This window comes from Rana temporaria, chromosome 12, assembly GCF_905171775.1.
Source record: "Rana temporaria chromosome 12, aRanTem1.1, whole genome shotgun sequence".
In the NCBI taxonomy this organism is placed as follows: Eukaryota; Metazoa; Chordata; class Amphibia; order Anura; family Ranidae; genus Rana; species Rana temporaria.
This window is the reverse complement of record NC_053500.1, coordinates 35,720,590-36,008,947: the sequence shown is the minus strand read 5'-3', so window position 1 is coordinate 36,008,947 and position 288,358 is coordinate 35,720,590. Positions and strand designations below refer to the sequence as shown.

At 44.3% G+C, this 288,358-nt stretch overlaps 1 protein-coding gene across 1 annotated transcript; it reads left to right on the top strand.

Annotated features, from left to right (window-relative positions):
* The first annotated feature begins 112,370 nt into the window (after window positions 1–112,370).
* On the top strand, window positions 112,371–241,459 carry NGFR (nerve growth factor receptor). Its single transcript, XM_040331145.1, has 6 exons — window positions 112,371–112,515; window positions 167,725–167,860; window positions 217,027–217,386; window positions 230,077–230,284; window positions 234,367–234,515; window positions 239,972–241,459. The coding sequence occupies exons 1-6, from the start codon at window positions 112,465–112,467 to the stop codon at window positions 240,268–240,270; spliced, it is 1,203 nt and encodes a 400-aa protein (XP_040187079.1). The 5' UTR covers window positions 112,371–112,464; the 3' UTR covers window positions 240,271–241,459.
* Window positions 241,460–288,358: the final 46,899 nt, after the last annotated feature.

Here is a 288,358-nt window from a genome sequence, read left to right as displayed (position 1 = left end):
CTGCGACCAGGCCTCAGTTCGATCGCTCAAAACACAGTCTCTCTCTGTTTCAGTAGACGAACATCAGTCTCTCCAAGAACTATAGCATAGAGCCTGTGTCTCAGTGGCAAACACACAGCTCTGACACAAGCTGTCTTAAATCACTCTGTGATGCAGATCTGTGTTCCCTGGTCACTGTTCCAGACTCCCTCTCCTCACTACTTCCTCCTGACTCCCCTCTCTCCTGGAACTTCCTGTCTCCAAGCCTCCTGGGAAAAATGCAGTTATCCAGCCCCTTGCTGTAGAAATGTATCTCTATGTCTGTTCTGTACTGCAGCCTCCAAATATGTGCTCTCTGGCTCCACCTGCTGCAATATATATATATATCTACATCCTCTTAAATGGCTGAAAATCACAACAGGGCTACACTAGGGATTACCCACTGCTGATCTTCTGGTGTGACCCTTTTCTTCTGATCTTGAGTTTGCCAGCTGTCTCCTTGGCTAATGACTGCTAACATTACAGAACATGCTTCCAGCTTGCTGTGTGTTCCAGCCAGTGGCGTATCTAGGGTATGGCAGCCATGGCAAGTGCCATGGGCACCATATGAAGGGTGCGCTGTTGAGTGGCTGGGCAGCAAGGCACTTAGCAGGGTCTGAGGGTCTCTTCTTTCCTCCTCCCGAACATAGGCAAGATCTCCTTTTCAGCACCTTTGCTAATGGACAATGGCAGCGCTATCCCTGCTGCGTTCAGCCACAGCCCTCCCCTGTTCTCCCAGGCTCTCCCATTTTATCTGGTCACGCACAAAGAAGAAGGAGGAACATCAGTTTCTCGCTTTCCTCTGTGAAAACGGAGGCCTTAAGTGGTGAAGATTTCCTTGGAGTGCAGAGTAGGGATCAGGGGTCTAATAAACCCCAGATTTCTCCATAAAGAGGATATGTCACTACATAAGGTATCACAAGGGATGATAAATATCACTAATTTTGTTAGCTGTTTTTTTTGTTAAGGTTATCTGAAAGATGGGTTTCAAATGTTTCGACAGGGGCGCAGTGTCAGTGCTTGCCATAGGTGCTATTTTCCCTAGATACGCATCCCAACCATCTACTTGCATTCCTACTCATAGCCAAGCCTGCCTCCAGAAGGGAATTTCCTTGGACTGGACTCATGGCACCAATGCCACTCTCTGCCCTCTCATTCCATGTGCCACACTCCAGAGATGTTTGAACCATAGGTGTAAGGGAAACCCTCTTGTCATGTTGGCCTTCAGCCAGGTACATGATAATGGCTGCCCCTACAGATACAACAGAGAAAAGGATGCAGACATGAAGAGTCAGGAAGTGTGTTATTTGTAGGATCACCAGGTGAATTAAAAGAAAGAAAAAAAAAGAAAATGAATTCAACCCCTGTTCCTAAGGACTGCTTAGCTGCAATATATTACATATTTGTTTTGGGTTTAGATAAGCTTTAAAAAATACATCTATTTACTGATAGGAATGTACAATATATATTTGGAAAGTGCTGCGTAAATTAGACATGTGCACACTGAAAAATGTTGTTTTAGAATTTCGTTTTCGTCCGAAAAATAAATATATTTAGTTACTCCCGAAATTCCTTTTTATTTATTTTGTTTAGTTATAAAATGCATTCGTCTGAAAATACAAATTAATTAAGGTCGAATTTGTCATTGAAGGCTTATGGTGTCTGTCGAATGTTCTAAGAAGATACGACGGAGCAGCTAAACTGTACGATGCCGCAATCATACATTTCCGGTCGAATGTTCCGCCTACAAGCTATAGAAGAATTCCAATGTTGTATGACACTAGTAATAATTATATTTATGAATTATTATTACTAGTCAACCAACATTCAAATTCTTCTATAGCCTATGGGCGGAGCATTTGACCAAAAATGTATGATTTCGGTCTTATACAGTTTAGCTGCTTGTCGAATCTTCTTAGAACTTTCGACAGACACCATAAGCCTTCAATGAGAGATTCGACGTTTGTATGTTTTTCGCTGCTTTGTCGAATCTTCATCGTTCATGTCGAATGGTCTACCCCAACACTGTCTCTATAATGTCAAATCTTTCCTCTCTATGTAGAATAATCTTGGACTAATAGAGTTAGGTTAGGCACATTCGACCACAGGTTCGATAGACACAGATTGCTATTGTCAGCTTCATGTCGAATCTCCTATCTATATCGAACTGTTGTAGCTACGAAAATAAAGCATTTTTTATGTCAGAAGTATTGGATTTCGGATTCTGTGTGTTCGTTTTCGTTTGTTAAAACGATAACGAAAATACCCGAAATTCGGACGAAAATGCATTCGGACGAAAGCGAATGCACATGTCTAACATAAATACCTGAAATAAATAAATACATGTATACTGATCTATACATCAGACCTTGAAGGGGTTGGAAACCTTCCTGTTTTTTCACCTTAATGCATCCTATGCATTAAGGTGAAAAAACATCCGATACTTACTGGCCCCCAGCCCCCTGGTTTACTTACCTGAGCCCTCGAAAGTCCTGCGTCAAGAACGCGCTGGCTTCTCAGCTCTTCTCGGCCCGGGCTTCTCGGCTCTTCATTGGATAGATTGATAGCAGTACAGCCATTGGCTCCCGCTGCTGTCAATCAAATCCAATGACGCTGGCGCCAGGGGGTGGGGCTGAGTCTGGCATTCGTGTCTATACACTCTGTGCAAAACGAAATGCACAGCGGAGGTAAGTATAACATGTTTGTTATTTAAAAAAAAATGTTTTTGAACCTTTACAATCACTTTAAAGAAACACCATCATGGAGAAAAATGGTCAGATGACGTTATGCCCAAAAGAAACATTGTCCCTTCAAAGGTTGGACTGCTGGAGAACCACCCTTCATCTGGAATGTGACAGGTCCTCTTGTGTTTTAGATAAGCTTGTAACATGTCAAAATGTATCACTACAGAAGGAAAGATACAATATTAGTGAATAATAGCTGCCCATCTATCGCTTTCCATGTCTCCCTCCCCCATGTCAGTATGGAAAGGGAGGACAGGGAGTTTTTATAGCTATAACAGAGCTCTGAGGTTAATTGTGAAAATCAATGCAGTGTCTGAAAATGCTGTGGGGGAGGGGAGGTATCTGGTATAAGTAGACATAGAAGCGCTTCTATAATACAGTAGGAGGAGGCCAGCAGCAGCACAGACTGAGCTAAACAAGACCAGAGTCATATATAATGCAGATAGGTTAAAAATAGCCAACACCAATGGCATTCTATGAATGCTCATACAGCTGTTAATATTATAAACATAAGTCAGAAAGACATAGTTTAAGGGGAACTCCATTTAAAAAAAATGAAGATATCTTAATAAGCAAACATAATGACCATTGCTTGGTTGTAAAATCATATTTTTTTCTGTTAGGTCAGTCCATGATTCCATCAATCACCCAACAGCATTACCCTGAAACCACACGTCTAAACAAAAAGAAAATAGGTATATAATGTCATCCATGTGTCATTGACTGTGGATCCCACTCTGATTGATATTTAAATAATGAAGTGTCTCTACTCCCAACAGATAGATGTGAAGGCCAGCCATAGGCTGGACTGAGTTTGTAGGAGGAGTCGGGGGGTATTTAAACCCTCCCTCCTCCTCCTTACTCCCACGGCCGGACCTTTTGTTGTTTTATATATTTAATTAGTACTTTAGTACTGGTCCAGAATGAACGGGCAAGCAAATATCTTTCAACCTTTCAGGCCAGTCCTCCCCTGGTTGGAAGGTTTCCAGAAGAAGTTGTGGGAATGTAGAGGAGCATATGTGCATGTTTCCATTGAGGGCAAGTGAGTTTGCTACCACCTGTACCAGAGGTCTAGGAGAATCTCCCTACCGTATAGCACAGTGGTTCTCAACCTTTTTAGTGCCGTGACCCCTTGATAAAATTTTGAGGACCCCTAACAGTAAAATTATTTTCGGAGCATGGGTTGTCAGCACCCAAGGCAAGACGAGTAATTTGCGCCCCTAACCCACGGACATTTAGCGCTCCCTGAGTCCCTTCCACGGTATAGAAATCCCTTAATTTCTTGTTTTTCTTCCCCCCATCCCTCTCTCTAGCTAACTTTCTTATTATCTCTCTCCCTTTTTCTTTGTTCCTCCCTTGTTTCCCTCTCGATTGCATGTATTCTCTATTTGTTTCCCTTCTCTTACTCCTTGGTGGGGGGGGGGGGGGGGGTAGGACGAGTGGCAGTGCTGGGCAGAAGTTCTGATCAGCCAACTTAGGTGCTCTTGATCAAGGTCATCTGCTGATCTAAGAACTGTAAGGAGGACTTTTAAGGGAAAATATAATCACAGGTAGTGTTTCTCACTGTGTCTCCGACTTTGTGGTGTCTTGTAGCAGTGACACCTATGCCGAAATTAGGAGACAGGGTCTCCTCCAGCCCCTCCCACTTCAAATTCCTCACCAGTCACCTGAACTCTAGTCTCTGCCCCTGTCATGAAGATCCTGCCAGAAACAGGCGCCTCAGACTCTGCGGTTCCCGATCGCGGCTGCAACCGCGCATGCGTGTGCGTGCGTGTGTGCACACCCCTGTTGGAGCCAGGTTGGTTATTTAAGCTGGCCTCTCACACACCATCCCTGCTGTCTGCTCTACAGTGTTTGTGTATCTGAAACCTGATCTGTGACTCAAAAAAGAAAGACCCCGGCTTACCTGTGACTATTCCAGCCATCCGCCTGCACCTGATCCTTGGCCTGTTCTGACTACCCTTCTGTCTGCACCTCTGTACCTCGCCGACCGCCTGATAACCGACCTGGCCTGTCTGACCATCCAGTCTGCTGAACGGTTCCTGTCTGTTCCTAGTTTCAGTCCGGTCCAGCTGAACGGTTCCAGTCTGTTCCTAGTTCCAGTCCAGTCTGCTAAACGATTCCTGTCTGTCCTGGTTCCAGTCCAAGCTCTTCCAGTCTGCTGAATTGAGCCTGTTTGTTCCTGGTTCCGGTCCAATGATCCAGCTCCTTTCTGCCTAACCTGTCAGGTGCTTCAGCTTCCCAGTTCCTGAACGTCTGGATTACATCTACCCCTGTTGATCCTGCCAGGCACTCATACCACTCCTCACTCCTGCGCCTCCTGTTACTTTACCAGGGGCCGAGAGTAGGAGCCATAAGGGAGGCCTCCCTCTGCTATATCAGGCTCACCACCATCAGGTAAGTGACAGCCCCTCATCCATGCTGTGAACTGAATGGTGGCTGTGAAGTAGGATGACCACATTTCCAAACTACCATTCAGGGACACCATTCATACCCAAAAATCATCTTGTGCTGTAACGAATCACAGCACAGTGATTGTACACAAGAGGCGGAATTTATGATTTCTCCAATCACAAGCAGGGGGCAGGATTGTGCTCCTCCAGGCATTCCCGGCCAGGACAAGTACTGTCAGTGAGTAAAGCGGTGATGTGGCGGCTTTTTTTGGGGGCATCAGATTGGCCCAGGGGGGTGGCTGTGTCAGTTTCATTCCGGGACACTGTATTGTCCTTGAATGAATGTGCCCGGGACAGACCTGCAAAATGCGGGACTGTCCCGGGCAATCCGGGACACGTGGCACCCTACTGTGAAGAGGCTGAGTGGGCGGCCGCGGGCTCCAGGAACAGCCCAGCTTGTTGGCCACAGGCTCCAGGGACAGCCCTTCTGGGTGGCCGCAAAAAGACTGGGAGAGCAGAGCGGGATTCAGGAACAGCCCAGGATTTGGTGACCACTGGCAAATTGTCATTCGACCCTCCGAGGGGATCCCGAACCCAGGTTGAGAAATGCTGCTATAGCATATAGATGGAATTTTCTAAAGGGCCATCTTGTTTTTGTTTTTGCTCTTGAAACATTGCAACTAAGCTAAGAAAACTGTCAGCTGGTATCACTACATCATCTCGATTGCTGGTAGGCAATTTTTTCAGGGATGTGATTTCATTTGTAATTAAAACAAACTGTTAAAAGAGGTAGAAAATAACCTCTAGCATAACTAGAGAGAAATGCAATAGGAATGGATTTTGGAAAATTGGTTCATCTCTATTACTGACCTGAGATTGTTACAATAACTGAAACTTGGGTTTGGGAGGGGACATACAGGCCCAGGATATGGGAAGCTCTGATAAAAAAGAAGACATATAATATGTGCATTCTCTGGAGAAATGTGGGGGTCACTTACAAATGGAGTAGAACACATTCTTTAGTTGCTTCTATTTTAAAACAAGATGTCAAGACTCCATTAAGAATTTCCATGGTCTGCCTGAAGACGCCTAGAGATGTTCTGGAGATTTTTGGTCTGTGACAAAAATGTAATCTAAGTGTTTAAGTAGATGTCACGTTTTGGCCCACTTTCCGGAGCCTGAGCAGTTTACTTTTTCTTATGCCATCGTAAGTTTTTGATAAATGTTGCAGATTTCTGCAGAGACCTTACCAATACCTCAAGTCAGAATTAAAGAAAGATGATTTACAGGCAAAAATAATAGGAAGAAGAAAAAATAAATGTATTTTCTAAAGCCCAGCTCCAATTTTAGGATATAGTATGGAAGGAGAACAACTTTTACTTACAACTCTTATTTAGTGCTTTTAGATTATAGAATACATCATGTAGGAGAGATATGTTCTACAATATAAACTTGGTCACGGTCATGGCTGTTGGAAGTTCCTTTGGAACATCCAGAGAGTGACTCAATTGGCCAACAGTCATTCAAAACTAAAAATATACGTATGTTTCGGGCACAGCTGGCCTTTTTCATAGCCTATAATTGGACCCTATACATTAAAGTTATTTCATTGTTTTCACTTTAAAATAGATCAAAAACCCATTCACTAAAATGTCATAGGGGCTTTAACATTAGGTAATTTTTAAAAGTTTGTAGCACAGACCCGGGACTGGTATGGCTGTTTGGTCCCAAATTCTATTCCATGATAGGCACACAGTAGTTCAAGGTGTACATGTCTTTTTTCAGTTTTATTGAAAAGAACTGGAATAGAGGAAGAGCCTTGGGATACCAAAAAAAAAATGTTTAACTTCTAACTATATTTAAGAACTCTGTATTTGATCTGCTCCTTCAGGGTGAGGACATCCCCTTTAAACTGAAGGAAAACTTGGTACTAAATGGGGACTCCTGAAAAAGAGTATAGTCCTGGATGCATGGGCGTCCGCTCCATAGGGCAAGGGGGGTCATTCCCCCCCCCTGGAATCGACAGGGAGAGCCAGGAGCAGGGTCAAACTGGCCCTGGGGCCGCTTTATGCGGCGATTGCAGCGCTCCCCTCCTTCTGTCCTCCGGCGCTCGTATCGTATGTCATGGAGCTGGGTCTTTGTGCAAGGTCCCACCCCCCTAGTTCGGCTTGTCTAATAGTCTTCTAGTGTTCCGCCTATCACACGAGCCGAACTAGGGGGGCGGGACCTTGCACACAGACCCAGCTCCGTGATATACGATACGAGCGCCAGAGGACAGAGGGAGGGGAGCGCCGTTTTATATAGTTTACAAGGCCTGTGCTTTGTTTGTTCCAACATCTGTTGCCACAGGTAACACTAGACTATTTTCTGATGTGTTTTTAGCAAGTCTGGAAACGGAGAGCAAACACAACACAGAGTTGTAGCCTACGGCATCGTTTCTAGTTGTCTCTTATTTAGACTGCCTGTCCCTCTTCTGGAATCAAATCCATTTGTCCCTCATTCCAAAAGGTTCCTCTTTTAGACCTGAAATAAATATACTGTCAATATAGTGTAGTGTTTAAGTCAAGGAAAAGGGGTGCTGTGTAATGTAAATGGGTCCAGTGATGCAGGGTGCTGTGTAATGTAAAGGGGTCCAGTGATGCAGGGTGCTGTGTAATGTAAATGGGTCCAGTGTCACAGGGTGCTGTGTAATGTAAAGGTGTCCAGTGATGCAGGGTGCTGTGTAATGTAAAGGGGTCCAGTGATACAGGGTGCTGTGTAATGTAAAGGCGTCCAGTGGTGCAGGGTGCTGTGTAATGTAAAGGGGTCCAGAGCTGTGGGGTGCTGTGTATTGTAAAGGGGTCCAGAGGTGCAGTTGTTTAGAGGGGGTACACAGTAGTGACAAAGAGATATTGAAAGATGCAGGGGGCACAGTGGGGTGTTTTTACATTTTAACGTGGGGCGCGCTTTTAACCCCCGCTTGTGGTCAAAGAAAGGGTAAAATGCGCCTGTGAATCGCTGCTGCCGAAGCGCCCCCCTTTGAAAAAATTTCAGCAGATGCCCATGCCTGGATGTACTGTGAGAAAGTCTCCAAGTCTAATAGGCACCTGCAGTATCAATCCATTTCTGTACTTGAATTGCCTGTGTCCTGGATCCTTAGATGAGATCTCTGGAGAACTTCAGGAGGCTAGGTCAGAGATCCTCCAGCCAAAGCAAAGCAGAATCTGGGAGCCCCCAAAAAAAGGATTCTGGCAGCTGCAGGTAGTCTCCTATGGATGCCCCAGCCCTCAGGCTGGATCTTACTTCCCCAGGAACAATATACATCTGTTCTGAATCCCTGCCTATTTATACCCCTCTCATCCCCCTGCAGGTCACTCACTCCCCTGACTAGGGATTTGCTGAAGAGGAATCAATATGTAGACTAGGGTCTATGTTCTTACACCCGCTATATATCCCACAACTCAGTGGGGTGCAGGGGAAATTAGCCAAGCCTTCACCAGCAGAACCCAGAACCAGGGGCGGACTGACAACTCATGGGGCCCCCGGACAATAGAAGATTATGGGGCCCCTGGGCTTACAGATGGCCACCACGCCAGGAGGCAGTGCAGAGGCAGGGCAGCTAAAATCTTGGGATTTGCACATCAAAAATATGTCGGTTTCGGACATATCAGGGACAGATCTAAAAAAAAAACATAGATTTTTACATACTGTCCCTGGTTTTACTGAGCCTGGCAACCCTGATGGGGCCCCCTAGTCGCATGGGGCCCTCGGGCAGTGCCCGAGTGACTCAATGGTCAGTCCGCACCCTGCCCAGAACACACTTTTAAGTGATTATTGCTCTCCCCGGCTACATGGAGGCCATAAATGAAATGTAACACTAGTAGCCTACTGGGCTGCTACAAGTCATTTTTGATCTTTTGTAAATTTACAGCTTTCATTAAAAATGACCTGGTGATCCTGCCATGAAGATTCTTTTTCAGACACCCCCCAGTGGGTTGACAACTGTCTCCCAATTGTGCTTCATCACTTCAACAGTGATGTGAAGTTGACACTGGGATGAATGCATGGAGAAAATAAGTGGTTGCAAAGAAGTTGTGTACAACTACAGTGAGATGTAATAAAACGATAAAGAAAAAAAAGAAAACAGCATTCAAATTAAAAAATGCTAATTATTTATAACACACAGTGCTTTATCAAAATAAATGCCATCCAGTTTGGGTTTAGTTCTACTTTAAAAAGCAGCCTGCATTGTCCAGTTCTCACTCAAGGACCCTTTTGGGAAATTAGTCCAACTTCTAAAGTTTCTCAAACCCTTCTGGTTGGCTTCCTATTCTGACCAAATTAATAGTATATTGTAAAACACAAACATCCCTATGGACACCAAAAACCACTCTAGTGATTCTAGACTTTGGCTTCCTCTCAATGGACTGTTGTTTCCCACACTGTGATGGACATTATTTAACCTCGAATGCTCCCACTTCTACTCCACTTCCCTTCCAACATCAATCTCTCTCTCTACTACGTCCATGCTGCAAATGACACACTGCATGTGGACATAAACTCAATTCCCACATTTCCAGATCTTTTTTATGGTTCCTCTCCTCTGTCATCACTAAATCCAAATCTTATATGGTAGCCCTCCAACAAGTCAGCAGTAGAGGAGACTCTGAGGACCGCTCACTATACAGCTGTTGAATAAATTGTTGCACAAAATCCTTAGAAATGCCCTTTTTACAAAACCTGGATACATATTTTAAGTCCTTAAAGTGGTCGTAATGCCGCGAACACACGATCGGAAAATCCGACAAGAAAACCGCTGATTTTCTTCAGACGAAATCTTGGCTCAAACTTGTCTTGCATAGACACGGTCACATAAAATTACGACAGTCAAGAACGCGGTGACGTACAACACTACAATGAGCCGAGAAAAATGAAGTTCAATGATTCCGAGCATGCATCAAATTAATTCAGCGCATGCGTGTTTTTTTGCGTGTCGGAATTGCATGCAGACGATCGGAATTTCCTCCAAGAACTTTTCTTGTCGGAAAATTTGAGAACCAGCTCTCAAATTTTTCTTGGTGGAATGTATGATGCCGTGTACACGCGATCTGTCAATCCGATGAGAACGGTCTGATGGACCGTTTTCATCAGACCAAACCGATCGCGTGTAGGCCCCATCGGTTATTTATCCATCGGTTAAAAAATGTGAAACTTGTTTTAAAATGAACCGACGGATACCTAACCGATAGAAAAAAAACTATCGTTTGTAGGCACATCCATCAGTTAAAAATCCACACATGCTCAGACTAAATTAGGGGACGGGAGCGCTCGTTCTGGTAAAACTAGCGTTCGTTATGGAGATAGCACATTCATCACGCTGTAACAGACAGAAAAGGGCAAATCGTCTTTTACTAACACAAAATCAGCTAAAGCAGCCCCAAGGGTGGTGCCATTGAATTTGAACTTCCCCTTTATAGTGCCGTCGTACGTGGTTTACGTGACCGCGTTCTGACACGATCGTTTTTTTAACCGATGCTGTGTAGACACGACTGACCATCAGTCAGCTTCATCGGTTAACTGATGGAAAAATCCATCAGACCGTTCTCATCGGATTGACCGATCGTGTGTACAGGGCATGACAGAAAAATGACGATGGAGCCTACACACGGTTGTAATTTACGACCAAAAGCTCACGTCAGACTTTTCTTGTCGGAATTTCCAATCGTGTGTAGGCAGCATAAGTCCAGTGATTTTCTGCTGCTCCGTTCTTCTATGATCAGCATGATAACTTCTGACAAGTTCTCCGACAATCGAGATAAAACCAGCCTGAAATTTGTGTCGTGGTGGGTGCTATAAATAGATTAGCAGAGAGCTGGTCTATTCACAGCCCAGCTCTGCACATTCATTCCTTCCTCTGCCTATGTGAAGCGGGGGTGTGTGCCTTTCTTCCAATCAGTTGTCACACCAAGACTTCACTGCCAGTGCTGAACAGGAAGAGAACATTTCCAACACGATATGCACTTTCTATAGAATATAGCAAGCTGAAGAAAGCAGATATACAAGTAAAACTTATGTAGGGAGATTTGGTTCATCTCTGTGTATCATCTGAGGCTGTTCACTTCATTGGGTATATGTGAGGGTTTACATCCACATTAAGGTGTGTGATGTGTGATCTGAGCTCTCAGTGAGGGATGCGAGAAATCTCAGACCCCCATTGGTCAATGCGGTGTAAATAGTCGAAAGACTGTAGGAGGCCATTGTTAACCAGGAGGGACCTAATATATATACAACTAATATACTGTAAATGTATATGCGTTCTAAATAATCATCTGGCATCCCCCTTTCTATAGCTTTAGGATGCTGGCCGTTTTTCTTTTAAGTTGTTATGTCCACAAAAGGATGGTCCCAGGTCTTCTTACTTTATGGTGGAATAAGCTAGGGAACTTGAATGTTAATCCACCAAATATATATTAGGTTTGCCTTTTTTTGCCTAGTGATCCTGCCAATTTTGAAACTTCTGGTCTAAGGATGTATCAACATGCCAGCACTTACAAGATGGAGTATACAAGGAGCTCAATACATCATGCATACAGCACAAGTGCAAAAAACATGTTATCATTGAATAGAGTAGCAAAGGATTATAACCCCTGTCAAGTTTTTATTGATGCCTTTGCCCCTGATAGGTAGATTTGTACTGGTGACCATTGTCATGGAGAAACAAAGTGATATAAAAATATTGGTATTGTCACAGCAACAAAAGGTAAGGGTAAATCTACCAAACTGGACACTTGTCCTGGTGCCAATTGCCTAAAGCCTCATACACATGGTCGGACTTCAAACAAACTTTTCCGTGGTTTTTTGTTTGAAGGGCGTTGGTTGTGAACTTGGTATGCATACACACGGCAAGACTTTTTTCAGCCAACTTTCACCAAATCATGTGGTTTTTCTGCTCTTTACTGCCACACTTTGGTCAACTTCTACTATTCTTGGTTGATTGTAACATTGGTTCTGAGCATGCGTGTTTGTACTTTGGACTAAAGTCAGATGGACTTGTGTACGTACAATAGGATTTTGCACCGTAGGACTTTTGTTGCCGAAAAGTTTGTCAGTTTACACAGCGAACATTTGTCCAATGAAAAACGAAAAAGTTTGTCCGATGGAGCGTACACACGGTCAGATTTTTTTGAAAACCTGCTCATTTAGAAGTTTGTTGTCAAAAAGTCAGACCATGTGTATGGAGCTTAAGAACAAATTTCCCTTCTTAGAGAAAAAAACTTGACAAGGGTTTAACCATTCCCTACTGTATCCTAAATGGTAAAGAAAGAAAATGGCTTTAAGCCTCGTACACACGTTCGGACAAACTTTCCCTTGGATATTTGTCCGAAGGGAGTTGTCCGGACTAGGCACCATCGGACTTTTGTTGACGTAAAGTTTGTCCGTTTGCAGACCGAACTTTTTGTCCGCTGAAACCGGAAAAATTTGGTCCGATGGAGCGTACACACGATCGGACAAATTTGAAAACTTGCAGATTTTGAAGTTTGTTGGCAAAAAGTCCGACCTTGTGTACGGGCCTTAAAGCGGGGGTTCACCCTATGAACGCAAAAAAAAAAATTTTTTTTTCTTCTACCATAAAATCAGGCATTGTAGCGCAAGCTACAGTATGCCTGTCCCGATTTTTTTACCCCCGTACTCACCTTGTACTCGTACATCGAAGATACCGACTCCCCTTGGGGAATGGGCGTGCCTATGGAGAGGGAGGATGATTGACGGCCGGCTCTGGCGCGTCACGCTTCTCCGGAAATAGCCGAAATAGGCTTGGCTCTTCACGGCGCCTGCGCATAGCCTGTGCGCAGGCGCCGTGAAGAGCCGAGACCTACTCCGGCTGTCTTCGGGGAGAGTGACGTGCCAGGGCCGGCCGTCAATCATCCTCCCTCTCCATAGGCACGCCCATTCCCCGCGGGAGCCGAAATCTTTAATGTACAAGTACACAGTGAGTATGGGGGTAAAAAAATCGGGACAGGCATACTGTAGCTCGCGCTACAATGCCTGTCTCGATGGAAAAATTATGTAAGTGAGGGTGAACTACCGCTTTAAGATATACATAAATTATGGAAGGATAATACATTTTGGAATTTATTAGCCAGATTCAGAGAGGGTTACGCCGGCGTATAAGTAGATATGCCGACGTAACTTGGAATCTGCGCCGTCGTAAGTTTAAGTGTATGCTCAAACTGAGATACACTTAAACCTAGCTAAGATACGACAGCCTGCGCCGTCGTATCTTAGTGTGCAATTTTTCAGCTGGCCGCTAGGTGGCGCTTCCGTTGAGTTCGGCGTAGAATATGTAAATGCCTAGATACGCCGATTCACGAACGTACGTGCGCCCGTTGCAGTAAAGATACACCGTTTCTGTAAGAGATACGCCGCATAAAGATAAAGCTGCCCCCTAGGTGGCGTAGCCAATGTTAAGTATGGCCGTTGTTCCCGTGTCGAAATTTGAAAATTTTACGTCAATTGCGTAAGTCGTCTGTGAATGGGGCTGGACGTAATTTACGTTCACGTCGAAACCAATACGTTCTTTGCGGCGTACTTTGGAGCAATGCACAGTGGGATATGTACACGGACGGCGCATGCGTAAAAAAAAACGTCAATCACGTCAGGTCACCAAACATTAACATAAAACACGCCCCCCCATCCTCATTTGAATTAGGCGCGCTTACGCCGGCCCCATTTACGATACGCCACCGTAAGTTAGGAGGCAAGTGCTTTGTGAATACAGTACTTGCCTCTCTGACTTAAGGCAGCGTAGCGTAAATACGATACGCCGCCTTAAAGATACGCGCCCTACCTGAATCTGGCTATAAGAGTACATTCAATATACTTTTCTTTTGATAAATAAAAGTATATCAATAAATGGGGTAATAAATGGGGCAAAAGAATAATTAATTAAATAAACAAAATTTCAATCAAATTATCAGAATTTTCCAACCTTGCATTTCTTGTTTCCAAAATTAGGTTATGGGATGGCAGTGTGTTAGTACGAAGTAATGTACAGCATTATTATTGACTGCTATGGAAAAATTCTGAGCTGAATCCATTAATTCAACACCAAGAAGGCAAAGGAAAATCCTATAGATATAAGATTGGAAGCCGATTTTTTTTTTGGTCTGAACATTCCGTGGACAAAGAATATGCTGAGAAAGCGTTCCGGTCATTTCTTGTAGGATTGGTAATATGAAAAAATCACACAGTGATTCATGCTCAAGTCACTGGCAAAACTCCACACACTCCCTCATAATAAAAGAGAGTCTTTAATGTGCTTTTGTGATGGGATGACTACGGGGCCAGCAGCAGCTCAGAAATGACAATGAGCTGGAGCCACTTAGCGAGATTCACATGTGACCTCATTAGGATGTATAATTGTGCCTTGTTCTTATATATCACATGAATATACGGCGAGTGTGAAGTCATCAGCATTGTATCGGGAATTAGATCATAAAGTGTGTAGAGGTTAATTTATATGAATAGCCCAGGCAATTAGTAATAGGCACCCCTTATGTATTTGAAGGGTACCTTTAATAAAACCTCACCATGGACACATTTATTGGTAGTCCCAGTTTTTTTTTTTTACTTTATTTAAGGTATTTATTTAGCTCTGACTATTTTAGGCAGCTCCTTACATACTGTACATCAGGGGTGCCCGACCTTTCGAAGAGCTAGGGCCACTTAAGCAACTTGGTAAACGGTCGCGGGCCACAATGGCAGCCCACTCTACTCTATAGAGCCCACTCTACTCCACTCCACTCCATAGCTCAGTGCAGGTAACCCGCAGGTGCACTGCTCTGTACCTACGGATCAGTTTGAAAGCAGCCCAGTAACCACTGCAGAACAGATATGCCCATATACGCACTGTGGGGTAGATTCACATAGATTAGCGGATCTTTAGTGGGCTGCTTTCAAACTGATCCATAGGTGCAGAGCAGTGCACCTGCGGGTTACCTGCACTGAGCTATGGAGTAGAGTGAAATTTGAAACTCGCGCGCCGGCGGATCGTAACTCCCCCGGCGGAATTCAAATTCCGCGGCTAGGGGAAGTGTATTATTTAAATCAGACGCGTCCCCGCGCCGATCGTACTGCGCCTGCGCCGGCCGCGATTTTTCCCAGTGCGCATGCTCCAAATGACGTCGCTAAAACGTCATTGTTTTCGGCGTGAACGTAAATTACGTCCATCCGTATTCGCGACCGACTTACGCAAACGACGTAAAAATTCAAAACTCGGCGCGGGAACGACGGCCATACTTAACATTAGCTACCCCTCATATAGCAGGGGTAACTATCCGCCGGAAAAAGCCGAACGCAAACGACGTAAAAAAAAAGAAGCGACGGGCGGGCGTTCGTTTCTGAATCGGCGTATCTCCTCATTTGCATATTCATCGCAAGTAAAACATGAAACGCCACCTAGCGGCCAGCGGAAGATTGCAGCCTAAGATCCGACGGTGTAAGTCACTTACACCTGTCGGATCTAAGGGAGATCTATGCGTAACTGATTCTTATGAATCAGTCGCATAGATTCGACCGTCGGATCTCAGAGATACGACGGTGTATCAGGAGATACGCCGTTGTATCTCTTTGTGAATCTACCCCTGTAATTTTAGTAATAAACTTAAATTTAATAACAGTAATCTATTCTATTTTATTCCATCCCAAAGCAGGAGGTTGCGGGCCACATTAGAGGGCTCCGCGGGCCACTGGTTGGGCACCCCTGATGTACATTCACATTAGTCCCTGCCCTCAAGGAGCCTAAAATCTAACGTATATATCTTACATGCACACATACACGCACTCACAAACTAGGGCCAATTTAGAAAGAAGTCAATCAACCTATCAGCATGTCTTTGGAGTGTGAAAACTGGAAGACCCGGTCTAAAAAAGAAAAATGGCCCTAGTATGTTACTTTAGCGAGCACACCCAAGATGGCTTCCTCGCCACCTGTCCCAACAACAGATAAAGCGATTTGAATCCTCAGGCAGAAAAGCGATATAGAAATATAAATTAATAATTGTTAACGCTTTCATGCCAATGATATCATATCTGAGCATGAAAAACAAAAAAATCAAGGATGAGCTATGATGCATGACCCTTACCCCATCTCATTAAAGTTTTATTCTATTTTTTCTTTTCATTTTGACTAGATTGAGGCTAGGACCATAATCTTGCATTGCTGACTGTTTCCTCATAAAATTGTCTATATGGTACAATACAGTTGTACAATCTCCTTTGAAACTATCAGCAACCATACATTACAAAGACCTGGCTGCTTAGATTACCAATTAAATAGATTGCTTTGGTAGGCCCCCACTTTTCATAACTATTGGTAGATCTAAAGGAGATTTTTTTTTGGGGGGGAGGGGGCGCAAACAAAAAATCAATTGCAGCCTTACAGCCCATCAATTGCTGCCACTGTGCCCATCAAACGCAGCCACTGTGCCCATCAAAGGCAGCCACTGTGCCATAAAATTGTCGCCACTGTGCCATAAAATTGTCGCCTCTGTGCCATCAAATTGTCGCCACTGTGCCATGCCATCAAACGCAGCCACTGTGCCATGCCATCAAACGCAGCCACTGTGCCATCAATTGTTGCCACTGTGCCCATCAATTGTTGCCACTGTGCCATGCCATCAATGGCACTTACCTTTCTCGGTCAGCCATCTTCCGATCGTCCTCCAATGTTCCCTCGAAGTAGTCCCACCCTTGATGTCGCTTCAGCCAATCAGGTTATTGGTAACCAGAACCGTTGAACCTGAATGGCTGACATGCCTGTAAGGCCTTGTACTCACGGCAGGACATGTCCGATGAAAACGGTCTGCAGACCGTTTCCATCGGACATGTCTGGCCGGGGACTGCCCGGGGACTTCTGTTCGATGGCTATACACACCATCAAACAGAAGTCCGCGCGTAAACACCGCGGGGCGTGTCCGCGGTGTCGCCGCGTCAATGACGCGGTGTCGCCGCGACAATGACGCGGCGACGTGGGCGGCCCGCCTTTAAAATGCTTCCACGCATGCGTCGAAGTCATTCGACGCATGCGAGGGATGGCGGGCGGCAGGACATGTACGGTAGGTCTGTACAGACGACCGTACATGTCCGGGCGGACAGGTTTCCAGCGGACTGTTTTAAAGCAATGCCAGGAAACAGTTGTCCGCTGGAAACCTGTCCGATCCGCCCGAAAATGGTCCGCTCGGGCCAACACACGGCCAAACATGTCTGCGGACCAGTTTCAGCAGACATGTTTGGTCGTGAGTACGGGGCCTCAGTGTTAACCAGGGAACACACACCCCCTGCGTTCCCTGGTTAACTATTTGGAAGCCGATTACAGCCGGCTCTGATAAACACTTCCACAGCCAACCAGCTGCCGTTATTTAGATGGCCGGCGCTCACCAGGGGGCCGGTCATCTGAATAGTGGGCAGCGGCGACAATACATAGATTCATGCAATGCATGAATCTATGTATTGTTTTTCAGTGGTGGTGCAGGAGCGAGAGGGGACTTCGCTCCTGCGCCCTTTATGGATGCACTGTTGTTCAATCATATTTTACGTGTTTAGCTAGCTTTACAGGTGCCTTATGATGGAGGCCGGGACACTTACAAACCCAACGAGAGGCATTCATATTACATTTAAGGAGAAGCCACAAACAAAAGGATAATCTCACCATTGGAGCTTCCAACTGCCATTCAAATTCAGCAAAATGGTTTGCTTTGAAAGCTCCCTACTTTACATAACTATCAGTAGACATTGTCGACCGCCAGCCAGAACGGCTTGGATGATAGGGGCAAGCTTACTGAGGAGGAACAGGAAGTGAGAAATTCAGACAAAGAAAAAAAAACATAAGGGAAATTTAAGGAAAAGGTAATGCACTAGCTTAAAGGAATCTATTTAGAAAATAAAAAACAAACCCTTTTACAACCCCTCTAAATCATGCTACATCTGGTCATTGGAAAATGGAGGAAACTGAAACTGGTAGTCTGAACCAGAAACCCAATCATATTTCAGCTGTAATTTTTCTAGCCCAGGTTGTAAAAATAAATCAAACTTCTAAACAGCTTCTATAAGCATCTCCTCCCCTTTCTTTTCCGCTAGTATTTGTAACTCGGCCCCAGTGACTAGTCTGTAATTGACACCCTATATAAACAGCAAGAAACCATTTGCTCCCTGTAAAGCTCTATAAAAGACACGTAGACACAGAATCAAAGGACACGCTAATTGGGGTATAAAATTGGAACTAAACAATGTCACTGACCCACTTCTTTATTATAACTACTATTTTTCAGGGGCAACTGGTTCAATTAAAGATATCTAGATAACACTAGCACAGTCCTCCATAGTGACAATTAGCTAGATTCAGAGAGGTTTACGCCGGGATATCAGTAGATACGCCGTCGTAACTCTGAATCTGCGCCTTCGTACATTTAAGTGTATTCTTAAATTAAGTTACACTTAAATGTAGCTAAGATACGACTGCCTGCGCCGTCGTATCTTAGCTGTCTAGTTCCGCTGGCCGCTAGGGGCATGAACGATGATTTACGCCTAGAATGCGTAAATCAGCGAGATACGCCGATTCACGAACGTACGCTTGCCCCTCGCAGTAAAGATACGCTGTTTACGTAAGGCGTTTTCCGGTGTAAAGTTAGTCGAACAAATAGCTGGCCTAGCCAATGTTAAGTATGGCCGTCGTTCCCGCGTAAAAATTTGAAAATTTTACGTTGTTTGTGTAAGTCGTCTGTGAATAGGGCTGGACGTAATTTACATTCAAGTCGAAACCAATACGTCCTTGCGGCGTACTTTGGAGCAATGCACACTGGCATATGTCCACGGACGGCGCATGCACCGTTCGTTAAAAACGTCAATCACGTCAGGTCACGAATCAATTACATAAAACACGCCCCCCTGTTCCTCATTTGAATTAGGCGCGCTTAGGCCAGCCTATTTACGCTACGCTGCCGTAACTTAGGAGGCAAGTGCTTTGTGAATACAGCACTTGCCTCTCTGACTTACGGCAGCGTAGCGTAAATACGATACGCTGGGTCAAAATTACGCTGCCCTACCTGAATCCAGCTAAATATCTGTGACTTACTTTTGCATGGATTTTATTATAGATTACGGTTGATTGATTTTAAACATACAATAGGAATTATACATCAATATACAAAAGCTTTTATTCAGTTGAGAGAGTAGGGAATGTGTAGAACAGTGTTTTAGCTCCCCCATTTGGGTTGAGCAATAGTCCTTAGTTTGTCCACTAGGGGTCTTCCTGTTTAGAAGTTAGTAGTTAGTATGTTGTTTGGTGTAAAGTAGTAGAGCGTGAGGGTCATGTGCTCTTGTAATACACTGTACCAGGAGATTCACTACCCCTGAGGGGGTCAGACCAGGGTAGCTGAGTTGGCAGAGGATGGAGCTTTATCCAACTAATGCCGCGTACACACCACCGGATTTCCCGTTGGAAAAAAGTTGGATAGCTTTTCTGACTGAATTCCGCTCAAGCTTGGCATGCATACACACGGTCACATCAAATTCTGACCGTCAAGAACACGGTGACGTACAACATTACCGCGAGCCGAGAAAAATTAAGTTTAATGCATCCGAGCATGCGTCGACTTCCGAGCATGCATGTTTTTTGCGCGTCGGAAAAACATACAGACGAACGAATTTCCCGATAGGAATTTTTTTACGTCGGGAAAATAGAGAACCTGCTCTCAATCTTTTGCTGGCTGGAATTCCAACAGAAAAAGTCAGATGGGGCATACACATGGTTGGAATTCCCGTACAAAAGCTCACATCTGACTTTTTCCGACCGGTCGTGTATACGGGGCATAAGAAGAGTTCCCCATGTCTTCAACTAAGCTATATTGTGTACTTTATGTAACCATGAATAGTTTCTTGCATTATCAATTAAGCTGCATTCACGTTCAGTAAAGCAAGAAAATGAAGCACATGGAATCAGTCTCTTTCTTGCCAATTGTAAGTCTATACCTGGGGAAAATTTTGTGGAACATGGCTCAGTGAGGTGTGGTGGTGGCCTGGTGAAGTTGGTAGATACAGGTTATCTTCATTCAGTAGCCTTGAGGCTAGGAGGATGTGAACCTCTGGGGACAAGGTTGGGTACCACAGTAGATGGGACCATGTTAGCTACAGTACATGTATCTAGGAAACCAGGGGTACTTCCTCAAAGTGCTATACAGTACATGCATACAAATAATTAATAGAAAATTAAACAATAAACAAGTCCGTGGTGAACATCAGTAGCCGGATTCAGTAATACTTACGACGGCGTATCAGTAGATACGCCGTCGTAAGTCCGAATCCGCGCCGTCGTATCTTTAAGCGTATTCTCAAACTGAGATACGCTTCTCGGTTGCTAAGATACGACCGGCGTAAGTCTCCTACGCCGTCGTATCTTAGCTGCATATTTACGCTGGCCGCTAGGGGCGTGTACGTTGATTTACGCCTAGAATATGTAAATGAGCAAGATACGCCTTTTCACGAACGTACTTGCGCTCGATACGCTGTTTACCTAAGGCGTTTTTCAGGCGTAAAGATAAACCACCAAAAAGATGGCGCAGCCCATGCACGGTATGGACGTCGGAAGTGCCGTCGAATTTTACGTCGTTTGCGTAAGCGTACGTGAATGGGGCTGGGCGTAGGTTACGTTCACGTCGAAAGCAAGGAGTAGTTGCGACGTGATTCTGAGCATGCGCCGTACCAACGGCCCTCATTTACATGGGGTCACGGGTAATTTACATGGAGCATGCCCCCTACCTGCCTATTTTGAATTAGGCGGGGTTACGCCGGGCCATTTGCGCTACGCCAACGTAACTTAGGAGGCAAGTGCTTTGTGAATACAGTACTTGCCTCACTATGTTACGTCGGCGTAGTGCAAAAGGGATGCGCTACGTCGGCATAAAGATACCTGAATCTGGCTACAGGTGTATACACAGTTCCCAAATAATACACTTCAAAGTCTCTCTTGGTTATCCGCTGTGAAGTGCTCAGTGCATAGCAATAATAAAGTGACTCCTTGCTCAAAAAAGTGCTCTGTGCTCCCTCTGATGTTCCCACACTCACCGGAAGGAATGGACTCCCTGCAAGTAGCATGAGATTGAAACACATGTTGGTTCTTGGGGAATGGAGTTTCTCTTTTCTCCTCTCTCTTTGCTCCTCCAAAATTCTCCATTCATTAGGATAACACCTAAAAAATGAGCCAGGGCTTGGGATGGAGGTCTCCAAATTCCTGAGCAGAGAAACCTTCTTAGGTAGGGCATCTATCTTAAGAACTGGCTTATCAATCAATAATGTAGGTTACAAAGGTTTAATGGTGTTGTAAATGTTTTTTTGTTTTTTTTAAATAACAAACATACCATACTTACCTCCACTGTGCAGTTTGTTTTGCACAGAGTGGCCCAGATCCTCGTCTTCTGGGGTCCCTCGGGGGCTGTCTCAGCTCCTCCCTGCAAGAGCTAACCGCCCTCTGGGAAGCGCACTCCCAAGGGGGTTAGCTTGCGGGCACGCTCCCATGTGATACACTCGTCGGCCATGCCGCCATGTGCCGCGTCATTGATTTGAGTGACAACAACGGGAGCAAATGGTGCGCGGCTATCAATTATTCAATGAAGAGTCCACAAGAGCTGGGGGAAAGCAACGCGGGATCGCGCCCACTGAGATTGGGGGCTCAGGTAAGTAAAACAGGGGCTCGGGGGGGCGGAGAGTGCAAGGTGTTTTTCACCTTAATGCATATAATGCATTAACCACTTAAGGACCGCCTCCTGCACATATACGTAGGCAGAATGGCACGGCTAGGCAGAAGCACGTACAGGTACGTCCTCTTTAAGTTCCCAGCCGTGGGTCACGGGCGCGCGCCTGCGACCCGGTCCGAAGCTCCGTGACCGTGGGACCCGCGGACCCGATCGCCACTGGAGTCCCGCGATCGGTCCCCGGAGCTGAAGAACGGGGAGAGCTGTGTGTAAACACAGCTTCCCTGTTCTTCACTGTGGCGCCGTCATCGATCGTGTGTTCCCTTTTATAGGGAAACACAATCAATGACATCACACCTACAGCCACACCCCCCTACAGTTAGAAACACAAATTAGGTCACACTTAACCCCTTCTGCGCCCCCTTGTGGTTAACTCCAAACTGCAATTGTCATTTTCACAGTAAACAATGCATTTTTAATGCAATTTTTGCTGTGAAAATGACAATGGTCCCAAAAATGTGTCAAAATTGTCCGAAGTGTCCGCCATAATGTCGCAGTCACGAAAAAAATCGCTGATCGCCTCCATTAGTAGTAAAAAAAAAAAAAATAATAAAAATGCAATAAAACTATCGCCTATTTTGTAAACGCTATAAATTTTGTGCAAACCAATCGATAAACGCTTATTGCGATTTTTTTTACCAAAAATAGGTAGAAGAATACGTATCGGCCTAAACTGAAAAAAAAAATTGTTTTTTATATATTTTTGGGGGATATTTATTATAGCGAAAAGTAAAAAATATTGATTTTTTTTCAAAATTGTCGCTCTATTTTTGTTTATAGCGCAAAAAATAAAAACCGCAGAGGTGATCAAATACCACCAAAAGAAAGCTCTATTTATGGGGAAAAAAATACGCCAATTTTGTTTGGGAGCCACGTCGCACGGCCGCGCAATTGTCAGTTAAATCGACGCAGTGCCGAATCGCAAAAACTGGCCAGGTCCTTTAGCTGCCTAAAGGTCCGGGTCTTAAGTGGTTAAGGTGAAAAAACACAAAGCTTTACAACCTCTTTAAAATGACCCTGTCATTTTTGTGGAATGCCACTCCTATCACTAGAAGTTTTCTACTAGGCGTTCCACAGCTCTGAGGCTTAGGCAGGCCATACACAGTTCGAGTCTCGGCCAGTTTAGCAGGAACTGACCGAGATTTGAACTGTGTATGGGCAGGATGAATGTACCAAGTTGATCAATCAATCAACTTGGGTATAATCAGCATGCCAGGTTTTATCTAAAATTATTGCTAGCGGCTGCTATAGCCGCTAACAATAATCACTGTCTTCTCCCTCTCCCGCCGTGAGAAGACAATGGCCCGACAGGAGGGATTCCCTTATCAACGCTGTCTGTCTTGATGGGAGAATCAACCCATGTAGACAAGCAAAGTGGTTCTACAAGCACCTAAAAATGACCAATAGCAATCTGCTAGAGATAGGAAACCACTGCTCAACTTTGCCTGAAAAAGTAGATTGGCAACATTAGAGCACTTTGGGCCAGATTCACAGAAGAGATACGACGGCGTTTCTCAGAAACGCCGTCGTATCTCTCAGAGTATCTATGCGACTGATTCATAGAATCAGTTACGCATAGATAGCCCTTAGATCCGACAGGTGTAATTGACTTACACCGTCGGATCTTAGGATGCAGTACCTCGGCTGCCGCTGGGTGGAGTTCGCGTCGTATTCCAGCGTTGGGTATGCAAATGAGGTTTTACGGCGATCCACGACAGTTTTTCGCGTTCGTTACGTCGATGCTAGTCTATTTTCCCGTCGCAAAGTTAGTCGTCGTTTTACCTGCCCTAACTTTACACAGCCCATGTTAAAGTATGTCTGTCGTTCCCGCGTCGAATTTCCAAAAAAAAAATTCTTGCGTAAGACGTCCGGGAATACGAAAGTACGCTACGCTTTTCGCCGTTCGAGAAAATTACGTCACTTCGCGCAAAGCACGGCGGGAATTTCAAAACGGAGCATGCGCAGTAGGTCCGGCGCGGGAGCGCGCCTAATTTAAATGGCACACGCCCCTTTGAATTACGCGGGCTTACGCCGGCGTAAGTTTTCACGCAAGTGCTTGGTGAATCAGGCACTTGCGATGAAAACTTGCGGAGGTGTAACGTATATACGATACGTTACGCCGCCGCGATTCTACGTGAATCTGGCCCTTTGGGCTTCCCAAAAGTCATAGTCGAATGGAAGTTTGTACAAATACCAACGAGAAACTGTATTTGTATTATTGGCAGTTTTTGGAAATTTAAGCAGTGACAGGTTTACTTTAAATCTAGAGGACGGACAATTACATGAGCTATAGAAAACCATGTATAGCAGCTTTTAGTGGTTCACTGAGGTTATAGCTTAGCTAGCGTATTTTATGATGGGAAATGGTTTAAAATTGCGAAACATGATTTAATTTTATTACTAGCCATTGTAGGCCAGATACAGAATAGAGTATATGTAAAATGGATTGCGCATTTAAAAGGAAAGTAAAGAAATTGTTGCTGAAAACCAAGGTCTGGATTTTAGTTCTCCCAATCAAAAATGCATGCTTAACCACTTCGATACCGGGCATTTTCACCCCCTTCCTGCCCAGACCAATTTTTTCGTTTTCAGCGTTGTCGCACATTGAATGACAATTGCGCGGCCGTGCGACGTGGCTCCCAAACAAAATTGGCGCTCCTTTTTTTCCCACAAATAGAGCTTTCTTTTGGTGGTATTTGATCACCTCTGCGGTTTTTATTTTTTGCGCTATAAACAAAAGAAGAGCGACAATTTTGAAAAAAATAAAAAACACAATGGCCCGGATTCAAAGAGAATTGCGCTTTTTTTGCGGAGGCGCAGGGCAACGATTTTGCCCTGCGCCCCCACAAATTTGCTCCGCTGCCCTCGATTCACGGAGCTGTAGCTCTGTAAATTGCGAGGGCGCGCCGGCAAAATTGCCCGGCGCTAGAGCACGCAATTTAAATGATCCCGTAGGGGGCGGGAATCATTTAAATTAGGCGCGCTCCCGCGTAGAGCGCATGCTCCGTCTGGAAACTTTCCCGACGTGCATTGCGGCAAATGACGTCGCAAGGACGTCATTTGCTTCAGAGTGAATGTGAATGGCGTCCAGCGCCATTCACGAATCACTTACGCAAACGACGTAACATTCAAATATCACGACACGGGAACGACAGGTATCCTTTAGCATTGGCTGCCCCTACTCTTAGAAGGGGCAGCCTTACGCTAAACACGCCGTACGGAAACGACGTAACTTGCGTACGCAGGGCTCGCGCAACATTGTGAATCGGTGTTAGTATGCAATTTGCATACTATACGCTGAGCACAACGGGAACGCCACCTAGCGGCCATCGCAAGAATGCAGCCTAAGATATGTGGGCATAAGAGCCTTATGCCGCGCATATCTTAGGCTGCAGTCGGCGTAACGAGGTTCCTGAATCAGGAGCATTCGTTACGCCGGGGCAAGTAAGCAATTGCGCTGTGTAACTATGGTTACACAGGCGCAATTGCTTCTTGAATCCAGGCCAATATCTTTTTACTTTTTAATTTAATAAATATCATAATTTATTTTTTTTAAAACGATTTTTTTCCTCAGTTTAGACTGATACGTATTCTTCTACATATTTTTGGTTAAAAAAAAACGCAATAAGCGTATTTGATCAGTTTGCACAAAAGTTCTAGCATCTACAAAATAGGGAATTATGGCATTTTTTTTTTTTTTACTAGTAATGGCGGCGATCTGCGTTTTTTTTTTTTATTGTGACCGCGGACATATCGGACACTTTTGACACATTTTTGGGACCATTAACATTTATACAGCGATCAGTGCTATACAACTGCACTGATAACTGTGTAAATGTGACTGGCAGGGAAGGGGTTAACACTAGGGGGTGAGGAAGGGGTTAATATGTTCCCTAAAGTGTGTTCTAACTGTAGGGGGAGGGGGACTCACAAGGGGAGGAGACCGATGTGTGTTCCGCTGTACTGGGAACACACATCGGTCTCCTCACCGCTGACAGGACATGGATCTGTGCACACGCACAGGGTCCTGCGCGCCCCCCTAGCCGCCGGCGAATGCAAGGACGTCATATGACGTCCAGTCTGAAGGAGGAAGGGTTCCCGCCGACATCATTTTACAATGACTCGGTAGGGAAGGTGTTAAGTTAATATAAAAAGTTATGCCCATATGTGTGTATGCACATATATATACATTGGTTCTATAATTACAAGACAATTAGCGTTACTCGATGTTGTACCACTACCGCTATACTGCTACCACTATTAGGTCATAAATGGTCTGTCTCTAGCATTCCTTGAGGGTTCCAATAAGTTAAATAAAACCTTTTTTAAATTTTGGAAACTAGGAAATTGAAAGTGCCCACGTGCCCCTCCCCTGACCCAGTCCCAAATTCCACTAGAGGGGTGACTTCCTGCAAGTTGTGCGGAGGTGGGGCTTCTTATGTGGGGGACAGGAGATCAATGAGAGGACATCACGGGATCATCAGGACTTGTTTTAACATGAACAGCAATTCGTTTGGCTATGGAATGCATCTTTCTCACCAGGAAGTGGTAAACATTAAAGCCCTGTACACACGATCGGTCCTTTGTCCGACCAAACTCACATCGGAATTCCGACGGAATTCCATCGAATTAAAAAAAACATGTTCTCTATCTAAACTCCGATGGAATTCATCGGAATATCCGATGGAAAAACTCAGATGGGGTTACACGCGGTCGCAATTTCCGCTGGAAAAAGTCCGTCTGACTTTTTCCATCGGAAATTGCGATGGTGTGTACGAGGCAATACATCTCTATACTAATAGAATGTAGCGACTATGTAAAATAACGATGTATTTACAATTTACAAACCTGTATTTTTCTTGCATAGAAATAATTACCCTGAAGAAGACCCTTAACCTAATAGGTCGAATTGTGTAGGGATACTATATGAAACTCTACACAAGCCCAATGGTTTTATATACTGTATATACTCGAGTATAAGCCGATCCGAATATAAGCCAAGGTACCTAATTTTACCACAAAAAAATTGGAAAAATTATTGACTCGAGTATAAGCCTAGGGTGTCAATCTGCATGCCTCACTTTGCCTCACTGTGTCCATGTGCATACATCACTGTGTCCATGCCTCACTGTGCCCATGCCTCCCACTGTGCCCATGCCTCCCACTGTGTCCATGCCTCACTGTGCCCATGCCTCCCACTGTGTCCATGCCTCACTGTGTCCATGCCTCACTGAGCCCATGCCTCTCACTGTGTCCATGCCTCACTGTGTCCATGCCTCACTGTGCCCATGCCTTTAACTGTGTCCATGCCTCACTGTGTCCATGACTAGACTGACGTTTAACATGGGAGTCTATGGAAGGGGTGCCCAGCTTTGAAAACTCGGTGCTCCCCAGTCATAGTTCCCCTAGACAATAAACTTTGCACACTTGTAGAGGAGAAATGGGGCTACAAGGGTGCCAAGTTCTGGGTCCAGGGGACCTACGACCGGCTGGTACCGGGTCCTCAAATTCACCGGAGAAATTATGGTTTAACATGGGAGTCTATAAAAGGGGTGCCCGGCTTTGAAAAATTGGTGCTCCCCAGCCGTAGTTCCCCCAGACAATAAACTTTGCACACTTATAGAGGAGAAATGGGGCTACATGTGTGCCATGTTCTGGGTCCAGGGGACCTATGACCGGCCAGTACCGGGTCCGCAAAATTACTGAAGAAATTACCATTTAACATGGGAGTCTATGGAAGGGGTGCCCGGCTTTGAAAAACAAATCGGTGCTCCCTGGCCGTAGGCCCCCGGACAATAAACTTTGCACACTAGTAGGGGAAGAGTGGAGCTACATGTGTGCCAAGGTCCCCAAATCCGGGAGATCAGGCGCAAAAAGGTGACTCGAGTAGCCAAGGGGGGCATTTTCAGCACAAAAAAATGTGCTAAAAAACTTGGCTTATACTCGAGTATATACGGTAACTTGAGTTTATGTGCATTTTTCCAATTGTTGATGAGTTATGATTTTATATATCACAGCCAAAAATGCTTTCTACGACTCCAATATAATTGTGTTTTTATCTTTTATGATACTATGATACAAATAAATAAATTTATAATTTTTATGGAAATCATTTGCTATTCTTTTCTATCATAATCTCGCTGTTAAAAAAAAAAAACCTTGAGGGATCTTCCATTCAATATAAAAAGTAATGCCCACGTTTGCATTACTTTACTGTTTTCATCCCTTGTATTTGCAGAAACAATGGAGAATCTTATCATACCTTTTATCAAAACTTAATTTTTTTTCATTTTTAACCGCTTAAGGACCGCCTCCTGCACACTTACGTCGACAGAATGGCACGGCTGGGCACATGCACGTACAGGTACGTCCTGTGCTAGTGCCCAGCCATGGGTCGCGGGCGCGCGCCCGCGACCCGGTCCGAAGCTCTGTGACCGGGACCCGCGAACCCGATCGCCGCTGGAGTCCCGCGATCGGTCCCCGGAGCTGAAGAGCGTTCTTCACTGTAGCGCCGTCATCGATCGTGTGATCCCTTTTATAGGGATACACAATCGATGATGTCACACCTACAGCCACACCCCTCTACAGTTAGAAACACATATTAGGTCATACATAACCCCTTCAGCGCCCCCTTGTGGTTAACTCCCAAACTGCAATTGGCATTTTCACAGTAAACAATGCATTTTTAATGCATTTTTTTCTGTGAAAATGACAATGGTCCCAAAAATGTGTCAAAATTGTCCAAAGTGTCCGCCATAATGTCTCAGTCACGAAAAAATCGCTGATCGCCACCATTAGTAGTAGAAAAAAAATAATTAATAAAAATGCAATAAAACTATCCCCTATTTTGTAAACACTATAAATTTTGCGCAAACCAACCAATAAACGCTTATTGCGATTTTTTTTTTTACCAAAAATAGGTAGAAGAATATGTATTGGCCTAAACTGAGGAAAAAACATTTTTTTAATATATTTTTAGGGAATATTTATTATAGCAAAAAGTAAAAAATATTGAATTTTTTTCAAAATTGTCGCTCTATTTTTGTTTATAGCGCAAAAAATAAAAACCGCAAAGGTGATCAAATACCACCAAAAGAAAGCTCTATTTGTGGGAAAAAAAGGACGGCAACTTTGTTTGGGAGCCACATCGTACGACCGCGCAATTGTCTGTTAAAGCGACGCAGTGCCGAATCGCAAAACCTAGCCGGGTCCTTTAGCTGCCTAAAGGTCCGGGTCTTAAGTGGTTAACTAGAGTGTACCTTTAATCCATTAATTTATCCATTGCCCAAGACTCTTCACTGCTCATCATGCTCCTTCTGAAGATGTATCGGTGGTAAAATAGGGGTATCATATGCCATAAAACAATGTTATAAAAATGGATACCTTATTCTATTGCAGCCTAAACTAAATTAGAGCACTGAGAATCAGAAAAGTGATGGCTGCAATACCAGACACTGGGCATCAAAGCACATTAGTCTATCAGACAATAAAACTGTAGCTCAGGGCCCAGAATCCTTTGCTGGCTTTCTTTGGTTAAATCCCTGAATATTTTACAGCATACATTAGACTAAAACAGAGTCGCTTACTGTAAAAGCTACGTAGCATTGAAGACCTTTAGTGTTTATTATGAAGCAAAGAATTAAGTATAACATCATCACTAGCTGGAGAAATATTACTAATACATTTATCCTAGGGGACAGCTTGCCATGGGTGGGCATGCGTTCAAGAAATACATTGCAGCACAATTTAACTTAAGCGGTATAGTTTCTGCTTCCACTTTAGTGTAAGACTCTCTCATTAAAACACTAGGCAATAAATCCATACAACAATTATAACAGAACAGCCTGTGCACCCCATAGAGAGAGAAACCTGTAACTATACAAAACTTATTAGTGTCAATGGGTGGGGTTTGTTTAAAGGGTAATTCCACTTTCTTTAAAAAGAATCTACGTAACGTACAGTGCCTTGAAAAAGTATTCATACCCTTTTCCAAATTTTGTCATTTTACAACCAAAAACGTATTTTATTGGGATTTTATGTGATAGACCAACACAAAGTGGCACATAATTGTGAAGTGAAAGGAAAATGATAAATGGTTTTCATTTTTTTTCACAAATAAATATCTGAAAAGTGTGGCGTGCATTTGTATTCAGCCCCCTTTACTCTGATACCCCTAATTAAAATCTAGTGGAACCAATTGCCTTCAGAAGTCACCTATATAATAGAGTCCACCTGTGTGTAATTTAATCTTAGGCCTTGTACACACGACCGAACATGTCCGATGAAAACGGTCCGCGGACCGTTTTCATCTGACATGTCTGCTGGGAGCTTTTGGTCTGATGTGTGTACACACCATCAGACCAAAATCCCCTCGGACAGAGAACGCAGTGACGTAGAAGACACCGACGTTCTCTAACACGGAAGTTCAATGCTTCCACGCATGCGTCGAATCAATTTGACGCATGCGCGGGATTTCGGGCCACTGGTTATACGTCATAATCTGTTTTACGTCATGTCTGATGAGTCGTACTAACCATCGGACATGTCCGACGGACAGGTTTCCAGCGGACAAGTTTCTTAGCATGCTAAGAAACTTTTGTCCGCTGGAAACCTGTCCGCTAGACCAGGAAACCGGTCCGCTAGGCCGTACACACGGTCGGACATGTCCGCGGAAACTGGTCCATGGGCCAGTTTCAGCGGACATGTTAGGTCGTGTGTACGAGGCCTCAGTATAAATACAGGCGTTCTGTGAAGCCCTCAGAGGTTTGTTAGAGAACCTTAGTGAACAAACAGCATCATAAGGCCAAGGAACACACCAGACAGGTCAGGGATAAAGTTGTGGAGAAGCTAGGGTTAGGTTAGAAAAAAATATCCCAAGCTTTGAATATCTCACTGAGCACTGTTCAATCCATCATCAGAAAATGGAAAGAGTATGGCACAATCTACCAAGACATGGCCGTCCACCTAAACTGACAGGCCGGGCAAGGAGAGCATTAATCAGAGAAGCAGCCAAGAGGCCCATGGTAACTCTGGAGGAGCTGCAGAGGTCCACAGCTCAGGTGGGAGAATCTGTCCACAGGACAACTATTAGTCGTGCACTCAATAAATCTGGCCTTTATGGAAGAGTGGCAAGAAGAAAGTCATTGTTGAAAGAAATCTAAATAAAGCCCCATTTGCAATTTGCGAGAAGCCATGTGGGGGACACAGCAAACATGTGGAAGAAGGTGCTCTGGCCAGATGAGACCAAAATGTATCTTTTTGGCCTAAAGCAAAATGCTATGTGTGGCGGAAAACTAGCAATGCACATCACCACGAACACACCATCCCCACTGTGAAACATGGTGGTCGCAGCATCATGTTGTAGGGATGCTTTTCTTCAGCAGGGACAGGGTAGCTGGTCAGAGTTGATGGGAAGATGGATGGAGCCAAATGTAGGGCAATCTTAGAAGAAAACCTGTTAGAGTCTGCAAAAGACTTGAGACTGGGGCAGAGGTTCACCTTCCAGCAGGACAACAACCCTAAACATACAGCCAGAGCTACAATGGAATGGTTTAGATCAAAGCATATTCATGTGTTTAGAATGGCCCAGTCAAAGTCCAGATCTAAATCCAATTGAGAATCTGTGGCAAGACTTGAAAATTGCTGGTCACAGACGCTCTCCATCAAATCTGACAGAGCTTGAAACAATTTTGCAAAGAAACAAAAAAATACTTATATAATGGGACTTTTAAGGTGCTAAATCCTCCCAATAGAATAATACTGACAAAGTGATGTAAAATGTAATGACATTTATTATAAAAGGGTGTAGCACTCTTTTTCATACAAATCTTGGAGAATGCTTTTACCACTTTCTGTCCTCACACTTCCAGTAGTGTTTGGCAAGAGGTGGAACAGAAGTCCCATCTCCCGTGACAATACCATACCGGCTAATAGAAGAGGAGAATATACCTACCTTTCAGGTGGCCCTTGTCTAATTTTCTGGCAGCGTCACTTCTGCCATGTTGATGAAAATATTTGACTGGTTGGCTGGATCAAACATCAAATCACTTTGCTGCACTCAGTGGACCGGCAGCGAAGGTGGCATTTTAAGACACAGGCCAAAGAAAGGTAAGTATATTCTTTTTTTTAGACAATATAATATTAAATGCAGGTGAACCTTTGCTGACAGGGTCGCTTCAAGCTGTTAACTTTTGATAATAACTTGTTCAGGCTACAGAAATTTGTTAATTTAAAAAAAAATTAGGAATATAGAGTCTCTTTAAGCCATCCTATACTGACACATTCCTATGACCAGTTTAGAGTTGGAGCGTGGCTGGCCCCCAGCTGCTGCGACCATGTCTGGTTTTAACACTTCTTAAACTGATACTTGTTTAAGTGTTACTGGCAGGAGCCGAGAGCAAATACAATGTGATATCAGCTTACCAACCACAGTTCTGTGCCCAAGGGCACATTAAACCAAAATATGCCCTGGTTAGAACAAATGGCAAGATAAACATGGGCCTCCTAAGCCTTTGACTAATATATATCACCTCCGACTCTGGATCTAGTTTACAGATGTTCACTTCTCATAGAGAACAAAATACTTTGAAGTTCTATGAAATATTTATGGACATTCTTGGCATAAAACTAGTTAAAGTTGATTTTTTCAAACTAGTTGCTGGGCTTGATTTATTTAATTTAGAATCCTTTAAACTGTTTTTTTTTTTTTTTTTTCACTGGAATTCCTTTCTTCAAAATTGTAATCAGTTCTTTTCCAGCTTAATGCCTTGTACACACGATCGGAATTTCCGATGGAAAAAGTCAGATGGAATTTTTTCATCGGATATTCAGACGTGTGTGTGCCCCATCTGGGTTTTTCCATCGGAAATTCCGACGGACTTAGAAAGAGAACATGTTCTCTTTTTTTCCGATGAAAAAAAATTCTATCGGAAATTCCGTTCGTCTGTATGGAACTCCGACAGAGAAAAAAACACGAATGCTCAGAATCAAGTTGATGCATGCTGAGAAGCATTGAACTTAATTTTTCTCGGCTCGTCGTAGTGTTGTACCTCACTGCGTTTTGGACAGTCAGAATTTGTTGTGACAGTGTGTATGCAAGACAGCTTGAACGGAATTCCATCAGAAAAATCCGGAGTTTATCCAGATGGAAATTCCGATCGTGTGTACGGGGGATTAGACTCATCTCTTCACCAGAATATTTGTTCTGGTGAAGAGATGAGTCTAATCCCCCATATTGTTCAAAAACCATGGTTCAGACTCAACCTCTGAGGATTCATAGAACGACTAAATCTCCTACTATATAGATAGTCTAGCAATTCTAGTCAAGTATTATAATTAGGGTTGTCCCGATACCGATACTAGTATCGGTATCGGGACCGATACAGAGCATTTGCGTGAGTACTTGTACTCGCACAAATGCTCCTGATGCCTGATCCGATGCAGTGTTTCAGATTAGGCGACCGGGCGCAACCAGAAGTCAACGGGTGGAACAACGTAACTGATGACATCCTGACACCCATCTTGCTACACCCTGCACTCACATTAAGCAAGCAGCCATATAGTTCGGGCTGGGTGTAACAAGATGACCGCTGCTGCTTTTATGCAAGGAGTACCAAGTTGGGCACTTGGCAGGCAGCCTTTCCTCTCATGGCATTTCAGTGCCTGCCCATTAGTGCCAATAAATGCTACCTATCAGTGCCCAATGCTCATAAGTGCCACCTATCAGTGCCAGCCACCTGCCATTGCCACCTATCAGTGCCATCTGTCAGTGCCATCTGTCTGTCAGTGGCAGACATCCATCAGTGCCAGCCATCTGTCAGTGCCCATCAGTCAGTGCCAGCCATCAGTTGGTGCCCAGTCAGTGCCCATCAGTTAGTGCATATCAGTCAGTGTCCATCAGTCAGTGCCCAGTTAGTGCCATCAGTCAGTGCCAGTCATCAGTCAGTGCTCATTAGTGCTGCATATCAATGCCACCTAATCCTATCAGTGCTCATCAGTGCTGCTTAATCAGTGCCCTTCAGTGTAGCATATCAGTGCCCCCAAATCTGTATTGTGCTTTGAAAACTGTCACATGACATTAAAAAAAAGTATCGGTAATCGGTATCGGCGAGTACTTGAAAAAAGTATCGGTACTTGTCTTAAAAAAAAAGTGGTATCGTTACAACCCTAAATACAATACAATCAATTTTTTTTTTTTTTTTAAATGACCAAAAAATCGAAATTCTTTAGCCAAAAACACAATCAGGCAAAGGACGAACATGTAAACAGGAAGATTTCCCAGTGACCACCAAAATAAGAGAACACTTTATCCATGACCACAATTTTAATGGATCACTTCTGTTCCTGAGCAAAAATACAGATCAGGAAAGTAAAAAATAAAGGTCAGACGTCTATATCTGCAGACTTGATCTAGGTCATGGTTGGATTCAAAATATTTAAGCTAGAAGACCAGCATGCCAGCCAGGTGGGTAGCATTTTCAGAAGTTCAGCAAGGACAGACTCCATGTTTCTTCTAATAATCCTTTAAAATAAATAACCAATTTTGGATTAGAATTTCCAACTTTCAGCCTTTTTTCTGGACCAAAATGCCATGTTTTACACACTTGGCGGTCCAGAGACAATTCACACTGTAGAACATTCCGGTGTCTTTATTTCCCTTTCTATTGCAGACAACGGGTTAACAAGCCCTCCGACAGCTGCCTCACTAACATTGATCCAAAAACACTTGTGAGGCTTGGCCGAACATGTGGTAGGAATCTGTTTAGAATTACATTTTCCCTCAATACAGGACATCCTAATTAGCTCTACGAAAAACTTGCCGACCTTCTCATTACCAGCTTACGTTACTTCCCATGATGCCACTACCTTCGGCTGAAGACCTGCAGAGCTTACACTCTACATCTGCTCCTAATCAGCTCTTGTATAAACTCCTTTAATCCTGTAATAACTGACTTTTAGATCTCATAATAGTTTAAGCATGCCATGAGAAGGATCTAGCTTTCAAATGAAACAACATTTACATTTCTCTTTCTGTACTTAGGGGCATTTACATAGGAGTCCAGCACTTGGATAAAAGTAGAGCATTAGAAATGGAGCGGTTGTATACAGAGCAAATATTTCTGTTATATTTATTGGAGGAGCCGAAAATCCCAATTGGAGCCATGGTGTGGCAAAGGTCCATTTTGTTATATGACATTTTTGCAAAAGTTATATTGAGGTCAAGATTAGTACTGTGGATAGCTAGAGCCAGGATAAATAATACTGTGGTTAGGTTTATGGGTTAACTTCATAAGGCTAGCACCAGAAATTTATTTTGTATAGAGACCCTGTCCCCGGGGTCTAACTTTTTAATTATTTTTTTCATTATAAAGCATAAAGAACCCATGCTGGGTTCCTTTTTTTAAATTTTCGACTTTTTTATGTACAACCGTTCCAGTAGTTTCGGATCCTACTAACATCCGATTACCGTAGCTGGCTAGCTGCTATGGCTCCCTGCAAAGCCTCTGATACTGACATTACTAAGGCTGACAGTGGCCGGCTTGCACCTAATTAGTTGTAAGGAAAGTTTGTAATCAAGGAATCCTTAAAACTCCAACTAGAGATACTGTTGGTGCCCTTAACCTATTTGGTTGTCTTTGCAAATAAATCGGTTTACCAAATGTTTGTAATCAAGGAGCCCTGACAGCTCCGAAGAGAGATACTGTTGGTGGCCTTGATCCCTTTTTATTTGAGCCCTGATGAAGGGGGATTGTTAACCCTGAAATGCGTTGGCTACTTTTCCTCTTCTTGTTGTCACATTGTAATCTAAAGTGAATTATGATGGACTCTGCCTGGAGCTCTTGTTGATTTCATTCAAATTTATCAACTGGGGAGGTCAGCACCCACTAAGTCACGTGTCTAGTGACGTAACGCGTGGGGGAGGAGCTACAAGCGGGACGGATCGTACATCCGAATGAGGAGAAACATCTAAAGCTGAGCGGCTAATGGAGAATTGTTTGTTGCCTGTTTAAATCGGTGGATTCGTGAGTGTGCCCTTGTTACAAGCTTGCTATCTGTTTCCCATTGATGGTTCATGCGAGATTGCGCTATGAGAATTGTTTTTCTCTCTCTCTCTTTGTTTCTTATGAGCTGTGCAAGTGTGGAGGATCTGATATTCACATGTGAAACAACCAGCTGAGATTCTGAGCGTGTGATCGCACCATACATTTTTCAAGTCATTATACAGCATTGGGTGTTGCACAAAGGAGGAGCACTATATGTGCACGCACACAGCATACATTAAATTAGTTTAGTTTTTTATGCTCACTATTGATTTTATTGAAATCATCTGTATTTTTTGTTTAAAGTTTTCACATCACAGGAGTTAATACTCAGCGCATATTACTATCACTATTGGTTCACCCATAAGGAGTGCCCCACATTGTAGTAGAGTTGCTGCGTTCTAGTCCTTAAGTCTAAAACGTTCTGTTTTGACAGACAAAAAGATCCAAGCCCAGTGCCTTACAAATGTCTTGCTCTGGGACTTATGCCGTGTACACACGATACGATTTTCCGTCGGAAAAACCTTGGATGGTGCAACACTACGACGAGCCGAGAAAGTTCAGTGCTTCCGAGCATGCGTCAAATTGTTTCCGAGCATGCGTCGGAATTTTGCTCATCGGAATACAGACGATTGGATTTTCTGATAGGATTTTTTTCCATCTGAAAATTTGAGAACCAGCTCTCAATCTTTTGTTTGCAGAAATTCCGACAGCAAAAGTCCGATGGAGCATACACACGGTCGGAATTTCCATTCAAAAGCTCACATCGGACTTTTGCTACATCGTATGTACGGGCATAAGGCTGGCCATACACGGTGCAGGTTGCAGGAAAGAAATTAGCACGATTCCCCCATTAACACAGACAGTGTTGACAGGGGAATCCTCCTGCCCGGCAAATGTCTGTTCCCTGCGGGGGGACGGGGGGTTGGGCGGTGGAAGCCATCCCCACCAGGAGAAGACAGTGATTATTGCTAGTGGCAATAGAAGTTGCTAGCAAGAATCGTAAAAGAATCTGGCAGGATGGTTGTACCCAAGTTGATCGATCGATCAACTTGGTACAGTCAGCTTGCCCATTAACGGTTTAAATCTCTGCCGGTTCCTGATGATTTGCCAAGATTTGAACCGTGTAGGGCTGGCCTACGTTTTTATTGCTGTCTGTGTCCTTAGAAAGAAATGGGACAAGAGGTAAGGGAACATTTTCCAATGGGGACTCCTGTTCATGGGACAACTGTCTGAGGCCCCCCGTACACACGGTCGGTTTGGTCCGATGAGAATGAACCGAAGTTCATTTTCATCGGACCAAACCGACCGTGTGTATAGGCTATCGGTCTGTTTTCCTGCGGTCCAAAATTTTAAAACATGCTTCAAAACCGAACCGATGGACCGCTGCCCCATCGGACCAAACCGATGGTTAGTACAGAAAAGTATCAGTTCAAAACCCGCGCATGCTCAGAATCAAGTCGACGCATGCTTGGAAGCATTGAACTTAGTTTTTTTCAGCACGTCGTGTGTTTTACGTCACCGCGTTCTGACCCGATCGGATTTTGAACTGATGGTGTGTACACACATCAGACCATCAGGCCACTTCAGCGGTGAACCGAAGAAAACGGTCCGTCGGACCATTCTCATCGGTTATGTCCGACTGTGTGTACGGGGCCTAAGAGGGAGAATCTCCTTCACTTTCCTTTAGCTTCCTGTTGCAGGGCTTTAAGTCCTGGTTCACACCTATGCAGGTTGTAGTTTGCATATTCCAGGTGCAATTCACGTTTTTCAATACACGTTTTTGATCCATGGAAGTTTATGGAACCAAAAAACAGAAAAAACTCCCTGGCCTTTTCCATAAAATACACATGTTACATGGACTGTAGTGTATTTCTGCAAAACTGAAAATGCACTAAAAAATGCATAACCCTCTTTTATCCTATCCAAAACAAAAAAAAGTTTTGGCTACACAACACTTTAATCACACATTGAAATGGGCTAATAAACAATCTACCTATAGTAGACTTTAGAGTTTTTTTCAACACCTAATTTATGTATCTACAGTGCCTTGAAAAAGTATTCATACCCCTTGACATTTTCTACATTTTGTCATGTTACAACCTAAAACGCAAATGTATTTTATTGGAATTTTTTTGACCAACGCACCTTCTTCCACATGTTTGCTGTGTCCCCCACATGGCTCCTAACAAACTGCAAATGGGACTTCTTATGGCTTTCTTTCAACAATGGCTTTCTTCTTGACACTCTTCCATAAAGGGCAGATTTGTGAAGTGTAGGACTAATAGTTGTTCTGTGGACAGATTCTCCCACCTGATCTGTGGATCTCTGCAGCTCCTCCAGAGTTACCATGGGCCTCTTGTCTGCTTCTCTGATTAATGCTCTCCTTGCCCAGCCTGTCAGTTTAGGTGGATGGTCATGTCTTGGTAGGTTTGCAGTTGTGCCATACTCTTTCCATTTTCGGATGATGGATTGAACAGTGCTCTGTGAGATGTTCAAAGCTTGGGATATTTTTTTTTTATAACCTAACCCTGCTTTAAACTTCTCCACAACTTTATCCCTGACCTGTCTGGTGTGGTTCCTTGGTCTTCATGATGCTGTTTGTTCACTCAGATTCTCAAACAAACCCCTGAGGGCTTCACAGAACAGCTGTATTTATACTGAGATAAATTACACACAGGTGGACGCTATTTACTAATTAGGTGACTTCTGAAGGCAATTGGTTCCGCTAGATTTTAGTTAGGGATATCAGAGTAATAGGGGCTGAATACAAATGCACGCCACACTTTTCATATTTATTTGTAAAAAAAAAATTGAAAACCATTTATCATCTTCCTTATGTGCCACTTTGTGTTGGTCTATCACATAAAAGCCCAATAAAATAAATTTAAGTCTTTGGTTGTAACGTGACAAAATGTGGAAAATTTCAAGGGATATGAATACTTTTTCAAGGCACTGTATGTATAAAAAAATATATATATTTAATATATATATATATATAGATATAGATATATATAGATATATATAGATATATAGATATATATATAGATATATAAAACATTTATTTATTTATTTGTTTTTTAACATTCCTGGCTGTGCATGCAGTGGTTTATGCTTATGTATACAACAGTGTGCAGTTACATTTGGTTTGGGCTAAACAGGAGCCAACAGTACACAGCATGGTCTAAGGTATAAGGTATAAACAAATTTAGGTAATGTTTAAAAAATGAAAAGAAAAAAACAAAGTCCTTTATTTTATTCTTGCTGAGTAAAACATCATGTTGGGTCCATTTAACTGTCAATTCCTCTGAAGTCACAATCTTTCATATTTTTTCTTAGGGCTTCTAAATATACATTGCTATTTCAAGGGCATTTATAAATACTTGTGTTAATGTTATTTTGTTACTTTGTTACCCAAAGTTTATGTAGTCCATCAAAACTTTGCTTTGTTCCTTAGTTTCCACAAAGCTTAATATACTTGTACAAATTTTTTAGATTTGGCTGTCCACAAACATAACATTAGGGGCCAATGTCATCTGTCAATGAAAGCACGCCCCAGATGTTATGCCAGGGGGATAAGGAACCCAACATCATTTAACTAACCCTTGCTGTATTTTGAGCTAGATACTGTATACATGTCTTCTTGTTGCTACTCCTACAATGTTCTGCATCAGGGAGTGAAGAGAGGAAGACCTCTGTATGCTACAAGTACCCTATGCTCACTGCTTTTCCGCATATTAGATTTCTACCACTTGTATTCATTTCTTGCTAAGCATCTTAGATTCCACCCCCTTGAGATTCCTCCCTTTTGTATTAGATTCCTCCTCCACATATTAGATTCCTTCCCCTTGTATTAGTTTCTTCCTCTGCATATTAGATTCCTTCGCCCTTGTATTAGATTCCTTCTCCACATATTAGATTCCTCCGCCCTTGTATTAGATTCCTCCTCCACATATTAGATTCCTCCGCCCATGTATTAGATTCCTCCTCCTCATATTAGATTCCTCCGCCCTTGTATTAGATTCCTCCTCCACATATTAGATTCCTCCGCCCATGTATTAGATTCCTCCTCCTCATATTAGATTCCTCCGTCCTTGTATTAGATTCCTCCTCCACATATTAGATTCCTCCGCCCATGTATTAGATCCCTCCTCCTCATATTAGATTCCTCCGCCCTTGTATTAGATTTCTCCTCCACATATTAGATTCCTCCGCCCTTGCATTAGATTCCTCCTCCACATATTAGATTCCTCCGCCCTTGTATTAGATTCCTCCTCCACATATTAGATTCCTCCGCCCTTGAATTAGATTCCTCCTCCACATATTAGATTCCTCCGCCCTTGTATTAGATTCCTCCTCCACATATTAGATTCCTCCGCCCTTGTATTAGATTCCTCCTCCACATATTAGATTCCTTGCCCTTGTATTAGTTTCTTCCTCTGCATATTAGATTCCACCGCCCTTGTATTAGATTTATTTTCTTTGCATTAGATTCCTCCTCCACATATTAGATTCCCCCCCTCCCCCTTGTATTATATTCATCCTCTTTGTATTAGATTCCTTCCCCTTGTATTAGATTCCACCTCCACATATTAGATTCCTCCTTCGCCTATTAGATTCCTCCTTCACATATTAGATTCCTCCCCCTTGTATTCGTTTCTTCCTCCACATATTAGATTTCTCCTCCATATATTTGATTCCTTCCCCTTGTATTTGTTTCCTCCTCCTCATATTAGATTCCTCCCCTGTGTATTAGATTCCTCCTCCATATATTAGATCCCTCCTCCATATATTAGACTCCTTCCCTAATTTCTGGCTCCACATATTAGATTTCTCACCCTTGTATTAGATTTTTCCTTTTTGTATTAGATTCCTCCCCCTTGTATTAGTTTCTTCCTCCACATATGAGATTCCTCCCCCTTGTATTAGATTTCTCCTCTTTGTAATAGATCCCCCCTCCATATATTAGATTCCTCCTGTACATAGTAGATTCCTCCCCCTTGTATTAGATTCCTCCTCTTTGTATTAGATTCCTGCTACACATATTAGATTCCTCCTCCACATATTAGATTCCATCTCCTTGTATTCGTTTCCTCCTCCACATATTCGATTTCTCCCCATTGTATTAGATTCCTCCTCCACGTATTAGATTCCTCCTCCATATATTAGATTCCTTCCCTAATTTCTGGCTCCACATATTAGATTTCTCACACTTGTATTAGATTCCTCCTGATTGTATTAGATTCCTCCTCTTTGTATTAGATTCCTCCTCTACATATTAGATTCCTCCCCCTTGTTTTAGTCTCTTCCTCTACATATAAGATTCCTACCCCTTGTTTTAGATTCCTCCTCTTTGTATTAGATTCCTCCTCCGCATATCAGATTCCCCCTCCTGGTATTAGTTTCTTCCTCCACATATTAGATTCCTCCCCTTGTATTAGATTTGTCCTCTTTGTATTAGATTGCTCCTCCATATATCAGATTCCTCCCTCTTGTATTAGTTTCTTCCTCTGCATATTAGATCCCCCCCTTGTATTAGATTCCTCCTCTTTGTATTAGATTCATCCCCCTTGTATTAGAGTCCTCCTCTTTGTACTAGATTCCTCTTCCATATATTAGACCCCCCCCCCTGTATTCGATTCATCCTTCACATATTTAGATTCCTCCCCCTTGTATTAGATTCCTCCTCTTTGTATTAGGTTCCTCCTCCACATATTTAGACCCCCCCCCTTGTATTAGATTCCTCTTCTTTGTATTAGGTTCCTCCTCAACATATTTAGACCCCCCCCTGTATTAGATCCCTCCTCTTTGTATTAGGTTCTTCCTCCATATATTGGATTCCTCCCCCTTGTATTAGATTCCTCCTCGTTATATTCTTCCTCCACATATTAGATTCCTCCTCCAAATATTAGATTCCTCCCCCTTGTACTAGTTTCTTCCTCCTCATATTAGATTCCTCCTCCTCCTTGCTCGAAACTCTTTCTACAAGCATGACATCCTCCAGAACTCACAGACTGGGAATTTGTCGCCTCTCGTTGGCCCCAAAGACTCTTTTAATGCTCAAATTGCCCCCCTGCTAAGATGAACCAGCTTCCCTTCTGTTTGTATATTTACATACTGCAATATGACCACAAGAATGGGCTTTCATGTGTGTGTCCTTTACCAACAAGCCGGGCCGCCCTGCCAGTGCAAGGCAGACAAGAAACTGATTGGAAACATTATTGCGTGAGCTAAAAACAGAAAGAGATAAATAAACAGGGAGAGAAGTGAATGGGAGTGATGGAGAGGAGGAGGGAGGGGAAGTGAAGGATGCAGGGCCAGCCGAGAATCCAACATAAAGAGGGTGGAAGGGATTGTGCGTGTGTAGTGTGAGAGTGATTAATGGGGTGGGGTGGGGAGCCGAGTAATGAGTCCGCAGAGATAGAAACAGACCGGGAAAATGTAAAGGAGCTGGAAAATTAAAGTACAAACTGTAAATAGAGGAGGAGGACGATTAAATACAGAGCGCTACATTGGGGAATAAAACATGCTGTGTGTATAGAGGGGAAGGAAAGATAAGGAACAACTGAAGATGTAGAGAGACCATGAAGAAGTGAGGATAGAAGGCCCAGAATGGCAACTGGATGCCAGGCAGAGGTGGACTTAGTCACAAAGGGCCCTGTGCGAGAACAATTTATACGAAGAACTCCATACATTTTTTTCATTCTCCCTTGCAGTGGGGCTCTGCCCCCCACTACGTGGGTTAACTGCTTGTTTTGTCTAGGGCAGCAAGGGAAAGCTGTACTTACCCGGTACTTCAATCTTCCGGAAAACTGCACTCCCCCACGTCCAGTGGTGGACTTTTCCTGCCATCCTTGCATCCAGAACTGGTCTATAGGCTTGATTAGTTCATAAACGGACCATTCACAAGGATGCTAGCATGCGGGGGAGGGGGGGGTCATGGCAATGGTGAGGCTGCAGATGGGCACTGATTAGGCTGCATTGATGGGCACTGACCCTTATTTTGCTTCACAGTTCTTTATTAAAAAAAAAAAAAAATTCCTGAAACTTCCCTCTTAAAGTGAAGGTGCGTGTTATACACTGATAAATGCGGTATATCCAAATAACACGCCTAAGCTCATCCTTAGACTCTTCAGCACACATAGTAAAGGGGAAACAACAACTACAAGTAGATATTAATGGTCAGACTTTCAGGCCAGGGGAGTATATTAAAAAAATAAAGTTTAATATCATATTAAATTACACAGAATACATAGCAATACAATACAATTTATAACAAATGACCACTGTATGCACAATCCTCAGAAGTCGCCAACGCACGTTTCACCGTGGGGCTTCTTCAGGACGATAACGAGGATTTCGTGAGTGACAGAGAACAAATGGTTATATGGCAGATGGTCCTTCAGTGGATGCATCCATAAGGCATATACGGCAAAGGGGTCACAAGATCATTAAAGAACTTGTCCACACATTTTCAAGAGAAGGATCTTATAATGACCATAAGGTCAAGACACAGATCGCAGGCTTGAAACAGGCGTCACAGGAGAAATCGCACGTCAATTGTGTTAGAATAAGTGGTCCTGGGGCCCACTGGGACAACAGATATCTCAAGAGCAGCAAGCCAAAATATCAACCCTGCATAGTAGGTCCTCAATAGAGCGGTTCCCAAACTGGACAACAGTGTTGTAAACTCTATAAGGGATCTCATGCGGCTGAACATCGATGTCGTCTGTGTCCCAGGGTGTACACGAGTGTAACACCTCAGCTTCCTTTTCCTTCCGTTTTCTATTCCCCACCCCTTCCTTGATTCTTCAGCACACATAGCCACAAGGCAAGAGAATTTTTGTTGGGCAGTCTATTAGTTCATTTGCATTTCATTTTAATGATATAAGGAATGTCAGGCAGAATGGTCGGCCCTCACGCATGTTCACTTCATCAAATCTGTCCCTCTTTGAAAAAAGTTTGGACACCCCTGTTCTAGATGGAATTATAGAGTCATATAGTCATTGTAATAACACATTATAAAACATTGAACCTCCCACTGTATAAAAAATGAAGGACCCAGGCATGCCAAGAGGGAGGGACCCAAAGGGGGGGACACAAGTGGGAACTCCCAACTAATGGATTCCCCCCCCACCCAGAAGATGTGAAAGTGACTCCAGAGAGTCACATACCAACTAAACAATACAGTACTGTCTAGATTATCCAGTGAAAAAAATATGTCAATGGCTCCTGAAGAAGTGGAGTAATTCCAGGTAACGCGTTGGGTCACAATGAACTATCACGTCTGGATATGATGCACTGGTTTGACTGTAAGTCATGAGATCACTTTGACATCTCCTGGAGGAGTGGGGGTGGAGAGTCAATCAGTTGGGAGTTCCCACTTGTGCCCCCCCCCCCACCCTTTGTGTCCTTCCCCTCCCTCCTGGCATGCCCTGGATGCTTAATTTTTATACAGTAGGATGATGAATGTGTTTTATTGTGTTTTGACAATGACTATAGGACTATATGATTCCATCTAGATTATCTGGGAAAAAAATATTTCAATTTATATTTGGGAATTAAAAACACATTTTATATGTTATAAATATGTTTTCTGTAAGAATTTTTTAAATATGGAAAACCAAAGTATGTTTTATGTAGAATGCTGCGCCTCAAAAGCCTCATAAAGTCAAATGCCGCATACACACGATCTGGTGGACCGTTTTCATCAGACTCAAGCCTTGTACACACGGTCGGACATCCGACAAACTTTCCTTGGATTTTTGTCCGAAGTGTTTTGTCCGGTCACACCCATAGCATACACACGCTCGGACTTTTCTGAAAACTTTTCTAAAACTTTCCCAACATCACATGGTTTTTCTGCTCTCTTCTGCTCTTTACAGCCACCCTTTGGTTAACTTCTGCTATTGTTGGTTGATTTTAACATTGATTCTGAGCATGCGTATTTGCACTTTGTACAAAAGTCCGATGGCTTTGCTGTACACACGGTCGGACTAGGCACCATCGAACTTTTGTTGTCGTAAAGTTTGTCCGTTTGCAGACTGAACTTTTTGTCCGATGAAAACCGAAAAAGTTGGTCCGATGGAGCGTACACACGATCGGACAAATTTGAAAACTTGTTGATTTTGAAGCTTGTTGGCCGAAAGTCCGATCGTGTGTACGGGCCTTCAAACGATCGTGTGTGGGCCCCATCGGTTATTTATCCATCGATTAAAAAATTAGGAACTTGTTTTAAAATGATCTGATGGATAAAAAACCTATAGAAAAAAACGATCGTCTGTAGGCACGTCCATCGGTTAAAAATCAATGCATGCTCAGAATCAAGTCGACGCATGCTTGGAAGCATTGAACTTCATTTTTTTCAGCACGTCGTTGTGTTTTACGTCACCGCGTTCTGACACGATCGGTTTTTTAACTTATGGTGTGTAGGCACGACTGATCATCAGTCAGCTTCATTGGATAACTGATGGAAAAATCCATCAGACCGTTTTCATCGGATGGACCGATCGTGTGTACAGGGCATAAATGTAATTTTTAGAGGACCCATTTGTAGATGCCTAGTCTGTAGATATGGCATGTCTGCCCCTAATGCCAGAAGTGATGATGGGTAATACAGTGTTGGTGAAATGGTTAAAGATCCTGCAGACTGCTTAGTCTCAATCAGCTCTACATTCACTCATTAGACATCCACAAAAGTTATTACATGCTCAGTTTAGTGGAGTGCTTGGATGTAATTTGAATGACCTTATAAAATTATCTAGAATTGGAAAATTGATCTATAAAACAAACATGGGTTTATTTTTGTAATAGACACTGGGCTAGATTCATAAAGACTTATGACGGCGTATCAGTAGATACGCCGTCGTAAGTCCGAATCCGCGCCGTTGTATCTTTAAGCAGTATGCTCAAATTGAGATACGCTTAAATGTTGCTAAGATACGACCGTCGTAAGTCTCCTACGCTGTCGTATCTTTACGCTGGCCGCTAGGGGCGTGTACGTCGATTTACGGCAAGAATATGTAAATGACGTAGATACGCCTATTCACGAACGTACGCTCGCCCGTCGCATGTAAGATACGCCGTTTACGTAAGGCGTTTTCAGGCGTAAAGATAAACCACCAAAAAGATGGCGCAGCCAATGTTAAGTATGGACGTCGGACAGCCGTCGAATTTCACGTTGTTTACATGGTTTACGTAAGCCGATTCAGAATGGGGCTGGGCGTAGGTTACTTTTACGTCGAAAGCAAGGAGTATTTGCGACGTGATACTGCGCATGCGCCGTACGATCGGTGCTTCATTTACATGTATGGTAATGAATCGTGAATTCATTACCATACAACACGCCCCCTACCTGCCTATTTTGAATTAGGCGGGGTTACGCCGGGCCATTTGCGCTACGCCGACGTAACTTAGGAGGCAAGTGCTTTGTGAATACAGTACTTGCCTCACTATCTTACGTCGTCGTAGTGCAAATGGGATGCGCTACGCCGGCAGATAGATACGCCGCCGTACGTGAATCTAGCCGACTGTATTTAGACACCATGCTGCTTTAGGCATGGAAAAATAGACCAGAGGCAATAACGAGCATATCTGACGTCTGCCCAAAGACGTCAGCCACACCATTGCCTCCTGTTCAGCGCAGTGCACACTACCATGCTCAATCCCACACTATGTTAGTCTCCATTGCCAGAATCAGAACCATTTTCAGTAGGAGAAGACGATATGTCATGCTTACATCATCAACAATGGCCCAGATTCAAGTAGAATTGCGCGATATTTGCGGGGGAGCAGGGCAACGATTTTGCCCTGCGCCCCCGCAAATATTTTGCGCTGCCCTCGATTCACGGAGCAGTAGCTCCGTGAATTGCGAGGGCGCGCCGGCAAATTTGCCTGGCGTAAGCGCGCGCAAGTTAAATGATCCCGCCGGGGGCGGGAATCATTTAAATTAGGCGCGCTCCCGCGCCAAGCGTACAGCGCATGCTCCGTCGGGAAACTTTCCCGACGTGCATTGCGGCAAATGACGTCACAAGGACGTCATTTGCTTCTAAGTGAACGTGAATGGCGTCCAGCGCCATTCACGTTTCACTTACGCAAACGCAGTGAAATTCAAATTTCACGGCGCGGCAAGGCCGGCTATTCTTTAGCATTGGCTGCCCCTACTATTAGAAGGGGCAGCCTTGCGCTAAAAGTAGCCGCACGGAAACTCCGTACCTGGCTTGCGCGGGGCCCGCGCAAGCTTGTGAATCAGTGGTAGTATGCAATTTGCATACTACACGCTGATACACAATGGGAGCGCCCCCTAGCGGCCCCTGCAAGAATGCAGCCTAAAATCTGCGAGGCATAAGAGCCTTATGCCGCGCAGATTTTAGCCTGCAGTCGGTGTAACGAGGTTCCTGAATCAGGAGCACTCGTTACACCGGAGCAAGTAAGCACTTGCGCTGCGTAACCTATGGTTGCGCGGGCGCAAGTGCTTCTTGAATCTGGGCCATTGATAACACCTCCATAGCATAGAGTGATCTCCAACATTAAAGTTAATTGTTCCGTGTCTCTTTGCTCATGTCTAGAGCTGCCCCTGTTGCCAGTGACCCACCTTGGCCAATATGATGACAGCCTTGTAGAGATGGTTTGATAGATAGTTGGGATATCTATAGAATGGGATATTTAATAGGCAGTTACTGAAGCACAATGAAGGCATCTGCCGTAGAAGCAACACAGCATAAAACACGGTAAACCTAGGCTTTTATATGGCTTGTAAATGGCTTTTAGAGCTTGTATCCACAAGCCTTCCACACTCTGTCACACTCTGTCACCGGAGAACCTGTGTCTTTAATGTTCCAGGACTAGGACAGTAAAACCATAGACCACTAAGGCTAATGCTACTGTTTTCCTACTGTTCCTATAATGGACATGGCTACTCATAGACACCCAGAGTTCCAGACACATCTGAAAACAATACTGGAGTTCTCAGAACATAATCATCTCAACATACATACAACATACAAAACATACAGATGGCTTGAAAAAGTATTCATACCCCTTGACATTCTCCACATTTTGTCATGATACAACCAAAAACCTAAATATATTTTATTGGGATTTTATGTGATAGACCAACACACAGTGGTACATAATTGTGAAGTGGAAGGAAAATTATAAATGATTTTCTATTTTTTTTTGCAACTAAATATGTGAAAAGTTTGGCGTGCATTTCTATTCTGCCCCCCTGAGTCAATACTTTGTAGAAACACCTTTCACTGCAATTACAGTTGCAAGTCTTTTTGGGGATGTCTCTACCAGCTTTGCACATCTAGAGAGTGACATGTTTGCCCATTCTTTGCAAAATAGCTCAAGCTCTGTCAGATTGGATGGAGAGCGTCTGTGAACAGCAATGTTCAGGTCTTGCCACAGATTCTCAATTGGATTTAGGTCTGAACTTTGACTGGGCCATTCTAACACATGAATATGCTTTGCAGCTCTGGCTGTATGTTTAGGGTCGTTGTCCTACTGGAAGGTGAACCTCCACCCCAATCTCAAGTCTTTTGCAGACTCTAACAGACTCTAATGCCGCGTACACACGATCGGTTCGTCTGATGAAAACGGTCTGATGGACCGTTTTCATCAGACGAACCGATCGTGTGTGGGCGCCATCTGTTTTTTATCCATCGGTGAAAAAAATAGGAACTTGTTTTAAAATTATCTGATGGTTAAAAAAAAACGATAGAAAAAAACGATCGTCTGTGGGCACGTCCATCGGTTAAAAATCCATGCATGCTCAGAATCAAGTCGACGCATGCTTGGAAGCATTGAACTTCATTTTTCTCAGCACGTCGTTGTGTTTTACGTCACCGCGTTCTGACGCGATCGTTTTTTTTAACTGATGGTGTGTAGGTACGACTGATGAAAGTCAACTTCATCGGATATCTGATGAAAAAATCCATCAGACCATTTTCATCGGATGAACCGATCGTGTGTACAGGGCATAACAGGTTTTCTTCTAAGGCCCGGTACACACGAGCAAACATGTACGATGAAACCGGTCCGTCGGACCGTTTTCACCGTACATGCCTGCCAGAGGGCTTCTGTACGATGGTTGTACTAACCATCGTACAGAAGTCCGCGCGTAAACAATACGCGGGGCGTGTCCGCGTCGTCGCCGCAACGATGACGCGGCGACGTGGGCGGGCCTGCCATTTAAAGGCTTCCACGCATGCGTCGAAGTCATTCGACGCATGCGAGGGACGGCGGGCGCTCTGACATGTACGATAGGTCTGTACTGACGACCGTACATGTCCGAGCGGGCAGGATTCCAGCGGACGGTTTTAAAACACGTCCAGGAATATTTGTCTGCTGGGAAAAGACCCGGCGGGCAAATGTTTGCTGGAATTCGGCCCGCTCGCGCCTACACACGACCGAACATGTATGCTGAAACTGGCCCGCGGACCAGTTTCAGCATACATGTTTGGTCATGTGTACGGGGCCTAAGATTGCCCTGTATTTGGCTCCATCCATCTTCCCATCAACTCTGACCAGCTTCCCTGTCCCTGCTGAAGAAAAGCATCTCCACAACATGATGCGTCCACCACCATGTTTCACGGTGGGGATGGTGTGTTCAGGGTGATGTGCAGTGTTAGTTTTCCACCACACATAGCGTTTTGCTTTTAGGCCAAAAAGTACAGCTTTGGTCTCATCTGACCAGAGCACCTTCTTCCACATGTTTGCTGTGTCCCTCACATGGCTTCTCGCAAACTGCAAATGGGACTTCTTATGGCTTTCTTTCAACAATGGCTTTCTTCTTGCCACTCTTCCATAAAGGCCAGATTTGTGGAGAGCACGACTAATAGTTGCCCTGTGGACAGATTTTCCCACCTGAGCTGTGGATCTCTGCAGCTCCTCCAGAGTTACCATGGGCCTCTTGGCTGCTTTTCTAAATGAATGCTCTCCTTGCCCGGCCTGTCAGTTTAGGTGGATGGCCATGTCTTGGCAGGTTTGTAGTTGTGCCATACTCTTTCCATTTTTGGATGATGGATTGAAGAGTGCTCTGTGAGATGTTCAAAGCTTGGGATATTTTTTTTTATTAAACTTCTCCACAACTTTATCCCTGACCTGTCTGGTGTGTTTCTTGACCGTTATGATACGTCCACTATGGTTCTCTTAGGCCTCGTACACACCATAGGTTAATCAGAGGACAACGGTCTGAAGGACCGTTTTCATCAGTCCAAACTAATCGTGTGTAGGCCCCATAGGTTATTTAACCTTAGGTTAAAAAAATGGCAACTTGCTTTAAAATTTAACCGATGGATTGCTAACCGATAGGTCAAAACCGATCGTTAGTACGCACAACCATTGGTTAAAAATCCACGCATGCTCAGAATCAAGTCGACACATGCTTGGAAGCATTGAACTTCGTTTTTTTCAGCACGTCGTTGTGTTTTACGTCACCGCGTTCTGACACGATCGGTTTTTTAACTGATGGTGTGTACGCACAACAGACCATCAGTCAGCTACATAGGTTAACCTAGGACAACGGTCCTTTAGACCGTTGTCCTCTGGTTAACCTATCGTGTGTACGAGGCTTAACAAGACTCTGAGGGCTTCACAGAACAGCTGTATTTATACTAAGATTAAATTACAAACAGGTGGCCTCTATTTCTTAATTAGGTGACTTCTGAAGGCAATTGGTTCCACTAGATTTTAGTTAGGGGTATCAGAGTAAAGGGGGCTGAATACAAATGCACCACACACTTTTCAGATATTTTTTTGTGAAAAAAATTAAAAAACTTTTATAATTTTCCTTCCACTTTACAAGTATGCGCCATTTTGTGTTGGTTACATAAAATCCCAATACAATACATTTACGTTTTTGGTTGTAACATGACAAAATGTGGAAAAATTCAAGGGGTATGAATACTTTTTCAAGACACTGTACATATGCCATGTAGACTTTCATATAAATAGGAGAACAGCCTTGTTTTTTTTTTAATAGTTCATTGTGTGTGGTGGCTAGTTCATCTACTAAAACCCTCATAAGCGTGATGATGGACATCATTATCTGATAAGGTCCCGACTCCCGACCTAATGAAAATCAAACTGAGTTTCCAGAAAACAAAAGACACCAGTTAGCATTTGCATTGTCATTGCTACGTTGTATTGCCTGTTTTAGCTAGAGTTCTTCTTTAATCAGATACTTATATTAAATGTTTGTCCAAAAAAATAAAAAAAGAACAATGGCAGAAAGAACTTGACCAGCATCTGTTAAGGCGCATATGATGAAATGGCGAGGGAACAATGGAATGGGGAGAATGGAAAGCTGAAAGAGGGGGTGATTAAGAGGAGAGGGTGGTAAAATAAAGACAGATGTGGAGCGAAAGACGGGATTAAACAGCCCAATTAATGTGTCAGCGCCCAGGACCTGCAAAATGTCATTTGCCACAGCCTGTGATATGCAGAACGGTCTGCGGATTAACTCTTTAATGCCCCCTGCCATCCACAATCCCCCATTTCTCATGTTCAGTGAGGAAGAGAGCGCCCTAAATAACAGCACATTGCATATTTCCCGAGGAAGCTATAGGCAGCAAGCATTATACAGCCTGGCAACCCACATGGGAGCAATAAAGGTGTGACACCAAATGCATACCTCATGTGAGTCTGGAGACAAGGTTATGAGAGGTGATAAAAATTATAATAGGGGTACACGGCACAGCATTAAACCCCCTTTTTAATCTAACCTATAGATTTTTTCCCCCCAGGTTTTTTAACTTAACATCTATAATCTAAATGATTATACAGAGCAAAACAGGATAGGACTGAAGAAACCGCTTTGACAGCCCCCTTCTCTATTAACATATACTTACCTAAAATCATCACTGCAGCCCTCTTTTAAGAAATAAACATATATGACAACCTAAAATAAATACACATTTTATAAGGAATATAGTATATCTGTGCAAATACAATAGTTCAATAGTGCTAATTAAATAAAATGTCCACATACAGTCCAGTACTGTATACTCCACACTATTGCTGTCAGGGCCGGTGCAAGGATTTTTGCCAACTCAGGCGAAGGTGCATTTTGCCGCAACCCCCCCCCCCCCCCCCCCGAAGGAACAGCCACCCGGGCCAGTCCTTCAGAATCCTGTGCCATAAATAATGGCTCCCCCGCGCATGCTTGGGAGTGACCTCATCGCGGCTCCGGCCAGTCACAAAGCCGGAGTCCGCTGACCCGGAAGGAAGACGGGTGAAAGGGGAAGCGGCCTCTGGAGATGACATTGCATCATAGAATGTTTTGTTTCAAAGTTTCACATAATGTGCTAGTTTGCATCGCATTATGGCTTTACCTTGCAGGTCTTAAAAAAAAGCACTCAGCAGTTTACAACTGCTTTAACCACTTCAGCCCCGGAAGAATTTACCCCCTTCCTGACCAGAGCACTTTTTGCGCTTCGGCAACATTTTAAGTCGCTTTAACTGCCAATTGCGCGGTCGTGCGACGTTGCACCCAAACATAATTGATGTTCTTTTTTTCCCACAAATAGAGATTTCTTTTGGTGGTATTTGATCATCGCTGCGTTTTTTATATTTTGCGCTATGAACAAAAAAGAGAGACAATTTTCTATAATAAATACCCCCCACAAATATTTAAAAAAGCGAATTTCTTCCTCAGTTTAGGCCGATGCGTATTCTTCTACATATTTTTGGTAAAGAAAATCGCAATTAGCGTATATTAATTAGTTTGCGCAAAAGTTATAGCGTCTACAAAATAGGGGATATATAGTTTTATGGCATTTTTATTATTTTTTTTATTACTAATGGCGGCGATCTGCAATTTTTTATCGTGACTGCGACATTATGGTGGACACAACGGACACTTTTGACACTATTTTGGGACCATTGTCATTTATATATGGATCAGTGCTATAAAAAATGCACTGATTACTGTGTAAATGACACTGGAAGTGAAGGGGTTAACCACTAGGGGGCGAGGAAGGGGTTAAGTGTGTCCTAGGGAGTGATTCTAACTGTGTGGGGGCTGGGCTACAAGTGACACGACACTGATCACTGCTCCCGATGACAGGGAGTAGACGATCACCGTCCTGTCACTAGGCAGAACAGGGAAATGCCTTGTTTACACTCCGTGATACGATCGCGGGCAACGGTCAAGGAGCACGCGGCAGGCTCCTGCGCCCAATATGCTACGATTTAAAGGCAACGTACAGGTACTTTGCTTTGTGAAGCCGTGCCATTCTGCCAACGTATATCATTGAGCATCGGTTGCGGTTGGCAAGCGATTAATGTAACAAAGTAGCCCTTTGTCTAATTGGCTAATTTTCATATAGTGGCTTTGCTGCCCTCATCAATTAAATCACCATGCATTGCTGGGCACGTGTATGCCCACAAATAATTTGTATGACTTTCCACATATGGCCCTTGATGTTTGTTGTGCTCACCCAAAAAAATGGCAATATAATCAGTTATAGCCGGATTCAGGTAGAGTGGCATATATTTGAGCGGGCGTAGCGCAGCTCATATGCACTATGCTAACGTAACATAGAGAGGCAAGACCAGTATTCACAAAGCACTTGCTCCCTAAGTTACGGCGGCGTATCGTAAATGGGCCAGCGTAAGCCCGCCTAATTCAAAGTAGGCAGGTAGTGGGCGTGTTGTATTAAAATGAATCGTGACCCCATGTAAATGAAAGCGCCGAACGAACAGCGCATGCGCGCGCATGCTCAGAACCACGTCAAATTTACTCCCTAAGATACGCCTACGACGTGAACGTAACCTACGCACAGCCCCATTCACGTACGACTTACGTAAACGACGTAAAATCCGACGGCAGTTCCGACGTCCATACCCTACATGACTTAGACCAACTATTTGATGGTTTAACTTTACGCCGGACGTACGCCTTACGTAAACGGTGTAGCTTACTGCGACGGGCGCAAGTACGTTCGTGAATCGGCGTATCTAGGTCATTTACATATTCGACGCGTAAATCAATGGAAGCGCCCCTAGCGGCCAGCGTAAATATGCGCCCAAGATACGACGGCGTAGGAGACTTACGTCGGTCGGATGGAGCCGGAATTCAGGCGTATCTCCTTTGCAGAATCAAGCGCATAGATACGATGGCGCAATCGAGGACTTACGCGGCGTATCATTAGATACGTCGGCGTAAGTCTTTGTGAATCCGGGCCTTAGATCTGGGGATCACATCATCTCCTGTGCCCTTTACCCCAACATTTTCTGCTCCTTCTATACGGTTTGTGTCTCGCTCTTGGCCAGCCTCCACCTCCTGTTTATCTCGACCTCAGCTGTCTCCTCTACTTTGGATCCTTTTCTTCTTTGCAACTTTCTGTGTTCTGATTGTATCAAAACTCCTAATCATCGCCTAATGAATACTCACCATACAGCCTGTTTGTTGTAGGCAGCCTCGTGAGTTATATTGTATGACAGTCATGAGATAAAAGGAGAGCAAGAGACAGGAATGAAGTCCAAAAATGAGCTTACAGTGAATGCGCCGATACATTATTTAATGACAGTGCAAAGAGAAAAAAAAAAAGCGCTGTTAGCCAGCTGGAGATAAGTATTCAGCGGTTACCTTAATTGGAGAAATTGCTGTGCTATACCGCGCCGCCATGATCTCTGCAGGAGCAGATTAAAGAAAAAGTAAAGCTTATTTTCAGTGAGAATATCATTTTAGTTACTATTGTTGTGTTCACCTTTAAGGAAGTCTTATTTCTTGGTTTAATACAGGGGTGCCCAACCCTTTGAAGGCCGAGGGCCACTTGGTAACCAGTCGTGGGCCACAATGAGCGTTGTGGGCAGTTGTCAGGTCTGTGTCCAGTCTGCATATGCAAAATCGACACAGCCCAATCTACTCTATGGGCCCTCTGATCCGATCGGATTGGAAGGGGAGGGATCCACTTCTGGTTTTTTTTTTTAACAGATTGGATTGGAGGTAGGCGGCTGTAAATGAACACAAGTCTGCCGCTCCATAGAGGTGAATGGAGGGTCCGATTGGGTTGGACCAATCGTGTGAAAGGGGCCTAAGACTGCTTTTACACTGATGGTCTGCGGTCTACCCACACTGTGGGTGCAGCACAGTGTACCTGAGGTTTGCCCGGCGGTTAGCTGCACTATGCCATAGACGTCTATTATATCCTGCAGCAGTGGTGCACTTTCTGAAAAGTGGCTTGCTTCCTCTACCGCTGGCTTCATTCACAACATTGAGCTCTGGGATGGCAGCCAACCAGCCATCCCAGAGCAGGAGGTCGTGGGCCACATCAGAGGGCTCTGCGGGCCACATGTGGTTGGGCACCCCTGGTTTAATACATCAACCCCCCCCTCCCCCTCATGGGACAATATATACAGTGGAACCTCGGATTATGAGCATAATCCGTTCCAGGAGAATGCTTGTAATCCAAAATTACCCCATTGAAGTCAATGGAAACAAAAATAATTTGTTCTGCATTGACTTCAATGGCATGCAATACCGCATGTGGCCAGGGGTGAGGGTGGGGGCGCCGGAGAGGGCCAGGGGCACCTCGGCTGAACTCAGAAAACCTCGTAAAGGCTCAGGAAATGAGTATTCCGGGATTTATCTGTACATAAAGATTCGCCACACTGCAATCCAGTGCTGTTCTTCTTCTGGGTTGAATGATGTCCAATGTTGGGGTTAGGGTTAGGGTGTCATTCAGCTTACCCTATTGTGGGCTCTGTACATAAAGATTCACCACACTGATATCCAACGCTGTTCTTCTTCTGGGTTGAATGATGTCCAATGTTGTGCAAAGGGTTAGGATTTAAGGCCTCGTACACACGACAGAGTTTCTCGGCAGAATTCGTCGAGAATCTCGGTGAAGAGCCGGATTCTGTCGAGAAACTCGGTCGTGTGTACATTTTTGGCCCGATGGAGCCGCCGAGGAACTCGTCGAGCAAATAGAGAGCAGGTTCTCTATTTTCTCGATGGCAGTGGATTTTGGCTCGACGAGTTCTTCATCGGGCTGTTTTTTAAACGAGAAACTCGGTCGTGTGTATGCTAAGAAACTTGTCAAAAACTTGACACTGGAGACCAACATAGGTAAAACTAGCGTTTGGATTGGAGATAGCACATTCGTGTCGCTTCCAACATTATTTAATCGTTTATTTGCAGCGCTTTACACAATTTTTCCTAAGGGCACAAAACTGCAATATACTAATTTTTTTTTTACGATATTCACACAGAGTTCCTTAAAATTAGGTGGAACCTTTTTCTTACTGGACTCAATATTTTTTTTTTTTTTTATTGTCACCTTATTTTGGTCGTGTGTTTTAAATCCTGCTTTTAATCACCTTATTTCTAAATTTTTAGAAAATGCTAATCCTTTTATTTTTTGTAATGTCAAGTTCCCCCCATAGAAACCTTATTGCTTTGTCTTATCTCATGTGTCCCTTTCAAATTACACCTTATATCCAATTTTTACAAAATAAGAACCTGCCTTCTCACTTGCAAAATTGAAATGTAAAAAAATACAAGGACAAGTATGAACAGTAAAAAAAAAATGTACCATTTATTTTGGTAATAAAAAAAAATTTGATATGCAAAAGTCAGCACTGGAGAGCTTGCTGCCATTTGTGCACAGCCAGGTGTGGCCTGATGTGACTGGTGATCAGTTGGAGGCCAAAATGGGGACTTGAGAGGTTCATTCAGGAAGTCACGCATCAAGGTCTTGGACTCCCCGAGGTCAGAAACTGGAGCAGGGCAGGCAGATGTCACCAGGTTGTGGTACTACAGCAGCCTGAACTCTGGTACACCACATGGAAGTAAGGGAGTCACTTTCTTGATTTCTTCAAGGCCTTCCTTGGTGGCTTCCCTGCAGCCTGCTCTTTCACCTTCTCTGCAGCCTTCTCAGCAGCCTTCCTCTTATGCCTGGCTGGAGGTGGTGCCACAGGGGTAGTACTCATGCCAGGAGGAGGAGTAGACGAAGGTGGTGGAGGATGAGTAGCCGACGGTGGTGGAGGAGGAGGTGGAGGAGAAGGAGGAGCAGTAGAAGGAGGAGGAGCAGTAGAAGGAGGAGTAGAAGGAGGAGGAGCAGTAGAAGGAGGAGGAGTAGAAGGAGGAGGAGCAGTAGAAGGAGGAGGAGCAGTAGAAGGAGGAGGAGCAGTAGAAGGAGGAGGAGTAGAAGGAGGAGGAGTAGAAGGAGGAGGAGCAGTAGAAGGAGGAGCAGTAGAAGGAGGAGGAGCAGTAGAAGGAGGAGGAGCAGTAGAAGGAGGAGGAGTAGAAGGAGGAGGAGCAGTAGAAGGAGGAGGAGTAGTAGAAGAAGAAGAGGAAGCAGAATGTTCAGATGGAGCAGGAGAAGAAGAGGAAGAAGAATGTTCAGATGGAGCAGGAGAAGAAGAGGAAGAAGAATGTTCAGATGGAGCAGGAGAAGAAGAGGAAGAAGAATGTTCAGAAGGAGCAGGAGAAGAAGAAGAAGAAGGTGGGGGAGCTTGAGAAGGAGCAGGAGAAGAAGAAGAAGAAGGTGGGGGAGCTTGAGAAGGAGCATGAGAAGAAGAAGAAGGTGGGGGAGCTTGAGAAGGAGCATGAGAAAAAGAAGAAGAAGAAGAAGAAGGTGGGGGAGCTTGAGAAGGAGCATGAGAAGAAGAAGAAGGTGGGGGAGGTTGTGAGTTATGTGGTGTGTGAGGATGGGGATGGCGGCAAATCACAGTGTCCTCTGTGAGAAGACCCCTCACCCCCTGATTTGCCAGGGTGATGAGGAGGCCCTCAAAGAGGAGGCGTTGGTCTAATGTCATTTCTGACATTTTGGCCAAAACAACTGTGACAAATCCCTCCTGAGCAGTGGGAGGCTGTTGCAGGGTTGCATGGGCATCCCGAATGAGGGCTAGTGAGGCGTCACGCACCCTTGTATCCCTCACCTGCCTTCTCGGACGCAGATGAAGAGGAGACACCTGGCATCTCGTGCTTGGCCCAGCAACCTCCTGCAACCCACTTGGGCCTGCCACCTCATCCGCTCCACTTGGGCCTGCCACCACGTTACTGCTACTTGGGCCTGCCAACACGTCCAAGATACTTGGGCCTGCAGCCTCCTCCAAGCCACTCACCCTGTCCTCCTCCTGCCTGGCATTTTCCTGATCCTCCTGCTGCCTGGTCTCGTCCTGTGTATGGGAAAAAAGTAAAGTTTTACTATTTTTTAAAATTTTTGGTTTATTTATTTAAGCTCCTGACTGTAGCATTTTTTTTGGTCACGACTTAGCTAAGCCAATCATTCTGACCCATGTTTTATGGTCAATCACACCACAAAAATTCATGGCCAATACTGACAAATTTTAGGAATAACACTTTTAGATTTAAATTTTTTTTACCTTTAATATCTTAATTTACATCTCTTTAACAACATTTGAACACCACATATTTGCACATTGAAAGTACTATATACCTGGCTCCAGCTGGGCAAATCTGGATCTTCATCCAGGATGGAAGGCTGCTGAGAGGGTTCTTCTGCAGAGGGAGCAGCAGGTTGGCTGGAGGGAAGGCTGGAGCTTCTGTGGCTTCTGGGGCGAAGGCTAGAAAGTGACTCCCTAACCTCCAGGTGTTCATCCAGGAAGCTCAGTTTGCTGTAGTACCACAACTTGGGTTGAAATACCCGCCCTGCTCCAGCTCCAGACCTCATCGAAGCCAAGACCTTGTTGCGTGCCTTCCTGTAGGTGCCTCTCAAGGTCCCAATTTTGACCTCCAACTGGTCAGTTGTCACATCAAACCCCACCTGTCTCCGCACAAGTGGGAGCAGGCTCTCCAGTGCAGTTTTCCGCAATTCTCTATTTCGAGAGATGGGGTCTTTGGTGGCCCACAGAACAGGAAGTTCTTGCCACCTATCAATAAAGATCTCCAAGAAGTCGGGTTGGTTAAAGCGATTCATCTTTTCCTGTCCAAAACCAAGGATAAAAAAATAATGTCACTACACAATCTAGAAAGTCAATTACTCTTTCTCACAAGCTAGCCCTTAAAGGGTCACTAATGGATAACTATATTTTTTGAGGAAATTACTGTTTACAGTGTCTAGAGACATACAAGTGCATACATATAATGTGCCTCTAGTTTCACTTTTGGTTTTAAATTTAGTTATTGTTTCTGTGAAGTAAAGAGACACACAGAACCAAAAAAAAATAAAAGCAGGGCATATTTTTATTGTCAAAAATTATTAGCATTGTTTTGGTTGATTTTTAAACACACAGCTTAGACCACAGTGACAAGCTCCCCTGATAAATTTGAGAGGGAGCAGAACCAGGAAGTGATGATTTATGCAAATGATTACAGCTGCTTAAAAGCAAAAAGGGACAATGAGGACATGAAATCAATACTGATATAATGTAAAGTTAGTTATTTCTGCCCCAAACAATTTTGGCTTAGTGCTCCTTTAAATGTCTGTCTTTCCTGAATATGCCACTGCTGTCCCAAGTTCGAAGCATACCTACACGCTTGTCGTTCAAACGTCTTTCTTACGCAACCCGGTCGTATGGACGCTACATGTGTTCGAGCCTTATATACACTCCGCACACGACATCCGCCCATGCTTAAAAAAAATTGATGTTTCCCCCCCGCCCCTTATCTTCCGTCGCAAAAACGACAAGGTGGAATTGGCAAGAGATCATGTTGGGTCAGTTCCTAGGAAACAGATGACCAGTTGTGTCGAACTAATAAGCCAGATCTCATCCTCATTTGTGTATGAAACGTTAGTTAGATAAAAGCACTCCGATATAGTTTGGTCAAGACATAAAAGCGACCATTTGCATCATGTTTAAACCGACTTGTTTTTAGAAGACATCCTGATGAGAACCGAGATTGCCCACACAACAGTAGTTGGATCAAAATGCATAATCAAAGCGTTGTTTACGTACGACGGCACTATAGCGGACCATTACCTTCAAATTAAAAACTGGCTATGTTGTAATTTCTGAACCTAAGATGTAGGCCACAAAATCATTCAATCAAGAAAAACATGTAAAATGTAGTTACATACCGGTCTTTGACCCGATCGTTATCTCCGCCGTCTTCCACAAACTGTGAACGCCCCTTTTACTCACGTGGTAGCCCTTTATACACGCGCATGTGGGACTTTACGCACGTCTCCCCGCCCCTGACGTTCATGGTATCGTATTTTCCCCGCCCCTTTTCCATCTTTTTTTTGTTGGAAGCACATGTTGGAGAAGATGGCAGCACGGCGAATCAGGTGTAAGGCCTCCAACATGACCTTTGAGGAAATGGTGGAGATGGTCCTCATCCTCAAAGCAGAGGACTACGATGGGAGGCATGGGCCATATAAGTACCCTAATAAGGTCAAGGCCCAAATAATGGAGAAGGTGAGGAGGAGTCTCCATCAGAAATTTGGGGTGAAAAGGTCCAAGGAGCAGATCCGGAAAAGGTGGTGTGACCTTAAAAAACGGGAGCCGGAACAAATGAAGAGGATCAGGAGAGTGATTAGAAGAAGTAAGTTTGTTATATATTTTGTAAGATTTGTTCCGCGCCATGTGTTTTTGATTTCAGGTTGTACTGTAATATTTTTTTAGGCACAATAATTTGTCGTCAAACTGGACGTCCATTCGGAACGACTAAATATTGTGTTTAAAATCCTAGAAATTAGGACATTTTTTTAAAATTGTGGTGAGATCAATCGTGAAAATAATGTAGATGTGCTATTAAAACCACCAAACTTTTTTTATTAATTAAATATACAGTAAAAGGAGAGTCTGCTCAGCAGTCGGTGACACATGTGGACTCATTTGCATAATTGTTGTCCCCTTTAATAACCCATTTTGGGATTCACACAGAGCTGAGGTGATCCAGTGTATACTTTGTTGGCTTACATGTTTAAAAGTAGACCAAAGCTACAAGATTTGTCAGGATCTTTGTGAATGCCTTCAATCCTGTGTTTTGCCCTGAGGGGTTTTTCAAAACATCAATAGTCCCAGAAATTGTCTAAAGTGAATCATATTCCTCTTTCAGGCCTATAAGCTAGAAAAAACCTGTTTCCATTTTCTTCATTCTCGTAGGGCGTCATGAAGCTTCGACACGGGAGCAAGAAGTCCAGCAAGCCACACCCCCGAGGGATGGTGATGATGCGCAGCCTGCCACCACATCAGGTAAAGTAACATATAACTAACCCAGCTTCAGGTAATGTAGATGTAGGCCTGCCTAATTTTAAAAAATGGTTTTGTCCCACATTTCAGGATCAGGTGGTGGCTTGGACAGGCATACAAAACAGATGGTTATATCTGAAATCTGGGCCTGCAGAGAAGAGGTGGAGGAGATTCATCTGGCCAACCGACAAATTAAAGAAAGAACAAGGAGGGTGGAAAATAAATTAAAAAATTTACTTGATGTTTTGGGGAGACTCTGAATCTAAAAAAAATACAAAAAAAAATTTTATATACCAGATTTTAATGTTTATTTAATCAAAAAAAAACCAAAAAAATAATAAAACCAGATTTTCTACTTTATTTAATCAAAAAAAAACCAAAAAAATAATAAAACCAGATTTTCTACTTTATTTAATCAAAAAAAAAACAAAAAAATAATAAAACCAGATTTTCTACTTTATTTAATCAAAAAAAAAACAAAAAAATAATAAAACCAGATTTTCTACTTTATTTAATCAAAAAAAAACCAAAAAAATAATAAAACAAGATTTTCTACTTTATTTAATCAAAAAAAAACCAAAAAAAATACAAAAATGATTGTATATTGTATGAGAAAAATCAACCAAAAAAATACAAAAATGATTGTATATTGTATGAGAAAAATCAACCAAAAAAATACAAAAATGATTGTATATTGTATGAGAAAAATCACCCACAAAAATGATTGTATATTGTATGAGAAAAATCAACCAAAAAAATGATTATATATTGTATGAGAAAAATCAACCAAAAAAATACAAAAATGATTGTATATTGTATGAGAAAAATCACCCACAAAAATGATTGTATATTGTATGAGAAAAATCAACCAAAAAAATACTAAAATGATTGTATATTGTATGAGAAAAATCAACCAAAAAAATACAAAAATGATTGTATATTGTATGAGAAAAATCACCCACAAAAATACAAAAATGATTGTATATTGTATGAGAAAAATCACCCACAAAAATGATTATATATTGTATGAGAAAAATCAACCAAAAAAATACAAAAATGATTGTATATTGTATGAGAAAAATCACCCACAAAAATGATTGTATATTGTATGAGAAAAATCAACCAAAAAAATACTAAAATGATTGTATATTGTATGAGAAAAATCAACCAAAAAAATACAAAAATGATTGTATATTGTATGAGAAAAATCACCCACAAAAATACAAAAATGATTGTATATTGTATGAGAAAAATCACCCACAAAAATGATTGTATATTGTATGAGAAAAATCAACCAAAAAAATACAAAAATGATTGTATATTGTATGAGAAAAATCAACCAAAAAAATACTAAAATGATTGTATATTGTATGAGAAAAATCACCCACAAAAATACAAAAATGATTGTATATTGTATGAGAAAAATCACACACAAAAATGATTGTATATTGTATGAGAAAAATCACACACAAAAATGATTGTATATTGTATGAGAAAATATAACAAAAAATTTTGTAGGGTATTTATGAATAAATAAAAATAAAAAAATTTAGAAAATAAAGAGCTTTTGAACATCAAAAAAGTGTGTGGTGTTTTTCCTAAAATACGTCAAATTTTCTATGTGTTTGGTTTGGGGGTCACCTGGGAAATGTTTGCTAGTTGATAATGAAAATACACTTAGTTACACTTAGTAAAGAACTCCAAACAACACAAGCAAGACATAACAAGTTTAGAAAAAAAATTATGATTTATTTTTAAGAAAGCTACAATTAGGGCAAATTTGATTGAGATGGTATTGCCCCCCTACCCATGAAATAGTCCATGTATTTGTCCCGGACTTCACGGGCACTCTGGGGGGGCAGTCCTGTGTGGCCAGCTTCAAGGCCCGCCAAAGTTTCTGCAGGGGTCAAATGTTGTGCCTCGGGCCCAACCAGGGCCATATAATTTGGAGATTGTCTCCTTAAAAAATTGTGGAGAATGCAGCAGGCAAAAATAATTGTATTCCACTTATATTCCGCCATGTGGAGAGAGGTGAGGAAAAGGCGGAACCGGCTGGCCATGATGCCGAAAGCGTTCTCAACCACTCTACGTGCTCGGCCCAGCCGGAAATTAAAGACACTCCTCTCTGGGGTGAGGGTGCGCTGAGGGAATGGCCTCATAAGATGGGGTCCCAGGGCAAACGCTTCATCAGCCAGGAAAACAAATGGCAGGCCTTCTACATTCTGGTCATCCGGTGGCAATGACAGATCATCATCCTGAAGGCGAAGCGCGAACTCCGTCTGCCTGAAGGCTCCCCCATCCGATACCCGTCCATTCATCCCGACATCCACAAAAAGGAATTCATACTGTGCTGACACCACCGCCATCAGCACAATACTGTTGAACCCCTTATAATTAAAGAACTGGGATCCTGAACGGGGTGGAGGCACGATGCGGACGTGCTTCCCGTCGATGGCTCCCCCGCAGTTGGGGAAGTTCCATCGGGTCTGGAAGTCCAAAGCCACAGACTGCCACTCCTGTGGTGTGGACGGAAGCTGGGGAAGAAAAAAAGAAAAAATTAGCCACATAACCTTGCAAGCAGATTATACAAAGACATTATAAGCATTATAACATTTCTGGGAACTAGCATATTATATCTAAATATATTTAGCCAATTAACACATTAAACACCCCCTCTGATGGGCCAATGCCCAAGTTTGGGGGAGGGCTAGATGAGTTTGGGAGTACTAAAAAAAATTAATTTTGATTATTGGTGAACATAGACTTTACAACACATTTTGGAGGGGAGGGCTAGATGAGTTTGGGAGTCCTAAAATTAAAATCTAAGAAAATTAAATATTGGTGAACATAGACTTTACAACACATTTTGGAGGGGAGGGCTAGATGAGTTTGGGAGTCCTAAAATTAAAATCAAATAAAATTAAATATTGGTGAACATAGACTTTACAACACATTTTGGAGGGGAGGGGGGGGACATTACAATGGATATAACACAATACATTGGGAAGTGACTAGACTAGGTAGGTTGGGGCCCAGGATAGCATGCTGGGGAGGTAAGTGATGGAAAATATGCATGTAGGCCAAAAAAGGGGCATCAAAGTTTACATCATGCATGGGGGCAAAGGGGACATTCACAGCATATTCCAGACATGGTAATTAGGGAAGGAGGAGATAACTACAAGACATTAGCATACATTATAGACATAAAATGTGATATTAAAGGAGAAAACTTACCCTCATATATTCCTCCTGCAGAACCTGGATGATGGCAGAGCAGGTGTCAGGAATGATGAGGCCCAGAGCCTGGGGGGAGATGCCCGTGGAGAACTTTAAGTCCTGAAGGCTTCTCCCAGTTGCCAGATAACGGAGGGTGGCAACTAGCCTCTGCTCAGCACTGATGGCTTCCCGCATAACGGTGTCCTGCCTGGTAATATAGGGGGACACCAAAGCCAACAGGTGCTGAAAGACGGGATCAGACATCCTCAGGAAATTCCTGTAATCAACAGGATTATTTTCCTGAAGCTCCCGCAGCAAAGGCATGTGAGAGAATTGGTTCCTACGGAGCAACCAATTCTTGGTCCATGAACGTGTCCTCCTCCTGTTCATGAACTCCTCATTGTCTAGGTCATAAACAAACAGACCTATAGACAGAAGATGCTTAGCACGAAGTCGGCGACGACTAGGTGCCTGCAACATGGCTACAAGGCTAGTTACGAACGACAAATCAGAATTGCACTAAACAGACCGCAGTGAAGAACAGCAAGACCTATGAAGAACGACCCTGACAATGAAAAACGCGGGGACAGGACCGCAATGTAAAACAATACGACCTGACCGCACGTCTCGATTGCCTAGATACGACCCACACAAGTACAAACTGAACGGCAGAGATCAATCTGAAAGCACAAAGACTGAAAAGCACGAATCGTCACTCACCAAACTTTTACTAACACGCGTAAACACGGAATCAGCAAAAGGAGCCCCAAGGGTGGCGCCAACAAAATCAAACCTCCCCTTTATAGTCGCGTCATACGTCGTGAGCGTCATCGCGCCGGAGAACGACCAGATTTTGGTATGTTACGTGTGTACGCAAAGCAAGCCTGCCGAGCTTCTCGACAAGTTCAACAAGGAACTCGTCGAGGAACTCGACGGGCTTTGCACGTCGAGTTTCTCTGTCGTGTGTACGAGGCCTAAGGCTCTGTACACAAAGATTCACCACACTGCAATCCAATGCTGTTCTTCTTCTGGGTTGAATGATGTCCAATGTTGGGGTTAGGGTGCCATTCAGCTTACTCTCTTTTATGCCTCGTACACACGACCAGTTTTCCCGATGAGGAAAACTGCCATTTTTTAGATTGGTCGGGAAAACCGGTCGTGTGTATGCTCCATAGCAGTTTTCCCGATGAGAAAACTGCCCGCAAAATTTTTCGAACCTGCTCTATTTTTTCCCTTCGTGTTTCCCGTCAGTCTTTTTCTCATCGCAAAAAACGCTCGTGTGTATGCTTCTCCGAGGGGAAAAAAAACGTGCATTCTCAGAATTAAGTATGAGACGGGAGCGCTCGTTCTGATAAAACTAGCATTCGTAATGGAGATAGCACATTCGTCACGCTGTAACCGACTGAAGAGCACGAAGACTGAAAAGCGTGAATCGTCTCTTACCAAACTTTTACTAACACGAGGATCAGCAAAAGCAGCCCAAAGGGTGGCACCATTTGAATGGAACATCCCCTTTATACTGCCGTCATACGTGTTGGACGTCACTGCGCTTTGGTCAAGTGTTTTTTTGACTGAATGCGTGTATGCAAAGCAGGCTTGAGAGGAATCACGTCGGGAAAAATGTCAGGTTTTGGCATGTCAGGAAAACTGGTCGTGTGTACAGGGCATTAGGCTCTGTACATACAGATTGAGATTCACCATACTGCAATCCAGTGCTGTTCTTCTGGATTAAATGATCTCCAATTTTGGGGTTAGGGTGTCATTCAACTTACCCTATCAAGGACACACCCCCGGAGGAGCATCAATAGAGCACCCTGAATTTACAGGATAACGATGCAGAGAACTGCATTACTTCATTACCATATATACTCGAGTATAAGCCGAGTTTCTCAGCGAATTTTTTGGTGCTGAAAATGCCCCCCTCGGTCGAGTCACCTTTTTGCGCAAGATCTCCCGGACTTTGGGGACCCGGTACTTGGCACACATGTAGCCCCACTCTTCCTCTACAAGTGTGAAAAGTTTGTTGTCCGGGGGACCTACGTCCGGGAAACACAGATTTTTCAAAGTCGGGCACCCCTTCCATAGACTTCCATGTTAAACGGTAATTTCTCTGGTAACTTTGGGGACCCGGTACCGGCCGGCCGTAGGTCCCCTAGACCCAAAACTTGGCACACATGTAGCCCCAGTTCTATACTTTACAAGTATATAGGAGACAAGTCTGTCTGGGGGACCTACGGCCAGGGAGCATTGATTTTTCATATCCGGGCACCCCTTCTATATACTCCCATGTTAAACGTAAGTCTAGTCATGGACACAGTGAGGCATGGGCACAGTGAGGCACAGTGAGGCATGGACACAGTGAGGAATGGGCACAGTGAGGCATGCACATGGACACAGTGAGGCACAGTGAGGCATGCAGATGGACACCCTAGGCTTATACTTGAGTCAATACGTTTTTCCATTTTTTTGTGGTAAAATTATATTATATTATATTTGGGTCGGCTTATACTCGAGTATATACGGTATGTGGTGCCAAAGAGGAGAATGAACTATAGCATCCTGTGCCCAGATCAAAAACCTCAGGATAAAAAGTAATAGCCAGATTCAGGTAGCTTTACGCCAGCGTATCAGTAGATAGGCCGACGTAACTCTGAATCTACGCCGTCCTAAATGTAAGCGTATTCTGGAAACCAGATACGCTTAAATTAGGCCTAGATACGAGCGGCGTAAGTCTCCTACGCCGTCGTATTCTTAGGGTGCAATATTTAGGCTGGCCGCTAGGTGGCGCTTCCGTTGAGTTCGGCGTAGAATATGTAAATGACTAGATACGCCGATTCACGAACGTACGTGCACCCGGCGCATTTTTATTACGTAGTTTACGTATGGCTTTTTCCGGCGTAAAGTTAGTCGAACAAAAAGCTGGACTAGTCAATGTTAAGTATGGCCGTCGTTTCCGCGTCCAAATGTGAAAATTTTAAGTCGTTTGCGTAAGTCGTCCGTGAATGGGGCTGGACGTAATTTACGTTCACGTCGAAACCAATACGTCCTTGCGGCGTACTTTGGAGCAATGCACACTGGGATATGTACACGGACGGCGCATGCACCGTTCGTAAAAAACGTCAATCACGTTGGGTCACCAAACATTTACATAAAACACGCCCCCTCATTTGAATTAGGCGCGCTTACGCCGGCCCCATTTACGCTACGGCGCCGTAACTTAGGAGGCAAGTGCTTTGTGAATACAGCACTTGCCTCTCTGACTTACGGCGGCGTAGCGTAAATAAGATACGCTACGCTGCCTCAAAGATGCGCCCGACTACCTGAATCTAGCTATAAGTATACACAATTAAAAATGGCTCACTCCATGAGAGATGAGGACAACCTAAAAATAAACTTGCCTCTCTAAAATAAAAAAAAAAAGCATTGTACACATAAGTATACCTAACGCTTTGTCCTTTAATTGTTGGAGAACCAAAAGTTCAAGCATGTGCCCTCTCCTTGTTTTCCAGTAATTGTTGGAACTCAGATTTTTCTATTAAGCAGAGCGTCCGAAATGATCTAATTTAGCCTATAGCAAAAAAAAGAGTCTTCATATATTTAATTTGACACATTTTATATGGCTAAAATGTTCTACTTAGCAGAACACATAATTAATACCAATGAATAAGCTAGAACTGCCATATACAGAGAATGTATGATATAATAATATATGTATGCTTCAGTGCTATATGGTATATTAAAAACGATTAACATGTAATATGAATAGGATACAGAAATTGCCAGGTTAATTATCATCCTCTAAGATTTCACAGCTAAAAAGCTTTTTATGATGATCCTCTGGGATTTATTCCGGGATAAATGGGCTTTATTGTGGGTTTTAATAATGGATGTCACTTGGAAGCTTGCTTCCAATCTTTCTTTAAAAGGGTCTCTTATATGGGAAGCACTCCTTCACTGCCAAAACTCTCTTCTAGCCATGGAGGAAGGGAGCTTGTGCAGATACAGAGGCAAATATCAGAGCAGCAAAGCTCAACCTTTTTCCAGTTTGGCACTTCTTTAACCACTTCAGCCCCGGACCATTTGGCTGGCCAAAGACTAGGCCACTTTTTGCGATTCGGCACTGCGTCGCTTTAACTGACAATTGCGCGGTCGTGCGACGTGGCTCCCAAACAGAATTGATGTCCTTTTTCCCCAGAAATAGAGCTTTTCTTTTGGTGGTATTTGATCACCTCTGCGGTTATTATTTCTGGCGCTATAAACAAAAATAGAGAGTTAGTTTTGAAGAAAATGTTTACTTTTTGCTATAATAAATATCCCCAAAAATATGTAAAAAAAATAAAATTTCCCTCAGTTTAGGCCGATACGTATTCTTCTACATATTTTTGGTAAAAAAAAAAATCGCAATAAGCGTTTATTGATTGGTTTGCACAAAAGTTATAGCGTCTACAAAATAGGGGATAGAATTATTGCATTTTTATTAATATTTTTTTTTTACTAGTAATAGCAGCGATCATCGATTTTTTATCGCGACTGCGACATTGTGGCGGACACATTGGACACTTTTGACACCATTTTGGGACCATTGTCATTTTTACAGCGATCAGTGCTATAAAAATGCACTAATTACTGTAAAAATGACACCGGAAGTGAAGGGGTTAACCTGTAGGGGGCGCTGAAGGGGTTAAGTGTGACCTAGGGAGTGCTTCTAATGTTTAGGGGGCGTGGCTTGCGGTGACACGTCACTGATCGCTGTTCCCGATGACATGTCACTATGAAGAACGGGAAGATGTTGCATTTACACTGACATCTGACACTGACATCTCCCTGTTCTTCAGCTCTGTGACACGATCATGGTCACAGGCATGGTCACAGAGATTGCAACACGGCGGCAAATTAAAGGGGACATATATATACACCCATTTGCCCAGCCGTGCCATTCTGTTGACGTATATGATCATGCGGCGGTCGGCAAGCGGTTAAGGTATGCACATTTTTGGAGGCATTCCAGATTAAAATATAAAAAATGCAAATGTTACTTATCAATGGGAAACTTGAGCCTGGGACAATGCACACAGCTACCTTGATGAAATTAACTTCATATAAGAAAGCCCCCCCCCCTTTACATCAAAGGTTCCTCCGTCTAGGAGGGTGGCACTCGGAGAGCATTTCTGGGGGAAATGGGGGATGATTGGCAGCAGCTCCAGCCAACCCAGAAGCCTCTCATCACACCACCTATGGGAGAAGAGCCGACACACACGGGCGGGGCAGACAGGAGACTGCTCCATGCACACTGGACAGAATTAATTAGTGGAGCCTAGTGCCGTAACGTGTTCCAGTACTAGGCTCCGCTGTGGTACCTGTAATGAAATGGCCCGTGACACCCAGAGACCTTTGAAGGATGTGGGGTACTCCTGTGCCAGCGTCACTAATGACTCTTGGGTCTAGGGTCATCCTATGCCCCTTTTGGGCATAGGATGACTGAGAAATTATATCATAAATTACATGAGATGGGACATTACTGATAATTCATGTATTGCAGGAGATCTTGAAATATTACAAGTTGTTAAGTCTGACTCCAACAGGTCAATGGAGTGTTTTCATTCAATGTGGGGACACATGCTTTTGAGATGTTAATTGAGTCTACTCCTAGACATTCCATTGTGTGATGCTAATACTGTTTTGTGTCTATTGTGCTAGTTGAGTCTGTAAAGGTCAGATGTCTAGCTTTGAGGTGTTAATTGGGTCTGGCTTTTGAGAGACCTTTCATTGGGAATGCTGATTACAATATTGATACTATTGATGATAATATGTGATGTGAAAAGCAGGTGAAAGTCATAACGTCTGACTTCGCAGGTGTAGTAATTAGGTCATGTTAATTATGTCAGACCGATGCCAAAACGTCTGACATAGGAATGTGTATTATGCAGGTGAATCGCTTATTGTCGGAGTCAGGACGTCTGGGGGATAATTAACTCATCTGAATGTCATTATCTAAAAGAATGTGTATGAAGGGGATGGGGAACCGCAGCACCGCAGCACCCGCTACATGCGCTCCGCCTCTGGACACAGACAAGGAGGAGGGAGGGGAGCACTTTGATGCTTCGGCACCCCCACCTCTGCGGCGCCTGGGTGCGGAGTACCCCGTGCACCCTGCCTTGGATCGGCCCTGGTCCTATTAGCACATTAGAGGTCCCTCCATCATATCAGTGGTTCCTGCCAGGAAAACCAAATCATGTGTACGAGGCTAACATGTTTTATTTTTTCCCGCAGGGATTACGGTGGACTTTTTTCCCGTTGGAAAAACCGGTCGTGTGTATGCTTTCCCGAAGGGAAAAAAATTGGCAAGCATGCTCAGAATCAAGTATGGGACGGGAGCGCTCATTCTGGTAAAACTAGCGTTCAGAATGGAGATATCAGATTCGTTACGCTGTAACTGACTGAAAAGCACGAAGACTGAAAAGTGCAAATCGTCTCTCACCAAACTTTTACTAACATGAGGATCAGCAAAAGCAGCCCAAAGGGTAGCGCAGTTTAAATGGAACTTCCCTTTTATAGTCCAATCGTACGTGGTGTATGTCACTGCGCTTTGGACAGGCGGTATTCGGCCAGAACGTGTGTATGCAAGGCAGGCTTGAGAGGAATCCTGTCGGGAAAAACTTTGTTTTTTTTTCCTGCCGAGAAAAATGGTCATGTGTACGACTTGTAGTTCTGGCTGCAGTACAGTAATAACCATGGGTCACTGTCTCTGCATCTTCTCCATTCACAAAAGGACTTCTTTTTAATAAATGCAAGATATTATTTGATTGTAGACAGGGAAATTGTGACATTCTCTTAAAGGGAGTGCTCCTAATCTCAGCTTGTTTCCTGAATAAAAAAAACCTGTCCACAGAAGCAATCAATCAATAAGATTCCAATCTCTCCACCATGGCCAAGATCAAAGACCTGTCCAGGGATGTCCAGGACAAGATTGGCCTACACAAGGCTGGAAGACCTTCGCCAAGCAGCTTGGTGAGAGGGTGACAACAGTTGGTGTGATTATTCACAAATGGAAGAAATACAAAATAACAGTCAATCTCCCTCGGTCTGGGGCTCCATGTAAGATCTCACCTCGTGGAGATTCAATGATCATAAGAACTAGGGTTGTCCCGATACCGATACTAGTATCGGTATCAGGACCGATACCAAACAAATGCTCCCGATGCTTCACCCGACACATGTACTGTCAGTGGTGATCAGTGCGTGGGGAAGTTACAATTTCCTCTTCTCTCTCCCCCGCCGCGCACGGCTTTCAGCTGCTTTAAAATCAGCGGTGATAGGTGCTTGTAACTCCCCCACACACGATCACCACTGACTGTCCCGTGTCCTCCTCCAGCCCCCCTCTGTTTTTCTGCAGTCTCCCTCCCTTCCTGTCCCCCGCCGTGTTTCTCTCTCCCTCCGTGTCCCCCGTGTTTCTCTCTCCCTCCGTGTATTCCGCCTTGTATTCCGCCGTGTATTCCTCTGTGTATTCCCGCTGTGTATTCCCACCGTGTATTCCTCCGTGTATTCCCGCCGTGTATTCCTCCGTGTATTCCCACTGTGTATTTCTCCATGTATCCCTTTGTGTATCCCGCCGTGTATTCCTCCGTGTATCCACTGTGTTTCTCTCTCCTTCCGTGCTCCTCCTCCACCCCCTGGAACTGTCAGGATGGAGAGCCGGGTAGGAGCCGGTAAATCCGGCTCCTTACTGCTCTGAATGGAGAGTCAGTGATCACTGACTCTGTCCATTCACATAACTGAAACATTGTAAACTGTGATTACAATGTTTCAGTTTATGAATGAAGAGAAGCCGCTGTCTTCTCTCCATTCGTTTTCAGCGTAGCTGAGGCTGCTGAGAAAGGAACTGGGAAATCTGTGTCCCTAGTCTCAAAGGGGAGATGTCAGAGGTCTGTTAAGACCCGTGTTATCTCACAAAAAGCCCCCCAACAGGGCTAAAAAAAATATATATATTATTGTAGAAAATAATAAAAAAATAAAAGAAAAAACACACTGACACAGTCCAGGCCCCCCCCCCCCCCCTTTAAAAAAAAGAAAGCATTATAAATAAAAAAAAAATTGTAAAAAATTAAAAACAAATTGTTAAAGATAAAAAATAAAACCTACTGACACATGTGCCGCTGTCACATGAGATTTAAAAAAAGGATCGGTATTCGATATCGGCGAGTACTTGGGAAAAAAAGTATCGGCACTTGTATTCGGTCTTAAAGTGGTATTGGGACAACCCTAATAAGAACGGTAAGGAATCAGTCCAGAACTACACGGGAGAATCTTGTCAATGATCTCAAGGCTGCTGGGACCAATTCATAACACACTACGCTTTGAAGGACTAAAATCCTGCAGCGCCTGCAAGGATCCCCTGCTCAAGCACATGTACAGTCCGAAGTTTGCTAGTGAACATATGAATGATTCAGAAGAGAACTGGGTGAAAGTGTTGTGGTCAGATGATTCCAAAATCGAGTTCTTTGGCATCAACTCATATTTGGTAGATATTGGAATTTGAAATCACCTGACATACCTTTAAGAGACTCTATTTGTGAAATCAGTCTTGGCTCCCATATCTACACACAGACTGTGGCCATATCAAGGAGTTTCCACTCTTCCTGCTGGGTTTATTCATTTATGGAGAATTTACCAAGAGGAGCTGGAACAAAGAAGGGAATTGTGGCAGGTGGGTCTTGTGGTTGGAATATCTAAGATCCATAAGACGCCGAAGGCTGACTCAGTCCACAAAGGTCCACCTTTACCTAAATATCACTTTTGGGTACATTGGCCCTTTACAATGTTCATAAATTGGTGATTCCTTCCAAGTCCTTTCAAAACGGTTTATATCCAGTGGTGATAATTTGATATCTATGGGTACCACACATATTGTGGTTTGCGTAATCCCGTGTAATCCTTTTAAATTGGCAGGATTAGTTGATGACTGCTGTATCTACAGGCAGATTTTGATCTCAGCAAACAACCCTCGCTAATTAGGTTCTGGAAGAGGTGGGAATTAAAGGTCTGATGCCCCTGTGGAATTTTCCTGGCCATCAGCTGTTGCTACAATGAGAAGAATGACATCAAGAATGTCTGGGAGTATATAGTCCAGCCTTTCTCAACCTCTCTACCGCAGAGGTCAGTGGAAAGAATGAACTTACATTGGTGGTGAGTGGTAAGATTGTCCCTTACATTGGAGGTCAGTGGTAAGAATGCCTCTTACATTGGTGGTCAGTGGGAAGAATGACCTTACATTGGTGGTCAGTGGTAAGATTGTCCCTTACATTGGTGGTCAGTGGTAATAATGACCTTACATTGGTGGTCAGTGGAAAGAATGACCTTACATTGGTGGTCAGTGGAAAGAATGAACTTACATTGGTGGTCAGTGGTAAGATTGTCCCTTACATTGGAGGTCAGTGGTAAGAATGCCCCTTACATTAGTGGTCAGTGGGAAGAATTCGCCATACATTGGTGGTCAGTGGGAAGCATTCTCCATACATTGGTGGTCAGTGGGAAGCATTCTCCATACACTGGTGGTTAATAAGAAGAATGCCCATTACATTGGTGGTCAATGGAAAGAATTTTCTATGCATTGGTGGTCAGTAAGAAGAATGTTCCATACATTGGTGATAAGTAGACATGTGCACACTGAAAAATTTTGTTTCGGAATTTTGTTTTCGTCCGAAAAATACATTTATTTAACGTATTTATCGGCGTATATCGCTCACTTTTTTGCCCTTTTTTTATAGCAAGATAAATACGGTAGTTATTACCGAAATTTATTTTTATTTATTTTGTTTCGTTTAAAAATTCATTTGTCTGAAAATCCAAATTAGTTAAGGTCGAATCTGTCAATTGAAGGCTTATGGTGTCTGTCGAATGTTCTAAGAAGATAAGACAGAGCAGCTAAACTGTACGACGCCGCAATCGTACATTTCCGGTGGAATGCTCCGCCCACAAGCTATAGTAGAATTATAATGTTGTATGACTAGTAAGAATTATATTTATTAAAGCAGAGTTCCGGCCACAATTTCACTTTTTATATATAAATACCCCTGTAATACACAAGCTTAATGTATTCTAGTAAAGTTAGTCTGTAAACTAAGGTCAGTTTTGTTAGGTTGTTACAGCATTTAGAGACTTTATAAAATAGAAATCGACTGGGGTCATCTTAAGTGTGGGCATCATGAAGCCAGACTGTATGACTTCCTGGATTTCAGCCTTGCAGATCTCGCACATGCTCAGTGCTGCACAAGCAGTGTAATAGGTTTCAGATCAGGTTTCAGCACCTGTACTGTCCAAGTCACATGATTCTTTGAGACTGGGGAGTGCACAGACTCCTGGAAAGTTACACCCACTACATTCCCAGGAGTCTGTGCGGTGTAGGTTAGGAAGCTTAAGCACCTAGGTGCAGGAAGAGGGAAGATTAACTATTCTGCCTAGCAACAACACTTTGAAGGCATCTAAAAAAAAAAAAAAAAAAATCTTAAAGGACTAATGACATTTTTTTAAAACTACTGATGTAATGTTATATTTATGGGTGGAACTCCACTTTAATTATTATTACTAGTCATACAACATTAGAATTCTTCTATAGCCTATGGGTGGAGCATTTGACCATAAATGTACGCTCGCAGCGATCGTATGTTTTTAGCTGCTTCGTCGAATCTTCATGTCTCTATAATATCAAATATTTTCTCTCTATATCGAATAATCTTGGACTAATAGAGTTAGGTGAGGCACATTCAATCGCAGGTTCGATAGACACAGATCGCTATTGTCACCGTCATGCAGGGCCGGACTGGGAATAAAAACCAGCCCTGGAAAAATGTCATACCAGCCCCATAGTTTTAAACTTTTTCGGCCACTAGCGGGGGTTAAAAGTGCCCCACTGCTCCCCGAAAAGCACTGCAAAAAAGTTAGTAAAGCACCGCTAAAAACTGCATCGCTTTACCGCCGACGCCCCCAACGTGAAAGCAGCCTAAGGTAGGGGGGGGGGGTTACTGATATAAGGGGGAAACCTTTATATCAGTGTCCCTTTACATTATTGTATTAACTCCCCCTTACATCAATGACCCCCCTTCCCCCTTAGGCTGGCCTTGCGGCGCTGTCACTGACCTCCTTTTAGGTGCACCTTGCAGGGATCAGTCAGGCGGCTCCAGCTTGGTGGCTCTGGTTTTCCTATAGTCTCCTTTCCACAGTCCACACACCTCTGACTTCTCCCATGACCCCCATCCCAGCGACACTCCCACTCTTGACTCCTCTCCAAACTCCCTCAGAGACTGCAGACATGATACAGGAGATGGTCAGAGACTGCAGACATGATACAAGAGATGATCAGAGACTGCAGACATGACACAAGAGACCAATGCAGAGAGAACAGGCAAACAAATATATATAAATGCACATTTTTTTACCTGAAAAATGTTTTTAATTATTATTATAATAAATACATTCACATTGTATTATTTACAGTATATTATTGTATTATAATACATAAGTTAACTCCATGAGAGAGGGGCTACAATGGCGAGAGAGAGAGAGAGAGAAAGGGGCTGCAATGGTGAGAGGGGGGCTATAATGGTGAGATAGAAAGGGGCTGCAGTGGTGAGACAGAGAAAGGGGCTGCAATAGTGTGAGAGAGAGAGAGAGAGAGAGAGAGAGAGAGAGGGGGGGGGGCTGCAATAGTGAGAGAGAGGAGCTGCAATAGAGAGAGAGAGGGGCTGCAATAGTGAGAGAGAGGGGCTGCAATAGTGAGAGAGAGGGGCTGCAATAGTGAGAGAGAGGGGCTGCGAGAGAGAGAGAGAGAGAGAGAGAGAGGGGGGCTGCAATAGTGAGAGAGAGGAGCTGCAATAGAGAGAGAGAGGGGCTGCAATAGTGAGAGAGAGGGGCTGCAATAGTGAGAGAGAGGGGCTGCAATAGTGAGAGAGAGGGGCTGCAATAGTGAGAGAGAGGGGCTGCGAGAGAGAGAGAGAGAGGCTGCAATGGTGGGAGAGAGAGAGGGGCTACAATGGTGGGAGAGAGGAGCTGCAATAGAGAGAGAGAGAGGCTGCAATGATGAGAGATAGAGGGGCTGCAGTGGTGAGAGAGAGGGGCTGCAGTGGTGTGAGAGAGGGGCTGCAGTGGTGAGACATAGAGAAAGGGGCTGCAATAGTGAGAGAGAGAGAGTCTGCAATAGTGAGAGACAGGAGCTGCAGTAGAGAGAGAGAGAGGGCTGCAATAGTGAGAGAGAGAAGCTGCAATAGAGAGAGAGAGAGAGAGAGAGGGGGGGGGGTGGCTGCAATGGTGAGAGAGAGAGAAGTGCTGCTATAGTGTGTGAGAGAGAGGGGGCTTTAATGGTGGGAGAGAGGGGGGGCTGCATTGGTGGGCGAGAGAGAGAGGGGGGCTGCAATGGTGGGAGAAAGAGAGGGGCTGCAATGGTGGGAGAGAGGGGAGCTGAAATAGTAAGAGAGAGGGAGAGAGAGGGCTGCAATGGTGAGAGAAAGGGGCTGCAATAGTGAGAGAGAGAGGGGGCTGCAGTGATGGGAGAGAGAGGGGGGCTGCAATGGTGGGAGGGAGAGAGAGATGGGCTGCAATGGTGGGAGAGAGGGGGGCTGCAATGGTGGGAGAGAGGGGGGCTGCAATGGTGGGAGAGAGGGGGGGCTGCAATGGTGGGAGAGAGAGAAGTGCTGCTATAGTGTGTGAGAGAGAGGGGGCTTTAATGGTGGGAGAGAGGGGGGGGCTGCATTGGTGGGCGAGAGAGAGAGAGGGGGGCTGCAATGGTGGAGAGAGAGAGGGGCTGCAATGGTGGGAGAGAGGGGAGCTGAAATAGTAAGAGAGAGGGGCTGCAAGAGAGAGGGGGCTGCAGTGATGGGAGAGAGAGGGGGGCTGCAATGGTGGGAGGGAGAGAGGGCTGCAATGGTGGGAGAGAGAGGGGGTTGCAATGGAGGGAGAGAGGGGGGCTGCAATGGTAGGAGAGAGAGAGGGCTGCAATGGTGGGAGAGAGAGAGGGCTGCAATGGTGGGAGAGAGAGAGGGCTGCAATGGTGGGAGAGAGAGGGGGCTGAAATGGTGGGAGAGAGGAGGGGCTGCAATGGTGGGAGAGAGAGAGGGCTGCAATGGTGGGAGAGAGAGGGGGTTGCAATGGAGGGAGAGAGGGGGCTGCAATGGTGGGAGAGAGAGAGAGGGGGGGCTGCAATGGTGGGGAGAGGGGGGCTGCAATGGTGGGAGGGAGAGAGGGGGCTGCAATGGTGGGGGAGAGAGGGGAGCTGCAATGGTGGGGGGAGAGAGGGGAGCTGCAATGGTGGGGGAGAGAGGGGGGCTGCAATGGTGGGGTAGAGAGGGGGGCTGCAATGGTGGGAGAGAGAGAGGGGCTGCAATGGTGGGAGAGAGGGGAGCTGAAATAGTAAGAGAGAGGGAGAGAGAGGGGCTGCAAGAGAGAGGGGGCTGCAGTGATGGGAGAGAGAGGGGGGCTGCAATGGTGGGAGGGAGAGAGAGATGGGCTGCAATGGTGGGAGAGAGGGGGGCTGCAATGGTGGGAGAGAGAGAGGGCTGCAATGGTGGGAGAAAGAGGGGGCTGAAATGGTGGGAGAGAGGGGGGCTGCAATGGTGGGAGAGAGAGAGGGCTGCAATGGTGGAATGGTGGGAGAGTGAGAGGGGGTTGCAATGGTGGGAGAGTGAGAGGGGGTTGCAATGGTGGGAGGGAGAGAGGGGGCTGCAATGGTGGGGGAGAGAGAGAGAGGGGGGCTGCAATGGTGGGGAGAGAGAGGGGGGCTGCAATGGTGGGAGAGAGAGAGAGGGGGGCTGCAATGGTGGGGAGAGAGAGGGGGGCTGCAATGGTGGGGGAGAGAGAGAGGGGGGCTGCACTGGTGGGGGAGAGAGGGGAGCTGCAATGGTGGGGGAGAGAGGGGAGCTGCAATGGTGGGGGAGAGAGGGGAGCTGCAATGGTGGGGGGGAGAGGGGAGCTGCAATGGTGGGGGGGAGAGAGAGAGGGGGGCTGCGATGGTGGGGGGAGAGAGAGAGGGGGGCTGCAATGGTGGGGGAGAGAGGGGAGCTGCAATGGTGGGGGAGAGAGGGGAGCTGCAATGGTGGGGGAGAGAGGGGAGCTGCAATGGTGGGGGGGAGAGAGGGGGCTGCAATGATGAGAGGGGGCCTGCAATGGTTGGAGAGAGAGGGGGCTGCAATGGTGGGGGGAGAGAGGGGGCTGCAATGGTGGGGGAGAGAGAGAGAGATGGGGGCTGCAATGGTGGGGGGGAGATAGGGGGGCTGCAATGGTGGGGGGAGAGAGAGAGAGAGGGGGGCTGCAATGGTGGGGGAGAGAGAAGGGAGCTGCAATGGTGGGGGGAGAGAGAGAGGGGCTGCAATGGTGGGGAGAGAGAGGGGGGCTGCAATGGTGGGGGAGAGAGAGAGGGGGGCTGCAATGGTGGGGGAGAGAGGGGAGCTGCAATGGTGGGGGAGAGAGGGGAGCTGCAATGGTGGGGGAGAGAGGGGAGCTGCAATGGTGGGGGGGAGAGGGGAGCTGCAATGGTGGGGGGGGAGAGAGAGAGGGGGGCTGCGATGGTGGGGGGAGAGAGAGAGGGGGGGCTGCAATGGTGGGGGAGAGAGGGGAGCTGCAATGGTGGGGGAGAGAGGGGAGCTGCAATGGTGGGGGAGAGAGGGGAGCTGCAATGGTGGGGGGGAGAGAGGGGGCTGCAATGATGAGAGGGGGCCTGCAATGGTTTGAGAGAGAGGGGGCTGCAATGGTGGGGGGAGAGAGGGGGCTGCAATGGTGGGGGAGAGAGAGAGAGATGGGGGCTGCAATGGTGGGGGGGAGATAGGGGGGCTGCAATGGTGGGGGGAGAGAGAGAGAGAGGGGGGCTGCAATGGTGGGGGAGAGAGAAGGGAGCTGCAATGGTGGGGGGAGAGAGAGAGGGGCTGCAATGGTGGGGGGAGAGAGAGAGGGGGGCTGCAATGGTGGGGGAGAGAGAGAGGGGGGCTGCAATGGTGGGGGGAGAGAGAGAGGGGGGCTGCAATGGTGGGGGAGAGAGGGGAGCTGCAATGGTGGGGGGGAGAGAGAGAGGGGGGGGCTGCAATGGTGGGAGGGAGAGAGGGGGGCTGCAATGGTGGGAGGGAGAGAGGGGGCTGCAATGATGAGAGGGGGCCTGCAATGGTGGGAGAGAGAGGGGGCTGCAATGGTGGGGGGGAGAGAGAGAGGGGGCTGCAATGGTGGGGGGAGAGAGAGAGGGGGGCTGCAATGGTGGGGGAGAGAGAAGGGAGCTGCAATGGTGGGGGAGAGGGCTGCAATGGTGGGGGGAGAGAGAGAGGGGGGCTGCAATGGTGGGGGAGAGAGAGAGGGGGGCTGCAATGGTGGGGGAGAGAGAGAGGGGGCTGCAATGGTGGGGGGAGAGAGAGAGGGGGGCTGCAATGGTGGGGGAGAGAGAAGGGAGCTGCAATGGTGGGGGAGAGGGCTGCAATGGTGGGGGAGAGAGGGGGGGAGTTGCAATGGTGGGGGGAGAGAGATTATACAGTTAACAATTTGCAGGGGCAGAAAAGACAGGTGCAGAGAGGGGGGAGATTATACAGTCCAGATTACAATTTGCAGGGGCAACAAAGGTGACAAAGAAAGGGGGGTGCACCATGCAACCCCCTCTCTCTCACCTTTGCTGCCCCTGCAAATTGTAATCTGGACTGTATAATCTCTCTCACCAATGCATGGTCAACCCCCCCCCCCCCCCCCTCTCTGAGATTATTAGACAGACAATTTAGATTTTCCAGGGGCAGCAAAGGTAGGTAGGTGGCAGAGAGAGGAGGGGGGCCCGGGGGGGTGCACCGTTATATGGTGAGAGTTACTGTCAGCAGGATTTCTAATCTTTTTTCCTCACCTTGTGCTCCAAGGGTGGCTGGCCCGGGCTGCGCGTTGTCTTCTTCTCCTCTGCGACACGTGACTCTGCACTGGGCGGTGCTGGCGCCGCACGGGAAGAAGGAAGAACATCTGACGTTCGTTTCTTCTCCTGCTTGGCTCCTCCCCTCCCTCAGACACGTGACACACACGATCGCTCACAGCCGCGAAAGTGCAGCGGCGAGCATGGCGGCCGCAAATAGCAAATAGCAAGCGGCCGGCCGCCGCTGCTTTAAAAAACAATTATTAAAAATGATTATTGTGAGTGAGGTGAGAGGACATTAACGTGACAGTCACTGGAGTGGAGAGGGCTAGTTGAAAAGTGCGGCCGCGATGGCGGCGGCGGCCGTGGCCCGGCCACAAAGGCAGCTAACTGGTTGATTTTTGACAGACAGCAGGCGGCCTACCGGGAATTTTCCCGCTATCCCGGTAGGCCAGTCCGGCCCTGCCGTCATGTCAAATCTTCTATCTGTATCGAACTGTTGTCGCAAAGAAACAAAAATAAAGCATTTTTTTATGTCAGATCTTTCGGATTTCAGATTCTGCGCGTTCATTGGCATTTGTTAAAACCAACACAAAAATCCCAGAAATTCAGACGAAAATACATTCGGACGAAAATGAATGCACATGTCTAGTGATCAGTGGGAAGAATTCTCTATACATTGGTGATCATTGGGAAGAATGCTCCTTACATTGGTGGTCAGTGGAAAGAATGCATATTACATTGGTAATCAGTGAAAAGAATGCTTCTTATGCCTAGTACAAACGATCGGTTTTCCCAACGGTCAAAAGACCGCCGGGAAAACCGAGGGGAAAACCGGGAACCAGCTCAGTCCCTTTCCCCCTGTACACATGGCCGGTTTTCCCGACAGGAAACTGCCAGGAGAACTTTGGTCAGGAAAACTGGCCGTGTGTATGCTCCCTCGCAGTGTTTCCCATAGGAAAACTGCGGGGAAAAAAACGCTGCAATTCGCGGCGAGAAAAAAGAGAACATATTAAAAATTTTTAAACCGCAGTTTTCCTGTCGGGAAAACTGCTAAGGAGCATACACACGTCCGGTTTTCCCAACCAAAGGAAAACATGGCAGTTTTCCCAACGGGAAAAACTAACGTGTGTACTAGGCACCGTTTTCATCGGACAAACCGATAGTGTGTGGGCCCCATCGTTTTTTTTCCCATCGGTGAAAAAAAATAGAACCCGTTTTAAATTTTTCTTATGGTTAGAAAACCGATAGAAAAAAACGATCATCTGTGGGGAAATCCATCGGTCAAAAATCGACGCATGCTCAGAATCAAGTCGACGCATGCTCGGAAGCATTGAACTTCATTTTTCTCAGCACGTCGTAGTGTTTTACGTCACCGCGTTGGACACGATCAGATTTTTAACCGATACTGTGTAGGCAAGACTGATGAAAGTCAGCTTCATCGGATATCCGATGAAAAAATCCATCGGATTAGATTCCATCAGATATCCGATCGTGTGTACAGGGCATTAGTGTTATGTAGCTGGTTGTGCCAAGGGGTGATGGACCTGGAACTAGGAAGTCACAAAGGCCAATAAGCCACAGTTCAGAGAACCTCTGGAGAAACCCAGGTTGATAATGACTGAATGACTGTCATGTACACGTGTACCATTGGCGTGTCATATGTGGACTGAGAACAGGTAGGATATAGGGGATGTGCCCAGTGGCGGTTCGGCCAGCGGCTCTGATAGGCTTTCCGAGTACAGCCCTCGGGTCCCCGGGGAAGCTTATCCTCGGAACACACATGGTGTGCGTTCCTTGGATAAGACTGACAGGCGTCTCAGCCAATCAGGTTGGCCGGTTCTGGCTACCGGTAACCTGATTGGCTGAAGCGTCATCGAGGGCGGGAGAAGACATCGAGGCGAGGGTCGAGGACTTGGATGGCTGACTCCAATAAAGGTAAGTGCCGGGCGGGGGGGAAGGGGCACAGCGGCGACGAAGGGCACAGTGGGGACAATGGGGACAAATGAATGGGCACCATGGCAACAGTTAAAGGGCACAGTGGCAACAATTAAAGGGCACAGTGGCAACAATTAAAGGGCAAAGTGGCAACAATTAAAGGGCACAGTGGCAACAATTAAAGGGCAAAGTGGCAACAATTAAAGGGCACAGTGGTGACAATTGATGTTCGCACAGTGGTAACAATTGATGTGGGCACAGTGGTAACAATTAATCACATGGCACAGTGGCTGCGTTTGATGGCACAGTGGTGACAATTGATGGGCACAGTGGTGACAATTGATGGGCACAGTGGTGACAATTGATGGGCACAGTGGCTGCGTTTGATGGCACAGTGGCTGCGTTTGGCATGGCACAGTGGCGACAATTGATGGCACAGTGGCTGCGTTTGATGGCATGGCACAGTGGTGACAATTGATGGGCACAGTGGTTATAAATGATGGCACAGTGGCTGCGTTGCATGGAACAGTGGCTGCATTTGAAGGCATGGCACAGTGGCGACAATTGATGGCACAGTGGCGACAATTGATGGCATGGCACAGTGGCGACAATTGATGGCATGGCACAGTGGCTGCATTTGATGGGCACAGTGGCTGCATTTGATGGGCACAGTGTTCCTGCAATTGTTTTTTTGTTTTGTTTTTTAGTTTGTTTGCGCCCCCCAAAAAATTTCGAGCACCAGCCGCCACTGGATGTGCCAGTGATCACCAAGGCCTTTATATTCTTAATTTTTATAACACTGACACATATTTCACCGTGTTTTCACAGAGAATACTGCAACATGTGGCCCTTATTGCAATGACCACCATAATCGCCAATCCACTGAGCCCACTGCAACTTTTCAGCTCCAACAATCTGACATAGCTGGGTTTTAACTTTTAGCACACGCAGAGAACATACGCTATACATGAAATAATGGGAGTCTTTAGACAAAGCGGCGATTTAGGTAAAACGAGAAGCGGCATATACAATAAGGGTATTACTTACACACAGAGACGGTTTATGGAGAGCTTAAAGGAAATAATAACAGATAGATTAAGCGGATCAAACAATGTTATAGAGTGATAAATTTGAAATGTTAGGCAATTGCTTTCCTTAATAGACTTTTCACTGTATCGCTTTAAATAACAAGCTCCCAGCTTTGCCCAAGCGCTGTTGAATGCCAGCACCTTGATACATAAGACCTCCAGTATTGTAGAGTAGCGGAAATGAGGGTCCCCAGTGCTGTGATGTAAGTCTGGCTTGGTTACTGGCAGGTTACAGCAGTGTACGGTTTTATAAGGGTCACTTCCAGATGCAAGCAGCTGCATTAGCTCACAAGCTACGGAGGTCCCATAGGGGACACATAACATATATGCGTGTGATATAGCCGGGGTGTATAGTATACAGCTTCAAGTAGAGAAGCTTTATTAAAATGTATTTAACCCCTTCCTAACCGCACTGCCTTGTTATTTCACGTGCAAGGGAACTGAATTAAAAATCCATATATAAAAATGCACACATTTGCGCAAAGCATTACGGGCCAGATCCACAAAGAAGTTACGTCGGCGTATCTATTGATACGCCACGTAACTTCTAGGTTGCTCCGGCGTATCTTTGTTTTGTATCCACAAAACAAGATACGCCTGAATGGGGGCTAGATCCGACTGGCGTACGTCTTAGTACGCCGTCGGATCTTAGGTGCATATTTACGCTGGCCGCTAGGTGGCGCTTCCGTTGATTTCCGCGTAGAGTATGCAAATTAGCTAGATACGTCAATCCTCAAACGTACGTCCACCCGGCGCATTTTATTACGTCATTTTCGTAAGGCTTTTTTCGGCGTAACGTTACCCCTGCTATATGAGGCATACGCAATGTTAAGTATGGACGTCGGACCAGCGTCAAATTTTCCGTTGTTTGTGTAAAACGTTCGCGAATAGGGCTTTGCGTAAATTACGTTCACGTCGAAAGCATTGACTATTTGCGACGTGATTTCGAGCATGCGCACTGGGATACCCCCACGGACGGCGCATGCGCCGTTCAAAAAAAATGTCATTTACGTGGGGTCAAGTAGAATTAACATAAAACACGCCCACATCTTTGTCATTTGAATTGCACGCCCTTACGCCGACACATTTACGCTACGCCGCCGTAACTTTAGACGCAAGTGCTTTGAGAATACAGCACTTGCCTCTCAAAGTAGCGGTGGCGTAGCGTAACTACGATACGCTACGCCCATTTAAAGTTACGCCTATCTATGTGGATCTGGCCCTACATGTTTAAAATGTGTAACACTGCTGTGTTATTGTACATTATTTTACTATAGATACCCAAGCCCAGCCTAAATCAGCTAAATATGTGTAAAGTACATCAAAACAAAAAGGTAAAGTCTTACAGGTCATTTTCTTTAAATAACCATAGTATGGGTAGAAGAGCCAGTCCTCTGTCAGCATTGTAGCAAAAGACCCCTACTCACTGTGTGGAAGCAGTGGTCTCTGCATATGTCGGACACCCCCCAACCTGGCTGAGTCAGAGGGCTCCCCAATCAGCAGGGAGCATAAGCTTTGATGATTAGAGAGTCCTTGCTTTGACTTGGGAGGGATGTCGGGCCTCTGCAGAGAGACCACTGCTTCCATACAGAATCAAGGGTTTTTATTGTTGCATGTTGTCCATGGAGTCCAGAGTTGTCTTCTTGGTCTATGCTTCTGTGCCACCATCTTTTACCGATATCCTGTGTGAGCACAGACACCTGACAGCAACCTGCGGCAAATCTGCACATGCTGTTGTGTCTCAGCCAATCAGGAGGGAGAGTACCGGGCGGTCGAGTCTCTCCTGCAACATTGTCGGATAAAGATGGGCTCAGGTAAGTATTAGAGGGGCTGAGGGGGAGGGGGCTGTTGCACACGTAGAATGCATTAAGATAAAAAAAAAAAGCTTCTGCCTTTACAATCACTTTAATATGCTTGGATACAGCACCCTGTGAACAGCCAGCTTCTTTAGCAATGACATTTTGTGATACACACTTTTAGATTTTCTTTTTTTTTTCTAAAAAAATATCCAGTCAGGTCCATAAATATTGGGACATCGACACAATTCTAATCTTTTTGGCTCTATACACCACCTCAATTGATTTGAAATGAAACAAACAAGATGTGCTTTAAAGGATCACAAAAGGAATTTTTTTTTTTTTAGCTAAATAGCTTCCTTTACCTTACTGCAGTCAGTGGCGGCTGGTGCTCAAAATTTTTGGGGGGGCGCAAAGAAAAAAAAAAAATTGCAGTCTCACTGTGCCCAAACGCAGCCACTGTTACATGCCATCAAACGCAGCCACTGTTACATGCCATCAAACGCAGCCACTGTGCCATCAATTTGCACCACTGTGCCATGCCATCAAATGCAGCCACTGTGCCATCAATTCGCACCACTGTGCCATGCCATTAAACGCAGTCACTGTGCTATGCCATCAAATGCAGTCACTGTGCCATCAATTCGCACCACTGTGCCATGCCATTAAACGCAGTCACTGTGCCATGCCATCAAATGCAGTCACTGTGCCATCAATTTGCACCACTGTGCCATGCCATTAAACGCAGTCACTGTGCTATACATTGTCACCACTGTGCCATGCCATTAAACGCAGTCACTGTGCCATCCATTGTCACCAATGTGCCATGCCATTAAACGCAGCCACTGTGCCATACATTGTCACTACTGTGCCATGCCATTAAACGCAGCCACTGTGCCATCCATTGTCACCACTGTGCCATCCATTGTCACCACTGTGCCATGCCATTAAACGCAGCCACTGTGCCATACATTGTCACCACTGTGCCATGCCATTAAACGCAGCCACTGTGCCATCCATTGTCACCACTGTGCCATGCCATTAAACGCAGCCACTGTGCCATACATTGTCACCACTGTGCCATGCCATTAAACGCAGCCACTGTGCCATCCATTGTCACCACTGTGCCATGCAATTAAACGCAGCCACTGTGCCATACATTGTCACCACTGTGCCATGCCATTAAACGCAGCCACTGTGCCATCCATTGTCACCACTGTGCCATGCCATTAAACGCAGCCACTGTGCCATCCATTGTCACCACTGTGCCATACATTGTCACCACTGTGCCATGCCATTAAACGCAGCCGCTGTGCCAATTGTCCCCACTGTGCCCTGTAAATTGCTTTCCCACCCCCCCTGCCCGGCACTTACCTTTACTGGAGTCAGGCATCCACGTCCCACAATGTCTTCTCCCGCCCTTGATGACTGACAGGCGTCTCAGCCAATCAGGTTACCGGTAGCCAGAACCGGCCAACCTGATTGGCTGAGACGCCTGTCATCTTATTCAAGGGGCGTACAGTCTGTGCGCTCCGAGAACAAGCTTCCGGGACCCGAGGGCTGTATTGGGAAAGCCTATCAGAGCTGTTGGCTCTGATAGGCACTTCCGTACAGCCAACCAGCTGGCGTTATTCAGATGGCCGGACATTGAGCGCCGGCCATCTGAATAACAGCGGCGAAAATAACATAGATTCGTGCAATGCATGAATCTATGTTATTTGACTCAGTGGCGGTGAGAGCCAGAGGGGGCGGCGCTCCAGCGCCCTCTATGGACGAACCGCCACTGACTGCAGTACTGGTTTCATGTCCTCATTGCTCATTTTTGCTTTGAAGTTGCTGTAATTCTGCTGTGATCTCCACACTTCCTGGTTGTCTGGCTCCTTATAACCACAGTACTGGGAGCTTTTCATGGTGGTCTAAGCCAGTGTTTCTCAACTCCAGTCCTCGAGGCGCCCCAACAGGTCATGTTTTCAGGATTTCCCTCAGATGAAACAGCTGGGGTAACTGCTAAGGCAGTGAAACTGATCAAATCACCTGTGCAAAATAATGGAAAGCCTGAAAACATGACCTGTTGGGGCGCCTTGAGGACTGGAGTTGAGAAACACTGGTCTAAGCTGTCATTACTGTGTGTCTAAAACTTAACAGAACCAATCAGATTCATTTTAAAAACAAAACACTGCCCTGGATTTGTTTGTTTTTGTTCTGTGTGTCTCTCTAGTTCACGGGAACATGAAACCAGTTTAAAAAGGAAACTAACCGCAGGCACATTATATGATTGATTTTTATCTATTTGTAATCATTTTTAAAAGGAATCAGTTAACTTTTAGGTCTCTATACCCTGTAAACAGTCATTTCAGCAAAAAAAAAATTTTTCTTTTAGTGACCCTTTAACTGCAAAATTTCAGATTTAATTTGAGGGTATTAACATCCAAATCAGGTGAACGGTGTAGGAACTACAACAGTTTGTATATGTGCCTCCCACTTTTTAAGGGACCAAAAGTAATGGGACAGATTAACAATCTTAAATCAAACTTTCACTTTTTAATACTTGGTTGCAAATCCTTTGCAGTCAATTACAGCCTGAAGTGTGGAACGCGATGACATCACCAGGCGCTGGGTTTCATCCCTGGTGATGCTCTGCCAGTCCTCTACTGCAACTGTCTTCAGTTCCTGCTTGTTCTTGGGGCATTTTCCCTTCAGCAAGTGAAATGCATGCTCTACCGGATTCAGGTCAGGTGATTGACTTGGCCGTTGCATAACATTCCACTTCTTTCCCTTAAAAAACTCTTTGGTTGCTTTCGCAGTATGCTTCGGGTCATTGTCAATATGAGCAGATGATAATATTGTCCCGAAACACTTCAGAATTCATCCTGCTGCTTTTATCAGCTGTCACATACCGTATTTATTGGGGTATAGCGCGCTCCCGCGTATAGCGCGCACCCCTAAAGTTGCCCCGAAATTCCTGTAAAAAAAATGTTATAAGGTTTTATTACTTACAGTTTTGGTGTCTTGCCCAGCGTCCATCGTCCGGTCCGGCGTCCGTCTGCGGCCTCGGTGGTGTCCTTTCCGGCTTCTCCAGCGTGCGCCTCAAGTCGAGTCCCCGCTTCCCGCGCTCAGTTCGAACGCCTCCGCCAACATATACCGAGTGCAGTACACTCGGGTACATTCGGCAAGGCTCACGCTCTGTGACGTTTATGCGTGAGCACGAGCGAAGCCGAGCCTAGCCGAATGTACCCAAGTGTACTGCACTCGGTATATGTCGGCGGCTCCATTCAAACTGAGCGCGGGAAGCGGCTATTGGCGTATATCGCGCACCCACGATTTCCCCTTATTTTAAGGGGAAAAAAGTGCGCGATATACGCCGATAAATACGGTAATTAATAAATACAAGAGAACCAGTTCCATTGGCAGCCATACATGCCCACGCCATGACACTACCACCACCATGCTTCACTGATGAGGTGGTATGTTTTGGATCATGAGCAGTTCCTTTTCTTCTCCATACTCTTCTCTTCCCATCACTCTGGTACACGTTGATCTTGGTCTCATCTGTCCATAGGATGATGTTCCGGAACTTTGAAGGCTTTTTTAGATGTTGCTTGGCAAACTCTAATCTGGCCTTCCTGTTTTTGAGGCTCATCAATGGTTTACATCTTGTGGTGAACCCTCTGTATTCACTCTGGTGAAGTCTTCTCTTGATTGTTGACTTTGACACACATACACCTACCTCCTTGGAGAGTGTTCTTGATCTGGCCAACTGTTGTGAAGGGTGTTTTCTTCACCAGGGAAAGAATTCTTCGGTCATCCACCACAGTTGTTTTCCGTGGTCTTCTGGGTCTTTTGTTGTTGCTGAGCTCACAGGTGCGTTCTTTCTTTTTAAGTTGATTTGGCCACACCTAATGTTTTTGCCATCTCTCTGATGAGGTTGTTTTGTTTTTTAAGCCTAATTACGGCTTGCTTCACTGATAGTGACAGCTCTTTGGATCTGATATTGAGAGTTGACAGCAACAGATTTCAAATGCAAATAGCACACTTGAAATGAACTCTGGACCTTTTTTCTGCTTCTTGAATATGGGATTATGAGGGAATAACACACACCTGACCATGGAACAGCTGAGCAGCCCCATTTGTCCCATTACATTTGGTCCCTTAAAAAGTGGGAGGCACATATACAAACTGTTGTAATTCCTACACCGTTCACCTGATTTGGATGTAAATACCCTCAAATTAAAACTGAAAGTCTGCAGTTAAAGCACATCTCGTTCATTTCATTTCAAATCCATTGTGGTGGTGTATAGGGCCAAAAAGATTAGAATCGTGTCGATGTCCCAATATTTATGGACCTGACTGTATTTTTTTAAATTGTAAAAAATAAAGTTACACCCAAGCACACAATTTATTTTTGAGCCCCCCCAACCCCATATATAAGCAAGTACGCATGTAAATGCATGCAGAGATGAGAGAGGAAGAAAGAAAGAGAGAAGGAAAGAAAAAGAGATGGAAAGAAAGAAAGAAAGAGGGAGAGAATGAGCCTCCTTCTACCTCCACAGCCACTAGAGTTCTCTCTTACATCCCTCCCTCTCCCTCCATCACCCAGTCCCGACTCCCAGCCCACCCTGCTTACTATATGCATACCTCCCAACTGTCCCTGATTTCGAGGGAATGTCCCTGATTTGGAGCAATGTCCCTCTGTCCCTCATTCTCCTCATGTGTCCCTCATTTTGGTCTGATCCCTATAGTTGTATATAAAATGCACTTTTTATCTATCAAAAAGTGTTTCCCAGCACTAAACTTTCATCTGATTTCTAAATTGCTGCATTTGTAAATTCCAAAAGCCAATGTAAAGAAATAGTGGTGATAAAAAAAGCACTTGTGGGTTTAACCAATCTAATTTTTTTGTACAATTCTCCTTTAAGGGGGCGTGGCAAGGGGTGTGTCCTATGCCTGCATACTTTTGCTGATAGGTGTCCCTCATTCCCATCTCAGAAAGTTGGGAGGTATGTATATGGGTGGCTCAGGAGGACACCTTTTTGCCAACACTTTTTCCAAATGATGGCGGAATGGTGCAGCTTTTTTATGGGGGATCAGACCCCCCACTGCCCAGCCACTCCTGCCTGGGACAAAGCTTATTTTCCGGGATTCTACCCGTGACAGTCTCAGACCAAGACATGGATCCAAATTCCGTGAATGTCTGGGGAAAATTGGGAATGTTGGCAGCCATGTACAGTTCTCCCAGGATCTCCAGGTGGATTACCATCCGTGACAGAGAACACTTTGCATCCCACTCCCAGTCTTATAGACCATGTTTTGTGAGTCAGGATGACTAAAGCTGGCTCTTCTTGGTATAGGCCTTTTACATCCTGACCTTCTGGACCTTGCAGTAGCTGACTAAATCTTCTGCATGGCTGCGAGGTGTTTGGCTCCCTACCTGGCATTTATATGGGCACTAGCTCCACCCGTTATATCACTACAGGAAGACTTTGTCTAAAAGGGGACCTATCACCCAATTACATAATTCTCTATTACCACACTATTTTCAGACAGAGCAACCTAGTGGCAGACTAGTTAACTGCACCTTTTTACTTATTTTTTTGTGCTTGCAGCAAAATTTATATGTATTAAACGTTTTCATTTTGCCTAGAAATACACTATAATCTCTCTTACTGTTAAAAATGTATTCCTAAAATTATAGAAAAATCTGCTTTAGTTACATAATTGCTAACAATACCTGGAATTCAATGGGAAATCCCAAACACTGTCGGATTACAGGATTACCCGTGAAATATGTGAGGGACTGTCATTATACAGTAATCTTTGTGCCGTAACCAAGATATGGATTACCACTGCAGTTATTAGCAGCTGAAAGTTTGGGTATTGGCCTTCCATATACAGTATATTATAATAATCTAAAACATACATTTTATATTTTATATATTATGTACGCACGGTGGGGGACCCGATGCGTGTGTCCGGCGGCAGCGATGTCCGCTGGCCACCAGCGATCGCGGGGAAGAGAGCCAGAACGGGGATCTGTCAATGTAAACAGACAGAACCCCATTCTGACAGGGGAGTAGAGAGAGATCTGCTGTTCCTAGTGATTAGGAACAGTGACCTGTCTCCTCCTCTAGTCAGTCCACTCCCCCCACAGTTAGAAACACCTCCCAGGGAACACACTTAACTCCTTGATTGCCCCCTAGTGTTAACCCCTTCCCTGCCAGTGACATTTACACAGTAATCAGTGCATTTTTATAGCACTGATTGCTGTATAAATGTCAATGGCCCGAATTTTTTTAAAAGTGTCCGCAGAAATGTTGCAGTCCAACTAAAAATCGCAGATCGTAAAAAAAAAAAAAAAATGCCGTAAATCTATTCCCTATTTTGTAGATGCTATAACTTTTGCTCAAACCAATCAGTATACACTTATTGCATTTTTTTTTTACCAAGAATATGTAGAAGAATACATATTGGCCTAAGCCGCTGACAAAATATTATTTTTTTACATTTTTTTGGGATATTTATTATAGCAAAAATTAAAGTTATATTTGTGGGAAAAGAAGAACAAAGCGATTTGCAAATATCTCCTAGCTCGTGCAGGTCTGGGAGATATTTCAAGCACCTACAGGTAAGCCTTAACCACTTAAGCCCCGGACCGTTATGCAGCTAAAGGACTTTAACTGACAATTGCACGGTCTCGTGGTGTGGCTCCCAAACAAAATTTATGGTTTTTTTTCCCCCACAAAGAGCTTTCTTTTGGTGGTATTGATTATTTTTTGTGCTATAAACAAAAATAAAGCGACAATTTGGAAAAAAATTCAATATTTATTACTTTTTCCTATAATAAATATGCCCCAAAAATATATAAAAAAAAATGTTTTCCCTCAGTTTAGGCCGATATGTATTCTTCTACATATTTTTGGTAAAAAAAATCGCAATTTATTGATTGGTTTGCGCGAAACTTATAGCGTTTACAAAATAGGGGATCATTTTATGGCATTTTTATTAATAATTTTTTTCTACTAGTAATGGCGGCGAGCAGCGATTTTTTATCGTGACTGCGACATTATGGCGGAAACATCAGACACTTTTGACACTATTTTGGAACCATTGTAATTTTTACAGCGATCAGTGCTATAAAAATGCACTGATTACTGTAAAAATTACACTGGCAGTTAAGGGGTTAACCACTAGGGGGCGCTAAATAGGTTAAGTGTTCCCTAATGTGTGTTTCTTACTGTAGGGGGGCGTGGCTTGGCGTGTGACCTCACTGATCGTCGTTCCCTATGACAGGGAACAGACGGAGACGATCAGTAAAAGGCTCACTAGGAAGCAAAGAGAGAGGTTTGTTTACACTTCTCTCCCGTTCTTCAGCTCTGTGACGCGATCGCGGGACACCGGCGGCGATCAGGTCTGCGGGCGGTGGCGCGCTCGTGATCCACGGCTGGGCTTCTTAAAAGGGACGTACCTGTACGTCCGTATGCCCAGCCGTGCCATTCTGCCAACGTATGTAGTCATGCGGTGGTCCCTACTCCCTAAGCGGTTAATCTAGGCTTACCTGTAGGTGTAAGCGGTTGTAAAGGGTTTACAGCCACTTTAATACTACTTTATTGATGTCAGGTCCTGGGCAGCATATTGCAAGGAAAGCAGAAAAACATCACCTCATTCTAAACCAATCTTTTTCTCTATCACGGCTACTTTATATCCTTTTTTCCATGCTGCAGTCTTAGATAATCTCCTCTGTCCATCAGTATAACCCAAGGATCATTGAACATCTGTCATAGCTTATCAAGATCAAGATAAATAAAAATGTCAGCTATCTGGTCAAGGATCCTCAGCAAGCAAAAACAAAAACAGCAAACCTCCGTGTAGGAGATGCTAATCAGTGTCGGGGTCTTTAATGGTCTATTTGCATTTAGTGAGTGCACGTGATGCTCCCGCTTGGGGACCTTCCAGTTGTTTTACAAATCTGCATGAACACATTCCTGACATGTCACTACATACAGCAACAGCTCTATTTTTTATTATTAAAAGGCCACCGGGATGTCTTCAGTCTGCTGCGGGCAGTAGGGAAAATGTCCTCAGTCTATTCTCCTTCAGTGATCACTCAGACTGTACATTGTAACTTTATAGCACAGTGACTTATCTTTGGCAGACATTTGTGAACACAGTTAAGAATTGCACAGGCACCAGGATCTACATTTACATCTCTGAGCTGGCACCTCAATCCAGGAAGAAGATGCCTGAACGTATATGGTTCTGTCCTACTGGAGAGAATAGCATATAAACACCTTGGTAGGAGGAATACTTCCAAGCAGTGCCGATGCGTCCATAGAGGGCACAGGAGCGCCGCCCCCTCTCTCCTGCACCGCCACTGAAAAACAATACATAGATTCATGCATTGGCACAGTGGCGACAATTGATGGGCACAGTGGCAACAATTGATGGCAAAGTGGCTGCGTTTGATGGCATATTACAGTGGCGGCAATTTATGGGCAGAATGGCTGCGTTTGATGGCATGGCACAGTGGCGATAATTTTATGGCACAATGGCAACAATTTTATGGCACAGTGGCTGCATTTGATGGGCACAGTGGCTGCGTTTGATTGGCACAGTGGCGGCAATTGATGGGCGCAGTGGCTGCGTTTGATGGCATGGTACAGTGGCTGCGTTTGATGGCATGGCACAGTGGCAACAATTTTATGGCACGGTGGCGACAATTTTATGGCACAGTGGCTGCATTTGATGGGCACAGTGGCTGTGTTTGATTGGCACAGTGGCGGCAATTGATGGGCACAGTGGCTGCGTTTGATGGCATGGTACAGTGGCTGCGTTTGATGGCATGGCACAGTGGCGACAATTTTATGGCACAATGGCGACAATTTTATGGCACAGTGGCTGCATTTGATGGGCACAGTGGCTGCGTTTGATTGGCACAGTGGCGACAATTGATGGGCACAGTGGCTGCGTTTGATGGCATGGTACAGTGGCTGCGTTTGATGGCATGGCACAGTGGCGACAATTTTATGGCACAGTGGCTGCGTTTGATGGGCACAGTGGCTGCGTTTGATGGGCACAGTGGCTGCGTTTGATGGGCACAGTGGCGGCAATTGATGGGCACAGTTGCGGCAATTGATGGGCACAGTGAGACTGCAATTGATGTTTTTTTTGTTTTATTTGCGCCCCCCAAAAATGTTGAGCACCAGCCGCCACTGCTTCCAAGTAACACATGGGTGTGTTACATTTGCACATTATTAGAATGCTTGCACAACATGCAAAAATGTAAGTGATGCTAGGTCTACTATATGTCCATACTAGGCAACCAGGTTCACTTAAAGCACTTCTAAATGCTTGTTATGGGGGCAGATGCTTGGGCTTGCTCATGAGCTGGGCTGTGTGAGTCCATAGACACACACAGCGTGGCTTGCTCACGTCCCCTGTTCTCTGCTCACAGGGTTTGATTGGCAGCATCAGCAGCCAATGGCTCCTGCTGTCAGTGTAGTGACAGCAGGGAGAGGGTAGAGAAGCCTGGCAGTGGGGCACACCGCTGCATCAATACAGGACAGTAAGTGTTTAGGGGAGGAGGGGGTGGCAAAACTTTTTATCATTATTTATTTAAGCCCCTACTCTTTGTGGTCTTAGTGGTCCCCCTCCTCCTGTGCCACAATTATCACGTGAGAGCAGACATGTTGAAGGGATTGGCCTGGCTGTTGGGTCCTGCATGTGCAGGGTAGTTCCTACACGTGCAAGAGTGGATTAGCTTTAAGGTAAAGGTCTGCTTTAATGGAAGGCAACACAGGCAGGCTATAGTCACGTTCGCTGCCATCCCCTGCCGATCTGCTACCAGAATGCCATGCAATCCCTGTGCAAATTTTTATATTCTAATGCCGCGTACACACGATCAGAAATTCCAACAAGAAAACCGAAAACCGAACGGAATGTTGGCTCAAACTTGTGTCACATACACACGGTCACACAAAATTCCGGTCCTCAAGAACGCGGTGACGTACAACACTACAACGAGCCGAGAAAAATTTAGTTTGATGATTTTCTGAGCATGCGTCGAATTGATTCAGAACATGCATGTTTTTTTGTTGCGTCGGAAATGCATACAGACGATCGGAATTTCCGACAAGAACTTTTCTTGTCGGAAAAATTGAGAACCAGCTCTCAAATTTTTGTTGTCGGAAATTCCGACAGAAAAAGTCAGATGGAGCCTACACACGATCGGGATTTCCGACCAAATGCTCACATCAAACTTTTCGTGTGTACGTGGCGTAAGGGATCATCCACCTGTTTCTTGCCCTATGTGACAACACTTGAGCCTAGTGATTGGTCACTCATGCATCCAGCATTGTGGAATGTGGAATGTTATGTGGAAGCCAGGGGAGTGTCATTTGCTCCCCAATACCTGTAAGTACCAAATGGTTTTTGGAACTGATTAAAATGGCAGGAAAATAATGGGCAGGAGAGTACAGGTTGTATATACAACCTCCTGTAAAGTTTACCTATTACCTAGTATGAACGGAACACAGGATCACTATCCATCATGTAGTACAAAGCCCTTTAAACATGTTCCAGTAGGGGAATGTAGGAAGGGAGAGTACAGGCTGTATATGGTAGAGCAGGGATAAGCAATTAGCGGACCTCCAGCTGTTGCCAAACTACAAGGCCCATCATGCCTCTGCCTCTGGGTGTCATGCTTGATGCTGTCAGTCTCGCTATGCCTCATGGGACTTGTAGTTTGGCAACAGCTGGAGGTCCGCTAATTGCAGATCCCTGTGGTAGAGTATACCTATTAGGCCCCTTTCACACTGCCAAGACTTGAAAGTTGCGTGTTTTTACTGCAATCTTGCAGTCGCGATTTTGATGCGATTTCAGGGAATGCCTTGTGTAAACTTGAGGTCCAACTTGCATCAAAGTAGGACAGGGACTACTATGAAGTTGGTGTGACTTGAAGTCGCACAGATATAAATGGTTATTATTGAGAATCATGGGGTACGACTTGTCATGTGACTCTGGTGTCCAGGCAGGCCCGGACTGGCCATAGGGCAGACCGGGCATATGCCCGGTGGGCCGCCATGATGATCAGGCCGCACAGCGGGAGGTAAGCGCCGATTGTGGCCTGGACAGGGTTAACACAGGTCACGGCCGCCGCTCGCCTCCCGCTATGCGGCCGTGCCTGTGCCGTCTCCGGCGGAACTATCGGCTGCATGGGCTGAGCTGTGTGTCTCTCACACAGCTCAGCCTCAGAGCCGCGCTGACGGCTCTGCTCTCAGCCCCTACGGACTGCTCCGCATCCAGCCATGGGTGTCCGTCCGCACAGTGGGGTAAGGGGGGGAGCTGCAGGCGCTGTCAGGATGTCCCCCGACCCCCCCTCTCCTCTCTCATGTCGGGCTTGTCGGCAGCACGGGAGAAAAGAAAACTCCCTGCTTCCCTCCCAATTGGCTACAATGGAGCTCCAATCAGAAATAACTAGTGGGGCATCATGGGAAATGTAGTCCCAGAGATAGGAGGCCCAATTAATGTCAGCAGGGAGACGGCTACAGTCCCCAGCATGCACTCTGCTAGGGGGGGGGGGGAGAAAACCCGGAAACAAGCAGGTACTACAGGAAAAAGAAAGAGGACAGTGCTGGGGGAACTAATAGCCCCAGCACCACCAGATAGAGCCACGCTGTACCCACCCCACCAGAGAGAGAGAGAGCCACACTGTACCGTACCACCAGAGAGCCATGCTGTACCGTAACTACAGAAAGAGCGCCACGCTGTACCGTACCACCAGAGAGAGTGCCACACTGTACCGTACCACCAGAGAGAGCACCACGCTGTACCGTACCACCAGAGAGAGTGCCACGCTGTACCGTACCACTAGAGAGAGTGCCATGCTGTACCGCACCACCAGAGAGAAAGAGCCACGCTGCACTGCACCACAGAGAGAGAGAGCCACGCTGCACCGCACCACCAGAGAGAGAGAGCCACGCTGCACCGCACCACCAGAGAGAGCGCCACGCTGTACCGTACTACCAGAGATAGCGCCACACTGTACCGCACCACCAGAGAGAGAGCCATGCTGTACCGCACCACCAGAGAGAGAGAGCCACGCTGTACCACACCACCAGAGAGAGCCACGCTGTACCGCACCACCAGAGAGAGAGAGCCACGCTGTACCGCACCACCAGAGAGAGAGAGAGAGCCACGCTGTACCGCACCACCAGAGAGAGAGAGCCACGCTGTACCGCACCACCAGAGAGAGAGCTACGCTGCACTGCACCACCAGAGAGCCATGCTGTACCGCGCCACCAGAAAGAGAGTGCCATGCTGTCCAGGAGCACCAGAGAGAGCAGGTCAGTGTCACTGAGCAGTGTGGGCACAATAGGAGACAGACAGTACTAGAATTTTATGGACACAATAGGACTGGGACACTGTAATATAAATGGGGACTGCACTGTAAAAGGGCACTACAGTCCCCTTTATATTACAGTGTCCCTGCACATTACAGTGTGGAGGACCGACACCATCCACCCCCGTGAATGTCTACCGACATCTCTGACACCCCCCACCCCTGGAAAAGTTGGCTGCTCATTCTAAAATGCCCGGGCCTATTTTTCCATATGGAGTACAAAGCCTTGTAAATGTGTTCCAGTAACAGACTAGGGAATGAAGGGAATGAGAGTACTGGCTGTATATGGTACTTCCTGTAAAGTGTACCTGTTACCTAGTATAGGGTGACCAGACATCCCCGGTTTCAGGGGACAGTCCCCAGATTGAGGACACTGTCCCCGGGCCAAGTCTGTCCCTGGATTGGATTTGAACAGGGGCTGGGGCAATTTTAAAGACAGTCAGTGCAGAATAAAAAAAAAAATCTGAATTACACACCCCCACTCTGCCGCTCCTAGTAGCTTGGGGGAGGGGGGTGTATTTTTTTTCCATTATCTGTGCCCCTTTCTGATGATCATGTGCTGGTCAGAGCGGAGGGAATATGTCTTCAGTTTCGGGTGCATGCCCATTCAGCTTCGCTCGTGTGTTCTTCTGCATTGTCTCAAGTCCCAGCCAGCCGCCTGCCTGCTTATCTCCTTGCCTTCCCTGGCAGAGTGATCTTCTTCCGCTCCCCACCCAGTAGTAGCCAGGGGCCCGGAGAGTAAGGCTTCATTTTCATGGATATTTTTACAGCCACTTTTCTGAGCGTTTTTTGCAGCTTAAAAACGGCTCTCCATGTTAGTCTATGGCCTCATGCCCACCATGACGTTTTTGAGCTGTAGATGGCTGAGCTATTTTTAAGCTTCAAAAAAAAACCAGGACCAGTGCGTTCTGAAGCTCCAGCGTTAGAGCTGTAAAAACGCCAGACGTTAAAAACGCGCAAAAACGCGTAGAAACGCTAAAAACGCTACCACTGCGTTTTGAGCTCCGGCTCAAAAAAAGAAAAAAGAACCATGGACAGGCGTTTTTAAGCTGTAAAAAAGGCTAAAAAAGTGGCTGTAAAAACGTCCATGGAAATGAAGCCTAAGAATTGACAGGCTGTGAGGCGGGCAGCAGTGGCGACGGGCAGAGAGTCGCTGATTGCCACCATTACTAGTAAAAAAAAAATATGTCCCCGGATTTCATTTTAAAAATCAGGTCACCTTAACCTAGTATGAGCGGAATCCAGAATTGATATACCATATGGAGTAAGAAGCCCCTAAACATGTTCCAGTAGCAGAATAGGGAATGAAGGAAAGGAGAGTACATGCTTTATATGGTACCTCCGGTAAAGTGTCCCTGTTATCTAGTATGTGCAGAATTCAGGATCACTATACCATAAGGAGTAAGAAGCCCCTAAACATGTTTCAGTAGCAGAATAGGGACTGAAGGAAAGGAGAGTACATGCTTTATATGGTACCTCCGGTAAAGTGTCCCTGTTATCTAGTATGTGCAGAATTCAGGATCACTATACCATATGGAGTAAGAAGCCCCTAAACATGTTCCAGTAGCAGAATAGAGACTGAAGGAAAGGAGAGTACATGCTTTATATGGTACCTCTGGTAAAGTGTCCGTGTTATCTAGTATGTGAAGAATTCAGGATCACTATACCATATGGAGTACGAAGACCCTAAACATGTTCCAGTAGCAGAATAGGGAATGGAGGAAAGTAGAATACAGAATCTATATGGTACCTCTTGTAAAGTGTACCTGTTACCTAGTATGAGCAAAATCCAGGATCACTATACCATATGGAGTACAAAGCCATTTAAACATGTTCCAGTAGCAAACTGAGGAACAGAGGGAAGGAAAGTACATACTATACATGGATCCTTCTGTAAAGTTTACCTGTTACCTAGTATGGGCGGAATCCAGGATCGCTATACCATATGGAGTACAAAGCCCCTTAAACATGTTCCAGTAGCAAGCTGAGGAACAGAGTGAAGGAGAGTGCAGGTTGTATGGTACCTCCTGTAAAGTGTACCTGTTACCTAGTATGGGCAGAATCCAGGATCGCTATACCATATGGAGTACAAAGCCATATATTCCAGTAGCAGACCATCTTTTCCACCCATCAGTTATCTATAAATCTAAACTAAATTTAATTTAAGGATCAATGAACATTCATCCTAGGTTATCAAGATCAACATAAAAAAAAGAATCTATCTGGTCCAGAATCTTCATTGAATAAAAGCAAAAATGTAAATCTCCGTGTCCAAGGAGATGATAATCAGCGCTTGTCTGCACTAAAGATCGCCTTGTCTTAATAACCGCACAGGATGCTGCCCTTTGTGCCACTTAAACCTAATCCTTATTCTGATCTCCCTCCGTGGCCCCCGCGTAATGCCAGGGGAGGTAAGGCTGGCCACGGGTCACGAAAATCCTTCATCCTTCACAACGAAGAGGATTCAAATTTCTCGATGTCCACTACGACGTGAAGCTCAGAAAACCCCAAAAGCCCAAGGCTAAAAATTCCAGCCTCTATCCTTTCAATCTGATTACTTTCAAACCAACCCTGCTGCGTTCTGTCATTTAACCCCTTCAGTACGGAAGAAATGCAAAAAAATGTATTTTGCTGGAATTTAAATGATTCCTTGCCAGGATAATCAAACCGATAGATGTGTGGGGCTGTCCAGTGCTCCACAATTGTATATTTACAGTATTTACGTTGCATTCGCAATGTGTGCACACACACGTACATGCTACAGATGTGCGATTTGCTTTTGAGGGTACGTTGCAGCATCTGATCATTCACCGTCTAACTTGGGGTGTGTCTTATATAAAAGTTGTGATGGTTTTCAGGGTCCAATCACATCAGAATGTGGTGCGTCACATTGCAAGCATTTTCGTATATTGAGGCATAATGCACTAGGGCAGCCAATTCATAATAAAGGGGTTGCCAATGCACCTTTTTTGTACTGTGGTGCGCTGTATGACATTTGCGTTCTGGAGAAGTGTTGGGATGTCATTCCAAAATAAATAGCTCCACAATACACTACAGAATGCATGGTGCTCTATTGTGCGTTGTGCGGTGAACACTAAAGCCACCTTCACTCTTCTTTAATACCCTTTCATGCCTAACCCTATTTCTGAAATTTGGTGTTTACGAGTTAAAATCCGTATTTTTTGCTAGAAAATTACTTAGAACTCCCAAATATTATGGGCTAGATTCAGAAAGATTTAGGCGGGCGTAGCGAATCGCATATACGCTACGCCGCCGTAACTTTGACAGGGAAGTCCCGTATTCAGAAAGATTTTGCGCCCGAAGTTACGGCGGCGTAGCGTATATGGGCCGGCGTAAGCCTGCCTAATTCAAAATAGGCTGGTAGGGGGCGTGTTGTATGCAAATTACTAGTGACCCCACGTATTTGACGCTTCTAACGAACGGCGCATGCGCCGTCCGTGAAAGTATCCCAGTACGCATGCTTGAAATCACGCCGCAAATAGTCAATGCTTTCGACGTGAACGTAACTTACGCCCAGCCCCATTCACGGACGAGTTACGCAAACGACTTAAACGTGAAAAATTCAACGGCTGTCCAACGTCTATACTTAACATTGGCTGCGCCATCTTTTTGGTGGTTTGTCTTTACGCCTGAAAACGCCATATGTAAACGGCGTATCTTACATGCGACGGGCGAGCGTACGTTCGTGAATAGGCGTACCTACGTCATTTACATATTCTCGGCGTAAATCGACGTATCTCAATTTGAGCATACGCTTAAAGATACGACGGCGTGGATTCGGACTTACGACGGCGTATCTACTGATACGCCCGTCGTAAGTCTACCTGAATCTAGCCCTATATATATATATTTTTTTTTAGCACAGAATCTAGAGAATAAAATGGCAATTGTTACAATATTTTATGTCACACGGTATTTGTGTAGTGGTGTTTTAAACGCAACTTTTTGGGGAAAAAGACACTTTCATGAATTAAAAAAAAATGAAACAATAAAGTTAGCCCAATGTTTTTGTATAATGTGAAAGATGATGTTACGCCGAGTAAATAGATACCAAACATGTCACGCTTTAGAACTGCGCGCACTAGTGGAATGGCGGTAAAAACTACGGTACCTAAAAATCTCCATAGGTGACGCTTTTTTGCTCCCGCTCGGACGATCGCGAAGATACCTCACATGTGTGATTTGAACACTGTTTGCATATGCGGGGGTGACTTCCGTATGCGTTTTCTTTGCTGCGCGAACTCACGGGGACCGGGGAGCTTTACAATTTATTTATTTTTTTCTTATTTATTTTTATATTTTTACATTGGGGGTCTAAAAGAAGGGTCCTGTATTAAAAATGTCCGCATCCCGCGGCACCCATCACCCCCCCCCCCCTCAACAACTATAATGTGTCCCGCAGTGCAATGATGAAAAGTTGGGAGGTATGTCATCCCTGTGTATCATCTAAAGCTGTTCACCTCATTGGGTCTCTATACACATACACACGTGCACATGTGCACGTATACACGTCTCTGTACATGGAGGGGGACAGGAGTGGAACACGGCGGAGGACAGGAGCAGAGAATGGCAGGGTACTGGTGCGGTATATGAAGGGGGCAGGAGCGGAGCGCGGCGGGAGACCGGAGCAGAGAACTGGAGCAGTAGACAGAGGGGACAGGAGTGGAGCATGGCGGGGGATCGGAGAAGTACATGAAGGGGGACAGGAGCACGGCGGGGGACCGGATCGGTACATGGAGGGGGACAGGAGTGGAGCACGGCGGGGGACAGGAGCGGTACATGGAGGGGGACAGGAGTGGAGCATGGCAGGGGAGCGGAGTGGAGCACGGCAGGGGACCAGAGCGGTACATGAAGGAGGACAGGAGCAGAGCACGGCGGGGGACAGGAGCGGTCCATGGAGCGGGACAGGAGTGGAGCATGGCAGGGGACCGGAGTGAAGCACGGCAGGGGACCAGAGCGGTACATGGAGGGGGACTGGAGTGGAGCACGGCGGGGGACAGGAACGGTTCATGGAGGGGGACTGGAGTGGAGCACAGCGGAGGACAGGAACGGAGCACGGCAGGGGACCGGAGTGGTACATGGAGGGGGACAGGAGCACCACTGACTGCCCAAGTATCGGATTAGGCCTCGGAGCATTTACCTGAGTACAAGTACTTGGGCAATGCTCAGTATCGGCACCGATAACAATACAGTATCGGCATCGGGACAACCCTAATTTTTATGGAACATAAACACATCAATCTCGCATTCTAAAATAAGCTCCGGAGCTTTTTTGAGCTTCAGGCGTTTGGCTTCAAGCGACTTGGAGTGGAGATGCGAACCTTCTCCATAGAGAATTTTGGAGCTTGGAGCTTCAAGCTACAAAAACACTGAGGTGTGAATGGGACCTAAGGGATGTAGCGGCAAAGCACCAAAAGTTTTGATTTGCAACCACTGATTACATGACCAAAGAACAAAACATTTTATTAAAAAAGCCTTTTCTTCATGTCTCCAAACTGCTCCAAAGTTCCACACACCATCCTGCTTCCCAGGTGGTAGAGCCCGGAGTGGAGCACGGCGGGGGACAGGAGCGGAGCACGGCAGGGGACCAGAGCAGTACATGAAGGGGGACAGGAGCGCGGCGGGGGACCGGATCGATACATGGAGGGGGACAGGAGCGGAGCACGGCAGGGGACAGGAGTGGAGCACGGCAGGGGACCAGAGCGGTACATGGAGGGGGACAGGAGCGGAGCATGGCGGGGGACAGGAGCAGTACATGGAGGGGGACAGGAGCACGGCAGGGGACCGGAGTGGAGCACGGCAGGGGACAGGAGCAGAGCACGGCGAGGGACAGGAGCGGAGCACGGCGGGGGACAGGAGCGGTACATGGAGGGGGACAGGACCAGAGCGGTACATGAAGGGGGACAGGAGCGGAGCACGGCGGGGGACAGGAGCGGTACATGGAGGGGGACAGGAGTGGAGCACGGCAGGGGACCAGAACGGTACATGGAGGGGGACAGGAGCACCACTGACTGCCCAAGTATCGGATTAGGCATCGGAGCATTTACCAGAGTACAAGTACTTGGGCAATGCTCAGTATCGGCACCGATAACAATACAGTATCGGCATCGGGACAACCCTAATTTCTATGGAACATAAACACACCAATCTCGCATTCTAAAATAAGCTCCGGAGCTTTTTTGAGCTTCAGGCGTTTGGCTTCAAGCTACTTGGAGTGGAGATGCGAACCTTCCCCATAGAGAATTATTGATTTTTCTTCTCCTCCAGCGTTTTGGAGCTTCGAGCTTCAAGCTACAAAAACACTGAGGTGTGAATGGGACCTAAGGGATGTAGCTGGAAAGCACCAAAAGTTTTGATTTGCAACCACTGATTACATGACCAAAGAACAAAACATTTTATTAAAAAAGCCTTTTCTTCATGTCTCCAAACTGCTCCAATGTTCCACACACCATCCTGCTTCCCAGGTGGCAGAGCCACTTTGAAAAGTTCCCGCAAGACCAGCAGTGCGATAACTATGGCGGCACCCCAAAACTTTGATTGTGATTGGACATCTATGGGCATCTTCCATCAATGGAAATGAGTTTGTCAGCTGTAATGATAATGATGTGTTCTCTATTTAGAGAGAGCCAAGTCATCATGGTACAGTCAGAGCGACATTGACTATTCCAGCAGTAATTGTTCCTGGTTGTGGCATCGGGCAGAGCTGGAAAGTCATACTTGGCGTTTGGCAGGAACATTTCAGAATGAAGCACTGATTGTATCAGCGGAGCACATAACAAGAATATCATTTATGAAAAAATCATCTTCTTTTCTGTTTACTGGCTATGGGGTCCCCATCTTTGTAAAAGAATGTAAAAAAAAATGAGGAGCTGTGTAGTCATTCCTCCTCCTTCTGAGCCTGTCATAGCTGGGCAAGTCTGAATCTGAAAGGAAATAAAAGCTCCCAACCAACCAGTGGGAGCTTTCCTGCTTATGCATATGTCAGCTATGATACACAAATATAGAGAGAGTACTGTGCCAAAGTTTTAGGCAAGTTTAACTGTTTCCCGACTAGCCGCCGCAGTTGTACTGTGGCAGGTTGGCTCTCCTGCGCGAATCGCCATCACTGTACGTCGGACGCGTACATGGCGATCTGTGAGCACACGCATGGCCATTCGCTAGTGGGGGAGCCAATCAGCGGGTCCAGCGGACTCGATGTCCGCCGGCGACCCCACGATCACTTCACAGAGAGGCAGAACAGGGATCTGCCAGTGTAAACAGAGCAGATCCCCATTCTGTCAGGGGAGTAGAGTGAGATTGTCTGTTCCTAGTGATTAGGAACAGCGATCTCCCTCTACTCCCTGTTAGTCCCCTCTCCCCCATAGTTAAAAAACACCTCCCTAGGGAACATTTAACCCTTTGATTAACCCCTTCCCTGCCAGTGTAATTTATACAGTCATCAGTGCATTATTATAGCACTGATCGCTGTATAAATGTCACTGGTTCCAAAAAAGTGTCAAAAGTGTCCGATCTGTCCGCCGCAATGTCGCAGTCCCGCAAAAAATCGCAGATCAACGTCATTACTAGTAAAAAAAATTATAATAATAAAAATGACATAATTCTATCCCCTACATTGTGAATGTGATAACTTTTGCGCAAACCAATTAACCACTTAAGACCCGGACCATTATGCAGGTAAAGGACCTGGCCAGTTGTACTGCGCGAATCGCCGTCACTGTACGCCAGACGCGTACATGGCGATCTGTGGGCCCACGCATGGCCATTCGCTAGTGGGGGAGCCAATCAGCGGGTCCAGCGGACTTGATGTCCGCCGGCGACCCCACAATCACTTCACAGAGAGGCAGAACAGGGATCTGCCAGTGTAAACAGAGCAGATCCCCGTTCTGTCAGGGGAGTAGAGTGAGATTGTCTGTTCCTAGTGATTAGGAACAGCGATCTCCCTCTACTTCCAATTAGTCCCCTCTCCCCCATAGTTAGAAAGCACCTCCCTAGGGAACATTTAACCCTTTGATTAACCCCTTCCCTGCCAGTGTAATTTATACAGTAATCAGTGCATTATTATAGCACTGTATAAATGTCACTGGTCCCAAAAAAGTGTCAAAAGTGTCCGATCTGTCCGCCGCAATGTCACAGTCCCGCTAAAAATCGCAGATCGCCGTCATTACTAGTAAAAAAATAATAATATTAAAAATTACATAAATCTATCCCCTACATTGTGGATGTGATAACTTTTGCGCAAACCAATTAACCACTTAAGACCCGGACCATTATGCAGGTAAAGGACCTGGCCAGTTTCTGCGATTTGGCACTGCGTCACTTTAACTGACAATTGCGCGGCCATGCGTTGTGGCTCCCAAACAAAATTGGCGTCCTTTTTCCCCCACAAATAGAGCTTTCTTTTGGTGATATTTGATCACCTCTGCGGTTTTTATTTTTTGCACTATAAACAAAAATAGAGCGACAATTTGTAAAAAAAAATGAATATTTTTTACATTTTGCTATAATAAATACCCCCATAAAAAAGATCGAAAAAAAATGTTTTTTCTCAGTTTAGGCCGATACGTATTCTTCTACCTATTTTTGGTAAAAAAAAATCGCAATAAGCATTTATCGATTGGTTTACGCAAAATGTATAGCGTTTACAAAATAGGGGATAGTTTTATTGCATTTTTATTAATATTTTTTTTTTTACTACTAATAGGCAGTGATTTTTTTCGTGACCGCGACATTATGGCGGACACATCGGACAATTTTGACACATTTTTGGCACCATTGTCATTTTCACAGCAAAAAGTGCTATAAAAATCCATCGTTTACTGTGGCGAACCTTGGCACCCCAGATATTTTCAAACTACATTTCCCATGATGCTCAACCACACTGCAGAGTGCATGGCCATCACTGCCCTAGGGGCTGCAACACTTTTTCTCCACCAATACCCCTGTCATTAGCGGGGCATTAACTCATATGAATCATCTGTAGACTCTGCAAAGTGCTAAGGTATAGGTTGGCACTAAATACACAATCACATTAAAGCGCAGTGATGGTTTACCATAGCAAGCAGAGACTTGCCTGATTGCTGAGAGTCCCTGTGGCCACCCCGCCCTTAAAGCAGAACTCCGGGTAGACATCAAAGATGAAAAAGGAAAGAAGCTCTCGAATCATTAATACTTAATTATGTATTCACTTTTTTGAATTACCTAAAAAAAAAAATTTTTTTTACAGCTGGTTGATAAGCAGGGGGCCGGTCGCCGCGTCCTTAACAACCAATAAGTCATCAGCTGTCAACGGGCTTCACTGCTGATATCTGAATGTAAAAAAATAGAATTTCCGGCTAAAAAAGTAAAAAAAAAACAGTGTGGGGTCCCCCCCAGGTCCATACCAGGCTCTTGGGTCTAGTATGGATTCGGAGGGGACCAGCCACATCAAATAAAAAAAAATGGCGTGGGGACCCCCCAAAATACCTATAACATGCAGCCCGGCAGGTCAGGAAAGGGAAGGAACAAGCGAACCCCCCCTGAACCACACCAGACCGCATGCCCTCAACATGGGGGGAGTGGGTGCTTTGGGGTCCTTGCTGATGGGGACAAGGGCCTCTTCTAGACAATCCTGGCTGGTGGTTGTCAGGGTCTGCGGGCATCGGCTTATCAGAATCCAGAAGCCCCCAGATCCCGGCCTCCCCCCTCCCTTTCCTGACCTCCCGGGCTGCATGCTCGAATAAGGGTCGGGTATGGATTTTGGAGGGGACCCCACGCCATTTTATTTTTATCTTTTGGTGTGGGGGGGGTCCCCTCCGAATCCATACTAGACCCATTGACCTGGTATGGACCTGGAAGGGACCCCACGCAGTTTTTTTCCACAATTTTTTTATGTGAATTCTTTTTTTTTTACATTCAGCTGTCAGCGGGTAAGACCGCTGACAGCTTATGACTCATTGGCTATTAAGGACACTTCCCGGCCCCCTCCTTAGCAACCAGCTATATACAGTATAAAGAAAAACGCAAATCGTGGCAAAATCGCAGTTAAAACGTGGTTAAAAAAACGCAGAAAGCATAGCAAAAAGCACTGCAAAAACACTCAAAAGCAAGCCACGTTTGGCTTGCTACATTGTATAGCAAAGCAAGCGTAGCACAATTTTTTGCGCATTTTATAAACGTGCGCAAAATTGTGTGATTTTTTGCGCGCATCCACGAAACTCATGAACAGGGTCTCACACCTGATCTGAGAGGTTTTCAGGTGATTCTGTAAGCGTTTTGAGTGTGTACACAAAGTTTTTTTTTTTTAAGTCTTTTGCAAGCATTTTTTTTGTACATGCATGCCAGTTTTGACGTTATTGTTTTGGAGGAGGAGGGAAGGAGGCGAGCAGAGCTGTTCAGGCCCAAAAACGCACATTTTCAGATGCTCCATTATAGGGTTAGAAGCACAGCTCAGAAAATAAGCTGATGTACTTTTAAGCAACTTAGGCTTGGTTTACACCCACAGACAGGGATGGACTGGCCATCGGGACTACAGAGAGATTCCCGGTGGGCCGATGGCTCAGTGGGCCGGTCGGTGGTCCGCGGCGATCTACTCGTCAATCGCCAACGGGTAGATCGAGATTTAGCGAGCATGCAGAGTAGCGCAGGAAGCGTGTGTAATATGTTCTCTCTTCTGTCACGGCTCTCACACTGCTCCCTGGCGGCCCTTCCTCTCTTCTCGTCCATCCCCATTTGCTTGTGACATCATCTGGAATGGACGAGAAGAGAGGAGAGGCTGTCGGGGAGCCGAGTGAGTGCCGTGACAGGAGAAAGAACATATTACACACGCTTTCTGCGCTACTCTGCATGCTGGCTGGTAAACGATGTGCACTATAATGTGCCCTGTGCCCTAATGTGCTATGTGCCCTAATGGACCATGTGCCCTGATGTGCTATGTGCCCTGATGTGCCCGGTGCCCTGATGTGCTCTGTGCCCCGATGTGCTGTGCCTCAATGTGGTGTGCCTCAATGTGGTGTGCCCTGATGTGCTGTGATGGGCCCTGATGTGATGTGCCCTGTATGCGTTGTGCCCTGATGTGCCCCATGCCCTGATGTGCCCTGTACCCTGATGTGCTGAGCTCTGTACCGTGCCCTGATGTGCACTGTACCCTGATGTGTTGTGCCCTGGGCCGGTCTGGATGAAATCCAGGGCCACATTTTTGTCCCAACCCAGCCCTGCCTACAGATGTGACCAATCGTGGGTGCAACCGTGTGCTTTTCGTGTGTTCCCACGTGTCACGTGCAGGGCAGACTATTCATTTCAATGGGTTGCCTTATGCACAAGAAACGCAGAATAAAAGGCCAAAAACGCACTGCACCAAACCGCATGGTGCTTTCAGATGCGTGGGGGGAGACATTAACAATTAATGACAATAATTGCATTACATTACTTTACTTACATTAACAATTAATGGCACTGCCGCGCGTCTGCTAAATGGAAGCGCGTTTCTATGCTGTTCCTGACACGCAATAATGTGAAGCTAGTCTTAGGCTCCATTAATACCATGCAGGTGCGACAAAGCACGCTCACAAGAAATGCACAAAAGAGGTCCCAGACCCTTTTACAAACTCGCACTGCATCAAACCGTGTGGTGCTGCGTCATCATGAATTTTGGCGTTCACGTAAATGCGCACGTTAGCATATTCATGGGTGTGTCATTAATAATTAAGAATTAATGGCACCGCCATAAATCTGCTAAAGGGCAGCGCGCTATTGTGCGTGTCGGGAAAGGGCGTGATTTTGCGCATGTTCCTGTCCTGATAGGTAGTAGTGTGAACCTAGCTTTGGGCTCCATTCACACCAGGCAGGTTCCCACACTTTACTTGTAGGACAGCCCATTAATTTCAATAGGCTACTCTACATGAAATGTGCAAAAAGAAGTTCCTAATGTTTTTGCAAAATTGCATCGCACTGCACGGAGTTGCAGCATCATGCTTTTGGGTGTGAGCAAAACGCGTAAGTAAGCGGATGCATGGGGTTGCCCAGTAGTGTAAACCTAGCCTTAGGCACCATTCACACCATGCAGGTGTGATGGAGCATGTGCGTGATCTTACGCTTCGCATGTAGAACAGCCCATTAATTTCAATAGGCTGCCCTAAATGCGAGAAATTTGCAAAAGAAGTCCCTTACCCGTTTTTTAAAATTGCATCAAACTAAACTGCATGGTGCTGCAGCTTGGCACAAGCGAAAATGCGCAAGTTAGCAGATGCATGGGGGTGCCATTGATAATGAATTTGACACGCACAGAAACGCGCTGTCCTTTAGGTGTCCTTAATGGCACCGTCACGCATCTGCTAAAAGGCAGCGGGCTAGATTCAGCAAGAATTTACGCTGGCGTATCTATAGATACGCCGCGTAAATTCAAAGCTGCGCCGGCGTATCTTCTTTCTGTATTCAGAAAGCAAGATACGCCGAAATTAGGCTAAGATCCGACTGGCGTAAGTCTCCTACGCCATCGTATCTTAGGGTGCATATTTACGCTAGGTGGCGCTGCCGTCGATTTCAGCGTAGAATATGCAAATGACCTGGATACGCCGATTCAGAAATGTACGTGCGCCCGGCGCATTTTTTTACGTTGTTTACGTTAGGCTTTTTCCGGCGTAAGGTCGCTCCTGGGTCTATGAGGCGTACGCAATGTTAAGTATGGATGTCGTTCCCACGCCAAATTTTGAAATTTTTACGTAGTTTGCGTAAGTCGTTCACGAATAGGGCTGTACGTAAGTTACGTTCACGTCTAAAGCATTGCCGATTTGCGGCGGAATTTCGAGCATGCGCACTGGGGTTCTTTTACGAACGGCGCATGCGCCGTTCGTAAAAAACGTCAAATACGTGGGGTCACACTAAATTTGAACAAAACACGCCCACATCATCCAAATTTAAATTAGGCGGGCTTACGTCAGAGCACATACGTTACGCCGCCGTAACTTAGGGCGCAAGTTCTTTCAGAATACGGGAACTTGCGCCCTAATTTACGGCGGCGTAACGTATCTGAGATACGTTACGCCCCGCCGATAGATACACCAATGTATCTGAATCCAGGCCATAATATTATAATATAAAATTAAATATAATATTATAAAATAGAATAAAATATTATGATATTTTAATATTGAATAGAATATAATATTACAATAGAGAATAAAATAGAATAAAATATTATAATATGGAATATACTATAATAATAGAATATAAAAATATATAAAATATAAATTAAAAGAGTGCCATTAAGGATTAATTTGACGCTCACAGAAACGTGATGCCCTTTAGGTGTCCTTTACGGCACCGTCACGCATCTGCTAAAATGCAGCGTGTTTCTGTGCGTGACGAGTGCGCAATTGTGCTTGAACAAAGTGTGAACAAGGAAGTGAGAAGTGAAAAAGCGAAAACAGAAAAGTCTTGATGAGCGTTTTGCGCTTAGAGAAATGTAAGAAAATGCGTGACCGAACGGAGACTAAGGGCCAGATCCACAGAAGAATTTACGCCGGCGTATCTCTTGATACGCCGCGTAATTTAAAATTTTGCGCGTCGTATCTTTAATTTGTATCTACAAAACAAGATACGACGGTATCTCAGATGGATCCGACAGGCGTACGTCTTAGTACGCCGTCGGATCTTAAGGTGCAATTTTTCGGCGACCGCTAGGTGGCGTTTCCGTCGCATTCCGCGTCGAGTATGCAAATTAGCTAGTTACGGCGATCCACGAACGTCTGGCCGGCGCATTTTTTTACGTCGTTTGCGTTCGGCTTTTTCCGGCGTATAGTTAAAGCTGCTATTATGAGGCGTACTCAATGTAAAGTATGGCCGTCGTTCCTGCCTCGCATTTTGAATTGTTAACGTCGTTTGCGTAAGTCGTTCGCGAATAGGGATTTGCGTAGAATGACGTCACCGTCGTAAGCATTGGCTTGTTCCGGTTTCAATTCGAGCACTGGGATACCGCCACGGACAGCGCATGCGCAGTTAAAAAAAACGTTGTTTACGTCGGGTCACAACGTATTTACATAAAACACGCCCCCATCATAGAGATTTGAATGGCGCGCCATTACGCCACCAAAGATACACTACGCCGCGGTAACTTACGGCGCGAATTCTTTGAGGATTCGAAACAAAAAAAATAAGTTACGGCGGCGTAGTGTATCTTAGATACGCTGCGCCCGGCGGATTAATGCGCCGAGGTACGTGAATCTACCCCTAAATTGACTATCAGTTATTGTTTGTCATATAGTTTAAGAAGGAAGTGAGAATTGAACAGCGAAAACAGAAAAAATGTAATTCTTGATGGTGAGCATTTTGCGCTTACAGAAATGTACGAATACGCATGACCAAATGCTTATCTGTGACTGGAGACTAAAGTGACTATCGATCGATTAAAAAATTATTTAATATTATAATGTAAAATAAAATATAATATTAAATATAATATAATATTACAATAGAGAATAAAATAGAATATAATATAATAATATATTATAATATAAAATATAATATTATATTATGGAATACACTATAATAATATATTATATAAAAAAATAAACAAATATATCAATTAAAAATTATGTTTTTTTTTTTTTTTTTTTACAAAAAGATTACATGATGTATTAAAAAAAAAAAATGTATGTCATCCTTTCCTTGACATGAACCTCCTGCAGCAAAACGACGTGTACAGCGTCGACCTTTCCCATCAATCCCCACGTGAGAAGGACAAGAAGCTCCACCACCAAGAAGAAGAAGACAATGGAAATGCTGCATCTCCTCTTTTTTTTTTTTTTGCCTTTCTTTTCTTTAATTATTAGGAGTTAAGTGTTTTCGGGGCTGCGATCCAAGCATTATTCCCTAAATCCAATCCTGACAATCAGTGTTTGGCTTGCTGGAAGTGTTCCCTGGGAGGGGAGGAGGGAGAGGAGGCTGTGTGCAGCCATTGGGAGGACAGCGGAGGGGATGGTTCTCTTTAAACAGAAGGGGATGGCTTGTCAGGGCTTTAGGGGCAGGTGTAGCTGAATCGTGGAGCTGCATTCTGCATCTGACTGTCACTACACTACACCATACCATCATCAGCTCTATGGGACCAGGAGGAATGGAGACAGCCCTGCTACTTCTTCTAGGCAGCATAGTAAGTCTACCCATTATATCTCATCCATCCTATACATCTCAACCCCCCCCAATATGGATTTTTAGATGCTCTGATCTCACCGGCGTGATAACTGAATATAGCTAATTATTTTGCATTTCAGTTCATTATTTAACCTATGGGCACATTTGACATTTCGGACATTTGAGACTTCCCCGGCATATAATGCATGCTGGATTATTATGCATGTTTATGTTGTTGATGGCGATTCTTCCATTGTGTGTCCTATACGAGTCCTGTTCTGCAGGCTATAAGGGTTTGGCTTGTGGATAATGCAGTGATAATTACCTTTCTGAACACAACATGCTCAGATTTCAGTGGAAGCTGCACAATGCCCTTCAGTGCACAGGCTAGTCCCAAAGCCTTCGCCCCCCTCTCCTCGTACAGATCCATTAATGCAATCTATCAGCTGGCTAGTCGGTGTATGGAAACTGTCATTCCCTTCTGCTCCTCCTCTCTGCTTGTCTCTGGCTTCTCTCTCTCTTAGTTTTCTATTTGCATGCAGCGTTTTATGACATTATGTTTGTAACTTACAGTACAGTCAGTATCATATCTCTTGTCCTGTATGGAAAGTTTCGAGATCGAGCTGATAGTCAGAAATCCCAGATCTGTACTTGTGTGGTTCGATTGGGTAGAGCAGTCTTTCTCAGCTAGGGTTCCTCCAGAGGTTGCAAGGGGTTCATTGCCATGTTCATGACACCAATGATTTATTTTTTTAGCTATTTGGGAAATTCTGCCCATTGACCACCAATGTAAGGCATGTTCTTCCTACTAACCAGCAATGATAGGGGGTATTCTTCCCAAGGACCACCAATGTAAGGGGCATTCTTCCTATTGACCACCAATGTATGGGACATTCTTCCTATTGTCCACCAATGTAAGGGACATTCTTCCTATTGACCACCAATGTAAGGGACATTCTTCCTATTGACCATCAATGTAAGGAATATTCTTCCTATTGACCACCAATGTAAGGGACATTCTTCCTATTGACCATCAATGTAAGGGACATTCTTCCTGATGACCACCAATGTAAGGGACATTCTTCCTATTGACCACCAATGTAAGGGACATTCTTCCTATTGACCACCAATGTAAGGGACATTCTTCCTATTGAGCACCAATGTAAGGGACATTCTTCCTGATAACCATCAATGTAAGGGACATTCTTCCTATTGACCATCAATGTAAGGGACATTCTTCCTATTGACCATTAATGTAAGGGACATTCTTCCTATTGACCATTAATGTAAGGGACATTCTTCCTATTGACCATTAATGTAAGGGACATTCTTCCTATTGACTATCAATGTAAGGGAAATTCTTCCTGTTGACCACTAATGTAAGGAGCTTTCTTCCCATTAACCACCAAGCTATGGTGCATTCTACCCACTGCCCACCAGTGCAAGGGGCATTCTTCCTCTTGACCACCAGTGTAAGGAGCATTCTTCCCACTGACCACCAGATTTGGGGGAATTCTTCCCACTGACTACCAATGTAAGGAGCATTCTTCCCACTGACTACCAATGTAAGGAGCATTCTTCCCACTAACCACCAATGTAAGGAGCATTCTTCCCACTAACCACCAATGTAAGGAGCATTCTTCCCACTGACCACCAATGTAAGGAGCATTCTTCCCACTGACCACCAATGTAAGGAGCATTCTTCCCACTGACCACCAATATAAGGGAAATTCATTGCACTGACCACCAATGGAAGGAGCATTCTTCCTCTTGACTACCAATATAAGGTACTTTTTCCCACTGACCACCAATGTAAGGGACATTCTTCGTACTGACCACCAACACAAGGGACATTCTTCCTATTGACCACCAATGTAAGGGACATTCTTCCTACTGACTACCAACATAAGGGACATTCTTCCCACTGGCCGCCAATGTAAGGAGAATTATTTTCACTGACCACCTATAAAAGGGACATTCTTCCCACAGACCACCATTGTAAGGGACATTCTTCCCATTGACCACCATTGTAAGGGACATTCTTCCCATTGACCACCAATGTAAGGGACATTCTTCCCATTGACCACCAAAGTAAGGGACATTCTTCCCATTGACCCTAAATGTAAGGGGAATTCTTCCGACTGACCTCCACACTAATGTACCATGTTCTGTTGATAAAGTAATTAAATGCAGAGTATTCTTGTGACTGTTAAGATATTTCAAGGGTTACTCCATGTTAAAAGGTTTTCGAAAGACTGGGGTAGAGGTTGGTAAGTTGTATCACCAGTGACTTGTATCTTTTGTAGTCAGTCAGACTTCAGCATTGAGTTGCCAGGTCCGCCTACTTGCTATTGACTTTACTAAGAGGGTCTTACCCTTCCAATTACATGTCACTTTGATATCTTGAGATTAACATCTCTGAGAGGTTAAAGGAGCCAGGGGGTGATTTAGAACAATGTTTTCTGTACATAACTAAGTTATTATTTTTAAATGGTTTAAGCCTTTAAGGGACACTTGGCAGGACAGAATATAGATGTAGTCATTGCTGATTTGTTTTTGAAGGCGTGTTGTCCGGGGTTGTCATCTTTCATCTTGGACTACTTGGTAATGTGCATATTATTTGAGGGGAACCTCGTAAAGTCTTAATCAATAAAACACCAAGTAGCTATGCAAGGGTAAGGATGACAGCTTTGGGGAACGCACCTTCATGAACCCATCGGTTCCTAGGTTTCTGTTATGACAAGCAGTGTTCAGGAGTTTATACACGCTATTTATTTTGTGCCATCAACTTACATAGTGCTTTACACATACATTTTTACATTTTCATTAGTCCTTGCCCCCAAGGTGCTTATAATCTAAGGTTCCTATCTCACATGCTATGCCCAATTTGGATAGGAGCCAATCAACCTAACAGCACGTGGAGTGTGAGAGAAATCCAAAGTAAACCCATGCAAGCACAGGGAGAACATGCAAACTCCATGCAGATAATGTCCTGGTCCGCGTTTGGACCAAGGAACCCTTGGTGCTAACCACTTAGCAACTGCACTATTAAAGAACATCCTAAATCCTTATTGTATAGGAAACAGATTTTGGTATGTGGTCCCGTCCAAAAATATACCATCTTCGGCGGGTCCGGTGTCCATCTTCGGCGGGTCCGGTGTCCATCTTCGGCGGGTCCGGTGTCCATCTTCGGCGGGTCCGGCGTCCTTCGGCGGCGTCCTCCCGCTCGTTTCCCGCCACGACTTTGAATACTGCGCCCGCATATAGCGAGCGCAGTACACTCGTGAATCTTCGGGCAGGCTCGGGCGCCTCTCGCACTGACGTCCTGTACGCTCAGGACGTCAGGACGTCAGTACGAGAGGCGCCGAGACTGGCCGAAGATTCACGAGTGTACTGCGCTCGCTATATGCGGGCGCAGTATTCAAACTCATGGCGGGAAATCGGGTATCGGCGTATACTGCGCACCCACGATTTTGCCCTGATTTTCAGGGCAAAATAGTGCGCGGTATACGCCGATAAATACGGTAGTTGCAGAAAAGTTTGCTCTCATTTCTTTTGATCAAGCCTTGTCATGTGTCAGTCTTACAATTATACCCAATTGTTCAAATTCTGTTGAATGCAACTGGAGAAGTTTGGTGCTGAGGATGCTTCTAGGCACCATGGGTGGTTACCTTGAAACAATTGTGTAACATTGTTCTGAAAAAATAATGCTTTGTGCTAAATCTACAGAAAAGTCAGCTATTGTATAAAAATGTCTCTTACATGGCTAAGACAGTCGAAAAAAGACAGAGGTCCATCCTGCCCCACCTACGTTGAACTCAAAACTTTTTATCGGCTTTCGTTATGATGAGATCCTGTAGCCTTCAAATGTATAGTACGTGTGTTATATGAACAGCATTCTCATTAAGCTGTACTGTCTCATTAAATTTGCTTTGTTTAGTAGTTACTGATGTTCCTATGTCCAGTGTTTTTGCATGTCTTAATTTTCTTTCCTATGTCCAGTGTTTTTGCATGTCTTAATTTTCTTTCCTATGTCCAGTGTTTTTGCATGTCTTAATTTTCTTTCCTATGTCCAGTGTTTTTGCATGTCTTCATTTACTTTCCTATGTCCAGTGTTTTTCCATGTCTTAGGGCCAGATCCACAGAGAGAGTACGCCGGCGTATCTACTGATACGCCAGCGTACTTTCAAATTTCCCGCGTCGTATCTTTAGTTTGAATCCTCAAACCAAGATACGACGGCATCTGGGTTCGATCCGACAGGCGTACGGCTTCGTACGCCTTCGGATCGTAGATGAAATACTTTGGCGTCCGCTGGGTGGAGTTTGCGTCGTTTTCCGCGTCGGGTATGCAAATTAGCTATTTCTGGCGATCCACGAACGTACGCGCGGCCGTTGCATTCTCTTACATCGTCTCTAGTCGGCTTTTTCCGGCGTATAGTTAAAGCTGGTATTTTGCGGCGTATAGTTAGACTTGTGATGTTAAGTATGGCTGTCGTTCCCGCGTCGAAATTTACGTAAGTTAAAAAAATTACGTAGTTGCGACGTCATTTAGCGCAATGCACGGCGGGAAATTTAGGGACAGCACATGCGCAGTTCATTCGGCGCGGGGACGCACTTCATTTAAATGAAACACGCCCCCTACCCGCCGATTTGAATTACGCGCCGAGAGATACACTATGCTGCCATAACTTACGGCGCAAATTCTTTGTGGATTCAAAGGATTAAAAAGTAAGTTACAGGGGCGTAGCGTATCTCCCATACGCTGCGCCCGTGCAGATCTCTGTGGATCTGCCCCATAATGTTCTTTCCTATGTCCAGTGTTTTTGCATGTCTTAATATACTTTCCTATGTCCAGTGTTTTTGCATGTCTTAATATACTTTCCTATGTCCAGTGTTTTTGCATGTCTTAGTTTACTTTCCTATGTCCAGTGTTTTTACATGTCTTAATATACTTTCCTATGTCCAGTGTTTTTGCATGTCTTAATTGTCTTTGTTGCTTTTAAACAAATCTTTATTTTTGTATTTATTTCTAAACAACTTTAGCCCTCTATTTCTAAACAACGTTAGCATTATCGTCCCATATAAGGTTTGTTCCATTAAAAACTTTAGCACTGTACTTCCCCGGTGGTTTCAAGCTTCGAATGACTTTGTATTATTCTCTGCGCTTGTGAAGTTTCAGCGTTGGATTCCGAGTGAGCGTATTTTGTACAGCTCGGGGATTTGAAAGAGGGAAATCTTGAATGAACACGATTTGGGGAGGGGATATTGCAAAAGGCTGGTATTAGGGATCTGATGCAGCTGGGAGAGATGAAAGGGGATTGCTGTGTGCTTGTGAATTAGGAGGAAGAATTATGAATGGATCTGTCAGTGCTGGTGGGTGGAAATGGGAGGACGGGGAGTGGGTTTTTTTTTTTTTCGGAAGCCGTGCTGGGAGGTAGAGCTGGTTTTCTGAGCCTCTCTGTGTTGATTGGTGGAAGATTAGGCAGATTTGATTCTACGTGTAGAATTTAGCTGCTAATGGCGAGGGATTCTTTCGCTGGTTTTTGGTACTGGTACAAAAGAAGGAGTAAGACGTCAGGGCGGTGACAAAATCTGCAACACTGGTCTTTTTTAGGGTCGATTCACATCACATCTGTGCAGTGCGTTTTATGTGCGTTACCATTGAACGCTATAAATTGGGCATTTTCATGAAAACGCATCAAAGACACAGCAAACAGGATTTATTTTAATGCAACGCACCTAAAGTTGCACAGATGTAGATGGAGCCTAAAGTTTTCAGCAGGCTGAAAATGTATGCATCTGTTTAAACCAAACTCCGTAATCAAAAAAACATCATTACAATTATTTTTGAAATGCAAGCAGTATAAGTACCTGAAATTGGTATCGCCCTCTCCCCCGTATAGTTTAATCCCGTAGTGAAGTTTCAGACTCCCCGCGGGGGAATGGGCGTTCCTATACAGAGGGAAGATGATTGACGGCCGGCTATGGCGCGTCACGCTTCCCGAAAATAGCCGAAATAGGACTTGGCTCTTCACGGCGCCTGCGCAGTCAGCTCCTAGTCTGTGCGCAGGCGCCGTATAGCGCCGTGAAGAGCCGAGACCTACTCCGGCTATTTTCGGGAAGCGTGACGCGCCGTAGCCGGCCGTCAATCATCTTCCCTCTGCATAGGAACGCCCATTCCCCGCGGGGAGTCTGAAACTTCACTACGGGATTAAACTGTGAGTACGGCTCCAAAAAAATAAATAAAGGCATACTGTAGCTCACGCTAGTATGCTGGATTTAATGGTAGAAACTTGTTATTTAGGGTGAACCACCGTGTACAGCCCCATCCTACTGTATGTTAACAATCCTGGTGGGTGACTCGGAGGCAACAACATTTTGTCTCAGCCGCCTCTTTTTACCAGCTCTCCTAGGCTGCCCACCTGAAAGAGCCCTTAAAGCAGAACTCAACTGCTGAATAAATCTCCTCCCCCGCCCCTCTTTCACACAACTATCTTTCAAAATACAGTGTGTGTACAGCTACACCACCAGTCTCTGCCATTTATTTGGAACCTGGTGGAGACTGGTGGCGCAACCGCACACATGCAGCAGAATTATGCTCGTGCACACAAGCGCCCACATTTCTGGCAGCTGAACACTATAGCTGTCCATGTGCACGCTCACAAATCTGAGATTCAATTGAACCGTGCATCTGTTCTGTGCATACGCTGCATTAGGTTTCGCGTGTGTGCACCTTTGGTAACTCACTGCCTTCGGGGATTGCTACATCACACCTATCCCAGGAGGCAGTGGGGCCTGGCCTAGGCTAGAAAGCAGGAAGTGCTTATGTGCAAGAAATGTTTATACATTTTACTGAGTAAAGTTCCACTTTAACATTCATGCAAAGGAGATAAACTTCCAGATCATGCTATAGAGATTGCTGCCATCACTTAATCAACAGAGCAGGGAGTCTAAGTTCGGCAGACTCTCAAATGCTGAACTGCAATCCACAACAGCAAATGTGATGTACCAGACTTTAAACACCAAAAAAGAACACAGATAATTTTAAGTACATCACTTTCTTTGCAAAACTGAGTAGGAAGAACAGATTATACTGTTAGAATGTGTTTTGTTCCCTGTTAGGTCTGCAAAATAAATGAGAGACGCTCAAGCTGTACTGTTGCTTATGACCTCTTGCAAATTAGATTGGCCATTTGGATTTAAGACTTTTTGGGTTACTGAAATAAGATCATCCTTTCTCAACCTTTTGTAACATGGAAATAACGTTCTGGTCTCAGGAAACCCCTACCAATAAATACCGTATCTACAGCTCACAGTACATTAGTGCAATGGTCAATGGGAAGAATGTCTCTTACATTGGAGGTCAGTGGGAAGAATGTCCCTTACATTGGTAATCAGTGGGAAGATCATCCTTTCTCAACCTTTTGTAACATGGAAATATTTTGTAACATAACTTTCTGGTCTCAGGAAACCCCTGCCAACAATTACTGTATCTACAGCTCAAAAGTTCATTAGTGTGGTGGTCTATGGGAAGACTGTCCCTTAAAATGGTGGTCAATGGGAAAAATGTCCCTTACATTGGTGGTCAATTAGAAGAATGTCTCTTACATTGTGATCAGTGGGAAGAATGTCCAACGTAAGAAGAAACCAGTGGGAAGAAACCACCAAGTAAGAAGCATTCTTCCCACTGATCACCAATATCAGGGACATTCTTTCCACTGATCACCAATGTAAGGGACTTACATTGGTGATTAGTAGAAAGAATGCCCCTGATATTGGTGTTCAGTGGGAAGAATGCTTCCTAGGTTGGTGGTCAGTGGGAAGAATGTCCCTTACATTGGTAATCAGTGTGAAGAATGTCCCTTTATTTTGCTGGTCAGTGGGAAGAATATCCCTACGTTGGTGTAAGTGGGAAATATGTCCCTTACATTGGTGGTCAGTGGGAAGAATGTCCCTTAAATTGGTGGTCAGTGGGAAGAATGTCCTTTACATTGGTGGTTAGTGGAAGGAATTCCCACTTACAGCTCATAAGTGTCAATGGCTACATAACTGAAAGGCAACAATTTCTACTTGCTCAAGGAACCGTAAAAACATCTAGCGCGGCCTTTCCTCCAGTGTTTAATAGAACCCTAGAGTCCCTCCAGAGGTTGCTACAGCTAGACTAGACTCTGATATAAGTAACCACGGGCACTAATGATCTTTTAAACTAACTGTACAGAGGTTTGGAACTGCATTTCCCATGATGCTCATGCATTCTGCAGTGTAGTTGAGCATCATGGGAAATGTAGTTCTAAAACATCTGGGGTGCCAAGGTTTGCCATCAATGCTCTAGGGCATGGGTGCTCAACCTGTGGCTCTCCAGCTGTTGCGGAACTACAATTCCCATGAGGCATTGCAAGCTGCTGACAGGTACAAGCATGTCTCCCAAAGGCTGAGGCATTATGGGAATTGTAGTTTTGCAACAGCTGGAGAGCCACAGGTTGAGCACCCATGCTCTAGGGGAACCCTAGGGTTCCACAGAACCCTGGTTGAGAAAGATGGATGTAGATCAAGAATTTTGGCTTTAGTATGACTTTAGTTTCCAGGTCTGGGACTCAGAAAGCACTGAAGCCATTGGATCAGCCTGACAGTTGGGCAAATAGAATCTTCAGAAGTAGAGGTCCACATAGCTTTTATACTTCTCTCAGATTTCCTTTAAATTAACTACAGATATCAAATGAAGGTTCGAAATCTGAAGGACACTGTCACGCCGGGTTGGATTTGACTCCATCTGCTGTTTGTAGCTGTACTGGCAATTTAAATGGGGGCAGCTTAATTATTTTTTTTTCATTTACTTACACTTTAGGATACCCAAAAACATTAAGTGACAGTTGCCTGATCCAGATATTTTTATTATGTCTTCATGTTTCAGGAATCCGTGTGTTTATCATCATTTTCATTGTGTTTTATGACTATTTTTAAAAGCTTTACATATCTAAGGGTGCCCTGCAGACACAGTTGGCTGCCAGCTGTCAGGGTTACAAAACTAATATTCAATTACTATTGTTTCCACATGAAAAGATATCGCTGGGGGGTCTATACATTGAAAAGTCTACAAGCACCTCCCTTGTTCCTTTCTATAGGGTAAACAGGGGCACTCAACCAATGCATGTGTTCCTGTTGGAGTGACAGCTGAGCGATGTCAATCAGTGCCTTTGATTGGTTGAACCAGGCTTGCCTTCCATTGCCGATGGGCAAATTTAATGTGCCAGATGACTGTGTCATGTATAGATAGTGAAAAGAGCAGAATGGGAATAGCAGCACAGTCAAATAAGGAGCATGCGAGTCACATTATACAGAAAGAATTAGTAATAACATTCACTAATATGTGTATTAAGTTACACAGCGGCTATCGTAACTAAGTATATTAGGATAAACCTTTGATCACAGAGATGACATATGTACAGCAGATTTCCTGTTGGTAACCTTAGGCCAGCTGCAGGAGAAGATGAGAGATGAGAGCTCTTTGTCCTGTTACCAGAAGCAATCATAATTTTTGTCCCGTGGTGGAATTTGTAAATTCATCATAAAATCAGTGATTGTCCCCTCTACTGTGGACAAAGTGGGCCCATCTAAAGGTGAGACCTGAAGTTTTCAAGAATTCGTTCAAAGCTGGTCTACACAGGTATTTCTTTGTATCTGAACATCTTTCCTTTTCAATACAAGTCAAAGTAAAGTTGAAAACAGCTGGAAGCAACTCAAAAGCAGCTCAAAGTAACTCAAGCTAATCAGAAGTTCATCAGATAAGCAAGTCAAAGCAACACAAAAGCCTACTGGCTCAAAGTCTCATTTACATGGGGTACTAAGGTTCATTCACACGGGCGTACCTATCTGCACACCCGAGCTATGGGTTGCCTTTGCCCGCATGGGATGCACAGGTGTTCCATGTATTTCATTTATGTCTATTGGGACATAGCTCCTACATGGACACAGCCACTGGTCCCAATCTGACAGCTGTGCCTAGGTGGATGCATGTCCCAGAGCACAGAGCGTGTGCGTTCAGGGACAGGCATCCACATGGCTGTCAAATTTGATCCAGCAGCTGTCTCTGGGCAGTCGCTGTGTCTCTATAGATGTGAACAGGGCCGGTGCTACCACTAGGCAAACTAGGAAGCCGCCTAGGGCGCACTGCTGCCTAGGGCGCCTGGCCACTGGTGTTCCTACTCTCTGCAGCAATTAACTAAGTCTCAGCATCAGCAGGCAGCCGCCGCTCCGTTCATACATAGTGTCAGGGGGAGGACTGTGTCTGTGTCCTGACTCCTGAATGAATGGAAGCAAGCAAACATTCATTGATAGGCACTAGTAGGCTGCATTGATGGGCACTGGTGAGGCTGAATTTGATGGGTGTTGGTGAGGCTGCATTGATGGGTGCTGGTGAGACTGCATTGATGGAAGCTGGTGAGGCTGAATTTGATGGGCGCCGGTGAGGCTGTAATGATGGGCGCTGGTGAGGCTGTATTGATGGGTGCTGTTGAGGCTGCATCGATGGGCGCTGGTGAGACTGCATTGATGGAAGCTGGTGAGGCTGAATTTGATGGGCGCTGGTGAGGCTGTAATGATGGGCGCTGGTGAGGCTGTATTGATGGGCGCTGGTAAGGCTGTATTGATGGGCGCTGGTGAGGCTGAATTTGATGGGCGCTGGTGAGGCTGAATTTGATGGGCGCTAGTGAGGCTGTATTGATGTGCTCTTCATTAAAAAAGAGGGGTATAGATGGGCAGGTCAAAGGGGGTGGGGTCAGGGGTTGAGCCAGGGGGGGCGGAAAAATGAGGTTTCGCCTAGGGTGTCAAAAATCCTTGCACCAGCCCTGGATGTGAATTGGACTGCCTGTATGCAGATGCACAGAACAGTTGTGTATCCCCATGCGAGCAAAGAAGGCCCTTCACATGGGTGTACAGATAGGTATGCTCATGTGAATGAGGCCTAAAAATAAACTTATACATTGCAGACCTCCATCTAAAAATACTAGTTTCCAGGTTGTCTGTGGTTTAAAAAATCAACAAGTCAATGACTTGGAAAAGCATGCAAATTAAAAAGTCAGAGTGAAGTCCATCATCCGCTACTATCTGCAGCTCTTCTGTTCCTCCCTCTGTCCTCCTCCTCCCCCTCCCCTCCCTGCCTGTCATCTCTCACTATCGCTGATCTGCTTCTCTCCCCACTGCTTTAAAACCAACTGATCTGTATATCATCCCCTACCTTTTTTAACAGTGTCTTCCAGCGATCCCATGACTCCAGGGTCTCAGCTCCTCCCCTCCTCCCTGGATGATGTCAGCAGGGGAATCTTGGCCCCACCCACTGGAGATATTACACGGGGAGAGAAGACAGCCTGGAGTCATCTTATAGTTGGGAGAGGCTTTTAAAAAAAGGCATTTGGATGCAGCTTTTTATCTGACAGAGGGGATGATATAAAGATGAGATAGTGGCTTAACAACCACTTTAAAGAATTGTTATTTATTTATTTTTACTAGTAATGGCGGCTGACTTTTAGTGGGACTGTGATATTACGGAAGACAAATCGGACACCTAACTGACACTTTTGACACTTTTTTGGGAACCAGTGACACGAATACAGTGATCAGTGCTATAAATATGCACTACTACTGTACTATTGACACTGGCTGGGAAGGGGTTAACATCAGGGGCGATCAAAGGGTTAACTGTGTGCCTAGCTGGTGTTTCAGTGTAGTTCGGGAGGTCCTTTTACTAGTGGAAGGCATGGATTGGTGTTCCTGCTTTACAGGAACACAGGATCCATGCCTTCTGTACTGACGGAACAGCAATCTTCCTTGTTTATATAGGCAGATCGCCATTCTGCCTGTGTACAGACTATTCAGTGGGTACCGGAAAACATTTGATTCATAGCGGTAGCGAGCCGCCAGCAGTGCGCACTCGCGCCTGACACCCAGAAGTGCAGGATCATATATATATATATATATATATATATATATATATATATATATATATATATATATATATATATAATCCTGCGCAGAGCGACCACCCTGTAGCAGTAAATGTGCTATAGGGCGGTTAGCAAGCGGCTTATCCACTTACCTAATCTACTCAACCTCTCTGCTACAGCTGCCTACTTACCTGAGTAAGACAGCTAAATTTTGCTCCGATGGTTACATCCTCAAACAGAAATCTTCTTCACCACTAGCCAAGTCTGTGTAGTAAGCCCTCATAGACATTTGTAGGGCAGGAGACACTCAACTTTATACAAGTTTATGAGACCACATAGCCCAGGCATGGTCAACTGTGAAGAAGATTTCACTCAAAGCATGTAATCATCGGAGTAGATTGTGACATTTCTATTCAGGTAAATACGTAGCTGGAGGGGAAGCAGGTCTGGGTAATTTGTCCAGAAAGGCTAATGAGGGTGGGTACGTCTACTTTAAGCGAACTTGTATTAGCAAAAACTTGAAGGCGGCCATTGTTGTCCTCCTGTGGAAAATGTTAGTTTTCAGTTCTCCATTGGCTTCAACATTGCTTGCGTTAGTTACTCATAACAAGCATGCAGCAAGTAAAATCACAACTCCTGATCTGCATCCACAATTCGAACTTTTGAAGTATTTATCGGCAATAAGATCTGTGCAACAACCAGTATTTTCACAAAAAGAGCTTTGCAAGGACAGCCAACATATTATCCAAGTACAGATTCCCTTTAAAGTCTCGTACACACGATCAGTCCATCCGATGAGAACGGTCTGAAGGACCGTTGTCACCGGTTAACCGATGAAGCTGACTGATTATCCGTCGCGCCCACACACCATCAGTTAAATAACCGATCGTGTCAGAACGCGGTGACGTAAAACACAACGACGTGCTGAAAAAAATGAAGTTCAATGCTTCCAAGCATGCGTCGACTTGATTCTGAGCATGCCTGGATTTTTAACCGATGGTCGTGCCTACTAAAAATCGGTTTTGAACTATCGGTTAGGAATCTATCGGTTAAATTTAAAGCAAGTTGGCTTTTTTTTAACCGATGGTTTAATAACCTATGGGGCCCACACACGATCGGTTTTGACCAATGAAAACGGTCCATCAGACCGTTGTCCTCTGGTTAACCTATCGTGTGTACGAGGCCTTAGAGTATCCTTTTTTAGATTGAGGTCAGTCCTAAAAGTAGTTACTCAACACACAGTTATCTAAGATTTTAGAATTACAAGTCTGTTTTAACTTATAGTTGTATCCTTCTTCAGCAGCATGGATAGAGTGTCAGGCCCCGTACACACGTCCGAGAAACTCGACGAGCAAAACACATCGTTTTGCTCGTCGAGTTCCTTGTGAAGCCGCCGAGGATCTCGGCGAGCCAAGTTTCCCCATTGACTAACGAGGAAATAGAGAACATGTTCTCTATTTGGCCCGACGAGATCCTCGTCGGTTTCCTCGGCCAAAAGTGTACACATGACCAGTTTCCTCAGCAGAATACGGCTCCCATCGAGTTTCTGGCTGAATTCTGCCGAGAAACTCGGTCGTGTGTACGGGGCCTCAGTCATCCCTGAGCTCAAGCAGGAGACAGTTCATCCCCTGCAGGGCTGGGCTGCCATTTCTGTTCTGACAAGGAGAGAATACATTAGTGAACAACAGCACACACAGCTACCCTCAGAGGCAAGAATTCACTATTACAATAACAAAAGAGTGGAAATGCAGATTATTCCAAACGTACCCCTGGCTGCTTCACTTTAAGCATTAGAGACTGTTACTTACAATACTATTGTTAAGTGAACGTTTGGCTGTAGGCTCCTGCGGTACCAAAATGTTGTGGAATTATAAAGTGCAATAATTAGCTGGCTGAGTATGGGGGATAATTTCTAGCCAGTTTGAATGCTACAGGCATTTTTGATGATTAGACCATCCAAAATATATATTTTTTGCCGGTAGGTGGAGTGGTCTACCGACTAATAACACCTCTTGGGGACACCAGAGGCAGGATATATTGGTGAGTTCCCAACTCTACCACACACAGCCTCCGAACCTTAATCCCCGAGAAGGTTCCAAGTCTTGTGAAATCTATATGTTAATTTCCAGCATCTATCAGAGGTTGACATATCAGTTATGGGTGGTTCGGATGGACAAAGTTGATGCTTTGTTTGTACAACTGAGTGCTAGATTAACATGTCAAGTACTAAAACACGGTGATTCTAAACACAAGCTTGGGACTGAATACTGACAGTGAATACAGTGCTTTAATCTTGACAAGTATTTCAGAAATGTATTAGTGAAATGACATGTGCTAGACATGTGGAATGTACAGAGGTTATGTAAAGAATGTAAAACAACAATTACTGTGTTTATAGGTCACTTGACTTCAGAAGTCCAAATTATCAGTAAAAACAGAGGCGGGTTTAAATCTTTCAAAAGACAGGTGTAATATAATCGTTACATAAGCAAACTAATTACGTATGTGTACAAAGACACTAGCTTCCAATCAGAACAACCCAAGTAAGATCTGTCAACTATAGGGTTACAACACTTTGCATATCATGATTGCTCTTGGCACTACCTCAATCCAAACATCAGTACAACACTTGGCCAAGGATTAGGCTGTTTACAGATATATCCTGAGGGTTTTTAGAAGTTGTGCACATTGAAGGTTTACGTGACTGTCCTGGGCTGGCCAAGAATTGAGTTGTTTAGAGACACAGCTTGAGGGTGTCTGATGTTGTGCGTGATTGTCTTGACCAAAGATTAGGCTGTTTAGAAATATACCTTGAGGGTTTCTGAAGTTGTGCGTGATTGTCTTGACCAAAGAATGGGCTGTTTAGAGATACACCTTGAGGGTTTCTGAACTTGTATGTGATTGTCTTGATCAAGGATATAGCTGTTTAGAGACACACTTTGAGGGTTTCTACAGTTGTACTTGGTTGTTTTTGTCAAGGATTGGGCTGTTTAGAGATACAAAAATGTTACTTAACCCACAACAGTAAAACCAGTCTGTATATGCAGTAATGCATGCTTTGGTATACTCACTGTGGAACCTAAGGGGTTAATCCACAGCATTGTGTAAAAAGGCTGTTTGATCTTGTATGCACAGATCCTCCGCTTCTTCCACTGACTCCAGAACGGGTCCGGATAAGACAGAGTTAATGGAGTCAGGCTGCACATGCTCAGTTTGGTGTGTACAGTATTGCTTTCTTGGGAGAGTGCATGTGATCAGCACAGGGCCAATCAGCACTCTCCAGACAGAGGGTCAGGGGTCCTGGATCCTGATAGGACAGCTCAGTGCAGTATGACAACTCCTCCTACAAGATTTACCAGGAACTGATAGAAGTCACACGACTGCTATATACTGCTGATGAGAAAAGGAATTTAGCAATTTATATTTACCAAAATAATTGCATGTCCATGTTCTGTGTACTGTGGGAGACCAGTTTTAGTGAATGCAGAGTCCTGGTTTGGTAACACTTTAAGGGGTTTCTGAAGTTGCACGCGATTGTCAAAGCCTAGGATTGGGCTGTTTAGAGATATACCCTGAGGGTTTCTGAAGTTGCATGTGATTGTTTTGACCAAGTATTGGGTTGTTTAGAGATACACCTTGAGGGTTCATGAAGCATGTACTTGATTGTCTTGACCAAGGGTTGGGCTGTTTTTGAGATATACCTTGAGGGTTCATGAAGCATAGCTGTGCTTGCCTTGACCAAGGGTTGGGCTGTTTAGAGATACACCTTGAGGGTTCATGAAGCATGTACATGATTGTCTTGACCAAGGGTTGGGCTGTTTAGAGATGTACCTTGAGGATTCATGAAGCATGTACGTGATTGTTTTGACCAAGGATTGTGCTGTTTAGAGTTACACCTCGAGGGTTCATGAAGCATGTACCTGATTGTCTTGACCAAGGGTTGGGCTATTTAGAGATACACCTTGAGGGTTCATAAAGCATGTACGTGTTTGTCTTGACCAAGGGTTGGGCTAATTAGAGATACCACTTGAGGGTTCATAAAGCATGTACGTTTTATGAAGGGTTGGGCTGTTTAGATATACACCTTGAGGGTTCATGAATCATGTATGTGATTGTCTTGACCAAGGGTTGGGCTGTTTAGAGATATACCTTGAGGGTTCATGAAGCATGTACATGATTGTTTTGACCAAGGATTGTGCTGTTTAGAGAGAAACTTTCAGGGCTCATGAGGAATGTACATGATTGTCTTGACCAAGGTTTGGGCTGCTTAAAGATACACATTGAGGGTTCATGAAGCATGCACATGATTGTCTTGACCAAAGATTGGGCTATTTCAAGATACACCTTGAGGGTTTCTGAAGCTGTATGTGATTGCCTTGGCCAACAGAAATGTTACAACTGGTTGGCAAACCTTTGAATGACCTGACTGATCCTGCTTTCCAGAATGAAGGCCCCCTTCTGCAATATAGACTGACAGTGAGGGCAGGCAAACTCTGATTCTCGTTTCATCCCATATACTTTTGATCAAAATGTCATACAAGGAAAGCCTTGCCTCATGTTTGTCAGCATACAATATATTTTATCAATCCAAGTGGCATGTACACCCCCCCAGAGTTCTCAACCCTAAAACAGTTTAATCCAACAAGCGATTAAAGAAAGTGGTCTCTAAATAAATTAAAAAATCAGTTCCCTGCAATAAAAGCGGTGGTGTACTCACCTTTCTGGTGGCCTATGTCTCCTGCCAACCCTCCAGTTCAGCACTGCAGTCTCCATCAGTCTTTTTGCCATTTGATACTTCCACCCACTGCATGTTGTGTTTCCAGCCTCCAAACCCTACATCAGAACAGGAAAGAGCAGATACTTAGGCATCAAACGAAGGAACCATAGTGCATGGTGGGGCGCAAGCATTAGCCATTCCTAATAGTGTTGAATGCTAAAGAGACTAACAGAGGTTGTAGCGCTGGAATATGGGTTAAATAGGAGACACAGGCTGTCAACAGGGTCAATATAATTGTAGAAGGAAGAAAGTAGCAAACCACATACCCAAATTGCTCTAGTACAACGGTGGGCTAATTTTGGATGGGTGGTGTCTTCCTAGCTGTCATTCCTGCGAAAAAATCAACCTGCCATGTTGCTTAGGTTTCAATTTACATTTTAGTACTTTTTACAACAGTACAATACGTGAATTTTTGAACAAATACTCATCTACGTCAATTTCAGAAGCACGCACGACTGGTTTTTGGCTTTCCCGGTACATCTGAGCTTTCACTTTTCTAGTTAAAACATTAAAGAAGGCCAGAACAACATTCCTAAAGGCTGTTAACTACTCCACCCTCAACCACACGCAGCTATAGACCTGTCATACTGTACAAACAATGAAGACAGGTACAACAAAAAATAACAGTAACGAACATTTCATGTCTTCAAAATAAACCTGCCCAGGTTTTGTAAATACAGATACACATATTGGAGGTGTAAACTTCACTTAATTTTAGACGTGATTGATTGTAATCAGTTTTTGATAGATAAAACTCAATTTGGTGGTGTCAGTTACACTTTCCAGTTTTGAGTAGGGCTGAGCGAAATTGGGAGTTTTCATTTCCTTAAAATTTCTTAAAAAATTTGCAGATTTTGGCGAATGTTGCCATTGCAATGGGGAATGCAAAATTAGGGTGGTTTTTAAAAGAAGGATGGGCTCTAACCTATCTACGAAACTGAAAACAAAGATTATAAATAAATAAATTATCGCGATAGGTGATAACAGTTTAATCCTAAAAAAAAAAGCGAACACACATTAAAAAGTCCTTTGCAATCTCAACAAGTGTTGTGTTCATAGGTGCTCCTGCTCAATATAAAACAATCCATGCTCCATAGACTTGTGCCCACACTGGGTCCCTCACATGGATATGTACTCACCCTTAAGCCTCATACACACGATCGGACTTCCATCAGACTTTTCCATGGATTTTTGTCCGAAGGGGCGTTGGCCGTGAACTTGGTATGCATACATACGGCAGAACTTTTTCAGACAACATTCACCAAATCACTTGTTTTTTCAGCTCTTTACCTCCACCCTTTGGGCAACTTCTGCTACTGTTGGCTGATGTTTAGCATTGGTTTGGAGCATGCGTGTTTGTACTTTGGACTTTAGTCCAATGGACTTGTGTACAAACAATCGGATTATCCTCTATCGGAGATTTGTTGTCGAAAAGTTTGAGAGCATGCACAGCAAACATTTTTCCATTAAAAAACCATCAACAATTGTCCGATGGGGCATACAGACAGTTGGATTGTCCGATAAAACACGTCCGTTGTTGTCGAAAAGTCAGATCGTGTGTGTATGGGCCTTTAGATGTTGACCAACTATCTCTAGTATGGACGTTTAGGCGTGTGGGGTGACCCCAGGATGAATCCGTTGTTGGTACCTCATGCACAGGATAGACCTCCAAACACGTACTTCTTACCAGCTTCCTTCGAAGTACTTATTTGGAAGTCTATCCGGTGCATAAGGTGCCAACAACAAATTCATCTAGGGGTCTCCCCACATGCCTAAATGACCATACTAGAGATAGTTGGTCAACATCTAATGCCCGGTACACACGATCTGATTATCAGACGAATGATTGTCCTTTTTTTTACATGCTAATCTCATGTCGAATCTGATGAGTTTACTAAAGTCATAAAAATTCTTGTACGACAGAATAAAAATCCAGAAGTGACATCATGTGTTGTAATGCATTTGTATTGCATTTTCGAACGACAGCTGTACTGATTAAACGGAAAAAGTAGGATCTGGCATCGTACGAAAAAAAAATCCATAATAGAATAATATCGGATGAACTGTCCTGATCGGCTCACGAAAGCTCTGTACTAACGATCCAATTATGGTACGATCAATTCCAAAGCGAAATTTTTCGTACGATTTTCGGATCGTGTGTACGGAGCATAAGTATGAGAGCACATCCATGTGGGACACCCAGTTTGAGCACAAGTCTATGGAGCATGGATTGTTTTATATTGAGCAGGAGCACCTATGAACACAACAATTGTTGAGATTGCAAAGGACTTTTTAATGTGTGTTCTCTCTTTTTAGGATTAAACTGATATCACCTAGCGCAGTGATTTATTTATTATTTGAATTTGCTATTTAGCAAGTTTCTACAGCAGCTGGTGTAACTAATTTGAAATTTATTTGCATTTTTTTGCAATTTATTCTATGATGTTCCCAATTTGTATTTCCTTGGCGCCAATCATCATTATTATATATCAATTTTGTTGTTATCACCTAGCGCAGTGTTTTTTTCACTTAAAAACAAAGATTGGCCAACAACTGAAATGCACATGTAAATAGTTAATACCAGGGCTTTTTTTCTCAGAGAATAGGTGCAGGAACTCCCTCCTTCTGACTCACCTCTTGTGTCCACCCCCTACCCACCTCCAAGCACCATTCATTAGTTTCACCCCCTACCTACCTCTGAGCACCATTTCTTGGTTCCACCTCCGAGGCACCATTCTTTGGTTCCACCCCCTCTCCACCTCCAAGCACCATTTCTTTTCTCCACCCCCTACCAACCTCCGAGTACCATTCCTTTTCTCTACCCCCTACCCACCTTTGAGCACTTTTCCTTGGTTCCAACCCCTACCCACCTCCGAGCACTATCTCTTGGTTCCACCTCCAAGCACCATTCATTGGTTTCAACCCCTACCCACCTTTGAGCACCATTCCTTGGTTCCACTCCTTACCCACCTCCGAGCACTGTTTCTTGGTTCCACCCCCTACCCCACCTCCGAGCATCATTACATACATTCAGAGCTGGAGGTGCCGGAACTGCGTTCCACCGCGTTCCTGCTGAAAAGAAGCCCTGGTTAATACTGTATAACATTGCCGTAGCTTCTTCCACTGCAGTTGGATGTTGTTAAGGGTAATTATTATTTAGCTGTTCAGTTGGTCTAATGCTGTTGGATTTTCTTCAGTAGTACTTGGATCAGTGATTCATTTACTAATGTAGGGGTTAACAAACACGCAGCTCCCATGAAAGGCTGCAGCTTGTTATTGCTGTTCTTCTAAGAGCATTCAAGGACCCCTGCACTGCGCACTGCACCGGTGTGGAGACTAGATTAGAGGTGAACAAATATCCACACAAACTGCCAAATCCAGAAATGCAGACTTGAATTGGGTTTGACAATACAGGTTTATCAGCATGTGTATGTGTATATGTGAAAATAGCCGAAATTCACCCATCAATGGAAAGAAGAATCAGCAAAATCATTCACTTCTTCCCTTTCAGATTCCGCTAACCAACAGCAAACCAGCAGTTTACAAATTGAGTTGCTTATCGGCCTGTTCCACCTGGGAAGTGATGACACTATAGGAGATGTGTATTGACATCGTTGTAGTGCAACTCTCAGTGACGTATCTTAGGTTGTCTGAAACTGGCCAATAAAAGCAAAGGCTCATGATTTAGAGCAGAAGTAGGCAACCTAAAATTAAGGAAGGTTGAAAGAGTGCAGGGATCAGTAGTAAGTAAGAAAGAGTTCAGAGGACAGTAGTAAGTATTGCAGTGTTTACAGGTCAATAATATGTAACACGGGTTAGAAGAAAGTAATGTACAATGTAGATATTAGTTGTATAGTATATAAGACAGAGTGCAGGGGTCAGGAATAAGTAAACCAAGGTGCAGGGTGTAGTATTTAGCAGGGATCAGTATTATGTAATGCAGAGTTCAGGAGTAAGTAACCCTGATAATGATTAAGCACAGATCAGATTTGTGAAACGCGTCTACGTTACAAACACCTGGGGCCAGATTCACAAAGAGTGAATCTTACGCCCCCTCATCCTCATTTGAATTACGCGCGCTTACGCCGGCCCTATTTACGCTATGCCGCCGTAACTTAGGAGGCAAGTGCTTTGTGAATACAGCACCTGCCTCTCTGACTTACGGCGGCGTAGCGTAAATACGATACGCTGCGCTGCCGTAACAATGCGCGCCCCTACCTGAATCCGGCCCCTGGTGTCCCTTGTGTATTTTGACCCTCTGTAATAAAAGCCACTTTTGGAAACTTTGCATGTGCAGCCATTTCTTCTTTTTCTCAAGTAAGTAACCCAGAGTTCAAGGGGTCTGTTATACATAATGCAGGATCAGAAGTCAAAGGTATATAATGCAGAGTGCAGAGGCACAGAGTAAGTAACAGTGTTCCAGAAATCAGGAGTAAGTAATGCAGAGTTCAGAGGTCCGTAGTATGCAATGCAGAGTGCAAGGCTCAGCAGTATATAATACATAGTGCAGAGGTCAAGAGTAACACACATCTTCCCTAACAAGCCGTGGCCGCCCCCTTCCCAGCCCAGCGCTCCATTGAGTGCTGGAGAAGTAGGGCAGAGATTGGCGACTGACAGTCACCGTTCTCCGTATGGAGCAGACTGAGAACTGAGTGATCAGCAGTCATGTAATCGCTCAGTTCTCGGTATTAGAGGCGATGCGGTACAGCTGCAACTTCACACAGATGCTGCAGCATGGAGTCCAAGCCCATACTTCTTAAATTGGTTCTAAAGCCTTAAGTTTTTTTTACCTAAATGCATTCTATGGAAGTGAGAGTTTATTCCTCCAAAGTAAGGGGAATCTCCTCTTGGACAGTTGTCACGGGGCAAGGGTCCACATTGGAAGATCTCCCTCCGTTCCCTGTTTTGGTGCCAAATAAAAAACGTGGGATTTTCCTTTACTTTCAGACTCTGTAATGATGGTCACTAGGACAAATATAGAGAATGAGATAGAACACAAGCAGCAATAAAAACCTGACAGGAGTTCTATCCTCTCACCACTTCATAGAAAAAACGTTTGGCATTAGATATACATTAATTCAAATCGAGTTTTTGCAGTAGAGTATGCTTCTAAGAGAATGTCTTACTTATAGAAACCAGTTATCCCCATCTGTCATCCTTCCATAGGACAATAAAGGGTGAAAATCCAGCAGTTTCTTCTGTTACTGATGGCACCTTGCCTTCGCTCACACACAGTGCATACCTATACACACATTCAATTGACCAGATCCCAAGAGTCACACCCGCAGGATATAGGTAATTCCCTGAGCAGGCCCGTAACTGAATCTAAGTGATTCATCCAAGTTTTGTAAAGAGCAAAGGCAAGTCAACACATACTTTAAGGATCTCTGACGGTGTTCATTTGCATGCCTGTTCGTGTGTTAAATTTTGTGATCGTGTGATTTATTTTTTTGCATGTTTACACAGGCTTGTTTGTGTGCGTGTGTGTGTTCTGTAGAATTTTATGTCCTGTTTAGATTTTTATGTTTATTGGGTTTCTCATTTGTGCATATGTGTTACTGTAGATCGTCTGTTCAAAGTTACAGTTAGGTTGAAAAAGACCATCTAGTTCAACGAATCAACAGAAAAACTTCATATACACCAGTTGTTCTCAACCTGGGGGTCGGGACCACCTCAGGGGTCGAATGATAATTTGCCAAGGGTCACCGAATCCTGGGCTGTTCCTGAAGCCCGCACAGCCCTCCCAGCCTTTTTGCGGCCGCCCAGCAGGGCTGTCACTGGAACCTGTGGCTGCCCAGCTGGGCTGTTTCTGGTGCCCACTCAGCCTCTTCACAGCCGCCCCATTCAGTTCACGGCATGGCTGGGGGGCTGAGACTAGAGGTCAGCTGACTGGTGAGGAATGTGAAGTGGGAGGGGCTGGAGGAGACCTTATCTCCTGATTTCGGCATAGGTGTCACTGCTACAAGACACCACAAAGTCGGAGACACAGTGAGTAACACTACCTGTGATTAGAGTTGCCATTAAATGTCCCCACTAAAGTTCTCAGATCAGCAGATGACCTTGATCAAAAGCACCCAAGTTGTCTGATCATAAGTCCCCCCAGCACTACCACTCATTCCATTTCCCCCCCACCAAGGAGTAAGAATAAAAATAGAGAACACATGGAAGGGAGAGGAAAAGAGGGGGAGGAACAAAGAAAAAGGGAGAGAGAAAGAATAAGAGAAAGAATGAGAAAGATGGCTAGAGAGAGGGATGGGGGAAAAAAAGAAATTAGAATAGAGAGAGATAAAAGGGAAAGGACAACAAAGAGAAAGTGGTACATCTGTACGAGTGGAAGGGACTCAGGGGACCACTAAATGGCCGTGGGTTAGGGGTGCAAATGACTTGTCTTGCCTTGGGTGCTGCAAAACCACGCTACGAAAATAAATTTACTGTTAGGGGTCCCCACAACTTGGGAAATTTTATCAAGGGGTCATGGCACTAGAAAGGTTGAGAACCACTGATATACACAATCCTATACCCTCAGTTGACCCAGAGGAAGGCAAATAAAACCTAATAAAGGATGTTCCAATTTCCTACAGAGGGTGAAAAAATTCCTTCCTGATCCCCCAGGAGGCAATTGGCTATCTCTTGGATTATGGTTGTAATATGCATACATATGGTTCTCCACTCACATCTATGGTATAGGAACCCAGTTATACACACAACACAGGGCTACATTGCAAAGGTCTGTAGATTGAGGCATTCAGAGCTGTGACCTTCAATGTCAAATGCAATGCTGACCTGCACTATGTAAGGTGTGCAATGCAGTTGTATCAGACAACATATTTTACAACGTTGTAGGTTATGCACATGGCGCCCTCACACAAAGCATGTAATTTGCCTATATTACATATGCTTACATCATGCCTCCTAACTTTCTGAGATGGGAAAAAGGGACATCTTTTAGCACAAATTATTTACATAAAGAACATACCCTGTTACAATCCCCAATCACATGATCCATGAAGAATTTGTGCGCAAGTTCTACTTTAAACACACTGTTGTTTTCCATACCGCTTCTTTTCCTTCATGCTAGAGTTTGACGATAGCCAATGCAATCAATTAGAAAAGTTCTGTTGAAGATAACTTGTGACAATTAAATAGTTCATTAACCCCTTTATGACTGCAATATGTCTTTTTAAGTCCACATAAAGCTCCTTGTTATGGGAACGCCTTTGAGAACTAGGGATGTGCGAATGTGTGTGCATCTAGTTCTCAGGCCCATTGTCAAACTGTGGTTATTGTTGAGTTAACTGATGTATACTTACGTTGCTAAACTTGGTCTGGACATCTAACCTTGAAAAATGTTTGGTCACAAAAGGGTAAAGCATACACGCCTGTACGTCAGATCAGGAAGAAGGTCAACTGTGGAGGCAAAAGACACAAAGGCATATGGTTACAAAAGAAGGACAGTTCCTATAAAAATGCTATCCTAGCTTAGCTACAGTAGCCTTGATGACAAAAAGCTACTGGAATACGTCTTTCAAAGGACATACAACACTGCCTGACCAGTTTCTGCTTCTCCACAGTAGCCCAAAAGGGGGAACAAATTACCCATTGATTGAAGAGAGGCAATGTGATTGGGATTGAATATTGTCCTTCTTTAAACTTTTGATCATCTGCGCCTCTATGAAGAGCTGCCTTTATCAAACTTATTAACCCATGAGAAGCACTAAAATATTACGAGCTAGGGGCGCACAGTAGTTGGATTTGGATTCACTAATTTCCTTGCTAGTATTCTTATAGGAGGGGGTGGTTTGGGGGAGGGGGCCTGGCCGGGGCACAGAATGATTCCATTAGGGGTGCCCGGGACAGGTAGGACTCCCTGAGCGACAGACCCCTTAGTTCATTTCTATACCTCACCTTCCCTTACTAACTAGCTTGTAATCTTCCATTAATCAGCCCACTGTTGGGCTTCATAAAATCAAATGAGGCCTTGTTGCTGTCACTATGCTTATTTTGTTGCATGTTATAATGATGTAGACCCAGCGTTTTGTCATACTGAATCCGCCGCGGAGACCACCGTTATCGCTTACAGGACCGCTCAAGGAAAAGATGGATATCTCGGTTGTGGCAGCAGCTGCTGCCGTTGCCGAGATATCCATCTTTAAAAACAAGACGTATATAGTCGTGAGCGGGTCCTTAAGTGGTTAGACTAGTTCCATATCCTTCAATTGACCCATTTCTTACACTTCTTTACTGGAACCTGAAAATTTTGCCTGGGATCTTACACCCTTTGAAAAATAATGCCAATCTCTGTCTCCATTCCGGCACTCTCCTGGGCCTATAAACTCTTAGGCCCTGTACACACGGGCGGATATCCAATGAAAACGGTCTGCCAGACCGTTTCCATCGGATATGTCCGCTGGCGGATTTTGATCTGATGGCTGTACACACCATCAGATCAAAATCCCCGCGGAAAACATCCGCGGTGACGTGGCCGCGCCGTCGCCGCGACGATGACACGGCGACGTGCGCGACCCTGGAAGGTAAATACTTCCACGCATGCATCGAATCATTTCAACGCATGCGAGGGATGGGGATCGGACGGACTTATCCGGTGAGTCTGTACAGACGACCGGATAAGTCCGAAGGACAGGTTTCCAACGGATAGATTTCTTAGCATGCTAAAAAATTTTTATCTGCTGGAAAACCGTCGGCTGGACAAATGTCCGCTTGAAAATGTCCGCTAGGCCCTACACACGACCGGATCTATCTGCTGGAACTGATTCGCGGATAAATCCCAGCGGACAGATCCGGTCGTGTGTACGGGGCCTTACTATTGGAAGCTTCTAAATCTCCCGTTGAGATTCTTTGACCAATGAGAAAGGGACATAGATGTTATTTTTACCCACAAAGTCCAAACTAAACTACTTTCCTGATCTTAAAAGTTCTCAATTAGGAACAAATAGCAAGAATCTGGATATAAAATTCTCACCCAGTTGTATCACACCCCAGCAGTTCTACACGCTATGTACCGCTCCTCAACAAATGTCTGTTGGCATTGTGGATCGCCTTTAGGTGACAGATTACATATCTTCTGGTTCTGCTCAGCGTTGGATACCTTTTAGAATCAGGGTCAAGAGGTTTCTCAAAAATTTACTGATAGGGTATTTCCTAAATCTCGTGTTTTTTTTTATTTTTTATTACACCATAACTCTTTCCTGGCTTAGGCCCGGTACACACGAGCAAACATGTACGATGAAACCGGTCCGTCGGACCGTTTTCACCCTACATGCCTGCCAGTGGGCTTCTGTACGATGGTTGTACTAACCATCGTACAGAAGTCCGCGCGTAAACAATACGCGTGGCGTGTCCGCGTCGTCGCCGCGACGATGACGCGGCGATGACGCGGAGACGTGGGCGGGCCTGCCATTTAAAGGCTTCCACGCGTCGAAGTCATTCGACGCATGCGAGGGACGGCGGGCGCTCGGACATGTACGGTAGGTCTGTACTGACGACCGTACATGTTCGAGCGGGCAGGATTCCAGCGGACGGTTTTAAAACACGTCCAGGAATATTTGCCCGCTGGAAAAAAGGCCCGGCGGGCAAATGTTTGCTGGAATTCGGCCCGCTCGCGGCTACACACGACCGAACATGTATGCTGAAACTGGCCCGCGGACCAGTTTCAGCATACATGTTTGGTCGTGTGTACGGGGCCTTAGACATACAAAACTTTGGTGCTTAGGTTAACGCTGCTTGTTCATGCTTCCCAGCGCTGTAGAAATCCATCACCTCCACACACACACACACAAACACTATCCAACAATTGATTAGAAGTGTGGAGGATATGGGGATAATGGAGGGACTCACTAGTTCATTGGAGCACTAGGAAAACCCAAGTTCTCCATTTCCAGTTACACGGTTTTGATTCTTTGCATATTCTTTTTAATGTCTTTCTCTCTATTTGTATACAACAATTAGACAACAGAATTCTGGAGCCAGTCAATCTGGACCAATTGCCAGCAGGCTAGCAGCCAAAGAAGATGCATCCATTGAAGTCAATACAAATGGCTGTAAAGAGCTAGCTGCCAACACTAATGACTTTTTAGAGCTTTGCTTACCTGGCTGCTGAAATTCACTTAAATCTCCCAAACAGGCTCAGACCTAACATTTGTTTTGTTGAGCAATATGGCAATCATGTAAAGACGGTTTCATTGCTAACCCAAAAATTACACCAAAACTCTAGATTTGACTTACTAAAAGGAACAGTGACTTTTATCTAGTAAATGTTCACTGAGCTTAAAGCTGACTCCAGGCAAACTGTTAAACTCACAGATACATTAAAGGGAGCCGTGTAACCTCTCAAATGATTTGTATTTCTGTCCTTTCCATAACCCAGTTGTGTACAATATGGTAATGTCCTCTGTATAATCCCAGTCTTCTGATAGGACAGTGAAAGAGTGGCAGCAGGCTAATAAGGTCATCCCTCTGCCCACTCAGCTTTCTCCTATCAGCAAGTTCATTGTCAATGTCTTTGCATACAATACACCTGATTGGCTCCCAGTCCTCTCTCCTCATGCCAGTCTGATTACTGCTGTATAGAGGATTCCAAGGGGCCGATACCAGGAAAAAAACATTTACTTTTACTATTTGCATTGACAAAAAAAGATGTTGTAATGGATACAGACCTGTCCGAGTTGGTGTTTTTTTTATATCTGCCTGGAGTTTAGCTTAAATAAATTAGGTAAACCTATGTTCACTTTAATCAACTAATCATGTTATAGAAAAAGGCCAACTCTGGCCACAAGGAACAAACTCCTCCTGCAGCCCCCCGCCACTGCAAGGGTTAAATGCTCATCAATTTTAAGGGTAGAGTAATAATGTCTAATTCTTACCTAATTGTTCGCTCTAACCCCCGTCTCTTTATGACCAGTCTCTCAAAGCCTCCTGATCACAGTCACACACTGACCAGTTTCCAGAAGCCTCCTGGCCACAGTCGCTTTCTGACCAGTCTCCAGAAGCATACCAGCCGCATGCTGGCCAGTCTATAGAAGCCTTCTAGCCGCAGTTGCATGCTGCCTAGTCTCTAGAAGCCTTCCTGCTACAGTTGGATGCTGGGCGGTCTCCAGAAGCGTCCCAGCCACAGTTGCATGCTGGCCAGTCTCTAGAAACCTCCCAGCTGCAGTTGCATGCTGGCCAGTCTCTAGAAGCCTTCCTGCTACAGTTGGATGCTGGCCGGTCTCCAGAAGCGTCCCAGCCACAGTTGCATGCTGGCCAGTCTCTAGAAGCCTCCCAGCCAGAATTGCATGCTGGCCAGTCTCTAGAAGCCTCCTGGCCGCAGTCACATGCTGACCAGTCTCCAGAAGCGTCCCAACCGCAGTTGTGTGCTGGCCAGTCTCTAGAAGCCTTCCTGCTGCAGTTGGATGCTGGCCAGCCTCTAGAAGCCTCCCAGCCGCAGTTGCATGCTGAGCAGTCTCCAGAAGCCTCCTGGCCACTTTTGCATGCTGGTCAGTCTCTAGAAGCCTTTCTGCTGCAGTTGGATGCTGGCCAGTCTCTAGAAGCCTCCCAGCCACAGTTGCATGATGGCCAGTCTCAAGAAGCCTCCTGGCCGCAGTCACATGCTGACCAGTCTCCAGAAGCCCCCTGACCACAGTCACTTGTGGACCAGTCTCTAGAAGCCTCCTGGCTGTAATTGCATGCTGGCCAGTCTCTAGTAACCTGCCAGCCACAGTTGCATGCTTACCTCCTAACCATAGGTGTGTGCAGCCTATTGCATTAGGGTGTGCACCCCAAAGCTCAAACGCACATGCCTTTCTCTGCGGCCTCAGCTGCACTGGACAGTGAATGACAGGTTCCCAGGCTCTGTGTAGCCACATAGTCACATATGTAATCTGGTTGAAAAAAGACACAAGTCCATCCAGTTCAACCAAATGAATGAGAAGTGCTCTGTGCTGAGCGGCTTCCTGTTCATTCAAACTGAAGCATAGCAAACACAATTTGGTTAGGATGTGCCCAGGCACACTCGGCACACCCCCTGCACATGCCTATGCTCCTGACATACAATGCTTGATTATTTTATTAGTTCTGCATAATATCTGATCACACCAAGGGACCGCCCACAACCAGGGAGAAAGGTAGAGTGCCAGAGCCTGCCGAACTCGGCAAGTAACACAGCATCTTGCACTACTCCCTGAATTAGTGAGAATTTAACACTTTGCACTGCAAGAATTGTTTTCCATCCCGAAGTTGGGCTTTAATTTCCCGCACATGTGATCATGCAAAGTGAACGCAGGTTCAATTATCTACTAACGCTGGCCATTCACCAGTAAAATGTATTTGAAAAACAATCTGTTTTTGGAACAATCATTTGATTTTTTAATAGATAATGGGGTCACATCAACACTAATTTTTGACCATAGGGAAGAGGAACATCGAATGAGAAGGATGGAAATTTTTTCTTGAATGACCAAAATTCGGACTGTCTCATTTGGGAAGAAATTGTACTTATTGTACGAGCCAGTTCACACAGGGGCGGCACGACTTCGGGGGCGACTCGGCCAGGCGACATGAAGACGACATCTAAGGCGACTTGCAAAATGACTTCTGTATAGAAGTCAATGCAGGTCGCCCCGAGTCGTCCCCGAAGTAGTACAAGAACCTTTTTCTAAGTCGGAGCGACTTGCGTCGCTCCTATTAGAACGGTTCTATTCACTAGAATGGTACGCGACTTGTCAGGCGGCTGCGTCGCCTGACGAGTCGCCCCAGTGTGAACGGGGTCTAATACTTGTGTATTCGGATTTCGAACATAGGATTCAAAACACTGGCAACCAAACACAATTTTTCTATGAAATTTGTCCATAATGGTAAGATCTAACAATTTTCATACAAAGGTTTGAATGACATTCTTCTGGTGTATAACCAGTTTATGGGTCTCTTCTCCGCATATTTTAGAACAGATTGACAAGATTTGGAGAAACAAGGATGACCCACAACCTCCCAAAATGTTTGCGCCTTAAGCCCATGCCCTTATGGGTATTATGCAAGTGTATGTAACTACATGAGATTGTAAGTCAGAAAAAAGCTGTAGTAAAAGGGTGTGAAGAGGACAGGTACATGAGGCGCTCCGGGCGCTGTGTGTTTGCGAAGAACCTGCTGTGATTTGTAGTAAACGTGCACCTGCAGGTTGTCAACGTCACTTTGTTCTGTCAGTCAGAAAAGAGCCAAAAGCAGCTGTTCAAAGCTCTGCAAGAATGCAAACAATCCGAGGGAGGGACGGTGCAATGCTCCTGAAGACAGGCATGGGGTAGGACAGGCATGGGGCAGGAGCTTCTGCATGCCGTACCTGAGTGTGGGGAGGTGCTGCACAGGTGTAATTTATAACTATGTGAGCGATCAATAGCAGCTCATTACAAACTGCCTTTAATGCAGCTTCTCTACTTGTTTGTTGCTAATATATACTGAAGTGCTGTGCTGAGAATTTATAGCCATTTTCCTGCTTCAAAGGAGCTTACAGTCTAATAACCTCATAGGAGGCCGTAAGCGCATTTATACAGGGTAGGGTGACCAGACATCCCCGGTTTCCGGGGACAGTCCCCGGATTGAGGACACTGTCCCCAGGACCAAGTCTGTCCTCGGTTTTGCCCCAGCCCCTGTTCAAATCCAAAGACAGTGGGCCAGATTCAGAAACGAGATACGACGGCGTATCTCCTGATACACTGTCGTATCTCTCAGTGCGGTCGGTCGTATCTATGCGCCTGATTCAGAGAATCAGTTACGCATAGATATCCCTAAGATCCGACTGGCGTAAGTGTCTTACACCGTCGTATGTTAGGCTGCATAATCACGCTGGCCGCTAGGTGGCACTTCCGTATAGTTACATGAAGAATATGCAAATGAGCTAGATACGCCGATTCAGAAACGTACGTCCCGCCGGTGATTTTTTTTACGTCGTTTACGTTCGGCTTTTTTCGGCGTATAGTTACCCCTGCTATATGAGGCGTAGCTAATGTTAAGTATGGCCGTCGTTCCCGCGCCGAGTTTTGAAATTTTTACGTTGTTTGTGTAAGTCGTTCGCGAATACGGCTGTACGTCATTTACGTTCACAACAAATCCAATACGTCCTTGCAAAATAATTTGGAGCAATGCACACTGGGATATTTTACGGACGGCGCATGCGCCGTTCAAAAAAAACTTGAAAAACGCGGAGTCAAGTAAAATTTAAATAAAACACGCCCCCAACGTCCCCATTTGAATTAGGCGGGCTTACGCTGGCCACACACACGTTACGCCACCGTAACTAAGGGCGCAAGTTCTTTCTGAATACAGAACTTGACCCCAAAGTTACAGCGGCGTAACGTATCTGAGATACGTTACGCCGGCAGATAGATAGACAAATCTATCTGAATCCGGCCCAGTCAGTGCAGAATTAAAAAACAAAAATTCTGAATTACACCCCCCTGCTCCGCCGCTCCTACTAGCCTAGGGGGTGTATCTGATGATATCCAATGATCATGTGCTGGTCGGAGCGGAGGGAATATTTCTTCAGTTTCGGGCCTATGCCCATTCAGCTCCGCTCGCATGTTCTTCTACCTTGGCTCAAATCCCGGCCAGCCGCCTGCCTGCTTATCTCCTGGTGGAGTGATCTTTCTTCGCTCCCAACCCTGTAGTAGCGGGGGTAAGACTTGAGAGGCTGTGAGGCGGGCGGCGGAGGCGACGGGCAGAGAGGTGCTGAGAGGTGCTGATTAAAAATAAAAATATGTCCCGGATTTATGCCCCATTCTTGGTGTCAGTGGGAGGATAATTCCCTAGCATCAGTGGTAGGAATAGCGCCCCATAGTAGGTTCCAATTACAGGAAATATGCCCCATTCTTGGTGTCAGTGGTAGGAATACCAAGGGCTGGATAAAGGGCAGCATTCAGCCCGGAGGCTGCAGTTTTGAAACCACTGGGTTAGCGTTACAATTTAATGTACAGTGTTGGTTAATAGGCAGTGGGCCGGATTCAGAAAGAAGATACGACGGCGTATCTCCTGATACGCCGTCGTATCTCTGAGTCCGGCCGTCGTATCTATGCGCCTGATTCATAGAATCAGGTTACGCATAGATATGCCTAAGATCCGACAGGTGTAAGTGACTTACACCGTCGGATCTTATGCTGCAATTCCAGGCCGGACGCTAGGTGGCGCTTCCATATCTTTTACCGGTCGAATATGCTAATGAGCATTTACGCCGATTCAGAAACGAACGACCGCCCAGCGCTTTTTTTTTTACGTCGTTTGCGTTCGGCTTTTTCTGGCGGAAAGTTAAGTGCGATGTATCCTATGTTAAGTATGGCCGTCGTTTCCGCGCCGAGTTTTGAATTTTTTACGTCGTTTGCGTAAGTCGTTTGCGAATACGGCCGGACGTAATTTAGGTTAACGTCGAAACCAATGACGTCCTTGCGACGTCATTTGGAGCAATGCACGATGGGAAAAATTTGCGGATGGCGCATGCGCTGTTCGATCGGCGCGGGGACGCGCCTGATTTAAATAGTACACTCCCCCTAGCCGCGGAATTTGAATTCCGCCGGGGGATTTACGTTACGCCGCCGCAACTTTAGAGGCAAGTGCTTTCTGAATAAAGCACTTGCCTCAAAAAATAGCGGCGGCGTAACGTAAATCAGATAGGTTACGTGGATCTAAAGATCCGCTAACCTATCTGAATCTAGCCCAGTCAGTGTATAAAAATAATTATTATATATAGATACAATACACTCCGTTCAAAGCTGAAGGACCATTCCTGGAAATCAAAGAGACTTAACAAAATCATTGGATGCCGCTATATCTGTCCAATAAGCATTGTACGCCATTATTACACAACAAGAGCCTTTCCTAATTGTCTGTGGTCGAGGGATCACACTGCAATAATTACAAAGCCTTTTTAAAATGTTAAAACTTACTATAAATCAGATGTATTTCAGGCCTGAAGAGTATTCTATCCTGTGACTGTTTATTTTTATAGCCATACCTTATAAAAGAAAAAACCCAGGCCTGGCTAAAAATAGGCTCTTATAATACAATCTTACATTTTAATTAGATTTTCTTTTCTCTTTATTTGATATTTTTCATCCAACCATAAATTGGCTCGTTATCTGCTGGGAACCCTAATGGGCTCCAAGCTAAATATTTTGACAGACCAGCATCTGCAACGCGTTGAACATGTGGTTGAGCTTGTCCTGTTACGTTATAACCTTTTATAATAATTAATGATGTTAATCCACATAAATAAAGTAGCTGAGATAGAAATATTTTCATATCTTCTTTTTTTTTTTATAAGCATGGTACTAGAAACTAGTATTTTTATAAGAAAGTAAGCAACATTTGCAGATCAAGGGGAAGATAAACTAAGGTACTGTATATCATAAAAAAACGCTTTTATTTATTTTATAAAGTACTTGTTAATTTTTTAATCTTGTTGCATCTCAATGCTGCTGTTCTCCGTTTAGCAGTCACATTGGCCCGGATTCACAAAGCACTTGCGCCAACGTATCTCCAGATACGCCGCGTAAGTGCAAATATGCGCCGTCGTATCTGTGCGCCGGACCCACAAACTAAGATACATCTAAAGACAGGCTTCATCCGACCGACGTAACTTGCCTACGCCGGCGTAGAGTGGGCGCATATTTACGCTGGACGCATGTGGCGCTCCCATTGATTTTCTATTCAAATATGCAAATGAGGGAGATACGGCGATTCACGAACGTACGTGTGCCCGACGCAGGCTACGCGATGTGCGCGTAAGTTGTACGTCTGGCGTAATGTTATGCCCCATAAAGGAGGTGTAACCCAGCAGCAGACATGGAAAGGTCTGCTCCAGTGAACACAACCCGGCGTATTTTATGTAGTTTATGTTGGACGTGAATATGGCTGGGCGTAGGTTACGTTCACGCCGTAGGCAGTGATCCGACGTTTCTTAGGCAGTTGTTCCGACGTGATTCTGAGCATGCGCACAGGGATGCGTCCACGGGACGGCGCATACTCCGTTCGTTATAAGTATCTGTCTGACACTCAGCCCATCATTTGTATGGGGTCGTGCCTCATTTGCATGGCTCACGCCCACTTCCACCTACGCCGACTTACGCCTGAGAAACCCAGCGCAGTTTTGGGAGCACTGGCTTTGTGAATTCAGTGCTTGCCTCTCTGCGCTGCGTCGGCGTAGCATATATTATTTGCGCTACGGCGGCGTAATGTGCGCCCGCTCTCTGTGAATCCGGGCCAATGTTTGCTTCAGCCATGGCTGTGTAATGTGCATTGGCATGGTCACTTGGGGTCTCCATTGGGAACGTGAAGGAACGCAGTTCTGGCACCTCCAGCACCGAATGTATGCAATGACAAGGGGTCCAGGGTCTATTGATGCTAGCTGCTGGGGGATCTATTGTTGCTGGAGAGGATCTTTTTTTTCCACTGCCTAGTGAATGATTCATTCCAGGGGGGGGAGATGTAAACATCAACATTGTATAGGCAGCAGTGGCGGCACAGGCACTGAATGACCTTGGCATTTAGTCATTCAGATATACTGAAGGTCAAGGTCATTCTCCACATGTACTACCACCGCTGCCTACTCATTGGTTATGTTTACATGGCCATAGCCCTGACTTCACTAGGCAGTGACGGTGCAACTGGCCATGTCTATTTATATGTTACACATGTAAACATTACCATAAATATTTCCGTGCCTACCTAGTAAAATATGGTCAAAAATGGATGGTACATACAGATGTTTCTTGTTTTGGCTTACGCAGCTACGGGGAATAATTGAATCCGACACAGCTGTGTGAATGGGCCCATAGCATACACTACTGCTGCATTCAGATCTGTATTAAACTATATGCAGTACAGATCTGAATGCACAATTATATACGCTCATGTACATGAGCTCTAATTTTAAGCACTTGATGGACAGAAATACAAATACTTTGGTAGGTAACCCAGCTCCCGTATTGAATGTTCTTTGAATTTAGCTGTTTGCTTAACCCCCTTAGCGGTATCCCTCAGTTGATTTTCTATGCTAAGATCGGTATCCCCGAGTCACGCTTGGGGTAGATGTGCAGAGCGTGCAGCGGCGCGTCTTACGTGCTCGCTGAATCCACAGACAAGTTACTCACCTTGTGCCTGGATCCTGTGATGCATCCCCACTGTGTGAGCGAGCGGGACCTCGCTCGATTCACAGTGTCCCCGTGTGCCGCCCATCTCCGTTCCCTGCGACGTTACGACGCACAAGGGCAGAGAACGGCGTCAAATTCAAAAAAGTAAACAAACACATTACATACAGTATACTGTAATCTTATAGATTACAGTACTGTATGTAAAAAATACACACCCCCCTTGTCCCTAGTGGTCTGCCCAGTGCCCTAAATGTTCTTTTATATAATAAAAACTGTTCTTTCTGACTGTAAACTGTAGATTGTCCATAGCAACCAAAAGTGTCCCTTTATGTCAAAAATGGTTTTAGAGCAGCTAGAAAACAGCGATAATAAATTATAATCACTTGCAGAATTGTGCGATAGCGATTTGTGGGGAAATTCGTCATAAAAAAATAAAAGTAATAACAGCGACAATTCTGCAACTGAGCACATTTCAGTGATTTTGAGTTGATTACATTATTGAATAATTTTTATTATAATTATATTATTATTTGTTATAATTATTTATAATTATTTATTATATTATAATTTATAATTTTGTTTTAAAAAAAAAATCATACCCGGGATGCCTACTAGACTCTTGTTTGGTCAGATTTAAATGAGTTATTCCTAAGAATTACAGGCCTACAGTATAAAACGCCAAACTTCCTAGCAAAATCATTGTACCGCTTTTGGTACGTAATTCCAGAGAGAATCATACCGCCAGGGAGGTTAATAACGCTGAATTAAGAAAAGGCTTCTGCCGCAAGTAGAGTTTCCCTTTAACCTCATTTAACAAAATCCAGCTTGTAATTTAATTTGTTTAGTGGTCTGTTGGATAATCTTTCATGACACATTTATGTCCCCCCCATCTTCCTAGGAACTAGGGATCTTAAAGGCTCCTGGGTATGGCCGTGAAGGGCACATAGTTCTCCCTCATATGAGAGTTTTATACTGCTTGTTCACGGATTCACGGGCCTGTGATCTTTGGCGGTGGTTGAACTTTGATGTGGATCATGTGTCAGGGAGGAGAACTCACTGAGGGGGACATATGCTTTTCATATATAACATTAAGGCCAGGCCTGGAATTCGAACCTTATTGTCAAATGAAAGTAGAGAACACAACATGATATGAACTAAAGAGATTTTGTGAGATTGCATACCATTGAACTACAACTCCCAGCATTCACTGACAGCTAAGAAACTTCTGTCAGGCTTAACGTACTGTAGATGTAAACACAAAGTGGATTACATTTAGCTTGCTAAAGCACCGTCTCAGTGCTGCAGATCTCCTCCAGCCTCCTTTATCCACTTTCCGTCTGTTACGGAACCATGAACCAGACGTACAACAAGAGATAAGTGAAAATAAGAAGGCTTTATTGAAAATCAAGCTGTAAAGCAAAAGTCCAACGGATGGTGAAACCAGAGGTCAGGAACCAGAAGGGTAGTCAGACGAAGCCAGGATCAGGAACCAGCAGGGAAGTCAGACGAAGCCAGGATCAGAACCAGAAGCAGCATCAGTCTTAGAAGCATGTGCACACAGGAGGACCAAGCAAGGAACTGAAGTCACAGACCTCCTATATATGTGAGCCAGGCATCCAGCTCCTCCCAGTGGGAAGGAGGAGCCGCAGGGTGGGAGGCTACAAGAGACCTAGAAACCAAGATGGCCGCCAGCACATGTCAAACGAAGGAGACAGGAGAGAGGTAAGACCATGACAGTACCTCCCCCTCAAGGGCCCCTCCTCCGCGGTGCAAAAAACGGTTTCTGAGGGAAGCGTGCGTGGAAGGCTCGGAGCAAGGCAGGAGCATGGACATCTGCGGAGGGAACCCAGGAACGCTCCTCAGGGCCATAACCACGCCAGTGGACCAAAAACTGCACCCGACCGCGGACCAGGCGTGAGTCCAGGATATTGCTCACCTCATACTCCTCGTGATTGCCCACTTGGACCGGACGAGGCCGAGGAACCGAGGAAGTGAAGCGATTGCACACCAGTGGCTTCAACAGGGAGACATGAAACACGTTGGAGATCCGCATGCCAGGAGGAAGCGCAAGGGCATAGGCTACCGGGTTTACCCTGCGAAGCACTCGGAAGGGACCAACAAAGCGAGGAGCCAGCTTGGGAGTGGGCACTCGAAGGTTGAGGTTGCGAGTGGACAACCATACACGGTCTCCGACCTGGTAGGAAGGAGCAGGCGCTCGTCTGCGATCAGCCTGGAGTTTCTGGCGCTGCGCAGAGACCTCAAGGGACCTCTGGATCTGTACCCAAGAAGCACGTAGAGCAGAAAGGTGATCCTCCACAGCCGGAATATCCTGGGGAGAGAATGCCTCCGGTAACACGGCAGGTTGGAACCCATAATTGGCCATGAAGGGAGACGTCCCAGAGGAAGAGTTCACAGCCGTGTTCCTGGCAAACTCAGCCCAAGGCAGGAGGTCAACCCAATTGTCCTGGTGATCGGAGACATAGCAACGAAGGAATTGCTCCAAGGCCTGATTGGATCGTTCTGCGGCCCCATTGGACTGAGGGTGGTAGGCCGAGGAGAAGGAGAGATGAATCCCCAACTGGGAGCAAAAGGCGCGCCAGAACCTGGACACAAACTGACTCCCCCGATCCGACACTATCTCCTTGGGCAAACCGTGCAACCGGAAGACCTCCCGAGCAAAAATCGTGGCCAACTCTTGTGCAGAGGGTAACTTCTTGAGAGGAACACAGTGGCACATTTTGGAAAACCGATCCACAATCATGAGAATGACCGTATGGCCTCGGGATGCAGGGAGGTCCACAATGAAATCCATCCCCAGGTGTGACCATGGGCGCTCCCCGGTGGCTATGGGTTGCAGCAGGCCCAACGGAAGGTGCCGAGGGGACTTACTTTGGGCACAAACGGAGCATGCCGCTACATATGCGGCGATGTCGGAACGTAGGGAAGGCCACCAGAACAGACGTGAAACAGCCCAGGACAGCTGATTCTTACCAGGATGCCCCGCGGTCTTGGAGTTATGGTAGGTTCGCAACAACCGAGTGCGCAACTCCTCAGGCACAAAACATCTGCCGTTGGGTGTCCCAGAAGGAGCACCAGACTGAGCCGCCAAAATCTGCTCACCAAGGGGAGAGGTCAGGCTGGTGCGAATGGCGGCCAGGATCTGATTCGGAGGTATGACCGAAGTCGGTATAGATTCCTCCCTGGACAGCTCGGAGTACTGCCGTGATAAGGCATCCGCCCTGATGTTCTTGGAACCAGGTAGGTAGGAGACCACGTAATTAAAACGTGACAAGAACAGAGCCCATCTGGCCTGACGTGGTGTCAATCTCTTGGCCTCAGAAAGGTAGGTCAGATTCTTGTGGTCCGTCAGGATGAGAACCGGAACCACCGAGCCCTCGAGCAAGTGCCTCCACTCTTTGAGAGCCTGCACTATGGCCAATAACTCCCTGTCACCAATCTGATAGTTGCACTCCGCGGGTGACAGTTTCCGGGAGTAAAACCCACAAGGAAGCAGCGGACCCTCTGGTGTCCTACGCTGAGACAGAAGGGCGCCTACTCCCGTCTCGGACGCGTCCACCTCGAGGACAAAGGGCAACCCAGGGTTGGGATGAGACAGAATCGGAGCTGACACAAAGGCGGATTTTAGGGCCTCAAAAGCCCGGATGGCCTCGAGCGGCCAGACCTGGGAATTACTGCCCTTCCTGGTCAGATCCGTGAGAGGCTTGGCCAGCATGGAGAAGTCCCTGATGAACTTCCGATAATAATTGGCGAAGCCCAAAAAGCGCTGCAGGGAACGAAGACCACTGGGCTGGGGCCACTGTAAGACAGCCGAGACCTTCTCAGGATCCATGGAGAACCCCTCAGCAGAAATGATGTAACCTAGGAAGGTTACCTGGGATCGGTGAAATTCGCATTTCTCAAGCTTACCGAACAGCTTGTTCTCTCGTAACCGTTGCAACACTCGTTTGACATCCAGAATGTGGGCCTCCATGGATTCAGAATATACCAAGATGTCATCCAAATAGACCACCACACACTGCTGCAACAGGTCACGGAAAACATCGTTGATGAATTCCTGAAAGACTGCGGGCGCATTGCACAACCCAAAGGGCATAACCAAGGATTCATAATGACCGGTCCTGGTGTTAAACGCGGTCTTCCACTCATCGCCCGCCTTGATCCTTACCAGGTTATATGCCGCCCTCAGGTCGAGTTTGGTAAAGACCGTGGCCCCTTTCAGGCGATCGAACAGCTCAGAAATCAAGGGTATCGGGTAAGCGTTCTTGATCGTGATGCGATTGAGACCCCTGTAATCGATGCAAGGCCTCAACTCACCGCCCTTCTTTTTCACAAAGAAAAATCCAGCCCCTGCCGGGGACGAGGATTTGCGAATGTGACCACGGGACAGCGCCTCCATCACGTACTCCTCCATGGCCTCATTCTCCGCAACCGACAGTGGATAGACCCTGCCGCGAGGAGGAACGGCACCAGGTTGTAACTTTATGGCACAATCATAGGGGCGGTGCGGAGGTAGGGCAACTGCGCGTACCTTATCGAATACATCCCGGTACTCCTCGTATTCAGGAGGCAACAGAGAGTCCGAGGAAGTACACAGCAACTTGACAGGCCCATGGATGCACTTAGCCCCACACTGTGGTGACCATGAGAGGATCTCGGCCGATCTCCAGTCGAAAGTCGGATTATGCTTCTGGAGCCAGGGGTACCCCAAGACCACCGAGTAGTGTGGAGACGAAATAACTTGGAAGCAGACCGACTCTCTGTGAGCGACACCAATGGCTATCCCCACTGGAAGGGTCTCATGAGTCACGTGTGACGGCTGGAGGGGTCTGCCGTCTATCGCCTCTAGAGCCAGCGGGGAACCTCGAGCCTGTAGAGGAATGGAATTGGCGGCAGCGAACTCACTATCAATGAAAAAACCACCAGCACCAGAGTCCACCAACGCCTGGGTCGTCACCGAGCCCCCGACCCAGGAGAGGACAACAGTGATCAGTGGTTTATCAACACGGGAAACCGGGGACGAGGAGACTCCACCCAAGATCTGCCCCCGACAGGATCTCAGGTGCGAGCGTTTCCCGGACGGTTCGGACATGCCAACCGAAAATGCCCACCGAGACCACAGTACATGCATCGGCCCTCGCGTCTCCGGAGTACCCTCTCCCCCTCGGACAGGCGAGCAAACCCCAGCTGCATGGGTTCACCCCCAGACAAGTCAACACCAGGAGGCGTGGGAGGAGAGGGAGGCACGGGTGGGACAGCAAAAGTAGGCGCCAAACTGTTAGGAGGCCTCCGCAGGCGCTCCTTAAAGGAAGGTCTCTCCCTGAGTCTGGTGTCAATCAAAATCAGGAAAGAAATAAGAGCCTCGAGCTCCACTGGTAGGTCCTTGGCTGCAACCTCATCCTTCAAAGCATCCGAGAGACCATGAGAGAAAGCAGCGACCAGAGCCTCATTATTCCAACCTACCTCTGCTGCCAGGGTACGAAACTCAATGGCGTATTCGGCTACGGATCGTGAACCCTGTCTGACGGACATAAGGAGCTTCGCAGCAGAGGCGGCGCGAGCCGGCACATCGAATACCTTCCGAAGAGAAGCAACAAAACCGGAAAACTCGGCAACCACCGGATTGTTGTTCTCCCATAAAGGGCTGGCCCAGGCCAAGGCCTTGTCCGAGAGCAGCGAGATCAAGAAGCCCACCTTTGATCTCTCAGTGGGAAAGGCATGTGGCAGCAACTCGAAATAAATGCCCACTTGGTTAAGGAAACCTCGGCACTGAGTTGGCTCTCCCCCAAATCGTTGTGGAAGGGGGGCAGAACCGGACATACCCCGAAACACCGCAGGCGCAACATCAGGTGTCGGGGTAGACTCTGGCGCAACAACCGGAGCGGCAGTAGGAGCGGGCCCAGGAGCGACAACCGACCCATCGGCAACGGGAGCGACATGAGCCGTGCGTTCAAGCAGGGTTTGCAACGCCACGGCGAACTGACCCAACAGGGACTCCAGCTGATCAAGTCTGGCAACCAGCGTGGGTAGCGAGGATGGCTCTGTACCGTCAAAATTCATGGCTTGGTCCTAATGTTACGGAACCATGAACCAGACGTACAACAAGAGATAAGTGAAAATAAGAAGGCTTTATTGAAAATCAAGCTGTAAAGCAAAAGTCCAACGGATGGTGAAACCAGAGGTCAGGAACCAGAAGGGTAGTCAGACGAAGCCAGGATCAGGAACCAGCAGGGAAGTCAGACGAAGCCAGGATCAGAACCAGAAGCAGCATCAGTCTTAGAAGCATGTGCACACAGGAGGACCAAGCAAGGAACTGAAGTCACAGACCTCCTATATATGTGAGCCAGGCATCCAGCTCCTCCCAGTGGGAAGGAGGAGCCGCAGGGTGGGAGGCTACAAGAGACCTAGAAACCAAGATGGCCGCCAGCACATGTCAAACGAAGGAGACAGGAGAGAGGTAAGACCATGACACCGTCATCATGTACTCACTTCAATGTCAGCTGCACAGCCTTGCTGTCAGGGCCGCTGATAGAAATCATGGGGCCCCGTACAGCCTACCTGACGAGGCCCCCTTCAGCTCCACCCCTTGTCCCTCCTTCAGCCCCACCCTGGCTCCACCCCCGGCCCCTCCCCAGATGCCATATTGTGCTGCAGACAGTGCCACACATTCCATGCCGCCTGCCAATGCTGTAATGTGCTGCAGACAATGCCACCCATGACGCTAATGCCATAAAACATGTGCTGACAGTGACACCCATGCCGCCAATGCCATATTGTGCTGTAGACAGTGCTCACTATGCCACCAATGGCATAATGCCATTGGCAGCATGGGTGGCACTGTCTCTGCAGGCAGCACATGCGTTATGGCATTAGCGTTATGGGTGGCACTGTCTGCAGCACATTACAGCATTGGCAGTATGGGTGGCATTGTCTCTGCATGCAGCACATGCATTATGGCCCATAACGCATGTGCTACCTGCAGACAGTGCCACCCATGAGGCCAATGCCATATTGTGCTGCAGACACTGCCACCCATGCTCCCAATGGTATTATTCTACTGGCAGCATGGGTGGCACTGTCTCTGCAGGCAGCACATGCGTTATGACATTAGCGGCATGGGTGGCACTGTCTGCAGCACATTAATCGGAATCACTCCGCGGCGCCAGGAGGTGACGTCACTACAGAGGACTTGCTGGCCGGGACTTGAGCCAGCATGTCATGAGGAGCGGGCGCGGATGAGGTATCCTTCCGCGCCCGAAATACGAGAAATAGTCCCTCCACTGCCGCGGCTGCCACTGTCGCCACTTAAGTATTAACAAAGCAAATAAAAAAATAAAATAAAACTTAAAATGTACGGGCGGGCGGGGTATTTGCTTTTGGGGGGCGGTTAAATGGCTGTTTGGCTGGTCGGTCATTTTTTTTTTGTTCAGGTTGCCGGGCCCCCCTGCTGGCCGGGCCCGGTACAACTGGGCCAGTTGTACTGGCCTATCAGCGACCCTGCTTGCTGTTAACCGACTTTATGATAGTGACAAAGTGGACCAAGCATGAACAATTTGTGTTGGCACAGCTACTTGTAGTCTCCATCAGGGGAGCATGTGACAGGGTCATAACACGTGACTAAGGCATTAAAGATGATGTCTCCTGGACTACATGGTCACCACACCCACGCCAACGTGTTAACAGTAAATATCCAAAACAAGACACAAAGTTCTAACACATAACACAATGTGGAGTTTAATGGCCATAATAGCTGCCGTTTATTAACCATATAAATAACAAAATCCTATTCAAGCACAATACCAATTGGGTCCAAGGTTCTTTGAAGGAACTTTACATAAAAAACTGTATCTGCCTGAATCCATAAAGTAGGCCTTCAGCCACATCACACTGACTTGGAGATAATTGCACAATTAACCCCAGATACAGACATGAAATCAACAACCAGGTCACTGACCCTTAACCATGCATAAAAAGGGGCACTGCATCTAAGACGGATCCCTACCCAACTTACCTTCAAGGGCCTTGCAAGCCTACTGCCTCATACACACGACCGGGATTCCCGAAGCGAAAAGATCCGTCGGAAATCCCAGGGGGGGAAAACTGAGCACCTGCTCAGTGACTTCTCCCCCATACACACGAGAGGTTTTCCCGTCGGGAAAACTCAGATGAGAGCTTTGGCCGGGAATCCCGACCGTGTGTATGCTCCATTGCAGTTTTTCCTATAGGAAAACTGCCAAAAACTGCCGGGAAAAAGTCAGCCGGGAATCCCAGCTGGAAAAAAGAGAGCAGGTTCCTTTTTTTTGGTCTGGTGGTTTTTGGGCCGTTTTCCCGTCGGAATAACTGAGAGGAGCATATACACGGCCCGGATTCCTGGCAAAAATCTCTCCTCGCAGTTTTCCCGTCGGGAAACCCGGCCGTGTACGAGGCTAGCCAGTTTCCAGGGCACCAATAAAGGCATGACCCTGCTGCCTTTAAAGTCTTCATAACCTGAAGGTGGGATGGATCTTTGGATGTCTTCCAACTGAAGACTACTTTACTTCTCCTCAACCCCCTACCTCTCGGCTCCCCCAATCAGATAAGTATAACCTTCTTATAAAACTGTATAAACACTCAGTTTGCCAAAACCCTTTAATACCAATCATGTATGTCCTGTATGTATTCTTCTGCCTTTTTTTTATGGGCCTACCTGAAGAGTATTTGGGAGACAGCTGTCACTGCATAATACTGTACAAAGTGCCTGACCTAGGACCTTCATGGTAGGATAACCAGGGATTTATTTATGGCCCCTTTAACCCTCCACTTGCTTTAAGACACACTCTTTAACACATGCGGTTTCATGTATTGCCATGTGTGGTGTTAAGGCAGCTTGTTGTGTTTAATTGGGCACTAAACAACACCTGCACTGTTTTGGGGAACACATTGGACATAATGTACTATACCATACATAGAATTCACTACTATGGCGTGTGGTATGCTATAGTGCATGTGCATTTGGTTCTTCTGTAGTTATACTGTAGGTTGAGGTGCCATGTTATTGATTTAATGCCTGTGGCTGCTGGCATGTCTGCCGGTTGGCTGTAGATGAAGGGGTGAATGGTTGAGCAGACAGGTTAGAGCAGCCATTCTCATTTAGGGATCTGTGGAACCCTAAGATTCATCTAGAGTTTGTTAGAGGTTCATTGAGCTATGGCTGACTGACCTCCCATCTGACAGGGCCAACTCCTTTTGGCAGTGCCAGTCACATGTCACCAATTATCTTTTTCACTGTCTGTAAAGGTGGCATTCTGACCAGCACTTTAGTGGGGGGGCATTCTTCCCACTGACCACCAATGTAAAGGGCATTTTTCCAATGACCCCAAATTTTTTTTTTTTAGAAGAGGTTCCTTGAGACCTGAAAAATATTTTAAGGCTTCCTCTGGGTTAAAAAGATTAAGAAAAGAGGGGTTAGAGGCTTCTGCACCTCTACTGATGAGCCAGCTTCAGCCTCTTCCTCACTGCTCCCCACCTCTCCTCTTAATGTTTTCTAAAGTTTTAAAGGACGGGAGTGCTTTGTAGTCAAATTAGTTTATTTTTGTTAAGGATTTCGAGCAATTTTCCACACACAGTAATTTGTAGATTGCTGGTGGATCATAGCCTTGATTTAATTCACACATTTGTGAAATGTGGAAATGTTTTAGGATGTATTTGAATGGCAGTTCATAGAATGGCATCTGACTTGTCAGTATATGTGTATGTGATACTGTGGCCCCATTGCGTCAGGCATCAGTTTGCAATGTCAACACAGGGAAAGTGACAGGTCAATTAGTCAGAAGTCTATTTACTAAACATCTGTAATTACTTGACAAATAATCTTTACTGATGATCTGCAATCCTGACCACCCATGATATAATGACTTGTTCTGTGGCATCATTGGGGTCCCATATTACTATAAATTTCTCATCTCTTTCTTAAAAAATATGTAAAGACAAGCTGTAGTCCATAAATCACACAGTACAGCGCTAAGAATTAATAAAAAGTCCCAATGTTGAGAAAATATGACATCTCAAAAAAAAGTCCAACAGGTGTAGGTCCACACAAAGGAATGTGCTGGAAGGAATCCGTTATCAAGAAGGAAAAGTTCACATTGACTCTTACCCCAATGAGTGGAATAATCGCTACTAGCAATAATTGCATGTAAAATGCGTCAGGCATCGATCAATCAACTTGAATACATTTTTTCTGCCAATACATGGTTCGAATCTCGGCCATTTCCTGCTGAACCTGCTAAAATTCGAACTGTCTATGGCCGGCTTAAGTCTACCAGGCTCCACATAAAACCTTATATCTTTTTTCTGTAGAGTGTTTTTTTTTATTAGCTTGCTAACAATGTTGGAATGCCAGAATATAGATGATCTTACTCTTGCCATGTCAATGTATCATCAGTGATGTGCCAGAAAGTGACAAGTAGACGGAGGACTCTTCCCAATTATAGAGAAAGTTTGACATGTCAGGTCAAATAATGTGGCATTTGAGATAGTTCAGAGCTCCAATGACTTTTTTTATACATCAAAGCAAATTTGTACTTCTGGAAGCTGGACCTTGTGGAAGATGAGCTGTTTGGCAATTTGTCTTTCCCATGCGGCAAAGCAATGAGCTTGGGTTACTGACCTGAAGATTATTTATTTAAAGGATCAGTCCATCAAACAGTGATATTTTGGTTGGACTGGTAGAATGACTTAGCCCTTGACCTCTTATGCCTCGTACACACGATCTGGCTTTTGCCGACCAAACTCACATCGGAATTCCGACGGAATTCCATTGAAGGAAAAGAGAACATGTTCTCTATTTAACTCTGATGGAATTCCTCCGACTTTCCGATGGAAAAACTCAGATGGGAATACACACGGTCGGGATTTCCGATGGAAAAAGGCCGTCTGACTTTTTTCACGTGTGTACGAGGCATTAGTAGTGTTTGGTGGAGAGCTTTCGTAGTTTCCAACACCGTTCTTGGTCAAGTGAGGGTGATAAATATTCTCATTTATCTTTATATTTATCTGCACTTGTAACATAAATTCTCTGTAACATGAATAAATCCAACAGGGACAGTAGGATATCCTATCGTCTCTAGGATCTCAAGCGCTACTTCCCAAAGAGATGTGAAAAAGTGTTGGTTGCTTTAATTTCTCAGTATGTGCCAAATATAATTCATAATTATTAACTGTATTGCAATTTTGAAGTGAAAAACCACACTGTTGCTGATCACAACTCAAAAAAATGTTTTATGCTGGTCAGTAAAAAAGCCCTGGAGTCCTGGTCATGTGTTATAAATGTAAGAAAAGCACTAAAAATGCCTCATCAATGATCTTGGAATCGACATTTTATATTAATTTGTCAATGTTAGAATAAAATAAAACAGCTAACGCATTTTAAAGATTATAGAACTTCCTTGGTGTGCAGCCCGCTGCTATTGTTCCCGATTGAACAGTATACGTTTCAGTAAAATCCTGTTGGATCTACTTACTTCAAGCCTAGACTACATTCTCATGGGGACTAAAGCCTGTATAACGTGAGCCGGCTATTTTTTACGCATCTCTAAACTCTATGTGCTGAGTGCCGACAGCCCATTCCAGTCCATTAGGGTGCAGCGGCTGCTCGTCGCAATGTGAGTGCAGGTAAGTGGTCCCAGCCTGTATACAATATACTGTACAAGCCTCAGTGCCCTATACATGAGTTATTTTACAGCGTATAAAGCCTGAATAAACCAGATTTCCTGAACCCTCAAAATGCATTGGATTTGTTTTCATTCAAACATTAACTCATTAAAATCTTCTTAGGACTCTATGATCATTAGAGAGATGCTCTTACAGTTTTTCCCACTGTATGCTGGGATGCTTTGCTACATGAAAGCAGCCTCACAAAACCTAGATAACACCAATAGAACATCTAATGAAGCCTTTCTCAGCCAGGGTTCCATGAAACCCTAGGGTTCCTTCAAAGGTTGTTAGGGATTCCTTGAGCAATGGGCAATTTTTGACTCTCAAGCCCTGTACACACGACCGGGAATCCCGTCAGGAAAAAAACGTTGGTTTTCCTGAAAGGATTCCTGGCAAGCTTTTCTTGCAAAGCCGTGCATACAGACGGCCATTCAATAGAACCGCAGTTCTTTTGAATGGCAAGAACGCGGCGATGTCATCGACTAAGATGAGCCGGCGCTCGTCACATTCAATGCCCTCGCCGCCATCTTGCTACAGCCCACACAATACCGTGTATGCTACCGTGAATGCATCGAAGGCTTATCGAGCATGCACGGGTTTACCTTCGGACAGGTAAGCATACAGACAACCGGTTTTCTCGACAGGAAACACTCTGCCAGGAAACCAGACGAGAAAATAGAGAGCAGGGTTCACAATTTTACCGTCGGGATTCCCTGCTGTTTTCCTGATGGGAAAACTGCTAGGGAGCATACACATGGCCAGGATTACCTGGCCAAATTCTCTCCTGGCAGTTTTCCTGCCGGGAAAACCAGTCGTGTGTACAAGGCTTTAGACAAGAAAAAACTCACACCAATGATCTTTTTTTTAGCTACCTGTAAGGGAGAGCATTCTTCCCAGTGACCACAAATGTGGGGAGGATTCCTTCCACTGACCAAAAATGACCACCCATGACGCATTCTTCACAATGACCACAATAACCAGAGCAGCATTTGATTGCTTGGGTCTGTTCTGGGCTCTGAAGGCTGCAAGTTTGATTGCTTCCCCGTCTTTGGGAGTCTTCCAGAATATAGTGTGTGGGAGATCAGACAAACAGTCTGAATATTTATGCAGCCTCAGCAAATCCCTAGGAGATGGTGCCCAGATAGTGGCTGGGAGGGAGTATAAATAGCTTGGAGCCTTTCAGTGCAAGGTTCTTCCCCGGGAGGAAAGGTTCTCAGCCAGAAGGGCTGCTGACCTTCCTGGCAGTCCAGCTGAAGATTCTGCTTCTCATTGAGGTCTCAGCTAATAATAGCTGGGGGACCTATCCTACTATTTTGGCGCTAAGAGAGCTGGGTTCTACTGGGGGTCCAGTCTGAAATTTTCAGAGGAGATTGTCTGCCTGGGTCTGGAGGGAGGCATTTAATTCCCAGGGACATGTGAGTACAGAATGCAAGAGGAATTCTAGTGACTGCTGCCGCTGTTAACCTCTGGTGCGCTAACATTAAGGCTTGCCTGGCCTGCAACAATGCTAATGGTGTCCCAGTGCTGTCCACTTCATATTCTACTGCGTAAACTCTTGGAGCCAGCCGCACATAATTATGGAAAGTTATATGTTGAAATCCTGAATACGGAATTCTAGTGCTAGTTGCTATTTTTCATTCAGTACACGGTTTAATCAGATTTTAGCGGAGCTGGCCTTTCATAGATGAAAATTGGAATTTAATAAACAATTGGTTACTTGTGGAAACCAAGGACATTCATTTAATCGTCATTAGCAGAATCCGTGCAACAACTTGCCAAGACTTATGCCTTTTTATGGGAGCTTCTTCCATTTTTCGTGACAAGGGAACAAACCCATCCAGGAGCAAAATCTGGAACTGTCCCCAGAAATGTGCAATTTTTCTAAAATCCTTTTTTTTTGTCGTGTGTACTACATCGGGATTCGATATGCATTGCTGTGTATGAATCCATTACTTGAAATAGTAGCAGCATACCAGCATGTGATTCCGTATTATATGCATTCTATGTATTCCTAACATTGTTGCAAGTAACCCATGCTACAACCACATCTGTAACAACTACCCCCCGATGTTCTTACTAACCAATTGTGACTTGTCAGCCATGAAGGGTCACTGCACATGAGGAAACACTCAGCAACTGTATACATACATCTAATATTCCAATTACACTGCCTAATTGAAATAGCTGAATTAACGACAAGGACCTTCCATTAATAATAGACAACCTGGACACAAAACACCTGATCATTATAGCGAGAGCAAGTGTCCTTGGTAGCATTCTGTAGCATTTTGTATATTTTTAGGAGAGGTCACCTTACCATTGTATATAGCGATAAGTACCTGGGTGAGGTGGGGAATCTGTTCTAGACAGATATTGAATTTCCACCCAATGTAAACATTCTATCAGTTTGTGCTTTTTCTATAAACAGCCAAATCTTGAGTAGTTATAGTGATTGATACATGATGTGTAAGAGAATTCTATTGTTTATAATACCGGACATACCATGCTTTATCATTGAGCAAGTGTAGGGTGATGCAAAGCGCCTTGTATAAGAATATGTTGGGCTGCAGAGACCACTTAAAAAGAAACATATACTGCCCTATGTAAGAAAATTGAACTCCTTGTCATTACATGTTTAATTATATTTTTTAAAGGAGTGAATCTGACATTCACCAAGCAATCACTGCAGGTAAATCTTCCAAATGCATGTGTTTTGTTAAAGGAACAGTCACTGCTTTATAAATGTATCCCATAGAGTATTCACAGTAATGCCGCGTACACACGACCAGGTTTTTGCCCGGCCAAATCACATCGGAATTCCATCGAAAAAAAATAGAACATGTTCTATATCTAAACTCTGATGGAATTCATCGGAATTACCAATGAAAAAACTCAGATGGGGCTATGCACGATTGGAAAATACGATGGAAAAAGTCAGATCGTGTGTACGGGGCATTAGAACACATTTTAAGCTATTATTGTTGTGTTTCCCTTAAAGCATCATGGCAAATATATATATATATATATATATATATATATATATATATATATATATATATTAGCATATCTCTGGAATACATGCATGTAACAGGTGCAGTCTACTTTCTCCACTGCGGGTGGCGCTCTCCTGTAGCGGCACTATTGTTGGAGAGGATGTCAAGAGGAACAGGGTTCCTCTATGGTTTTCTAGGTCACTAGGAGAGCTCCCGGGACAGTTACCAGCGGAGAGCTCACGATCGCTGCTTGTGATTGGGAGCTTTCCAATCATGTGACAGCCAATCACAGCAGTCACATTTTCATAAACCCCATCTCCCAGAATCCTAAACCCCTTAAAGGGCCATGAAACACTGGCTCCAAGAGGTTGATATCAGAGTTTATCTACACTTTAAATGAATTGGTGCAATGCAAAACAACAGGTTCACTTTAATGATGGCTCATTCAGTAGCTTGCATTTTCTTTCCTTTCCTCACCACTTCTTTCAGCCCCTGGGAACTGTGTATGGACCACAATTTGGCAGGATCAGTTGAACCTATTGAACTGATAACAATATGAGACAAAAAAAAAAGACCACCAGTATGCCAATTCAAGTGCTGGCTACTTATAGGGGCAGAACCACAAAGAAATTACTCCAGCGTATCTACTGATTTGACGGCGTAATTTCAAAATTCCCGCGTCGTATCTTTGTTTTGAATCCTCAAAACAAGATACGACGGCATCTGGGTTAGATCCGACAGGTGTACGTCTTCGTACGCCTTCGGATCTTAGATGCAATTTTTCGGCCTCCGCTAGGTGGCGTACCCGTTGTAATCCGCGTCAAGTATGCAAATTAGCTATTTCCGACGATCCACGAACGTACGTTCGCCGTCGCATTTGTTTACATCGTTTCCGTTCGGCTTTTTCCAGCGTATAGTTAAAGCTGCTATGTAGTGGCATACTCAATGTTAAGTATGGCCGTCGTTCCCGCGTCTAATTTTGAAAATTTTACGTCGTTTGCGTAAGTCGTTCGTGAATGGGGCTGGACACCATTTACGTACACGACAAAAACAATGACGTCATTTGGAGCAATGCACCCTGGGAGTTTTGACGGACGGGGCATGCGCAGTTCGTTCGACGCGGGGACGCACTTCATTTAATGAAATACGCCCCCTACTCGCCGCATTCGAATTCCGCGCCCTTACGCCGCGAGAAATACACTACGCCGACGTAACTTACGGCGCGAATTCTTTCTGGATTCAAACCAAAGCCACGTAAGTTACGGCGGCATAACGTATCTCAGATACTCTGCGCCGGTGCAGATCTTTGAGGATCTGCCCCTCAGTCTTTACTGGCAACAATAACCTGCAACAATTTGTTTGTTCCAAAGCCTAGGCCTTAGTGATTAGGATTTATTGAATTTCTCACTCTTTTGCAAATGGATCTAAATTATGGTGGAAGGTATGACACCATCATTTCGTTTACCGGGAGAAAGATGGGAACCCATAATTTTTGAAAAGCTGATTTCACAAAGAATTCCCATAATATATTTGTGACCTATCTAGTATTTGGGGACAGGATGTGGGTCAGTTAGCTGTGGGCTCAGCCTGCCCATTTACCTGTGCATAATATATTTGTTTTCAGAAACTTTATGAGGTCAAATCTTTGGTTACAAAAGAGACAACACATGCATGCATAGGGTTATTGTAGGAATAGCTTAACAATCACATAGCATGCACTGGGATTAATCCTCATTTAATCATGTGCAACATCTGTATCCATTTGGATTAAAGGTGCAGCCCTGGGCCCTAGGCCTTTGGACTCCCAGCAATGTGAGTTATTAAGAATAATACATACATACAATAAGCACAGGTGGCCAATGACATATGTAACAACATCTGTGCTCTAATGAAGATGCTATGAAGATGTTTCTATAGATGGGTGGGGGTGATGGGAAAGGATATTGGAAACCACTGCTCTAAAAAAGTCATTTGCCAGTATTTATTATCATGCTGAGTGTGGAAAAAGAGCAGCTTGATTATTGGAAAACTGTCCTTTTCTCTCATGGCAAATTAGTCTTCTTTATTAGGAGTCTCAATCACTGAAAGACAGTCTCTCGAGCTGCTATGCCCTCGTCCTAATTGGAAGGTCATTTAATTCTTACAAAGAATAGTTTGTAGGTCTTGCAGCTGTGCCTTGTTTATCTATGGGCTTTTCTATCTTAGTTTTCACATTGTTTCCCTCCGGAGCTGCATAGATTAGACTAAATATACACTATTTGGCCAAAAACTTGACCATCACACCTAGGCTACATGAGCTTGTCGGACACCCCATTTCCAAACTATAGGCATTAATATAAACCCCCCCTCTCTTCCCTTTACAGTCATAACAGTCTCCAAAGTTTTTCACAAAATTTTGGAGTGTGTCAGCCAAAAGAACTGTTGCCACGTACACACGTAAAAAGGCCTTCTGTGAGATGTGTTCCCTATCTCTAGTCTAACAGGGTTAATTCATTGTTATATATGCCACAAGTTTTGAGATCTGTTAGACTAGAGTTTGGAAACACTGGCCCGGATTCAGAGAGCAATTGCACCTGCGTAACCATAGTTACGCAGCGCAATTGCTTACTTGCGCCGGCGTAACGAATGCTCCTGATTCAGGAACCTCGTTACGCCGACTGCAGCCTAAGATATGCGTGGCATAAGGCTCTTATGCCCGCATATCTTAGGCTGCATTCTTGCGATGGCCGCTAGGTGGCGTTCCCGTTGTGCTCAGCGTATAGTATGCAAATTGCATACTAACGCCGATTCACAACGTTACGCGAGCCCTGCGTTTACGTCGTTTGCGTACGGCGGTTTTCGCGTAAGGCTGCCCCTGCTATTAGCAGGGGCAGCCAATGTTACGTATACCCGTGGTTCCCGCGTCGCGAAATTTGAACTTTACGTATTTTGCGTAAGTGATTTGTGAATGGCGCTGGACGCCATTCACGTTCACTTTGAAGCAAATGACGTCCTTGCGACGTCATTTGCCGCAATGCACGTCGGGAAAGTTTCCCGACGGAGCATGCGCTCTACGATCGGCGCGGGAACGCGCCTAATTTAAATGATTCCCGCCGGGCATTTTGCCGGAGCGCCCATGCAATTTACGGAGCTACTGCTCCGTGAATCGCGGGTAGCGCAGAAAATTTGCGGGGGGGCAGGGCAAAAAGCCCTGCGCCTACGTAAAAAATGTGCATATCTTACTGAATCTACCCCTCTGTATACAAAAGGGTCTGTATGAGGCAATGTGGCTCCTACATATAAGTTTATTCAACTAAACCTGTTGAAACAGTGTATAGGTGCCAATGACATCACGCCATAAACCAGAAGTCTGTGGGCCTCCATTTTCTGTTAGCCATTCTTAATGCACTTGCTTGTATCCCGATATGCACCAGTAATAGCACATTGTAAAAGTTGAGTTTTGATTTTTGGGCTATCATTTTATTATAAACTATTTTATATAAACAGAGCGAGCACTATATATGTTATCCTTCTTAGATCTTCCCATACACTTTTAGGCCACGGTCACATATGTGCGAATTGGATGTCATCCAATTTGCATGACATGTGAGTGTAACCGGCACTCAATGGAGCCAATTCACACGTGGCCACGGTCCGCATTCCAAAGAGGCCCTGTGCGTGTTTGGGCCGGTTCAGGTGCAAATACAGACAAAAATTTAGACCTGATTTGCACCTGAACCGATAAACAGGAACGCACCGGACCCCATGCTGGGAACCCCAGCCGCACATGTGAACCTGGCCTAATTGGGGTTTTCCAGAGTATGAAGATAAAGTATACCCCTATGAAGTCGAGGGGAACAGCATTCCTGGCATACCAGACCTGACTTAAAGCGGTGGTTCACCCTGCAGAACAACATTGTAGCATACAATTCGGCATTGTAGCGCGAGCTACAGTATGCCGGTCTTAATTTTTTTATCGCCGTACTCACAGTGTAATCGTACATAGTAGATTCCGTCTGCCGCAGGGAATGGGCGTTCCTTTCAAGAGGGAGGGTGATTGACGGCCGGCTCTGGCGCGTCACGCTCCCCGAAGACAGCCGGAGTAGGTAGCCTATTTCGGCTATTTCCGGAGAAGCGTGACGCGCCAGAGCCGGCCGTCAATCACCTTCCGTCTGGATTGGAACGCCCATTCCCCGTGGGCAGTCGGAATCTACGATGTACGATTACACTGTGAGTACGGCGATAAAAAAATTAAGACCGGCATACTGTAGCTCGCGCTACAATGCCGAATTTTAGGCTAGAAGAAAAAAAAAATTGTTTTTTTATTTTATAGGGTGAACCCCCGCTTTAAAGAGAAAGTGCATTAGACCTGATGATTATTAAGTCTAACTAGAAGGTGAGAGTGTTGGCATATTGGTGGTGGGATCTGCTCCATCAGGCCCCATACACACGACCGAGTTTCTCGGCAGAATTCAGCCAGAAACTCGATCGGAGCTGGATTCTGCCGAGAAACTCGGTCGTGTGTACACTTTTCAGCGAGGAAGCCGACGAGGAACACGTCGGGCCTAATAGAGAACATGTTCTCTATTTCCTCGTTGTTCAGTGAGGAAAGTCGGCCCGCCGAGATCCTCGGCGGCTTCCACACTGAACTCGACGAGGAACTCGATGTGTTTGGCACGTCGAGTTCCTCGGACGTGTGTACGGGGCCTAAGAGTTGAAGTGATGCACATACACTCATAGAAAGGACGCAGTATTTTCAGGACAAGTGGTGGAAAATAATAATGGACATGCACTTTAATATTTGAAGGACTTTTATGTTTTTGGGATGCACATGATTGTTTAAAAATGTGATTTGTGTTACCGCATAAGTGGATTTTGGAAGACCTGTTTGGGTTAGATGTGGATCTGATGTAGAATTCTCTTTCACAGGTGGTGGTCTCAGTGGGGGGCATCGATAATTTCAAAAAGCTATACACATGATCGGGATTTCCAACGGGAAAAAGTCAGTTTGAAATTCCGACGGGAACATTGAGAACCAGCTCTCAATCTATTTCTGTCGGAATTCCCGACAGAAAAAGTCAGATGGAGCATACACACGGTCCGAATTCCCGACCAAAAGCTCCCATCTGACCTTTTTTGTCGGGAATTTCGACCGTGTGTACGGGGCTTTAGATAAGCACCTGAATGACCACAACATACAATGTAATACTGACATAAAATCACACACATAGGTTGGACTTGATGGACTTTTTTCAACCTTGCCTACTATGTAACTATGTAACTATGTTTGAGATTTTCACTGATGATAAAGGTATATACTGTAGTTTGTTATAAATTTGAATTTAGTTAATATTATACTGTGAGACACTTTGTAATATATCATTAAATAGTAAAAAAAAATTGCTGGTTGTCAAGGATGAGCTCTGGGATATTTTTGTATTGTATGTTTCTTATGGAAGACATGTTGGTCAATGGTATCCATTGTCTTTCGCTCAGTTGTTCTTGATCACTGACGCTGAATGCGTCATGCCTTTGGTTAACAACAGGGAAAGACCATTCAGTTCACCCAGTAGGACCACCAGCTCACCCAGTCACAAAGGCCACCAGAGTTGCACTAAATTGCCCTATAGGTTGCCACTTAAATGCCATATAATTGTGTAGCTGGATTGAAGTTATAACTTGTATAATTATGTGTCTTTTCAGCTGTTGGTGGGTGCAGAGGACTGCCCGACAAAACAATACACCACAGGCGGAGAGTGCTGCAGGGCCTGCGGAGCTGGAGAGGGTGTCATACAGGAATGTGGGGTGAACCAGACTGTCTGTGAATCCTGTCTGGACAGTGAGTAGCTTCAATCTAATTGTCTGCTTATTAGAAGATTTACAGATGCCATAGCTGCCTTTTGGGATTGGTATATAAATGACACATGACATTTTAGCATCAGCTCCTACCATAATAGCTGATGGAAAAGCCATCATACAATGGGGCTGATTTGCAATGATTCAGATGAATACATTTTATTTTGTTTACAGCCATTCTCTAGGGGGTTTAGGTTGCTCTTTGCATCTGTGTTGGAAATGTTCTATTGTTACTTTGAATAGTATATGCTGCCTATTAAATTTCTTATCATTCTGATTGGTGCTATTTAGTGGCGGATCTACCAGGATGAGGGATTTTTGCTGCTTCCAGATATACCGCCCAACCACTCTCTATTAAAGCTGAACTTTGGGGAAATGTAAAAGAATACCCCTACAGTGGAGATTCCCATGCACTGCAAGGGTTAAATGCCCACTTTTGCCTAGGGTCAGTGGCGTATCGCGGGGGGTGCGAGGGGGGGCCACCGCCCCGGGCGCAAAATTTAAAGGGGCACTGTCACGAGTGTGGAGAGGAGGGAGTGCCAACAACAGATGGGACATATGCATGATGTCACCACTCCAGGCTTTACCAGTCATTATGAAGCACGCTCTCCTCTTCCCTACAGCCACTGCTGTCTCACACAGTGGATCATGTGACCAGACTGGAGCTAAGCTGAAAATAGGCAAGTCCATGGGTCAGGCGCAAATTACTTGCCTCGCCCCAGGCGCTGATAACCCACGCTACGCCACTGCCTAGGGCAGTGATGGCGAACCTTGGCACCCCAGATGTTTTGGAACTACATTTCCCATGATGCTCAAATACACTGCAGAGTGCATAAGCATCATGGGAAATGTAGTTCCAAAACATCTGGGGTGCCAAGGTTCGCCATCACTGGCCTAGGGTATCAGTAAAAAGCACATATACTTATCTCATGCTTCTTCCATGCAACCTTGGGTGCTTCACGTGGTGACAGCTGTAAGGTTGTCACATACAAAGCAGGACCATCAATCTTGCATTGGAAGTGAGGACACTAAGGGCCCGCCCCCAAGGCCAGAGCCTCGTGTCAGTGGAGCAAAGGATAAGGTAGGAGAAAGTGCCTTTTTATGGTATCCTTGGTAAAAGGTACATTTACAAATTTTTGTGTGACTGCGCTTTAAATACTAAAGCCCTGTACACATGATCGGTTTGTCCGATGAAAACAGACTGATGGACCGTTTTCATCCGACAAACCAATCGTGTGTGGGCCCCATCGGTTTGTTTTCCATCGGTGAAAAAAAATAGAACGGCCCAGATTCACATACATTGGCGCATATTTATGCCGGCGTAGCGTATCGAATATACGCTACGCCAAAGCAGCGCACAGAGGCAAGCACAGTATTCACAAAGCACTCGCCCCCAGTCGCTGTTAAAGATACGCTGGGTTTCCTCAGAGTAAGCCAGCGTAGGTGGAAGTGGGCGTGAGCCATGTTAATGAGGCGTGACACCATGTAAATGAAGGACTGAGCGTCATAAAGTTACGAATAACGTACGGCGCATGCGCCGTCCCGTGGACGCATCCCAGTGCGCATGCTCAGAATCACGTCGAAACAACTGCCTAAGATACGTCGAATCACTGTCTACGACGTGAACGTAACCTACGCCTAGCCCTATTCACGTACTACGTAAACTACGTAAAATACCACGGCTGTGTTCCCTGGTTCATACCTTTGCATGACTTGCGCCTCCTATATGGGGAATAACTTCACGCCGGACGTAGGACTTACGCAAAGCGCGTATATTATGCACCGGGCGCAAGAACATTCGTGAATCGGCGTATCTCCCTCATTTGCATAGGTGAATAGGAAATCAATGGGAGTACCACTTGCGGCCAGCGTAAATATGCACCAACGATACGCCGGCGTAGAAAAGTTACGTCGGTCGGATGAAGCCTATTTTTAGGCGTATCTAGTTTTGTGGGCACGGCGCACAGATACGACGGCGCATACTTACCCTTACGCGGCATATGTCGAGAATGAGTGAATCCGGGCCAACATGTTTTAAAATTTTCCTATGGATAAAAAACCGATAGAAAAAAAACATCGTCTGTGTGGAAGTCCATCGGTCAAAAATCCACGCATGCTCAGAATCAAGTCGACGCATGCTCGGAAGCATTTAACTTCAATTTTCTCGGCGCGTCGTAGTGTTTTACATCACCGCGTTGGACTGTCGGATTTTTGACTGATGGCGTGTAGTCAAGACTGATGAAAGTCAGCTTCATCGGATATCCGACGAAAAAATCCATCGGATTAGATTCCATCAGATATCCGATCGTGTGTACAGGGCTTAAGTGTTAAAAACCTAAAATAAAAAAGGTTATATAAAGAACACTGTGTAACAATGTATCTAAAAAATATCCACTTTCAAAAATATTGTGCTCAAAAAATTATACTGCTAAGTTCACAAACGATGTGTTATTTATATAACCTTCTTGTTTTAGGCATTGTATCACTTAAAAAAGTGCGGTCACACACATAATTGTTTTGCAAACTCCACACCTTTGGTGCAAAGTTATTATGTTTGTAGCACCCCCTTGTGTGCATAGTTGGGATTGTCAGGCAAATTTAGTTTGACTCTACTTTAGTCTGTGAAGTTCAGTTGGGGGTCAAGTGGAGTTCAGTGTAGTCTAGCTGTCTCTGTCGCCTCCCCCTAGCTTCTGGAAGCTTCTAGTAAGTTCCATAACTTAGGGGGTGAGTGCATGGAGATCAAAGATCGGATATTAAAGGGATGTCTGCCAATCCCAGGGTAAGAAGGTGGGGGCCTGTAAATATTGTAGAACCTGGCCATGTGGAGAGAGATTTTAGGATCCAGAGTCTCTGCCTCGAAGCAGAAGATGCGCAGTAGCTGTGGATGGTGAGAGAGAGGAGAATGAATTAAAAAAAGACACCTTGCCAGGCAAGTGGGACCTGCACAGCAGGAGTCCTGGACAGAAGTCACTACCATACTGAAGGATTTAAAGGGACTGAGTGAGTAACCTCTACCTATTCACCACCCTCAGCGGGGGGAAGCAGGAGGGGTCAGAAATGTTGTAGATTTTACCAGGAAGTGGGAGCGGTTACCTATCAAAACCTGGTATCCGCCCCCCCTCCCCCAAAAATGTGTCAAATGTGGCAGTGGAGAAGGTCAGGGTTGCGAACAAGCAGAGCTTCCCCTTTTGGGTGGAACTCCGCTTTAAACATTAAAAATAACAAAAGTATTTTAAAATGCAGCTTGTACTTGAATCACAATGAGTATCAGTCTTTTGTAATCCCTTGCATAGTAGCCCCCTGACTAGGACAGGGAGAGGCAGCACTGTGAGCCAATCAAGATCAGCTGTATACACATGTGACATGCTGATGGACCAGGCTGTAATTTTTAAAGTGATTGTAAAGTCTTGTTTTTTTCTTAAGATTTAACAAACATAAAATAATAAAATAACATAAAATAACAAACATGTTATACTTACCTGCTCTGTGCAGTGGTTTTGCACAGAGCAGCTCAGATCCTCCTCTTCTCGGATCCCTCTTCTGTGCTCCTGGCCCCTCTCTCCTGTTGAGTGCCCTCACAGCAAGCAGCTTGCTATGGGGGCACCCGAGCTGAGCCACAGCTCCCTGTGTCAATCCAGAAAAGGAGCCGCGGTCCGGACCCTCCCCCTTTCTCTCCTCATTGGCTGACTGACTTTGATTGACAGCAGTGGGTGCCAATGACGCTATAATTCTGTCTCATCCAATGAGGAGGGGAGTCCAGGACAGTCGAGGCACTGCTGCAATATGGATCTAGATGGGGCTCAGGTAAGTATTGGGGGGGGCTCCTGCATACAGAAGTTTTTTTATCGTAATGCATGCATTAAGAGAAAAAACCTTCTGCCTTTACAATCACTTTACCTGCAATAAAGAAAACCTAGGTCTGGCTGTGCTGTATGGTAGGGATGTTCAAATCTAAGGACTAAACAGAGGCGGCTCTAGGCTTTGTGAGGCCTTAGGCAAAACTTGACATGGGGGCCCCACTAACGCCCTTGATGGGGAAAAATAATTCAAGGACAAGAGCCTTTTCCCCACAACCCTGGCCGGTGGTTGTGGGGGTTTGAGGGCAATGGGCTTTTCAGAATCTGGAAGCCCCCTTTAACAAGGCGGCCACCAGATCCTGCTCTTTAATAACTAAGGGGCGGGGGCCACCCAGTGATTTCACCTGGTGAACCCGCCAATTGTGACGACATTGACTGAGGGCATGCTGGGTCATTGACGTCACAAGGGGTGGCGTCACCGACATTCACTGTTTTTTAGGGACGCTGGAGCTCATAACGCTGCCGGAGCACAGCAGCGTTAAGGTCCCCTGTCCCTAAAAACTGGGGTAATGCATTGGGCAAGTTAGGCGAGGCCTTAGGCGACCGCCTAATTTGCCTAATTAAAGAGCCGCTTCTGGGACTAAATACAGGCATACCCCACTTTAAGTACACTCACTTTACATACACTCGCGAGTAAGGACATACCCCTGAGTGTATGTAAAGTGCCTTACAAGTACTGTACAGACATTTTACAGCCGCAGTTGAAGGAGCTGAAGCTTCAAGAGCATAGCCCGCCCTGTTCCTGTGTGCCCCTGACACCCCCACTACAGCCCCTGAGACCTCAACTACAGCTTCTGACCCCCTACTACACCCTAGAAGTGAAAAAAGGTATTGTTTCACTTTAAGTACATTTTCGTTTTACATACATGCTCTGGTCCCATTGTGTACTTAAAAGTGGGGTATGCCTGTACATTTTTTTGCAGGTAAAACAGCTCATGTAAGAATTTTAAATGTGTTTTGTGCCATTTGCCTGAAGTTCAGCAGGTAAAATGTCTGAACTGTTGAAGGTATGGTTCGATCTCAAAGGCTTGATGGAACCCACATTACACCCAAATGGGGATCTGGAATTCATCGTCCATACGCTTGCAACATCTGACCATACAGCTTAGAGAAACTAGCTTGCAGGAGAAATGTAATGTCATTTACCTTAGCAGAAGAAAGGCAAGGTTCTAGTTCTAAAAACTCATGTATATTACTTCCTCTTTGTAACATGTAAATAATGACTAGTTTATTAAGATCCCCATTTTTTTCTTACTGCTTCCAAATGGCAGTTGCTAGAAAGGTTAAGCACAGAGGTCATTTGACTGTACCAGAGCACGTCTGTTCCATATGTCTATAAATTGTAGGAAAGGAAAACATTTCTGCTCTGCCTATAGCAGTCAATAAGATTGCAGCTGCAGAGGCAGAGTGAGAATATGGAATCAAAAAATAAAACACCACATCCCAATAAATGAAAAAAAAAATGGAAGGACTAGAGGTCACGAGCCTCCGGACTTTTAAGGTGTTATATGCGATGGTATAGAGTCGTTAATACACAATATAAAATATAGAAATTGTTTATTACAAAAGAGTTTAAAAACATGAGACAGCTTTGTATTCTTATCACAGATCAATTGTTCCATTTAAAGCATACTGAACAGACACTACCACTTTCTCGACATGTTTCGCTCGGCAGAGCTTCCTCAGGAGATTTTGTTGTGGCGTCTGTTTTGCTATGGGTAACAAAGAGATGAAAGGAATACTCATGTTGATAATAACGTATGTATACACAAAGTTCAAATTGGCATAAATATATACTGTATGGGGTAGATTCCGGTAGATTTGGGCGGGCGTAGCTTATCTCAGATACACGACGCCGCCGTAAGTTAGAGCAGCAGGTCCTGTATTCACAAAGAACTTGCGCTGTAACTTACGGTGGCGCAGTGTAACTGGGCCGGCGTAAGCCCGCCTAATTCAAATTAGGCTGGTTGGGGGCGTGTTCTATGCAAACTACTAGTGACCCCACGTATTTGACGTATCTAACGAACGGTGCATGCTCCAAATGACGTCTGCAAATCGTCAATGCTTCGGCGTGAACGTAAATTACGACCAGCCCCATTCACGAAAGAGTTACGCAAACAACGTAAAATTTGAAAAATTTGACGCGGTTCCGACGTCTATACTTAACATTGGCTGCGCCATCTTTTTGGTGGTTTATCTTTACGCCTGAAAACCCCTTACGTAAACGGCTTATCTTTACTGCGACGGCCGGGCGTACGTTCGTGAATAGACGTATCTAGCTGATTTACATATTCTAGGCGTAAATCAGCGTACACGCCCCTAGCGGCCAGCGTAAATATGCAGTTAAGATACGACGGCGTAGGAGACTTACGCCGGTCGTACCTTAGCAACATTTAAGCATATCTCAGTTTAAGCGTACGCGTAAAGTTGCGACGGCGTGGATTCGGACTTACGACGGCGTGCGCAGTGTCCAAAAACTTCAAAAAATGTGGGGTCAAGCCTCATTTCAATACAACACGCCCCTCTCCTAGTCATTTGAATTAGGCGCCCTTACGCCCGCTCGTTTGAGGCTACGCCGCCATAGATTAGCAGTTAAGTGGTTTGAAAATCACTACTAGCCTAACTAATTTACGGCGGTGTAGCCTAAACAGGCTAGGCTGCGCCGTCCTAAATGTAATCCTATGTATGTGAATCTACCTACTGGTTTCCAGAATACGCTTAAATTTACGACGGCGTAGATTCAGAGTTACGACGGCGTATCTATTGATACGCCGGCGTAACTCTCTCTGAATCTAGCCCATAATGTCCATATCATAGAAGTCTACGGGCAATGGGCAAAGACGTCATTCCCTCCTAGGTGAGAAATACAGAGGTACTGGGAGGGAAGATCAAAAAAGGTATTTAACACAAAAAAATCTATACTGTATACGTGATTCTATCAAAGCTGTGAAAAAAATACTGGGGAATTTACCAAATGAGGAATAAATTCCTTTTTAAACCGTGGTCCAAGGTCAGAGATCTGTATTTAGACTTTTTCCACCACAACTGAGACAAAGTCGCTGTTAGGGGTTTATTAAGCATCAGTACATTGTGTTTCTGTGCCTCGCCAGTTCAAAAACCCATTGACGTGAGACATGAGTCTTTGTCTGCTCTTAATATCCACTCTTTCATTTGCCTGCTCCGGATAACTCTAGTAATTGTTTTATTTCTGCTTTCAATAAAATGTAATATTGCGGCTCCTCTGCATTAAAGGGGTTAAGCCGACAGCTGCGCCCCAGACCTGGGCACGTCTCTGCCCCCCCCCCTCGAGGGGGCCCTCACTTCATGTCCTTCAAATCAAAATCTGGATTCCATCTGCTATAATATAAACCTCGTTACTTCAAAATCAATGGCATCTTCCCCACCTCGTGCTGTGCCCTTGACGGTGACCTTGAGGAGGGAGATAATGTTCCCTGTCATAGGCGGCCTGTAATAAGCATTTCATAATGAAGCAGATGAGACAACAAGAGATTAAATGAGAGGCGGAATCTATTAGACAGTACGTGGAGTTTACAGTTAATACGGGATAATGTTAGTAATTCAAATAAAATCTCTAATCAGGTTTTATTTGTTTAGAGGAACACATTAAGTCCCGTCCATTTTTTTTTTTTTTCTCTCTATGATTTTTCTTCACTTTCCCTCCCATTTCTTCCACCCCTTGCCCATCCACTTGGTGCATCTCAATGTAAATACAGATTTTATGGAGTTGAATAATTATTTCTTGACGTTTGTAGGAAATAATTCAAGTAAACAAATAAGCGCATCTATGCATTTCCCTGCAGTTTACTTCTTATATAGAGGACCAACATGTAGAACCTACAAAGTTCTGGACCCTTCTAGGGCATGCCCCTTACCTATCCTCTATGGGACCTCCATACCAGATCACTTTACAGACTTATGCAGCCCTTAAATCAAAACAAAGGTGACCTGAAACAAGACCTAAAATCAATAAGCGTACGTAAGCGGAGCTTAGATAAGACCCCGAGGCCCTGCCTATGCTTTGATGTGTTGGGAGGCAGATATATCAGGAAAAGAGAGGGGGTCCAAACTACTTTTATTGACTGTTGCGCATGTGCCAATTACACAGCGGCCGGCCTCCTGACTCTTAACAGAGGAGACTGGGTCTTGGAGTCTGTTCAGACGCCCGTTCTGTGTCTGAAACTCACTTTGATGTGAGGCCTGAAGGAAAAGGATGCAATCTGGATCTATTTGGTACCCTGATCGCGCTTCTCTTTCTACCTCTTATGGTACTCTATGACAATTATATAATAACTTGTGTACCCTCTGCTGTGAATTATCAGGATAATGGGATTTACTGAGAATTTCGTGACCACATAAAAACACAAGGCTGAAGACTAAGTGCCTTTGTATAGATCAGTAAACTCAGAGTTAATAGGACCCTGCCGGAACAATGAAGTTAGACAAAAAGTTTTAAAGAAGATGGTAAATACTACCCGTGCTACCAAACACTCAATATTCCTTTGATGTCTGTTTGGAAACTGATACTTCTGGAAGTGTAATGCCGCGTACACACGCTGGGAATTTCCGGCAACAAATGTTCGATGGGAGCTTGTTGTCGGAAATTTCGAACGTGTGTAGGCTCCATTGGACATTTTCTGTCAGAATTTCGACAACAAAAATTTGAGAGCAGGTTCTCAAATTTTCCAACTAAAAAATTGGTTCTCATAAATTCCGATCATGCGTGGACAATTCCGACGCACAAAATTCCACGCATGCTCGCATTCTCTGAATCAAGTACGAGACGGGAGTGCTCAGTCTGGTAAAACTAGCGTTCATAATGGAGATAGCACATTCGTCACGCTGTAACGGACTGAAAAGGCTGAAAAGAGCGAATCGTCTCTCACCAAACTTCTACTAACACGACTGGTATTGAACTTTCCTTTAATAGTGCCGTTGTACGTGTTGTACGTGACCGCGTTCTTGGCGTTCGGAATTTCCGACATAATTTGTGCAACCGTGTGTATGCAAGACAAGTTTGAGCCAACATCTGTTGGAAATTTATCTATGTTTTTTTTGTCGGAATGTCCAATAATCTGTACGCGGCATTTGTCTTTTGGTTACATGCTGTGCTCATTGGTTTCTCCTGCCAACTTCCACGCCAATACAGAACACAGGGGAGGAACCAATATTTGGCAGGAGGAACCAGTGAAGGACCGATGGAAGCAGATACACAAGTCAACTCTTATCAATCATCTTTTTTTTTTATAGTACAACTGTATCAAGAAAACCACAGAGGTTACCATCGGTGAACTCCTTCTGAAAATGCTACACGTCTGGTCCTTAGCTGGAATAGTTTATAATTTACTGTCCTTAATTTCAGACATTTAAAATTCTTCATTTGTGCATACATCTGGGTTAGTGACTAATGTATGAAAAGTCAACATTATGGTCAGGCAACTAGTATTTTCCGTTTCAATATTTTTTATTAAGGCATTTTCAATCTCCACACAACAAAACGGAACAAATGAAATCGTATAAGGAAGCCATATTATCAAAAGCAGTATAAAACATACACAGAACGTATCCTCGACTGTAATATATATGGTGGTAGTCTACGTATACAATGTAGAATTCTCAGTAGATTTCACCATTCGGCATACACAGTAGTATGCCAATCAATCAGAAGTCAGTTAACAAAACACATGTCAAGGCCAACAAAATTCAAGGCAGTAATTGAACAATCAAATGCGTGGAAAGGCAGAACAGTATTATCATCGATAAAAATGAATAAATTAAAACGAATTACAGGGGCCCAACACCATTCCCAATATATAGAATATCAGGTTAGGTATTGGGACCGCGTGTCAAAGATACAGGTATTCCAAACCTATTACTATAAGTTAAGCAAGGAAAATAAATGTAGTAAAATCAAAAGAAGAAGAAGAAGAAAAAAAAAAAAAAAAAAAAAAAAAAAAAAAAAAACATAAATGGTATGAGGGGGAAAGTATCTCCGTGCCAGCCAATGAAACATCCGATATCTAGATCAGAAGAGACCTAGGATCATATGACAAATAGTTGATCCATGGATCCCAGACAGCTTTGAAGAAATCTAGTTTGTCATGAAGGATAGCAGTCATATGTTCGTTGAGCATGATCCAGGAGAGTTTGTTTTTAAGGTGGTCGAATGGGAGCATGGCCGACCTCCACGATTTTGCTATAACCATTCTAGCTGAAATAAATATAAATCTTATAAGGCATTTTTGAGGTCTAGAGGCGTTTTTCACATCACACCCCAGCAGCGATTGTTTCGGAGATTTAATTAAATTAATTTCAGTAAGAGTATATATAAAATTATAAACTCTGATCCAATAGCGCCTCACTCTGGGGCATTTCCACCATATGTGGTACATTGTTCCCTCAAGTCCACATCCACGGAAGCAAAGAGGAGAAGCATCAGGTACAAAGGAAGCCAGTCTAAAGGGAACCATGTACCACCTCAAGAGTATTTTGTAATTCGCTTTGATTATTGAAGTGTTCATAAGCGAACGTGATGCCCCCTGAGCCAATTTGAACCAGTCCGAAAGCTCAATACTTTCCTGGATATCCTCATCCCATTTTACCATATATTTCAATCTAACTGAAGAAGCTGTCAAAATAGAGTAAATATTTGAAATAAGACCTTGCATACTGTCGAATTTACGACATAAATATTCCATTTTTGACAGTGACGTTAAATTGGAATCACATGGCAAGGTTTCCAAAAAACGTTTTATTAGATCATAATTACATCTTTCAGAAATTGGAATATGAAAACGTTCCTCCAGGATATTATAACGTAGCATTCCACCAGTATCACAGACGTCCGCAATGCGTATCAGACCTTTATTTTTCCACCATTCAAAATTATTGTGAACAAGCCCCGGGGCAAATTTTCTGTTCCCAAAAATAGGCGCCATCAGGGAGTGAAGAGATCTAAATTTATATGTTCTGGACAATCTATCCCAGATATTAAGAGATAGCGATAAAGTTGGGCATAATATCGGCGGCCTATCACCAGGTGGCAACCAAAGCATGTGTGATAAAGACATACCTCTACATGCGTGGCTTTCCAATTCCATCCAGATAGGACCGGGGCGTGAAGAGTGTGATCTAGTCAATTGTGCCAGTATTGCAGCATAGTAATATTTGATTAAATCAGGAGCGCCCAGACCCCCATAAGCCTTGGGAGTAAGTAGGGTATGTTTATCTACTCTAGGTTTCTTATTCCCCCATATATACGAAATAACTCTGGATTGAAAAGCTTTGAGGTCTGATTGAACTAATGCCACCGGAAGTGAGCGGAAATAGTATAATAATTTTGGGAGGATATTCATCTTGATAGAAAATAATCTACCCAGCCATGACGGTGGATGAAATAACCATTTGTCCAAATCAGCCCTAAGTTTTTTACTAGGCAACTAGTATTTTCAAAAGTAGAGGTCAACAATGGCAGCATTCGTTTTACTCCTAAAACAAGTGTGTAGGCAAGTGCAGTCTGGAGGTGGCGCTCATCCATACTATAGTTGCCTTGGTCCTCAGCAGCAGCGTTCCGCTTGGGTACACTGCATCCAAGTCACCCTGGTGGCCATCTTGGGTCACACAGAGTCTTTTTAAGTACGGGCCCCCAGGTTTTGGTGCACTTTGTCAAAGTGGCTATTTTTGGGAGAGCATTCCCGTCTGTCAGGGACAAGACTAGCACTAGAGACAGGTTCCAGGAGGTGTAGGGTCCGCTCAGGGCCTATGTTTGCCCTTCAGCAAGCTTCAGCAAGCTACCTTTTGGGTTGGACCAGCCAGGCCACATTCAACCCCCCTCGGCAAGTGCTGTCTTCGGTTCAAGCCTACTACCACTACTCTTTGCTGCATTGGCGGTAAGTTCCCGGTCTGGTGAGCTTTCCCATCAGGTTGTTGTATTGTTTGCAAGTACTTCAATATAATGGTTACTGCACCCTGGGCCTCTGGGTTTTTACTACCACTAAACCACGCTGCACCTACCCACTAAGTGGAACTGCAGTTTTTTTAAGTCCCCCTCTGTGTATAAAAAAAAGTACAAAACTTCTCTCTCCATTCTCCAGCACTGTCCCCAACATCCTGCTCGGTCCCGTGAAAAGCACTTTGTCATTTTGTCCATTTCCTATGAACCCAGCCTGTCGTTTACACCCCCAGGGGGGCGCTGTCATACAAACTTGGCTTACAGTACTCCAGGACTGAGTGGCACTCACATGTCATTATGTGAGTACCACTGGAAGAATATCCACCTCCCCCTTCCTCGTCGCTAGAAGAAGACCCTCCTTTGATGTCAATGAACCAGTTCAAATAATTCTGGAAAAAGACATATAAATGTTTTTTTTTTACAATAACCTTGAACCTTTATACATACCATGTTTCCAAAAGTCTTTTGAGACCATGGGTCCTCTCCTCCAATGGCGGATTCTTGTTTCTGCACTCAATGACCCATTCAGTACTGTGAGCCTAATCCAGCATGTCGACGATGTGTTGTGTCATTGGCAGCCTTGGTTCACAGCAAGTGGGTTTAATGACAGTGGCCAGAACAGGAGACAGCACCCGATTTAAGGTGAATATTGCAGCAAAGAAAACAAATTTTTAATTTATTTTAACTAATGCTGGGCTAAAAATTGTAAACGTTTTACCAGAAACATTGTATGCAACATCTGCTTGCTGTTATTTGCCACACCTTTTCCTTAAGCAATGAGCACTAAATGTTTCAACAATGTATTCTTGTTTCCTGGACCAACAAAGGACCGTAATTTCACTGTCATAAACTGGGAGTGCTGGTCCATCCGTCAAAAAAAAACATTATCTCCCCTCCCCCTCTTCTGCAATCTAATATGTCAATCCATTCTATGGTCAGGAAGCATTGTCCAATTTCTGGTCTAATTAGATAGCAGTGAGTTACCAGCTCTCTTGTACAGTAGTCATTAAGCTTACCACTTAGCCTTTGTAGACTAGCGCAAACCACAATGTGCCCTAAGGGTACTCATCAGACCTGCCTAGTAACATGGTAACTTTAAAGACAACATATGTCTCCGAACGTAACACTTTCAGATTGCCATCCGTAATATATGCAGCCTTGATCTCCATTTTACGCTACATTGACTATCAGATTCTCCATTGTTTCCAGCCACCACCCCTCTCATTACCAGTTATGGCAAGAAGACAGAGACCAGAAGAACCTTCTCGCTATAGGAATCAGTCCAAGAGCCTGGCTTACGTGACTCACAAGCTAGCTATTAAGCTGAAGAGTTTAATGGGAGAAGTTAACGAGGCAAATTACTTTTAATGCCAGTGAAAGGAATAGTATTAAACTATAAACGTTAAGTACACAGTTCCTCCCTGAAGACGATCTGGAGAAGCTCAGAAATCAGCTGGATCCAAATCCTGCTGGGGATTTTAATAAAATTTCCATCTAGATTGAGGGATGAATGTTGTTTATACAGAGGTGTGTTTAACATGTCAGTTTTCCAGCACTTGCTTGACAGGAGTCTATTTGGGCGTCTTGTCAGTGTCTAAATGCTGGATTGCTTAGACGTTGAACAAACTCTTCTGCTTCACCTTTTGTATTTTTCAACTGATCTGAGGTTAGGGCCTAGAGCTACCCCTTAGGCCCCGTACACACGTCCGAGAAACTCGACGAGCAAAACACATCGTTTTGCTCGTCGAGTTCCTTGTGAAGCCGCCGAGGATCTCGGCGAGCCAAGTTTCCTCATTGACTAACGAGGAAATAGAGGACATGTTCTCTATTTGGCCCGACGAGATCCTCGTCGGTTTCCTCGGCCAAAAGTGTACACATGACCGGGTTTCTCGGCAGAATACGGCTCCGATCGAGTTTCTGGCTGAATTCTGCCGAGAAACTCGGTCGTGTGTACGGGGCCATAGAGATGATTTTGCCTAATCCAGGCTGTAATGTTTGAATATGTGTCTCTAAGCCACCCCTTATACGTGTAGAGTAGGGTGACCAGACATCCCCGTTTCCCGGGGACAGTCCCCAGATTGAGGGCACTGTCCCTGGGCCAAGTCTGTCCCGGGTTTTGTCCCTGGACTGGTTTTGAACAGGGGCTGGGGCGATTTTAAAGACAGCCAGTGCAGAATTAAGAAAAAAATCTGAATTACACCCCCCCCCCCCCCCCCCCTTATTTTTTCCATTATCTGTGCCCCCTTCTGATGATCATGTGCTGGTCAGAGTGGAGGAAATATTTTTTCGGTTTTGGGCGCATACCCATTTAGCTCTGCTCGCATCTTCTTCTGCCTTGGCTCAAGTCCCGGCCATCCGCCTGCCTGCTTATCTCCTTGCATTCCCTGGTGGAGTGATCTTCCTCCGCTCCCCACCCAATAGTAGCCATAGCCCAGACAGCAAGACTTGACAGGCTGTGAGGCGGGCAGTGGCAGGCAGAGAGTCGCTGATTGGCACCATTACTAGTAAAAAAAAAAAATGTCCCCGAATTTCATTTGAAAAAAATCTGGTCACCTTAGTGTTGAGATCCCCAAGTCACCTAGTTTCAAGGGATGAAAATGGATTTTCCTGTCCGATAACTGTTGTTACACGCTTGGCCCAAGCCCTCTGGGTAGCGACAGTGGGTGGTGGTGATTGTGGGGGCTGTGTTCGTGCCGTGGGGGTAGTACCGCTCCACCGGCAAACAACCCCCCTGGCCGCTGGTGTAGTGGTACTACCCCCCCCCCCCCCGCAGCACATACACAGCCCCCCCACCACCACCAACCACTGTCACCAACCACTGTCCTTACCCTGGATGCGGCCGGTGAGAGCGTGACGGGCTCAGGGAAAGCTGCTTCGGTGTCCTCTCCTAGAGCAGCTTCTGCAGTGTCTCCTCTCTCTTCCTCTCGGTGCTAGACGTCAAATAGGATCGTCTGATGTTTTGGCCAATCGGGAAACAGGTTTCATACCTGCTTCCCGATTGGCCGGGAAGAGGATCAGTGTTGCAACAGCGAATTTTCATTTACTGTTGCAACACACCTGAGTGGGGTCCAGATGCAATGCTCTGCGTCCCGAGTCCACCCTATTTTGAAGCCTATTAAAGCTTATGGCTTTAATCAGGGTCTTAAAAAAAAAAAACTGGCCACTCTAATTCATATGCCCGGTGACCTGAAAGTGGCCGGACACTTGAATAAGGGGCGGCTGTGGCCATGGATAGATTCATGCTATGCATGAATCTATCCATTGCATAAAGGGGGTGGCGAGGCTTTAGAGGGCGGCACCCGGGCTCTCCTAATGGATGGGCCGTCCCTTCCTGGATGAGCGTCAATGACTTCTCATCATGAAGGGATTAAAGCATTGTGCATGATGGCACAATAGTTTAACCCCTTCGCAAAGGGAAGTCATTGATGCCCAGGTGCATGCATGCCATCAAGCATGTCTATGCCACAATGCTTTATCCCCTTCTTGACCAGAAGTCATTGATGCCTGGATGCCAGGGGCTAAATCATTGTATCATAGAAATGCGTGATGGCATGCATGCACCTGGGCATCAATGACTTCCCTTTGCGAAGGGGTTAAACTATTGTGCCATCATGCACAATGCTTTAATCCCTTCATGATGAGAAGTCATTGATGCTCAGATGCATACAATCACACATGACTATGCCACAATGCTTTACGCCCGTTGTGAGGGAGTTAAAGCATTGTGTCGTAAGCATGGATGGCATGCCTCCAGGTATCAATGACCTGGAGAAGAATGGGCTAAAGCATTGTGGGATAGTCATACTGGCATAATGGCATGCACCTTGGCATTAATAACCTCCCATTGTGAAGGGATTAAAGCATTGTGCCATCACACATGCCTATGACACAATGTTTTAACGCCCATAGTAAAGGCGTTAAAGCATTGTGTCATAGACATACGAGATGGCATGCATCCAGGCATCAGTGACCTCTGGTCAAAAAAAGACTACATTTTTGTGGCATAGACAAACTTGATGGCATGCACCTGGGCATCAATGACCTCCCATTGTGAAGGGGTTAAAGCATTATGCCATCACGCATGCCTATGACACAGTGTTTATTGTGTCGTAGACATACACAATGGCATGTCTATAGGCATCAATGACTTCTGGTCAGGAAAGGGCTAAAGCTTTGTGGCATAGACATGCCTCCCGCCATGAAGGGGTTAAAGCTGTGTGCCATCACACATGTCTATGGTACAATACTTTAACCTCTTCAAGTCAGTGATTTGAACCACAGGAAAATGCTCCAGTATCATGGTGCAGTTATATTTTCACTGTTCAATCTCTGAAGTTTTGCTTACTAGTCCTCTTGTTCTAGAGGAGGAGGTTGGCGCAGAGACACAAAATCTTTTAAGGCAATAAATCCTGGACAGTTTATAGATTATTTTTCATTACTTAGAAAAAGGTAAAAACGTCTTGTTTTTTTTTTAGTAGCCATTTTTAAAAAGAAACAAAAGGTTTTAATTAGAGGTTGCAATTATGCCGCGTACACACGATCGGAATTTCCGACATCAAATGTTCTATGTGAGCTTTTGGTAGGATATTCTGACCGTGTGTAGACTCCATCGGACATTTGCTGTCGGAATTTGCGAAAACCAAATGTTTGAGAGCTGGTTCTCAATTTTTCCAACAACAAAAGTTCTTTGAGCCAACGTTCCGTCGGAAGAAAATCCACGGTTTTGTTGTCCGAAATTCTGACCGCGTAGACCTAATTACTGCATTGCAGTCAGGCTACAAAAGGGAGTTTGAGGGAGTATGAACAATGTTGGTTGGAGTATTGTGCAGGAGGCATGCCTGACCGGTTGACCAGTGGTCCAGGTCTCCAGTAGGCTGCCAGAACAAGGGATGTTACCAAAGGCTTCAACATGCTAGAACATTAAAACAAAATGGACACATTCTTTAGACATAGGGGTTAGGATGGAACCACTCCTCTAAGCGATAAATGTCAAAGGGTCTAACGGAGGCATCGGAGAGGTGAGTATAATACCTCTTCTATTAGAGGGGCAAATCATCTGTGTTTTTTTAACCTGGCAGGGTCGCTTTAAAGGGCTGTTTGATCTGCTGTATAAATATGGATCCCTTATGGACCATTGTCCTCCATTATCTACCTAAGTGTTCAACATGCATCTCAGATGTCCATGAGCATAATGCTGACCACAAAGATGACAGATGGGTTGTGCATGCACATTTAGATAATGGGTGCATAAATATGTACTCTTGTATCACCCAAGAGTACTGATTTATGTACTGAACATACAATGAATGCGCTATCCTTATTTCCAAAGAACAGTAGCGATCAGCTTGAAAAATGTAGCCTACAGGTGAATATTTACCATACACCCATTCCCCTCTGTTATCCCACCAAAGGACCAGCTCTTTCTGCCCTTACTGGCATTACAGAGGACACTTCTACTGAAAATCAGATTTCAATTTTTAGTTGACATACAGTGACTCAGTATAGTAACATATAAAGTTGACAACCCTCCAACATGACCCACTCCAGTGGGTACTAAGCACTCTACTTATATAGGTAGATTCAGGTAGGGGCGCGCAAATCTAGGTTGGCGTAGCCTAGCGTGTTTACACTACGCCGCCTTAAGTAAGAGAGGCAAGTACATGATTCACAAAGTACTTACCTCCTTACTTAGGGCGGCGTAGTGTAAATGCGGCGGGCGTAAGGGCGCCTAATTCAAATGGGTTGGGGGGGGGCGTGTTTAATGGCAATGAGGTTTGACCTCACGTTTTTGACGTTTTTTTGTCACTGCGCTTGTGTCGGGCGACTACATTTCCCAGTGTGCATTGCGGTTACGTACGCCGCACGGGCCTATTGATTTTGACGTGGACGTAAACAACGTAAATCCCGATTCGTGGGCGACTTACGCAAACGACGTTAAAATTTCGAATCTCGCAGCGGGAATGGCGGCCATACTTTAACATTGTTATTCCACCTAATAGGTGGAATAACTTTAGGCCTCCTAAGGCCTTACGGAAACGGCGTAAATCGACTGCGGCGGCCGGGTGGAACGTTTGTGAATCGGCGTACAAACTCATTTACATAATCTACGCCGACCGCAATGGAAGCGCCACCTAGCAGCCATCCGAAAAATTGCAATCTAAGAAACGACGGCGCAAGCCATCGTATCTTAGATATGTTTAAGCGTATCTCTGTTTGAGCATACGCTTAAACATACGTCGGCGTAGATTCTGAGTTAGGCCGGCTTATCTACTGATAAGTCGGCCTAATTCTTACTGAATCTACCTATTAAAGTCATAATAAACCCTCAGCTTATTAAGTACTTTTAGCAGTTTTTAAGACCTTTTGCCATCCATGTAGCACATATGTGTGGTGGCAAAGAGGGTAGTCTTTAAAGCCGCACACCGCAGATATGCATCCATGGACAGCTGAGAGTCCATGGATATGCATCCATGGACTCTGTGTTGAGAGTGCATTCACTGCCTGCACCCAGCACAGTGACTTAGCTGTCTCTAGTAATGATTGAGAGCCAGTGGTCACATGATCCGACAGTCCTTCCCACCCCATGAGAGTAAAGACCCACTTGAAGCAGAACCAAAGTCAAAAATACTTACCTCTGTTCCAATGGCCAGACGCCTGCTAGGTCCCTTGCCGGCACTGGCATCTTCTCCACAGCTTCTTTCGGACTGGTGTCACTCCCACGCATGCACAGGAGCACCAGTACTGTGCTAGAACATACCTCCCAACTTTCTGAGATGGAAATGAGGGACCCACAAACAGATATGCGCCTAAAACCAGGCTACACCCCGCCGACGTAGCTTGCTTACGCCGGCGTAGGGTGGGCGCACATTTAGGCTGGGTGCATGGTGCCGCTCCCATTAATTAGCCATTCAAACATGCAAATGAGGGAAATACAGCGATTCACGAACCTGTGTGCGCCCGACGCAGGCTACGCGAGGTGCGTGTAAGTTGTACGTCCGGCGTAAAGTTATTCCCCATAAAGGAGGTGCAACCCAGCAACAGACATGCAAAGGTCTGCACCAGGGAACACAAGCCGGTGTATTTTACGTTGGACGTGTGTCTGGCTGGGCGTAGGTTACGTTCACGCCGTACGCAGTGATCCGGCATAGTTTAGGCAGTTGTTCCGACATGGTTGTGAGCAGGCGCAGGGGGATGCGTCCACGTCACGGCGCATGCGCAGTTCGTGATACGTATCTGTCTGGCGCTCGGCCCATCATTTGCATGGGGTCACGCCTCATTTGCACGGGTCACGCCCACTTCCACCTACGCCGGCATACGCCTTCGAATCCCACGCCACGTTGGTGCAGCGTTGGGAGCACTGGCTTGCTGAATGCATTGCTTGCCTCTCTGCGCTGCGTTGGCGTAGCGTACATTGATTACTCTACGGCGGCGTAATGTGCGCCTTGCTCTCTGTGAATCTGGGCCATGGATTTTAACTTGTAAGCAACAAATGTCAGAAATAGGTTTAAATAGGTTTAGGAATAAAATAAATGTGTTCAACTAAAAACATTGAGGGTCTAATACCACCTTAACCACCTCTCTAAATTTCATGTTAAAATCACCTTGACATTTCAGAAAACCCTAAGCCCAGGCTACCGGAGTGGGTCGCGTTGGAGGGTCTGAAGTTGTTCCCCTGCATTTCCGCTATCATCAAAAATTCCATTTTTTCTTCCCGTACTGCACATTGTAGATCGGCTTTTCTAGGGCTTACAGGATGGATTTCAAAGGATTTGTCAGAGACCCACGCTGCGTCAGTAAAGAATTACTAGTGACAGGCCCGTGGCAAGGAGTGCCCGGAGGTATGTAAACTTCACAGGCCGCCCCGCAATGTGTGCTGCTGATAGAAAACACCTGTTAAGCAGCTGTCATGTCTAATCATCTGCACACCTCCAAATGAATCTTACGTCTACCAGCGGGAAGCGGCTATGGAGTTCATTAAGGTATACGGACTAGCAATGTCTAGAGCTGGCCTTATGCTAAGGAATTCCACCAGGTAAGTCTACATCTAAAGATGCCTACAGGTATGTATCCTGTTAGTCCTATCCGAATATCTTCGAGAACTGGGCCAGTTCTCCTGGTACCATTTCTGATACGTTGAAAGCTTTTTTCCATAGAATTTAATTGGCAAATTTTTACGAGGTAGGTCGCCATGTCTTTCCTTAACCCTTCCCAACAGCTCAGGTCTGAGACCGGCATGCAGAATGGGATAACACATGTGCAGAGCCAATTTGTACACATATACTAGAGCCAATTTAGACAGGAGCCAATTAACCTACCAGCATGTCTTTGGAGTGTGGGAGGAGACATGCAAGCAGAGGGAGAACATGCGATGCCTACAGGTTCTTGCACAAGGTACTAATGTAAAGCCTCATACACATGATGGGAATTGTGTGACGGAAAATCCGACCGTTTGTACGCTCCATCGGACAATTGTTGTCGGTTTTTCCGCCAGAAAATGTTGGATAGCATGCTTTAAAAATTTTCGACACAAGTCCGTTGGGCAAAACTCCAAAGTACAAACACGCATGCTCGGAAGCAATGCTAACCATAACATTAGCAGAACTTGCCCAAAGGGTGACCCTAAAGAGCTGAAAAACCATGTAGTTTTGTGTTTGCTGGCCGACAATTCTTTGCCGTTGGTATGCAAGACAAGTTCGTGGCCAACGCCCTTCGGACAAAAGTTCTACGTTTTGTCCGCGGAAAATTTGATCGTGTGTACCAGGCTTTAGAATGTCCTAGTAGACAGTGCCTGCATAAAAACACGAGGATGGGTTGTATAGTAAATGAGCGTATTCTCGCATTTTCAAGTGTGCGCGTAAAACTTCTTCTAGCTAATTGTGGGTTGTGCTGTACACGCGTACGCGCACATATAGATGTATATGCACTAATATGTGCAAAATGCTATCCAGACTTTTTTTTTTCTATACTGGTGTATTTGCAGCACAAGTTTATGCAGCTGTGTGCACAGGTGCATTCAATACAATGGGCACGCATTGCAATGAATTGGAGGCAGTTTTCAGGCGCTTTACAGACGCTATTTCTAGCGCTAAAATGCCTGAAAACTCCCTCAAAAGGGGTCTAAATGCCTAAAATGTGGGTGTTTTTAGGCATCCGCATGCAAAAGGCCTTAGAAGTCCATACTGCATGCACTCCCCAGACCGTAAAGGGCAGAATCACATACCTGTACGTGATTCTGCACAGAGCGGCCGCCCTGCTACAGTAAATGTGCATTGGGTGGCCCACATTTGGTTAAAGTGGTATTAAACCAAAAATTTAATATGTTGCAGCTTACCAATCCTTAAACACTTAAGGACCACCCACGCAGATAAACTGCGACAGGGCGGCCCTCCTGTGCAAATTCACGTACAGGTTTGTGATTTTGTGCAGTGGGCCTGGGGCACGCAACTTGCTGGCAGGCCACTCTTGTCACAGAACAATCTGCCTTGTTTACATAGGCAGATCGCCGTTCTGCCTCGAATGATCAGCGGGTCCCAGTGGACACTGCATGTGATTGTCACTTCTGCTGTGTTTCGACACCGCGGGAGCCAATCAGCAGGTCTGGCGGCCGCAATGGCCACCAGGACCCGCCGATCATTCACAGGAGAGGCAGAACGGCGGTCTGCTTATGTAAACAAGGCATACCGCTGTTCTGTGAGAGAGGAAGATTGAGATCTATGGCCCAGATTCTCAAAGGACTTACGACGGCGCAACGCCATGTACGCCGTCGTAAGTCCTAATCTGGGCTGTCGTATCTATGTGACTGATTCTTAGAATCAGTTACGCATAGATATCCATTAGATCCGACAGGCTCTTACGCCGTCGGATCTTAAATGCAATTTTTTTTTGCCCGCTAGGTGTCGCCTCCGTCGTTTTCCCCGTCGAGTATGCAAATTAGCTAGATACGCAAATTCCCGAACCTACGCGCGGCCGACGCAGTGAAGTTACGACGTTTACGTTAGGTTTTTCCGGCGTAAAGTTGCCCCTGCTATATGAGGGGCAACCAATGTTAAGTATGGCCGTCGTTCCCGCGTCGAAATGAAAAAATTTACGTTGTTTGCGTAAGTCGTCCGTGAATGGGGCTGGACGCCATTTACGTTCACGTCGAAACCAATGACGTCCTTGCGACGTCATTTGGAGCAATGCACCCTAAGATATTCTTCGGACGGCGCATGCGCAGTACGTTCGGCGCGGGAACGCGCTTAATTTAAATACTACACGCCCCCTACCCGCCTAATTTGAATTAGGCAGGCTTGCGCTGGGTGATTTACGCTACGCCGCCGCAACTTTATAGGCAAGTTCTTTGTGAATAAAGCACTTGCCTGCAAAAACTTGCGGCGGCGTAACGTAAATCAGATACGTTACGCCCGCCAAGTTTTACGCCATTCTACGAGAATCTGGTCCTTTGTTTTCACCTGGTGATCTGGCCAGTAACACTCCTCTTGAAATGCTTCTTGCAGTCTGCAGAAAACTGATGGCATCAAATAAAATAGGCTTTCCCGACTTGTCAGGATATTTGTGTCCAGGATATACAGAACAAACATTTTTGGAGGGTAGGGCACACCTCAATCATTGCCGGTATTAGCAGGCAGGATTAGTCTCACACGCCCATGTATTCACTTTTGTTTTATGCCGATACATAATAATATTTGGGGTATAATATTTTATCCAAGCTACAGATGTGTTCTATGAAATGTTGAAATGTTCACAATGAAATAAGTGGTAAAGACAGGTCATGATTGCTACAGCTGCTTGCCTGAAAATTTACATTTTTTGAATCTTTTGTCACGGCTGGCAAACAGTTCTGCCCATTTATGGATGCTTTTACTTACAATGCGCTTGAGTTGAAGGCATATTTGGAAAGATAATACGCCTGGATCCTTATTTCAGACCCCTTTGTATAATAACACGGAGGGTCCTGCACTTTCCCATGTCCAAGGTTCTTTGGGCCAGATTCACGTAGAAGTGCGGCGGCGTAACGTATCGTAGATACGTTACACCACCGCAAGTTTTCATCGGAAGTGCCTGATTCACAAAGCACTTGCAATGAAAACCTACGCCGGCAGCCTCCGGCGTAAGCCCGCGTAATTCAAAGGGGCGTGTGCCATTTAAATTAGGCGCGCTCCCGCGCCGGACCTACTGCGCATGCTCCCTTTTCAATTTCCCGCCATGCTTTGCGCGAAGTGACGTAATTTTTTCGAACGGCGACGTGCGTAGCGTACATCCGTATTCCCGGACGTCTTACGCAAGAAGGGAACATTTTTAAATTTCGACGCGGGAACGACGGCCATACTTTATACAGAATATACGTGTGCTGTGTAAAGTTAGGGCACCAAAAACGACGACTAACTTTATGACGGGAAACTAGACTAGCAGCGATGTAGCGAACGCGAAAAACCATCGTGGATCGACGTAACTCCTAATTTGCATACCCGACGCTGGTTTACGACGCAAACTCCCCCCAGCGGCGGCCGAGGTACTGCATCCTAAGATCCGACAGTGTAAAACAATTACACCTGTCGGATCTTAGGGCTATCTATGCGGAACTGATTCTATGAATCAGTCGCATAGATACTCTGAGAGATACGACGGAGTATCTGAGTTACTCTGTCGTATCTCTTTTGTGAATCTGGCCCATACTCTCTAATGTTTTACAATGAATTGTGTTATTCTAAATTGGTAAACTGCAATACCAGATTTTACCTGCAGAGGCGCTGCTGATTCAACCTGAGATCTTATCTAGTCTCTTTTTTTCATAAAGCATAAAGGCTTGTTTTGCTAAAATAAGCTCTGTAATTTTATAAAACAAACATGTTATCTTCTCATTCCTGCAAAGTATCAAACAGCAGTGCCTTGCTAATGTAATTATTTAACATTGCTTGTTATCCAATTATTTAATCTGATCAAGAAAAATGCTGAGCTGCCAATGGCCTGTTAGAGCTTGAATGAATGCGTGCCGTAGTCATCAGGCGCCAAGTTCTCATCGCCAGACATGCCATGAGTGTATTAAAGAGTTGTTAATGGGGTACAGAGTTTGTGTTTTGTGCCAGGACGATGCAATAGCTGTATCAGCTAAGCTATGCCTGAGATCTCTATGGTAGCTGCCTGGGGAAATATAAAAAAAAAATCTAAAGTTCTGAAGTAAGCAAAATAAAGGACCTATTAGATAGCTGGCATCATTGCATAATAGCAGGCAATGCAACGCCCCCTTCCTGGTCAGTATCTGGGGTCAGCTCTGATCAATTATAGTAACGTAGCAGTAATGCAAGTTCCAAATGGAAGTGGGCCATTCCTGGTGATATACGGGTAGTAGAGCTGCTTACACAGGGGGGTACTAGAGCCCGGTAGGAGAGTGTTGAGTTGTTGAGGTTGCACACTGTGCATAGCACACTCCTAAACCCTGCACTCTGCATTCTGTGCATAGGGTACCCCTGGAACTGCACTCTGTACAAAACATACCCTTGAACTCTACATTCTGCACCCCTGGAACTGCACTTTGTACATAGCACACTCCTGAACGCTGCACTCTGTACATAGCGCACCCCTGAGCTCTGAACTTTGTACATAGCGCATTCCTGAGCTCTGCACTCTGTACTCTGTACATAGCGCACCCCTGAGCTCTGCACTCTGTACGTAGCGCACTCCTGAACTCTGCACTTTGTACATAGCGCACTCCTGAGCTCTGCACTCTGTATATAGCGCACTCCTGAGCTCTGCACTCTGTACGTAGCACACTCCTGAACTCTGCACTCTGTACATAGCGCACTCCTGAGCTCTGCACTCTGTACATAGCACAACCCTGAACACTGCATTCTGTACATATGTGTAGATTAACCCCAGTGTGGGTTTTTTTTAGGGTGCTTTTTGAAAATCAAAACATATTTAAAGACACACAAATTCATAAAAAAATCTCACAAAATTCATCTTAGTTAAAAATGAAGAGACAGGAGATACAGCGCAGTGCATTCTCTTCTACAGAGTCAGGGTTAACAGTTCTACATGTTTCGCTTGGGTTAGGCTTCCTCAGGGACATACAGAGATTTTGATTTATCTCCAAGCTCCTGTATAACCTCATAGGCAGCAAAACTGTGCCACCTTGCAGACAGTGGGGAACCCCTACAAAGATGAGAACCAGGGTTCGACACTCACACATGTCAATACTCAAGTAATATCACAGAGGGTCTCAACAAAAGGACAGCAAGATAAGTCCTATTAATATGTTGACAGACACATTGGCCGAACAAAAACTATTTGGCCCGGGAGCCTGGAATGCACAAAACAGCAGGTATTCTTTACAGATTAAGGACGAAAAAGCGTCACAGTATCTTAAGCTTGAATTTGCCACAATGGGGTGTTAATGGTTGGGGATGATGTAAAGAAAGACCATATACGATCACCAAACCAGAGGGATCTGCTGATTAATGTGCATACATCGTGGCTCCCCGGGCACTCCTGAACACTGCACTCTGTACACAGCACACCCCTAAACACTGCGCTCTGTACATAGCGCCCTCCTGAACTCTCCACTCTGTACGTAGCGCACTCCTGAACTCTGCACTTTGTACACAGCACACTCCTAAACACTGCACTCTGTACATAGCGCACTCCTGAACACTGCACTCTGTACATAGCGCAACTCCTGAACTCTGCACTCTGTACGTAGCGCACTCCTGAACTCTGCACTTTGTACACAGCACACTGCTAAACGCTGCACTCTGTACATAGCGCACTTATGAACCCTGCACTCTGTACATAGCGCACCTCAGATACAACCAGCCCTTTGAGGGCAACCATAGTGCTGGTGCGGCCCACAGTGAGATATAGTTTGACACCCCTGCTCTAGATATAGAATTTAGTTTGGTGGGGATGGCCCTGGATGCCACCAGCCCTGGAGAAGCATTAAGTGTTTCTTTGCACACACACAAAGCCATCACATAGCCATTGAGCTCCACACCTTTCCAGTTTAAGATATCTGTGTAGGAGGATTTAACACATATCAGGAAGAGTGATTTCTTGGCCCCCAAAATGGGTTGGATAACAGTTTTCTATTGGGTGTGATTTTATTGTATGGAATAAAGTTATATGGACTTCTTTCGTAGTGGAGTTCTCAAGTCCATTTTTGTCAAACTATTCCCCCCACTTTGTGTTTTCTTAACAGCAGACTACTGTAGATCTATTTGACAAACAAGACCAACAACTGTATTTGAAGAAAGTTGAGCATCAAGTCCAATGCCTCAATTTTAGTTCACGTAACTAAGAATCAAGCCAACACTCTCAAAGCATTTAGGACTATGGGCCAGATCCACAAAGAAGTTACCTCGGCGTATCTATTGATACGCCGCGTAACTTCTAGGATGCTCCGGTGTATCTTTTTTTTGTATCCACAAAACAAGATACGCCTGATTGGGGGCTAGATCCGACTGACGTACGTCTTAGTACGCTGTCGGATCTTAGGTGCATATTTACGCTGGCCGCTAGGTGGCGCTTCCGTTGATTTCCGCGTAGAGTATGCAAATTAGCTACATACGCCGATTCTCAGAACGTATGTCCGGCCGGTGCATTTTTTTACATCGTTTACGTAAGGCTTTTTTTCGGCGTAACGTTACCCCTGGGTCTAAGTGGCGTACGCAATGTTAAGTATGGACGTCGGGCCAGCGTAAAATTTTCCGTCGTTTGCGTAAAACGTTCGCGAATAGGGCTTTGCGTAAATTACGTTCACGCCGAAAGCATTGACTATTTGCAACGTGATTTCAAGCATGCGCACTGGGATACCCCCACGGACGGCACATGCGCCATAAAAAAAAACATCATTTACGTGGGGTCAAGTTTAATTAACATAAAACACGCCCACATCTTTGTCATTTGAATTCCGCGCCCTTACGCCGACACATTTACACTATGCCGCCGTAACTTACGGTGCAAATTCTTTGTGGATAAGGAACCTTCCGGAATAAGTTACGGCGGCGTAGTGTATCTGAGATACACTACGCCCGCTTAAATTTACGCAGAGGTACGTGGATCTGGCCCTATATGTCTACTACAGACTATGGGCCATATTCTCAGAAGAGTTACGACGGTGTATCTCAGGAAACACCGTCGTATCTCTGTTTCTGAGCCCGGGTATCTATGCGTCTGATTCTTAGAATCATTTTCGCATAGATACGGCCAAGATCCGACAGGTGTAAGTCACTTACACTGTCGGATCTTAAATGTAATTCGCCGCCGGCCGCTAGGTGGCGTTTACGTTCAGGTCTCATTTGACTATGCAAATGAGCCTGATACGCCGATTCCCGAACAAATTTTCGTCGCGTAGTCGTCGCGTACGTAATTTCCGTAAGCGTAAGATTACCCCTGCTATATGAGGGGTAACCTTATGCCAGTCCGCCGTATGCCATGTTAAGTATGGCGTTGGGTCCGCGTCGGCTTTTTCCGTCGGTTACGTCGTTTTCGTAAGTCGTTCTTGAATACGACTTTACGTCAATGACGCTCACGTCGGCGTCATTGCCGTTTTCCGTCGTGAACTGGAGCATGCGCACTGGGCTATTTTTCAGCCCGGCGCATGCGCAGTTCAATCGTCGCGGGGGCGCGCTTAATTTAAATACAAGCCACCCCCTTTGAATTACGCGGCCATACGCCGGGCCATTTACACTACGCCGCCGCAAACTACGGAGCAAGTGCTTGAGGAATACGGCACTTGCTCCAGTAAGTTGCGGCGGCGTAGTGTAAATAGCTTACGCGACGCCGCCGCAGGATCTACGAGAATCTGGCCCTGAATAGCTTTTGGGCCACTTTAGAAGAAGCAGTAACGTCATATGATATGACATGTCATGGAAGCAGGATGGAAAATCGAGGTGGTCTTTGATGGTAATCCATCTTACTGACTGTCTATGTATCAGTGTTTAGGATTATGTCCATGTCAATCAAACTCATGCCCAGTTTTAAGTGAAAGTATTAGTTTGGCATACATTACGAAAAAACATCTGCTCAATGTCTCCCGAGTGGGGTTTTGCTGCAAATTTTTTTACTGTTTTCAATATTCCCATCTTTCTGTCTTTGTACATGTTTCCTTTTTGTCTGTGTGAAGTGAGTCTTAATAGACATTCTTATAATTCTTTGTCTGCAGTTTATTTATATAAATGCATTCAATGCCAACAACATAAACACTTAGAAAACATATGTCTGGCTATGTTGCGCGTGTAGCCTATTCCTAAACAGTCACAAACCCTTCCAGTTGGATTAGACTTTATGTATTAATGTTGCAAACAAGCAGACAGAATAGTAGTTCCAATTCAAGCAAACTTTCATTTTTTGGTGTAAAAGGGGGAGGGGCTTCCTAGAGAATGGGTAAGGTTTGAGTAGGCTTGAGGGTGGTCCTGGCGGAGCTTATTTTATCTTTAATTTGCAACTACTGAAAGGTGTCAACTTATAATTTTGAGGTGCAGTCAATGTAGATGGCCTCGTACACACGACCGAGTTTCTCTGCAAAAACCAGCAAGGAACTTGCTGGGAGATATTTTTTTGCCGAGGAAACCGGTCGTGTGTACATTTTCGTTGAGGAAACTGTCGAGAAACTCGACGAGCCAAAAAGAGAGCAAGTTCTCTATTTCCTCGACGGGAGTCTCAAATTGGCTCGTCGAGTTCCTGGTCAGGCTGGTTTCCAACGAGAAACTCGAGCGTGTGTATGCTAAGAAACCCGCGCTTGCTCAGAATAAAGTATGAGACGGGAGTAAAAGTAGCGTTTGTAATGGAGATAACACATTTTTCAAGCTGTAACAGACTGAAAAGTGCAAATCGTCTCTTAACAAACTTTTACTTAACACGCAAACACATGAGATTAGCAAAACCAGCCCCAAGAGTTTAGCCAGTGAAATCGAACTTCCCCTGCCATTGTATGTGATGTATGTCACCGCGTTTGAGAACAAGGAGATTTTGTCTTGACCGTGTGTACGCAAAGCAAGCTTGTCGAGTTCCTCGACAAGCCTAACAAGGAACTCGACGAGGAAAACGTTGTGTTTCGCCCGTCGAGTTCCTCAGTCGTGTGTACGAGGCCGATGACTTTGCCTGATATAGAGTGCTGGTGTCCAGAGCTGTGGCTTGATACACTCGACCCTAATGCAAGATATGTGTGTAACTCTGAATATGATGTTACACTGTAACAATTTCTGCTGGAGGGAGCAACTAAATAACATGGGATCCTTCATTAAGATGGCTGCCTGAACACTTGCGGGAACTTGGCATCAAATCAGATACCTGCCTTCCCTAAGAAAATTAATGGAGTCTCTAAGGCAGGGGTGTCAAACTCAATTTCATTGTGGGCCGCATCAACATAATGATTGCCCTCTAAGGGGCTGGTTATATCTGTACGATTCATAACTTCATAGCTTCCAACTGTCCCTGATTTGGAACAATGTCCCTCTGTCCCTCATTCCTCCTCATTTGTCCCTAATGTTGGTCTGATCTATATACATGTACAGTAAAACCTTGGTTTGCGAGCATAATTCGTTCCATGAACATGCTTGTAATCCAAAACACTTGTGTATCAAAGCATTTTTTTTTTACAGGGTATAGAAGAGAAGAGAGGCACCTCTAAGTGTAGCAATAAGTTGCTAAATGTTGTACCTTTATTAAATGTAACCATATTGCTACACTTAGAGGCGCCTCTCTTCTTTTTTATACTTAGTTGTGACATGACGCTACTCTTATATCAAGACATCGCTTGTATATCAAGGCAAAATTTATTAAAAAATGTTGCTTGTCTTGCAAAATGCTCTCAAACCAAGTTACTCTCAAACCAAGGTTTTACTGTATATAAAATGCACTTGTTATCGATCAAAAAGTGTTTTTCAGCGCTAAACCTTTCATCTAAATTGCTGCATTTGTAAATTCCAAAAGCCAATATAAAGGAATAGTAGTGGTAAAAAAAATCACTTGTGGGTTTAACAAATCTTCTTTTTTTGGACTATTCTCCTTTAAGGGGGTGTGGCAAGGGGTGTGTCCTATGCCTGCATACTTTTGCTGATAGGTGTCCCTCATTCCCATCTCAAAAGTTGGGAGGTATGTAAGTTAATAGACAATACAGCAACCTAAAGGCAACCTTAGGCCTCGTACACACGACCGAGAAACTCGACGGGCGAAACACATCGTTTTGCTCATCGAGTTCCTTGTGAAGCCGTCGAGAAACTCGACAAGCCAATTTTCTCCATTCCCGTCAAGGAAATAGAGAACATGCTTTCTTTTTGGCTCATCGAGTTTCTCTACAGTTTCCTCGATGAAAATGTACACACGACCGGTTTCCTCTGCAAAAAAATATCTCCCAGCAAGTTTCTGGCTGGTTTTTGCAGAGAAACTCGGTCGTGTGTATGAGGCCTCAGTTTAAGCATGGTAGAGGTGGTAGATCTATTAAATGATACACAGTTGTCTTGCCATCTGACGTCCAGGAAGATATAGGTAGGAAATGCAACCGAAACAACTATTTTCTATGGATGTGTCCTTTAACAAAGCTTCACGTGGTATAAACAGCCACAACAACAATAACGCAAATGACAGAACATTATAAAGGTGAGAATTGCGGTGCTTCGGGTAATATGTGAAATTGTGATTCATCGTCCTCTTTACAAGAATGTGCTTGAAAGTCAATTATTTTGCCTCTAGCAGAACATTGTGTGAAGCGCTTGAGTCATTTCAAAGGTTCCTGTTGGGACTGTGGTCTGCCTGAATGAATAATGTGTTCCCTGTGTACCCTTTTCCCAGTGAAATGAAAAATCAGCTCCATATTCCAGCTTTTAATGACTTCTGAGTAACAAGATAACTTCAGCAGCATGGGCTGGAAATCTCAGTGCAGTACCGTAACAAGGGCTCCATTTTTTGCTATAAGAGTAATAAACAGCCACTGACAATGGGAATTGTCTTCTTAGAATTCTTCAAAAGTTGTTATTTACCTGGGTTGGATTCAGCAGGGCTTGCAAATAATTTCCCTATGATGTGCAAGCGCCTGCTGCAACTACAGTTTTTAGCAGACAGCAGGTGATGGGGACAGTAGCATGCTTTTAATCAAAAAACCTTTGGGTGTGTCTGAACATTGACAGCAATGACAGGCAGTGCAAAGGGGGACTGTCAGAGGTGACAATGCCGATAGCCTCACCCTTATGCCACCATGATGTCCCCCTGCAACCAGCGCAGAATTGGGCTTTAAGTCATGGGGGCATGTGCCCCCTGGGGAAGCATCAATTATATATATTGGACTGTAATCCCTAAATGGAGATACTTAAACATCCACACATTTATCAGAGTGGGACCATCAGTCCACAGGTCACACACTTTGAGCCTTATATAGATACCCATCCCCCATACAGACCTGTAATCAATGCAACAAGCAAAAAAGGCAGTCTTCCAACACCAACCTCTGCAATGTCATGTGACCAAATGCCAAGAGGTTCATACTGTAGGAAGATGTGAAAAGACATGCCACAGTAAACCATGTGCTTTATGTTCCTACCTACCCTTCACTATGCCCACCAATTCATGGGGCATCATTGTAAAATTTAAATGGTACAGTCTCTTTAACCCACAAATGAAAATTGTCCTAACCATGAAAAAGTTAGTTGATTGTGTTTGGCTGCATTTTCATTTTCGTCGAGGAAACTGTTGAGAAACTCGACGAGCCAAAAAGAGAGCAAGTTCTCTATTTCCTTGACGGGAATGGAGAAAATTGGCTTGTCGAGTTTCTCAACGGCTTCACAAGGAACTCGACAAGCAAAATGATGTGTTTAGCCCCTCGAGTTTCTTGGTCGTGTGTACAAGGCTTAAGAGGTTTCATTAGCAAAAAGGAAGTAGAAAGCAAACTAAGAAAAAAGTATCATGATATTGGATCAGTCCACCCAAAAGGGATATTTAAGTTGTAGGAGCATTGGAACCTCTCAGGCATCTACCAAAATCAAAAATATGTTTTGTTTTTTTTTGGTGTGCTGGCCCTTTAAAAACAGCAGGGATTTAAATTAAAGTTAAAGATTGGGAAAAACATAATATTACACCAACTCTCCTTTCACATGAAATATTATGCCAAATGTTACTCAACATGCTAAATTGCTCTGCTGTGCGAAAAGAAATGAAAACCAGAACAATTCACCATAATATTGGCCAAGCAACTGTCAATGTTTTGAAAAATCCCAGCACGTTTTAAAACACGGGAAGATCTCAGCCGCGGACTGTTGGCTGGACTAGTGTTCTACAAAGAACAAACCTTATAAAGAGCTAGCTACACCGATAACGCTGCCATTTTGTCATGTCCAGTGATATGGGCAGTAGTACTGTGGCTTCCTGACTTGTGGCACTGGGGTCCTCGGTTTGAATCTTGGCCAGGACACTATCTGCTATGAATTTGCACGTTCTCCCTGTATATGTGTGGACTTCCTCACAATCCAAAGACATACTGGTACTGGAGGTTGAATGACTCCTTTTCAAATTGGCCTTAGTAATTATGCTTATGAGGGACCTTACATCGTAAGCCCCTTAAAGGCATGAATCAATGTGAATGCACAGTATGTAAATTGCTGTGTAAATTGTTGGTGCTCTAAAAAAAAAAAACATGAAAATATTATTATTCTTATACTGGATTTATCCCAACCGTTTGTCCATTGCTATATAGTTCAATACAGGAGGATAAGGAGGGTCCCGCTTGTGAGAGCTTCCAATATAATTGTAAGAGTCGGTTCACACAGGGGCGACCTGTCAGGCGACTCAGCCACCTGACAAGTCGCGTCCGCTCTATTAAATGGAACCGTTCTAATAGGAGCGACGCAAGTCGCTCCGACGTAGCAAAAGGTTCCTTTACGACTTTGGGGGCGACTCGGGGCGACTTGCATTGACTTCAATACAGAGGTAATTTTGCAAGTTGCCTCTCAAGTCATCTTGAGATCGCCTTGCCGAGTTGCCCCCAAAGTCATGCCGCCTGTGTGTGAACCGGCAGTAAGGGGCAAGTGGTACTAAAGGTAATAACTGTGAAGGGTGAGCTGAGAAAGTAAAAGTTCAGCAGTTGGGTGGAGTTGGCATAGGCTTCCCTGAAGAGTTGGGCTTTCAGGTATCGTCTAAAGGTGGAAAGAGTATGAGATCACTGGATGGATTGCAGTAGGGTATTCCAGAAGATGGGAGAGGCTCTGAAGAAGTCCTGAAGGTGAGCATGGAAGGAGAAAAACAAGGGAACTAGAGAGCAGGAGGTTGTGAGAAGAGCGCAGAAGATGTTTTGGCTGATATATTGAGACAAGAATTTTGATGTAGCCCGGGACAGGGCTGTGGATGGCTTTTTTAAGTTGTTGTTCATATTTAGAATTTTATTTATTGGGCAGTAAGAAGCCAATGGAAAGATTGGCAAAGAGGAGTAGTGGACATAGCTGTTGGTGAGGTGGATTTATCTGGCAGTAGCATTCATGATAGACTGAATTGGGATATGTGTGTGATAGATGTTACAGGATACAGAGAAAAGTGAGTGGTCGTGGAAGCTATCCAATCATATGTTAGTAGGGGGAGAAGCCTCCAGTCTCAAGCTCAGCATGTTCATTGTGTGCTTGGTCCTTGGATACTATTTCATTTATATCTGTAAGATGCACCAGAGAAGAACATAAGTACGCTCTACACTGTAATTTTGATGGTTACAGTATAAACTGAATTAAGTTTTTCTGTCTTAACATAGAGACAAAATCTGCATTTGCCATTACCCTACCATCATTGGTCATTGGCAAGGTTTGTCACTCATACTATTAAGAGTCTCTTGAAAGCCCTCTTCTCTACCCAGTTATTTTTCTGTGGAGAAGACCACTGCTAGGAGGACCAGATACAACATTATTCCATTAGCCATTTTTCTTTTGGGGGGGGGGGTTAAAAATGCACCCTCCATCAGGGCTAGAAACAAACATAAAGACATCTCGATATCAATAAATTATCAATACCGTACCCCCACCTCAAGGTCAAAGTTAAAACCAAACAGCCAAGAGTATTGATGATATTTACAACTAAGTAAGTATCAGCAATATCCAATATGGAGGTTACACATGGGAGAAGGAGGAAAGAGTGGTGAAGGGGATTATAAATGGGTCAAATGGTAGGATTTAAAGAGGCCCTGTCATGTTACCCCGAAGGAGCAAAATTATAATTGCATAATAAAAATAATCTACAAAAAATACACATCCACTGCCTTAAGATAAACTTTCCAAACCCTTAATATAGGAGTTCCGCTCAGTCCTCTGCTAACCTATGGTTATATACAGGATTCGCTCCAGGCCATGTATGCAGTTCAGTCATCCAAAGTTGAACGTTGCTCAGATTTGGCAGGTCACGAGCGAGGAAGAGCATCAGTCATGTGTAGATTTACACCTTCTGAACTGTAATTAGGAATGTAATTCAAGATGAAAACCACAATTCAGGTGTTTGGCAAAAAAATGTCCACTTGGACATGCTGCCAGAAGTGAACTGAAGAAATGGAAAAACAAAAGTTACAGCCAGGCTAGACGTCGTAGGAAATATCACACTTTCAGAGTGAGAACACAGAGCTGCATGTGCATGAAGAGGAAACACTTAACTCAAGTGCAAGTTATCAGAAACACTCATGACTTTTATAGTAATAGCTGGAAGCTTCTTAAAATTAAGAGGGATTCTCCACTTTAAAATTTGAAGTGGACAGTTGACCCTTGTTTACAGGGTCCATGGTTCTCTATTTTTATCACATTGGTAACAAACTAAGCCTATTCTTTTAGAGGAATCAGAGATATTGTTATATCTAATGCCTTGTACACACGATCGGAATTTCTGATGGAAAAAGTCAGACGGACTTTTTCCATCGGATATTCCGATTGTGTGTAGCCCAATCTGAGTTTTTTCATCAGATATTCAGAGGAATTTCTTCGGAGTTTAGATATAGAACATGTTCTATTTTACTCCGATGGAATTCTGTCGGAATTCCGATGTGATTTGGCCGGGCAAAAGCCTGATCGTGTGTAAGGGGCATTAAGGGACAGGACCAATGGCACTGAAGGTGAATCATTTTGGGAACTGGAGTGTCAAATCTACAGGGTGGGCCATTTATATGGATCCACCCGGGTGGGCCATTTATATGGATACACCTTAATAAAATGGGAATGGTTGGTGATATTAACTTCCTGTTTGTGGCACATTAGTATATGTAAGGGGGGAAACTTTTCAAGATGGGTGGTGACCATGGCGGTCATTTTGAAGTCGGGCATTTTGAATCCAACTTTTGTTTTTGGTGTATCCATATAAATGGCCCACCCTGCATATTAAAGTATATCTATAGTTATATCATATTTTTTATAAATTGCATTGTTATGGTAATTTATAAGCAATTTACAGTTACTCTCTAAAGAACTCAAACACTTGGCTTTTAGAATCTCTATTGCAATTCTCTTTGCTCTGGTTTTGTTTCTTTTGCTCAAACAGAGCTGGCAGTGCAATGGTCTTTGTGTCAGTTTCTGGTTATGTGCAAAAAAATACAAATTACATACCCCCACCTGTACTTTATGGAAATACAACAGGACAAATAACAACAGGCATGACCAGGCAAACTACTGGTCTTAGATCAGCCTTTCTCAACCTGGGATCTGTGGTGAAACCCTAGGGTTTCTCCAGGGCAACCTTTTTCAACCTTTTTATATCTAGAGCAGAGGTCTCCAAACATTCTAAAAAGGAGCCAGTTTACTGTCCTTCAGACATTGGGGGGGCTGGACTGTGGCCAATGGGAGTAGACATTTCCCTAGAGTTAAAGTAAATAATGCCTCAGACTTGGTGGTCAGTGGATGTAAAAAAAATTGCAAAGTGGCCAGTAGTGGGAGAATGATTGCCCCATAACTGGTATTGGTTGGAGGAAGTGTGTTCCATCATTGGTTACAATGGGAGGAAAAGTACCCCGTCACTGGTATTAGTAGGAGAAATCGTGTCCCATTCTTGGTGTCAGTGGGAGGAAATATGCCTCAATGTTGGTGTCATGGGAAAGGAATGGTGCCTCATCGTCGGTGTCAGTGGGATGAATAATGCCTCACATTGTTGAGAGGAATAGTGCCACAAGAGCCAGATAAAGGCAAGCAAAGGACCACAGTTTGGAGACCACTGCCCTAGAGGAACTGTTGAAATAATGTTCATGTCTTAGGGAACTTGTTCAAAAAACAATTTATCTGGGGTCAGTGGGAAAAAAATGGCCCTTGCTTTGGTGGTCAGTGTGAAGAATGCTTCCTTACAGATAGCTAAAGAGATTATTTGTGTCATGCCACCGTCAAGTGGCATTGCCCCTTGAACTATGCAGGAACTATCAGATGGGAAGTCAATGAACCACAGTTTAAGAAATCCCTAGCAGCCTTCAGAGGAACCCTGGTTGAGAACAGTTGCTCCAGAGGGCTTACTTGAGCAATGAACACTATCTGCCTCTCAGATATGTAACCACTGATACCATTTTTTTTTTACCTATCTGTAAGGGGGGCTTCCTGCTTCCTTCCTATTGACCACCAATGTAAAAAGCATACTTTCCTTTGTTCACCAGGCTTTGTACTTTGAGCTGTAGCTATAATAAAGTGGTTCTAAAGGCTGAAGTTTTTTTTACCTTCATGCATTCTATGATAACAGCATTTGATAACATTGGGATATAATCCCTTTAGTTTCGGTGGTAGATTGCAGCACATGGAATACAGAAGTGGGCGATAGAGTCCACTGCCGCCGCAATGGCGTGCCTGAGTTGCAAGTACGGGAACCACATAGTGGCAGGGAGGCTGAAGGTAGCTTGCAGTTTGGGGAAAGACAGCAATCTACCATTGGCGAATATGTGAGACAGCATAGTCACACCATGGGCTCTCCATCGGGGCTCCTGTTGCAACTTAAACAACTCTACTTACGAACGATTGCCCCAAATTGGGCTAAAGTCCGTAAATCCCTTCACTCCCTGGAGCTGTCTGCCCTTGTTCCATATCTTTGGGTTTTACCCTAACGTTGGGGTCTGTTTATTGGATCTCAGAAACATTTGTGCCTCCAGGCCCAGGGGCATGGTCTCAGCTCTTGAAGCGAACAGCATCTTTCAGCATATTTATGAATGCAAGAAGAACATCATTCATAGAAAACAGTCTGTATTTGATTTTAATTAGTTTGTGTATTTCTTTGCACATTATCTTAAATCGAAACACATTTTTTGGCATTTAAATAGTAAACCACATACTGCAACACAGTTGAACCTTTGCCCGTGCTGAGATGATATATTATGCACAAGATGTTGTTCTTGATCCCGGAGATTCTACTGGGGGTCATTGTCCTGGCTGGAAATTGTTCCTGTTTGTCTTGGATAAGGAGCTGTCCACATTCACATGGGTGCTGCTTGGATCTTTGGTCTCAGAAAGACTGCCAAGGGCATTTGTGTGGAGGCCAAGACACGTTACAGATCTCTTAAGAAGATGAATGTTAGTCAAGATGACAACGCGTTCTGTTCCTCTGCCAATTAACTGCCTGGTCAAAGTGCTCCGTGGTATTCAGTCTATAGGATGTTTTGTATATGGAGGTTAAAGGCTATACATAGCCATTTTTATACAGGAGGCAGGAGTGTGTTTTCAGTGCATCTTTTGAATTATTATTACAATGTTTATCTTGCGTCTTTTGTATGCTTTTTGCATTTTATACTCTACAGTAAAACCTTGGATTGCGAGCATAATTTGTTCCAAAAGCATGCTTGTAATCCAAAGCACTTGTATATCAAAGCAAATTTCCCCATAAGAAATAATGGAAACTCAAATGATTCGTTCCACAACCATTTATTCATAAGTCCTTCAGTTTATCATCCATATAAAAAGATTATAGCAATGTGATAGGTTGTGTAATTATAAAATGCCTATCCATAAATGGAAGCCTCCACAAGGGGATTAGAAGCAAAATCCAGCAGGAGCTACAGGGTATAAAAGAGAATAGAGGCGCCTCTAAGTGTAGCAATATGTTGTACCTTCATTAAATGTAACCATATCGCTACACTTAAGCCTCATACACACAATCGGACTTCCATCGGACTTTTCTGTGGATTTTGGTCTGAAGGGGCGTTGGCCGTGTACTTGGTATGCATACAGACATTCACCAAATCATGTGGTTTTTCAGCTCTTTACCGCCACCCTTTGGGCAACTTCTGCTATTGTTGTCTGATCTTTAGCATTGGTTCGCAGCATGTGTGTTTGTACTTTGGACTTTAGTCTGATAGACTTGTGTACACATGATGATGCTCCATCGGACATTTGTTGTCGGAAAGTTTGAGAGCATGCACAGCGAACATTTGTCCGTTGAAAAAATGAAAACAATTGTCCGATGCAGCATACAAACAGTCGGATTGTCCAATAAAACACGTCCATCGGACTGTCGTTGTCAGATCGTGTGCATGGGCCTTTAGAGGCTCCTCTCTTCTCTTTTATACTCAGTTGTGACATGACGCTACTTGTATATCAAGACATTGCTTGTATATCAAGTCCAAATGTATTAAAACACTTTGCTTGTCTAGCAAAACGCTCTCAAACCAAGTTACTCTCAAGCCAAGGTTTTACTGTATTGTCTTAGTTGTATATGCACATCTGTAGATACTCTATATGACATATCTATTGTGCTGCTGACTAGCCTGTGAAGTGGATAGAATGTATTTGGCCTGTTCCAATATACAGTTAGTCTGTGGTTTATTTTTGAGATATCTTCTTTTATCCACCTTCTAAAGATATTGCCACAGCATCTCAATGGGATTGAGGTCAGAACAGTTGACTACTACAATATAGAGCAGGAGTCTCCAAACTTTATGAACAAAGGGACAGTTTATTGTTCTTCAGACATTAGGGGGGCTAGACTGTGGTCCCCAGAAGTAGAATATTCCCCAGCATCAGTGGGAGTAAACGATGTTCAGTTGAACTAGAAAAAAAACAGACCTCTGGGCATTAGGACCGAGAATAATGCCCTGTCATTGGTATTTGGTCATTGGTATTGTGGGCACTTTTAACCCTTTATTCGGCTGATAGTGGGGGTTAAAAGCTCCAGTGTGAAAGTAGCCTAAGAAGGCGGGGATCTTATGTCACTCACTGTACAGCATAGAGCAGGAAGCTTAGTGTAATCTAAGACCTGAGTAGAGGGGAAAAATGTGCTCCTTCTACACAATCTCATAGGGAAACATGCACAACTTATGCTTTCAATCACCTGCTGTGTGCTGGATGGCAGAGGAAGGAGACAGCAGCCCAAAAAATCACAGTAGATGCACTGGATGAAGGCAGGTGCACTCTATAGAAGGATGTGCTTTGTTAATTTTTCATTTCAGATTTTTACAACCACTTTTTAGAAGTTTCCTGTGTTGATTGTCTATCATTCTGGATGCCATGGTCAACATTAATAACTTCCAACAGGCATCAAAAAGAGTTTGCTGAACATATCACAAACATGTGTCAATGACTGAACACAAGAGGTGTTTGAAAAGCTCTGATACCAGACCCCCGTGTGAACTAGCCCTCAGTTTTTATTCTTGTCTATCCATAGACAGCTGTGAATGTTCCAGGATAGGCTGAGCCGGGGCAGGCAGCTCCCGCAGTGTGTATTTCCTTATATGGAAGCTTGCTCTTTTTGCTCCTCTGCACCCTCAGAAAGTCGCTGCGCCCACTTAGAGAGAAGAGAAGCTGCTGAGAACCATGGGAATGAAGAATGTGGTCTAACACAAATTCACATTTTAAAACATGCAATGATGTTCAAAGTGTTGCTGCTTGGGGGGTATGAGCGAGTATACTGGTATTTCTTGTGTTGTAGTGACTTTACGTGTTCTTGAAAAGATTACAGTAATGCAGGACAAATTAGCATTTCACTCCTTCATTCCTAAGGCATGTGGCGGTCATGTACTATCCGTCAGTGTACCAAACAGCAGAGCCATGACTGCTCTCTACTGGATTCCAGTGATTAACATTCTTTTGAATCAGCGCAGGGATCAAGTTCAATGCGATAAACAGTATAGCTTTGTTATTCAATGTTACTTTTTTCGTAAAATTTTATCTGTACTGTTAGTGAGTTAATGGGGGGGGGGGGGGGGGGAGGGTCGTAGAGGTGAAACTGAAACAATTGGGGGCAACAATCTTGTATCATGTCTGCAGTCTCTGACCATCTCTTGTATTACATTTACAGTCTCTGACCACTTCCTGTATTATATCTACAGTCTTTGAACACCTCCTTTTTATGTCTGCAGTTTCTGACCATCTTTTGTACTATGTCTTCAGTCTTTGACGTCTCTTGTATCATCTCCGCAGTCTCTGACCATCTCTTTAATCATGTCTGCAGTCTCTAACCATCTCTTGTATTACGTCTGTAGTCTCTGACCATCTCTTGTATCATGTCTGCAGTCTCTGACTACCTGCTGTATTCTGTCTGAAGTCTCTGACCATCTCCTGTATCGTGTATGCAGTCTCTGACCATCTCTTGTAACATGTCTGCAGTCTCTGACCATCTCTTGTATCATGTCTGCAGTCTCTGACCATCTCTTGTATCATGTCTGCAGTCTCTGACTACCTGCTGTATTCTGTCTGCAGTCTCTGACCATCTCCTGTATCATGTCTGCAGTTTCTGACCATCTCTTGTATCATGTCTGCAGTTTCTGACCATCTCTTGCATCATGTCTGCAGTTCCTGACCATCTCTTGTATCGTGTCTGCAGTCTCTGACCATCTCTTGTATTATGTCTGCAGTCTCTGACCATCTCCTGTATCACGTATGCAGTCTCTGACTATCTCTTGTATTATGTCTGCAGACTCTGACCATCTCTTGCATCATGTCTGCAGTTTCTGACCATCTTTTGTATTATGTCTGCAGTCTCTGACCATCTCTTGTATTATGTCTGCAGACTCTGATAAGCTCTTGAAATATGTCTGCAGTCTCTGACCATCTCTTGTATCATGTCTGCAGTTTCTGACCATCTCCTGTATCACGTATGCAGCCTCTGACCATCTATTGTATTATGTCTGCAGTCTCTGACCATCTCTTGCATCATGTCTGCAGTTTCTGACCATCTTTTGTATCATGTCTGCAGTCTCTGACCATCTCTTGTATTATGTCTGCAGTCTCTGACCATCTCCTGTATCATGTATGCAGTCTCTGACTATCTCTTGTATCATGTCTGCAGTTTCTGACCATCTCTTGTATTATGTCTGCAGACTCTGATAAGCTCTTGAAATATGTCTGCAGTCTCTGACCATCTCTTGTATCATGTCTGTGGTCTCTGACCATCTCTTGTATTAGTTAGGGGTATCAGAGTAAAGGGGACTAAATACAAATGCACACCACACTTTTTAGATATTTATTTGTAAAAAAAAAAAACGATAACCATTTATCATTTTCCTTCCAGTTCACAATTATGCGCCACTTTGTTTTGGTCTATCACATAAAATACCAATAAAATACATTTACGTTTTTTGATTGTAACATGACAAAATGTGAAAAAAGTTCAAGGGGTATGAATACTTTTTCAAGGCACTGTATATAACTTTAATACCTCATTTTGTTTCACAACTGCTTGATTTCAATTACCCCATTAGACATCTTCAATAGAGCAAAAAGCAAAACAAACTAATCCCTAACAACCAATCAGTACTTCCTCTTCACTGATTTGACTGCAGCAAATTCAAATCTGATTGGTTTTACTCTGGGTACAGCGCGCCATCACTGCCTTATTTGATAATCCCAAGAGTTAAATTAGTAAAGAACGTTCAGACAACATAAATTGTTCTTCCTCGGGCCACCCGACAGTAAAAACGGCAGTTCTACGCAATCATTATCCCATACAGGTGAAACAATAGTCACACAATTGGCCTGCTGTGGGTCATATTTTTCCCTCTTCCTGGCACCGCGGTGCCATTAGAACATTTATTAGAAAGTCTCAATCCCACACACAATGTCAATTCAGACAATTGTCTCCTCATTTTGAAATGGAAAGTAATATTAAAGATATCGCATGACGTGCTATTGCAATTTAGTGCATAATATAATAGGGGATTATCAATTGCAAGCTGTATTATTAATAAAAATATGGCATGTCTGCGGGCAAAGGCACTGTCTGGCTGCTAGCCTTCCTATTTGTGTCTGCTATTATTTATAATGGGCAACCAAACTGGATATTACGAGGAGGGCTGCAATCCACTTGGAGAGGAAAACCATGTCATCACCAATTTAGGTACATATAGCCGGATTCAGGTAGACTTATGACGGCGTATCAGCAGGGCCGGTTTTGCTCTCCCTGCCGCCCCAAGGCCAGGTTCCACAATGCACCCCCTCCCCGCCAACCGAACCCCCCCAAATCAACGGAGAATGTGCGGCACGGTTAGTTCAAATATGTTAGTTTTTTTTACTTTATTATCACTTTTTTTATGTTTATTTATTTGTAGCTTGTCGCTTACTTTTTAAAATTTTTGTATCATTCTCTTATTATTTTTCTTATTATTTTTCTTATTCTTTACTTTTTTATTGTATTAATTAATTATTATTTCTTATTATTTATACATTTTTTATCATTTTGTTTTTTCCACTTAACTTTTTTGCTATCACGCAGGAGAAAACAGTTTCCTGTGTGATAGCAATTGGAGGTGACATGTTCTCTTTATTGACCCTGTCACCTCCAAAACAGGAGTCCTAGCACTGTGCTAGAACTCCTGTCACAGCTGAGAGGGGAAGAGCACAGCTCTCCCCTCTCACTGTGTACATCGGCAGCAGGGACAGGAGACAGACTCGGTGGCCGAGGGGAGGACGGAGTCCCGAAGACAGAGCCAGCAGAGAGAGGTATGTGGGGTGGGGGGGAGAGGGGAGGACGGACAGGAGCACATTTTTTATAAGTGATTTCGGCGATCACTTGTTAACGAGCGAGCGGATTCCCCCATAACTTACCGCCCTTAACTGTATCTTCCGGGCGTCGGGGGACTCCATGCCACTGCCGCCCCTTGGAGCCCTGCCGCCCCAAGGCCTGGCCTCAGTGGCCTTGTGGGAAATCCGGGCCTGCGTATCAGTAGATACGCCGTCGTAAGTCCGAATGAGCGCCGTTGTATATTTAAGCGTATTCTGGAAACCAGATACACTTAAATTTGGCCAAGATACGACCGACGTAAGTCTCCTACGCCGTTGTATCTTATGTGCATATTTACGCTGGCCGCTAGGGGCGTGTACGTGGATTTATGCGTCGAATATGTAAATTAGCAAGATACACCGATTACCGAACGTACGTACGCCCTTCGCAGTAAGATACGCCGTTTACATAAGACATACGCCAGCGTGAAGATAAACCACCAAAAAGATGGCGTAGCCCATGCAAGGTATGGACGACGGAACAGCCGTCGTATTTTACGTCGTTTGCGTAAGCGTACGTGAATGGGGCTGGGCGTAGGTTACGTTCACGTCGAAAGCATTGAGTATTTGCGACGTGATTCTGAGCATGCGCGCATGCGCCGTACGAACGGCCTTCATTTACATGGGGTCACGGTTAATTTAAATGTAGCACGCCCACTACATGCCTACTTTGAATTTGACGTAACTTACGGAGCAAGTGCTTTGTGAATACTGTACTTGCCGCTCTATTTTACGTTGGCGTAGTGCAAATGAGCTGCACTACGCCGGCTTAAACATACGCCAAACTACGTGAATCTGGCTAATTGGCTTCAAGGGTGGTCGGACTTTGGAACTCAACCAATGGAGGGGATGATGGACAGCAGTATAATAGAATTCAAATGTGGACCGCATATGGTTTCTTGCTGGGAAAAGTGGTGCTAGATATTTCAGTACAGTTTATCAACAGATTAATTGATCCAGGCAATTGTCCTGACCGTTGCTGATGGGAAGACGAATAAGCAAAATATAAAATCACATATTTATTGAGAATATCATTAAAAACAACCCCATAGCCCCAGAAAGCTTTGTGAAATGGTATGCTACATACATACACAGTATCACAAATATGTTACATCATATCATTAAATTTCATACCATTTCATCACTGATGACGATGGAAGAATAGCGTGAAAATACAATGATGTCCTTTACACATATCCAAAGTCCGACGCGTATCGACTTTTCTTCCTCAGGGGGGTTGCAGTCTTAAAGGATCACTAGGACATACATAAAGGTCCGTATGGCAAACAGTAAATAGCAAAAGTATCATATATTTAGAGTACAATCATGTAAAGATGTAACATATATTTTTTATCTTCAGTTTGTGATACTGTGTATGTAGCACACTATTCCCTAAGGCAGGGGTGGCAAACCTTTCGAAGCACGAGGGGCACTTAAGCGACTTGGTAACCGGTCACGGGCAACAATTAACAGAGCGGGTGGATGGCAGATCTGTGTCTGCTCTGCATATGCAGAGCAGACAAGGACACAGCCCACTATACTATACTTTTTTCTTATTGGATTGGAGGTATAACACAATCTGCCACTCCTTAGAGGTGAATGAAGGGTCCAATTGGGTCAGACTGACCGTGTGAAAGAGGCCCAAGTCTGCTTTCACACTGATGCGCTGCAGTTTACCAATTCAATGTACCTTTGGCTTTCCTACACTTTGCAATAGACTTCTATTATATTCTGCAGGTTTGGTGCACTTTCAGAAAGCTCACCAAACTCACAGGTAATAGAAGTCTATTGCTCAGGGCAGGTAACCCACGGGTGCTCAGTTTGAAAGCAGCCCAGTAACCACTGCAGAACAGATATGTCCAAATATACACTGTGATTTTAGTAATAAACTGACCTTTAATAACAGTCTTCTATACCATCCCAGAGCAGGAGGTCGCGGGCCACATCAGAGGGCTCCACAGGCCACTGGTTGGGCACCCCTGCCCTAAAGAGTTATGAGGCTATAGGGTTATTTTTAATGATGTTCTCAATAAATATGTGGTTTTATATTCAGATTTTTTTTCACACTTTGAGAGTATCATAAAGTCCCATATCTCCCTTTTCTTCCTCTTTGTGGGTTCCAATATTTATAATAGGGACTGATACCAAAAGTAGTCTAGAATACAGGTACACAAGAGTTATAGCCAAAGAATTTGAATATTTTTTTGGTACAGTATTTTTATTGGACTTTAAAAAAAAAAGGGATACAGATTAAACATTCCCACGCAGGGGAAGGGAGTCACCACTCCAGGTGGGTCTAATAAGCAATTAGGAACTTCTTAGGAAACCAAGGGTGCTGGCAATGCACTAGGCAAATTGTAGAAATATCAAAAGGGATGGACAGCCGCACTCCAAAAAAACTTCTTAGGTTGTCTTTATTGGTAAAATCAATAGAAATGCATCACAGAATACAGCCAAAAAATCGGGAAAAGGAGCAGCCTACGTGTTTCACACTAGTTCAGTGCTTAGTCATGACTAAGCACTGAACCAGTGTGAAACGCGTAGGCTGCTCCTTTTCCAGATTTTTTGGCTGTATTCTGTGATGCATTCCCACACAGGGGGTAACAGCCGTAAGCTCAAGATAAAACTACGTGTTTCACTACACCTGAATTCAAATAATTTTAGACCGTGAAGTGAGTGAGCTTAGGGCTGATAATCAACACATAGCTTGGGATCTGTCAAGTGACAAAGCATTTTTTTTCCATTACTTTCTAATAGCACCTTTGTTAAATAACAGTTTGCCACCTTTGATAATTGACAGTTTAATACCTTTGGTAATTGACAGTTTAATACCTTTGGTAATTGACAGTTTGACACCTTTGTTAAATGACAGTTTGTCACATTGTAACGCAGGTATACAATTGATGTACATAAGCAGAGCATGTCACTTTTCACAAACTTTACAATGACGGAGGTATACATAGAAATAACAGTTTTTTGACTGTTATCTGCAATGAGCTCAGGCAGGAGATACGATTGACTTACAGCCTGGCAGATTACAAGTAAGCAGGGTCAGAACAAGGGGAGGGGCAGGAGGGACGGCTGCCCTGGGCATTGTGGTATCATGTGAGGTGGGGGTGGGGCACCACAAGGAGGATGTGGGGAGGGACTTTGTGTTGAGAATTTGGGGGAGGGGGGTCGTCAGGGAATAAGAATTGGGGAGATGTGCTAGGAATAGGGATTTGAGATGATTTGTGTAGGGAGGGGGGAAGATTTGTGTTCAAAGGGGGAATTTGAAGGTTAGAGAATTTGTACTAGGAGGGGGTAATTTTTTTGGGGGGGGGTGTGGATTTGTGCTGTCGACACATGGGGAATGAGAGGATTCGTGCTGGGAAAGGGATTTCAGCAGGAGGCAGATTTGTATTGGGAGAAGGTGGAACTTATGCTTAGAGCAGTGTTTTTCAACTCCAGTCCTCGGGGCACACCAACAGGTCATGTTTTCAGGATTTCCCTCAGATGAAACGGCTGTGGTAATTACTAAGGCAGTGAAACTGATCAAATCACCTGTGCAAAATAATGGAAAGCCTGAAAACATGACCTGTTGGTGTGCCTTGAGGACTGGAGTTGGGAAACTGGCTTAGGGGATAAGCATGCAGATTAGTGCTCATTTTTTTTTTGGGGGGGGGGGGGGGGGGGAGTAGGGGATTTTGGCTGATGCATAAATCTCATACATCTTGGGGGGGGGGGGGTTTGCTGATGCATAAATCTCATACATCTGGGGGGGGGCACAATTTGACATGTTTGCCCTGGGCTCTAGATCAGTGGTCATCAACCCTGTCCTCAGGGTCCACTAACAGGCCGGGTTTGCAAGATAACTGAAATACATCACATGATATAATTTGCTGCTCGGTGATTGCAGTTTTCTAGTCTGCATCTCCCTATGGTAATACTTAATATCTGGCCTGTTAGTGGGTCCTGAAGACAGGGTTGATGACCACTGCTCTAGATGACCTTGTGCCGGCATTGCAAGTAAGTATTAAAAAATCTAGAAAGATTCAGAGTATTACAGGTAGTCATTGATGACTAGGTCTCTCTTTAACTATAAATTCCAGGATCGGTTGGAGGGGATGAGGGGTGGCCAAGACAGTTTGCAAAATATGGGACCATTCCTGAAAAAAGAAGGGACATTTGTCAGAATATTTACACATTTTAATAAAGTTTCAAATACTTCTCAACATTCTATGCTACAGTTTCAGACTTGGTATTCGTGGAAATTTATTTAGGAGTCCCAGAAGAGTATGAGATGAGATGGTTGGGAGATATATAAATATCATTATGTATATAAAGTGTATGCTAAATCATATATGGAACAGTCACTGCTTATAAATATTTCATGTTTTTAGCCTATTTTCGTCCTCTGTTGTTTTCTAAACCACTTGGACCTGCATTACAGAAAGGATAATTGCAGTGTTGAGTCACAGATGAGTCAGCCCTGGTAGAACTACAATGTCACTATTCATCCTCATCTATGAATTTCTTGGTCCAGTAGCTCTTTATCCCATCAATGAAAGGAGTGGATACAGTGCAACCGGCTTAAGGACTACAAATTCCAGCAGTTTCTGGTGGACTGCACCATGTTTAACCTCCTACAACGGGGAGCTGCGGTGGCTCAACGCGATTGGCACTGCGCTGACAAGCCATTCACCTCTGCAGCCAGGGGTTCGGATCCTGGTCTCAGCTACATGTGAATTGAGTTTGGTGGTCTCAGCCCGGCTCCCGGTGGGTGTGCTATGCGAATTAAGCCTGCGCTTAGTACGCCCACCCCCCCCCCCACAAAAACCACCACACTTACACACGCACTCGAAATTGGGCTAACATGCACGCACATTGACCACGCGGTCTCTAAAAAGAGAGGCGAAGGACTAACGGTGCTGGCTTAGCCGGCTAATCCTCTCACTCCCTTATAGGGAGTCCCTCTGCCCCGTTGGGCTTCAAAGCGGAGCAGGTAGGGCGGGCTGTGTGGGAGGACCCCCTCACACACCCGCCATTGCCACCCGGGGCATGGAGAAAGGTGGCAGATTGCCTCTGGGGGAGGCCTGCCTACTCCCAACTCCTGCAGTCCGGCTCCTCTCTCGCACAAAAAGTACACGCACAAAATACACTAAAAAAAAATTAAAAAAATAACCTCCTACAACGAAGTTGCAAAAAATTGTATAGACTTAATGCAGAGGTTTAAAGGGTTGGTATTTCCAAAGATTTTAGGGGATGGACCTTTATGGACTTACCAACCTAAGAACTTCCCATTTTGGGACACCCCAGTCATAAAACCATCTCTAGTAGAATTTGTGGAACCTTCTGAGAAAGAATCAAAATCTGCAGCAGTGGTAGACTTTATAAGTACGGTATATTTAAAGTCAGTTCACTTTTTTAAATTTGGATTGTGTGGCTTCCATGTGTCTCGCCAACAATGTTAGGGTACTAGTACCGTCGTATTGTAAAAAAATTCATCTTTAAAGTAAATTTTCTGCATCACAGTCTCAGGACAAGCATGAAAATTTTTCTCTTACGATAACAGAACAAACTATTTTCATCTATTTAGCATGGTATTTGTACAAAAAAAAAGTGTGTGATGATGACCACGCATCATGGTCAGAAACTAAAGAATACATTACATTACAATACGATATGATATATTACATAACTTCCAAATTCTGTATTTTGTCGTTTCAGAATTTTCTTAACTTTAGTACCTATTGGTTTTCAATATGAGACTAGCATGCAAAACAAAACAGACAGTCATTCTTTCTATACTCTTTTTGTGTGTACACAAGGCTTTAGGGTCTTTGGGTTCCATTAGGGTTCAATGCATTTGGGTGGCAATAGCTTGTCAAGCAGCCTTCCAAATTGTCAAAAATGACTATGAGAAATGGTTCCTCATTGACTTTAATGTGCTTCAAAATTTGAATTAGAAATGTTTGATCAATTTGAACTCAGGAAATTTGGGTCGAACTTGTGTTTGAACCAAATTCTAATCCCAACACTAATAAGAGGCACAATAAACCCAACATTTCCAAATGTGCATGAAATGTAAAGAGTATTCGAAGGTCGATGCCAGGGGTAGGCAACCTGTGGCGCTCCAGCTGTTGTGGAACTACATTTCCCATGAGACGTTGCAAGGTTGGCAGTTACAATTACTCCCAGAGGCATGATGGGGTTGACAGTTACCCCCAGGGGCTTGATGGAAGTAACTGTAACTGCAACAGCTGGAGTGCCACAGGTTGCTTACCCCTGGTCTATGCAGTGTAGGCTACTAGTAGGCTTTGGGGAAGTGGCATTGAGCTGAATTAATTGTACAGGATTTATGCTTTAAGTAACATTTTGTGCCTACAAATATATTACTGTGACACTTGTATTGGTTAATTATAATTGTTAACTTCATCTCTTTCAGGTGTAACTTATTCTGACACCACCAGTCACAAGGAAGCTTGCAAGGAATGCACTGAGTGCCACGGTAACAGGCGCATGATTGCCCCCTGCGTGGAAACAGACGATGCCCTCTGTGCTTGTGCCTACGGGTTCTACAAAAATGAACGAACTGAAGAATGTAATCCATGCAGGACGTGTCCCATTGGATATGGCATGATCCTGTCCTGTTCCATGAACCAGGATACGGTGTGTGAAAAATGCCCAGAATGGACATTCTCAAATGTCGACAACAATATGGACCCCTGCCTGCCATGCACTATCTGTGAGGATGATGAGGTGACATTAACAGAATGCACATTGACTTCAGACACAGAATGTTTCGGTAAGTACAAATGGATAGTGGGGATGTATACATTTACGTAGCCCATTTATTGCGTATAGGAACCAGTGGCGCCCAACTAAAGGTCTTCTGGTTTTCTCTTCATGGTACTGGTGACCATAGGTTCAATCTTTGTGGCAGGGGGTTCAGACAGAACAGCAAATGGGGAAATTATACTGATTTGGGGCACAGGGGGAAATAAAAACACATTGGGTTGATTTACTAAAACTGGAGAGTGTAAAATTTGGTTTAGCTGTGCATAGAAATCAGCTTCCAGGTTTTTCTTAATAAAGCTTAATTGAACACGTTGAAGTTAGAAGCTGATTGGCTACCATGCACAGCTTCACCAGATTTTGCACTCTCCAGTTTTTAGTAAATCAACCCCATTGTGTATTAAGCCTCGTACACACGATCGAAATTCCAACCAAATTTTTTGTGGATTTGGGTCCGAAGGGCATCGGCCGTGAACTTGTTCTGCATACACACAGCACAACATTTTCATCCAACAACATGTTGGATGAAAAAAACACATGTTTTTTTAGCTCTTTACCGCCACCCTTTGGGCAACTTCTGCTATTATTGGCTGATGTTTAACATTGGTTCTGAGCATGCGTGAACTTGCGTACACACGATGGGATAAACCGGCGTAACAGATTTATTGCCCAACAGCTGGTGAGCATGAACAGCCATCTTTTGTTGGCGTTAATTCAGCCAACAATTGTCTGATGGAGCATACAGATGGTCGGATTAAACGACACAACACGTCCATCAGACAATTATGGCCATAAAGCTGGATCATGTGTATGAGGCTTTAAGGCTCATACACACGATCTGACTTTTTGACAACAATTGTCCGACGGACGTGTTTTATCGGACAATCTGACCGTATGTAATCTCCAACGGACATTTGTTTTTATTTTTTCAATGGACAAATGTTCACTGTGCATGCTCTCAAACAAATGTCTGATGGAGGATAGTACGATCATGTGTACACAAGTCCATCGGACTAAAGTCCAAAGTACGAACACGTATGCTCAGAACCAATGCTAAAGATCAGACAACAATAGCAGATGTTGCCCAAGGGGTGGCGAAAAAGAGCTGAAAAACCGCGTGATTTGGTGAATGTTGGCTGAAAATGTCCTGCCATGTGTATGCAGAACAAGTTCACAGCCAATGCCCTTCGGACCAAACTCCACGGAAAAGTCAGATGGAAGTCTGATCGTGTGTATGAGGCTTATGAGTAAGGATAGTGTAGAACAGTGGTTCTCAACCTTTCTAGTGTCGTGACCCCTTGATAACATTTCACAAATTGTGGGGACCCCTAACAGTAAAATAATTTTCATAGTGTGGTGTCTCGCAGCAGTGACACCTATGCTAAAATCAGGAGATAGGGTCTCCTTCAGCCCCTCCCACTTCACTTTCCTCACCAGTCAGCTGACTTATAGTCTCTGCCCCCCCCCCCCAGCCATGCCGTGAACTGAATGGCTGCAAAGAGGCTGAGTGGGCGACCGCGGGCTCTAGGAACAGCCCATCTGGGCGGCCGAGAAAAGGCTGGGAGAGCGGTTTGGGCTTCAGCAACAGGCCAGGATTTGGTGACCCCTGGGAAATTATCATTCGACCCCCAAGGGGGTCCCGAGTCCCAGGTTCAGAACCACTGGCGTAGAACATTTGTCAGGATTTAACTGGCCAGTGAGTCAGCCCATCATAGTGATGATCCCATAGAAATGTTTGGCGACAGTGCTTAGCGGTAAGCTTTGACACTGCCCAGAAGTGTCAAAACGTTTCTTTGGAACCCTTCCCCACAGTGACAGAGTCCTTTTAAGAATGCAACGGCCTTCTCAAGAAATATTGAATATACACTGTTCTAGGATCTGCAGTAGCCTCTCAGCACATTTAGTTGTTAAGTTGTGGAAAACTCATTAATCCCAATAAAATCTTGGCCTAGTATTTAGACATCTTGGTCCTGTTCCCTCCATAATATGCCAGAAATATTTGGGATGCTATATATTTAATACAAACACTGCTTCCCAGAAATCACGAGACAGGTTATTTGCAATACAGAGCAAAGGCTTAGTATGATATAATGAGGTGGAGATGCCAGGAATGAAAAAATCCAATAGCAGTAATGATACGGGAATTTTTGTGGGCAATTTAATGCTCGTATTTTATTGACTTAAAGGTGTCTTGGTTTTGGGTGACTGCCAAGGGATTTAAAGGATAAATTTACTTTTAAAACAGATTGCTTCTTTTAATATGTGTGGAGATATAATTTTTTTTTTTACCGTGTTAAGGTTAAAAAAAGACTTGTGACATAAAATGTACCTTCTTAACTCCTACCGTTTTGGTCCAGAAAAAACAAAACACGTTGGGAACTGTTGCTGATTAACTAGAGTTTGGCTTTAATGTTTATGTATAGCCAAACTAATTTTAAATAGAATATAAACATGTTAAAACCCTTATCATTTTTTATTTGCTGCCTGTGCCCTACTCTACTGGGGAGATTTTTTGATATTTCCTGTCTTGGAGCTGCAACAGGAAGTGAGCAGAAATCTCCCCAATAGCAGGGGAATTTCCCATCGACCGAGGAACTCGACGGGCGAAACACATAGTTTTCCTCGTCGAGTTCCTTGTTAGGCTGTCGAGGAACTCGACAAGCCAATTTTCTCCATTCCCGTCAAGGAAATAGAGAACATGCTCTCTTTTTGGCTCGTCGAGTTTCTCGACAGTTTCCTTGACGAAAATGTACACACGACCGGCTTCCTCGGCAAAAAAATATCTCCCAGCAAGTTTCTTGCTGGTTTTTGCCGAGAAACTCAGTCGTGTGTACGAGGCCTTAGAGAGTCGTCACCAGAAGATTTGTCCCCATTGGAATATTTCCCTTCACCTCTTGCCCTTATGAAATCGGCATAATTTCCTCTAATTTTGTGTCTCAGTGACAATTGTCTCCAGTACAAATAGATGGATTGACCATGTCAAAAGCGTAAATGCATTTCAGCCAAAAAAGAGAGCACCAAATATAAGTCCCTAGAATTGAGAGTGGTATGTAACCCTTTTTTTTTGTGGGGCCGCATATATGCGTATCTGTCTTAGCCGGAGTCCCGTACTAGCGATCGGGACCCAGAACTCCTGGTTCCGGGTCACCTGATCACTGTGATCGCCTCTGATTGGCTATCACAGTGATTAGTCACTGTAAAGCCAGCTCCTGTGATTCTCTCTATGTGAATGGAGAGGGAAGATACATTGTATTTCTCTCTCTCCATGCTGGAAGAGATAAACAAACAATTTAAAAAAAAAAAAAATACCTAGATAAAATACTAGGTCACGGTTAGTGTTTGGGTCAAGTAAGGGTCAAAGGTCAGGGCCAGTATATTTTGGGCAGGATTTATTTTAAAACACATTTTAGGTTCATATTAGTGTCAATGTGTTTTTATGTAGGATAAAAAGAAAAGTAAGGAAAATGAGCACTATTTATTCTGGGCTGTAGTACGGGTACAAACAACAAATAACATACACATATGGGGTATCTCTGTGATTATTAGAAGCAGAACATTTTTATTTCGGGTTGCTCATTGGTGGTATGTTATGGTAGTAACAAGAAATATACAGCTTAATTAAATATATATATATTTTTTTTACTATTTTGGGCCAGTGTTCCTTTGATAATGATAATTAATAAAAAAAAGTCATGATATATCCATTATCATTTACCACCAAAAGAAACAAAATTGTATAATTCACCTGGATGCACAAAGTAGCTGTGATGATATGTACAGTTTTACTAACACATGTCAAAGTTGAAAAATTGTGCTTAGGCATCAACATGTGTGTTACCCTTAGGCATAGGAGGTTACTTGATTCCCCAAATTGACAAAAAAAAAATGGCACCGTAACCAATGTTTCGGGGGCTTGACATTTCCCCTTTATCAGGGCTCTAATATAAACTAGGTGTCAGTTGAACCCAGAATGATCAAAGCTCCTGGAGAGATATAATTCAGACCAGGAGACTAGTCTTTAAGAAGGTGTCCATGTCCGTTTTTCAAATCGTGTGACCTCTGGCTTTTGTAGAGAATAGTCGAAAACAAGGAATTGGGCTTTATAAGGACTTTTGCTATTATACAGTATATCGGGGATTCCAATCCAGTGCCCCTTCTCCATAAAATCCTGGCAGAGGGTCCATGCCTTCCCTTCTCTATCCTAAAGAAAATGTTGCCGCTATATACATTTTGACCGCTTGCGGAACGGTATACTGTATATATACGGCAGCAAGGCGGCTCTCCTGCATAGGATCACGTACCTAGTATGTAATCAGGGGCGGCCCATCCATTGTTGGCACACGGCGCCACCCCCCTATCTATGCCGCTGCCTTTCCTATCCACGTGCCCTGCCCCATTCAGGACACCGAACCCATAAACTCCTATGGCGGGGGTGGGTGGGGTATGTTTTTTGAAGCACTGATTAGAGCCACAGGCTCTAATAAGTTTAAAAATAGGGTATGCTCGGAGCAATAGAGCATTGTGTCCAGAGCCCACCCAAGTGTGTTGTAACAGCAAGTGAATATTCGCTGTTGAAACACTGATCCTCCTCCCAGCCAATCTGAAATCGGTCTGATACCCGTCACACGACTTGCTGAAAGGACAGGCAATCCTATTGGACACCTAGGAGAAGAATGGAGGAGCCGCACAGAAGACACAGGAGCCCACCCGCCATTCATAGAAGCCCTCTGCCTGCCGGAGCCCGCGACCCTCCAAAACCTGCAACCCGCCACTGCCCGCCAAAGCCCACTGGAGCCCACAACCCACTGCTGCCCGCCGAACCCTGCCGCTGCCTGCCGGAGCCCGCGACCTGCCTGCCGAGGCCTGCTGGGGTAAGTGCGGGGGGGTGGGGTGCTGAGATACCACCGACCAATGGGGGAAGGGTTGTTTGCCGCACCCCCCACAAAAAGAACATCGGCTGCCACTTTACATAATCCTGCACTTCCGGGTCTGGGGCACACAGCAGGACCCGCTCCTGCTGTAATTGGACACAGATGGAGCCTATTAGCGGGTCCGGCGGACTCGACAGCGGAATTGTCAGTTAAAGTAACGCAATGCCATAAACCTTCCGGAGCTGAAGTGAAGTGGTCAAAGCAGAACTAAACTCACTACAACAATTTTTTTAATCCATTTTTTTTTTTATCCTTCCCCCTCCATAACAAGCCGTAAATGTGCGGCGTATGTGTGCGCACTTGATGAAATTATGCGCGTTCCAAACAATGCCGCAAGCAGCATGCAGAAGTTTGCAACATTTGTATATGCATCCTAGACCCTTGGTGGCGTAGATGTGTATGCGTCGGAGATTTAAAGATGGAGGCGCGGAAGAGGGGCGGGGGCGTTTATTCAGTGGTTTAGTCACGCTATTGTCTAAAACGCACAAGCGTATTTAATAGGACAGGATTATTCTTTCAGTGATCTGATTTTAGCAATATAAAACGTGATGGCGATTGCTTAGTACATTGTGCTTGTCGTCATCACTCACCGCACTGCTTTACTGAATAAGACGGATCGTGTTTGTGTAGAATATTTCCCCCATAAAATGCTCACTTAGTTGTATAAATGCAAAGCTATTTATACATATGCAATTAATGGAACGCATGCTGGTAGATCAGACACGCACAGGCTGCAATTATCCACGCTTGTATGCCTGCCTGTGCTCTAAGCCTTCCCTCTGACATACACTTGTAATGACATAATATCTACACCAACCGTCACACTAATAGATCAATGTAATTCTCCGGTCCATCAGTCTGTCTGTGAGTCATTGTTCTAATTGCTCACAGTGACCTTATTGTGTGACATAGTGAAGACAGGAAACTGCCCGTGGGCATCCTACACCATAACAGTGCCATCTCTGTCCTACTCATCTCTGCGTGGAGCGCAATGATCTGCAGGGTGACTTTTCAGGGGAAAGAGTCTGCAGGAGTCTGGAAAAAATTGTAGGTTTACTGTACAAGGCGGGAATTTTTTTTATATAACAACTGTCGATTAATATGGATTTTTCCTGGAAATTTTTGTATTAACCCCATTTACATACCCACACCTAAACCCCAAACCCTTTTAAAGAAATAGTCCCCCCCCCCTCCAACCTTATGCTTTTAGCATAGCAAGATAAAAATAAATAGCCCATGAAAGGATAAATTAACAAAACTAACTCTTGCTGCAATAGCCATCTTTAACCACTTCAGCCCCGGAAGTAGGGATGCAGTCTTTTCTTTAAGCCAAACCCGAACCCTTTAGCGGTCTGGGACACCTTTGGGTTCCCCAAGGAGAGTAGTAATGCGGTGAGCATAGTGTGCTGCAGTAAACAGTTGGTGTGGCCAACTTACTATTGCTGACATCATCACCTCCACCCCCCCCCACTGATGCCAAACCTGCCCCCAGACAGCCGCCCGCAGCTCCTGGACAGCAACAGGTTTGTGTGTGGCTATCTTGGAACCACAGCCCGGTCTAAATAATGTGTCCAGGTTTCAGTTCGCCTGAAACCTGGACATAAGATTCCAAATCCGGGTGAATCTCGAACAGGTGTCAACCCTACTTGCTGCTGCATCCATTGAAGCAGACAGCAGGACTCGGCCTCGACCCCCCCCCCCCCCCCCCTCGGCTCCCTGATTTGGATTGACAGGACTTGAAGGGACTTCCTTTTTATCTGTTAAAGGGGTTGTAAAGGTAAAAAAAAAATCCCTAAATAGCTTCCTTTACCTTAGTGCAGTCCTTCTTCACTTTCCTCATCCTTCGATTTTGCTTTTAAATGTCCTTATTTCTTCTGAGAAATCCTCACTTCCTGTTCTTCTGTCTGTAACTCCACACAGTAATGCGAGGCTTTCTCCCTGGCGTGGAGTGTCGTGCTCGCCCCCTCCCAGGAGAGTCAGGATGCTCCCTATGTTGCAGATAGAGAAAGGAGCTGTGTGTTAGTGGGTGCCCTGACTCTCCTGCTCGCCCCCTCAAGGGAGGGGGCAAGCAGGAGAACAGGAAGTGAGGATTTTGAACAGGAAGTGAGGATTTTGAACAGGAAGTGAGGATTTCTCAGAAGAAATAAGGACATTTAAAAGCAAAATGGAAGGATGAGGTAAGTGAAGGAGGACTGCACTAAGGTAAAGGAAGCTATTTTGGGAAAAAAAATTGTTTTACCTTTACAACCCCTTTAAGTACACAGACCAGGCACAGGCTCTTTACATCAAGCTGGCACTCACAGGTGTGGTCCATTGGAATCGGATATAGGAGCTTGAGCGGTAACCCATATGCTTTTTTATCAAACTGTGGACGGGGCTTCGCTTCTAGAAGGGGGCGTGGCACCTGAATCCGACTAAGGGACTACAGGCATGTATTGCATGGGCGTGGCATGCTGTAGCTTCAAAGTCAGGGGAACGGATTTAAACTGACCACACCAGCACGGATCTACTTCCGTGCCCCGCTAAAAGGAGCACACATTTTCATTTGTAGACACTGGTGTGTGTATGGCACCATTGGATCCTATAGTGTTGCGTTTAGAGGTGTAGAAAACTATACACGCATTTCATACATCTGTATGGATGAACCCCAAATAAATCTAGTGCTAGCCCGAGCTGCTTGCGGCAGGATAAAAAACAATATATGAAATTTTTTTTTTTTGGGTAGTCAGAAAGATTTGCATCTATGCTGGGTCGCCAAACCAGACAGGCCCCTAAGCAGATCCCCTCGGTATCCCCTGTAACACGTCACTGACTCTTTAGTAATAAACATAATATGCACTGACAACTATAATGAAAACATAAACATCTCATTAGCGTTCTCCGAAAAAACAGTCCATCACTATGTTAATTAAATGCATTTTTGCCCAAAAATAAAAGGTTGGATAAAATGCAGCAGGCATTAGGAAAGTGTTGGACGGAGGGGGATGGAAGTGACAGTTTGAAGGATATTGCTGTGTAGGGTTGAAGACACAGTTGCCATCGTTGTCACCTCTCCCGGTTGCTGGAAGGGCCTTTACAGACTAGGAAGTTAAAGTCTGTTTTGAATTATAGGAATTATATGGCTATAGATCTCACACATGTGCTTCCTCATGTTCCACTTTGTTGGCTATGGTCTGTAGCGATCCAAAAAAAAACACGTTCAAGTCAATTGATGAGAGAATAAGAACCTTCCAAGAATAAGACCAACTCCAAGCATACACATATTCTTAAAGTAGATAAATGCCAACTGACATTTTTTTACTTTAAGTATTGTGTATTATGAACAACTGACATTTCTTAGGTACTTTTCCACTTTTTTAATTTCCCTTTTTTTTTTTTCTGCGTCCCCTGTTTTTTCCCACTTTCTCTTACTTTTGCCGCGTACACACGCAAATTTCCAACAACAAATGTTCGATGTGAGCTTTTGATCAGATATTCCGACCGTGTGTAGGCTCCATCGAACCTTTGCTGTCGGAATTTCCAACAACAAATGTTAGAGAGCTGATTCGCATTATTTCAATTTTTTTTTATTTTTCCGACAACAAAAGTTCTTGTCGGAAATTTCGATCGTCTGTATGCAATTCTGAAGCACAAAAATGCTCGTAATCAATTCGACGCATGCTTGTAATCATTGAACTTAATTTTTCTCCGCTCGTCGCAGTGTTGTACGTGACCGCGTTCTTGACGTTCGGAATTTCCGACAACATTTGTGTGACCGTGTGTATGCAAGACAAGTTTAAACGAACAATCCGTCGGAAAAAAATCCACAGTTTTGTTGTCGAAATGTCTGATCGCGTGTACGCGGCATTTCTCTACTTTTGCAGCCACTTCCTATCTATATACACTCAGTGCAGTGGTGAGTGAATGTCATTAGTCAGGGTGGGCTTTCTGATGGTGACAATGGTGAAACATGTCTTCACAATGTGCATCTGCAGTAGGGGTTGTTTTTACTAAAGGCAAATAAGCTGCTCATTAGTAAGGGAATTGGTGGAGTCCATCAGCGGATCAGCCTGCTCAGCAGGGCATCTCTCCGAAGATCCCTACTGAGCAGGCGGATGGCAGGTGCCTTGGCATTGCAATACACTTGCGAAGCAGACACGGACACAACCCGCTGTTCTTTATGGGAGTAAATTTAAACTAAACATTCAATAAGAGGCTGCAGCTGGCGTGCGATACACAAAATGACATTGTGAACAAAGCGGCGCCATAAACAGTAAACTACATAAATAGTGATTGCCAGAAGTGTATATGTGTCAAGTCCAAATATAAGGGTTAACGAACACAGGACACCCTTAGATCAAAACCAGTCCATATGGTGAGGTTGATAACCAGCTGTTAACACAGGTCTCAAAGTAGGAGATTTCGTCACACAAATTCCTAGGCAAACTTAACACCACCAAAATGACTGGATACATAAAATTAGTGAACCCTTCACCGGTAATGAGAGGCCGCTTACCAGAGGGCAAGCACAAATAAGCAGATGGCTATAGCCCAGCCGCGGCCTTTGGTATTCACAGGATCACTCAGGGACAGATATCAGGAACTGCTCATATGGTATCACCATCCGATATATCCAGTGACAGAGTAAAAAAGAAATGCACCATAGCGTAACTCCGTATCAAATGGGCGTTTAATAAAACATTAGATGTACTTACAACACATCGAAGTAAAAACAGCATTTAAAATCAATCATAGCCGGCCGGCATACAAGGAGCCATCCTCCTCTGCGTGGTGACGTCACTGCGCGTCCTCCCAGACGCGTTTCGTCATCAACAGGACGTTTTCAATGGGCCACCTGTCCTTTTCCATCCCACTGTCAACCAATCCAATCCACCGGACAGATGGGGAATGGATCCCCATCTTTCTGTTTTAGCAGACAGGATCAGATCAGATGCTGGCGGATGTCAGCATCCGATCCCCTTTTTATGTATGACTGTCTTGCTTAGTTCACGTTCAGAGATTAACTATATTATCGTTTATATCTCTTATGTTTAACAAGAAAATCTTGTTCAGCTACGAGTCATCCAACTCTCTCATGATAGCTTTCTCCCCACGTTCCATGCGAGAAAGTTGTTATTATAATGTTAAAATTTTTAAAAACGTTCCATTAACTCCCCATATTAATACGGGTACTATTGAACAAAACCCCCAAATGGTTATTTTATCTACACCTCTGTTTTATTGGCTTATAACAGTGTACATTTATCCACTTTAAATATCCTGTATTTGTGTATTACATTTCAATATATATATATATATATATATATATATATATATATATATATATATATATATATATATATACTGTATATATACTGTATATATACACATATATATAATAAACATACAGCACTGACAGGTTGGTGATCTAATTTTTCTTTACTTCAGTTGAAGATGAACAGCTAGGTCACCTCCCTGCTCCCAGCATTCTGATATGGCAGTGACAGAGCAGGAGCAGACTGATAGGCTAATCTCTCTGCTCATTCTGCTCTCCCCTCTTTTCAGCATGTTCCTTCTTAGTATATGGGCACTGCAGCACACCCGACTGATCCCTAATGCTGGAATTCCCTCTTTCCGATCTATTGCAGAATGAGTTACAGTAGACTGATATCATGTCTAGCGCACGTACTTCAGTTATGGGCGTAAAATGAAGGATGGATGGCCGCACTCCAAACCAAACAGGTTGTCTTTATTTAAACGAACAGCAAAACATACCAGATCACAGCAACAGAAACAGGAGGATAACCAACGTTTCGCACTGACTTAGTGCTTATTCATGGCCATGAATAAGCACTAAGTCAGTGCGAAACGTCGGTTATCCTCCTGTTTCTGTTGCTGTGATCTGGTATGTTTTGCTGTTCGTTTAAATAAAGACAACCTGTTTGGTTTGGAGTGCGGCCATCCATCCTTCATTTTACGCCCATGCTTGCCTAGTGCACTGCCAGCATCCTTGGAATCCTACACCTGTGTATGACCCTATAGCAGACCCACCTTGAGCGGTGATTTTCCTTCTTCACGTACTTCAGTTAGTTGCATTAAAAAAATATATTTTTTTAATGTATTTATTATTTTTATTTCATTTCCATTTTATTTTATTTGTATACGAATATGTAAATGCATTAACCAGTGTTTTGTAGGATCTGCCCAGAATTCACATTTACCCGCGCCATTTAAAATTAAGATTCAGAAGTTGTATAGCGCACGTTACAGTCCCCATTGTACGAAACAAAAAGTTAAACATTTTGTTCAAAGTTGATATTTTTTTTTTTGTATCTTGGCAACCATCCTCTTGCTTTGCTCAGGGCATAAAAAAAAGATAAGGGAAGACACAGATTTCCCCTGTCAAATATTCTCAAATGTTTGCAGTGAGCCATTGTCATTGCCAAAGGCAAAAGTTAAACAAAAATGCACATAGAAAAATATATAAAAATCATGGGAAAGCAAAGTAACAGGAGAATACATAGCATTCTTGAAAAGCCATTTTTAGTCACGAGAATGATTTAAATTTAGTTAAAATAAAGCATTTATTCTATGTTTGTAATTTTTAAAAATGTTGGGCCAGATTCACAGAAGAAGTACGCCGGAGTATCTACTGATACTCCGGCGTACTTTCAAATTTGCCGCGTCGTATCTTTAGTTTGAATTCTCAAACCAAGATACGACGGCTTCTGGCTTCGATCCGACAGGCGTACGGCTTCGTACGCATTCGGATCGTAGGTGTAATACTTCGGCGCCCGCTGGGTGGAGTTTGCGTCGTTTTCCGCGTCGGGTATGCTAATTAGCTGTTTACAGAGATCCACGAAGGTACGCGCGGTCGTCGGATTCTCTTATGTCGTCGCTAGTCGGCTTTTCCCGGCGTATAGTTACAGCAACTATTTCTAGGCTTATATTTAGACTTGCCATGTTAAAGTATGGCCGTCGTTCCCGCGTCAAATTTTTATTTTTATTTTTTTGCGTAAGTCGTCCGTGAATAGGAAAGGACGTAACGCAAGTCGCCGTTCAAAAAATTACGTTGGTGCGACGTCATTTCGTGCAAAGCACGGCGGGAAATTTTAAAACGGAGCATGCGCGGTACGTTCCGCGCGGGAACGCGCCTAATTTAAATGATACACGCCCCATTTGAATTAGGCGGGCTTGCGCCGGACGGATTTACGATACGCCGCCGCAAGTTTATATATATATATAAATATATTTTACATCCGTCACTGACAACCAATAAATGTATTTTAATGTAGATAAATATGAAATAGTAAGTGTAAATATTCTACATTCCACCTACATCTAATAAGTTTACTATCCAATGACCTAATATTTTATTTTCCGCTGTTTAGGTCTATTTATAACAGACACACGCTTCCCTTGGCCTTCTATAGAATTTAATTTAGATGGAAAGTAGTCAAAAGTAAGCAGCTAGTTCTGAGCTTGCTTCTTGGAAAGCCTAGTATTCTTCACAAACAAGGGTCATGCAAAACCCTTTACATCTATAAATATTAATATAAATATTATTTGGTATATTATTAAGTGACATTAGGTATATTATAAGACTGTATATATAACAATAATAAAAATAGTAAAAAAAATATGTAAATAGTTTAAAAAGCATATAAAAAAATTGTTATAGTTCCCTAATAACCGTTTTTGCTTGTTGTACTCCAGAGGTCAGAATGAGGTTGATTTATTTCTTTAGTTATTTATAGCCAAACTGTTCTTTTCTTTGCTTGTCTCTATAGATCCAAACCCACGTGTGGCATCGGTGACTCCATTCTTGGACACCACTATGCAGGACACCACCATGACTGATCCGGAGTTAACAGGCACAACGCCAGGGAGATCGCAGCCAATTCCTCCAAGCGGGGCCGCTGAGAACCTCATTCCTGTCTATTGTTCCATTTTGGCTGCTGTTATTGCTGGGCTGGTGGCATTCATTGTTTTTAAACGGTAGGTGGATGGTAACAAGGTGACTTGACTATAGTGCTGAGAGAAACATCAGGAAAAAAAAAGACCTCTTATATATATATATATATATATATATATATATATATATATATATATATATATATATATAGATATATATATAAACTCACCCAGATTGGCATTGGCAGTTTGAATAAATATGTCATTTTTCGATAGTAATTTGAGATGTAAAAAATGGGCATTTGGACATGTTGGTGTCTTACAAATATCCTTAAAGTGGAGTTCCACCCAAAAGTGGAAATTCAGCCTTAAGTACTCCTCGCCCCCTTACATGCCACATTTGGCATGTAATTTTTTTTGGGCTGGAGCGGGGGTTTCGTTAGGAGTGGGACTTCCTGTTCCACTTCCTCCATCCGCCTAGGGGCCGCCTAGGTGACTCGTCCTCCCCACCTAGGCGGCCCCTCCCTCTAGGCCATCTCCTGGGACACGTGGACTCAGGTCCCAGGAGATTGCCTTCCAATTCAAGAGCACAGCGCGATTCGCACATGCGCAGTGCGTGCCCGGCTGTGAAGCCAAAAGCTGTCATGGCCAGGTGCCCATAGTGGCAATGGAGGCGCCAGTGGAGAGGTGGGGGAGAAGAGCGACGCTCCGGGCAGCAGCATCGCTGGACCATGGAACAGGTAAGTGTCTGTTTGTAGCTGCTGACTTTTAAAGGGGTTGTAAAGGTTAGTTTTTTTATTTTCTAAATAGGTTCCTTTAAGCTAGTGCATTGTTGGTTCACTTACCTTTTCCTTCCATTTCCCTTCTAAAAACAAAGTTTCTTTGTCTGAATTTCTCACTTCCTGTTTCTCCTCACTAAGCTTGCCCCCATCATCAGGAGGAACAGGAACAGGAAGTGAGAGATTTAGGCCTCGTACACACGACCGTTTTCCTCAACAGAATCAATCAAGAAACTTGGTGGCAGAGCTTTTTTGCTGAGGGAAAGTGGTCATGTGTATGTTTTTCATCGAGAAAACTGTCGTGGAACTCAATGAGAAAAAGTTTTTTTTTTCCTCGTCGGGAGTCTCAATTTCCTCTTCGTTTGCCTCGTCGGGCTGGTTTTCGACGAGAAACACTTTCGTGTGTATGCTTAGAAACCCGCACATGCTCAGAAGGGTGGCGCCAGTGGAATGAAACTTCCTCTTTATAGTGCCGTCGTACGTGTTTTACGTCACTGCGTTTGAGAACGATGAGATTTTGTCTTGACAGTGTGTACGCAAAGAAAGCTTGTCAAGATTCTCAACAAGCCTGACAAGGAACTCGTCGAGGAAAACTATGTTTCATTTACGACGAGTTCCTGGGTCGTGTGTACAAGGCCTCAGACAAAGAAAACAAAGAAAGAAACATGAAAGCCTCGTACACACGACCGAGGAACTCGACGGGCGAAACACATCGTTTTCCTCGTCGAGTTCCTTGTTAGGCTGTCGAGGAACTCGACAAGGCAAGTTTCTCCATTCCCGTCGAGGAAAAAGAAGACATGCTCTCTTTTTGGCTCGATGGGATCCTCGACAGTTTCCTCGTCGAAAAATGTACACACGACCGGTTTCCTCGGCAAAAAAAAAATCCCAGCAAGAAACACGGTCGTGTGTACGAGGCCTTAGAAGGGAAATGGAAGGAAAAGGTAAGTGAACCAACAATGCACTGGCTTAAGGGAACCTATTTAGAAAATAAAAAACACACCTTTACAACCCCTTTAATAAACATAAAAAGCCTGGAAGTCTGCTTTAATGTAGACAGGAAGTGAAAAAAGTCAAGCTAAGTGAATCAAAATAAAGGGAAGAAAAACGTCTTTTGGCTAATAAAGCTGATGGAGGACAACTTTAGGTTGTGGCCAGGACTTTAGGTTTTAAATGGTTGACAGGTTTACTTTAATGGGATCCTATTATGGCACCACTGAGGATCCATTTTTGACATCCTCATGAAAACACTGGGTCTCATTTTGGTGAGTGGCTAAGAAATGAAGCCAAAGGACTTTGAAAATCCCAGAAAAATTGCAGTGGGTTATGGTGGTACTTGTATTTCTTTAATAACAGATTCCCTTTAAATTTAGAACTTATCAAAGTTTATGGACAAGAAAACTGCCCAGAATCTAGACGAGAAAAATAGAGAACATGTTGGCCCGGATTCACATACATTGGCGCATATTTATGCTGCCGTAGCGTATCTCCTTTACGCTACGCCGACGTAGCACAGAGAGGCAAGCACTGGATTCACAAAGCCAGTGCTGCCAAATCTGCGCTGGGTCTCTTAGGCGTAAGTCGCCATAAGTGGAAGTGGGCGTGAGCCATGCAAATGAGGCGTGACCCCATGCAAATGATGGGCTGAGTTTCAGACAGATAGGTATAATGAACGGCGCATGCGCCGTCCCGTGGACGCAACCCAGTGTGCATGCTCAGAATCACGTCGGAACTACAGAATTACGGCGTGAACGTAACCTACGCCTAGTCATATTCACGTCCTACGTAAACTACGTAAAATACTTTGGCTTGTGTTCCCTGGTGCAGCCATTTGCATGGATGCTGCTGACTTACACCTGCTTTATGGGGCATAACTTTACGCCGGACGCAGGACTTTACACGCACTGCGTCGGACGGACGTACGTTCGTGAATCGGCGTATCTCCCTCATTTGCATATGTGAATAGAAAATCAACGGGTGCGCCAGATACGTCCATCGTAAATATGCGCCCACGATACACCGGTGTAGGAAAGTTCCGTCAGTCGGATGAAGCCTATTTTCAGCCGTATCTTGGGTTCAAAGTCCGGCGCATAGATACGACGGCGCATATTTATACTCACGCGGCGTATCTCGAGATACGTCGGCGTAAGTGCTTTGTGAATCCGGGCCGTTCTCTATTTTCTCGTCGTGAGATTCTCGGCAGTTTTCTTGCCGAGAAACCCGAAAGTGTGTATACTTACGTGGTCGCCGTGGAAACCCGCACATGCTCGAAATGACTTTGACGCATGCGTGATAGCTTCCTAGGCATAGATAGGGTGCAGCAAGATGGCGGCGACGGCATAGAATGTCACAAGCGCATGCTCGTCATACGCGATGACGTCACCGCGTTATTGCCTTTCAAAAGAACCACGGTTCTTTTGAAAGGAGAGTCTGTACACTTGGGCGGCAAGAGATTCTTGACAAGAATCTCGTCAGGAAAAATTACAGTTTTTTCCTGATGAGATTCTTGCCCGTGTGTACAGGGCTTTAGACTGGGATGCCACTAAAGTTCACGTGTGTGTAAATGCATGTGTCCCAATACTTTTGGTAACTTTGTGTATGTATACTTGTTTTGAAACCCTGATGAAGAGGGAGTATATTTGGCCTATGAAACACTATTGATTTTTCCTGCTATGAATCAATTTTATCATTGAAAACTATGGATTCTTTGATGTTTATTTGGTGCTCTCATTGGATTGTACGTATGTGGAATCTCAACTCTGGTTTCTTTCCCTGATCTTGAGGGAAGTTCCCATTTTGTGGAAAGCTGCTGATTTGGTGCCCAGTGATAACTTTAGTAACCCATAAAAAAATCGAATTCTGAGATCCATTTGTTCTTATAGAGGCAATGTCAAACTAGTGACCTTGGTGCTGCCAGCACCCTGCCAGCTACAGGATCACTAAATAAATATGCTGCAAAATCTTGCTTGCCTGGGAGGGAGCATTAACATATCTTGCTTTTTTGGCCAGCGAGGAAGTAAAACTGTAGCAGCAGATGAGTGCTCCATTAGTAGCTTGTAGGTTGCTGTCAGTGGTAGGATTGCTAAGTGACATTACCTCATGGGAATTATTTGGAATTATTTGGTCAGCTTGTGAAAGTCAGTTCCTTCCTTGAGGTCTACTTCAGTAATTTCGACTCTTACGTAATTCCAAATAAATTGATTTGTGTGTAATAGTATGTTGGAATTACATGAGAAGGTTCACTGTGTAATAACATGGATTGTATTTTTGTGTTTTCTTTTTTTTTTTTTTTTTTTCTCCATCACTTTAAAACTCATTAGTAAATATGAGCGAGCTGTGTGACGTTTAGGTAGAAAGTGTGTGATCATTCGCTATCTCATCTTCATGTAGGTGGAACAGCTGTAAGAAGAACAAGCAAGGAGGAAATAGCCACACAGTGAACCAAACTCCGTCCCCCGAGGGGGAGAAACTACACAGTGACAGTGGGATCTCTGTCAATAGCGACAGTACTGCCGAGCAACCCGCAGGACATATGCAAGGTATGTAAGGCAATGGCATCACTCGTCCTGCTAATGTCAGTATTACGTTTTCCTTTACATAAAGGGTTCCTTTTTATGTTTGCCAAGCTCACCAAAAAATAAAAAACGAAATCCTGTCAATTTCAGAGCCAAATAGCCAAAGCCAAAATTTAAAAACAACTAATTGAGTCAAAGCAGTGAGTCATCTCCTCTCCCTCCCTGCCTGCACTGTCCAGATGGGCCACATTATTCAATTAGAGAGAGATGGCATGAAAGTAAACATCTGCTGCAGTGATATTTCTTTAGAAAAAATATAATACTCTATGATACACAAATCCTAGTGTCGGTTACAACCAGCACCAATTGATTATTTGCCAAATGCAATTTCATTTTAATAGTAAAACAAAAAGTTTCAAACCTATTTATTCAATGTAAAAATAAAATGGACCTCATTATAGTTATTGAGGGAAAAATACAACGTTTGCCATTGCTGGGCTTGTTCTTTAGAAATTATAGTTACCTGACCATTATTCTGAGCTACTGACTGAGAACAGGTAGCAGAAGCCGACTCATAATTTATTTGCTACATGTGGATCAGTGATTCAGAAAGTACCAAAGTCAACCAAATGTTTTAGGAATTCTAAAATGTTAAATTGTCACTGGAACAAGAATAGAGGGGATGTCTTTAAAGTGGTTGTAAACTTAAAAAAAAAAAAAAACTGCAAGACAAAGGCATAATGAGCTAGTATGCATCGCACACTAGCTCATTATGAAATACTAACCTTAGATCAACGCTGTTACATCGGTCTCCGCACACCGCTGTGACCGGCGACATGTCTCCCGCAGTTATTTCCGAGTTCATGGGCTCCAATGCTGTGATTGGCCGGAGCCGCAATGACGTCACTCTAGGAGGGAGGGTCAAGTGATACAAAAGGTAATAGCTGTGGGGGGTGAGCTGATGGGAAAGATTAAAGTACAGTTGCTAGACGGGGCAGAATAGGCTCCTCTAAAGCTGAAGGGAAGGGGTTTCAGGGATCTTCCAAAAAGCAGAGTAGAGACAGCCAGACAGATTGGGGTATGGAGTTCCTTAGAATGAGAGAGGCTCAGGAAAAGTCATGGATGTGAGAATGGGAGGGAGTGATGAGGGAGCTAGAGAGCAGGAGGTCTTGGGGGGAAAGAAGAGAACGATTAGTTTGGTGTGTTGAGACTAGGCTAGTGATGTAGCTGGGGGCCGAGTTGTAGATGGCTGTGTAAGTTGTTGATAGTATTTTGAATTTAATTTGTTGGGTAAGAAGAAGCCAGTGGAGTGATTGACAGAGAGAAGTAGCAGTCACTGAGTGGTTGGTAAGGTGGATGAGCCAGTAACAACTCAGGATTTCCTGAAAAAGGTTAACTGAAGGCAAAATGTTTTTAATTTTGGATAGAGTGGAGAGGGATTCGAAACACCTGTTAGGTTTTTTTTTCTGGCTGTGCCCCCGTTCGGGAGATTCAAGAAAATCTAAAAATTTGGGTTGTAACCAGAACAGGAATAGAGGGGAAATATTTCAATGGGTAAACTAGGTGACCCCAGTGACAACCAGGGATTTCCCTTACTTTTAAGAATTTTCCTCCCACTTACTGTTTTGGCTATGGCACAGGAAGTGTAGGGAAATTTCCCTAATACAGTGGTCATCAACCCTGCCCTTGGGGCCCACTAACAGGCCAGGTTTGTAACATAGCTAAAATACATCACAGGTGATATCATTTTCTGCTCCGTGATTGCAGTATTCTAGTCTGTATCTCCTCAAAGTAATACATACAATCTGGGCCCTGAGGACTGGGTTGATGACCATTGCCCTAATATGACACAGATCCAAGAAAGACCAGAGGGCGTTACAACACTCCCTATGTGTTGATTTACACATACTTTTCTCTGTAAATGCCCTATAAGTAAAGGCTCTTGCAGAGTGGCCCATTGACTTGAACGGGTCCCACACAGTGGCCACTACACCCACCAAAAGCGTCAGGGGGTATAATTCCTGCCTGTGAAGCAAAGCATCATGGCTGCAGCATGTTTACACCCATGGCCGCTGCCTCTGCAGCTGAAAGGGGAGCGTTTGGGGAAAAATAAAAATGTAGTTCAACTATAAGGACAAGCCCTTACCCTATCCTTACTTTATCCAAAATGGATTTCTATTTTAAGCTGGCCTTACATCCGTAGACTTTTGTTTGAATTTTTTTTGGAACGCTTGTTTAATTTTTAATGCTTAGTGGAATCAAATCAACGATGATTTACGACTATAGTAACAAAAAAATTCGAAGAAGCAGGATGGAATTTTTTTTTTTCAAACAAATTTAAAATTCTAACTGTGAATGTGATTTTCATTCAGGAAAAATTGTACATATTGAAAAGCACATGTTCGAGGCCCAAAAGAAAGCTGTTTACTACGTCTAGAATTACATTCTAGTCAAGTGCATTTGAATGAACTTAGGCCTCGTACACACGATAGGTTAACCAGAGGACAACGGTCTGAAGGACCATTGTCATAGGTTTACCGATGAAGCTGACTGATGGTCCGTCACGCCTACACACCATAGGTTAAATAACCGATCATGTCAGAACGCGGTAATGTAAAACATAACGACGTGCTAAAAAAACGATGTTCAATGCTTCCAAGCATGCGTCGACTTGATTCTGAGCATGCATGGATTTTTAACCGATGGTCGTGCCTACTAACGTTCGGTTTTGACCTATCGGTTAGAAATCCATAGGTTAATTTTAAAGCAAGTTGGCTTTTTTTTAACCTATGGTTAAATAACCTATGGGACCCACACACAATCGGTTTTGACCAATGAAAACGGTCCTTCAGGCCGTTGTCCTCTGGTTAACCTATCGTGTGTACGAGGCCTAAGTTGACTCGTCAGATGCTCTGACAAATTATATATTTTTTTAGGAATGTTTGAACTAAATTCTACTGTTATATGGCCAGCATTATTTTGTATGATTTTATCTTCCTTCTCGTTGTGATGGCGCAGTCCCCCCAATGGGACATATCTAGCAAAATAAAATCTAACATGGGTTCTAGCTATTTCCTACTCTATTCGAAACTGGGAATCTATTCAAGTAGCAGGTCTCAACTAAGTTTTAGGGGGCTTTCGAACAAAATGTGTTGACTTATTGATGGCAAGGTCAAATTCTCTGATGTACAATTTTTCAGAATTTTCTTATTAAAGTTCAACCAAAATTCTACTGATATATGGCCAGCTTTATTTTGGATTGATTTCCTCTCCCTTCCTGTTGTGAAGGTCAACCTCCCAATTGGGATATATTTGGCAAAATAAAAGCTGACATGGGTTTTAGCAATTCCCTACTCTATCCAAAACTTTATATACATTTTATATCTTAATTTATTTGCAATTATATCAATATTTGATGTCTCTTAAAAATCCAGGAACATACAAATTGTTTTTTTATGGATAACATGTTCAGTGTTATTGAGTCTTCTATTCCTTTAACACATCACACATGTCCGACTCATGGGATTGTTCCTAAATAAAGCCTACCCTGTGAGTGGGACCTTGCAAATAAAATTCAACAATATATCACGCTCCCTGTAGTTAGGACCACCTTGACATACACCATGAGTGAAGACTTGAACCATGCATATTGCTGGCTGGAATCATAAAAACATATTAACTTCGGAGGTGTCAGAGAACGTTAAGACTCATTTGTGCCAAAGTTTTCTTTTACGTTTTTTTTCACTGGTCACTGAATAATATTAATCACGTACTGTGGTTCTGTTTGTTTAAAATAATTCTTCTCTTATCACTTACCTTATTAAAGTAGACCTTTTATTAACTTTACAACTCTGAATAAATTCCTAGAATGTCACTGTGTTCAGTATAATTTCTCAAAAAGCTATACCCTTTATCCTTAAAGGATGACTCCACTAAATATATAGCATATAAAACAATATAGCATATTCAATTGCCAGATATGATATATTGCAATCTAATGCTATTAAACATTTTCTTTTCAATTTGCAGCTGCTATAATTTTCAGTACAATTCATTGCAGTATGCCAACTTAAATGTAGTTCTGTACATCATTGGTGCCAGAATGCCCCAGAAATGTAATTTCCTGCCTGTATGATTTGGCTCACTGATTTTCCCAGTTTCCTCAGTCAAGTCTGTACTAAGATACAAGTCTAATATTAGGCATCCTCTGCAATGGGAATCAGACCCTACTATTCAGAATTAGTCTGCAAAGGACATTGTGAAACAAACCCCTATTGCTTCAGAGCAAAAAAAAAAAAAAGTAGGTATCTGATACAAAATATGTTAGAATCCTTGCCACAGTGAAATCAGAGTAAGCTATTTCAGTACAGGAGAGGAGCCTGTACAACTGTGCAAGTCTAAAGGGAAGGCTGTAGAATAGCTTTAAATAAATTGATTTTAATATTAATTCTGCTTTTGCAACAGGTATTTGCTTTCAGAACCTTGTTCTTAGTGATATATTTGCAAACAAGCTACAAATGGTTTAATAATCATTTTTATACCCATTTGGGAGGGCCAACTTAACTATTTTCATACTTAGTTTAGCAAGTTCTACAAAAAATGTTTTGTCCTAGTCACAATTGTCATTGGAAGAGGAAGTTAGGGGGGAGGGGTAGAGGGGATATCTTTCAGTTGAGACCCTTGTCAAAAGCAAGATTTTTTTTCTCAATTTTAAGGAGATTTTCACTTATTTCCAGTTATAACTCTGGGCACAAAAGGGGATACTGACAGCAATCAATTTCCTAGATATAAGAAAGTACAAGGCCACAAGTGTCCCACTATAACCCTTGGGAAAATGCCTCTATTCAAAGGATACCTAAGGAATCCAGAGGAATCAAGAAATGGATCAAAAATATTAATAAAAGATTCAAAATGGATGCCAATGCATTTCAGGGATCTGCATCCTCTTCTTCAGGGCTGATTAATACACTGATAATCCTCTTGGATAAAGGCATTGACACTCTTAGGCCCCGTACACACGACAGAGGAACTCGACGTGCTTGGCACGTCGAGTTCCTCGTCGAGTTTTGGGATGAAGCCGCCGAGGAGCTCGGCGGGCCGGCTTCTCCCATAGAAGAACGAGGACAACGAGAAAATAGAGAACATGTTCTCTATTTTCTCGTCGAGTTCCTCGGCGGCTCCATCGAGCCAAAACTGTACAGACGACAGAGATTCTCGGCAGAATCCGGGTTTTGACCGAGTTTCTCGGTGAATTCTGCCGAGAATCTCTGTCGTGTGTACGAGGCCTTAAAGAGGAGTGCTCATGGCCTTGTGCTTTCTCTCATCATGAAATAAGGGAAAATGTTACATTTTCCAGTAATAAAATTCTCACAGAGGTTCTAACCCTTTACTTTTCTTAAAAAAAAACTTAGTTGGGAATATATTGATACTAAGGTTGCTACAGTGTATAATGTGTAGTAATTATCTGATTTGTTCTGTAGGCAAAAATGACCTTCACCTTTACAACAGCCTCGCACCACACAAACAGGAAGAGGTGGAGAAACTCCTGACCAGCTCCTTGGAGCAGACATGGAAAAACTTAGCTGGAGAACTTGGCTACCAAGATGAACTAATAGACACCTTCACACAAGATGAGTTCCCAGTACGAGCGCTGCTTTCTGACTGGTCCAGCAAGGACAGCGCCACCACCGAGTCCCTCTACTCAGCTCTCCGCAAAATCCAGAGGGAGGACATCGCCCAGAGCTTGTACAGCGACTCCACTGCTACCTCGCCAGTGTAACCGAGACATAGTAGGACAGAAGGAAGATGTTTCATATTGATATTTCTCAATAGAGCATCCCGCACGAGATGTGAAGGAAAGTTTTCCCCTTTGCCCCCCAAAATCCCCCAACCTCCCTTTATACCCAGTATTAACGGACAATCCGTCTGCACTGAAGCATTATTTTCAGTATTGTGGTGTGTAATCTTCTCTATGGACCTCTCATGTCCTGCATCTCCAGGTTTCTCACTGTGATGGACCTAAGACTTTAAGATAAGGAGTTGCAAGCTGTGGATGATCAGACATTGTTTTGAGAATTCTAAGGTGCACCCACCTCCCTCTTTCTTCGGTCTTTTTAAATCTTCTAGGTTTTATGTTTTTTTTTTTTATAGGCCTTGACTGGTGACCCCCTCCCGCTGCCCCACGCCCACCAAAAAACCCTAGGGGCTGCAACCCTCTAGGATCTTTTTAAGGGAATTTGAGGGCTTTGTGCAGTAGAGGGTTATTGTGGCTCTAGATTCAGAAGGTTATTTTACAGACGCACTTAGAAATACAGCACCTTATGCTGCACAAAGATTGTGTCCGAATTCTAGAGTGTTAATAATTCATTCAGGTAATGCAGCTTAATGATCCAGAGACCGTCTTAAATGTACCCATTGTCTACATCTACGACATTATTGATATCTAGTGTTAGTGCTTTAGGATCCTTAGTATTAATGCCTTAGGAGCAATCAGAACCTAGCTTTCGTTCTTCTATAACCATATAAAAGATTAAAACAAGTATCCAATGGTTTAGCCTTAAGATTTACAGCAGACCATGTCAAAACACACCTCTAGGTCCGTGTTGTGTCCAGCTTGTGACATATAACCTGCTCTATCCCCCCTTTCCTCCTTTTTCACAATGACCTCCTGAGTATGGAAAGTTTTCATCCTTCTGTGAGGATAAATAATCTGCTGACTCGCTCATGTTTTGTGTTCCTCAGGATTAACAGTATTAGAGTTTATAACTGTTAGCTGAACTGTTACATGAAGCTGTGATAACAGCTTCCACCTCTTATAAAAGCACTTCCAACCATAGAGATGGTCATAGTGGGTGAGGTTGTTTTACAAATCAAGGGAAGTCATGAATTTGCACCAATAATCCATTATATAAAACTGGTAATTGTGAAAAACATAGCTTAGTACCTTTAATAAAAGGTTTGTAAAATATTTTAAAAAAGATACGTTTGGGTTTGTGTCAATTGGCAAATTAATTGACATAGGTTTGAGACTCTTCTAATGCCCAGTACACACAATCGTGTGTAGCCCCATCAGAGTTTTTTCATTGGAAATTCCGATGAATTCCATCGGAGTTTAGATATAGAACATGTTCTATTTTTTTCCGATGGAATTCCATTGTGATTTGGCCAGGAAAAAGCCAGATTGTGTGTACGTGGCATTAGATCATTCACAGTTCAATGAGGGGTCCATCAGACCTGCATTGACCTTTTTATAATCTCCAACAACTTGCTGTAGGCTAATATTGCTATTCCTATTGACAAAAGAAGATTGATCCAGTCCCTTAGTAAGGTCGATGCTTTGTTTTTAAATTTTAGGTTACAAAAAACAATGTTAATGCAGCAAATGTCTCCACTATTACACGTCTTTTCTGTAACACTGCATATTGGAATAATATTTAATTTAATATAATAACCAATATAAATAAGTTTTAGAGTGGTCAGACAAAGCAAAGTTGATTTCTGATTGGCTGCTAGGCATTTAAAACTGCAGTACTGTGCCGTCAATGGTTTAGATGTACGCAATGGGTAGACATTATAACTATATGTCTTTGGCTTCAGCAAGACATTCATTGCATCAGTTGTATAATACAATCCAGATGTCACCTCTTGTCACAGGCCACCTTATACTCTTATGCCCTGTACACACGATCGGTTCATCAGATGAAAATGGTCTGATGGATTTTTTCATCAGATATCCGATGAAGCTGACTTTCATCAGTCTTGCCTACACACCATGATTTCCCCACAGACGATTTTTTTCTATCGGTTTTTTAACCATCAGATAATTTTAAAACAGGTTCTAAGTTTTTTCACCGATGGGAAAAAAACTGATGGGGCCCACACACGATCGGTTCGTCTGATGAAAACGGTCCACCACACAGTTTTCATCAGATGAACCGATCGTGTGTACGCGGCATTACAGATGACAAATGAACTACCATTGCATGTTATCACTACTGGTGATAGACATATATATCAAATGGTTCAAAATCTCATATATAACTCCATCTCTTTGGCAGAACATGCATTTTTACATAATCAGGTGAAAAGATGGACTTTGCTTTTTACTAGTTTGGCCTGTTTAGGCTTTTGAAGTATCCTGTGCATCCAATGTCAAATTTCTAGTCTGGTTGCTTGGCATACTTGTATTCCCAGGTATGGAGGAGCATGTGTCTCTGCCCCTTTCCTCCCATTTGACAGCGCTGGTGCTGGGCCCAGCCCTGCTACATGGGGATGGGTAGATAGATTTTAGCTTTGTGTAAGCTCTAACTAGAATTGACTTACACTGTGCTTCCTTTTCTTTGCTCTCTGCAAAGTATTAGGTGTATCAGGGACCAGCTTTAAAGTGAACCTGTTGTTTTGCCCTTCGCAGGTTCACTTCCAAGCCCAATGCTGGGAATTCTGAATATTCCTCCTAACCATAAGGCTGCACCCACACTGAAAGGGTGAACTACTCCTTTAGGTCTAGGGGAGAGTAAAAGCAGTTACTGATCTCCATTCCCCTGGTAAACACTAGAAATAATCTAGCAGCACAGGGAAGGATTGAGTAAGCAAATCTTATTTTCCAAGGATGGGCAGAGTACAGCAAATGTATGCAGAGAACTTATAGGATCAAGAGCTGTAATGCCGAGTACACATGATCAGTCCATCCGATGAGAACGGACCGATGGACCGTTTTCAGCGATTAACCGATGAAGCTGACTAATGGTCCGTCACGCCTACACACCATCGGTTAAAAAAACGATTGTGTCAGAACGCGGTGACATAAAACACAACGACGTGCTGAAAAAAACTAAGTTTAATGCTTCCAAGCATGCGTCGACTTGATTCTGAGCATGCATGGATTTTTAACCGATTTTTAACCGATGGTTGTGCCTACTAACGATCGTTTTTTTCCCATCGGTTAGGAATCCATCGGTAAATTTTAAAACAAGTTGGCTTTTTTTTCAACCGATGGTTAACTAACCGATGGCGCCCACACACGATCGGTTTTGACCAATGAAAACGGTCCATCAGACCATTCTCATCGGTTTAACCTATCGTGTGTATGCGGCATAAGACAGGTGTGCTAACCACAAAATGTGAACACTTACCATGGGTTCAGTGGAGCCTCTATGAGCCTCCATAAGCATAAGGGAAGAAGATAGGTCAAGTCTATTAATTAGAAAGCTGAATACTTTTGCTCTCTAGCCTTATGGTCAGAAAAATAGTTATGCTTTAAAGTGGACCTATTATACATCATTAACCAAAGCAAGAAACAAACATACATCTGTTGATAAAAGAAAATATGAATTTTTAGTAGGTAATCTTGTTTTACTGGCAAATGTTCCACCACGCTATTATTCTTCTTGTTAAGGTGCACAGACAATCACAATGGTTACAGCAAAAGTGATAACTATCAATGCAGGTTAAACAGGTTGGCTACATATTGAATTGCAGACTTAGGTTTGAATATGGCATTGTACAGGTAGACCTTGTAGCTTACTCACCAATATAATCGGATGAGCATCCTTGTGCAGAAGTTTGTATTGAGCAATTCTTAGCCATTGGAAGGTGACACTTGGAAGGGTGTAGGTTTCCCTTATATCTTCTTCTCTTTGCTCATACCTATAATAAACATTGTAGCAACAAATGTAAAAAAAATGGCCTTGTTCTGGTCTAACATGCCTAAAAGACCAAGCTTGAAGGTTGTGCTGTACATATATTACATTTTAGAGGTGTGGTAGCCATTTTGAAGACTGAAGTAGTCTCAGATAGAGACCATGCAAGCATTATATAGTTATGAAAATGATTCACTAAAAGAGTAAAACATTTTCACTTTGCAATATGACTATTTTTTTTAATTTAGTAAGCTGGCATTAGGTGCAATCATCCAATCATGTTCAAGCAAACCTGTTTATTAAAATATGCTCTGCACATGATTGGGTATGTTGTCAACATTTCACTATATTGCTAAGTGAACCTTCTCTGCTCCTTTAGCAAATCAACCATATGAGTCCCTTTTAAGGGATTATATTATCACTACTAAAGTCTCAGCTACAAAAGGCCCACCACCTCAACATTGTTAGTACAAGCCTTTGGTTAGCTAGCCTAGCCGTAAAATCATGTATTTGTGTTAGTACAAGTCTTTGGTTAGCTAGCCTAGCCATAAAATCAAGTATTTGTGTTAGTACAAGTCTCTGGTTAGCTAGCCTAGCCCTGAAGTCAAGTATTTGTGTGGTGGTCACAAGACATTATTGACACAACTGTGGCACTATCTATAGTTTAAACAGGTACTCTTATCCTGCTATAACACAGAGGGAAGTGCACAAGCATGGGACAGTACCTTGAAGCACAGAACCAAAACTATAACCATGAAGGCTATATTATTGCTTATTGCTCCATGTTCAATTTGTCAGCTGCTTCAACCATGTTAGTATACTACCTTTGCATATACAGTATAATCTAGAAATACATCTAAACACCATAAACCTTTTGCAGTGCATCGGGACCCTTTGGGGTAAGACCGTGCTATATTAAGATACCTCTCAACTCAACTCAACCTACTTAGTTTTGCCACATTACCTAACCCTTGTACTGCCATGTCTACAAATTGATACAATAGACAGCCATCTTACTTACCTCCAGCCTGTGACACACTCAGGGATAAAATGGACAGGTATATCATTATCCATACATAAGAGTTGACCTGATACTGGTGAGCAGTCCTTCTGTTATATTGTATAGTCTTGTTACTTAAATGAAGCCCAGGAAAAAGGACAAGTATATGAAAAACTGATGGTACAAAATGGAGGTGTTGTCCACAGCAACCAATTATATTTACTGCTTTTGTTCTTGTTTATAAACCACAGCATCAGTTTTCACTAACAGAATAATCAGTTTATGTAGACCAGTGGGTATCACACTGAGCATACAATAAAAAAGCATTAGTCACCTTAAATGAAAAAAAAAAGTAAAAATTGTCAGTGGACCCAGAGATACAGACAGATGAAGATCTATACTAATGTTGGCATTTCCTGTAAAGTCACACTTGGTCCTACCCACTCTGACCTCCCAAGCCACTCTCTTGGTTCTGGTGCGTGAACATCAAATGTTCTCATAAGTGAATGAGATGCCATTTGGAGTTTTAACCTTTCGTACTCATTTGTGCCAACTTGAGCTTATCTTTGGTCTCTGAAGATCGGTCAGTGTTTGGATCACACACGGTTGCGGGGTGCTTGCAGGCTAGTCCCATTCATAGGGTGTATACTCTCCCGTATTTTGGGATATGCTGATTATTTTAATACAAGGTTAATAAAGGTCACCTCTGTTGATGCATTATTTCATTAATATCCTCAGAACTGCCCAGGACTTTGATCAGTTTACCTTCATGCTTGACAATTGTCCTGAATTTAGTCCAAGTTCTTGAAGCCTGAAGTGGTTTTGGTAAACTTTTGGGAGTGGCTTGGGATTTTTTGGGTACCAACAAGGCAGAACAGGGTAGTAGTTTCTTTAAATATAGATGTTTGTGGCACATGGAGAGCCATTTATAAAATAAGTACAAAAGCATTGGCTGGTGACCAATAGGTTCTTATGAAGATGAAACAAGGAATTTAACTGGTCGCTGTGTGCAGCATATTCTTTTCTCCATTTTCTTAATAATTAGACCCATTTGGGAATATAAGGTACCCATGTTTGCATAGACTGTGTTGAAATCTTTTTCAGATATTATGTGGAACTAAGATTCTGTTTGACCCCTTCATTTCCAAGGATTTAAATGTTAGAAAAAAAGTCTCAACATTTGTAAATTAGAGGTTGCAAAATGATCAGGTTATGCTAATCTCAATTGAAATGGAAAGTTTTGTGAAACTTGAAAGGATGGAGATAAGAGCAAAATCATTTGTTTTGCCAAAAGCAATTAATTTGTTTCTTTGGACAGATTTACTAAACAGGAGCTAAAAAGACTAGAACTGTGCCCGTCAGTAGTCAGAATCTTGGCAATATTTGAAAGAATAAACCTGGTTGCTTCCAGTTTTTGTAAATTCACCCCTGTAGTTTCATTGAAAGGATAAAACTGGGCACCAGTCCTACCTTTGCTTTGGCTTTGTCAAATCAGACACTTGTTCAACTGAATCAAGTATCCCTCTGTTTGTTTAGGAATAATAAAAGGGACTAGCTCACAATTTTTGGGACTCTGTCATCCGACTGTGGACATCTCTATTTATTTTTTTGGATCATACGGTTTATGTAATGAGTAATGTAAAGCCCAGTACACACTGAGTTTTTTTCATTCAACCCAGTGGGCTAAACAAAACAAAAAACTGAAGAGCTTGGGAGGAGATCCTGTACTAACAATCCAATGTTAGTGTAGTAATCTCCCTGCTGAGCTATTGTTTTCTGACAGGGGGGCTGCTCCCTCACCAGAACACACTGGTCAGTGCTCTCAGCCATTGGCTGAGTGTGCTGATTGGATGCCCCTGGTCATGCCCATTTGACAGAAGCCAGACATTTGGTCAGCTTCTGTTGGACTTGCTGCAGTACACATGGGTCAAATGTCGGCCGGTTTCTGTTGAACCGGCTGATGCCGCCCGATATTCCACCCATGTGTCCAGCCCTTTAGGCGCAACCAGCAATCAAAAATTAGCTTTCACAAACCAGTCCTATCTAAGCTGCTGAAAGCGAATTTATGATTGGCTGCTAGCTTGCCATTGGCTATACCACCCCACTCCTTTTACTCTTATTGGGTAAGCCCAGTGATCTTTCTTCATTATGTTTTACTGTGTTATCCTTTAAAAGACCAAGTATGGTGGGCAATAAATACCAAAACACTGTGGTGTTAACCGATCGCCAGTTAATGTAAGATAACTGAACACTAACAGGTATATGGAAATTAAAATAGGCAATGCCTAACAAAAGCCATAATAATGATTTGTATAATCCTTCCTCCCTGACTTCTGTCTCTGGCATTCAGTCTCCTATAACCCATATAGTTCCTGACAACTATCCTCTGGTTCCAACAACAGCGCTTGTTGGTGGCTATCAGCCGCGATGTTAACGTGCTTATAAACTGATATGGGAATGTATTATTTAAAGGGTCAATCCAACCAACAGTTTTTCAGTTGTTGATGGTTGATGGCCATCACTTTAAAGCTAGACACACAAATTATAGTCTGATGGTACAAACCCCATTTCGATCTAGCAACAACTATATTGTACAAGGGCCTACCTAGCCCAATATAAATGGAATGGATTGTGTAGGTATAACCACATATTACATAGTTTAGGCAAATCTGAAGGAAATAAAACAGAGATTGTAAAATCGGATTGTAAGGGGTATGGCCAACTTACCAAGTTATCAGTTTCTCAGGGACTCTGGAAGTTAGGACTATGCCCCTAATTCCCCCTTTACAATAAGGAGAACCTATAGACAAGAGCAAAACTTCTCCTGCTGCAGAAGAGTTAGCCTTGGGGGACATAATCAGACAGATCTCACAGTTAAAGTCACCAAGATATTGACTACTCCGCTTTGCCACACCTACTCATAACTGTAAAATGAGATTTGGATGGACTGGCCCTTTAAGTTTCCCTTCTTGCCTGTTTTAGAGGCTTCCTCCTTCATATTACTTTGCTGTTTATTATTTTATTCATTCGTGTTGTGCTTCTCCGTATGGTTTATACAACATCAAGTAGTGTAAAGCCTCGTACACACGACCGAGTTTCTCGGCAAAAACCAGCAAGAAACTTGCTGGGTTTTTTTTTTAGCCGAGGAAACCGGTCGTGTGTACACTTTTCGACGAGGAAACTGTCGAGGATCTCGTCGAGCCAAAAAGAGAGCATGTCTTCTTTTTCCTCGACGGCAATGGAGAAATTTGGCTCGCCGAGATCCTCGACAGCCTAACAAGGAACTCGACGAGCAAAACGATGTGTTTCGCCCATCGAGTTCCTTGGCCGTGTGTACGAGGCTTTAGATTTAAGCACTTGTAGATGCTGTACAATCGAATGCTGCCATATACAACACATACGGCTCAATTCATCAAGTGATTCACAGCTTTAATTTGTGAGGCCAGATTCAAAGCTTTTCTTTGTGAAGGACATTGTGGGTAAAAAAAAAAAAGAAGAAATTTGTGCTCCAAAATGTCAAGGATAACAATCTTTTATATTGTTCGGGGGACTGTAATTTTCGAATCTCAAAGACTCTGGAACGGTCACTTTTTTTAAATATCAATATCCCTATTCTGGAGTGTTACCTTGGTGAATTGATCCTATGGTGTACAGCAGAGCTGTGTGTGTTGTACCCAAGGGCAAGAAAGGTAATAACCATTTTTCCATCCATGGATAAAAAGCACAGAAGGAAACAAAACTGATAGAACAATGCATTTAGTAAATGTTCCCTTAAGGCACTAACAAGCCAATAAATTAAAGTTATATGAAGGAGGACAGCCCCTTTAAATGTATAATTCTGTTACAACAGACAATTAGGCAGTTGAGGAGTCGGGTTTCATGCTTCTGAAGCCAAGGCTATTCAGCAAAGGCTGAAAAAAGATGTCTCAGATATCCTCAGCTTCTGGTGTAATGTTTAAAGTTCATTAAAAAACGGGCAAAGAAGAATTCCAGTGGATCGATCTGCCTGAAGTTACAAGTCAGCATTATAAGCTAAAGCACTTAGCCAGAGGTCACCCCCTTCCCCCAACCTGAAAGGTCAGAGGTCATGTGGCAGGCCTAGTTACCATTATTTAAAAAAAATGTGCCTTTGTTTTACTATCTATGTTGTTTTTCTGTAACATATTCTAATTGCAGCATTTTTGCTATTTTAAAAGAATAATTTTTTAGAGCACTTTTGTATATAAAAATATAAAAAATGTTGGATTTTGTTTTCTTTTGTTAATTTTTTATTTCTTTTTTGTTTTTTAAATTGTTCTGCCGTTTTTGCATTTTGTTAAAACTGTAAATATTTGATGTTTTATTCTGTGATAAACCTAGATTCTGCCTTCCCTACAACCCGCCCAGTGTAAAATAATTTGACTGACAATTACAAAAACATTATAGTTACTAATGAGTGACGTGGTTGGTTTATTTACTGATTTATTATTTTATTGCAACCAATGGCCTACGTCTGTGTAAGCATGTGTTGGTATCTACACTTTATCATATATATTTCACGTAATTTTTGTAAATATTTTATTCTATCTTTTCATGTGACAACACTGAAGAAATTACACTTTGCTATAATGTAAAGTAGTGAGTGTACAGCTTGTATAAAGCCCCGTACACACGGTGGGACTTTTGCCCAACCAACTTCAAAATCCGGAACTTTTCGCATTTGTCCAACCGTGTGTACATTCCATCGGACCAACTTTTTTGGCTTTCATCGGACAAAAAGTAGGGTCTGCGAACGGACCAACTTTACATCAACAAAAGTCCGATGGTGCAAAGTCCGACCGTGTGTACAGAAAACAATCGGACTTTTGGACAAAGTAAAAATGCGCATGCTCAGAAGTAAAGAGCACCCGGAAGCCTTCTGTCTAGTAAAACTAGCGTTCGTATTTGAAAAAGCACATTCGTGACGCGGCAATTTTCGAAATCTAGAAAGCACTCACACGAAACGTCAACTAACTATAGAGTAGCTGAAGGAACGCAACGGGGGACGTCGGAGAATTGAACTTCCTCTTTTAAACGCTCGGCAGTACGTTGAAACGTCACTATGTTCGCGTTGGTTGCCGAAAAAGTCAGAGCGTGTGTATGCTATGGGTGTGATCGGACAAATCAATTAGGACAAAAATCCAAGGGAAATTTTGTTGGATGTCCGACCGTGTGTACGAGCCTTTACAGTTTAAATTTGCTCTCCCCTCAAAAGAGCTCAACACACAATTATTAATGTCTACATATCGGGCATTAAGACCCGCTCTAGGGAATGGGAGGATAAAGTCCGGGATGAAATGAAAACCAGAGAACAAGCGCTGGTAGTAGATCCCTCTCAGAGTAATCAGGATTCCTGGGTTGAGCCGCAATCTTTGTACAACTCGGTGCTGCTGACGGCAGCGGAGAAGAGGAGATATTTTCACCAACAGAGCCACTTTGAGGAAGGGGAAAATACGGGACACATCCTAGCACTGGTAGCCAGGGAGCAAAGGGTTTCCTCGAACATTTTGGCTATACGAGTGGAGTCCGGGGAGACGCACACTCTTAGCTCTGACATCTTAGATGACTTTTATGAGTTTTATAGGGAGTAATATTCCTCCAGAACCAAGACTGTAGATTCGAAGATGGCTTCGTTTTTGCAGGGCTGCCCCATCCCCCAACGGATATAAAAATAGAGACGTACATTGGAATATTATAGGAATGTAAAAATGTTGTATAATGTATGTCAATTGAAATGCAACGGATGCCGAATAGGCATATTTAGGTATGAAATAAGAAAGGAAAAATAACAATAAAAATAAAGTGGATTTAAAAAAAAAAATGTCTAAACCGCTGGCAACAAAAGTGAGTACACCTCTAAGTAAAAATGTCCAAATTGGGCCCAATTAGCCATTCTCCCTCCCTGGTGTCATGTGACTCGTTAATGTTTCAAGGCCTCAGGTGTGAATGGGGATCAGGTGTGTTAAATTTGGTGTTATCACATGAAGAGATATAATAAAACAGTTACATAAATGTGAAGGGTGTACTAACTTTTGTATATATATATATATATATATATATATATATATATATATATATATATATATATATATATATATATATATTTCAAGTGCCTGCGTACTGTCTATAAATATGTGTGTGCCTTTGTTACTAGAACAAAATATTGTCCTTTACATTGTTGATCATTGGGAGGAAATCCCTTTACATTGGTGGTCAGATTAACGCCCCTATATTAGTGGTCCTTAAGGAAGTTGTACACTTTTATTGGTGGTCAGTAGAAGGAAGAAAGCTTTTACATTGATGGTCAAAGAGAAGAGAATACACTTTATATTGTGGTCAGTATATTGCCCTCTTACATTGGTGGTCAGTAGACAAGTACTGTCTTACATTGGTGGTCAGTTGACAGGTAGTGTCTTACATTGGTGCTCAGTAAAGTGCCCCAATTACATTTAGTGGTCAGAAGTACCCTTTTAATGATTTTCAGTAATCACCATGAACTGAAATGAATCATATTAATGACCAAAATAGTAGTGCAACCAGTGGAAACTCTAGTGCCCCCTTAAATTGGTGGTTAGTGTAATGCCTCTATACCAGTGATGGCAAACCTTGGCACCCCAGATGTTTTGGAACTACATTTCCCATGATGCTCATGCACTCTGCAGTGTAGTTGAGCAACATGGGAAATATAGACATCTGAGGTGCCAAGGTTGGCCATCACTGCTCTATAGAATGTTCACCAATGGAGAAGACATTTTTTTTAAATGCTGGTTAGCAGATCATGATTTAGTCCCTTGCATTTTTGGTCAGTATAACAATGGTTCCATTGTGTTAGTATTCCATGACTTATACTATTCAGTTAAAGTGGATGAAAACCCCCTCTCATCCTTTCTAAACTACTGCCGTAGTGCTGATCTATAAGGATATACACGCCTCCTGCATCTATCCTTACCACTCTAATGTCTTCCCTCTGTCTGTTATAAGAACTGAAAAACTGCAGATTCTGTGGGTGGGTCTGTTGTCTGGAGCTCTGTGGGTGGAGTTGTGATGTTAGTAGACTCCCCGCCCACCTTTACACTCCCCTTGTCAACATGCATTTTTTCCTATGTATTCCTTACATTGAATTCTGCTATGATCCTTAAAGCGGGGGTTCACCCAAAAAAAAAAATGTAACATTACATTCAGGCGAGTTGTTAGAATGACAATCGGCTGTTTTTTTTTAAATCCTTGCCGTACATACCATTTTATATCTATATGTTCACCGCGGCTTCCGGGTATAATCTGTGGGACTGGGCGTTCCTAATTGATTGACATGCTTCCAACCGGCGCATACAGCGCGTCACGAGTTGCCAAAAGAAGCCGAACGTCGGTGTGCAGGCGCCGTATAGAGCCGACTCGCAGTCTGGCTTCTTTCGGCAACTCGTGACGCGCTGTATGCGCCGGTTGGAAGCATGTCAATCAATTAGGAACGCCCAGTCCCGCAGATTATACCCGGAAGCCGCGGTGAACATATATATATAAAACGGTATGTACGGCAAGGATTTAAAAAAAAAACAGCCGATTGTCAGTCTAACAACTCGCCTGAATGTAATGTTAAAACATTTTTTTTGGGTGAACCCCCGCTTTAACATCCAGTCAAAATCTAGAAAAGTAACCACATGACTTCAGAAAAGGAGTGGGGGTGGGAATTAAAAAATAATGCCTGTCTCCAGGCTAGTGCATGAGATATGTAAATAACCTGTCATTCACAGCAAGGGGGAGGAACGGACTAAGGTTTTTCTCTGTAAGTCCTTTTTATTTCACTGAACAATAAAAGAAGATTGCTCATAGCGGGATTAACTCTGTGTGGCAAGACTGGGCACAGATGATAGGAAATCTTATACTCTACATTGTGACTTCAAAAAAATAAATAAAAAATTTGAGTTTACATCCACTTTAAAGACAGAGGGCCAGATTCTTGTAGAATCTGTGGCGGCGTAGCGTAAGCCATTTACACTACGCCGCCGCAAATTACTGGAGCAAGTGCCGTATTCTCCAAGCACTTGCTCCGTAATTTGCGTCGGCGTAGTGTAATTGGCGCGGCGTAAGGCCGCGTAAATCAATAGGGGCGGCTTGTATTTAAAGAAGAAGAAGCTCCTTTTATCAGTTAACTTGTAGCCAAAAATATGCAGTAAATAATATGCCCTACCTAGCGGAAGGCAGGTTCTTCAGATCCCCTACCGAGCAAATCCAAGAGGATTTGCTCATCATTAATGTCCACAGTTTAGTTGGAACTGTATTATTTTATAAAGAAACTCGATTATCTTAGGAACAGAAACACACTGAGAGAGCTTCTATTAATAGAATGACGGGGAACAAATCACAGGAAGCTGAGATGAAGACGATGCAAGCGGCTTCATCAATTGTTTAAATTATGCATCGCACAGCAGTTGTAGGATCCAGATAATGCAATAACATAACCAGCAGGAAGATCAACAAGGAGCATAGATTTAAACAATGTGTAACATAACATTTTTTTAGTTGTATATTCTAAAATATAAGTAATTCAGGCCACTATTTCATAAGAAACTGATATGTATACTACCTATACAGGTAGCCAATGTGCACTGCCCAGCATTCCTTATTTTCAGGTCCAAAATAAAGTATATCACACAGATATGGTTAATAAGACATATCTTTTTCAAATCTGTCCCCAGGCAAAGTTATATGGATCTTTAGGAGAAACTTTAAGGGCCAGATCCAGAGAGAGAGTACGCCGGCGTATGTACTGATACTCCGGCGTACTTTCAAATTTCCCGCGTCGTATCTTTAGTTTGAATCCTCAAACCAAGATACGACGGCATCTGGGTTAGATCCAACAGGCGTACGGCTTCGTACGCCTTCGGATCTTAGATGCAATACTTTGGCGTCTGCTGGGTGGAGTTTGCGTCGTTTTCCGCGTCGGGTATGCAAATTAGCTATTTCCGACGATCCACGAACGTACGCGCGGCCGTCGCATTCTTTTACGTTGTCTCTAGTCGGCTTTTTCCGGCGTATAGTTAAAGCTGGGGTTTTGCGGCGTCTAGCTAGACTTGCCATGTTAAGTATGGCCGTCGTTCCCGCGTTTAATTTCAATTTTGTATTTTTTTTTGCGTAAGTCGTCCGTGAATCGGGATGGACGTAATTCACGTCTATGTTAAAAAAAATGACGTCCTAGCGACGTCATTTAGCGCAATGCACGGCGGGAAATTTAGAGACGGCGCATGCGCAGTTCATTCGGCGCGGGGACGCGCTTCATTTAAATGAAACACGCCCCCTAATCGCCGTTTTGAATTCCGCCGCCAGAGATAGACTATGCCGCCGTAACTTACGGCGCAAAATCTTTAAGGATTCGAAGATAACACAAGTAAGTTACGGCGGCGTAGCGTATCTCTGATACGCTGCGCCGGGGCAGATCTTTGTGGATCTGCCCCTAAAAGTTTTAAGTGACTAACTGACTGTCTAACTGACTCTACTCACCATGCATTGGTTATACATAGAAAAAACATTTATTGGTATCAAAAAGGCACTGGCAAAATCAAAGTTAAAAACATCAAACAGAGCAAACATGCTAGTAAGACATTCCGACAACAAAACCGTGTTTTTTTTGCCGACGGATGTTGGCTCAAACTTGTCTTGCATACAAACGGTCGCACAAATGTTGTCGGAAATTCCGATCACCAAGAATGTGGTGTACAACACGTATGACGGCACTAGAAAAGGGAAGTTCAATACTAGTCGTGTTAGTAGAAGTTTGGTGAGAGACGATTCATGCTTTTCAGCCTCGTGCTTTTCAGTCCGTTACAGTGTGACGAGTGTGCAATCTCCATTACGAACGGTAGTTTTACCAGATCGAGTGCTTCCGTCTCGTACTTGATTCAGACCATGCGTGGAATTTTGTGCGTCGGAATTGACTACACCCGCTCGGAATTTACAAGAACAGATTTTGTTGTCGGAAAATTTGAGAACCAGCTCTCAAATTTTTGTTGTCGGAAATTTCGACAGAAAAAGCTCCCATCGAACATTTGTTGTTGGAAATTCCGAGCGTGTGTACGCGGCATAAGTCCACCTCCAGATGGCAAATTGTGACCACACGAAAAATGAAAGATGTAAGATTTGAAAATTGTGGTTTCATCCCACGGCTTGTGTGGCTTATCAGCAAAAAGTAAGTATTCTTGTTTGAAACCAAATTATGGCATACTTCCTTTTTTATCTCATAGACATGTGCATTCGTTTTCGTCCAAATGCATTTTCGTCCGAATTTCTGGGATTTTCACATTCGTTTTAACAAACGATAACGAACGCACAGAATCAGAAATCCGAAAGATCCGACATAAAAAATGCTTTATTTTCATTATGTTGCGATAACAGTTAGATGAAGAAAGAAGATTTGGCATGACAGTGACAATAGCGATCTGTGTCTATCGAACCTGCGGTTGAATGTGTCTAACCTAACTCTATTAGTCCAAGATTATTCGACATAGAGAGAAAAGATTCGACATCAAGATTCTACGAAGCAGTTGCCGCGAGCGGACATTTATGGTCAAATGCTCCGCCCATAGGCTATAGAAGATTCTAATGTTGGTTAACTAGTAATAATAATTAATAAATATAATTATTACTAGTCATACAACATTAAAATTCTACTGCTTGTGGGCGGAGCATTTGACCAGAAATGTACGATTGCGGTGTCGTACAGTTTAGCTGCTTCGTCGTATCTTCTTAAAACATTCGACAGACACCATAAGCCTTCAATTGACAGATTCGACCTTAAAGCGGGGGTTCACCCTAAAAACTATTTTCTAACATTACATTGACATGACTCTCGACAATGACAGTATGGCGTTTTTTTCTGTACAAACCTTCGTACAGGTAGGGCCTCCCGTGGGAGTGGGCCTTCCTATCCAGCAGGTGATTGACGTGATGACAAAAACTACCTCCCCCCGTTGCATAAGGAGCGGCGAACAGCGAGTCGGCGCTATATGGCGCCTGCGCACCGCCTTTCAGCTTCTTTTGGCAACTCATGATGCTCCTTATGCGACGGGGGAAGGTAGTTTTTGTCATCACGTCAATCACCTGCTGGATAGGAACGCCCACTCCCGCGGGAGGCCCTACCCGGAAGCCAGGGAACAAAATAGCTGTACGAAGGTATGTACAAAAAAAAAAAACGGCATACTGTCATTGTCGAGAGTCATGTCAATGTAATGTTACCGTGTTTCCCCGAAAATAAGACCGGTCTTATATTAATTCTGGCTACAAAAAAACACACTAGGGCTTATTTTCAGGGGATGTCTTATTTATTTATGGTATGTACAAAAAAGTTTCTCCCCCTGTCAGCTCTGGAGTCAGCATTGTGAAATTCTGTAATCCCAAAAATAAACCTTTGTTTAAAGTCCTCATAAAATGATGTAATCCGTTCTGTAAAAAGATAATATCATGTGCAGTGTGTCTCCTTGTGTAACATTATTGTGGAAAATACCTTATTTACAGTGCCGCTTGCCGCTCACGTGACCCGCTGGAGCTCTTCTTCCCTACTCCAAATACTACAGAGGGAGGGGCCAAGATCCCCAATGACGTCAGCCCCACTCTGAGTACTGCAGTGGGTAGGGGCTTAATAAAGTTTTATTGAAAAAAAAAACAGCCGACATCAGCCGGGAGGAGAGGAGAAGAGCTCCGGCGGGTCACGTGAGCACCCAGCAGTGCTGTAAATAAGGTATTTTCCACAATAAAGTTACAAAAGGGAGACACACTGCACATTATATAATCTTTTTACAGAACGGATTACATGTTTTTACAAGGACTTTAACTAGGGCTTATTTTTGGGGTAGGGCTTATATTGCAGCCATCCCAGAAACTCATGCTAGGTCTTATTTTCGGGGTAGGGCTTATTTTCGGAGAAACATGGTAGAAAATCGTTTTTAGAGTGAACCCCCGCTTTAATTCATTCGGATTTCCGGACGAATGCATTTTTTAACTAAACAAAATAAATAAAAACGAATTTCGGGAGTAACTAAATTAATTAATTTTTCGGACGTAAACGAAATTCCGAAACAAAATATTTTAGTGTGCACATGTCTATAAGATTTCATGGTAAAACTTTTTTTTAGGTATTTTTTAGGTATTTATTACATATTTAGCCATATACTACACTATAAGGGCTCTCCCACTTCCCTCTTTTATTTTATGGTGGACATTACGATTTGCTCCAAGGGTGTGCATCCAGCCTCTTTATGTCTGAGCCCCTCTGATCTCCCTGGACCACCACACCCCAAACCACTTTTGATGATAATGACTTCAGTTCTTAGAAGAGAACACTTGGATACATAAGACAAATAAAAACCATGTAAAGCTTTGAATTCCCTTTAACAAGTGACAGACTGTGTCCAATTCAATGCGGAGATGGGCCTCACCCTACCCTTAGGAGTGCTTCCTACACTACCTTTCTGCTACACCAGTAGATAAACTATTATAGCTGGATTCAGATAGCTTTACGCCGGCGTATCAGTAGATACGCCAACGTAACTCTGAATCTACACCGTCCTAAATTTAAGCGTATTCTGGAAACCAGATACGCTTAAATTAGGCTAAGATACGAGCAGCGTAAGTCTCCTACGCCGTCATATCTTAGGGTGCAATATTTACACTGGCCGCTAGGTGGCGCTTCCGTTGAGTTCGGCGTAGAATATGCAAATGACTAGATACGCCGATTCAGAAACGTACGTGCGCCCGGCGCATTTTTTTACGTCGTTTACGTACGGCTTTTTCCGGCGTAAAGTTAGTCGAACAAATAGCTGGCCTAGTCAATGTTAAGTATGGCCGTCGTTCCCGCGTCGAAATTTGAAATTTTTACGTCGTTTGCGTAAGTCGTCCGTGAATGGGGCTGGACGTAATTTACGTTCACGTCAAAACCAATACGTCCTTGCGGCGTACTTTGGAGCAATGCACACTGGGATATGTACACGGACGGCGCATGCGCCGTTCGTAAAAAACGTCAATCACGTCGGGTCACCAATCATTTACATAAAACACGCCCCCCTCATCCTCATTTGAATTAGGTGCTTACGTCGACCCCATTTACGTTACGCCGCCGTAACTTAGGAGGCAAGTGTTTTGTGAATACAGCACTTGCCTCTCTGACTTACGGTGGCGTAGCGTAAATACGATACGCTACGCAGCCTAAAAGATGCGCCGCCCTACCTAAATCTAGCTATTAGTCTCTGTCCAGGGTGTTAAAATATCTCTTTAAGCTTCTAATCACTGCTATAGAGTGAACCTAATAAAGGCCTGGCTTCACAACAGTCAGCACATCCCCTCACCAAGCCCTGAGGGTAAAAGAAAGTGTCTTTGTAGTGACTATAAAACAAGCACCTGCAAATCATCAGGGAACTTTCTCCATGCGCTAACGATCAGTTTATAGACATAACGGCATGCTTTGGGAGGAGTGTAGGGATTGTGAAAAATATTATGGAAGCAGAGTTATGACGAGAGAAGGGAAATGCTTTCATTTCATATATTCAAATATTTAAGTTCATATTTATTTATATAAACTCTACTATTTTTATAGAGCTCCGCATGGTATAAGGTTTATGGGAAGTGTTCTCCTTCGAAACACAGCTGCCTTCCTTCACACTCTACATGACCTTTTTGTCTGATAAGTCTTGGCGATAGACCGCGTCAGTCGGGGAGGTAATTTCTCCGAGCTGTATGAGTTATTTGATTTCAATTCATTCACAATTTGCATAGGCATGGGCTCCTGTTTTTTGCATTATTAACCACTTCCTTACTGGGCACTTAAACCCCCTTCCTGTCCAGAGGACTTTTTGCGATTCGGCACTGCGTCGCTTTAACTGACAATTGCGCGGTCGTGCGACGTGGCTCCCAAACAAAATTGACGTCCTTTTTTCCCCACAAATATAGCTTTCTTTTGGTGGTATTTGATCACCTCTGCGGTTTTTATTTTTTGCCCTATAAACAAAAATAGAGCGACAGTTTTGAAAATAAAATTTTTTTTTTACTTGTTGCTATAATAAATAGCTCAATTTTTTTTTACATTTTTTTTTTATCCTCAGTCTAGGCCGATACGTATTCTACATATTTTTAGTAAAAAAAAAAAAAGATCGCAATAAGCAACTGGTTTGCGCAAAAGTTATAGCGCCTACAAAATAAGGGACAGAATTATTATTTTTTATTATTTTTTTTTTACTAGTGGCGGCGATCTGTGATTTTTATTGCGACTGCGACATTATCGTGGACACATCGGACACTTTTGACACCATTGACATTTATACTGCAATCAGTGCTATAAATATGCACTAATTACTGTATAAATGTGACTGGCAGGGAAGGGGTTAAAACTAGGGGATGAGGAAGGGGTTAAATGTATTCCCTATATAGTGTTCTAACTGTGGGGGGGTGACCGATCTGTGTCTCTATGTACAAGAGACACAGATCGGTCTCCTCTCTCCCTGACAGCACCGCTGTCTGTGAGAGCCGGCAATGAGAAATGATCCCACATGTAAACATATGAGATCATCTCTCATTGGCCGCACAGATCGCCTAGCAAACGGCCACTCCGATTGGCCGTTCATGGGATCTGTGATTGGCTGTGTCCAAGGGACACGGCCTGCACAGAAGTTCCCCACGGGAGCGCGCGTGGGGAACGCGGAAAGGGGCGGACGTCAAATGACGGTGCCCCAGAGAAGTAGAACCACCCTGCGGCCGTATATAGTCGTACGGCCATCGGGAAGTGGTTAAAGGGTTTGTAAATAATTTTTTTTTTTTTTATCTTAATAGCTTCCTTTACCTTAAAGGAGTTGTAAAAAAAAAATTTGCCTAAAATAAATGTCTGCAAGGTAGACGGACAGAATAGTGTAATGATTCTGTTAAAAAAACGAGTAAATACCTATTAAATTCCTTCATCTATATCACCTCCAGCGTTCTAGTTTCTAGTTTCTGTTCTCTCATTCACTTCCTGGTTTGCAGCGCTCGTTCATGTAAGAACTACATTTCCCAGTATGAATTGCGGCACGCCCAGTAATTCACACCTCCTTGAAGTCTTGAACACGTAGAGAGCGTCCTGCCGCACAGATGTAGTTCCCAGGAGGGGGTGAGCACGTCACTGACCACCGCAGTAAAGCCTCCCTTCACGGTGGTCAGTAACAATCAGACAAGCAGGAAGTGAACAGAACAGAGAAGAAATAGAGCAACTTCTGAGCAAAAACGAACAATGAGGAAGTGAAAAGAGGAATGTCTGCAGGTAAAGGATGCTTATTATAAAAAAAAGAAATGTTTCCTTTACAACCCCTTTAATGCAGTGCTGATTTCATGTCCTCATTGTTCGTTTTTGCTCTCAAGTTGCTGTAATTCTTCTCTGATCTCCACACTTCCTGGTTGTCTGTTTCCTGATAACCACAGTACTGGGAGCTTTCTCTCTGTGGTCTCTAACTTCAAGGAGGTGTGATTACTGTGTGTCTAAAACCCCACAGCACCAATCAGTTTCGTTTTCCAAACCATCACTACCCTGTGTTGGCTCTGTGGCTCTGTACAGAGAAGCAGGAAACATGCAAAAACAAAACTAGAAACTACAGGTACATTATATGATTGATTTTTATCTATTTTTAATCGTTTTTAAAAGGAATCAGTTAACTAGTATGTCTCTATACCCTGTAAACAGTCATTTCAGCAAAACATTTTTTTTTATTTACAACTCCTTTAAGTTATTTGGGTAATGAAAGCATTTATGTCTGATATATTAAAGCCGAACACAGAGAAAAGCAAATATTGCCTAAATGCAAGAGTCATGGCTATTCTTACTTTTGTGTGTTTTGTGTATTTCCAGATCTGTGCAGTAACCCGCGTTCAAACATTTTCTTTTGTGCAGGAACTTCCTGTATTCAAGACCGGTGGTCACTGCTGCTCTCTCTCCTCGTGTAGGGTGGCTGGTCTTGTCTCCGCCCCCTACTGTAGGTTTCTGCAGGTAGCCTGTAGTAGGTGGAACCTGTTGGGTCCCTTCCTTTGTGGCTATTGAGAATTATATTTCAATAAAAGTCTATGGCCCAGATTCACAAAGGAGATACGACAGAGTATCTCTCAGAGTATCTATGCGACTGATTCATAGAATCAGTTCCGCATAGATATCCCTAAGATCCGACAGGTGTAATTGTTTTACACTGTCGGATCTTAGGATGCAGTACCTCGGCCGCCGCTGGGGGGAGTTTGCGTCGTAAACCAGCGTCGGGTATGCAAATTAGGAGTTACGGCGATCCACGACGGTTTTTCCCTTTCGCTACGTCGCGGCTAGTCTAGTTTCCCATCGCAAAGTTAGTCGTCGTTTTGGGTGCCTTAACTTTACACAGCACACGTATGTGCTGTATAAAGTATGTCCGTCGTTCCCGCGTCGAAATTTAAAAATTCACGTCGTTTGCGTAAGCCGTCCGGGAATACGGAATTACGATACGCGCGTCGCCGTTCGAAAAAATTACGTCACTTCGCGCAAAGCACGGCGGGTAATTCAAAAGGGAGCATGCGCAGTAGGTCCGGCGCGGGAGCGCGCCTAATTTAAATGGCACACGCCCCTTTGAATTACGCGGGCTTACGCCGGAGGCCGCCGGCGTAGGTTTTCATTGCAAGTGCTCTGTGAATCAGGCACTTTCGATACGTTACGCCGCCGCACTTCTACCTGAATCTGGCCCTTTGTGCCCAGATTTAAGCTTTAAACCTTTTGCTGCCAGGTCCGTACATTGTACAGACCTGACAGTGGGGGGTTTCACACACAATTCGGTGGCTGCAGCCCAATGTCTGTCATACCCCTGTCTGTCAGGGGGAAGTATTTGGACGGTTGCCCTGCCACACACCCCCAGTACCCGCGCCCTCGCCCCCGCTATGTATTCCAGGCTCCGCTTGCCCATCTGCGGACCCAGAATCAACACGGCAGGTGCCATCAGGTGGAGGGGAGGGAGAAGAGAGGACACATGTTTGCTCTCCGCCCCTTCTTACTGTGACCCGGAAAGCAACATGTATGACATCTCTTCCGGGTCACCCTGTTACTTTCCTTGGCTACCATAGCTGGGAAGGAATGTATAGCAATGCGATGTGCATTGCAATACATTCAGTGGAGCCCGGAGGAGACATCCAGGGTTTTTTAGACCCTGCATGTCTCATTAAAGGGAAACGGTCACCTAAAAATAATCACATAGGGGACTCTTTGGGGTCAATTAATTAACGTTTACCGCATCTGATAACATGGTGACGTGACTAATTTGCATAAAAAATTGCATGTGGCAAATAAATTCTCAAAAAATAATGATTATGTGGCATTTATTGCAAAATGAAAAATCGGCTGGTAAATATCTTCAAATAAACACGCGTTAAGCTCTTAAGTCCAATTCACAAGCAGGACAGAGAGTAAAAACAAACATGTATTATTTATCTTTTGCTGGTGGTATCACATGCATTGTTTGTCAGAAACAGCCTGGGAGTGCCCTCCCCAATAGTTGGTTGCTAAAAACGGGCCAGGAAGCCGGTCGCCAAGTAATTAACAATGGATGACTCATTAGCTGTTAGCTGACAATTAAAAATTATGAAAAAAAAAACAGTGTGGGGTCCCCCCTCCCAATGCATACCAGGCCCTTCCAGTCTGGTATAGATTTTAAGGGAACCCCCAGGCCAATTTTTGTTTATTGGTGTAGGGACCCCCAAAATCCATACCAGTCCTTATCCGAGCATGCAGCCTGGTGGTGCAGTGCACTCGGACGGAGCCGTGACAGCCCAGCGCCCATCTTTTTTACGGGCACCCGATGCCCATAATGTCGCTAAAACAGCTGTTTTCGACCGATATGTATCGGCAACCGATATATCGGTGCATCCCTAAAAATAACAAATGGGAATAAAAATACCTGTCCTAAATTGGTTTCAAAATTATGCAAAATAGAGTGCTAAGACCAGTAACCCATCATAAGATCAAACCATTTGTAGACTTTCACTGATTTAACAAGGATTAACAGATTGGTTATGTACTACTACATATTGATAAATACTGCAAAATGTATAGCCTATCATTTATTGGCTCTGATCCCTAAAGTATGTTTTCTTTTCAAAGGCAAAAGGGCCACCAATCAGAGGCCCCCTAGGAGACATGATAATAATGAATCTAAGTTTAGACAAGCAAATATGAAACAACTGACAGTTTAGGCGTGGTATCCACCCTGGAGCCTGGAGTGTGTGCAAGCTGTGAAACTATCCTTTTATGCCCTTTTATGTTTTATTATGTTATTTGTATGTATACTGAGGTGCAAGGTTTATTGGTCCTTTGAACAATTTATGTTAGTGGGGTTCCACAAAGAAAAAAAAAACATATTAAAATATAAAAAAGGTTAAAGTGTTTCTAAACCTAAGAGCAAAAATGTAATCTACAGTGTATAGCAGCTTACTAGTCTTTAGTTATAGTTTCCGCTTTAGTTTTCTTTTCTTTCTGTGGTTTGTTTTAACTTTTTTTTTTTTAACCTGGTAATCCGGCCAGTACCTCCTTGTCCTAGGGTGACAAGCTCGCTCACAGCAGTGTATCTATAGAGAATAGGGATGAGCTCGATGTTCGCCTGTTCGCTGAATAGTGAACAATTTGGGGTGTTTGCGGCAAGTTCGAAAGCCGCGGAACACCCTTTAAGAGTCGATGGGAGAAATCAAAAGTGCTAATTTTGAAGATTAATATGCAAGTTATTGTCATATATCAATGCAAAAAAAAAAAGTTATAAAAACAGCCATCTCCTGTGTTTATTTTTACAATTTTTGACACTTTTTTTCGAGAAATGGTAGGTGTATAATGTACCCCGTTACCAATTTACATGGGGGGCCAGGATCTGGGGGTCCCCTTTGTTAAAGGAGGCTTCCAGATTCCGATAAGCCCCCCCCGCAGACCCCCTAAACCACCAGGCAAGGGTTGTGGGGATGAGGCCCTTGCCCCATCAATTTGGGGACATGGTGCTTTGGGGTCCAGACCCCAAAGCATCCTCCCCATGTTAAGGGCATATGGCCTGGTACAGTTCCTGAGGGGGTGCTCTCATGTCCTCCCTCTTTTCCTACGACCTGCCAGGTTGCGTGACAAATAATAACAAAAGATGGTCAGGACAGCCGCACTCCAATCCAACGTAACTTTAATGTAAAAAACTGGAAACAGACACTACAAATCACAGCAACGGAACCTAGGACAGCTGACGCGTTTCACACTAACTTCAGTGTTTTTGAGTAACTTTTACAGGCATATTATAGCCATATTATAGCCACCCCAGGTATGAAATTTAAAGGAAAATTTCACTTTTATTGTTTCACTTTAAGCATTATTAAAATCACTGCTCCCGAAAAAACAGACGTTTTTAAAACTTTTGCAATGATACATGTCCCCTGGGGCAGGACGCGGATCCCCAAACACTTTTTATGACAATAACCTTTAAAATTAGCACTTTTGATTTTTCACGTTCGTGTCCCATAGGCCGGGTACACACGAGCAAACATGTACGATGAAAGCGGTCCGTCGGACCGTTTTCACCGTACATGCCTGCCAGAGGGCTTCTGTACGATGGTTGTACTAACCATCGTACAGAAGTCCGCGCGTAAACACTATGCGGGGTGTGTCCGCGTCGTCGCCGCGACGATGACGCGGCGATGATGCGGCGACATGGGCGGGCCTGCCATTTAAAGGCTTCCACGCATGCGTCGAAGTCATTCGACGCATGCGAGGGACGGCGGGCGCTCGGACATGTACGGTAGGTCTGTACTGACGACCGTACATGTCCGAGCGGGCAAGATTCCAGCGGACGGTTTTAAAACACGTCCAGGAATATTTGCCCGCTGGGAAAAGGCCCGGCGGGCAAATGTTTGCTGGAATTCGGCCCGCTCGCGCCTACACACGACCGAACATGTATGCTGAAACTGGCCCGCGGACCAGTTTCAGCATACATGTTTGGTCGTGTGTACGGGGCCATAGACTTTAACGGTATTCGCGTGTTTGAACACATTTTTTGCCTGTTCGCATGTTCTGCTGGACTGGACAGGGCAGATGACATTGGGTGAGTATGCAATCATTTTAGAACTTACTAGATTTTTGGCAGAATTAACAAGAGTTTGTTTGCACTTGTTGAACAGATATAACAAAAATCCTTCAATTGTATATTTAACAGACCAATAGGCAACCAAAAATTGGAGGTTCACTATTCAAGTTTACATACCTTTGAACACGGTGTTGGCAGTAGCAGTAACATAATGATGTGATATGTTTCCCTGTTTTGGATAAAGTAAACAAAATGAATACTCATTGGGCTAGATTCAGCAAAGAATTACGCCGGCATATCCATAGATATGCCGCGTAAATTCAAAGCTGCGCCGGCGTATCTACTTTCTGTATTCAGAAAGCTAGATACGCCGACATTAGCCTAAGATCCGACTGGCGTAATTCTATTACGCCGTCGTATCTTAGGGTGCATTCTCACGCCGGCCGCTAGGTGGCGCTTCCGTTGTTTTCGACGTAGAATATGCAAATTACCTAGTTACGTCCATTTACAAACGTACGTGCGCCCGGCGTTCGTTTTTTACGTCGTTTGCGTAAGGGTTTTTCGGCGTAACGTTGTGCCTGCTTCTATGAGGCGCACTCAATGTTAAGTATGGACGTCGATCCCGCTTCGATTTTTGAATTTTTTACGTCGTTTGCGTAAGTCGTTCGCGAAATAGGGCTGGACGTAATTTACGTTCAAGTCGAAACCAATGACGTCCTTGCGACGTCATTTGGAGCAATGCACACTGGGATATGTACACGATATGTACAAAACGTCAATCACGTCAGGTCAACACACATTAACATAAAACACGCCCCCCTTACACATTTGAATTTTGCGCGCTTACGCCGGCCCCATTTACGCTACGCCGCCGCAACTTACAGAGCAAGTGCTTTGTGAATACTGCACTTGCTCCTGTAAGTTGCGGCGGCGTAGCGTAAATACGATACGCTGCGCCGCCGTAAGATCAGGCGCAGATACCTGAATCTAGCCCATTGTTTTTTCAAATAAATAATTAACATGTTCTTCTAATAATGCCAGAATTATATTTCCTACTTTAAATGAACACATTTTTTTACACAAGACTTTTCTATGGCTGTGTATTCTTCTGAGAAGAGAAAATAGGCAGAAAGAAGAATCACATTGTTCCCTTGCCTCCACTCCTGAAGGATGTTCTGCCCTACATTCAGCCTTTCAGTGGTTTGGGCTAGCACTGAAAGAGAGCAGCTGGCCAAAGCCCAGATGCATTGATATTCTAGTCAAGAGCAATCAAATCCATTATCGCAAGCGATTCTGTTAATGATTTTAAATAATTTCCATGGAGACTTTACTGCTGAGTCACTACATTTCAGCTAATCTTATCCTTGGAACATTGGCGGTTATATCCTGATTGGTTTGTGGGGAGACCTATATCCCTAGGTTTGGTGAGACTGCGATCTGCAGACGTGGCTCTCTGGTAAGCAGACTACCTCCTCACTGGGTGTTTTTGTTTAACCACTTAAGACCCGGACCAAAATGCAGGCCAGTTTTTGCGATTCGGCGCTGCGTCGATTTAACTGACAATTGCGCGGTCGTGCGACGTGGCTCCCAAACAAAATTGGCGTCCTTTTTTCCCCTCAAATAGAGCTTTCTTTTGGTGGTATTCGATCACCTCTGCGGTTTTTATTTTTTGCGCTATAAACAAAAATAGAGCGACAATTTTGAAAAAAAACAATATTTGTTCCCTTTTGCTATAATAAATATCCCACAAAAATGTATAAAAATAACTTTTTTTTCCTCAGTTTAGGCCGATACGCATTCTTCTACCTATTTTTGGTAAAAAAAATTGCAATAAGCGTTTATCGATTGGTTTGCGCAAAATTTATAGGGCCAGATTCAGGTAGACTTACAACGGGCTTATCAGTAGATACGCGCCGTAAGTCCGAATCCGCGCCGTTGCAACTTTAAGAGTATGCTCAAACTGAGATACGCTTAAATGTTGCTAAGATACGGCCGGCGTAGGAGTCTCCTACGCCGTCGTATCTTAACTGCATATTTACACTGGCCGCTAGGGGCGTGTACGCTGATTTACGCCTAGAATATGTAAATCAGCTAGATACGCCTATTCACGAACGTACGCCCGGCCGTCGCAGTAAAGATACGCCGTTTACATAAGGGGTTTTCAGGCGTAAAGATAAACCACCAAAAAGATGGCGCAGTCAATGTTAAGTATGGACATCGGAACCGCGTAACATTTTTCAAATTTTCCGTCGTTTGCGTAACTCGTCTGTGAATGGGGCTGGCCGTAATTTACGATCATGTCGAAAGCATTGATGATTTGCCGACGTCATTTGGAGCATGCGCACTGGGATACGTCCACAGACGGCGCATGCGCCGTTTGATCGAAACATCATTTACGTGGGGTCACACTTAATATACATAAAACACGCCCACAGCTTCAACCTAATACGCTACGCCGCCGTAACTTTGGCGGCAAAATCTTTGAGAATATCATACTCGCCTCTCAAAGTTACGGCGGCGTAGCGTATAGGAGATACGCTATGCCCGCCTAAAGGTATGTGAATCTAGCCCATAGTGTTTACAAAACAGGGGATAGTTTTATTGCATTTTTATTAATATTTTTTTTTTACTACTAATGGCAGCAATCAGTGATTTTTTTCGTGACCGCGACATTATGGCGGACACATTGGACAATTTTGACACATTTTTGGGACAATTGTAATTTTCACAGCAAAACATGCTATACAAATGCATTGTTTACTGTGAAAATGACAATTGCAGTTTGGGAGTTAACCACTAGGGGGCGCTGAAGGGTTAAGTTGATATGTGTTTCTAACTGTAGGGGGGCGGGGCTGGACGTGTGATGTCATTGATCGTGCTTCCCTATATCAGGGAACACACCATCAATGACAGCGCCACAGTGAAGAACGGGGAAGCTGTGTTTACACACAGCTCTCCTCGTTCTTCAGCTCTGGGGACCGACTCGGGGGACTCCAGCGGCGTTCGGGTCCGCGGGTCCCGCGGCCGTGGTCACGGAGCTTTGACCCACGGCTGGGCACTTAAAGAGGACGTACCTGTACGTGCTTGTGCCCAGCCGTGCCATGCTGCCGATGTATATGTGCAGGAGGCGGTCCTTAAGTGGTTAAACACAAAGCTCTTGGGAAGATTGGTGACACTCCTTTAACCTTGTGGAATCTTTTTTTTGCAACAATTTGAAAGATCATTTTTATACGGACTTTCTTTGTTACTAATTATGCCGCGTACACACGACCGTTTTTCGGGTTGTAAAAAATTAAATTTTTTTTTTTAATGTCATTAAAAACGATCGTGTGTGGGCTTCAGAGCATTTTTCGGGTTCTGAAAAACGGGCAAAAAAAAATTCGAACATGCTCTATTTTTTAACGACGTTTTTCGGGTTGTAAAAAATGGTCGTGTTTGAGCTGTAACGACGTGAAAAATCCGCGCATGCTTAGAAGCAAGTTATGAGACGAGAGCGCTCGTTCTGGTAAAACTACCGTTCGTAATGGAGTAAGCACATTCATCACGCTGTAACAGACAGAAAAACGCGAATCGTCTTTTACTATCACGAAATCAGCTAAAGCCGCCCCAAGGGTGGCGACATCCACATGGAACTTCCCCTTTGTAGTCCTGTCGCACGTGTGAGTTCAGCTGAACTCGCACGGCCTCACTCCCGCAGCCCAGTGTGAACCTGGGCTTTAAGTTTTTGTGCTGAACTTTTAGTGCTAGCTGCTTCATTTATCTAATTATTTTTTTATTCAACACATGATACACAATCAATTTTTATTTCACAAACTTTTTTCCTTGAGCGCTGCGTCAGCCTTAGGGCTTTTTCCTCCTTTTACTTATTTTTATTACTTAGAGAAATATGTTTATAGGCTTATTTTTTATTGTATGAATTATGTTGTATTATGAAATTTTGAGTGAACAGATTCAGAAAAAATATGCAGGGACCCAAGTATAATTTTTTATTGGAGTCACTACTTTAGCACTGTGACCATACAGGGTTTAGAAAATCCATGCTGCAAATTGCTTAAAGTGGAGGTTCACCCTAAAACAATTATCTAACATTACATCCAGCATACTGCCGACATGAACAGTATGCTGGTATTTTTTTTTTCTCCGTACATACCGTTATATTGTCATTTTCCCCCCGGCTTCCGGGTTCTGAGGCGTTCCTATCCAGGAGGTAGATGATTGACGTCTGGTGAAAAACTTCCCAAGGCGCATAAGGCGAGTCACCAGTTTTCCATAAATAGCCGACCTGCGAGTCGGCTCTATATGGCGCCTGCACAGTTAGCTCTACACGGCGGGCGCAGGCGCCGTATAGAGTCGACTCGCAGGTCGGCTATTTACGGAAAACTGGTGACGCGCCTTATGCGCCTTGGGAAGTTTTTCACCAAGTTTTTCACGTCAATCATCTACCTCCTGAATAGGAACGCCCAGTCCCGCGGGAATCAGAACCCGGAAGCCGGGGGGAAAATGACAATGTAACGGTATGTACAGAGAAAAAAAAAAAAAATAGTATGCTGGATGTAATGTTAGATAATTGTTTTAGGGTGAACCTCCACTTTAATTTGGTCAAAACCTACCTTTCCATTTTTAACTAAAGATAATGGCCCGGATTCACGTAGCACTTATGCCGATGTATCTCGAGATACGCTGCGTAAGTCTATCTATGCGCCGTCGTATCTATGCGCCTGACTCTGAAAGCAAGATACGCCTGAAACTAGGCTTCATCCGACCGACGTAAGTTTCCTATGCCGTCGTATTGTGGGCGCATATTTACGCTGGCCGCAAGGGGCGCTGCCAATGATTTCCGATTCGAATATGCAAATGAGTGAGATACGCCGATTCACGAACGTACTTGCGCCCGTATGGCCGCCGTTCCCTGCAGCGAGATTCAAATTTTTTCCGTTGTTTGCGTAAGTTGTCTGCGAACCGGGATTTACGTCCACGTCGAAATCAATAGGCCCGTGCGGCGTACTTAGCCGCAATGCACCCTGGGAAATGTAGGTGCCCGGCGCATGCGCATTAAAAAGGTCAAGCCTCATTACCATAAAACACGCCCCCCTCCAAGACATTTGAATTTGGCGCCCTTACGCCCACCCGCTTTAGGCTACGCCGCCGTATATTAGCAGGCAAGTACATTGAGAATCATGTACTTGCCTAGCTAACTTACGGCGGCGTAGCCTAAACAGGCTAAGCTACGCCGCCGCAAGTTTAAGCCTTTCTCTGTGAATCTACCTATTTATGTTTTTTATGCACTTGTATCAAAGATGTATTTAGCTGATATAAACTGAAGTTCAATTAGTCTTTACCATTGTTCAGGTGGTGATAATGATGGTGGACCCCCCATTTAGCAGCTTTAGACACAGTAAAGCAAACAACTTTTTCTTTAGGACAAAAAAAAAGCTAAAAATCTGCAATAAAGTTTACCAAACTTCTCGCAGTGCTCATTATTAGCCTGCACAAAATTGAATCTTAACTTAAAAGATACAACGGTTGTATTCACTTTTTTCAAACATGTGATATGTAGAAAAATGAGTCCTGAGAAATAAAAAGAAAACCGAGGACTGAACTAAGAAGCACCACACCAGACTGTCCTTTGATCATCGTATGTAAAATGATAAAGGATCTAATATGTTAGGGCTGAGAAGTGAGGCCTAGTGTGGTGTCCATGGCAACCTAAACCGGGCTTAGTTAATAAAACTAAAGACCTTTGGTGGTAACCATGGAAATTGAAGAATGACTTCTGCTGCTGGGTGATGGAGGGGGGGACCTGTTACAATCGCGAATGCTCTGTCTTGGTGTCATGTTCTTTCAAGTCGCACTGAAAGTTTTATGTTAACTGTTTCCTGAATGAAGATGTGAAGTTAAGCGTCCAAAGTCTTTACTTTTTATAGTCACCAAGCTTAATGGAATTTTATGGACAGCTATAGTGGTATACAGATGGAAACATGATAACTGAAATGTTATGGCTACAAAGTTTAAATACATTTTTATGACTGTCAGTGATAGGTAAATAAAATCTTAAAGTAAATAACCCCCTTTGAATCTCCGTCTATGCATTGCATCTCCTCCTGGACATACTGTTGACTTGCAGCATTGGTATCTGTGCCCAGCATTCTCCTGCAGGATCTATTAACCGGGTCTGCAGAATGGTAGCGGGCATGGGCGTAGCATAAGGGGTTGCAGGGGTCACAATCGCAAACCTGGCCCTAGCTCCAGGGGGCCTCTGCAGCCTCCCTGTCATATGATATCCTTCACAAAGTCCAGCTCTGATCTGCCCTAGGGTTTCACAGCCACGCTCCAGTACTGGGCTTCCACTTTGCATTCCACACCCATCTGTTCTCATTGGCTGGGGAGAAGCTGTGAGCCATTTCCTGAATGGAGAGGAGCATGGAATGGGAAAAGCCCAGAATGGGAAATTCACTGCGCAGCGCTGTGTGCTGGCAACATGGAATGGTAACCGAGCTCAGCGAGTTAAGAGGAGGAGAGTGCCGTCCTGTAGCCATGATGGGACCAAGGTCACTGGTGAGGTAAGACACTGCTTAATGTCTCCAAGTTACCAGCTGGGATTCTCTGTACTCCACCACCCGGGGATGTCCGCTTACCCCACTTCACTGACAACTGGGTAAAAGACACACACCTCCGGAGGTGACTTTCCCCCAACACCTCCCAACGCTGACAGAGAAACCTTCATAAATTGCTAAAACAAATGCTTCAACACCTCCTGAGGGGATGTAGGCTCTATATTTTGTGTCACATGGCATTGCTGCCCCAGATCTAAGTTGCAATTCCCCCAAAGCCTCCTGACCACTCCCTCCCCCCTGGGTGCTATGCCCGGCTGCTGAGCTCTGTTCCAATTGCACTCTATACTGCCCCTCCTCTATACTGCCCTCTCCAGCAAGGAGGAACTCTGGCAACTCAAAGCCACTTTGAGTAGCTTGACTTGCAGTGGGTGTATCTGCACGCATGGTGGTAGTGGTGGGTGGTAGTGGGGGGGGAGGGGGCCCAGGTCAACTTTTGCAACGGGGGCCCACAAGCTTCAAGCTACACCTCTAGTAGCGGGTTTCAGCACCTTGCACTGGGTCCTAATGCCTTTTGGATGGAGGGATTTATAGACCTTGCCTGCATACTAACAATGTCAACAACAGTAGTCCCTGTAATTAGGCAGGCACTGTTGGGTAGATCGCTTCAACTGATGTTGCTGACATAGATTCAGTAGGAGGAAGCCACAAGGGGCAGGGATGTCTCCTCAGGTAAGTAACCACCGAACACCAAGGCTATATCCAGACACTGATCATCCCACTGACATTAATGAGGGGAGTACCTACAGGTAGTGAGGGGGGCACTCTTTGTCTTGCCAATGGAAAGGACACCAATGAGGGGGGCATTCTGCATCCCACTAAAACCAAAGGATGGGGCACTCCTTATGCCACTGACATCAACAATGGAGGCAATCTTCATCCCATTGATAATGAGAGGACCACTCTTTCTGAAAATGCTAGCACCATGACTCTGTTGTTCCAATATTTATATTCATTAACCCAGAGGAGGTATGCAGAAAATCATTTTCAACTTTCCCTAATTAATTTAACACCTTGACCGTAATTATACAAGTAGTGCAGTTAGATGAGCTCCAGAACATGGACACAGGCTGCCTCACCCCAGGCAAGGGCAGGTAGACAGCTCATACTAAGCTCTTCAGGCGTGCTCCCTTCCTTCCCTTAGGCCCTGCCTGGAGAAGATGGAGGAGGTGGGTGAAGCCTAAATTGACTAGGCACGAAGGAGGAAGAAGTTCCTCCTCCACTCTGAATGCTGGGGCCTCGCCTCAGACTCATGACGTGACATCACTGATTGCTAGACACCAGGCGGCAAGCATGTCTAGCAACCAGTGCTGCGGGCAGCAGAGAGGCCAGCGGACAGTGCAATAAGAGAGTCTAGGGAGTCGGAGCGGCCCTGCTGCTGCTGAATGTAATAGTAAGTGACTGACACAGCTTCGGCGCCCCCCTTTATCATGCTACCAATGAGGGGGCATGCTTTGTCTTACTGATACAGAAAGGCTTCCCTCTTCATCCCACTCATTCTGTCGTAACTTGGAACTTACACTGGGCCAAGGACACTCTCCGACACTTATGTGGTACTGCCAGGTGCCCAAGCAGCCAGTTACCAGGTAGCAGTAATATAAGAAGAAGAGAAGTGAGCCAAATGCTTCCATATACCCAGGGCTCAAGTCCTGCGGGAACGCGTGGGAACGGAGTTCCTGCACTTTTTGCACAGCAGGAACTCAGTTCCCTTTGCAGGACTAGAGCAGCCGAGCCGCCCGAGCCAATCCTTCACTAAGCGGTGATGCCCAGCTTGAGTCACTGTCAGGGGCAGGTGAACCTTAGTAATCCTTTATGTTACTGGCCGCGTCCTGTATATGGATTCATCGGGTAGTGTGCGGGTATTCCGTCACTTCCTCGATGCCGCAATGTCTCCTGTCCTTATTCCCAGGAGACATTGCGGAGGTCTGCCGCGAGTTATCGCAAGATTTATGAAGAACTTGCGGTTTAGTAATTATGCATATGAGTGTATCATTTTTTTTTTTTTTTGGTGGGGGAGTGGATCTTGGGTGGGAGTTCCCACACTTTTTTGCCCAGGACTTGACCCCTGCATATACCCAAAAGTACTAGGTGATATTCTTCTCTTCAAGAGACTAAAGGTGGGTACGCACTATAAGAAAATCGGGCGAACAGCAAGTTGGAACAGAGGAAGCAAATAATATACAAAAATTCACATACGACAAAGGCTGTTTTTGATGCTTATTGTATCTGATCATACATTTTCTCGCAGGAAAATCGTTAGAAAACAGTAAACAATAGATGAAAATTGTTCTGTTCGCGTACGAGAAAAGTTTAGTCCCTTCAGAAATTTTCATTTGGGAAGTCAGAATCGGATGTCGAAAGTTGTGTACACACTATTAGAAAATCGAACGATCGTGCCTCGTACAGAATTTTTCTATTGATTTTCCTGCGGCAGTGTGCCTAAGCAACTGGTGAGACTTCCATTCAAGTGAACCTGTTACTTTGTTCTGCAGGGGTAAACCACAGTTTCATTTTAAACTCTGCGCTGTCTCATCACAGCACTTAGACCAGAGAAGGAACAAAGCCTAATGTCCGACTCCTGCTAGAGCCACAGATCACACACAGTTTAGCAGCTCGGTGCTAGTGTTTGCCTTCCAATGCCTGGCAGGACTGGGCTCCATGTCACAGATCCAGGGTGGTCTGGCTGTGTGGGAGCTCTTAATGGCTGAGAAGTACAGAAGTATGTGTTGAGAAGCTGGAGTTTTAATTTCCTCAACTTCACATCTGGCAGGAGATGGCTCCGTGCGGAGTGGTGCGCACAGAGGATTAGTGCGCTATAAGAATCAGTTCACTGAGTTTCCACTTTGTCAAAATCGCATCCCAGGCTGATTTCTGTCTGTCTCTGATTCTGATATATATATATATATATATATATATATTTGGGGGGGGGGTTGCATTTTCGAATGTCCTAATTGCTAGTCTTTTTCATTTATGGAGATGAAAGGCAAGTCCACTCAAAAGGGATATTTTTGTTTCTGATGAAACCTGTTGGGTTTGGCCTGCCATTGTCTTCTTGTATTTCTTGAATGCCTCAACCTTGGCATCTACCTGCCATAATTTCTCACCCTATCCATGTCCACCTGGGAGGTTGAAATGATGCCAGTCACCCACTGTTCTGTTTTTTAAAAGTGCCTGTTGTGTTCCCTGTTTTATACTATGGGGCAGATCCACAGAGATCTGCACCGGCGCAGCGTATGGGAGATACGCTACGCCGCTGTAACTTACTTTGGCAGACTTCAAATCCTCAAAGATTTCGCGCCGTAAGTTACGGCGGCGTAGTCTATCTCTGGCGGCGGAATTCAAATCGGCGATTAGGGGGCGTGTTTCATTTAAATGAAGCGCGTCCCCGCACCAAATGAACTGCGCATGCGCCGTCCCTAAATTTCCCGCCGCGCATTGCGCTAAATGACGTCGCTAGGACTTTTTTTAACATAGACGTGAATTACGTCCATCCCAATTCACGGACGACTTACGCAAAAAAAAAAAAATTAAAATTAAACGCGGGAACAACGGCCATACTTAACATGGCAAGTCTAACTATACGCCGCAAAACACCAGCTTTAACTATACGCCGGAAAAAGCCGACTAGAGACGACGTAAAAGAATGCGACGGCCGCTCGTACGTTCGTGGATCGTCGGAAATAGCTAATTTGCATACCCGACGCGGAAAACAACGCGAACTCCGCCCAGCGGACGCCAAAGTATTGCATCTAAGATCCGAAGGCGTACAAAGCCGTACGCCTGTCGGATCTAACCCAGATGCCGTCATATGTTGGTTTGAGGATTCAAACTAAAGATACGACGCGGGTAATTTGAAAGTACGCCGGCGTATCAGTAGATACGCCGGCGTACTCACTCTGTGGATCTGCCCCTATAACTTTTTTTTTTAATCCAATAAATAATGTGGGAACAGCAGGTGTTCAGACAGGGAAACTAAACCAGAGATCTTAACAATAGAGTCCCAAGAAATATAAGAGACTGTCCAGTAATAAAAAAATATTAGTTCTGGTTTGATAAAGCAGTGGTTCTCAACCTGGGGGTCGGGACGCCCTCCGGGGTCAAATGAGGATTTGCCAGGGGTCACCAAATCCTGGGCTGTTCCTGAAGCCCGCACCTCTCACCCAGCCTTTTGCAGCCACCCAGCAGGGCTGTCCCTGGATCCCATGGCTGCCCACTCAGCCTCTTTGCAGTTGCCCATTCAGTTCACGGCATGGCTGGGGGGGGTGGAGACTAGAGGTCAGCTGACTGGTGAGGAATGTGAAGTAGGAGGGGCTGGAGGAGACCCTATCTCCTGATTTTGGTAGAGGTGTCACTGCTACGAGACACCACAAAGTCGGAGACACAGTGAGTAACAATACCTGTGATTATAGTTCCCATTAAAAGTCCCCACTACAGTTCTCAGATCAGCAAATGACCTTCATCAAGAGCACCTAAGTTCAGTGGTGTATTTAGGTTTCATGCTGCCCTAGGCCTGACTAAACTCATGCACCCCCTAATTTAAGAATGAGCCACCCCTTCCTGTCAATGCCACGCCCCTTTCTGTTTAAGACCCGTTCTGACATTTTTGAGTGGGGACACTAGTTCTTAGGGCTTGGGGGGGGGGGGATGGTTTACCTTAATTTGCATAGATTTCCTCTCACTTCCTGTTTGGCTATGGGGGCAGGAAATGAAGGGAAATCTCTGCAATGGGACGGGGATGGTAAAAAATAAACTGACAGGGGCTATAACCCTTCCTTACTCTATCCAAAATGAAAAAAAAAAAGTGTTGCCTATAGTTCTACTTTAAGCACAAGTTTCTGATAATTTTATGGAGAGGACTATAGCCATGCCAATGAAGGTTTGTGGTCCAGGATGATAGGACAGTCAAAATTAGAAGCAGCTTGTGTTACACTAACAGTGTAGCGCTAGCCGGCAGGGACTCTTTCCGTGCTGCCCTGGTAAATGTACCAGTCTGCTTGAAAGTATCTTTGCTTGAACAAACTATAAATTTGTTTTCAAATAGGAGAAAGTTTGGGTGAGTTTGAATCTCAAATAAAAGCTTAGCATAGCGGCGAAAGCATTACAATGAACTGTGTCTTGATCAGCAAGTCGGACGTGTCATGTTGCCCCTAAATCCACCAATGCAGACGTCAGATTCCCATGCCAAGGTCTGTTATCCCTATCGGATCTCGCCCCCGACAGCTGTGACTGCCACACTGTGCATTCCCTCCAGAAATCCGCCTTTTATGCCCATCTGCCTTGACAGGTGTCCGTCATACCAAGGCTGTGACTTGTTGCGCTGCTGCCCTTTTGGCAGCGCCTTTACAAAAGCCAGAGCTTATTCAAATGCCCAACTGGCTTTTAAATCTATTTAAATATAGATACAGATGCTCACATTATCACAGTCTGGTTTCTATTAGCCGCTGGGAAGACAAGCTTCCCCTTAAATCTTAATACTGAGCAACAGGGACGTTGCCCAAATTGTAATATGAACTTGGAATATGAAGTGTGGAAAGAAATATTTGCTGCGTGTTTCAGCATCGAACACATTCTTAATTGCGTTCCAAACCTGAAGACCACCCTACGTGTCCTGGAATACAGAGAGTTCGATTGACAATTCATAAAATGAAAATTCCTACCTGCTAATATCCTCTCAGAACTGCTGATATTAGAAGTTAATGCTACCTGGGAAAGGCGGCCAGGGTCTGCTCTGCCGCTTCCTCTCCCAGAATCCTTTGCTGGGTTAATAATGACTACTGCAGGTTCCAGTGGAGGGATGGCATTTTCTGGGGGAATTATTTTCTATAGCAATTTCAAGATCTTGACATTTATTAAGGATAGAAAATATAATACAGGGATTATTGAGTCAGGAGGAAGCAAACATTTGCTCTTTGAAACAAAAAAAAAAGAGGGGGGCAGTTACTACAGAGAAATTCTTGAGGTGGATTGAGCAAAGAGCTATTTGTGAAAAAGGACACATACCCACTGTATATGAATTACGTGACTGAATTAGGTCTGAACCACACAAGAGATGGTGGGCGACGGATCTTCGATTAAAGGGGGTGACAAAGTTTGACCTTATTTTTCCCAATGTAATATTGCATCATAGTATAACAGCGGGTCTGTTCTCTGGCTGGAAGAAATCTACTTTAATCAAGAGAAATAGTGGTAGGGATGGGCAGGCCCGGATTTACTCCCTTTGCCGCCCCAAGGCTGGGTCCTTCAATGCCGCCCCCCCGCCCAAAAAAACTGAAAGTTCCCCATCATTGCCGCCTCAACGTGCCCATCATTGCCGCCTCACCATCATTGCAGCCTTACCGTGCCCTCATTGCAGCCTCACCATCAACCGACTTACTGTGCCCTCATTGCAGCCCCCCTCACCATCATTGCAGGCCCCCTCACCAACACCATTAATCCGCTGGAAATCTGTCCGCTAGCCTGTACACACGATCAGATCTGTCCGCTGACACTGGTCGGCGGACCAGTTTCAGCGGACATGTCCGGTCGTGTGTACGAGGCCTAAGACTCTCTGTGCAAGCCTGGTTCCTCTTACCTTCCTTTTATCTCCCTACATAACCTTTCATGTATCTGTCAAGGTAGGAGTGAAGTGTACTATAGAGTCTCACTTCACCGACAGCTCCAAGTTGGCTGCTGACTAGATATGTGCATTCCCGTTCGTACGAATGTTATTTTCGTACTAAAATGTTCATTTTCGTACCCGCAGAATAATGTGTACATACGAAAAAATTAAAGCACCAAAATACGAAAACGACGGGATTACGAATGAGCCGCATAACGAACAACCGCAAATACGAACGAACGATCTGACGAAAATACAACAAAACGAAAACGGCAAAAGGACGAAAATTACATCTATAACAAAAGATTTGCATTCTGTATCCTGTTTGAATCCCCTGTCTGCTCATATCCTCAGCCGTATGTCCACATGACACCTACAACAAAAGATTTGCATTCTGTATCCTGTTTGAATCCCCTCTCTGCTCGTATCCTCAGCCGTATGTTCACACGACATCCACAACAAAAGATTTGCACTCTGTATCTTGTTTGAATCCCTTCTCTGTTCGCACCCTCAGTCGTATGCTCATATGACATCCACAACAAAAGACCCACACTCTGTATTTTGTTTGAATCCTTTCCCTGTCCGCATCCCCAGTCGCATGCTCACACGACATCCACAACAAAAGATTTGCACTCTGTATCTTGTTTGAATCCCTTCTCTGTTCGCACCCTCAGTCGTATGCTCACACGACATCCACAACAAAAGACCCGCACCCTGTATTTTGAATTCCTTTTTTCTGTTCGTATTTTGGATTCAACAGAATGCAAATCTTTTGCCACAGATGTCACACGAACACACGACCGAAAACACCAAAAGAAAAAGGACCCAAAACACAGAATGCAAATCCCTTGCCACAGATGTAATTTTCTTTTTTTTGAATGGGCAGTGAGTGTAGTTAGTAAAGCAGCTTCTCTTTTGTGCTGAGTAGTACAGTAAAGCCAAATAAACTTTTCTGTGGATTTTCATCTGAAGGGAGATCAGTTGGCCAGACTTTTGAACCCAAAAGTGGTTTTCTGATGGAGTTTAAAAACGAACAAATTTTCTGAGAACGAATGGAAAACGATCGTTTTTTATGTTTGTTGTTAAAAAAGTCTGACCAAGTGTATGGGGCTTAACAATCGTTAATATGGATGAGCCGCGTGTTGAAAGTGCCGCGAATCCCGCGATATATTTACGAAAGTACAAAATGATGAAAATCCTTTTTCTGTTCCTATCTTCAGTCGCACGCCCACATGACATCCACAACAAATTGTCATAGATGTCACACGAACACACGACCGAAAACACGAACAGAAAAGGGAATCCAAAACACAGAATGCAAATCATTGATGAAAATTCACGAAAATTATTGTCTAACAAGTAACGAATATGAATTAAACAGAATAACGAACCATCCCGCATGTACGAAAATAAAACGGTAACGAAAATACGAAACGATCGGAATACGAAAAAATCTCGTCGTACGAAAAACGAACGGGATGAACAGGAAAACGGGCGTCTTACGAAAAACGAACGGAAACGAACCTACGGAACGATACGAAACAGAACAAAAAAAAACAAATTTTTTTTCTGTGCACATGTCTACTGCTGACATCACATCCAAGATGGCATCACCATTCTCAGGGTCTTTAAGTGTCTAAACAAGGGATATTTAACTGGAAAAAACATGCATAAAATATGTTAAATGCACATATAATCTAAGAAAACATTGCTAATCTGGTGACAGGGACTCTTTAGGACTGGTTTCCCAATCGTTGTTCTAATTTTTCACTATAATCAACCACAACTGGCCTCCACTGTGTACGCTGCTATAAACAGTCAGTAGTCTGATGTGGTTAGAGGATTTTGACTTTATAACGTGGCTTGACTTCACATTCTATGGGACAGAGAAGGATATTTCATTGCCAGTCGGCAAACACAGATTTCCAGAGCAACGAGGTGTTTCCAGACGTATGAATGACAGTTAACCAGATTGATAACTTTATAATGTAATCTTAAAATAACTAATGTTTTCTATCCATATAAACATCATCCACAGCTGTGGGTCCGGTGGATGAGAGGTAGCTAAGCGCATGCTTTGCTTGCCAAGGTGTATAAAGATCAGGAGAGGTGGGGGCAGCTGATCCTGCAGCACCGTTTCCATATTACAATCTGCCTGCCATATGTGCAGCATTAATGAAGTTCCCAAACTACGAGGAAGCAAAGAGAAATTGGAGGGAAGGGTAGAGGGGCGGGGGCACAAGCCATTTATTTCTATGGCAGGATCAGTGAAATTATCTATCAGCTTTACACCCTACCTAATGGGGCCCCGACCTCCAAGTGCCATAGAAATTTACTTTGATGCTTAGGGCCATCTAGTGGCCAAAATATGTATTTTCTGTTTTAAGTCAATGAAAAACGTTCGACCAACCCAGGTTGAACTGGATCGACCATTGTCTTTTTTCAACCTTTTAAACTATTGGCCAGATTCAGGTAGGGCAGCATAACTTTGTGCGGGCGTAGCGTATGGTATTTACGCTACGCCGCCGCAAGTTAGAGAAGCAAGTGCTGTATTCACAAAGCACTTGTGTCCTAAATTACGGCGGCGTAGCGTAAATGTGCCGGCGTACGCGCGCCTAATTCAAATGAGGAAGAGGTGGGCGTGTTTTAGGGAAATTAAGCATGACCCCACGTAAATGACGTTATCAACGAACGGCGCATGCGCCGTCCGCGGACGTATACCAGTGCGCATGCGTCGGATAGAATGCCTAAGATACGTCGAACACTGCCTACGACGTGAACGTAACTTACGCACAGCCCTATTTGCGTACGACTTACGCAAACAACGTAAAAAGATAGGCTTGTTCCGACGTCCATACCTTGCATGGACTGCGCCACCTAGGGAGCAGATTTATCTTTACGGCGGCGTATCTCTTACGTAAACGGCGTAACTAATTGCGACGGGCGCACGTACGTTTGTGAATCGGCGTATCTTGCTCATTTGCATATTAGACGCGGAAAACAACGGAAGCGCCACCTAGCGGCAAGCGTAAATATGCACCCTAAGATACGACGGCGTAGGAGACTTACGCCGCTTTTATCTTAGCCTAATTTAAGCGTGTCTGGTTTCCAGAATACGCTTAAATTTACGACGGCGTAGATTCCGAGTTACGACGGCGTATCTACTGATACACGGCCGTAACTCTCTCTGAATCTAGCTATATGTAACGATGAATTTATTGCATTTGGGCACTAGGTGGTGCTAAGCATCATAGAAATTTCCTAGTCATAGCGCCATTTAGTGGCAAAAAGTGGTATTTTCTGTTTTAAATCAATTGAACTTACTCAAGCAGCACTGGAAATAGCTGAATAATTTGTTTGTTTTTTTGCCCCGTATGCACAGAACACATGTGCATGTACTTACATACTTACATTAGGTGAAGTGCTATGCACATTTTTATATAAATACACCCCTTAATGCGTATGGCTAGCCCAGGACAACCCTAAACCTTGATTTCAGAATGAACAACGTTGTCACCCTGTTTAAAAAATTGGAAAAATAATGAATTTATAGACAGGATCAACCAGTAATAAAACTATGTTATGTGGGGACAAAAGCTGCTGTGTTCATACTAGTGACAGTCTGTATGTATATATGCCATTTTTTATTTTGCCTATAGTTCCAGTTTAAGTTGCGTCTGTGCTTGTAGCGTATAAATAGAATGACAGATAAGGACAAATCCAAGCTGATTGCAATGAAGTACAAATAAACAAGGCTTGGATTTCCACTTTCGTTTTGACGCTCAAATAAATATCGTGGGAGGTGTGGTTCAAATTATCAGAGCGCCGTTTATACTAACCGCCTCCGTGGTATGTCTTTCTTATAAACATCTCATTTGTCATGGAGAGAAATACTTCTACGGCCAAGACAAAATTCTTTGAAAATGAATTAGAAGAAGGACATCCGTTAAGTGACTAATTGAGCTAACAACACATTTTCAATACCAATAAATATTGGAGCAGATGGAGGTCAGTCTCATGTTACGTTCTTCATTTTAAATGATTTTCCTTGCAAATACCAAACCTTTAGGCTCCATTCACACCTAGGCGACAAAACGCCCGACGCTCGATACGCTGGAGGGGCGAATTTCCATTGCTGTCTATGAGATGGTTCACATCTCACGCCGAACGCCGAGACGCCGTACGCCTGCCGCCTGAAAACAAGTCCCGGACCCTTTTTTTCAGGCGGCATTGGCGTTCGGCCATAGACAGCAATGGAAATGATTTGTGAAAAAAAAAAAAGTTACACATATTGCGGCAAAATACGCTGCATACGCGGTGTTACAATGTGAATGCAGCCTTAAAGCTCCTTAACTTTTTATGTACAAAGATTAATAGCTAGATTCAGGTAGTCGGGCGCATCTTTGAGGCGGCGTAGCCTATCGTATTTAGGCTACGCCGCCGTAAGTCAGAGAGGCTGAATTCACAAAGCACTTGCCTCCTAAGTTACGGTGGCGTAGCGTAAATGGGGCCGGCGTAAGCGCTCCTAATTCAAATGAGGATGAGGGGGGCGTGTTTTATGTAAATGATTGGTGACCCGACGTGATTGACTTTTTTTACGAATGGCGCATGCGCCGTCTGTGTACATATCCCAGTGTGCATTGCTCCAAAGTACGCCGCAAAGACGTATTGGTTTCGACGTGAACGTAAATTACGTCCATCCCTATTCACGGACGACTTACGCAAACAACGTAAAAATTTAAAATTTCGACGCGGGAACGACGGCCATACTTAACATTGACTAGGCCAGCTATTTGTTCGACTAACTTTACGCCGGAAAAAGCCGTACGTAAACGACGTAAAAAAAATGCGCCGGGCGCACGTACGTTTCTGAATCGGCGTATCTAGTCATTTGCATATTCTACGCCGAACTCAACGGAAGCGCCACCTAGCGGCCAGCGTAAATATTGCACCCTAAGATACGACGGCGTAGGAGACTTACGCCGCTCGTATCTTAGCCTAATTTAAGCGTATCTGGTTTCCAGAAAATGCTTAAATTTAGGACGGCGTAAGTTCAGAGTTACGTCGGCGTATCTAATGATACGCCGGCGTAAAGCTATCTGAATCCAGCTATAAGTGCACATCCATCAATAACTGTTTAGCTCAGTTCAATGAACAATGTGCGCAATCAGTAACCGAATCGGAGGTAATACAACATTTGATAAATGACCCTGGATCTGGCTTAATCACATGGTGCCCCTATGACAAATGTACAGGGTAAACTATTGCTAACAATTAGAGAGACTCTTCATAAAACTCTACTCCCACCTGCTGTCTATATAGGCAGCTTGGTGAGACCTTAAAGAAGACCCCCTGAGGCCAGTTTAATGAAGGATATGATTGGGGTCACAAAGGTTTTCAATTTACAACCTGTTCAAAATGCACTTTTCCCAGAGTGTACAACAATGAAGAAACTGTTGCATGTACAGTATTTAAAAATGAAAAGATTAATTAATCATAATAATATATGAACCTCTAAACCAGCCATTCTCAACCAGGGTTGCTCCAGGGTTGCTAGAGGCTGTGGCTGATTAAATTCCCATCTCATGACGCCTTCATATTTTCATGTTAAATGACACTTGGCAAAGTGTCCTCCAATGTAAGAGCCATTCTTCCCACTGACTATCAATGTAAAGAGTTTTGTTACCCCTGACCATTGATGCAAGGGACATTCTTACCCCTTGCCACCAAAAAAGGGTCATTCTTCCCACTGACATCCAATGTAAGGGTCATTCTTCCCACTGACATCCAATGTAAGGAGCATTCTTCTCACTGGTAAACAATGTATGGGGCACTCGTCTCACTTACCACCAATAAAAGGGGAATTCTTCCCATTGATCACCAATGTAAGGAGCATTCTTCACACTGACCACCAATGTAAGGAGTTTTGTTCCCCCTGACCACTGATGTAAGGGGCATTCTTCCCACTGATCACCAATGTAAGGGTCATTCTTCCCACTGACCACCAATGTAAGGAACATTCTTCCCACTGACTACCAATTAAAGAGACATTCTTCCCACTGGCCACCAATGTAAGAGACCTTCTTCTCACTGATCACCAATGCAAGGGGCATTCTTCCCACTAACCATCAATCTAAGGGGCATTCTTGTCACTAACTACCCTGTAGGGAGCATTCTTCCCACTGACCATTAATGTAATGGACATTATTTCTATTGGCCACCAATGTAAGGGACATTATTTCTATTTGCCACCAATGTAAGGGGCATTCTTCCCACTGACCAGCAATGTAAGGAGAATTCTTCCCACTGACCCCTAAATTAAGGGGTATTCTTCCCACTGGCCATCAATGTAAGGGGCATTCTTCCCACCGACCACCAATGTATGGAGCATTATTCCCACTGACCAAGGGCCTACTCCCTACTGATGTTAAATGTAAAGATCATTCTTCCTACTGACCACCAATCTAAAGGGCATTCTTCCTACTAAACACCAATTCACTAACCTTCATGGCAATAGTCTGAGGGTCGCACTCTAAAAAAATTGTTAAGACACCAACAATTGACTTTGTCCTGACTCCTGACAATAGATCAAATCTTTAGTTCAAAAAAAATTGAAGACATCTCTATTTCACCAACCCCCACCCTCAGATTTATATTGTAAATTCATATTTTTACTGTATATAATATATTGGTGTGTATATACAGTAGTATGGTACTTTTCATATAGTATCTTGTTAATTTGTTATGCTTATTTTAATTTTTTGTATATAAATAATGTATATTTATTATTTCCAGCCAGCACCTAGCAGGGCTGATCCTAGGGTCACAGACGCCTGGGTGCAGAAATATTTCTGGTCATCTTACTAACTCCTCCCCTTTACAAATGTTTCTATGGCTACGACTCATACACAGAGATGCTCCCCTAAGAAGTCTTCATTAGTGTCCCCCAGCAGGTGTCCCCCATCAGAGCCCCCCACAGCAGGTGTCCCCCATCAGAGCCCCCCATAGCAGGTGTTCCCCATCAGAGCCCCCCCACAGCAGGTGTCCCTCATCAGAGCCCCCCACAGCAGGTGTCCCCCATCAGAGCCCCCCCCACAGCCCCCCACATCAGGTGTTTACATAGATCAGTACTTATCCAATAGATCCATGTATCTCGGGCGTGCTGGGAGCAGAAGCACATTACAGGGGGCGGGGCATACGTGGCATCTTTGGTTACTTGGAGGGTGGCACTCGGAGAGCATTTCTGGGAGTGCACAGGATGATTGGCAGCAGCTCCGGCCAACCCAGAAGCCTCTCATCACACCGCTTATGGGAAAAGAGCCGACACATGCAGAGGGGGCGGTGCAGACAGGAGACTGCTCCATGCAGTACCCGCTACATGGGCTCCGCCTTTGGACACAGACAAGGAGGAGGGAGGGGAGCACTTTGGAGCTTTGGCGCCCCCACCTTTTGCAGCGCCTGGGTGCGGAGCACCCCGCAAATGTAAGCGGGGTGAGGGGTGCGGCGATTCACTGAGGGAGACACACGTAAATTTCTTTGACCAAGGTAAGGTTTATTACCGAGAGGCGGTAGTAGTAACAGTCTTTACAATCAAACGGCAAATGATTCCTCTCCAGGCATGGAGGCACAGATATGCAGTACAGATACTGTTGTTCTAAGCGACGTGGCTTTCTGAGTATCACAGGCACTTTCCACTTAATGGTATATTATATACCCCAGCACACAATGCTTATTGGAAGAGGCTGGAAACACATTACCCGTAGCAGCTGGGAGTCTTTCATCTGACCAAGGTTACCACTGCAGGACTCCGTAGGACCCCTAAACTATCCCTCACAGGCCGGAACACTCTCCCTGGCTTCTCCTCTCTCTCCCTCACAAGCAGGGTCTCTGTCCCTATCTACATCCACACGTGTTCTGCCTAAAAACTTGCCTGACCTTTACTATAAAAAGAAACCACCCAAAGATGGTCACCCAAATCTCTCGAGATCTCGTGCGGCCTATCAGAACACAGGGCTCCTCCAAAATGGTGTTGGAGACACTCTAGAGGCAGAAGTGTTAAACATAATTACATACAAAAACATAACAATTTGACTGCAGTATGAACACATATGATTACTTTACCACTTGCTCTTGCAGCACTAGACTGCCCTATCACTGACAGCTGCTTACACGCACCCTGCCTAGGATCGGCCCTGGCACCTAGAGCACTGGACTTCTTTTCATATGTGTACCTGGATAATCCAAACTACTTTGCTGGGGGGAAAAAAAGCTTACTACACACATAACTGAAAAAGTGTCAGTGAACCCCATCTCAGTACAGACAAGGCTGCATGTGAAAGATATACAGTCACCAAGTTAAAAGCTACAACACTGCTCTGCAAAACCAGTGTAACTGCTGCACGCCTTGTTAAATGTGTATTTGTAAATTAGTTTTTTATATAATAAAACATTACTTTAAAAATCATAGAATTCGTTTTCATGAATTTTTGATGGATGAACAGTTACATGATTTTTTTTTTTTTTTTGTGTGTCAGCTAAAAAGAGACCTCGTGTCTCAAACTTTTCCTTCCTTTACTATACCCTTCAAGCAAAGTAGCAGTGGATGATGATAATACAAGATGTCATTGAACTACAGTTTGACGGCAATAAATTACATAATTATTTAATATATATATATATTTTTTTTTTTTTAAATAACCAAGCGCCACATAAACACAGTGCAGCAGGAGCTTTGAATCCCTCCTTTGAGGGTTGTGCTTTCCATCCATGGGACGGCTACGATGTAGCATGATTATTAGCAGTTGTAGTGTATTCACTGAATCTATCCCATATGCTGCATACATTGAAGTGGGTACGTCCAGTGAGTACATAGCAACCAATGTTTACTGTTAACCCTGATCAGATTAGACATTGATGATGTATTGCCCTGCTATAAAATCAGCTATTCCTGAAAGAAGTATAGAAGCTTCCATTGCTGACCTTCATATGGAAAGTTGTCCGGCCTTTACTGACACTACTGACACTGAGGCCCAGATTCTCAAAGGACTTACGACGGCGTAGCGCCATGTACGCCGTCGTAAGTCCGAATGAGAGCCGTCGTATCTATGCGGCTGATTCTCAGAACCAGTTACGCATAAATTCGGCTAAGATACGAGCGGCGTAAGTCTCTTACACCGTCGTATCTTAGGGTGCATATTTACGCTGGCCGCTAGGTGGCGCTTCCGTAGATTTCTGTGTCGAATATGCTAATGAGCTAGATACGCCGATTCACGAACGTACGTGCGCCCGGCGTAGCAAGATACGTCATTTACGTAAGACATACGCCGGCGTAAAGTTACCCCTCATAAAGCAGGGGTAAGTCATGTTAGGTATGGACGTTGGAAACGTCGGAACAGCGTCGTGTTTTACGTCGTTTGCGTAAGTCGTCCATGAATGGGGCTGGACGTAAGTTACGTTCACGTCGACTAGGCATTGAGCGGGCGTAATTTAATTTGAAAATTCGACGTGATACTGAGCATGCGCGCGCATGTGCCGTTCGAAAAAAGCGTAATTTACGTGGGGTCATGATTAGTTTACATAAAACACGCCCCCCTGTTCCTCATATGATTTAGGCGCGCTTACGCCAGCACATTTACGCTACGCCCCCGTAACTTTAGACGCAAGTGCTTTGTGAATACAGCACTTGCCTCTCTAAGTTGCGGCGGCGTAGCGTAACTACGATACGCTACGCCCGCCTACATTTACGCCGCTGACTGTGAATCTGGCCCTGAGTCTCACTACTGTCACTAAGCCCTTATTATGTATGAGATAGGAAGAGATTTCTTAATGGCTTCAGCACTGTATGCAATAACAATAAAACTGATTCAAGGTAGGAAATTATATATTTTTTTAACCACTTCAGCCCTGGAAGAATTGGCTGCCCTATGACCGGGCCATTTTTTGCGA

Excerpts from the sequence above, each read along its gene's own strand:
- NGFR (XM_040331145.1), top strand. The coding sequence starts at position 112,465 with ATGGGACCAGGAGGAATGGAGACAGCCCTGCTACTTCTTCTAGGCAGC. Across the intron at positions 167,861-217,026 it reads CTGTGAATCCTGTCTGGACA|GTGTAACTTATTCTGACACC; the intron begins GTGAGTAGCTTC and ends CATCTCTTTCAG. Across the intron at positions 230,285-234,366 it reads GCATTCATTGTTTTTAAACG|GTGGAACAGCTGTAAGAAGA; the intron begins GTAGGTGGATGG and ends ATCTTCATGTAG.